The following is a 209683-nucleotide window of genomic DNA, read 5'->3' as shown; positions in this document are numbered from 1 at the left end:
ATTTTCAAAGATCCTCCACATCAGGTAAAAAATAAATATATTCCTACAGGGTCAGCTAAAAATCTTGCAGGAGTCCTGTAGGGGCAGAACCTGCAGGATTTGTTACTCATGCAGAACATGCTATTTCTACAGGAAAGTGACAATGAATACTGTGGGGATTTTCTTACAGGAGCAAATATCCTACATGATTCCTGCAGAAAAAAATGGATATTTGTGACTATGAAATCTACTAAAAGGTCCTGCAAGATTTTTCCTGTACAAATGTTCCTGATTTTTTTTTTTTGTGCAATTTTGCAAATTGATCCTTTACATATTTAACAGTGTTTTGACTAGTGTTGTAGTTGGAAACTAATTGGTACCAGAAGACTACAGCAGTGGACCCATTTCCTCAGACGGGGGGAGGACCCACAGTTTTAACCCTTCATCTCTGTAAGGCTGGGTTGCCTTGGTGAGGGGGCCTGATGTTGAAAGACCCAAAACCGCCAATGACCCCAGGTTACATCACTGTCCAAGAGCATTGTGAGACGTATTTAGCCAATAGATATTAATGGTAGCAACAAATCAATACAGAAAATAAATTATGCAATCATACTGTGTGTTTATATAAAGATGCTTTTATCATTTGGTTTCCTGACTGGACTACAGGGTGACTGAAATACAGCTCACCTGTAATTAAGATACTAATTAAGAAAAGATGGTATAAAATAGTGCAAAAAATGGATTATGGACACTAATTTCTCCATATAAATCACTGTTCAACTGTTTATTCTTGCGTGTTGATATTTTCTCAAGCGCAAATTCACTATTACAAAGTAATGCTTTAAAAAATTTTTTTTAACAATTATATTTTTGTTAGTGGCCATACTGTTGCTTGACAATAAGCTCAGCATTATCCATAACTCAATGGCATCCTCAGGCCAGCAATTGAATCAGAAGCACCACCAGCTTCATGAAGATGCGGCTCACTCTTCAGGGAAGGTGTGAGGTGTACGTCACCCACGCTCGTGGTCTGTGTAATACGGAAGAGAGGATGAGAGACATTCCACGTCATTGAGGTGCACTTGTGCGATTTATATATATATATATATATATATATATGAATAGTTTTGCTATTTCCGTAAGATTTTCATTCGTTTGCACACCATGGTTAAGTTAATATTGAATCATTAGAGATTTAATTATATTCAGACCAGCTTCGTCTTTCACTGAAAGGAGCGGCCTGGACATTGGAATTCAGCTGAAGGTAAAACATTAGCTAGTTTAGCTTGTTAAGTTAGCCGCATCTTTTTCGCCGGGTCTCCAGGGCTCACATGCACCTTGCTTGTCAACTAAAAACAGCTCGGTGATAACTAGATTTGAGTCGTCGTCTGCAACTTTGGTATCATGGCTGTATTTGGTTTGAATTACTTGCCTGGTCCATGGCTTTCCAGTTGAATGTGTCTTCACCAAGAATAACATTGAGATTATGTTTGGGCACGTACAGCTTCAAAATTGTTGACGTTTGACAGATCGAGCTGCTATCCTGCGTGCAGAGATTGAAGCTAGCTAACGTTAGCTAGCGACAATAGGCGACATTTTAATAGCTGAAGTTAATCAAGATTTACATCTAGTTAGGTATCAATATACCCATATTAACATTTTAATAGCAATCTAACAGCACCTAACGTTAGCTAGTTCGTTTCCGGCATTATATACACCAGTGCAACAACTGTCAAGTGTTTTCAACAGGGAATTAGCAAGCTAACTAGTTGTCATAGCTACTAACGTTACAGTACTGCTCCTGCTCTGTGATTTATTACATTATAGTGACCTAGTTACTACCTAGTTACTGCATTGCATTCAACTGAAGACCTAACTAGTCTTGTTAGGATAGGATGAGATTAAGTGTTTATGTGCCTTGTATATGCCTTGAATTGAAATAGGTAAAAATGTCTCGTCTTTGGAGTCATATAGCCGCTAATGGTCATTGTGTTTAGTGAGATGATGCATAGCTAGGTCATTCATTACATGAAGACAATAGCAGTTGCAGTACAGTATCTGGTTGAGTTTGTTGTTGTTACATGTAAGCTGTTGTCATTCAGGAAACACCCATCAGTCACGTTCTATTATACACCTTGTTTCTGCCATTAATGTTAAAAGAGGGGAGACATATGTAGATGTAGGTCTATGAATAATGAGCTGTGGGAAGACCTTACATAACTTGACTAGTTGGGACATGGGCAATACACCATAGCAGCATATCAAGCCATCACAAACCGCATCGTCTTATCTTAAAAAGGGCGCATTGTCTGGATACAGACTTGGTCTGAATGGAATGACTATGGCTTCTGAAAAAACATAGTGCACTATAAAGGGAATAGTGCCATTTGGGATGCAAGTCTATGGCGTGTTTGTGCTGGTTGCATTTTCAGAACAGCAATTCCAATTTTCAAGACCTCTTTGTCAACATCAATCATGAGAAAAGAAAACAACAGGTAGTGGATACTTGGCCATTCACCAGCGATGTCAAGCATATGTATGACCAGTGTATTAAGTGCTTGATTTATTAACATTGTTTGCCACTCAGTGAATTACATGAGGTCTTATGATTGAAGGCTTATATTTAGCCTAGGTATAATTTGACGATCCCTGAATTAATCATATTATTCCCTACTGTTTTAAATGCAGTGTTTTGACCTTTAAATTGGGCAACAAAGCTTATTTGGAGAAAAAGTTTAATATATATATATTTTTTTAAGATATCGTAAATCGGCCATAAATTTGAAACATTTTTTAGATGATTTGTAGGCTATATTGCCCAGCCCTACCTACAGCTGCAAATATTGAGGGAGTTTATTATAATTCTTACCCTATAATAATGTACTAAATCACAGATTTGGCACATCATTACACATGTTAGACTACACATTATGAAATACACTGAGTGCTCTTTCCATGACTGACTGACAAGGTGAAAGCTATGATTCTTATTGATGTCACCTGTTAAATCCACTTCAATCAGTGTAGGCTAGATGAAGGGGAGGAGACATGTTAAATAAGGATTTTTAAGCATTGAGACAATTGAGACATGGATTGTGAATGTGTTCCAGAGAGTGAATGGGCAAGACAAAATATTGAAGTGCCTTTGAACAGGGTATGGTAGTAGGTGCCAGGCGCACCTGTTTGAGTGTGTCAAGAACTGCAACACTGCTGGGGTTTTCACACTTAATAGTTTCCCGTGTGTATCAAGAATGGTTTACCACCCAAAGGACATCCAGCCAACTTTACACAACTGTGGGAAGCATTAGAGTCAACATGGGCCAGCATCCCTGTGGAATGCTTTCGACACCTTGTAGAGTCCATGCACTGATGAATTGAGGCTGTTCTGAGGGGAAGGGTGGGGTGCAACTCAATATTAGGAAGGAGTTCCTAATGTTTTGTACACTGAGGGTATATTGAGACAAATACACACAGTAGCCTACAAGTAGAAAATTGGTAATCAATTGTTTGAACATGAAATGTATTTTAATATGATTGAAATAGGCCTATAGCCTACTGTTGATATTTTAATGCAGCCATTTCACTTGATGAATCTTTTTAAAGCGCTGGGGACACCAGTAGTGAGAGTACGTGGTGCAGACACAGATCCTGTCCACATCACATGGTAGGAGCAGTCTGCCAGGTAGGATGCAATCCAAGAGTGGAGGGGACTCAGGCCATTTTAAAGTCAGAGGGGATGCAGCCAGTGGTCAGGGATGAGTTGATGAGGGAAGTGAGGAATGGGAGAAGGTCTCCAGAGATGGTTGGGAGGAGGGGATGTGGTTGAGCAGGCAGGTTGTCAGGTGGCCGGACCTCACTAGTTGCAGGCTTTCATTTGGAGAGAGAGGGGAGAAAGAGGTCAAGGCTTAGGGTAGTTCTGTGTGAGTAGGACTCAGTAGACTCAATAGGCTGAGTGAATGAGGCGCAAAGTACAAAGTAATGAGGAGCATCAGTGCCTTCGCAAAGTATTCAGTCCCTTTGACTATTTTCACATTTTGTTGCATTACAGCCTTATTATAAAATTGATTACATCGTTTTTTTCCCTCAATCTACACACAATACCACATAATGACAAAGCAAAAACAGGTTTTTATTCATTTTTGCTAACTTATGGAAAAAAAATATATATATCACATTTACATAAGTATTCAGACCCTTTACTCAGTACTTTGTTGAAGCACCTTTGGTAGCGATTACAGCAATGAGCATTATTGGGAATGACGCTACAAGCTTGCCACACCTGTATTTGGATAGTTTCTCCCTTCTCTGCAGATCCTCTCAAGCTCTGTCAGGTTGGATGGGGGGCGTTGCTGCACAGCTATTTTCCGGTCTCTCCAGAGATGTTGGATCGGGTTCAAGTCCGGGCTCTTGCTGGGCCACTCAAGGACATTCAGAGATTTGTCCGAAGCCATTCCTGCGTTGTCTTGACTGTGTGCTTAGGGTCGTTGTCCTGTTGGAAGGTGAACTTTCGCCCAAATCTGAGGTGCTGAGCGCTCTGGAGCAGGTTTTCATTAAGGATTTCGCTGTACTTTTCTCCATTCATCTTTGCCTCGATCCTGACTAGTCTCCCAGTCCCTGCCGCTGAAAAACATCCCCACGGCATGATGCTGCCACCACCGTGCTTCACCGTAGGGATGGTGCCATGTTTCCTCCAGATTTGATACTTGGCATTCAGGCCAAGGAGTTCAACCTTGGTTTCATCAGACCAGAGAATCTTGTTTCTCATGGTCAGAGAGTCTTGGTGGAGTGCTGCAGAGATAGTTGTCCTTCTGGAAATTTCTCCCATCTCCATAGAGGAACTCTAGAGGTCTGTCAGAGTGACCATTGGGTTCTTGGTCACCCCCACTGACCAAGGCCCTTCTCCTCCGATTGCACAGTTTTCCCGGGCGGCCAGCTCTAGTAAGAGTCTTGGTGGTTCAAAACTTCTTCCATTTAAGAATGATGGAGGCCACTGTGTTCTTGGGTACCTTCAATGCTGCAGAAATGGTCTGGTACCCATCCCCAGATCTGTGCCTGGATACAATCCTGTCTCGGAGCTCTACGGACAATTCCTTCCACCTCATGGCTTAGTTTTTGCTCTGACATGCACTGTCAACTGTGGGACCTTATATAGAGAGATGTGTGCCTTTCCAAATCACGTCCAATCAATTTAATTTTCCACAGGTGGACTGCAATCAAGTTGTAGAAACATCTCAAGGATGATCAATGGAAACAGGATGCACCTGAGCTCAATTTCAAGTCTCATAGCAAATGGTCTGAATACGTATGTAAATAAGGTATCTGTTTTTATTTTTAATACATTTGCAAAAAAATTCTAAACCTGTTTTCGCTTTGTCATTATGGAGTATTGTGTGTAGATTGCTGAGGATCTTTTTTGATTTAAGCAATTTTAGAATAAGGCTGTAACGTAACAAAAATGCAGAAAATGTGAAGGGGTCAGAATACTTTCCGAATGCACTGTAGACTAACTCTTTGACAACTGCTCTTGAATCGGCATGTGCCACTTTGATGTCATAATGCTTTGCAATGATAAGCAGATTCGCCTTCGTACATTTATCTAGCATCTCCCATATAGTGTTTTCCACAAATGCTTCCAACTTAAAGTCCATGTTTTTTAAAATTAGATATAAAAAAAAAATCATTGCAATTTTTAAAGGAACCTGTTGACTAGCTAGGTCTTTTTAATTTCTAAATTTGCACTAAGAGTGGCATAATCAAGTTAACAGTGCTCATGGGTCCTTTTTACATAGAAATGCCACACTAGTCTAACTGTGTGAAAACAGACCAGAGTACAGTATCTCTGGTTTAGGCTATTATCTCTGTGGGACTTTGAGGTAGATTTAGTTACAGATAAGGAAGTTTGCTGGAATGTAAAACTTTGATAATAAAGTTTGATTAATACCCTCCTAGGACATTTCTAACCTGGATATGCAACACATTCTATTTGAACAGGCCTAGATATTAAAGGGAGTTATTATTTATGTATTAAGTAGCCTATAGGGTAATTGATTTATGTTGTGTGAACCATGTCTATGATTTAGGGTATTGTCTTCACAAAACTGCCTACTGGTCGATCTGGATTTTTCTCTGTCCTATTGATTGAAAGATATGTTAAAGTGAATGGAAACATTCCTTACTTGAAGGCCCATGGGTAAAACAACTTATTACCGCATAGGCTTAGTCCAGCCTATAGCCTAACCTATAACCGAGTTTATTCCAATTCATTTATAGCCTACTTGAAATGATAGGTTCACAGAACATTTTTGTTTTTGATGGGACCATTTAAAAAATAAATAAACCTGAAGCCCTTTTACTGTGTCTCACTCTCTGACTGTGATGGGATGTCTGTTTTGCAGAGTGACTGACTGCTGCTTAACCTTGATGGGCGAATCAGGGTCGTGCCGCTCCACGCTCGTCTCCAGGCTGCCCATCTTCAGGAGGAGCTTGAGTAAGAGGCAGGACTCGTTGCCCTCCTCCCCGTCCTCAGGCGGCGTGGGCAATGGCGTCCACACCTCGTCCCCCTCCAGCACCAACTCTAGCAACAGCAGCACGGGAAAACGTCGCAGCCTGTTCCGCAAGCCCTCCATCCGCTTCAGCAGCAAGAGGAACAGCGAACCACCACGCATCCAGACCCCTCCGCTAGATCCAGCCCAGGACTCTAACGACAGCCAGGCCAACCCTCAGATGGGCTTTCACGATGGCGCTGGGCCTCCACGGGCCAAGCCTCGGCACTCATTTGGCTTCGGTGGCCACCGGCAGAAGAAGATCACCCGCTCGCAGACGGAGGACTTTGAAAAGGTGTCTTCCACGGCCAATAGGAATGTGTTCATCAAATGCATCAGCTCAGCTACCAATGAGGGAGACGACTCTGGGTTTCTGGAAGACTACAGTGGCGGCAGCAAACGCTCATCCAGGCAGAAGAAACAGCTGCTGCCCAAGTCATTCTCTGCACACCACCGCTTCTCCAAGAACTCTGAGCAGTGCAAGCCCCCAGAGGTGAACATAGAGCCCCCAACGTCCGGGGGTACCCTGGGCTCGTGGCCAGGCGAGCTGCTGGGGGAGAGCTCCCTGCAGTCGCCCATGCTGTCTGAGGACCACACCACAGCCCTCACACCCTCCGAGTTCAATGTCCCCATCACAGAGGACACTGTGTCCGAGGTGGATGCACTACCCGCACCCAGCCCAGCCGACCCGCCAGACAGCAACTTCAGCCATGTCGTCTCTACATCCCAAGTGCTCTTCACGCCTGCCCAAGCTGCCACAGACAAGCCCCTCCTGCCAGACACCAGCACAGCCAACACCACGGAGTGTGAGACTGCAATTCCTGTCACAGGGCCAGCAACAGCTGCAACAACACCAATGCCACCGCAACAACAACAATCACAGGAATATAAGGAAGAGGGGGAAGAGGAGAAGGAGGATGTGCCGGTGGTGGAGGAAGAGGTGAGACCAGAGCAGACGGAGACTAGTGAGAGCGAGGCAGGCCCAGTGCGTAGTAAAGGCTACCATTCCAATCCAGAGCAGTCTGAGAGGAGGTCCAGGAACTCTGTACTCATCCAGGAACCAGGGAAGGGAGTGTGCTGCGGTAGACATGAACTCAGATCATGCCACCTGAGGAAACCCCACACAGGTAAGAACTAAAGACGTTTATGTATCCACATGTGCAGTACTGATCTACCTCTATGTGATTGTCATTGATAATGCAGAGAGGAGGGGCATTGCTCTATGTAAATCCTTGACCAAGTATATTTGGCCAAAATGTTTGCACGCTTGCGTTTCGATCGTCAACATTTTCTATTCAAACTTCACACTGATTACACATGTAGAAGGCAGACGAATAGACCTAGTCTGAAAGGAAGGCTATGCTTTATGTACTCTTTGTTGGATGATGCAGAAATCAGGAAGTACCAGAGTCAGATTTACATGGCTGATTGGGCAGCACTATTTTAGTTCCATGTGCAGTGGGAACTATTTCCTCATAAAGGTATTAACCAATGGACAGCGGTTTCCTTAGACAATGTCGGCTCTATTCATTGAGATCCCAACATTGTATCGCTCCCTTTATGGCATCAGTGAGCACACAGAAGTTGTCAATTTTGTTCTACTACTACTTCTATGAGTTGGTAAACAAACTGAAAGAGTGCACACTGCCACCTGGATGGTATTGTCTGAACAGGAATGAAGCCACGGTTGCCTATTTACTGCCACCTGGATGGTATTGTCTGAACAGGAATGAAGCCAAGGTTGCCTATTTACTGCCACCTGGATGGTATTGTCTGAACAGGAATGAAGCCAAGGTTGCCTATTTACTGCCACCTGGATGGTATTGTCTGAACAGGAATGAAGCCAAGGTTGCCTATTTACTGCCACCTGGATGGTATTGTCTGAACAGGAATGAAGCCAAGGTTGCCTATTTACTGCCACCTGGATGGTATTGTCTGAACAGGAATGAAGCCAATGTTGCCTATTTACTGCCACCTGGAGGGTATTGTCTGAACAGGCACAGTGTAGTCACAGTGATGCCGAAACGTTGGTGTTTTACCCTATAAATGTGCGACTCTCTTTATTTTTAATGAACAGGTATAAAGCCAAGGTTGGGGATTTACTACCAGCTGCAGTTATGGAATGTTTGCAAAACAGTCCTGTTCCTGGAGAGCTACCCTCCTGTAGGTTTTAGCTCCAACCCCGATTCAGCTTATCAACCAGCTAATCATTAGAATCAGGGTTGCTAGATTAGGGTTGGAGTGAAAACCTACAGGACTGTAGCTCTGTAGAAGCAGGTTTGAAGAGCCCTGCTCTAGTCACACGTGGATAACAGCTACTGGGATAATTGCTAGACTTTGGCTATGTTTTTCTGAAACAGCCCACTAAACTTGAGTTCCCCTGCCAAACTTGAACAGTGCTTTGAATATGATTATGTCTGAATAGTTTTCCCTGGGACAACTGTGTGTTAATAGCATTAGTTAGCCTACTGGTTGTGGGCGGTGTTAGGCAATCCATAATGATAACACATCCCTTTTGTTGTTCATTTTTTATGTAAAGCCTATTTCTTGGGCTATTTTGCAATGTTTCCAACTAAGCTGCACTCAGCCCGCGGGACTGCTGTGCAGAAGAAATATCACCCTGCTCAGAGAAGCACAAGATTGAACTTCACTCAATGTTCTAGAGTTTTCCCCTTTAGTTAACACTATCAACGTTCTAGAGTTTTCCCCTTTAGTTAACACTATCAACGTTCTAGAGTTTTCCCCTTTAGTTAACACTATCAACGTTCTAGAGTTTTCCCCTTTAGTTAACACTATCAACATTCTAGAGTTTTCCCCTTTAGTTAACACTATCAACGTTCTAGAGTTTTCCCCTTTAGTTAACACTATCAACGTTCTAGAGTTTTCCCCTTTAGTTAACACTATCAACGTTCTAGAGTTTTCCCCTTTAGTTAACACTATCAACGTTCTAGAGTTTTCCCCTTTAGTTAACACTATCAACATTCTAGAGTTTTCCCCTTTAGTTAACACTATCAACATTCTAGAGTTTTCCCCTTTAGTTAACACTATCAACATTACCTTATACTGTGGGAATTGTGATCGAATCAACACAATATTCAACCTTTTCAGTGCAACATACTGAAATAAAACAAACAATATTTTCTTGTAGGCAGAGTTCATTGAAGTATGATCATATTCCACTGACAGGCATGACTCAGGCCCATACTCTACACAGACCGGTGTGCCATAACCAGAGTTATGGGAGCCCTATATGCAAATAGACCATTTTCATATATGGATCTGTGCCGTTCACTTTGAACTGAACTGTGTTTACAGCATGAGTGGTCGTGAGTAGATGCGCTTGTTTTGAGATCAAAGCAAGAGCTGTATGTAGCCACGTGTGTACATTTGTTCATATTCTTTGCCAGTAAGTGAGTTATTAGCCCAGTTATAGCTAATTTCTATTCAGCAATGGGGGAATGGTTGTTTCGTACAAGAGCACAAAATGTGCATTTCTAGCCCTCTTTGAAAAGCAAGTCAGGTAAAGAGCTTTTTTCTGTCTTAAAAGGGGCAGTGTTGTATTTTGAGACCGGCTTGAATAAGCTAAGTAGCCAATAGACCCCTTTCTGCATTTGCAAATATTGCCACACGAGGGCGATGCACCCAAGTTGGTGGCAGAACATGGGGGATTTCTTATAGAACGGCAGCAAAAAAAACTCTATTTACATGTTGCGTTTGAGTGCATTTCATACTACTTTTGGATTATAATTGGATTTTAAGGCTTATATGAATGTCCTGCTTAATATGTCTGTCATCAATGCAAATCAACTGCATTATACTTTAAAAAAATAAAAACACTTCAACCTGTAAAATAGCTCTTTGGCTAGCTTTTGCTACATGTAACGTAGATGCAGGGAGTCAGGAAGCAAGTGTAGTTAGTGAGTTTAATTCCAAAGAATGATACAAAACAAGAAAAGTGTCTGAACATGGAAACAGAAACAATATTGCCTGGTGGGTTATAACAACAGAGTGCCCTATGAAGGGGAAGTAATCAAGGAGGTGATGAAGTAATAACTACCCAAAATAGTTATTTTGCAAAGATTACAACCAATATAATCTTAGCGACTATTCAAGCAAAAGTAAAAAATAATAATAATTGTAAGCGTATGAGAACTTAAAACAGTTATTTTATCCAGTCTGTATCACATCCGGCCGTGATTGGGAGTCCCATAGGGCGGCGCACAATTGGCCCAGTGTCGTGCGGGTTTGGCCGGGGTAGGCTGTCATTGTAAATAACTTTTTTTTAAGTGTATTTATTATTATTTTCTCCCCAATTCTGTGGTGTTCAATTGGTAGTTGTCCCATCGCTGCAACTCCTTCTGGACTCGGGAGAGGCGAAGGTCGAGAGCTGTGCGTCCTCTGAAACACGAACCAGCCAAGTTGCACTGCTTCTTGACACAATGCCAGCTTAACCCGGAAGCCAGCCGCACCAATGTGTCAGAGGAAACACTGTACACCTGGCAACCGTGTCAGCGTGCATGCACCCGCCCACCACAGGTGTCGCTAGAGCGCGATGGGACAAGGACATCCCTGCCGGCCAAACCCTCCCTTAACCCGGATGACGCTTGGCCAATTGTGCGCAAATAGCAATTCCATCACTACATTGAAAAAAATACATTTATGTTAGTGTAAAGATGACCCAAAATCATCTGGCTCCTTGAAATCAGTGAAGCTGTTGTTGCAAAACACTGGATCGTTCCAGGCTTGCAATAGCCAATCAATTGTTTTTAAGTTTTCCCCCAACGTGTAGGATAGTCTTTGTTTTTGTGTTTGTCTGTAGAATAGGACCGTCTGTTCACTTGTCTTATTGCCTCTGTTTTGCCTAGGTCTCCACATCAGTCTCTTCTGTTTTTTTGTCTTGTGCTCTGCCTCTCCAGTGTCCATGTGCAGCAGCGGTGCCAGTCCCTACCATGAAGTGATACGCATGGAGCGCCGGCTCCGCTCCTCCTCGGAAGGGGCTGGGGTGCCGCGGCAGCTCCACCTCAACCTCAGAGAGCCCCACAGCGCCACCGAGGGTAACGTCCTGCTCAGAAAGAGGAACAACTCATCCTCCTCCAAGCTGGGCAGCCTGGTAGGTGTTTACGTCACTACAGTACAGTTACAGTCCAGTACATTAGGGTTACAATTAGGGTTGCAAAACTACCGGTAATATTCCAAAGTAAGCAGAATCTTCTATGGTAATCTATGGTAACTTTGGTTATTTATACTTCAATAACATAATGTTAAAATCAAATTGTATTAGTCACATGCACCGAATGGTGTAGACCTTACAGTGAAATGCATACTTATGAGCCCCTAACCAACAATGAGGTTTAAAAATATAAAAAAAGATTAATAATAAGAAATAAAAGTAACAAGTAATTAAAGAACAGCAGTAAAATAACAATATCAAGACTATATACAGGGGGGGACCGGTAAAGAGTACATTTTTATCTTCCTCTGACACCGCCTGGTATAGAGGTCCTGGATGGCAGGAAGCTTGGCCCCAGTGACGTACTGGGCCGGACACACTACCCTCTGTAGTGCCTTGCAGTCGGAGGCCGAGCAGTTGCCATACCAGGCAGTGATGCAACCAGTCAGAATGCTCTCAAAGGTGCAGCTGTAGAACCCTTTGAGGATCTGAGGACCCATGCCAAATCTTTTTGGTCTCCTGAGGGGGAATAGGTTTTGTCGTGCCCGCTTCACGACTGTCTTGGTGTGCTTGGACCAATCTAGTTTGTTGGTGATGTGAACACCAAGGTACTGGAAGCTCTCAATCTGCTCCACTACAGCCTCGTCGATGAGAATGGGGACGTGCTCGGGCCTCTTTTCCTGTAGTCCACAATCATCTCCTTTGTCTTGATCACGTTGAGAGAGAGGTTATTGTCCTGGCACCACACGGCCAGGTCTCTGACCCCCTCCCTATAGGTTGTCTCGTCATTGTCAGTGATCAGGCCTACCACTTTAGTGTCATTGGCACACTTAGTGATGGTGTTGGAGTCGTGCCTGGCCGTGCAGTCATGAGTGAACAGGGAGTACAGGAGGGGACTGAGCACACACCCCTGAGGGGCCACTGTGGGCACAGGGACTATGGTGGTCTGCTTAAAACATGTTGGTCTTATAGACTTGGACAGGGAGGGATTGAAAATGTCAGTGAAGATACTTGCCAGTTGGTCAGCGCATGCTCTCAGTATATGTCCTGGTAATCCGTCTGGCCCTGCGGTCATGTGAATGTGAAGCTGGTGCTCTCATGCATGTTTCAGTGTTATTTGCCTCGAAGTGAGCATAGAAGTAGTTTAGCTCGTCTGGTAGGCTCGTGTCACCGGGCAGCTCTCGGCTGTGCTTCCCTTTGTATTCTGTGATAGTTTGCAAGCCCTGCCACAACCGACGAGTGTCAGAGCCGGTGTAGTATGATTCCATCTTAGTCCTGTATTGACACTTTGCCTATTTGATGGTTCGTCGGAGGGCATAACGGAATTTCTTATGAGCTTCTGAGTTAGTCCCGCTCCTTGAAAGCGTCAACTCTAGCCTTTAGCTCAGTGCGGATGTTGCCTGTAATCCATGGCTTCTGATTGGGGTATGTTCGTACAGTCACTTTTGATTACGTCATCGTTGCACTTGTTGCTGAAGCCAATGACTGATGTTGTATACTCCTCAATGCCATCGGAGGAATCCCGGAACATATTCCAGCCTGTGCTAGCAAAACAGTCCTGTAGCTTAGAATCTGCTTCATCTGACCACTTATTTATTGATCAAGTCACTGGTGCTTCCTGCTTTAATTTTTGCTTGTAAGCAGGAATCAGGAGGATAGAATTGTGGTCAGATTTGCCAAATGGAGGGCGAGGGAGAGCTTTGTATGCGTCTTTGTGTGTGGAGTAAAGGTGGTCCAGAGTTTTTTCTTCTCTGGAGGCACATTTAACATGCTGATGGAAATTTGGTTAGACGGATTTAAGTTTCCCTGCAATCACGTCCCTGGCAAGTCGGGGCGCCGCCTCTGGGTGAGTGTTTTCCTGTTTGCTTATGGCGGAATACAGCTCATTGAGTGCAGTCTTAGTGCCAGCATCAGTCTGTGGTGGTATGTAGACAGCTACGAAAAATACAGATGAAAACTCTATAGGTTGATAGTGTGGTCTACAGCTTATCATAAGGTAAGGCTACCTCAGGTAAGCAATAGCTTGAGACTACCTTAGATATCGTACACCAGCTGTTATTTGCAAAAATACATAGTCCGCCGCCCCGTCTTACCAGACGCCACTGTTCTGTCCTGCCGGTACGTATAGCCAGCTCTATGTTGGTAATGTTGTCGTTCAGCCACGACTTCGTGAAGCACAAGATAGTACAGTTTTGAATGTCCCGTTGGTAGTTTAATCTTCCTTGTAGGTGATCGATTTTATTTCCCAAAGATTGTACGTTTGCTAGCAGAAGTCTGCCCGCCCTCTGGCCCCTTTTTCGCTGCCTTCTCTTCACGTAAATGACGGGGATCTTGTTTGACAGCTTTGTCATTAATTTGTCATAAAGAAAAATATATATATATTATTGTATTAGATTATTTTACATGTTATGTGGCCACACAGAGATAATTAGACACCTGTGATAATCTGAAGTAACAAAAAAGGTCACGAAATGTAATTTTATAAAATTAAAATAAAAAACTTTAAAGTTACTAAAATGTTGGTAGTTTATTTGTAAAAAAGTTAACAGTGATATCCCCTCTTTGTAACCCTAGTTACCATAAAATATAGGACAGGACAGCCTGGTAGGTGCTTCCACTACACTCCTGTACAGTAGTGCTACAGGACAGTGGTTGGTGCTAGCAACGTCAGGGTCGTGGCTTTGATTCCTGCTAGGGCCAGCCAAATGAAAATGTATGCACTGATGTAAGTCGCTCTGGATAATAGCGTCTGCTAAATCGCATATATACAGTACCAGTCAAAAGATTGGACACCTACTCATTCATTGTTTTCTACATTGTAGAATAATAGTCAAGACATCAAAACTATGAACTAACACATATAGAATTATGTAGTAAACAAAAAAGTGTTAAACAAATCAAAATATATTTTATGTTTCACCTGGAATGCTTTTCCAACAGTCTTGAAGGAGTTCCCACACATGCTGAGCACTTGTTGGATGCTTTTTCTTCACTCTGCGGTCCAATTCATCCCAAACTATCTCAATTGGGTTGCGGTTGGGGTGATTGTGGAGGCCAGGTCATCTGATGCAGCACTCCATCACTCTCCTTCTTGGTCAAATAGCCCTTACACAGCCTGGAGGTGTTTTGGGTCATTGTCCTGTTGAAAAACAAATGATAGTCCCACTAAGAGCAAACCAGATGGGATGGTGTATCGCTGCAGAATGGTGTGGTAGCCATGCTGGTTAAGTGTGCCTGGAATTCTAAATAAATCACAGACAGTGTCACCAGCAAAGCACCATCACACCCCCTCCATGCTTCGCAGTGGGAACCACACATGCGGCGATCATCCGTTCACCTACTCTGTGTCTCACAAAAACACGACGGTTGGAACCAAAAATCTAAAATGTGGACTCATCAGACCAAAGGACAGACTTCCACCGGTCTAATGTCCATTGCTCGTGTTTCTTGGCCCAAGCAAGTCTCTTCTTCTTATTGGTGTCCTTTATTAGTGGTTTCTTTGCAGCAATTTGACCATGAAAGCCTGATTCGCACAGTCTCCTCTGAACAGTTGATGTTGAGATGTGTCTGTTACTTGACCTCTGTGAAGCATTTATTTGGGCTGCAATCTGAGTTGCAGTTAATTCTAATGAACTTATCCTCTGCAGCAGAGGTAACTCTGGGTCTTCCTTTCCTTTGGCGGTCCTCATAAGAGCCAGTTTCATCATAGTGCTTGATGGTTTTTGCGACTGCACTTGAAGAAATTTTCAAAGTAGTGATGCACCGATATTACATTTAGGCCGATACCGATATCTGAACACCAGTCTCAACATCAACAGCGAAGAGGCGACTCTGAGATGCTGGCCTTCTAGGCAGAGTTCTCCTGTCCAGTGTCTGTGTTCTTTTGCTCATCTTAATCTTTTCTTTTTATTGGCCAGTCTGAGATATGGCTTTTTCTTTGCAGCTCTGCCTAGAAAGCCAGCGTCCCGTGGTCGCCTCTTCACTGTTGACGTTGAGACGGGTGTTTTGCGTGTACTATTTAATGAAGCTGTCAGTTGAGGACTTGTGAGGCATCTGTTTCTCAAACTAGACACTCTAATGTACTTGTCCTCTTGCTCAGTTGTGTGCCGGGGCCTCCCACTCCTCTTTCTATTCTGGTTAGGGCCAGTTTGCGCTGTTCTGTGAAGAGAGTAGTACACAGCATTGTACGAGATCTTCAGTTTCTTGGCAATTTCTCACATGGAATTGCCTTCATTTCTCAGAACAAGAATAGACTGATGAGTTTCAGAAGAAAGTCTTTGTTTTTGGTCATTTTGAGCCTGTAATCGAACCAACATATGCTGATGCTCCAGATACTCAACTCGTCTAAAGAAGGTTAGTTTTATTGCTTCTTTAAAACTTTTTCAGGATTGGTGTGTCCCCTGCGGGACGGTTGAGTTAACATAGGCTAATGCGATTGGTATGAGGTTGTAAGTTACAAGAACATTTCCCAGGACATAGACATATCTGATATTGTCAGAAAGCTTAAATTCTTGTTTATCTAACAGCACTGTCCAATTTACAGTAGCTATTACAGTGAAAGAATACCATTGCTATTGTTTGAGAGTGCACAGTTTTGAACATGAAAAGTTATTAATCAGTACAACAGTTTTCAGCTGTGCTAACATATTTGCAAAAGGGTTTTCTAATGATCAATTAGCCCTTTAAAATGATCAACTTAGCTAACACAACGTGCCATTGGAACACAGGAGTGATGGTTGCTGATAATGGACCTCTGTACGCCTACGTAGATATTCCATAAAAATCTGCCGTTTCCAGCTACAATCGTCATTTACAACATTTAACAATGTCTACACTGTATTTAGGATCAATATGATGTTATTTTAATGGGCAAAAAATGTGCTTTTCTTTCAAAAACAAGGACATTTCTAAGTGACCCCAAACTTTTGAACGGTAGTATATGTGTATTGAACACTATTCCAGAGGAAAAACAATACTGCGTGGATGTTTTGGAGTCTGATAACTCTGAGGAGGACGTTGGAAAAAATATATTGGGTATTGAGTAGACTGATACCCCATTTCATTGATCCCCAATCCTTAGGGAAAGCTGTACAGTGCAATATGAATGTCAATACACACAATAGGCTGACTGGGGAGGTGATTTCACACAGTCACAGTGCCGCGATAAGAGCTACAACGCTAATATTTGCCTAAACTCTTCAGTTGTGTTCTGTGGGTGTCACCGAGTAGACTGATACCCCATTTCACTGCTTCACATTCCAACCATGTTTAACATTATCTAGTCTAAATATGGCATGATTCCACCAATTGTAACCTTCTGCATCACTTTCAAAGAGGTACTTTTATTATAAAGGAAAACCGCAAATTCCACTATGGTGCCTAATCCTTATTGTGGCCAACTTCACAACACATAACCCGGTCAGGTTGAGCCTCACTAGCCACATGAAGCTAGCTGGCTGCTTATAATGTTAGCTTTGGGCAACCGGGTTAAGTGGCTGGCTAGTTGTTTTATTTTCATGAACTGAAGTTAAATTTCAATAGGCGAAGTGTCTACCTGGCTAATACTTACAAGGATTCCTAAATCATTGCTAAGAATAATGAAAATGACTGCAGTTTCTACTGGTCGTTGTTTTCAGGCTGGTTGTATTGGTGCTAGCTAGGTACCAAGCTAATGCTAGCTAGCTACCCATCCCAGAAGTTGCGGTCGAACAAGTAATGCTTTATTACCAATGCGATATTGTAAACACATCGTTCGTGGCCGGTATTTGCCTGTTTGCAGACTTTTTTTGTACAGCTTTGACAGTGCTACTGATTGTAGTGGTGGCGCTCGGCTTACACGTGCAAATTCAGAACACACAACATTCTTTAATAGAACTGTGTTATTTGACGTGTCAAATTAAAAGCTTATTTAACACGTCAAATAGTGTTATTGACTTGTATCTTTTTTGACACGCAAAGACCCAAATGGCGTTCCATAGTATGTCGTGAAGCTAATAGCAGTGATGTCATTACTGTGTAACTCCGGTAGGGCAACATCTGAAAAATAGCGCACTTGTGGACCGGTGCTCGACCAGTCGCAAAAGCCAACATCACCCACGACGGAGAACGGTTGATTGTCAAGGGCAATGAATTCCATTATCTTGGCATTAATGGACTCAGACCTGTCTGCTGCCATTCCTGAGCAAGCTCTGTACTGGTGGTGCCCCGATCCCGCAGCTGAATCAACTTTAGGAGACAGTCCTGGCGCTCGCTGGACTTTCTTGGGCGCCCTGATGCCTTCTTCACAACAATTGAACCGCTGTCCTTGAAGTACTTGATGATCCGATAAATGGTTGATTTAGGTGCAATCTTACTGGCAACAATATCCTTGCCTGTGAAGCCCTTTTTGTGCAAATCAACGATGACGGCACGTGTTTCCTTGCAGGTAACCATGGTTGACAGAGGAAGAACAATGATTCCAAGCACCACCCTCCTTTTGAAGCGTCCAGTCTGTTATTCAAACTTAATCAGCAGGACAGAGTGATCTCCAGCCTTGTCCTCGTCAACACTCACACCTGTGTTAATGAGAGAATCACTGACACGATGTCAGCTGGTCCTTTTGTGCCAGGGCTGAAGTACAATGGAAATGGTTTTGGGGGATTCAGTTCATTTGCATGGCAAAGAGGGACTTTGCAATTTATTGTAATTTATCTGATCACTCTTCATAACATTCTGGAGTAGATGCAAATTGCCATCATACAAACTGAGGCAGCAGACTTTGTGAAAATTAATATTTGTGTCATTCTCAAAACTTTTGGCAACGACTGTAGATGTGTCCAAAATTTTGACTGGTACTGTGTATATATTCACAGTATATACATTATACTATATTACAGTACATGAAAGGACAGCACATTAGGGGTGCTTAGTAGGTGTTTACAGCACAGGACAGCAGGACTGCAGGGGAGATGGGAGCTGTGCTAGCACCATTAGTGTTGCGGACTAAATAGCTTAGTCAATGGCCACATCCTCTTCTGGATTACACTCTCACACGGGGATAACAGCACCTCCCTGAATCAAACAGACTAATCCTTTAACTAACTGCTTTGCAGATCAGTATAACAGGCAGCCCCTACCAAGGCGACAGCAATTTGTCACTCAAGGGATTTCTCACACCTCCTTCCCTGTCTGGCCACTCCAATCCACATCCCTGCATGAACAGTAAACACTTGTGCTTATTTTGTAGTGCATACTAAGATGTATTTAGTTTTGGGAGTGGCACAAACACCCCTCATCTTCCATACTCAGAAGGGAAAGCACATGTGTAATACTTGCATGTGTGGCTAAATCTGCGGTTGATGAAATGTAAGTGGCGGCAGTCTCTCCAATCTTGGTTTGAAGTTTCCCCCCAAGCTCTCCCGTGGGGAATCGGAGAGCGTGGCCGTAGGAGTGTATAACCAATTTATTCTCCTTTTTTTGCCATCCTCTTTTTAAATTTGTGGGAATAACAGAAGGCACTCCAGTGTGACGAGCAAAGCTTCACTGAGATGCTGAAGTGTTTTCCATCGTCTGTTGAGTAGGCTCGTGGTTTCATGAGCAGTCAAGGGCAATGCAGAGGTGGGCTAAAGTCTGTTTGCTGGACAAGTACAAGGGGACACTGGGGAAATACCCCCCACCCCTTTTTCTGTGTCATAATTAGAATACACTCAACAGCCAACAGGATATGGTTGCTCCCTCTTCTACTGTGGGTTCAGGATACACAATCAAGTGTAGAAACTTGTTAATGCCATTTCCACAGAAATAAAATGATGTGTAGTAGATGATGAATCCATAATTGGGAATTGTAATAGGGTTGGGTGATATTTGGAAATTGTAATAGGGTTGGGTGATATTTGGGCAAACCTTTTCTACGATATGCTGTTCCTGATATCACGATTTCCGATATAACTGTTTTGTGACGTTAATGACTAGATAATTAAAATGTTTGTTTTTATTTACATATTATAGTCACATCCTCATTAAAGGTGCACAATGATCGCGCCACCAGTTCCTGGTTGCAAAAATCTGAATCGTTTGCCTAATTTCAGTGTATGGACAAAACAAGCAAGGATAGTGTAGATAATCAGTGTACCATTTAAACGGCTGTGAAATATATTTTCCAAAAACCATAATATTGTATTTTCAGTTGTTTGAAGCTGGTGTACAAAACCGAAAGTAAATGACGCAAAAACTAAACTTAAGAACGGGATGCATAGAAATAGCGCACATAGAACGGATGTACCATCTCCTAGACTTGCTTTCAATGAGAATGACAGATCTATAACTCACATTTCTATATGAATTTGGTTGGGTCGCCCAAAAAGTTACATATTGCAGCTTTAAATAATCTAAATAAGACTTAGTTAATTAATTTAGACTTTTATTTTCAACATATTAATACAGCCTAACTGATAAAACTGCACAGAGTATAGTCAGAGTATAGTCTTAACCATCATGATATATCATCAATGTCAAATATCACGATATTCGATTTAATCATATATTGTCCCAACCCTAAATTGTAATCTGCCCTGGCCTGTAGTAGACTGGTAATGCAACATTTGAATACTTATTTGAGTGAATTGTACCTTTAACACTAATCTCTCTATGAATATCCCCTCCGTAACTCTTGTGAAAGTTTTATATCTGGGTATTCACCAAGAACCAAACTGAAGCAAACGGATTTGTCCAATAAGAAACTCTTGTTTGAATTTTTCCGTTGCAAAATGTTCTGCTATTGTGCAAAACGATTTGCTACGGTATGCATTAATGAATACACCCCTGGTTTCTGGACCCTCTGCAACTGCAAATCTTTCCTGTATTGATCGTCTTGAATTTATACCACAGGTGCAGAATGAATGTAATATCTACTGACCCAAAGTCTTTCTAGGTGAAAAATAAGAGACCTACTGAAGTTGGCAGTGAAGAAATGGATCCTTGTTTTAACAAGCCACCATTTCAAATCAAATACATTTGTATTTGTCACATGCGCCGAATACAACAGGTGTAGGTAGACCTTACAGTGAAATGCTGAATACAACAGGTGTAGGTAGACCTTACAGTGAAATGCTGAATGCAACAGGTGTAGTAGACCTCACAGTGAAATGCTGAATACAACAGGTGTAGGTAGACCTTACAGTGAAATGCTGAATACAACAGGTGTAGTAGACCTTACAGTGAAATGCTGAATACAACAGGTGTAGGTAGACCTTATAGTGAAATGCTGAATACAACAGGTGTAGGTAGACCTTACAGTGAAATGCTGAATACAACAGGTGTAGTAGACCTCACAGTGAAATGCTGAATACAACAGGTGTAGTAGACCTCACAGTGAAATGCTGAATACAACAGGTGTAGTAGACCTTACAGTGAAATGCTGAATACAACAGGTGTAGGTAGACCTTACAGTGAAATGCTGAATACAACAGGTTGTAGGTAGACCTTACAGTGAAATGCTGAATACAACAGGTGTAGGTAGACCTTACAGTGAAATGCTGAATACAACAGGTGCAGGAAGACCTTACAGTGAAATGCCGAATACAACAGGTGTAGTAGACCTCACAGTGAAATGCTGAATACAACAGGTGTAGGTAGACCTTACAGTGAAATGCTGAATACAACAGGTGTAGTAGACCTTACAGTGAAATGCTGAATACAACAGGTGTAGTAGACCTTACAGTGAAATGATGAATACAACAGGTGTAGGTAGACCTTACAGTGAAATGCTGAATACAACAGGTGTAGGTAGACCTTACAGTGAAATGCTGAATACAACAGGTGTAGGTAGACCTTACAGTGAAATGCTGAATACAACAGGTGTAGTAGACCTTACAGTGAAATGCTGAATACAACATGTGTAGTAGACCTCACAGTGAAATGCGGAATACAACAGGTGTAGTAGACCTTACAGTGAAATGCTGAATACAACAGGTGTAGGTAGACCTCACAGTGAAATGCTGAATACAACAGGTGTAGTAGACCTTACAGTGAAATGCTGAATACAACAGGTGTAGTAGACCTTACAGTGAAATGCTGAATACAACAGTTGTAGTAGACCTTACAGTGAAATGCCGAATACAACAGGTGTAGGTAGACCTTACAGTGAAATGCTGAATACAACAGGTGTAGTAGACCTTACAGTGAAATGCTGAATACAACAGGTGTAGGTAGACCTTACAGTGAAATGTTGAATACAACAGGTGTAGGTAGACCTTACAGTGAAATTGCTGAATACAACAGGTGTAGGTAGACCTTACAGTGAAATGCTGAATACAACAGGTGTAGGTAGACCTTACAGTGAAATGCTGAATACAACAGGTGTAGGTAGACCTTACAGTGAAATTGCTGAATACAACAGGTGTAGGTAGACCTTACAGTGAAATGCTGAATACAACAGGTGTAGTAGACCTTACAGTGAAATGCTGAATACAACAGGTGTAGGTAGACCTTACAGTGAAATGCTGAATACAACAGGTGTAGGTAGACCTTACAGTGAAATGCTGAATACAACAGGTGTAGTAGACCTTACAGTGAAATGCTGAATACAACAGGTGTAGGTAGACCTTACAGTGAAATGCTGAATACAACAGGTGTAGGTAGACCTTACAGTAAAATGCTGAATACAACAGGTGTAGGTAGACCTTACAGTGAAATGCTGAATACAACAGGTGTAGTAGACCTCACAGTGAAATGCGGAATACAACAGGTGTAGTAGACCTCACAGTGAAATGTTGAATACAACAGGTGTAGTAGACCTTACAGTGAAATGCTGAATACAACAGGTGTAGTAGACCTTACAGTGAAATGTTGAATACAACAGGTGTAGTAGACCTTACAGTGAAATGCTGAATACAACAGGTGTAGTAGACCTTACAGTGAAATGCTGAATACAACAGGTGTAGTAGACCTTACAGTGAAATGCTGAATACAACAAGTGTAGTAGACCTTACAGTGAAATGCTGAATACAACAGGTGTAGTAGACCTTACAGTGAAATGTTGAATACAACAGGTGTAGTAGACCTCACAGTGAAATGTTGAATACAACAGGTGTAGTAGACCTTACAGTGAAATGCTGAATACAACAGGTGTAGTAGACCTTACAGTGAAATGCTGAATACAACAGGTGTAGTAGACCTTACAGTGAAATGCTGAATACAACAGGTGTAGTAGACCTTACAGTGAAATGCTGAATACAACAGGTGTAGGTAGACCTTACAGTGAAATGGTTACTTACAAGCCCTTAACCAACAATGCAGTTTTAGGAAAATCAGTGTTAAAGTATTTACTAAATAAACTGAAGTGAAAGATTCTGGTTAGTTGAGGTAATATGCACATGTAGGTAGAGGTAAAGGGACTATGCATATATACTAAACAGTGTGTCCATTTAGCATTAAAGCGACAATCAGAAGTTGAAACAATGACAAAGTTGGATCCTCGCCCCTGTTTTGGTAAAAAAGTTGAGGGATGGGCCTGGGGAAATTTAACCACCCTCAAAATCATAGACAGAGCTATGGATGCAAGGACTGACCATCCATGACATCAAAAGCATAGTTTTAACCATGTTTTGAGGCTATACAGTATTTGTTTACATTTACTTTGTTTACAAACAGTGGAGTAAAACAAGCTTATATTTTGTGTTCTGATGAGGTACAATAGTTGGAACTAAGCTCATGAGGGATTTCTAAGTTATATTCTTCAAGAATCAATGTCATTCATGTCATGTCATTCATTTATTTAAGTCCAAAAATGAATGTAGCAACTGCAGATTGCCTCTTTTAAGATTCTTAGTCAAACATCATTGCGGGGTAAAAAGGTCAGAGCTTGCACAGTGAAGCAGTATTAATACACATCTATCTATTGCTGGGGGGTGTGACATATACAGATTAGTTTAGCTCCAAATGATGTATATCTCATATGCCATTTATACAGAAATGGTTGAGCACCGACAGCTGACTACATGAACATTTCTGCCATTTCACACGCTTGACTTGAAGCTTGACATTTAGGGGCAGTTTCCCAGACACATTAAGCCTAGTCCTTGGACTAAAAATGTATTTCAATAGAGATTATCTGTTGAGCAGGCGTAGTTTTAATCTGTCCCCCTTAAAGTTGATCAATGTGAGCAGAACCAGTTGGTGACATTGTTATGTTCAAACAGAGTTCATGTAGTCCAGAATGTCATATTTTTTTCTACACTATTACATCGTAAACATACTTTGTTGTAAATTTGGTACACTGCACTGACATTTTGGCTAGTTGGTAGTCAACATTAATCTTACATGAATCGTATGATTCACCACTGATAACGGCATCACATTTATTTCTCAATGTTCTCCAAATTATATGAACACATACATTTTTTTTTACCATACTTTTTACCTTGTCCATCAGAAACCCTTAGAGAAGATGAATTATCTCCAAGACATCTCTAGTGTCACATCTTCTGCATTTCTATCTTTTTTTTCACCTGGAGACCCACCTGGGGAACTGTTTTTCTGGGTGTCACCACAAGATGGTAGCATATCCCTTTGAAACACAAAGGAAAGGGGTCAGCATGAACATGAATCCACAACCACTCAGAATATGGATGCCTTTGAACATTTCAATGTTTACTGGGCCAATGGCTTCCCATTCTCAATGGATTAGATAATTGGTTCTTAGATAAAGATATTGGATTTCATAACCTTTGCCTTGGTGACCCCTTATGTTTCCAGTACAGCCATGAATGAACCCTAACAAAACATACAGAATGTCAATGCAAACAGAGTGACCTTGTATGTCTGTTTGTCTCATATCTGTAGTGCCAGGTTTTCTCACCTCCTAATTTTACAAGGAAAAACTCTGGGCCCTAGTTATAGCCCATAACTCCTGACGCTACTCCCAAAGTCAAGTGCCATGCATCAAGCTAGTTGTTCAATTTGTCCAACGCTCTGAGTCACACATACATGTACGTTTCCTGTATTGTGTCCCCAGGACCTACTGAACAACCTGGGTTCCTCTGAGCTGGATGAGGATGACCTGATGTTGGACCTGGAGCTCTCTGACGACCAACGCCAGCGTCACGGTATAAACACTCCCCATTCACCAGCAAAGCATCCCGGTATAAACACTCCCCATTCATTCATCAGCAAAGCCACTGATTTCATTCCGAATGGCACCCTATTCCCTACATAGTACACTACTTTTGACCAGGGCCAATCGGACTCTGGTCAAAAGTAGTGCACTATATAGGGAATAGTAGTGAGAGCCAGCCTCTCTGCTGCTCTGTCAGCCACCCATCCAGGGAAACTTTGGCCCTCAAATTTTGAGCATGACCTCTACATGTATATCCAGGGACACACCCAAGTTTAAGCATGATAAACTTTGTTTGCGCAGATATTTAGGAAGTTTAGAAAAGGCCTACTTTAACTAGACCAAAGACACTTGCTAGGGTTGTGTTGTCACAACACAACTGATTGGCTCAAACACATTAAGAAGGAAAGACATTCCACAAATTAACTTTTAACAAGGCACACCTGTTAATTGAAATGCATTCCAGGTGACAACCTCATGAAGCTGGTTGAGAGAATGCCAAGAGAGTGGAAAGCTGACCTCAAGGCAAAGGGTGGCTACTTTGAAGAATCTCAAATATAAAATATATTTTGATTTGTTTAGCACTTTTTTAAATTTCATATGTGTTATTTCATTGCTTTGATGTCTTCTCTATTATTATACAATGTAGAAAATAGTCAAAATAAAGAAAAACCCTTGAATGAGTAGGTGTGTCCAAACTTTTAACTGGTACTATATGTGTAGATAGTATATTGAAAACCTAAACATAAAATGTATCACAAACTGTTTCTTCATAATGGTTATTGATTTGCACCCGTTAAAATGGTTTTGACATTGGGCTAAAATCACCAAAACAGGTTTGCCCTGCCTACTTATGCTTTCAGTACAAGATTAATTCCCTGATCCTTTAAGGGAATGTACAAAATGATAGTTCATACTGCAAGAGCGCTGATTGGTTCGAGGACGTCCTCCTTACTGTGTAAGTCTATGGAAGGGGGTAAGAACCATGAGCCTCCTAGGTTTTGTATTGAAGTTGATGTACCCAGAGGACGGAAAATGGCTGCCCTCCGGCTACACCATGGTGCTACTATAGAGGGTGCTGTTGAGGCTACTGTAGACCTTCATTGCTTATCTAACGGGAGGTCTGAGTCAGTTTCACAAGAATTCCATATCTCTAGGCATGCAACATCTATGGAGACTTCGAGAATTACCTTCAATCTTAATTCTCTTAACGTCCCCACTATGTTTGGAGAGGTTGCATCAGAACACGCTGAAGTACACATAAACACGTAGTGAGGGCAAAGCCTTTAGTCAGAGAGCCTCCCCAGGGTGTCATCATTAATACATGCCCCCAAATTTTTTTTGCATGCTAGGTACTTTTTTTTATATACTAAGTGGTTCACAGACTGGCATGAAATCCCTGCAAAGATTTGATAAATCGCACACTTAAAGCGAAGTGATGAGGTGGTTTACTGAGGAAGAGAAGGAAGTGGGAAGCCTCACCCCAACTCAAATGAAGACGCGCGCACGCACACACACACACATGCCTGAGTACAGACACACGAACACACAGATGCTCCTATTTTATCTCTCTCAGGTGGCTCCTTGGCATTTTTATTAAAAACCAGGCAGTTTCACAGCAATTTATGGGCTGCAGGGCAGAGACACACTCAGTTTTACCTTGAAACTGAGCCTTCCACATCCTTCTCAAAGATCTGGTTATTTCTGGTTGTCAAACCATTTTTCTTAGTAGTCTCTCTGCGTTAATGAGACTTTAACGGAGATGCCATTGTGCATTTGACTCTGAGCAGCATACAGTGAATAGAATGGAACGATTAGAAGTGCACTGTTCAATAATGGCACTTGTTATAGTATATTATCCAGGGTTGGCTACTCTAAACATGTTGTCAACTCTGTAAAACCAAACTTATTGTCTAACTGAATGTAATGTTGACTGAATGTAATGTTGACTGAATGTAATGTTGACTGAAGGCTACTGCTTTTCTGTGTGTGTGTAGTATTCCGAGAGGACTCCAGTCAGTCCCTGTCCTCCTGCCTGAGCCTGCTGCACTCCCGCTTTGAGCCCTCTGGAGACGGGATTCCTGGCAGGGAGCCCTCTGATAACAGGATCCTCGGCAGGGAGCCCTCTGGAGACGGGATCCTCGGCAGGGAGCCCTCTGGAAACAGGATCCTCGGCAGGGAGCCCTCTGGAGACGGGATTCCTGGCAGGGAGCCCTCTGGAAACAGGATCCTCGACAGGGAGCCCTCTGGAGACGGGATCCCTAGCAGGGAGCCCAGAGGCGCCACCGCCCACAGGTGAGAGAGCCCAGCTGTCACTACATCTATACCACTCACAACAGCTGTCACTACATCTATACCACCCACAACAGCTGTCACTACATCTATACCACTCATTACAGCTCTCACTACATCTATACCACTCACTACATCTATACCACTCACTACAGCTGTCACTACATCTATACCACTCACTACAGCTCTCACTACATCTATACCTCTCACTACATCTATACCTCTCACTACATCTATACCACTCACTACATCTATACCACTCACTACATCTATACCTCTCACTACATCTATACCTCTCACTACATCTATACCTCTCACTACATCTATACCACTCATTACAGCTCTCACTACATCTATACCACTCACTACATCTATACCACTCACTACAGCTGTCACTACATCTATACCACTCACTACAGCTCTCACTACATCTATACCTCTCACTACATCTATACCTCTCACTACATCTATACCACTCACTACAGCTCTCACTACATCTATACCTCTCACTACATCTATACCACTCACTACATCTATACCACTCACTACAGCTGTCACTACATCTATACCACTCACTACAGCTCTCACTACATCTATACCTCTCACTACATCTATACCACTCACTACAGCTGTCACTACATCTATACCACTCACTACAGCTCTCACTACATCTATACCTCTCACTACATCTATACCTCTCACTACATCTATACCACTCACTACATCTATACCACTCACTACAGCTCTCACTACATCTATACCACTCACTACAGCTCTCACTACATCTATACCTCTCACTACATCTATACCTCTCACTACATCTATACCACTCACTACATCTATACCACTCACTACAGCTCTCACTACATCTATACCACTCACTACAGCTGTCACTACATCTATACCTCTCACTACATCTATACCACTCACTATATCTATACCACTCACTACAGCTCTCACTACATCTATACCACTCACTATATCTATACCACTCACTACAGCTCTCACTACATCTATACCACTCACTACAGCTCTCGCTACATCTATACCTCTCACTACAACTATACCACTCACTACAGCTCTCACTACATCTATACCACTCACTACAGCTCTCGCTACATCTATACCTCTCACTACAACTATACCACTCACTACAGCTCTCACTACATCTATACCACTCACTACAGCTCTCACTACATCTATACCACTCACTACAGCTCTCACTACATCTATACCTCTCGCTACATCTATACCTCTCACTACATCTATACCTCTCACTACAGCTGTCACTACATCTATACCTCTCACTACATCTATACCTCTCACTACATCTATACCACTCACTACATCTATACCTCTCGCTACATCTATACCTCTCACTACATCTATACCACTCACTACAGCTCTCACTTCATCTATACCTCTCGCTACATCTATACCTCTCACTACATCTATACCTCTCACTACAGCTCTCACTACATCTATACCACTCACTACAGCTGTCACTACATCTATACCTCTCACTACATCTATACCTCTCACTACATCTATACCACTCACTACAGCTCTCACTACATCTATACTACTCACTACATCTATACCACTCACTACAGCTCTCACTACATCTATACCACTCACTACATCTATACCACTCACTACAGCTCTCACTACATCTATACCTCTCACTACATCTATACCACTCACTACAGCTCTCACTACATCTATACCACTCACTACAGCTCTCACTACATCTATACCTCTCGCTACATCTATACCTCTCACTACATCTATACCACTCACTACAGCTGTCACTACATCTATACCACTCACTATATCTATACCACTCACTACAGCTCTCACTACATCTATACCACTCACTATACCTCTCACTACATCTATACCTCTCACTACATCTATACCACTCACTACATCTATACCTCTCGCTACATCTATACCTCTCACTACATCTATACCACTCACTACAGCTGTACCTCTCACTACATCTATACCTCTCACTACAGCTGTCACTACATCTGTACCACTCACTACACCTCTCACTACATCTATACCTCTCACTACAGCTCTCACTACATCTATACCACTCACTACAGCTCTCACTACATCTATACCACTCACTACAGCTGTCACTACATCTATACTACTCACTACAGCTCTCACTACATCTATACCACTCACTACAGCTCTCACTACATCTATACCACTCACTACAGCTCTCACTACATCTATACCACTCACTACAGCTGTCACTACATCTATACCTCTCACTACAGCTGTCACTACATCTATACCACTCACTACACCTCTCACTACATCTATACCACTCACTACAGCTCTCACTACATCTATACCTCTCACTACATCTACACCTCTCACTACATCTATACCTCTCACTACAGCTCTCACTACATCTATACCTCTCACTACAGCTGTCACTACATCTATACCACTTACTACAGCTCTCACTACATCTATACCTCTCACTATATCTATACCTCTCACTACAGCTCTCACTACATCTATACCTCTCACTACAGCTCTCACTACATCTATACCACTCACTACAGCTGTCACTACATCTATACCACTCACTACAGCTGTCACTACATCTATACCTCTCACTACAGCTCTCACTACATCTATACCACTCACTACAGCTGTCACTACATCTATACCACTCACTACACCTCTCACTACATTGGACTTGGTTTGGACACTGATAAACACTTCAGTTGGAATGCAGTGTCTGGCAGGTAACATGGTATACCTGACGTCGGAGCTCAGGTTCTCCGCTTCACAGCACCTTATGGGTTTTGACTGACAGCCGTTATATACTTGAGCACTGTGCACCACAAGAAGATGCCCCCATTCCTCCTGCTAATTGGGCTACTTTTGCGAATTTGTTGTTGTCTGAGTGAGGTAAATGCTGTAAATCGAGAGGAGTCGATGTGTTCTGAAAGATGAGACGTTGAATATTATAATAAATTGCACTTTGATGTCATACAAGTAAACTTCACATTTTCATATTTGAAAACTCAAGTAATTTACAGTTTCAACGAGTATGATCGCTGTGTATGATACACAGTTACAAGAATGACATGAGTTATACCCTGGGTTGTCCTGAACAGCTGCAGAACTCCCACTTGAATGCACTCATCACTCCATTCTATGCGCAGCAAAATTGTAACCTGTATGTCTGAAGTGCCTTTGGAAAGCCTAACACTAAGATCAGATTTTGTAACTTTCAAATGCCCACCTGACCCAGGTCTGCTATTTTCATAATGGAACGTTTTTGTTATTGGGTAAACAGCAGTAATTGTGTGACGGTTGGGACTCGGGGCTGTGTTCCAAACTAAAAATGACAAGCGTGCATGCTCCAGTTCCTTCATTTGTTGACTTCTGTAACCATAAAAGCCTTGGTTTCATTCATGTTAACATCGGAAGCCTCCTCACTAAGTTTGTTTTATTCACTGCTTTAGCACACTCCACCAACCCTGATGTCCTAGCCGTGTCTGAATCCTGGCTTAGGAAGGCCACCAAAAATTCTGAAATTTCCGTCCCCAACTATAACATTTTCCGCCAAGATAAAACTGCCAAAGGGGGTAGAGTCGCAATCTACTGCAGAGATAGCCTGCAGAGTTTTGTCATGCTATCCAGGTCTGTACCCAAACAATTTGAACTTCTACTTTTAAAAATCCACCTTTCCAGATATAAGTCTCTAACTGTTTCCACTTGTTATAAACCCCCCTCAGCCCCCAGCTGTGCCCTGGACACCATATGTAAATTAATTGTCCCCCCCATTTATCTTCAGAGTTTGTACTATTAGGTGACCTAAACTGGGATATGCTTAAGACTCCGGCCGTCCTACAATCTAAGCTAGATGCCCTCAATCTCACCCAAATTATCATGGAACCTACCAGGTACAACCCTAAATCTGTAAACACGGGCACCCTCATAGATATCATCCTGACCAACCTGTCCTCTAAATACACCTCTGCTGTCTTCAACCAGGATCTCAGCGATCACTGCCTCATTGCCTGCGTCCGTAATGGGTCCGCGGTCAAACGACCACCCCTCATCACTGTCAAACGCTCCCTAAAACACTTCAGAGAGCAGGCCTTTCTAATCGACCTGGCCCGGGTATCCTGGAAGGATATTGACTAGATTCCGTCAGTAGAGGATGCCTGGTTATTCTTTAAAAGTGCTTTCCTCACCATCTTAAATAAGCATGCCCCATTTAAAAAATGTAGAACTAAGAATAGATATAGCCCTTGGTTCACTCCAGACCTGACTGCCCTTGAACAGCACAAAAACATCCTGTGGCGTACTGCATTAGCATCGAATAGCCCCCGCGATATGAGTTAGGAACCAATATACACAGGCAGCTAGGAAAGAAAAGGCCAGCTTTTTCAAACAGAAATTTGCATCCTGTAGCTCAAACTCCAAAAGGTTCTGTGACACTGTAAAGGCCATGGAGAATAAGAGCACCTCCTCCCAGCTGCCCACTGCACTGAAGCTAGGAAACACTGTCACCATCGATAAATCTACGATATTCGAGAATTTTAATAAGCATTTTTCTACGGCTGGCCATGTTTTCCACCTGGCCACCCCAACCCCGGTCAACAGCTCTGAACCCCCCACAGCAACTTGCCTCCCCCATTTCACCTTCACCTAAATCCAAATTTATGTTCCCAAAGAGCTGCAAAATCTGGACCCCTACAAATCAGTTGGGCTAGACGATCTGGACCCTCTCTTTCTAAAATGATCCGCTGCAATTGTTGCAACCCCTATTACTAGCCTGTTCAACCTCTCTTTCGTATCGTCTGAGATCCCTAGACTGGAAAGCTGCCGCGGTCATCCCCCTCTTCAATGGAAATTGTTACAGACCTATATATATCCTACCCTGCCTTTCTAAAGTCTTTGAAAGCCAAGTCAGCAAACAGATCACCGACCATTTCGAATCCCACCATACCTTCTCCGCTATGCAATCTGGTTTCCAAGCTGGTCATGGGTGCACCGCCATCGATAAGAGACAATACTGTGCAGCTGTCTTCATCGACCTGGCCAAGGCTTTCGAATTCTGTCAATCACCGCATTATTATCGGCAGACTCAACAGCCTTGGTTGCTCAAATGACTGCCTCGCCTGGTTCACCAACTACTTCTCAGACAGCGTTCAGTGTGTCAAAATGGAGGGCCTGTTGTCTGGACCTCTGGCAGTCTCTATGGGGGTGCCACAGGGTTCAATTCTCAGGCCAACTTTTTTCTCTGTATACATCAATGATGTCGCTCTTGCTGCTGGTGATTCTCTGATCCACCTCTACGCAGACGACACCATTCTGTATACTTCAGGCCCTTCTTTGGACACTGTGTTAACAAACCTCCAGATGAACTTCAATGTCATACAACACTCCTTCCGTGGCCTCTAACTACTCTTAAATGCAAGTAAAACTAAATGCATGCTCTTCAATCGATCGCTGCCCGCACCCGCCCGTCTAGCATCACTACTCTGGATGGTTCTGACTTAGAATATGTGGACAACTACAAATACCTAGGTGTCTGGTTAGACTGTAAACTCTCCCTCCAGACAAACATTAAGCATCTCCTATCAAAAATGAAATATAGCAATTGGCTTCCTATTTTGCAACAAAGCATCCTTCACTCATGCTTCCAAACATACCCTGGTGAAACTGGCTATCCTGCCGATCCTTGACTTCGTCAATGTCATTTACAAAATAACCTCCAACACTCCACTCAGCAGATTGGATGTAGTCTATCACAGTGCCATCTGTTTTGTCACCAATGCCCCCTACACACAACTGCGACCTGTATGCTCTCGTTGGCTGGTCCTCGCTTCATATCTGTCGCCAAACCCACTGGCTCCAGGTCATCGATAAGTCTTTGCTAGGTTAAGTCCCGCCTTATCTCAACTCACTGGTCACCATAGCAGCACCCACCCGTAGCATGCGCTCCAGGTATATTTAACTGGTTATCCCCAAAGCCAACTCCCCCTTTGGCTGCCTTCCCTTCCAGTTCTCTGCTGCCAATGACTGGAACGAATTGCAAAAATCACTGAAGCTGGAGACTCATATCTCCCTCACTAACTTTAAACATCAGCTGTCAGAACAGCTTACCGATCATTGCACCTGTACATAGCCCATCTATAAATAGCGCACCCAACTACCTCATTTCCATATTGTTATTTATTTTTTGCTCCTTTGCACCCCAGTATCTCCACTTGCACATTCATCTTCTGCACATCTATCTGCTAAATTATAATTATTTCACCACTATGGCCTATTTATTTCCTTACCTCCTTAATCATACTACATTTGCACACACTGAATATAGACTTTTCTATTGTGTTATTGACTGTACGTTTGTTTATCCCATATGTAACTTTGTGTTGTTTGTGTCGCACTGCTTTGCTTTATCTTGGCCAGGTCGCAGTTGTAAATAGGAACTAGTTCTCAACTGGCCTACCTGGTTAAATAAAGGTGAAATAAAAAATAATAATGAGAAAGCTAGGAGAGCTCAAAAAAACATATCGTACAAGGCTCTTTTCCTTGAGTCATAAATGTATAAGGGCACAAGCCGAGACCCAAATGCAGACACAGGAGGCAGATGGTAGAGCTCTGATATTTATTATAACACGGGCTTAATCCTATACACATGGAAAGTAGGGTGAATACGGAGGGTACGGGGTAACAAGAGATGGACAGCAGTGGATCTAAGGACTCTAGAGATGGGAAAAGGACCAATGAAACGGGGGGACAGTTTGCGGGACACTTCTTGAAGGGGCAGGTCGCGTGTGGACAGCCATACCCTCTTCCCAATGCGGTAGCGGGGAGCTGGAGTCCAGCGGTGGTCCGCTTGTTGACGATACCTGGAGTTGGTCTTGAGAAGTGCTACCCGAGCTCGTCTCCAGGTACATCGACAGTGGCGGACGAACATCTGGGCCATGGGTACATTGACTTCCGGTTCTTGTTCTGGGAAGAGTAGAGGCTGGTATCCCATGGAGCACTCAAAAAGGGAACAGGGAAGAGTGTTCCGGTGCATACTCCACCCAGTTAGTGGGGTTGGTTGAGATCAGGCATCTTAGGGTGGTCTCCAGGTCCTGGTTAGCTCGATATGACTGGCCGTTTGATTGGGGATGGAATCCAGAGGATAGGCTGGCCGACGCCCCAAAAAATGTGCAGAATGCCTTCCAGAACTGAGACGAGAACTGAGGACCCCGGTCGGAAACCATATCTACCGGGAGTCCATGGATCCGGAAGACGTGCTGCACTATGAGCTGGGCCGTTTCCTTGGCAGAGGGAATTTTGGGGAGAGGGATGAAATGAGCGGCCTTTGAAAACTGATCTACCACCGTCAGAATGACGAAGTTCCCCGGCTGGGAACTGTGTGCTTTGCGAACCAGGTTCTCAATCCCCAACCCACTGAGGCTGCAAGGCATGAAGTAGGGAGAATGGTTTCAGAGACCGAGGGTTGGCAGAGGAACTGTATAGACAGGAGAGGGCGTCAGGCTTCACATTTTGCGGACCCTGAGCTGTAGAAAATGGTGAAGTTGAATCTTGTAAACAAGGGAGCCCACCGGGCCTGCCTGGAGTTAAGGCGCTTGGCTCTACGGAGGTATTCCACAATTGTATGGTCGGACCAGACCAAGAATGGCTGTTCTGCTCCTTCCAGCCAGTCCCTCCACTCTTCCAACGCCATCTCGAACGCCAGGAGTTCTCGGTTGCCTATGTCGTAGTTCCTCTCTGCAGGATTGAGACGATGGGACAGGAAGGCACAGGGATGAAGCTTTTGGTCCTGGGCATATCGCTGGGACATGATGGCCCCCACTCCAATGTCAGAAGCATTAACCTCTACAACAAATTGAAAAAATTCCGGATGGGTGCTGTGGTGACCTGATGCTTCAGGTCCACAAAGGCTCTGTCGACAGCTGGAGACCATGTGAACGTTACTTTGGGAGAGGTGAGTGCAGAGAAGGGGGCCGCCAGGGTACTGTAGCCCCGAATGAAACAGCAGTAGAAGTTAGCGAAACCCATAAAACGTTGTAACTGCACCCTGGATGTAGGATGAGGCCAATCTACCACTGCTTTCACTTTTCCAATATCCATTTGGACATTTCCCTCAGCGGTGACATATCCCAGAAAGCAGATTGTCGAGTGGTGGAATTCGCACTTCTCGGCTTTTACGAACAATCGGTTCTCCAGGAGGCGCTGAAGGACCTGTCTGACATGAAGAACATGTTCTTGGGCAGATCGGCGGAAAAAACTGGAAGTCGTCATGGTAGACGAACACAAAATGGTTTAGCATGTCCCGGAGCACATCGTTTACCAGAGTCTGAAAGACAGCGGGGGAGTCCAAACGGCATGACATAGTACTTATAATGATTGCTGGCTGTGTTGATTGCTGTCTTCCACTCATCTCCTTCGCCTATCCGAACCAGGTGGTATGAATTCCGAAGGTCCAGCTTGGAAAAAATGGTGTCCCCCTGGAGAGGTTCAAAAGCCGAGGAGAGGAGTGGTAGGGGGTAACGATTCTTAATCGTAATGTCATTAAGACCCCGGTAGTCAATGCTCCGACACAGGGTCTTGTCATTCTTCTCCACAAAGAAAAACCCTGTGCCGGCAGGAGATGCAGACGGACGGACGGCCCAGTAGCCACAGACTCCTCTATGTACTCCTCCAGTAGACTTGGTCTCCGGCCCGGATAGAGAATATAGCTGACCAGGAGGTGGTGTGGTGCCTGGAAGGAGATCAATGGCACAATCATAAGGATGGTGCGGGGGAAGAGAAGTAGCACGTGCCTTACTGAAAACTTTCAGGTCATGGTATTCAGTGGGAATGGCAGAGACATCCAAAGCCTTGCTAACGCCCCGAAGAGGACGTCTCGGGGACGGCTGTGCTGCGTTAATTTTAAGACAGTGGGAACGGCAAAATGGGCTCCAACCCAGGATGGAACTTGTGGTCCAGTCAATAACAGGGTTGTGTTTTTGGAGCCAGGAAAATCACAAGACAACAGGAACATGGGGAGATGCAATGAGGAGGAACTGTATGGTCTCACTGTGGTTTCCTGAAACTCGTAAATGAACGGGCACAGTACTATGGGTGACTCTTCCAATTGAGCGGCCGTCCAGTGCCCTTGCAACCATGGGGACAGAGAGGGGTTGAGTGGGAATACCAAGTTCAGAAACAATAATAGCATCCATAAAACGTTTATCAGCCCCAGAGTCAATGAGCACTCGGAGAGACTTAGATTGGTCTCCCCACAGCAAAAGCATAAAAAAAGGAGTGAGGGTGATGGGAATTAGGGAACTCCCAGTCTGGCTCACCAGAGTACTTGTACCTACCAGAGACAAGGGTTTCCTAACAGGTTAGGTATCTATATAATCTCCTGCCCCTCCACAGTACACTCAGCCTACGTGAGATTTCCCCAACCCATAACCTAGCTCTTCCCAATTGCACAGGCTCAGGAGTATCCAACTCACCGTCGTTGATGATTCTCGGGGAACCTCGGGTGTTTTCGGCTCTCCTCTGAAATATACACTTCGGGGATTTCCGGATTCCTTAGGACGAGTGCCATCATCAGACGAACGAGTGTTCCCGAGCCCCGACCTCCTCTCACACCGACGTTCTCCTAGGCGGCCATCAATCCTAATCGAATGGGCGATAAGGGAATCGAGGTCCAGTGGTATTTCCTGAGCTGCGATCTCGTCCTTTAACCCCTCCAACAGTCCATCGAGGAAGGTGTTGAACAGAGCCTCCGGATTCCAGGTACTCTCGGCGGCCAATGTGCGAAAATCTACTGCGTGTTCTGCCACACTACAGGAGTTCTGATGTACCTGCAGTAGTTTTTGAGCCGCCCTATCTCCCGGGCACCAGAGAATTGAAAACCTTCTGCCATACATTTCTCTAAGCTCTGGCACACAGCGGAATGCTGCTCCCACACAGCTGTTGCCCAGGAGAGTGCCCTTACAGACATTAGCGTGATTAAATACGCTATCTTCGATCGGTCCGACAGGAATGAAGAAGCCTAGAGTTCGAAGATGAGAGCACTGGGAAAGGAACGCCCGGCAAGTACCAGGGGAGCTGGGGTAGGTTGAACCAATCCACCTCTAGCAGGAAGGTTACTAGGTGGTTGGGAGGTCTCAGATGTGGCATGCTGCTTATGAGCTAATTCACTGATTTTCTCCATTATCGCCTTGAATCCTTGGTTGTGACATTCCTTCAGGGAACGAAGCCCTTCCAAAAGGTCCCGAAGTAGCTCCTCATGCCATTTGCTTATGAGCTAATTCACTGATTTTCTCCATTATCGCCTTGAATCCTTGGTCGTGACATTCCTTCAGGGAACGAAGCCCTTCCAAAAGGTCCCGAAGTAGCTCCTCATGCCATTTGCTTATGAGCTAATTCACTGATTTTCTCCATTATCGCCTTGAATCCTTGGTCGTGACATTCCTTCAGGGAACGAAGCCCTTCCAAAAGGTCCCGAAGTAGCTCCTCATGCCTCCCAATGGTGGCTCCCTGCAGGGACACAACGTGACAGAGCTGGTCCAAGTCTGCTGGGTCTGTCATGGCCAGTTCGTACTATAAGGGCACAAGGCGAAACCCAAATACAGTCACAGGAGGCAGATGGTAGAGCGCTGATATTTATTATAACAAAGGGAGTAGGCAAAGGCAGGTCAGAGACAGGCAGGGGTCAGAAACCAGATCAGAGTCCAAAACAGTACAAGGGGATAGTCAGGCTGGTAGTCAGAACAGGCAGAGTGGTCAGGCAGGTGGGTTCGAAGCCAGGACAGGCAAGGGTCGAAACCAGGAGGACTAGAAACAAACAGAGACTGGGAAAAATAGGAGCAAGGAAAAATGCTGGTTGACTTGACAAACAAGACGAACTGGCACAGAGAGACAGGAAACACAGGGATATATACACTGGGGATAATGAGCGACACCTGGAGGGGGTGGAGACAATCACAGGGACAGGTGAACCAGATCAGGGTGTTACAAAATGTTTATTGAAATAACTGAGGACCTGTGCAGTTTGAGGAGGAATGAGGCCACTTGGAGACACATTCAGTAATAGTTTTTTTCTAATCTTTCTCCTACTCCAAAATTGTATTGAATATTCTTATTATTATGTAACTGAATGTATCCAGACTATTTTCAGATTTTGTTATTGACAAAATTCATTGAAAAGTACAGTAAATGTAAAATGCACATAAAATCAACAGTGCAATGTTTGGATTCAGTCTTGTGTCAGGTGAACTGTTGTGTTCTCAACTTTGGCCTAATCATTTCCCCATGATCTCCAATGTGTTCTTTCAATTGCTACCATGGTAATGCATGTGCTTTTTTAGTGCATAAACCCACTTGGAGAGCTCTGTGCAGATGGGAGAACCTTCCAGAAGGACAACCATCTCCACCAATCAGGCCTATATGGTAGTGGCCAGATAGAAGCCACTCCTCAGTAAAAGGCACAGGACATCCCACTTGGAATTTGCCAAAGACTCTGAGACCATGAGAAACAAGATTCTCTTGTCTGATGAAACCAAGATCGAACTCTTTGGCCTGTATGCCAAGCGTCACGTCAGGAGGAAACTTGGCACCATCCCTAAGGTGAAGCACGGTGGCAGCATCATGCTGTGGGGATTTTGTTCAGCAGCAGGGACAGGGATACTAGTCAGAATCGAGGGAAAGATGAACGGAGCAAAGTACAGCGAGATCCTTGATGAAAACCTACTCCAGATTGGGGTGAAGGTTCACCTTCCAACATGACAATGACCCTAAGCCCACAGCCAAGACATCACAGGAGTGGCTTCGGGACAAGTCTCTGAATGTCCTTGAGAGGCCCAGCCAGCGTCTTGAACCCGATCTAACATTTCTTGTGAGACCTAAACATTTGCTGTGCAGCGACGCTCCCCATCCAACCTGACAGAGCTTGCAGGATCTGCTGAGAAGAATGGGAGAAAACTCCCCAAATACAGGTGTGCCAAGCTTGTAGGGACGTACCCAAGAAGACTCGAGGCTGTAATTGCTGCCAAAGGTGCTTCAAGAAAGTACTGAGTAAAGGGTCTGATTACTTATGTAAATGTGATATTTCAGAAATTTTGAGAACAGTTCTAAAAACCAGTTTTTGCTTTGTCATTATGGGGTATTGTCTGTAGATTGATGAGAAAAAAAATAAGGCTGTAACGAATTGTGGTAAAAGTGAAGGAGTCTGAATACTTTCCGAAGGTATTGCATCCCTGGCACATCCCAACTGTGAGCAGTCACTGCTCTTTCATGCAGGAAGGAAGGAAAGCTCATATTAAACCTTGTGAACAGAATGGACATAAAGTCCCATTGCTCTTTATATGAAGCCATTAGCACCAAATGCTTCCTTCCAGGGTTGGAACAGATTAGGTAAAACAATGAGAGATACGAACAGGCATCGATAAAAGTCTTATTGCAACAAAATCATTGCTATCTTAATCATTTTTATTAGAGAAGCCTTTTGACGTGGCCTAGCCTAACATGCTGATGCAGAGTATTACCTTAATGTGTAACATGTCGTGTGTGCACCCCACAGATATGAACCATCACAACAGGGAAATATTGATTTAATACATTTGTGTGTGCAATAAAGGTTTGCAGTGTAGTTTGATATTCCCTTCAGTTTCATTGTTCGTGCCAGACAAGTCTTGGATGTAGATTATTACTTTGTCTCGCCATGCTCTCCTGTGGCCGACGTTTATTTTTTTCTTCACTTCTGGAGAATTCAGACACAGAATTTCTCAGAATGTTTTTTTCTTCCTGATGTTGCGTTTCATTGTTGTTTCTGTGTTGGAGGTGGTGCGTTAGTTAGAACTATCTTAAAACCTTTCCCACAAAACTAGGAAGTGCTATTTGAAATTCTCAACTTGTTTTTGGGTTCTTAAACATTTTGAAACGTGTGTGCCCCAATGAATGCCACCCTGGAGACTACCTGGAAAGAAATCAACATTTTCTCTTCCAATCAGAGCTTGGAATGATTTTGCACAGTGTACTGTCAGAGACAGGGCCAACCTCAGTCCAAGGTCTTACAGCTCCAGAACTGGAGGGCCCCAGAAGCAGCAAAGTAAAGTTTTCCCCTCTGTTCAGTCACATGACATTTGTTTCAACCTCCTTAGAATTTCACCCTCAGGATATTTGCTGATTTATTGATGTCTTTCTGATAAACTATGGCTGCGTCTGTTATTCTGTTTTCCCATCATCCTTTGCATGTAAGTAAACAATAATGAATCAGTCAACAGAGGAGGGTCTAGTAGGAAATTACAGTATGAGACAGAATCATATGAGGATTCTAATTTTGACACTTTCAGTGTTTGCTTGTTGCCATGAGAACTGTCTCAGGCCTTTCACGGTGCCTCATCACTATTCAGAAGACATATTGGCCAAGCGAAGGGCACGCACACACGAGATGGGGTCCAGATCAATTTATAGGGTCAAACCAGTGACTGTTTGACAGCAGCCATTGGTTAATTAAGCCCGTAGAGAGTCTTCTGAATCTCTCCTGCCACTACCTGCCAGGCATCAGCCAACGTCTTTGTTTTTGTTGCTCAACAAAATAAAAAACAGAGTAATTGCTTTCTTTCTCTCATTTGACTTCTCTCACGCGCTTCCTTCTCATTTGAGATAATTGCACTGAACTAAGACGGGCATATGTGGCAATGATGTAGCGTTTTAAAGATTATGCCGGCGGTGGAATCGCAGGTGTACCCTGACGACAAACTCCTCATCTTGATGCCCAGTGACAGGAGAGAGCGGCGCCACACATACGGGAGCACACACATGTTGGCACCGCGGTCTTGTGTGTACAGATCATTACTGTTGGAGGAAGTCCTGAAACCTGGCCTAGATATGAGACTCATCATCCTCTGTCCTCTCAGCACCGACCAACCTGTGATTTACAGAGGTGGTGCATTTGTTGGGATGACCTTGGTCATTTCTAAACAGCATTTATGGCTTCCATCATCTTGGTTTTTTGTTGTTTTAATGCACACATTGCATTGTGACGGAGGCACGGAGAGTCGAGCGTTGCAAGTTTCTTTGCGTGACTTTACAGTCTGTGTATGTCATGACTAGTAGGCTAATGCCCTCTCTGACTTTAAGAGGCTTTAGGGCTTGTAAATGGTAAACAGGCCCCAACATCTTAGAGTAAACAAATCAACAGAAATGGCTTGGAGCAGAAACACATCAGGCCCTACTAAGACACAGAGTTTGACAGTTTTGCTGGTCATCCCGTGCCAAGAGCTGTCCCAGATATCATGTATTACACACGTAGACACACAGGCAGACAGACACACAGGCAGGCAGACAGACAGACAGACAGACAGACAGACAGACAGACAGACAGACCCTAGTCAAAGATTTAAAAGAAAGGATCCAATAAAAGAGAGGATACACACAACTACAATTACCACAAGTCTGTGACTTTGGCACAATCCTGGCTAGATGGAGGGTTATAAAGGACACTTTCTCTTATACCATCTAACTGGGGGCAACAACACGCATTTTGGGGAAAATAGCTACTTCCCGGAAAGCACAACAACACCTAATTTTCCAGATGGTTTACCCATCAACCTGGGAAGAATTGAAGTATGTGGCCTGCTGTGTTTTTCTGTCTGGGAGTGTCAAATAGAGACCTTGATGTAGTCGTGAGGGCAGAAATGTTGCAGGAGGCAGGATCAGGTGCACAAGTTGTTATTTTATTTACAGGTGATGATGGTAGTCCACAGGTGCAATTAGTAATATACAGTACCACACACAAATGTTTTACTATTTTCTACAGTGTAGAATAATAGTTAAGACATTAAAACTATGAAATAACACATATGGAATCATGTCTTAACCAAAAAAGTGTTAAACAAATCAAAATATATTTTAGATTCTTCAAAGTAGTCACCCTTTGCCTTGATGACAGCTTTGCACACTCTTGGCATTATCTCAACCAGATTCACATGGACTGATTTTCCAACAGTCTTGAAGGAGTTCCCATATATGCTATTGGCTGCTTTTGCTTTACTCTGTGTTCCAACTCTTCCCAAACCATTTTAGTTGGGTTGAGGTCGGGTGATTGTGGAGGCCAGGTCATCTGATGCAGCACTCCATCACTCTCCTTCTTGGTCAAATAGCCCTTACAAAGCACCATCACACCTTCTCCTCCATGCTTCACGGTGGGAACCACACATGTGGAGATCATCCGTTCATAAATACTCTGCATCTTACACAGACTGATTTGGACTCATCAGACCAAAGGGACAGATTTCCCCTATGAAATAACACATATGGAATCATGTCTTAACCAAAAAAGTGTTAAACAAATCAAAAATATATTTTAGATTCTTCAAAGTAGCCACCCTTTGCCTTGATGACAGGTCTAAGGTCCATTGCTCATGTTTCTTGCCCCAAGCAAGTCTGTACTGCCCAGATTTTGATGCCAACAAAGTTGCTACAGTACCATTTGTTTTCATTGCTGCCATGTTTGAATGCCGCGGTACGCAAAATGTGTACGGAACAGCGTTAGATTAGCTACCATTACAGGCCTACAGAGTACAGCACAGACACCCAGAACCAGATCAGAGGACACTTACTATTATCCCTAATCCACAGCCTTGACAAATTAATAAGATTGATCATCCATTGGCGAGAAATCTCCACCCCCCCCCACCCTCCTGTAGAGAATTCATCTTCTGCTGAGGAGACTGTCTGTAGCCGTGTCCGTGTGTCTACCCTGTAACTCACTGAGACTGTCTGCAGCCGTGTGCGTGTGTCTACCCTGTAACTCACTGAGACTGTCTGCAGCCGTGTGCGTGTGTCTACCCTGTAACTCACTGAGACTGTCTGCAGCCGTGTGCGTGTGTCTACCCTGTAACTCACTGAGACTGTCTGCAGCCGTGTGCGTGTGTCTACCCTGTAACTCGCTGAGACTGTCTGCAGCCGTGTGCGTGTGTCTACCCTGTAACTCACTGAGACTGTCTGCAGCCGTGTGCGTGTGTCTACCCTGTAACTCACTGAGACTGTCTGCAGACGTGTGCGTGTGTCTACCCTGTAACTCACTGAGACTGTCTGCAGCCGTGTGCGTGTGTCTACCCTGTAACTCACTGAGACTGTCTGCAGCCGTGTGCGTGTGTCTACCCTGTAACTCACTGAGACTGTCTGCAGCCGTGTGCGTGTGTCTACCCTGTAACTCACTGAGACTGTCTGCAGCCGTGTGCGTGTGTCTACCCTGTAACTCACTGAGACTGTCTGCAGCCGTGTGCGTGTGTCTACCCTGTAACTCGCTGAGACTGTCTGCAGCCGTGTGCGTGTGTCTACCCTGTAACTCACTGAGACTGTCTGCAGCCGTGTGCGTGTGTCTACCCTGTAACTCACTGAGACTGTCTGCAGCCGTGTGCGTGTGTCTACCCTGTAACTCACTGAGACTGTCTGCAGCCGTGTGCGTGTGTCTACCCTGTAACTCACTGAGACTGTCTGCAGCCGTGTGCGTGTGTCTACCCTGTAACTCACTGAGACTGTCTGCAGCCGTGTGCGTGTGTCTACCCTGTAACTCGCTGAGACTGTCTGCAGCCGTGTGTGTGTGTCTACCCTGTAACTCACTGAGACTGTCTGCAGCCGTGTGTGTGTGTCTACCCTGTAACTCACTGAGACTGTCTGCAGCCGTGTGCGTGTGTCTACCCTGTAATTCACTGAGACTGTCTGCAGCCGTGTGTGTGTGTCTACCCTGTAACTCACTGAGACTGTCTGCAGCCGTGTGTGTGTGTCTACCCTGTAACTCACTGAGACTGTCTGCAGCCGTGTGCGTGTGTCTACCCTGTAACTCACTGAGATGTGAGGCCTCCTTGGCTCCAACACACATGGAACACAATAAAACAACACAGAACACAACAGAACCAACCTCTGCAACTCCCTCACATCCCCTTGAGCAAATTATGCTTAATGTTCTGTGAAGCAAACATGTTTTTTTTCTCTAGACGTTTTTGACTCCTCTGCCTTTCTGAAATCTATAGTTTGTGTGTTTGTATTTGGAGAGAGAAACTCAGGAGGGGGAGACCCTCTCCATCTGGCCTGCGTGATTGGTCGACAGACAGGAAGTCAGAGGAGGCCTGTGTGATGGATCGTGTCATCAGTCAGGAGCTCTGTTCAAGTCTCCGGTCTTTAAAACCTAACTGTAATTTCCATGGGATTGGGAGGGCTTCTTTTTGCTCGCCCAACTGTCCTACCTACGTCAATGCCTTATATTCTCAGGCATTTATTTGCTATTAGTTTGCCCAACAAAACGCTTGTCTTGATGATTTCATCAAGCCGATGTTCATTTTGTAGTTTTATAGGTGCCATTACTGCATTAGTGAATGCATCTTTATTTCAGTGCTGAAACTCGCCTGGTTTAAGTGTTATGGATACTGTTTATAATGAGGCTTCCTTCCTGGTTTTTGCATGCAGCCCGCTAACTCTCTTTCTGTTGTCTGTTTTTAGAAATCGCTTTGGCGTTTTTGTACTCACCTTTTGAAAATGTCTTCAAGCGTTTGAGCAGTCGCACTGCACAGTAGTATCAAAAATGTCAACAGCTAGCTAGCAGATATGAACATGTCAACAGCTAGCTAGCAGATATGAACATGTCAACAGCTAGCTAGCAGATATGAACATGTCAACAGCTAGCTAGCAGATATGAACATGTCAACAGCTAGCTAGCAGATATGAACATGTCAACAGCTAGCTAGCAGATATGAACATGTCAACAGCTAGCTAGCAGATATGAACATGTCAACAGCTAGCTAGCAGATATGAACATGTCAACAGCTAGCTAGCAGATATGAACATGTCAACAGCTAGCTAGCAGATATGAACATGTCAACAGCTAGCTAGCAGATATGAACATGTCAACAGCTAGCTAGCAGATATGAACATGTCAACAGCTAGCTAGCAGATATGAACATGTCAACAGCTAGCTAGCAGATATGAACATGTCAACAGCTAGCTAGCAGATATGAACATGTCAGTGTAGAACTGTAGTTGTTTATTCTACAACTTCACATGAATTGGACAATGTTTTGTTGTTGTTGATGATGGAAAACAGAACTTACTCTAAATACACAAGCAGGGACACTTGCTTAGCTTTTAACGACTGTCTTATGTATCTCACAGATATCCAATTTACACATGGTCTTCTTCACCACAATGGCCTCGATTGTCTGCGAAGGAAGAAAACCTCTCCAATGAATACAATTGGAGGGGATTTGGGGTTGCAGTCAGTTTAATTTGCAAGCAAAACATTTAAATCCCCTTGGTTACATCTCCATTTTGCACAAGAGGATAAGAAAGTGAAATAAAGGAGGATAAGGAACTAAAATGGAGGCTTCATCTGTGGATAAGGTTATCTGGACACATTCATCTCTCATTGCTCTGGTCAGGTGGAAGTCTCTGAAGCAATATCACTAATTACCACAGTCGATCTTGTTTGACGAGGAACGCTCAACAAGAGATTCCTTTCATACCTGTGTAGACAAAGGATATCTGCGATGGCAATTGCTGATAGGAAGTAATGAATCACGGCTCCTGTCCTGTCGGAATGAAGTACCATCTCACACAAGGAAGTAGATCCACTTGATATTGGCAGACGTGGTTAATTTTCTCGGCTGCGTTGTGTGGAGCAGCTCTGAAGTGACACCTGGACCTCCTTGGCTGCATGATAAGGGGTTTTATCATCAGACAGAGTTCACACAGACCATTGGAGAAAATCTAGACTCAACTAAACTATTCAGATTCTCTGCTGTGAACAGGTTCCATGGTTCTAAAATCTGAACACAACTGACAATCTGAACCAGTCCAGTTGTGAGTCTAGTTTCTGTTTTGAATTGTAGAAGTATTTGTTATTGGTCTTTAACATGTTTCTTTCTTTATATTTCTGTCTGCGCTTTCAACTCCAGGATAGTGGTTTCAATTCCTGAGACCACCTGTCCATAAAATGTATGCAAGCATGATTGTATTTTTTATTTAACCTTTATTTAACTAAGCAAGTCAGTTCATAACAAATTCTTATTTACAATGACGGCCTACCGCCTGCCAAACCCTAACCCGGACAACGCTGTGCCAATTGTGCGCCACTCTATGGGACTCCAAATCACGGCCGGTTGTGATACAGCCTGGAATCGAATCAGGGTCTGTAGTAACGCCCCTAGCACCGAGCTGCAGTGCCTTAGACTGCTGCGCCACTCGGGAGCCCTGTATGTCGCTCTGGATAAAATAATTTGCTAAATGGCTTAATCTTATTTTAACTTAGGATGTACTGTATCTTTGAATATGGCCCGCTTTTAAGTAAGTAAGCGTGTGTGTGTGTGTGTGTGTGCTTGCGCACAGGTGTGACGGTGGTTCTGTGCTTGTGTTCCAGGGAGCCGAGCCGGCCCACTACCTTGCTGCCTGCTGACTGGTGCCTGGGCCGGGAGGACGAGGCCCCGGGGCTAGAGGCACTGCCCCTTAGGCTGATGCAGCAAGACTGCACCTCCGTCAAGACCCTGCTGCTGCGCCTCCGGAGGACCCTGCAGGAGGTAGGCTACAGTAGGACCACCTGTCTCACGTTACACCAGTTTTGGAGGGAGGGAGGGTGGTGAGGAGAAGGGGAGAGGGTGAAAAGTGAGGGGGGTGTAGGAGGATGATGGGAGGAAGGGAGGGGGGGAGGGAGTGACTGGAGGGAGGGAGGGAGTGTGGAGGGAAGGAGTGTAGATGGAGGGGGGGTGGAGGGAGCATGGAGGGAGGGAGGGGGTGACTGTGGAGGGAGGGGTGACATGACCCATGAATGCATCATCAATTTCAAGGGTTTTCCCTGCAAGTTTAATTGATGACCACATAGCCATGGATAGAAACTTAACTATGAGCATAACAAAGACCCTAGTCAATGGCATTAATCACCCAATTGAGAGCAACATGTGATGTAGCCTACATCAGAATGGTAGATGCCCCAGCAGCAGACCAGCCAGCCTTCATCTACTGGTATTCTCCTCTATCAAAGGCCTGAACATGGTATTTTTAAACCTCAACAACAAGTACTTACATTTGTTTATTTGAATAGCTATGAGCTTTTGGCGTTGTCACTCAGGGAAGCTGGGAGCTTGTTAAAGCCTCACCCGACGCCGTGCCCTCCACAGCTTTTTAAACGCCTTTGTTTATTTAATGAGGGTTTTGATTCTGGGAATGGATAGTATCTGGAGTGGCTAAAGAAACGCAATCAAATTACATCCAACTATTATAAAGTGATTAGCTATTTGTGTAATGGCTGATTAGACGAGAAATCACACATTGCTATCGTCCCAGCAGATTCCACGGTGTTTGGTTAACATTTAATTTCTTGCAATCCATTCTACAATGGCCATGGACAAGACCCAGTCCTACAGTACCAAGCGGCTGCTCTGGCAAAAAGACCGTAACAGACTGAATATATTATTTGGTGACAAGACAGCTGTAATTCACATCTCCCTGTGTTGTTATTGGATGACACCTCCCTCTAGTAGCATCTGCCTGCTGTTGTGTTTAAACTGAGATCCAAACGAACGCAAACAGATCACAAGCTGATTCGAGCGAGACATTGTCTTATTCTCTGTTATATGCTTTTCTCCTCCTCTTGTGGTGTTTCATCCTTTACACATACAGAATAAAACAGTCTAATATTGGATAAAACACAGAGGCTCTGGGCCTTTCTGCTCAGGCAAAAAAAAACGTTATTGCACCGGATGCTTTTTCACAGAGGCTCTGAATACCCTTTTGAATGCCAAGTTTAAAGGGGGTAAAATGCCTTTAGTTATTTTAAGCATTTCAATTCTTGATTTCTGATTTCAGTATGATTAAAGTGTATCAAAGTGGGCTGGGGGCTACATTATTAATTTATCATCTCTGGTCACTGAGCTCTGGCACCTCAAATAAAACGTTATTCAAATGAATGCTTTCAGGCAGCGCCATGCCGAAATTGAAAGGGGTTTTAACTGAACCTTATCTAATTGTCTGGACATTTCTACACCAGCCTGTAGGATAAATGTGACCTTAAACATGCATGTGGGGATACACATTGATCAAAGTTCAAACATTCTGGGTCAGACTAGTCTGTCTGACTATATATACTGCACCTGTAAGTGCCCAATACCCACTGCTTCACTTTAAGGGCATCCAATCACATAATATCTGAAGATGATGACCCTGTTAGAGTTAGGATATTCTATATATTGAAGCATGATAATAGATGTATAACTGAACCTGGATGTGATGAGACGCTGTACGATAGTCTTGATGTCACTGTAAATGAGGCAAGAAGGCATCAAATGACATGAATGGTCAGTGTTGTAACAGTCTTTCTCCTGTCTGTACTGTGTGTTATTTTCAACTTCCCGTTACAGTATATTTATCATATTCCTATTGACATGTTGTCCTCTCACCTCAAAATAATATATTTTATTTAAATAATAAATTAAGAATGTAATGTGTGCATGTTATTGCAAATATAACAATAACATTTCTGAATGTCACCTCTCTCCCTCAGAGCACTGACACAAGCCCTACAAGCATCCTTCATTCTCTCCCCATCAGCCCTTGTAGTGAGAAGTCACTGCCCCTCAAGGTAATGGTTTTTTCACAGCTAACAGATCACCTCCGCAAGGCTCAACCACAAGGGGTATCTATAGTGGGGAGAACAAGTATTTGATACACTGCCGATTTTGCAGGTTTTCCTACTTACAAAGCATGTAGAGGTCTGTAATTTTTATCATAGGTACACTTCAACTGTGAGAGACGGAATCTAAAACAAAAATCCAGGAAATCACATTGTATGATTTTTAAGTAATTAATTTGCATTTTATTGCATGACATAAGTATTTGATACATCAGAAAAGCTGAACTTAATATTTGGTACAGAAACCTTTGTTTGCAATTACAGACATCATATGTTTCCTGTAGTTCTTGACCAGGTTTGCACACACTGCAGCAGGGATTTTGGCCCACTCCTCCATACAGACCTTCTCCAGATCCTTCAGGTTTCGGGGCTGTCGCTGGGCAATACGGACTTTCAGCTCCCTCCAAAGATTTTCTTTTGGGTTCAGGTCTGGAGACTGGCTAGTCCACTCCAGGACCTTGAGATGCTTCTTACGGAGCCACTCGTTAGTTGCCCTGGCTGTGTGTTTCGGGTCGCTGTCATGCTGGAAGACCCAGCCACGACCCATCTTCAATGCTCTTACTGAGGGAAGGAGGTTGTTGGCCAAGATCTCGCGATACATGGCCCCATCCATCCTCCCCTCAATACGGTGCAGTCGTCCTGTCCCCTTTGCAGAAAAGCATCCCCAAAGAATGATGTTTCCACCTCCATGCTTCACAGTTGGGATGGTGTTCTTGGGGTTGTACTCATCCTTCTTCTTCCTCCTCCTAACACGGCGACTGGAGTTTAGACCAAAAAGCTCTATTTTTGTCTCATCAGACCACATTACCTTCTCCCATTCCTCCTCTGGATCATCCAGATGGTCATTGGCAAATTTCAGACGGGCCTGGACATGCGCTGGCTTGAACAGGGGGACCTTGCGTGCGCTGCAGGATTTTAATCCATGACGGCGTAGTGTGTTACTAATGGTTTTCTTTGAGACTGTGGTCCCAGCTCTCTTCAGGTCATTTACCAGGTCCTGCCGTGTAGTTCTGGGCTGATCCCTCACCTTCTTCATGATCATTGATGCCCCACAAGGTGAGATCTTGCATGGAGCCCCAGACCAAGGGTGATTGACCGTCATCTTGAACCTCTTCCATTGTCTAATAATTGCGCCAACAGTTGTTGCCTTCTCACCAAGCTGCTTGCCTATTGTCCTGTAGCCCATCCCAGCCTTGTGCAGGTCTACAATGTTATCCCTGATGTCCTTACACAGCTCTCTGGTCTTGGCCATTGTGGAGAGGTTGGAGTCTGATTGAGTGTGTGGACAGGTGTCTTTTATACAGGTAACGAGTTCAAACAGCTGCAGTTAATACAAGTAATGAGTGGAGAACAGGAGGGCTTCTTAAAGAAAAACTAACAGGTCTGTGAGAGCCGGAATTCTTACTGGTTGGTAGGTGATCAAATACTTATGTCATGCAATAAAATGCAAATTAATTACTTAACAATCATACAATGTGATTTTCTGGATTTTTGTTTTAGATTCCGTCTCTCACAGTTGAAATGTACCTATGATAAAAATTACAGACCTCTACATGCTTTGTAAGTAGGAAAACCTGCAAAATCGGCAGTGTATCAAATACTTGTTCTCCCCACTGTATCTCAACCGTGCTGTATAATAAACCTCTAAAGCTTTCTCCAGTCTGGACACATTTAGATGTGTTTTCTACCACCTGCAGTTCTTTAAAAGATCAAAAACCTGTTCCAGTCCGTCTGCACCTTAAAGTGCCACAGCAACCTGAGCCTTTCTCCCTCATTGCATCAGTGGAATTTGATCTAGATGAGATGATCTCATTAATGAATCCCTTTGGGGAAGTCTTGGGGTGGCAGTGGAGGATTTATCAAATGGGCTTTTGTCAGGGTTTTCTAAGAGAAAGGTGATTTAGTTTGGTGGTTGGCAGCAGAGTTTTTGTGGCACTTGTGGAGTAAAGAGCGCATGAGTGGAAATTAGGATTTTGTGTATGTGTGTGGGTGTGAGTGTGTGTGTGTGTGTGTGTTTGTGTTTGTGACCTCTTTACTGACCTACATGGAGCAGCCGCACCAGCAGGAGCAGGAACACTATGCAGAAGGAGCGCCATGTGACGCTCTGGTCCATCTCCTCCTCCGAGAGAGAGAGAGAGAGCGAGAGAGAGAGAGAGAGAGAGAGCCCATGCATCTGACATTGTTGGATGAAAGGGGAGAGTGGTGGGACTCGTCCTGCCGTTCCAGAAAAATCTGAGTTTAAAAATAAAGCCCTGGAACCCACCTGAGACGAAACCATGTCACTCCTTGTCCTACTTTGAGCAAAACTTCCTTTAGCGAACATTTGCCATCCCTGCCTTTTTATAATTAGCGCCCTTGGAAAGCTGCTCCCGTGGAGAGCACAGCGCCGGCGTACGGCTGGGGAATGGGAGCAGGCAGCGGCATGGCGGGCGCTCTCTCATCACTCCTCCTTGGATGGAGTGATCGCAGCGGAATGCCAAGCTCATCCATCGCCTGACGTCTTCCGCGTAACCTTTTCCCCAAACACTTTTGTGTTGTCTCTGTACAAAGAAGTGGCAGGAAAGGCAACACTTTCTGACATCCTGTCCAGAGGCCGGGTGAGGCTGCAGATAATCCTGAACTCTTAGAAACCTTCCGCAGCCTGGCTGTCTCCTTGAGGTGCTGTTAAGGTGTGTGTGTGTGTGTGTGTGTGTGTGTGTGTGCGTGCCTTACTGCTGTTTTTGCCCAGGGCCCGGCCACATTTGCTGTAAACATTCTACCCTCACTGCGAATTAGGCTGACCAATAGGGTCACTATACAGACATTCAGCCCAACTTTGTTAACCTTGGGTGGTCAGGCTCATTGTGGGGAGGGAGAGAGGCTGCCTACGTGTTGTTCTGTTGTATATTCATAGGGGTGGCGAGGGTGGGTTGGGCTGGGGACCCAGTCTCGCTCTGTCTGTCTCTCTCTCCCTCCTCTATGGTAATGTGCAGATGAAGTGCCTGTCCGTGAACATCTCTAATGAAGACAGATTTAAGGATTCCCCTCAGGCGGAGGGTTTAGAGGATGTTACAGTTCCCTGTTTACTCTGTGTGACCTCCTCAGGACGCGACCCCACCACGGAAGACAAAAACACAGTCTTCCATGGCATTAACGGACTAATATGACAAGGTCTGTTTCAGAAAGAGACAAACTTTCCGCCCACGCATGGTTGGGGGGGATTTGAGAGTAACAGAGGGTCAGAAAACAATGGCCGACGGGGATTTGATGTTGTGTTCAGAAAAACCCAAAGAAAACAACAGGAATAAAGCAGCGGAAGGCACTAAAGCCGATTCAGATTTGCAACATTGGGTCACGTAGACCGCAGAGTTCTATTGTTGTTTATTTATTAACTGGGTATTTAAAACCCTGAATGCTGATTGGCTGACAGCCATGGTATATCAGACTGAATACCACGGGTATGACAAAACATTTCTTTTTTTACTGCTCTAATATTGTTGTTAACCAGTTTATAATCGGGGCGGCAGGTAGAGCGTTGTGGTTAGAGCGTTGGCCATATATGGTTGCTAGGGCCTGCCTCCCCTTACTGGCTGCTGACCAGACAAGGTCATGGAGAAAGACGTGCTGTATTTGCTGTGATGCAGCCATAGTTCATCTTAAGTTTACCAGAGGGAGAGCACATACTGTACACACACTCTTCACCCTGCTCTCCCCCCTCTCTTTCTGTCCTGTTCCCCACTTCCCCTGTTCCACAATACAGTGGCCTGTGTTCTGACTCCACAATACAGTGGCCTGTGTTCTGACTCCACATTCTAGACATTACCTTCTCTTCTATGGTAGTGATGTGGTTGGCTCCCGAGTGTGGTGGTTCCCAAGCGGCGCGGCGGTCTAAGGCACTGCATCTCAGTGCTAGATGCGTCACTTCAGATCCTGGTTTGATTCCAGGCTGTGTCACAACCGGCCGTGATTGTGGGTCCCATAGGGCGGCGTACAATTGGCCCAGCGTCGTCCAGGTTAGGGTTTAGCCGGGGTAGGCCGTCATTGTAAATAAACATTTGTTCTTAACTTGACTTGCCTAGTTAAATAAAGGTACAATTAAAAATGTGGTGGCTCTATGCTCAGTGTTCACCTTCCCCTGTGTATCCTCCTGAAGTAGTGTTTGACTTTCTCTGCTCTTCATTCCAGGAGCCGGGGAGGGAAGAAGCTCTGGTGCTGCAGCTGAGGGAGAAGGACGAGCTGATCCTCCAACTGCAGGCTGAACTGGTGAGAGCCACACTGTAGCACTGTGTGAGAAGAATGTCTGAACATTGAATGTAATGTATGTGGGTTCTTCCATTAGAAATTCAGTTCCCTTCTGATATATAGTACAATTCGATACAGAATGGGATACGGGAGGTGCACTAGTGACTTCTCAGGATGCACATGTGCTGTCTTTTAATAGTTGCAGAAACAACTGGGTCCGCAGACAGCACCTCAGCATGGTGCACTCAGACAGCACCTCAGCATGGTACACGCAGACAGCACCTCAGCATGGTACACGCAGACAGCACCTCAGCATGGTACACGCAGACAGCACCTCAGCATGGTACACGCAGACAGCACCTCAGCATGGTGCACTCAGACAGCACCTCAGCATGGTACACGCAGACAGCACCTCAGCATGGTACACGTAGACAGCACCTCAGCATGGTGCACTCAGACAGCACCTCAGCATGGTACACGCAGACAGCACCTCAGCATGGTACACTCAGACAGCACCTCAGCATGGTGCACTCAGCATGGTGCAGCACCTCAGCATGGTGCACTCAGCATGACAGCACCTCAGCATGGTACACGCAGACAGCACCTCAGCATGGTACACGCAGACAGCACCTCAGCATGGTACACACAGACAGCACCTCAGCATGGTGCACTCAGACAGCACCTCAGCATGGTGCACTCACCTCAGCATGGTACACGCAGACACCTCAGCATGGTGCAGCATGGTACACGCATGGTGCACTCAGCAGCACCTCAGCATGGTGCACTCAGACAGCACCTCAGCATGGTGCACTCAGACAGCACCTCAGCATGGTGCACGCAGATAGCACCTCAGCATGGTGCACTCAGACAGCACCTCAGCATGGTGCACGCAGATAGCACCTCAGCACAGGTGCACGCAGACAGCACTTCAGCATGGTGCACACAGACAGCACCTCAGCATGGTGTACGCAGACAGCACCTCGGCATGGTGCACGTCAGACAGCACCTCGCACCTCAGCATGGTGCACGCAGACAGCACTTCAGCATGGTGCACACAGACAGCACCTCAGCATGGTGTACGGTAGACAGCACCACCTCAGCATGGTGCACAGACAGACAGCACCTCAGCATGGTGTACGCAGACAGCACCTCAGCATGGTGCACACCTCAGCAGACGCAGACAGCACTTCAGCATGGTGCACATCAGCATGGTGCACAGCACCTCAGACAGCACCTCAGCATGGTGCACGCAGATAGCACCTCAGCACAGGGCACGCAGACAGCACTTCAGCATGGTGCACACAGACAGCACCTCAGCATGGTGTACGCAGACAGCACCTCGGCATGGTGCACGCAGACAGCACTTCAGCATGGTGCACACAGACAGCACCTCAGCATGGTGTACGCAGACAGCACCTCAGCATGGTGCACACAGACAGCACCTCAGCATGGTGTACGCAGACAGCACCTCAGCCTCTAGCCGTTCCTTTGACAACAGTGGAGGGCACTTAGGAGACTTATATCTCTCTCTAACTCTCCCCCTCTCCATTTCTTTCCTTGTTTAGGACTTTCTCTCCAGCTTATCACACTCAGCACTGCTCTCCTCTCCCCTTCATAATATAGATTAAAGAGAAATATGAAGATTGACTAACAAAGGGAAAAGTAGTGTTGTTGAATGTTTATTTTAATTGGCTTTGATCGCATTTGATCAAATTTAAAAAGCAAAATGATTATATATATTTTTTTACCTAGCTTTGTATTTGATTTGAAAACTGAAACAAGTTATTTTGTTTATTGTTGTTTTTAATGGAGAATTTATGTTCCTAAAATAAACCAAATGCAAGTCGGGAATGTAAAGTGTTTTTCTGGGTTTGTAGAGCTGTTGGTATTGTACTGAGAAACATGTATAATTTGACATATTGCTTCCGAGGCTTCATTTGTCATGTTTTATATGTAACATGTCATCATGTCTAGCACTGCCAGTATGCCCCGCAGAGTCAGTTCCCGTTTGACATCTGTGTGTTTGCACATTCTGGTTCTAGGTACCGATTGCTCCTCTCTCCTTCTCTTCAGACTACCATATGGTCCATAAGAAAACACACTAAGCAATGTGGTGTTGGCCCAGCTTAGATAAGAATGGCCCAATCAATCAGAATCCTCATGAAACAAGGATCTTAGCCAAAGACGAGTGATGTTGGGAGACCTCCGTACTGTTTGAAGCCTGGTGCTGGTGGTGTGACGATCCTCTCCGGGCAGATTGCATGCGGCATTCACCAGCCATGGTTGCTGCCACAGCATAACCCACTTTAATTCAGGACATATGCCTCAGATTGCAAACCAGAATTGAAACCCTGATTGATAGAATTGATATAAACAGAACGTAATGCTCACCAGCATCATTTGCAGGGGAATCGTTGGCAGCCCACCCCCCCTCCAAAAAAGGGCGGTATTTTCAAGGAGAGGGCAGCTCTTAGCCAATCTCCCCTCCAGCCTGCTGCTAAATCTGCCAGCTGAGAAGTATTCATTATGCCAGAGTGAGGCCTCGCAGCGCATTGGCCAGCACTACCTTTTGTTTTCTCTGGTGCACTTTGCAAGGTACCATGGTCCAAGGTTTGGTTGCGAAATCCTCCCGGCGTGTCTTTCAAAAAACGTTCATGACCCAGTGGTTTTAGGGTTTGTGGCCTTGGATGGAGTTGAATATTTTCTACATTGTTTTTTTTGCATGTGGTGTTTCTTAAATCGTGTGCGATAATAACTCTTAGTAGTAAGACCAATGATGTACTGTATACAGTAAGACCAGGGCCTGGGATTTCTCATTGTCAGGCCACTTGATCAAACCAAAACTTCTGGCCCTAACTATGATATAACCTGACCTGGGAAAACTCCTGGCCCCTAGTATGGGTGAAATTCCTGATGTTGGTCTGTGTGTTCTGTGTACAGGAGAGTGCCAAAGCTGCCCTGAAACCCATCTGCCAAAAAGCTGACAGAACCACGCAGACAGACCGCCCTGGATCAGAGGTGAGTACACATCTCCATTTGGAACTGCGGAGGCTCCCAGGCGGTTTAGCATCTGTCGTCTTTACAATTGAATATGGTCTCACATATACCTTTCCTTTTGGAGATGTCCCAGATACACCGTAGCTTCAGTGGTATCTCATTGCCATTATAAAGTGACGTCTATTCCCTGAGAGCTCTGTGTTCAGTTTAGCCTGCAGCAGATGACATGGCCTGCCTGGCTTAGGGAGTTGGAACAGTCTGGGAACATGGGGGCCGTAACAGATGACTGCCTAAAAAAGGCTTTCCTGCAATAGCAGCAACAACAACAAAAAAGCATACCGAGTTTGCTTCTTCCTAGTTGTCTCTGGAAACTTTCCCCACTGTGCACACAATTTACAATGGATATCGTTTTTAAAGTTGCACTATGTAAATGTTTGGGGCAACGTGACCAAATCCACATAGAAATGTGAGTTATAGATATGTCATTCTACTTGAAAGTAAGTCTAAGAAGTGGTAGATCTGTTCTATGTACGCTATTTCTATGCTTCCCGTTCTTAAGTTTCATCTTTGCGTCTTTTACTTTCGGTTTTGTACACCCGTTTCAAACAGCTGAAAATACAATATTTTTGGTGATGGAAAAAATATATTTCATGGCGGTTTAGATGGTACAATGATTCTCTACACTACACTAGCTTAGTTTGTCACATAAACTGAAATTAGGAGTTTTAGCAACCAGGAAATGGCATTGTAATTTCTGCATAGTGCACCTTTAACTAGGCTAAGTAGTCCTTTACACACACACACAGCACACATCAACATGTTTCTCACGATGACCGCATAACTAGATTTAAGATACAGTTCTAAAAATGACATGATGTGACTGACAACAAAACGTGCGTGTCGGCTATGTGTGCTCTTTTATTAACTCTAGGAGTTTCTTGTACGAAAGGTTTGTCTGTACAATGTGGCGAAGCACATATAGACCAAAATGGTCACTTAATCACTTTGTTAAACCTGGGAATGGTGGTTGTCTTGGAGGAGGGGTGCTGTTAGTCCTCATTTATATTGCTGCCGTCACACGCTGTTTGCCTACAGCTAAACAGAGGAGAAAGCACTGAAAGCAGGGTTCATCATCGCCATCATTTATCTTCTATCACTCTGAGATGGCTTTTAGTGGCCGCAGCATTTCTGTGCCCATAGAAAGATAAGCTTGTGTGTCTTTTTTTTCTTCTCCTCGTTAAATGTCTCTAGTCTTTGTTTGCTATTCTTACTAATGTGTTTCCATAATGCACATTCAAATGGCCCCCTGTAATTGCCTCTCTGTCGGTTCGGGGCCTCTAATGCAACACAAATGTGTGTCAGCACCCCATTATACTTGGCCTTGAGTGTCATCACTGAAAAGAACACGGTGCGAAGTGGAGATTGTGCCGGTGACAAGAACCCGCATATATTATGCTATTGCGTTCCGTAAGTCTTAGGGGCTGTTGTTCTTCTCAAGCGTCCCTCTTCTTTTTAGAGAAGTGGTGGAGTTAAGAAAAGTGTCGTGTGAAGATGTGTGTCCCCTCTCACACACTTTGGATATATCAGCTGTTTAATGTACTGAAACATGCATTCCACATGACCACATTCTAAACCGTACATGATCATGGCACCAGCTGGCGACCCGTTGCCTAGTTTTACAGGTTACTTTACTCAGCAGCAGCAGATGAGTTGCCCATTTTTAGTCTCCCGTGTGTAGATACTGCAAACCTATATAGGTTACTGCATCGAGGACAGGCAGATATAGAAAGTGTGTCTACAAGTGGGTCAGCTATTTCGAAAGGCTGGTGCGATTTCAGGAGGTCGTCTTGTTATTTAATTTTTTTTCTGGAGCACTCTCTTTCTCTCTCCCCTTTCTCTCTTTCTCTCCCTCCCTCTTTCTCTTTCTCCCTCCCTTTCTCTCTCTCTCCATCAGAGCTAATTAGCTTACAGGCAGAGCCTAGCGCTGTCCTCTCTCCTTCCAGGCCCCCCAACACCACCAGGGACTGGCCTGCCCTGTTTCCCCGCCACCGGACACTGTTTTTGGCATCAGTCCTGTCCACCCTGCTCCCAAAAGCTCTGGAGCAAAGACTTCTCAAAGTCCTGGGAAGTTATGAAGCCACGCAGCCGGAAGGGCATGTTCATCCTACATAGGTGGAGCAATGAAGGGAGGAAGAATTGGGTTTGAAAGTAATAACTGAAGTGACAACTGGGGAGCAAGGCATTCGAATGACTCGACAAACTGAATAGATGTGAATCCTCTCGCTTCTTCAGACTGTATTTAAGGATTAGAGAGAGAGAGAGAGCGAAGGAGAAAGATTTATGTCCTCCAGAGACGTTTAAGAGCTCGAGGTACAGGCTATTTGAAAGTTTTTCAGGGGCTTAAATCAATTGAGATTGCTTTCTTTATCCAAGCCAATTTTCATTGGCTTTCTTAAGAGGGGACGTTTTATAGGGAATCAAAAAAGTACTTGATGTGCAACACTTTGTCCCTCTTTCTTTTCTTCCCCTCTGTCTAGTCTTCTCGTAGTCACTGTTGTCGCTACTTTAGTGCTTTTTGAGCTCGTTTCGGTTCGATTATTTAAAAAAAAATAAAGATTTCGGTTTAGATATTATTATTTTAAAGATTAAATGCACGATGAATTAAGTTGGTTGAGTGCTGTAACTGCTTATCACTTATTAACAATAATATATTCACATGACTTATTTCAGTTGTTGTGTATATTATATTAGTTTTATTTGATGACTTTATTATTTCATTCCAAGTCATCGTCTCATCACTATAGAGCTGCTGCCTATGCTGTCTGACAAAATCACTATTTTAGTAGTTCTTCAAAGTAAATAAGGCATACTTTTATGACTGCTGAATACCAACTATCAATCACTTAGATCATGTATTTTCAGATAGAGATACCTCACGAAGCAACTGCTCTCTATCCCTCTCAATCGCACATTCTGCTGTCTCTTCCTCTCCCTATCTCCGCGCCCCCACACAGACCGGACAAGTGGACACGCAATGGATTATGGTTATTGTAGTTAATTACCACGTTTTCTGCGCTAAACTATGTAGAATATAGGCCTGTTGGAAACTACAGCTCACTACTACATCAGATCTGATTTCTTTCTAGAGAAACCAAACTAAATGGAATTCAAATAATTGAACCAATATCGGTCAATTAGTTGTTTAAAAAACAGAAAATAACAGAAATGTTGCTTAATCGCTCAGCTTTACACTATTTAAAAGGATGAAGGGGATCGCTAGAAGGCCCGGAATGTATAGTGTGCCTGTAAACTGTTGGAGACTTTAAAATGGGGGAAAAAACACTGAAGAGATCATTTCCTATAAGGGAGATATGATGTTAAATTAAAGATTGCTCTCACAGGCATTAATCTGCTTTTAGCAATGGCAGACTTATTATAGAGGCTCCATGAACATGGAGCAGACGGCTATCCCCGTGCCATGTGCCCACTGTGCCAGTCAGGTCCCAGCAGGGGTCTCTGTGCTGAGAGCAAGCCGCCAGGCCCTGGCAGTGCCACCCTCTCTGTTCTCCCCTCCACTGTTCTGTAGACACCTGTCTAAAGATGCATGGCGACCATTTCAAGTCCCAGCCTCAAACTGCTCAAAGCCATTCTGAACTTTTTCTGTCACCGACGAACCCTTCACCCCTCCCTTTAAAATCCCTGTGATGTTGTGTCCAGACAAAACTGTGTTTAAGGATGCCTCTCCCCCCAGCCAAACACCCCCTGTTGGGATTCCTCTGGTGATTCCTACATCTCTCACGTCTCTCCTCGGCCCTGAACTCCGTTCGCAACGCTTTTAGAATTCCGAGAGGCACCTTCAGAGCTTTCCACTCTTTCCTAATCTCTGATCCCAGCTGGAGAGATGGGAGCGCACCAGGGGTGTAAGAAGAGTCTTCCACTGCAACGCACTTCCCACAACAAAACTACCCCGTTTAGTTTCTCTGTTTTGATTGTGTTGTTTTTATCTGTTGTTGGTTTATTCTCGGTGCAATCATAGTGTGTCTATGAATGAGGAGCCAGGCTTGAGGACATGAGCTTCAGAGGGAGCTGTGAGTGAGAGTTAGGAACGGAAAATAATGTACTATTGACAGCTATATGGGCCAGGATTTGAGATTGAAACTGTGGAAGAGTAGGATGGAGATGTCTGTGTGAATTGTGAAGGTACAATGTTTTTGATAAAACCAGACTGGGAGAATATACAAACCCTACCCTATCCGGGACGACGCTGGGCCAATTGTGTGCCGCCCTAGGGGACTCTCGATCACGGCCGGTTGTGATACAGCCTGGGATCGAACCCGGGTCTGTAGTGACGCCTCTAGCACTGCGATGCAGTGCCTTAGATTGTTGCGCCACTCGGGAGGCTGGGGAAGTGTTTTTTTAAGGAACAGTTTGACGGTCGCAAAGGTTTGAATGGGTTGAATATAATAGAATGAATCAATATCACAGTAGTTTAAAGTTTTAATGTCACATGCAAAAGTACAGTGAAATGCCTTTCTTGCCAGCTCTAAACCCAACAATGCAATAGTCAATAACAATCTAATACTAGAAAAAAAACACAAGAAATTAGAATAGGAAAAAATGAAGTAAGTTAGCATACTATATAAACTCAAAAAAAGAAACATCCCTTTTTCAGGACCCTGTCTTTCAAAGATAATTCCTAAAAATCCAAATAACGTCACAGATCTTCATTGTAAAGGGTTTAAACATGCTTGTTGAATGAACCATAAACAATTATTGAACATGCACCTGTGGAACGCTCGTTAAGACACTGGCAGCTTACAGACGGTAGGCAATTAAGGTCACAGTTATGAAAACTTAGGACACTGAAAAGGATTTCTACTGACTCTGAAAAACACCAAAAGATGCCCAAGTTCCTGCTCATCTGCGTGAACGTGCCTTAGGCATGCTGCAAGGAGGCATGAGGACTGCAGATGTGGCCAGGGCAATAAATTGCAATGTCCGTACTGTGAGACGCCTAAGACAGTGCTACAGGGAGACAGAACGGACAGCTGATCGTTCTCGCAGTGGCAGACCACGTGTAACAACACCTGCACAGGATCGGTACATCCTAACATCACACATGTGGGACAGGTACAGGATGGCAACAACAACTGCCTGAGTTACACCAGGAATGCACAATCCTTCCATCAGTGCTCAGACTGTCCGCAATAGGCTGAGAGAGGCTGGACTGAGGGCTTGTAGGCCTGTTATAAGGCAGGTCCTCACCAGACATCACCGGCAACAAAGTCGCCTATGGGCACAAACCCATTGTTTCTGAACCAGACAGGGCCTGGCAAAAAGTGCTCTTCACTGACAAGTCGCGGTTTTGTCTCACCAGTGGTGACGGTCGGATTCGCATTTATCGTCGAAGGAATGAGCGTTACACCGAGGCCTGTACTCTAGAGCGGGATCGATATGGAGGTTCTTTCATGGACTGGGGCGGTGTGTTACAGCATCATCAGACTGAGCTTGTTGTCATTGTAGGCAATCTCAACGCTGTGCGTTACAGGGAAGACAGACATCCTTCTCCCTCATGTGGTACCCTTCCTGCAGGCTCATCCTGACATGACCCTCCAGCATGACAAAGCCACCAGCCATACTGAGCATTCTGTGTGTGATTTCCTACAAGACAGGAATGTCAGTGTTCTGCCATGGCCAACGAAGAGCCCGGATCTCAATCCCATTGAGCACGTCTGGGACCTGTTGGATCGGAGGGTGAGGGCTAGGACCACCCCCCCCAGAAATGTCAGGGAACTTGCAGGTGCCTTGGTGGACGAGTGGGGTAACATCTCACGCAAGAACTGGCATATCTGGTGCAGTCCACGAGGAAGAGATGCACTGCAATACTTAATGCAGTTGGTGGCAACACCCGATACTGACTGTTTCTTTTGATTTTGACCCCCCCCCCCTTTGTTCAGGGACACATTATTCCATTTCTGTTAGTCACATGTCTGTGGAACTTGTTCAGTTTATGTCAGTTGTTGAATCGTGTTATGTTCATACAAATATTTACACATGTTAAGTTTGCTGAAAATAAACGCAGTTGACAGTGAGAGGACGTTTCTTTTTTTTCTGATTTTACAATGTCAGTTCAATACCATACTATATTCAGGGTCAGTTCAATACCATACTATATACAGGGTCAGTTCAATACCATACTATATTCAGGGTCAGTTCAATACCATACTATATACAGGGTCAGTTCAATATACTATATTCAGGGTCATACTATATATTCAGGGTCAGTTCAATACCATACTATATACAGGGTCAGTTCAATACCATACTATATTCAGGGTCAGTTCAATACCATACTATATACAGGGTCAGTTCAATACCATACTATATTCAGGGTCAGTTCAATACCATACTATATACAGGGTCAGTTCAATACCATACTATATTCAGGGTCAGTTCAATACCATACTATATACAGGGTCAGTTCAATACCATACTATATACAGGGTCAGTTCAATACCATACTATATACAGGGTCAGTTCAATACCATCCTATATACAGGGTCAGTTCAATACCATACTATATACAGGGTCAGTTCAATACCATCCTATATACAGGGTCAGTTCAATACCATACTATATACAGGGTCAGTTCAATACCATACTATATTCAGGGTCAGTTCAATACCATACTATATACAGGGTCAGTTCAATACCATACTATATTCAGGGTCAGTTCAATACCATACTATATACAGGGTCAGTTCAATACCATACTATATTCAGGGTCAGTTCAATACCATACTATATTTAGGGTCAGTTCAATACCATACTATATACAGGGTCAGTTCAATACCATACTATATTCAGGGTCAGTTCAATACCATACTATATTCAGGGTCAGTTCAATACCATACTATATACAGGGTCAGTTCAATACCATACTATATTCAGGGTCAGTTCAATACCATACTATATTCAGGGTCAGTTCAATACCATACTATATACAGGGTCAGTTCAATACCATACTATATTCAGGGTCAGTTCAATACCATACTATATTTAGGGTCAGTTCAATACCATACTATATTCAGGGTCAGTTCAATACCATCCTATATACAGGGTCAGTTCAATACCATACTATATTCAGGGTCAGTTCAATACCATCCTATATACAGGGTCAGTTCAATACCATCCTATATACAGGGTCAGTTCAATACCATCCTATATACAGGGTCAGTTCAATACCATACTATATTCAGGGTCAGTTTTATTCCATACTATATTCAGGGTCAGTTCAATACCATACTATATTCAGGGTCAGTTCAATACCATACTATATTCAGGGTCAGTTCAATACCATCCTATATACAGGGTCAGTTCAATACCATACTATATTCAGGGTCAGTTCAATACCATCCTATATACAGGGTCAGTTCAATACCATCCTATATACAGGGTCAGTTAATACCATACTATATACAGGGTCAGTTCAATACCATACTATATTCAGGGTCAGTTCAATACCATCCTATATACAGGGTCAGTTCAATACCATCCTATATACAGGGTCAGTTCAATACCATCCTATATACAGGGTGAGTTCAATACCATACTATATACAGGGTCAGTTCAATACCATACTATATACAGGGTCAGTTCAATACCATACTGTATACAGGGTCAGTTCAATACCATACTATATACAGGGTCAGTTCAATACCATACTATATTCAGGGTCAGTTCAATACCATCCTATATACAGGGTCAGTTCAATACCATACTATATTCAGGGTTAGTTCAATACCATCCTATATACAGGGTCAGTTCAATACCATCCTATATACAGGGTCAGTTAATACCATACTATATACAGGGTCAGTTCAATACCATACTATATTCAGGGTCAGTTCAATACCATCCTATATACAGGGTCAGTTCAATACCATCCTATATACAGGGTCAGTTCAATACCATCCTATATACAGGGTCAGTTCAATACCATACTATATACAGGGTCAGTTCAATACCATACTATATACAGGGTCAGTTCAATACCATACTGTATACAGGGTCAGTTCAATACCATACTATATACAGGGTCAGTTCAATACCATACTATATACAGGGTCAGTTCAATACCATACTGTATACAGGGTCAGTTCAATACCATACTATATACAGGGTCAGTTCAATACCATACTATATTCAGGGTCAGTTCAATACCATCCTATATACAGGGTCAGTTCAATACCATACTATATACAGGGTCAGTTCAATACCATCCTATATACAGGGTCAGTTCAATACCATACTATATACAGGGTCAGTTCAATACCATACTATATTCAGGGTCAGTTCAATACCATCTTAAGGGTAAGATGACTAGGCAACAGGATATAAGATAAACAGAGTAGCAGCAGCTTGAATGTGGATAAGAAGGTCAATGAGGATACAAGGTTAACTCCGAAAGAGGATACAAGGTTAACTCCGAAAGAGGATACAAGGTTAACTCCGAAAGAGGATACAAGGTTAACTCCGAAAGAGGATACAAGGTTAACTCAGGTTAACTCCGAAAGAGGATACAAGGTTAACTCCGAAAGAGGATACAAGGTTAACTCCGAAAGAGGATACAAGGTTAACTCCGGAAGAGGATACAAGGTTAACTCCGAAAGAGGATACAAGGTTAACTCCGAAAGAGGATACAAGGTTAACTCAGGAAGAGGATACAAGGTTAACTCCGAAAGAGGATACAAGGTTAACTCAGAAAGAGGATACAAGGTTAACTCAGAAAGTCAGTGTTGCTCTTTTGTTAGCTGTTTATCAGTCCTATTTCTTGGGGATAGAAGCTGTTCAAGAGCCTGTTGGTGCCAGATTTGATGCAACGGTACCACGTGCCGTGCAGAAGTAGAGAGTATAGTCTTTGGCTTGGGTGGTTGGAGTCTTTTAAGGATTTTCCGGGTCTTCCTATCACACTGGCTGATATAATGTCCTGGATGGCAGGGAGCTCTCCCCGAGTGATGTACTGGGCTGTTGCACCACCCTCTGCCATGAGCTGTCGTCAATGAACAGCATTCTCACATAAGTGTTCCTCTTATTCAGGTGGATAGGGGCAGTGTGGAGAGCAATTGAGATTGTGTTATCTATGGATCTGTTGGGGCGGTATGCAAATTGGAATGGGTCTGAGATGATGGAGTTAATGTGTGCCATAACCAGATTATCAAAGCACTTCATAATTACAGATGTGAGATCACCCAATCCTCTGGGTCAGTGACGGCCCTCATAACTGCCTTGATGTTTTTGTTTTCAATGTGTGCATTGAGTTTGTCTGCTAGAGAGGCATCGTTGGGCAGGCCTTCCTTTGTAATCTTTAATGGACTGTAGCCCCTACCACATGCGGAGGGCGTCAGACCCTGTGTAGTATGACTCCACCTTATTCCTATATTGTCTCTTTTCTCGTTTGATGACTGGAGGTCATAGTGGGACTTCTTGTACTTATTCCTGTCCTAGTCTTTTTTATGCCTGAAGTTTGGTTGAGAGACGCAAAGTGTTGAGATTTTTAGTATTGCAATTCAAGAGTGAAATCTCCATAAATGTTTGCCCTAAATATTCACGACATAAGCTTCTTCAGCAGACATTGTCACTGGTCTCCACTGGTACTTATTTATGCAAAGATTGTTCTTCTCCTGTCCGTATCCTTAACCAGCTCATTTAGGTCTCCGTCTCGTCCCCAGTTCTGGATCAACCTCTGCCTCTCCCGACTAATGGTACAGCATGGCAGAAAGTCTTCTTCTTCCCCTCCATACACATTCTCCCTCTACTCCCTCCTCTTTCTGCCGTCCCTCCATCTGTATCCCATCTTTATGTTACTGGCTCTGTCCTCCTTCTCCCAGGCCACATATCAGTGCATGCTAAGGTGATTGAATGAGTTCTCGCCTGTGTCCAGAGCACAGCTCTTAACCATAACTCTTCTCGGGCTCCTGACACTGAGTCTAGCAAGGGGGGAGGGGATGAGGAGCAGACGCACCATTAAGCCTGATGTAATGCCAGGGGAGTGTGGGGCGGGCCCTGGAGGTGTGGTCTGGGCGGAGGCAGGGTTATTAGGGCCCTGAACAGAAGAGGGTTTTTACAGTGGTTTTACGGTGACCATCAATTTTTACTGGCAGAGGTCCCTCCATCTGCCTGCTGTACAGCTGCAGCAGCTCCCCCCACCGCCCAGACGCAGCCAGGGTCTTGTAAACACAGGAGGGCGGTAAGTGAGGCAGGTGCAACCCAGGGGGAGACGTAAAGGCATGCAGTCAGGGCTTTGCCACTGATCCATACTGGATCAGAGGAAGGTTATGTGAAGGAAGACAGATGTTTCTTCCTGACCTTGTGAACTGACCAGGAGACCATCGTGTACAGGACTAACTCCTGGTCCTACGTCAACAGGACTAACTCCCGGTCCTGTTGTGTCCTGTCCTGTGTTGTGTTGTTGTGTTTCCTGCATTGTGGACTACTGGAGAATGATCCCTGCACCGTACTGCACTGTAGACCAGCTAGGCCCTGGCATCTCCCAGTTAAGGTACTGCTAGACCTTCACCCACCCAACCTTCTTCTCAGTCTGACCCTCGACCCCCAATCATTCCACCCCTGTAAGCCTTGTTTTCCTGTCAGCCTTCTTCCTCCCACCTCATAGTCCTGTGTCGGCTGAGCGGAGGTCACTGCCTCATGCCATGGCTCACCTCTGGCTGACCTCTCCAGTCTGTGATCCAGGTGCAGTACGGTCTAACCCAGCCACATACCTCCTCTCTGCTAGTTTGGTTTCATTAGGATTTCATCACTGGTTTCATTAGGATTTCTACTGTGTAGTATGAATCAATCACTTTCTCTTTGGTTCATATTGTGGTCCTGTTGCATGATGGGTATACCCAGGTTCTGCCCTTGTTTCTATTCATTTCAGTTCTATGACTGTGGTTTGTTATTAAACAGTCCCCTTCCACCCACTAACAGAGCTGTTGCTTTGGCACGGAGAAGGGTGTGTGTGTTGGTGTAATATATGTGTGTGTGTGTTGGTACCAGGTGGACTGGAGGTGTGAGAGGAGTGAACAGACAGTGGGCTGCCTTGCCTTCTACCTACAGGGCGGTATAGCAGGGAGGGCGGTATAGCAGGGAGGGCGGTATAGCAGGGAGGGCGGTATATCAGGGAGGGCGGTATAGCAGGGATGAAAGCTCCTGAGTAGTGTACAAAGGTGGAGCTGCTTGCAGCAGGGGGTTTGTGTGTTTCGGTCGGGTGTGTGTGTGTTTCTGTGTCTGTCGGGGATGTGTGTGTTTCTGTGTCTGTTGGGTGTGTGTGTGTTTCTGTGTCTGTCGGGGGTGTGTGTGTGTTTCTGTGTCTGTCGGGGATGTGTGTGTTTCTGTGTCTGTCGGTGGTGTGTGTGTGTGTTTCTGTGTCTGTCGGGGGTGTGTGTGTTGTCTGTGTCTGTCGGGGATGTGTGTGTTTCTGTGTCTGTTGGGTGTGTGTGTGTTTCTGTGTCTGTCTGGGGATGTGTGTGTTTCTGTTTCTGTGTCTGTTGGGTGTGTGTGTGTTTCTGTGTCTGTCGGGGTGTGTGTGTGTGTTTCTGTGTCTGTCGGGGGTGTGTGTGTGTTTCTGTGTCTGTCGGGGTGTGTGTGTTTCTGTGTCTGTTGGGTGTGTGTGTGTGTTTCTGTGTCTGTCGGGGATGTGTGTGTTTCTGTGTCTGTCGGGGGTGTGTGTGTTTCTGTGTCTGTCGGTGGTGTGTGTGTGTGTTTCTGTGTCTGTCGGGGGTGTGTGTGTGTTTCTGTGTCTGTCGGGGATGTGTGTGTTTCTGTGTCTGTCGGTGGTGTGTGTGTGTGTTTCTGTGTCTGTCTGTGTCTGTGTCTGTCGGGGTGTGTGTGTTTCTGTGTCTGTTGGGTGTGTGTGTGTTTCTGTGTCTGTTGGGTGTGTGTGTGTTTGTGTGTTTCTGTGTCTGTTGGGTGTGTGTGTGTCTGTTGTCTGTGTCTGTCTGTGTCTGTCGGGGTGTGTGTGTGTGTGTTTCTGTGTCTGTCTGGGGGTGTGTGTGTGTGTTTCTGTGTCTGTCGGGGGGTGTGTGTGTTTCTGTGTCTGTTGGGTGTGTGTGTGTTTCTGTGTCTGTCGGGGATGTGTGTGTTTCTGTGTCTATCATCCCTATGATCCTTTTTGGGTTTCCCACCGAGGTTCGTCTTGTTGCCTGGTTCAGACATGCAACCATACACAGACGAGTATAGTGATACAAACAACCTGTGAAATACCACCGGACTGTGGAGTCCAACCACTTCTGAAGGTTGGGGTTGGTAAATGATTTCATCATCTGAGAACATTGCTTGTCATATTCTCTAGGTTGTATTGTGTGTATACCAACTCACATCACAAAGTTGCTAGTTTCAAAGCCAGGAGGAAAGTGCATGTTCCTTTTTTCCTTGGGGATCTGTGCTGTTTGAGTTTGTCTGGCTGCTGTGCGTGATGCCCGTGATCGTTTGTGCGTGCGTGCGCTTGTGTTGTGTTTAGTGGAGAGTGTGTCTGCCGATAATTTAAGAGTTGCTCTCTGCTGAATCATTATACAGGATTAAATTGAGATAAGTGCGCTGGCTCCTGGCCAGGCGAGCGTGGGCCAATCTGAACAACTACCATGTTCACAATAATGAGATGTCGTCCCAGAGGAGAAGGGCTACACGCCTCCTAGCACCTCTCTGCTCTGCTGCTAGCCACTTCCTGTAGTGCCCTTCCAGCCCCCCTCCCCCTCCTTTATTTGTCACATGCGCCGAATACAACAGACTTTACAGTGAAATGCTTATTTACAAACCCTTAACCAACAATGCAGTTTGAAGAAAATAGAGTTAGGAAAATATTTACTAAATAAACAAAAAAAATTTAAGTAACACAATAAAATAACAATAATGGGGCTATATACAGGGGGTACCGAGTCAATGTGCAGGGGGGACAGGTTAGTTGAGGTAATTTGTACATGTAAGTAGGAGTGGAGTGACTTGGGGGTAGAAGCTTTTAAGGAGCCTTTTGGACTGAGACTTGGCTCTCCGGTACTGCTTGCCGTGCGGTAGCAAAGAGAACAGTCTATGACTGGGATGGCTGGGGTCTTTGACAATTTTTTTGGGCCTTCCTCTGACACCGCCTAGTATATAGGTCCTGGATGGCAGGAAGCTTGGCCCCAGTGATGTATTGGGCTGTATGTACTACCCTCTGTAGTGCATTACGGTCGAATGCTGAGAAGTTGTTATACCAAGCGGTGATGCAGCCAGTCAAGATTCTCTCGATGGTGTAGCTGTAGAACTTTTGGAGGATCTGGGGACCAAAGCTTTAGTCTTTGGATATTGACAAATCTTTTCCGTCCCCTGAGGGGGAAAAGGTGTTGTCGTAACCCTCTTCACGACTTTCTTGGTGTGTTTGGACCATGACAGTTTGTTGGTGAAATGGACACCCAGGAACTTGAAACTCTCAATGCGCTCCACTACAGCCACGCCAATGTGAATGGGGGCATGTTCGGCCCTCCTTTTCCTGTTGTCCACGATTATCTCCTTTATCTTGCTCACATTGAGGGAGAGGTTGTTAAAAAAAAAGCCAGACTACGGTTTGCAACTGCACATGGGGACAAAGATCATACTTTTTGGAGAATTGTCCGATGGTCGGATGAAACAAAAATAGAACTGTTTGGCCAAAAGGACCATCGATATGTTTCGAAGGAAAAGGGGGAGGCTTGTAAGCCGAAGAACACCATCCCAACCGTGCAGCACGGGGGTGGCAGCATCATGTTGTGGGGGTGCTTTGCTGCAGGGGGGACTGGTGCACTTCACAAGATAGATGGCATCATGAGGATGGAAATTATGTGGATATATTGAAGCAACATCTCAAGACATCAGTCAGGAAGTTAAAGCTTGGTTTCAAATGGGTCTTCCAAAATTGTGGCAAAATGGCCTAAGGACAACCAAATCAAGGTATTGGAGTGGCCATCACAAAGCCCTGAACTCAATCCTATAGAACATTTGTGGGCAGAACTGAAAAAGCGTGTGCGAGCGAGGCCTCCAAACCTGACAGTTCCCCCAGCTCTGTCAGGAGGAATGGGCCAAAATTCACCCAACTTATTGTGGGAAGCTTGTGGAAGGCTACCCGAAACGTTTGACCCAAGTTAAACAATTTGAAGGCAATGCTACCAAATACTAATTGAGTGTATGTAAACTTCTGACCCACTGGGAATGTGATGAAAGAAATAAACTCTGAAATAAATAATTATCTCAGCTATTATTCTGACATTTCACATTCTTAAAATAAAGTGGTGATCCTAACTGACCTAAGACAGGGACTTTTTACTAGGATCAAATGTCAGGAATTGTTAAAAACTGAGTTTAAATGTATTTGGCTAAGGTGAATGTAAACTTCCGACTTCAACTGTGTATATGCATAGTCACGTGCATATGACCTCAATTACCTCTAACCTGTGCCCCCACACATTGACTTTGTACCGGTACTCCCTGTATATAGTCTCATTACTGTTATTTTATTGTTGCTCTTTAACCATTGGTAATTTAATATTTTTTTTTTACAAAAGTAGATTTTTGTAAATACCTCTTGAAACTACCCCTCCCGGATCCGGGAGAATTGTCATCAACTACACTAATTAGCATAACGCAACGGACAAAAAAATCTTACTAGAAAATATTCATATTCATGAAATCACAAGTGAAATATAGTGAAACAGAGCTTAGCCTTTTGTTAATCACCCTGTTATCTCAGATTTTGAAATTATGCTTTACAGCCAAAGCAAGACAAGCATTTGTGTAAGTTTATCGATAGCCTAGCATAGCATTATGTCCAGCTAGCAGCAGGAAGCTTGGTCACGAAAATCAGAAAAGCAATCAAATTAAATTGTTTACCTTTGATGAGCTTCTGATGTTTTCACTCACGAGACTCCCAGTTAGACAGCAAATGTTCCTTTTGTTCCATAAAGATTGTTTTTATAGCCAAAATTCCTCTATTTCTTGTCCACGTTTTGTTGAGAAATCCACCGGAAATTGCGGTCACGACAACGTCGAAAAAAAACCTCCAAATTAGATCCATAATATCGACAGAAACATGGCAAATGTTTTTTATAATCAATCCTCAAGGTGTTTTTCAAATATCTATTCGATGATATATCAACCGGGACAATTGGCTTTTCAGTCGGAGCGAGAGGAACAATGCCCGCCTTTGTCTATTACGCACAAATCACTCTGAGAGCCACCACCTGACCACTGACTATGTTGTCGTTCATGCTCATTTTTCAAAATAAAAGCCTGAAGCTATGTCTAGTGGCTGTAGACACATTAGGGAAGCCATAGAAAAAGGAATCTGGTTTATATCCCTTTCAATGGGCAATGTGGATGCAGAGGAACACAGGGGTTTCAAAATAAGAGTCACTTCCTGATTGGATTTTTCTCAGGCTTTCGCCTGCAATATAGGTTCTGTTACAATATTTTTACAGTTTAGGAAACTTTAATGTTTTCTATCCTAAGCTGTCAATTATATGCATATTCTAGCATCTGGTCCTGAGAAATAGCCCGTTTACTTTGGGAACGTTATTTTTCCAAAAACTAAAATAGTGCCCCCTAGCCTTAAGAGGTTTTTAACACTTATTTTTATTAAATAAATGTTTGGTTAAGGGCTTGTAAGTAAGCATTTCACTGTAAGGTCTGCACCTGTTCTATTTGGCGCATGTGACAAACAAGATTTGGAGGCCTGTGTGACCCAATTGGAGGCCTGTGTGACCCAATTGCCAACAGATTGGAGGCCTGTGTGACCCAATTACCAACAGATTGGAGGCCTGTGTGACCCAATTACCAACAGATTGGAGACCTGTGTGACCCAATTACCAACAGATTGGAAGCCTGTGTGACCCAATTACCAACAGATTGGAGGCCTGTGTGACCCAATTACCAACAAATTGGAGGCCCATGTAACCCAATTACCAACAGATTGGAGGCCCGTGTAACCCAATTACCAACAGATTGGAGGCCCGTGTAACCCAATTACCAACAGATTGGAGGCCCGTGATAACCCAAACCCAATACCAACAGATTGGAGGCCCGTGTAACCCAGATTACCAACAGATTGGAGGCCCGTGTAACCAATTACCAACAGATTGGAGGCCCGTGTAACCCAATTACCAACAGATTGGAGGCCCGTGTAACCTAATTACCAACAGATTGGAGGCCTGTGTAACCCAATTACCAACAGATTGGAGGCCTGTGTAACCAACAAGTGTCATTGTTGCAGCTTTCTATTAGTCATGCCTTTGCACCAGTGAGCAGGGTGAACTTGGTGTCCGTGATAAGTTTGTCAAGGTAACGAACGATGGTCTAAAGTGCTGACAGAAGGCGTGGTGCCCGGTGGGCCAGTGCCCGGTGGGCCGGTGGGTGACTGTCAGCAGAAGGTGAGGCGTGCTCCAGCAGTCCCCCTTCTCCCCCGCGGGCAGGGGGAACAGAACGGGGAGGCAGCACCTCGCTGGGGACAGATGGCCCGACAGACAGGAACAGCTAGGCACAATGAACAAGTTAATAAATAATCATCTCAACAATGACACTGACTACAGGAGGAGGAAGAGGATGGGACAGGAGAGGACAGGCAGCCTAGTTACTGTACACACAGGCAGAGAGATACTGGAGGATGATGAAGAGGAGGAGGAATAGGACAGGGAGGCCAGATACTGTTCACACAGGCAGGGAGATACTAGAGGAGGAAGAGGAGGAGGAACAGGACAGGGAGGCCAGATACTGTTCACACAGGCAGGGAGATACTAGAGGAGGAAGAGGAGGACAGGACAGGACATGCAGGCAGCCTAGATACTGTAGACACAGGCAGGGAGATACTAGAGGAGGAAGAGGAGGACAGGACATGCAGGCAGCCTAGATACTGTTCACACAGGCAGGGAGATACTAGAGGGGGAAGAGGAGGACAGGACAGGACATGCAGGCAGCCTAGATACTGTAGACACAGGCAGAGAGATACTGGAGGAGGATGAAGAGGAGGAGGAATAGGACAGGGAGGCCAGATACTGTTCACACAGGCAGGGAGATACTAGAGGAGGAAGAGGAGAGCAGGACATGCAGGCAGCCTAGATACTGTAGACACAGGCAAGGAGATACTGGAGGAGAGGGGGAGGAGGAGGACGGACTGGACAGGCAGCCTAAATGCACACGGGCAGGCCAGGGAGATGCTGGAGGTGGGAGAAGAGACAGGCAGGCAACCTAAATGGAGGAGGATAAAATAGTTAATTTTCCAGGATACTCCCACTTTGAGCTAATAGTCCGTTTGCTTATATGCACTGTATCATTGTTGTATTATGGTGCCATGACACTGACCGGCAAGCAGAGCACATGGTCCTCGATGGGCTGTTTGCTGTGAAATGGAGATGTGATTCGAGTGAACTGGCCTATCGAGAGCATCCTGACCGGTTGCATCACCGCCTGGTATGGAAACTGCTCGGCATCCGACCGTAAGGCACTACAGAGGGTAGTGTGTACGGCCCAGTACATCACTGGGGTCAAGCTTCCTGCCATCCAGGAACTACACACTAGGCGGTGTCAGATGAAGGCCCCAAACATTGTCAAGGACTCCAGTCACCCAAGTCATAGACTGTTCTCTCTGCTATCGCACGGGAAGCGGTACCGGAGTGCCAAGTCTAGGACCAAAAGGCTCCTTAACAGCTTCTACCCCCAAGCCGTAAGACTGATGGCTTATTTTTTTTTACATTGCTGCTACTCACTGTTTATTATCTATGCATAGTCACTCTTCCCCTACCTACATGTACTAACCAGTACCCCCACACATTGACTTGTTATTGTTACTGCTACTCACTGTTTATTATCTATGCATAGTCACTTTCCCCTACCTACATGTACTAACCAGTACCCCCGCACATTGACTTGTTATTGTTACTGCTACTCACTGTTTATTATCTATGCATAGTCACTTTCCCCTACCTACATGTACTAACCAGTACCCCCGCACATTGACTTGTTATTGTTACTGCTACTCACTGTTTATTATCTATGCATAGTCACTCTTCCCCTACCTACATGTACTAACCAGTACCCCCACACATTGACTTGTTATTGTTACTGCTACTCACTGTTTATTATCTATGCATAGTCACTCTTCCCCTACCTACATGTACTAACCAGTACCCCCGCACATTGACTTGTTATTGTTACTGCTACTCACTGTTTATTATCTATGCATAGTCACTCTTCCCCTACCTACATGTACTAACCAGTACCCCCGCACATTGACTTGTTATTGTTACTGCTACTCACTGTTTATTATCTATGCATAGTCACTCTTCCCCTACCTACATGTACTAACCAGTACCCCCACACATTGACTTGTTATTGTTACTGCTACTCACTGTTTATTATCTATGCATAGTCACTCTTCCCCTACCTACATGTACTAACCAGTACCCCGCACATTGACTTGTTATTGTTACTGCTACTCACTGTTTATTATCTATGCATAGTCACTCTTCCCCTACCTACATGTACTAACCAGTACCCCCGCACATTGACTTGTTATTGTTACTGCTACTCACTGTTTATTATCTATGCATAGTCACTCTTCCCCTACCTACATGTACTAACCAGTACCCCCGCACATTGACTTGTTATTGTTACTGCTACTCACTGTTTATTATCTATGCATAGTCACTCTTCCCCTACCTACATGTACTAACCAGTACCCCCGCACATTGACTTGTTATTGTTACTGCTACTCACTGTTTATTATCTATGCATAGTCACTCTTCCCCTACCTACATGTACTAACCAGTGTACTAACCAGTACCCCGCACATTGACTTGTTATTGTTACTGCTACTCACTGTTTATTATCTATGCATAGTCACTCTTCCCCTACCTACATGTACTAACCAGTACCCCCGCACATTGACTTGTTATTGTTACTGCTACTCACTGTTTATTATCTATGCATAGTCACTCTTCCCCTACCTACATGTACTAACCAGTACCCCCGCACATTGACTTGTTATTGTTACTGCTACTCACTGTTTATTATCTATGCATAGTCACTCTTCCCCTACCTACATGTACTAACCAGTACCCCCACACATTGACTTGTTATTGTTACTGCTACTCACTGTTTATTATCTATGCATAGTCACTCTTCCCCTACCTACATGTACTAACCAGTACCCCCCCTACACATTGACTTGTTATTGTTACTGCTACTCACTGTTTATTATCTATGCATAGTCACTCTTCCCCTACCTACATGTACTAACCAGTACCCCCGCACATTGACTTGTTATTGTTACTGCTACTCACTGTTTATTATCTATGCATAGTCACTCTTCCCCTACCTACATGTACTAACCAGTACCCCCACACATTGACTTGTTATTGTTACTGCTACTCACTGTTTATTATCTATGCATAGTCACTCTTCCCCTACCTACATGTACTAACCAGTACCCCCGCACATTGACTTGTTATTGTTACTGCTACTCACTGTTTATTATCTATGCATAGTCACTCTTCCCCTACCTACATGTACTAACCAGTACCCCCACACATTGACTTGTTATTGTTACTGCTACTCACTGTTTATTATCTATGCATAGTCACTCTTCCCCTACCTACATGTACTAACCAGTACCCCCACACATTGACTTGTTATTGTTACTGCTACTCACTGTTTATTATCTATGCATAGTCACTCTTCCCCTACCTACATGTACTAACCAGTACCCCCACACATTGACTTGTTATTGTTACTGCTACTCACTGTTTATTATCTATGCATAGTCACTCTTCCCCTACCTACATGTACTAACCAGTACCCCCACACATTGACTTGTTATTGTTACTGCTACTCACTGTTTATTATCTATGCATAGTCACTCTTCCCCTACCTACATGTACTAACCAGTACCCCCACACATTGACTTGTTATTGTTACTGCTACTCACTGTTTATTATCTATGCATAGTCACTCTTCCCCTACCTACATGTACTAACCAGTACCCCCACACATTGACTTGTTATTGTTACTGCTACTCACTGTTTATTATCTATGCATAGTCACTCTTCCCCTACCTACATGTACTAACCAGTACCCCCACACATTGACTTGTTATTGTTACTGCTACTCACTGTTTATTATCTATGCATAGTCACTCTTCCCCTACCTACATGTACTAACCAGTACCCCCACACATTGACTTGTTATTGTTACTGCTACTCACTGTTTATTATCTATGCATAGTCACTCTTCCCCTACCTACATGTACTAACCAGTACCCCCACACATTGACTTGTTATTGTTACTGCTACTCACTGTTTATTATCTATGCATAGTCACTCTTCCCCTACCTACATGTACTAACCAGTACCCCCACACATTGACTTGTTATTGTTACTGCTACTCACTGTTTATTATCTATGCATAGTCACTCTTCCCCTACCTACATGTACTAACCAGGACCCCCGCACATTGACTTGTTATTGTTACTGCTACTCACTGTTTATTATCTATGCATAGTCACTCTTCCCCTACCTACATGTACTAACCAGTACCCCGCACATTGACTTGTTATTGTTACTGCTACTCACTGTTTATTATCTATGCATAGTCACTCTTCCCCTACCTACATGTACTAACCAGGACCCCCGCACATTGACTTGTTATTGTTACTGCTACTCACTGTTTATTATCTATGCATAGTCACTCTTCCCCTACCTACATGTACTAACCAGTACCCCCGCACATTGACTTGTTATTGTTACTGCTACTCACTGTTTATTATCTATGCATAGTCACTCTTCCCCTACCTACATGTACTAACCAGTACCCCCACACATTGACTTGTTATTGTTACTGCTACTCACTGTTTATTATCTATGCATAGTCACTTTCCCCTACCTACATGTACTAACCAGTACCCCCGCACATTGACTTGTTACCGGTATCCCCTGTATATAGCCACGTTCTTGTTATTTTATTTTTTACTTTAGTTGATTTGGTAAATATTTTCTTAACTTCTTGACGCTACCCATACCATTAGCGGGATCATTTTCGTCAGAAACCTCTGAATAGCATAGCCCCACAGTCAAATAATATTACCAAAAAAAATTCATATTCATGAAATCACAAGTGCAATATTGCAAAACGCAGCTTAGCCTTTTGTTAATCCACCTGTCGTCTCAGATTTTGAAATTATGCTTTTGTTCCATAAAGATGATTTTTATACCCAAAATACCTCTGTTTGTTTGTGTTATGTTCAGAAATTCACAGGAAAGAGCAGTCATGACAACGCAGACGTATATTCCAAATAATATCCATAGAAACATGTCAAACGTTTTTTATAATCAATCCTCAGGTTGTTTTTAAAATATATATTCGATAATACACTGCTCAAAAAAATAAAGGGAACACTTAAACAACACAATGTAACTCCAAGTCAATCACACTTCTGTGAAATCAAACTGTCCACTTAGGAAGCAACACTGATTGACAATAAACTTCCCATGCTGTTGTGCAAATGGAATAGACAACAGGTGGAAATTATAGGCAATTAGCAAGACACCCCCAATAAAGGAGTGGTTCTGCAGGTGGTGACCACAGACCACAGACTTCTCAGTTCCTATGCTTCCTGGCTGATGTTTTGGTCACTTTTGAATGCTGTTGGTGCTTTCACTCTAGTGGTAGCATGAGACGGAGTCTACAACCCACACAAGTGGCTCAGGTAGTGCAGCTCATCCAGGATGGAACATCAATTCGAGCTGTGGCAAGGTTTGCTGTGTCTGTCAGCGTAGTGTCCAGAGCATGGAGGCGCTACCAGTAGACAGGCCAGTATATCGGGAGACGTGGAGGAGGCCGTAGGAGGGCAACAACCCAGCAGCAGGACCGCTACCTCCGCCTTCTTGCAAAGAGGAGCAGGAGGAGCACTGCCAGAGCCCTGCAAAATGACCTCCAGCAGGCCACAAATGTACATGTGTCTGCTCAAACGGTCAGAAACAGACTCCATGAGGCTGGTATGAGGGCCCGACGTCCACAAGTGGGGGTTGTGCTTACCGCCCAACACCGTGCAGGACGTTTGGCATTTGCCAGAGAACACCAAGATTGGTAAATTCCCCACTGGCGCCCTGTGCTCTTCACAGATAAAAGCAGGTTCACACTGAGCACAGGTGTGACAGAGTCTGGAGACGCCGCGGAGAACGTTCTGCTGCCTGCAACATCCTCCAGCATGACCGGTTTGGCAGTGGGTCAGTCATGGTGTGGGGTGGCATTTCTTTGGGGGGCCGCACAGCCCTCCATGTGCTCGCCAGAGGTAGCCTGACTGCCATTAGGTACCGAGATGAGATCCTCAGACCCCTTGTGAGACCATATGCTGGTGCGGTTGGCCCTGGGTTCCTCCTAATGCAAGACAATGCTAGACCTCATGTGGCTGGAGTGTGTCAGCAGTTCCTGCAAGAGGAAGGCATTGATGCTATGGATTGGCACACCCGTTCCCCAAACCTGAATCCAATTGGGCACATCTGGGACATCATGTCACGCTCCATCCACCAACGCCACGTTGCACCACAGACTGTCCAGGAGTTGGCGGATGCTTTAGTCCAGGTCTGGGAGGAGATCCCTCAGGAGACCATCCGCCACCTCATCAGGAGCATGCCCAGGCGTTGTAGGGAGGTCATACAGGCACGTGGAGGCCACACACACTACTGAGCCTAATTTTTACTTGTTTTAAGGACATTACATCAAAGTTGGATCAGCCTGTAGTGTGGTTTTCCACTTTAATTTTGAGTATTACTCCAAATCCAGACCTCCATGGGTTGATAAATTTGATTTCCATTGATCATTTTTGTGTGAATTTGTTGTCAGCACATTCAGCTATGTAAAGAAAAAAGTATTTAATAAGAATATTTCATTCATTCAGATCTAGGATGTGTTATTTTAGTGTTCCCTTTATTTTTTTGAGCAGTGTTTATATCAAACGGATGTGTACGTTTTTCAATAACACCGGGAGAAACAATGGCCGCTTTACTCTGTAGCTCAAAACTCACTCTGAAAGCCCCCACCTATCCACTTACGCAATGTGATCTTTCACGCTCATTTTTCAAAATTATAAGCCTGAAACTATGTCTAAAGACTGGTGACACCTTAGGGAAGCCATAGAAAAAGGAATCTGGTTGATATCCCTTTAAATGGAGGATAGGCATGCATAGGAACAGAGGTTTCCAAATAAGAGGCACTTCCTGATAGGAAAATCCAAAGGTTTTTGCCTGCAATATCAGTTCTGTTATACTCACAGACAATATTTTTACAGTTTTGGAAACTTTATTGTTTTCTATCCTAATATGACAGTTATATGCATATTCTAGTTTCTGGGGCTGAGAAATAGGCAGTTTCAAATGGGTACGTTTTTTTGCCAAAAACGAAAATACTGCCCCCTACATGCAAAAGGTTAAGTCTTTCTTGAACTGCATTGTTGGTTAAGGGCTTGTAAGTCAGCATTTCATGGTAAGGTCTGTATTGTATTTGGCTCATGTGACAGATAAAGTTTGATTTGGTTTCATTGCTGTTCTTATCAGTAGGATGTTCTTCCATCTGCCCCCACTGACTCACTGCAAATGGTGATTGGTGCAAATATTAATTGACTGTATGAGCGGGTTAATATAATTACTATCATACCACTGGATGTCAGTAGGGATGACAGGGCGCTAAATGATTCATAGTCTGTCTCTCTCTCACCCCCTCAGCCCTTTGTTAAAGGTTAAGCCAGATTACCATTTTAACAGAGTTGTCTACTCTCAAGTGCCCTTGTTACTTGTCTATTCTATTCTACTTCGCTGCCTTCTGTTGTCTGGCACCAGTGATGTTTCATCCTTCCCCAGAACACACTGTTATTGTATCCTCTTTGTATCCTTTTGTTCTCTTCTCTAACTGTCACTCCACCATCACTCATCATTACTCATTGATTCTATGTCCCCTCTCTGTTCTCATCTCCTTTCTTACATCCCTATTCCTGTGCCCCTCTTTCTCTGCCCCCCTCCCTCCTCTCCTCCATGTTCATCCCCCCTTTTCCCATCTCCTTGTCTCCTTTTTAGATTCCCCTTATTGCTCGCTTTTCTTTTGCTCCCTCATATTCGTTCTATTGATCCCATTCTTCTCTGTCCTCCGATGTCTCCTTCTCTGGCTTCACTACTCTGTGTTGCACGTAGTCCCGTTAGAATGCTAATTCCAACCATGGTTAACTTCTCTTCGTTCTCCACATTTCTGATGTATGCCATCTGTCCCTTTATGTCCTCTCTTCCAATAAGCATCCAAATGTCCAGTCCTTTTTCTTTAACAAGTTCCCCCGAGAACAATATTGTCAGAATTAGGGGACTTTATGGCGTTTAAATTTATTTGTGACAATTCACAGATTATTGCTCATGTAGGAAGGGATGTTTGAGCTATCCACAATATAATTTAATTCATGTAAACAATTCATGTTGTATGTATTCATCGTGTTTGTCTCTAACATACTCATCTCTCCATATTGTTGTTTTCCCATCCACTCCTTGGCTTCGCAGTGACCAGCATCATGTGATGTGGCTGAGGCACCATGCAGGTAGGAGATCTCTCTCTGTGTGATGCAGCCAGTCTGCCTGTCTATCTGTCTGCCTGTCTGTAATCAAGGCATGGTGGCACTCCCATCCCTCCCTCTAATCACCAAATACAGAAAACATCCTAATAATGTCATCCTAAATGAATAAATCCCAACGAACCAAACCCGGGAAAATATCACTAAAGGTGTTCAAAACAATCACATTTGATTTGCTTGCATCTCCGCCATCACATTAAACGATTGTCCATGTAGGTGTGCTGTCTTTTTATTTTGATCGCTGTCTCTTGGTGAGCAGTCTCCCATGGTTCCATCCTATGGCAGATTAGAATGGATTTTCATACAGTAAAGGTCAGAGTATGACATGTCTAATAGAGTCCAATAAAACCAAACATTTACAATGACCAAAAGCAGAGAGAATGCCAAGAGTGTGCAAAGCCGTCATCAAGGCAAAGGGTGGCTACTTTTAAGAATCTCAAATATAAAATATATTTGGATTTGTTTAACACTTTTTTGATTACTACATGATTCCATATGTGTTATTTCATAGTTTTGATGTCTTCTCTATTATTCTACAATGTAGGAAATAGTACAAATAAAGAAACCCTAGAATGAGCAGGTGTGTCTAAACATTTGACTGGTACTGTAAGTATTCAGACCCTTTAGTCAGTACTTTGTTGAATACTTTCCAAATGCACTGTGAATTTTGTTAGTGTCCCCTTTAGCTAACACTGTAACGTTAGCTAATCTTCCTGGGGTCCAACACCAATTAATAAGACATTACAAACAATTTTAAGTGAAGACTTTACAAACATTTAACAAGTAGACCATACAGACAGGTATTTTAATTGACGGGAAACACATTTAACATTCAATTGATGCTTTCTATTTCCCTTCCAGTTATATGGTCTATCGCATTAGATGTTCTTATATTTTTTTCTAGAAGGTGAATTTACTTTTTGCCTGAGAAATATGGATTAGGTAAAGAGTTCCATTCAGCTATGGCTCTATGTAAAACTGTTGATTTATGTCGAATTTGTCCTTTGCTTGGGTTGTCTTTATATGCCCTTAATTTACTATCGGAAGACTGGATAATAATTTGTTTTCAACATGAAGCCATGAGAGATTCTGATGCATTTGGATAATATTCATATAGATAGAGCAATGAAGAGATGATCTGGCAGCCCTGTTTAGAGCAATGAAGAGATGATCTGGCAGCCCTGTTTAGAGCAATGAAGAGATGATCTGGCAGCCCTGTTTAGAGCAATGAAGAGATGATCTGGCAGCCCTGTTTAGAGCAATGAAGAGATGATCTGGCAGCCCTGTTTAGAGCAATGAAGAGATGATCTGGCAGCCCTGTTTAGAGCAATGAAGAGATGATCTGGCAGCCCTGTTTAGAGCAATGAAGAGATGATCTGGCAGCCCTGTTTAGAGCAATGAAGAGATGATCTGGCAGCCCTGTTTAGAGCAATGAAGAGATGATCTGGCAGCCCTGTTTAGAGCAATGTAGAGATGATCTGGCAGCCCTGTTTAGTGCAATGAAGAGATGATCTGGCAGCCCTGTTTAGAGCAATGAAGAGATAATCTGGCAGCCCTGTTTTGAGCCATTTGGAGCTTTTTCATATCTTTCTTTGCTGTAGATGACTGGATAGTGTGATAGGACCAGGGATTTAATCACCTGATTCAGAGTGCAAGACGTTACATACTCTGAACATTTTCGTGTAACAGAAATTCCCTTACCCATAACAATATTATCTGATCCCTAGTAGTTTTTTTTCTTCACTCGCTCTACATGCGTTCTATTCATTGACAAATTCAATTTTAGGATCATCAGCAAGCATATATCTTGAAACAAATACAATACATTTAGCTTTAGAAATGTTCAACACCAATTTGTTCATATCAACCCACTCGGACACCATTCTTAGTTTACTACTCAGTACATCTGTTAGCTCATTACATTCTGATGCTGCGCTATACATTGTAGAGTCATCATCATACATTGCCAGTCTTGCTTTGTTCATTACTGAAGGTAGTAAATCATTAGTAAAGATTGAGTAGAGAAGTGGGCCTAGGCAGCTTCCTTGAGAAACACCACAGTGAATATATTTACTGATCAAATAAAAGTTTAGTTGTCACGTGCGCCGAATACAACAGGTGTAAACCTTACAGCGAAACAGTAAAAAGGCATTTGAAAAAAGAGTAGCAAGACTATATACAGACACCTGTTAGTCAGGCTTATTGAGGCAGTATGTACATGTAGGTATTGTTAAAGTGACTATGCATATATATGATGAACAGAGAGTAGCAGAAGGGTAAAAAAGGGGGTTGGCGGGTGGTGGGACACAATGCAGGTAGCCCGGTTAGCCAATGTGAGCACTGGTTGGTCGGGCCAATTTAGGTAGTATGTACATGAATATATAGTTAAAGTGACTATGCATATAAGATAAAACAGAGAGTAGCAGCAGTGTAAAAGAGGGGTTGGGGGGGGGGCACACAATGCAAATAGTTCAGATAACCATTTAGTTACCTGTTCAGGAGTCTTATGGCTTGGGGGTTAAAACTGTTGAGAATACTTTTTTTCCTAGACTTGGCACTCCGGTACTGCTTGCCATGCGGTAGTAGAGAGAACAGTCTATGACTGGAGTGGCTGGGGTCTTTGACAATTTTTAGGGCCTTCCTCTGAGACCGCCTGGTGTAGAGGTCCTGGATGGCAGGCAGCTTTGCCCCAGTGATTTACTGGGCCGTACACACTACCCTCTGAAGTTCATTGCGGTCGGAGGCCGAGCAATTGCCGTACCAGGCAGTGATGCAACCGGTCAAGATGCTCTCGATGTTGCAGCTGTAGAACCTTTTGAGGATCTCAGGACCCATGCCAAATCTTTTTAGTTTCCTGAGGGGCAATAGGCTTTGTTGTGCCCTCTTCACGACTGTCTTGGTGTGTTTGGACCAATCAAGTTTGTTGTTGACGTGGACACCAAGGAATTTAAAGCTCTCAACCTGCTCCACTACGGCCCCGTCGATGAGAATGGGGACGTGCTCGGTGCTCATTTTCCTGTAGTCCACAATCATCTCCTTAGTCTACATTGAGGGATAGGTTGTTATTCTGGCACCACCTGGCCAGGTCTCTGACCTCCTCCCTATAGGCTGTCTCGTCGTAGTCGGTGATCAGGCCTACCACTGTTGTGTCGTCAGCAAACTTAATGATGGTGTTGGAGTCGTGCCTTGCCATGCAGTCGTGGGTAAACAGGGAGTACAGGAGGGGACTGAGCACGCACCCCTGGGGAGCTCCAGTGTTGAGGATCAGCGTGGCAGATGTGTTGCTACCTACCCTCACCATCTGGGGGCAGCCTGTCAGGAAGTCCAGGATCCAGTTGCAGAGGGAGGTGTTTTGTCCCAGGATCCTTAGCTTGGTGATGAGTTTTGAGTGTACTATGGTGTTGAACGCTGAGCTGAACCGCATTCTCACATAGGTGTTCCTTTTGTCCAGGTGGGAAAGGGCAGTGTGGAGTGCAATAGAGATTGTATCATCTGTGGATCTGTTTGGGTGGTATGCAAATTGGAGTGGGTCTAAGGTTTCTGGGATAATGGTGTTGTGAGCCATTACGAGCCTTTCAAAGCACTTCATGGCTACGGACGTGAGTGCTACAGTTCTGTAGTCATTTAGGCAGGTTGCCTTTGTGTTCTTGGGCACAGGGACTATGGTGGTCTGCTTGAAGCATGTTGGTATTACAGTCTCAATCAGGGACATGTTGAAAATGTCAGTGAAGACACCTGCCAGTTGGTCAACACATGCCCGAAGCACATGTCCTGGTAATCCATCTGGCCCCGCAGCCTTGTGTATGTTGACCTGTTTAAAGGTCTTACTCACGTCGGCTACGGAGTGCGTGATCACACAGTCGTCTGAAACAGCTGATGCTCTCATGCATGCCTCAGTGTTGCTTGCCTCGAAGCGAGCATAGAAGCGATTTAGCTCGTCTGGTAGGCTCGTGTCAGTGGGCAGCTTGCGGCTGTGCTTCTCTTTGTAGTCTGTAATAGTTTGCAAGCCCTGCCACATCCGACGAGCGTCATAGCCAGTGTAGTATGATTCAATCTTAGCCCTGTATTGACGCTTTGCCTGTTTGATGGTTCATCGCAGGGCATAGCGGGATTTCTTGTAGCTTCCGGGTTAGAGTCCCGCACCTTGAAAGCAGCAGCTCTACCCTTTAGCTCAGTGCGAATGTTGCCTGTAATCTATGGCTTCTGAACGTACAGTCACTGTGGGGACGCCGTCCTCAATGCACTTATTGAAAAGCCTGTGACTGTTGTGGTGGATTCCTCAATGTCATCGGAGGAATCCCGAAACATGTTCCAGTCTGTGATAACAAAACAGTCCTGTAGTTTAGCATCTGCTTCATCTGACCATTTTGAGTCACTGGTGCTTCCTGCTTTAATTTTTGCTTGTAAGCAGGAATCAGGAGGATAGAGTTGTAGTCGAATTTACCAAATGGAGGGCGAGGGAGAGCTTTGTACGCTTTGTGTGTGGAGTACAGGTGATCTAGAATTTTTTTCCCCCTCTGATTGCACATTTAACATGTTGTTAGAGATTTGGTAGAACTGCAGTTTCCCTGCATTAAACTCTCCGGCCACTAGGAGCGCCGCCTCTGGGTGAGTGGTTTCCTGTTTGATTGAAAAGTTACCATTAAAGAACACTTTTTGCCTTTTCCTGGATAGATAGTTTTCCATAAAGGACTGCAGACTTAAAACCATAACATTTGAGTTTACAAAGTATCAGTTCATGATCAATTACATCAAAAGCAGCACTGAAAATCTAGCAACACTGCACCAACTAACTTCCTGTTATGCATACTCTTTAACCAATCATCTGTCATTTGTGCTAAGGCCGTACTTGTAGAATGCCCCTCTGTTTGCATGCTGGAACCCCGTTGTCAGACCATAACATGAGAAATAATCCTATAAGTGTCACGGTCGTCCTCCTCTTCATCTGAAGAGGAGAGGCGAGAAGGATCGGAGGACCAAAATGCGGCGTGATATGTGTTCATGATGAATTTTAATAAAGAAAACACTGAAACACTGGAACACACTATACAAAAACAATAAACAAAATAACAACCGTGAAGCTAATGAGAACTGTGCTGACACAAGCCATCAACATAGACAATCACCCACAAACAAACAGTGCAACCCAGGCTACCTAAGTATGATTCTCAATCAGAGACAACTAATGACACCTGCCTCTGATTGAGAACCATACTAGGCCGAAACATAGAAATACCCCAATCATAGAAAAACAAACATAGACTGCCCACCCCAACTCACGCCCTGACCATACTAAATAATGACAAAACAAAGGAAATAAAGGTCAGAACGTGACAATAAGTCAATTATTTGATTTTTTTTTAACACAGACAGCAAGCTTATATGATGACTATTAGGACCAGTGAATGCATATTTTTTTATCCTTAGGTAGTGGAATGACCTTGTGGCTCTTTCCAGACTTCTGGGCACACCCTATACATCAAGCATGTATTCAACATACAAGCGATTGGGGCTGATATTTGTTCAGCTGGAACTCTATCAATTTGGTGTCAAGATGATCTGTGACTTGTCATCCAAAAGAGACAACAGCATCCTTTCTACATCTTCCCTTTCTACTTGGTGAAATTCAAACATACATTGCCTCTCCTTCATGATGCAATTTTTTTATAAGGGTACAGTTGAAGTCGGACTTTTACAAACACTTAGGTTGGAGTCATTAAAACTTGTTTTTCGACCACTCCACAAATTTCTTGTTAACAAACTATAGTTTTGGCAAGTCGGTTAGGACATCTACTTTGTGCATGACAAGTCATTTTTTCCAACAATTGTTTACAGACAGATTATTTCACTTATAATTCACTGTATCACTATTCCAGTGGGTCAGAAGTTTACATACACTAAGTTTACTGTGCCTTTAAACAGTTTGGAAAATTCCCGAAAATGATGTCATGGCATTAGAAGCTTCTGATAGGCTAATTGACATCATTTGAGTGAATTGGAGGTGTACCTGTGGATGTATTTCAAGGCCTACCTTCAAACGCTCAGTGCCTCTTTGCTTGAAATCATGGGAAAATCAAAAGAAATCAGCCAAGACCTCAAAAAATGTTTTGTAGACTTCCACAAGTCTGGTTCATCCTTGGGAGCAATTTCCAAACACCTGAAGGTACCACGTTCATCTGTACAAACAATAGTACGCAAGTATAAACACCATGGGACCACGCAGCCGCCATACCGCTCAGGAAGGAGACGCGTTCTGTCTCCTAGAGATGAACATACTTTGGTGCGAAAAGTGCAAATCAATCCAAGAACAACAGCAAAGGACCTTTTTGAAGATGCTGGAGGAAACGGGTCCAAAAGTATCTATATCCACAGTAAAACGAGTCCTATATCGGCATAACCTGAAAGTCCGCTCAGCAAGGAAGAAGCCACTGTTGCAAAACCGCCATAAAAAGCCAGACTACAGTTTGCAACTGCACATGGGGACAAATATCGTACTTTTTAGAGAAATGTCCTCTGGTCTGATGAAACAAAAAAGAACTGTTTGGCCATAATGACCATCGTTATGTTTGGAGGCAAAGGGGGAGGCTTGCAAGCCAAAGAACACCATCCCAACCGTGAATTACGGGGGTGGCAGCATCATGTTGTGGGGGTGCATTGCTGTAGGATGGACTGGTGCACTTCACAAAATAGATGGCATCATGAGGATGGAAATTATGTGGATATATTGACGCAACATCTCAAGACATCAGTCAGGAAGTTAAAGCTTGGTCGCAAATGGATCATAATTTGCAAATAAATTCATAAAAAATCCTACAATGTGATTTTCTGGATTTTTTTCCCCTCATTTTGTCTGTCATAGTTGAAGTGTACATATGATGAGAATTACAGGCCTCTCTCATCTTTTTAAGTGGGAGAACTTGCACAATTGGTGGCTGACTAAATACTTTTTTGCCCCACTGTGTATATATATATATAAATCGTCCAATTTAGTAGGTTTCAGCTTTTTTTGGTCCTCCAATAATCGGTATTGGTCGTTGAAATATCATAATCGGTCGACCTCTATATTGGAGTGGCCATCACAAAGCCTTGACCTCAATCCTATAGAACATTTGTGGGCAGAACTGAAAAAGCGTGTGTGAGCAAGGAGTCCTTACAATCCTGACTCAGTTACACTCAGTTACACCAGCTCTGTCAGGAGGAATGGGACAAATGAATGGTTTGACCCAAGTTAACCAATTTAAAGGCAATGCTACCAAATACTAATTGAGTGTATATAAACTTCTGACCCACTGGGAATGTGATGAAAGAAATCAAATCTGAAATAAATCAGTCTCTCAACTAAAATAAAATGGTGTTCCTAACTGACCCAAGACAGGGAATTTTTACTAGGATTAAATGTCAGGAATTGTGAATAACTGAGTTTAAATGTATTTGGCTAAGGTGTATGTAAACTTCCGACTTCAACCGTATATGACATGGAGCCATAGGTTGGAATCATAGCATTCCTCAACTTGTCCACTTTGCCTGTAAAATATTAATTAAAGTAGTTTGCAATGTCCAGTTGTTTTGTAATAAATATTCCCTCTGATTTAACAAAAGAGGCGTACATATTCAAATTCCTACCCATAATAGCTTTCAACGTTCTCCACAGTTTTCCCATCACCCTTCACTTCATCAATGTTGTGCTGATAGAATCCCTTCTTCTTGCCTTTGTTTAGCTTGGTCACAAGATTTCTTCATTTACAATAACTTTTCTTATCAAACAGAGTGCCAGATTTACATTGAATCATGAAATTTCTCAGCTCATCATCAATCCATGGGGCACCGTTTGACCTGACAGTGCATTTTCTTAAAGGGGCGTGCTTATCAGCTATACTCATAAATCATTTCTTAAAGGGGCGTGCTTATCAGCTATACTCAAATCATTTCTTAAAGGGGCGTGCTTATCAGCTACACTCATAAATCATTTCTTAAAGGGGCGTGCTTATCAGCTACACTCATAAATCATTTCTTAAAGGGGCGTGCTTATCAGCTATACTCATAAATCATTTCTTAAAGGGGTGTGCTTATCAGCTATATTCATAAATAATTTCTTAAAGGGGCGTGCTTTTCAGCTACACTCAGCTATACTCATCCTTATTACACACTTCTAACCATTGCCCATTCTTAATCTCACCCACAAATGAGTCCTGATTGAACCCTCTGTAGGACCTTGGGTAGATTACAAATGCCTTTGGTATTTTAGTTTTCCTAGTGAGTGCAACCAAGTTACGATCACAACAACCTAGTGCCACTGATACAGCTTTAGAACAATGTTCAGCCATTTTAGTAAAAATGTGATCGTTACAAGTTGATGTGATACCGGACCTATTATGTTCTGGTTGGTAATGTCATAACATGGGTCAGGTTACGTACATTGGCAACAGAAATACATTTATTTTTCATTGGACAGTTGGTGTTTAAAAAAAATCTATTTACCTCCCCCAAAATACATTTCCCTATTTTTATCAGATACCTTATCCAACATTTAGCAAATTACATCAAGATATTTCACATGAAATCTATAGCAGCAAACAACTAGTACAGGTCCTTCCGTTGTTTTGCTGGAATATGATTCAAGATGTAAACTGCAGCTCCACCCCCATATCTATTTCTGAACAAATTGTATCCATGTATAGAGATCTCAGCATCCTCAAAAGAAGAGTCCAAGTGAGTCTCTGATATTGCCAATACATGAATATTGTTTGACTGCACTAGACAGCATATTTCATGAATCTTGTTTCTTAAACTGCATATATTCAAGTGAGCAATTTAACAGACCTTTCTTTGGTAGATTTACAGTATTTGGAATCTGAGAGAGAGATACTCAGTCAGTGCGTGCGTGCGTGCATCAACTGTATGAACTAAGAGCTTTAAGGAAACTTGCATGAACATTTAATGTACATTTGCTCAGTGGGAGCATTAAACGTGTGATCACTATCGCTACACTGACTGTGTGATAAAAGTTAAGTGCATTCCTACCCAGTGTGTTGACACTCAGTGAAATATGGAGCCTATAAGAACGTTCCTCATCTTCCCTTTACTCACTGTAGTGCACAGTAATTACATGGCTAGCGAGTCTCTGCCGTGTGTGTGTGCGTGCGTCAGAGCTGGAGTGGCTAATTTAGTGCATGTAAGGCTGTTCTCTTTCTCTCTTTCCCACTCTGTTTATTTCTCTCTCTTTCCCTCACTCTCTCTCTCTCTCCGCCTGTCTCTTTTAATTTTTCTGACTCCAGACCTGGATTTATTAATGAAGGGACATCTGTTTCATGAATGCGGAAAGAGGCCCCAGAGTCCGGTGGACAGGCCTCTCGCAAAAGTTTTCCAAATTTCACCTTCCATTGATCCAGTGGAAGTGGCCCTTCCGTGCAGGTCCAGCCAGCAGCACAAAACCGAGCCCGGGGAATCAGTAATGCCCAACGTCCCCTCTGATCCTGTGAAACGCAGACGCTGCGCTGAAGGGCATATATAATGGAATTTCATTAATCATAGCCCAGGCAGGGGCTTTGGTCTGTTGTGTTATAATAATGCAGACCTGGCAGGCACTGTGGACTAAAAAGCAGGATGGGAAAAGAACCCATCCTCGCTAACAAACAGTGAGTTTCTTTGCGTGTGTGTGTGTGACTTCGCGGCTCTGCTTGACAGTCTGTCCTGTGGTCTTGGGTAAACAAGTAACTAATTGATGTGGCCATTGTAAACCGGGTTAGAGTGGAGTGTGGGTTGAGATCTGCTGCCTGTCGATGTGCTGTGTCAAGAGAACTGTGTGGCAGTGACTCAGTCACAGCACTCTGGTGGATCATAGTCAAGGTCAGGTGCTGCATGGAGAGATCACGATTCCATTGGGGGTCAGGCTAAATGCGACCAATCTAATTACACTAATTAGCTGAACAATGTCCTCATCAGAATGGAATGTGAACGCACAATTAAAGACGGGGGCACAGACCTGATTGAGGTTTCTCAGAGTGTTATCGTTATGGTAACCGTCCCACTTTAAACGGAGACAGTGAATAGTGTTTTATTTCGTGTTTTTGTGTAAAGAGAGCATTGTTTTGCTGATTTCTGCCAATTTATCTTTTTGTAGTTTGGAATAAGTAGTCAAATGTAACCTGTAACTTAAACTCACGAGCAGTGGTGGGGTGGCGACTGTGGTGGTAAGTGACAGGCAGAGGGATGTGTTAAGACTGCTGCAGGGCACTGTCTATTCCTGGGGCCTTTAACTCAAGCTTGTAACACTCCTGAATGCTGAAAAAATACTTCATTTTGTTCTTATTAATATTATTGTTTTTTTTTGTACCAGAGCAGGACATGAAAGTGGAAGGATTTAATGATTCAACAGACACCCATACAAGTCGTTGAATTGGTTTGAACTAACTCCTCCACAATCCGCTGAGAACTGTTTGAAAAAGTCAAGCCTGCTTCCTGTCATGACTCCTCGCATTAAATTAATCTGCTCTTTTTGTGAGCTTTTGGTCTCGGTTCCCCTGAGGCATTCAGTGATGGCAAGGCTAAGGCTAAACAGTTTTTATCAAAGCCCTTCTGTCAACATCACCAGATATATGAGGTATCGTTCCACAGCGGCTGACATCCAGCCGTGATACTCATGCTCTCTACAAGTGCCGTTAATGGGCTAATTACCCATAAGTATGAGCGAAGTCATCGAGGCTATTGTGAAAGGATTTTTCTAGTATTAAATTAGCGTTACTTTTCATTAGCGTAACTGCCGCTATTTGTTTTAATGGTTGTATTAAAGAGCTCTGATTTAATCAAGTGCTACCCATCAGAACGAGAGAAATTAGCCAAGCAAGACGTTGACAAGCTAAGTTACATTGGGTTTCTCTTCCCTAATAAAGTACTGAACATGCTTAGTATTGCATGTTGCTCTGTTTTATCCATATAGTGCTTAGGGAGTCATGTGCTAGGAGCACCTGGGTCTATCCCCTGGACTGATGCACCATTGACTCTCATGCAGACTTTGTGTTATGTTCTATGTTCTAATCTCTTTCTATGTCAGGCCCATGGGCTTAGTTTGGTTGAGGTGTGTGTAATGAACACAAGCTGTGCTGACTACCTGTGTCCGAATGAGTCCCAGGAAAGACCATACCGAGCCATCTGTAGCTTCACTGCATTGGCCAGTGGCAAAATCTCTCGTCTAAGGCTCCTTTCCTGTTTGGCTAATTCAATGGCTGGTTAATTAAAATACCTGAAATAGTATTTGATCCCAGGTCTGGTCTAGATTGTGAATACCTGAGTGAGGAGATACAATGGTTTCTGTTCTTCATACTGTAAAAACATATCTAAAGCAGAGGTAAGCTAGCCAATAGCTAGCCCAGTTTATTAAACAGGAAATATCAATAACTTCACCTGCCAATATCTCTACAGTGAGTGCTCTTAATACCGCCAGCATGTGATTGGCCTGTTCAAATATTACTCTGAATATTTAATTGTGTTCACTTGTACATTCTGGACCAGAGAACTAGTTCTGGTTAGTAGGTTGGGGATTGTGATGCTTCTACAAGGCTCTCTCTGGTGGCCGAGAAAAGACAACTCACTAGATGTTGTTGGTAAGTTGATCTGAAAGGTTATTTCTGGCTACTCCAGATCTCCATAGCCAGATAAGCCTTTTCTACAGATGGATTTACATGTTTTAATGACTTTCGGTGTTCAATAATAAAGCATTAAAGATGAAAAAAAAGGTCAGATTCCCTGCGGTTATCTTCTCATTGCCAAAAAAAGGGAAGGTGTTTTTTTTATGTGCTATTGCCACATCATATTCCCCTTTTTTAATTACTACAAAGTTCAAAGAAACACTCTGAAAAATTCCCTTTAATAGTTTCACATCATTAAAGATAACACAATTAAAAACGTTTTCAGATTGGGTTTTGCGCTAACCTTTCAATTGAACTCGTCTATTTTAAGCAATGAAAGAGAACTCGTTTACAATCCGCACACAGGAAAATAATATATACACACACACACACACACACACACACACACACACACACACACACACACAACAGTTGATCATCAGTTCTTCTTACATTGCTGACCCGGGATACAATGAATTGGAGGGTTTAGAGCACCCTAATAGAAAACCAGTGCAATCAGCATATGTTTCAAAAGGGAGAATTATGATTGTATTTCATAAGAATGGAATGGATTCTGAAATGAATTAGCTTCTTCTAATTCTCTGGACAGAAGACTGTACAGTGTGAGTGGGACAAGGGGGACAGCAGCAGAGGAGGAACCCACGTGAGCATGTGGGAGAGAGCGACTGGGAGAAACAGTTGCTATGGCCGCTCAGACAGATATGACATGGGACTCATTCTTAGTGTAAGCTTTCTTGTTGCACTTATCCTCCATGCCCTGAGAGAATACCGAGCTGTAGAATTATTATTATTTTTTAAATGAGATTGAGGACAGTGAGAGTGGCCTTGGTGAAAAGTCAGTCTGTTTTTGCCTCTCCAAGGCCTAAGGAATACAGCAGCCACATAGGCAAGGTATTTTTTATTTTCAGAGAATGCAGGAATATTCTGTCTTTGACAACCCTTTACCACTGAAACTGTGTGTGTGTGTGTGTTCGTGCGTGTGCACGGTTTGACATATGCTTCTTTAGTAGCCTGCTATTTTGGTCTGTTCAAGGCAACCAGCCCCCATGCTTGTCTTACTGTATGTGGGCCAGTCAATCATGGTGGTTCGAGGACATGGAGAGACCGACATGGTTACAGAGCAGCAAATGGAGAAGGGCGCCATGGTGACAGAGCAGCAAATAGTGAAGGGCGCCATGGTGACAGAGCAGCAAATAGTGAAGGGCGCCATGGTGACAGAGCAGCAAATAGTGAAGGGCGCCATGGTGACAGAGCAGCAAATAGTGAAGGGCACCATGGTGACAGAGCAGCAAATAGTGAAGGGCGCCATGGTGACAGAGCAGCAAATAGTGAAGGGCGCCATGGTGACAGAGCAGCAAATAGTGAAGGGCGCCATGGTGACAGAGCAGCAAATAGTGAAGGGCGCCATGGTGACAGAGCAGCAAATAGTGAAGGGCGCCATGGTGACAGAGCAGCAAATAGTGAAGGGCGCCATGGTGACAGAGCAGCAAATAGTGAAGGGCGCCATGGTGACAGAGCAGCAAATAGTGAAGGGCGCCATGGTGACAGAGCAGCAAATAGTGAAGGGCGCCATGGTGACAGAGCAGCAAATAGTGAAGGGCGCCATGGTGACAGAGCAGCAAATAGTGAAGGGCGCCATGGTGACAGAGCAGCAAATAGTGAAGGGCGCCATGGTGACAGAGCAGCAAATAGTGAAGGGCGCCATGGTGACAGAGCAGCAAATAGTGAAGGGCACCATGGTGACAGAGCAGCAAATAGTGAAGGGCGCCATGGTGACAGAGCAACAAATAGTGAAGGGCGCCATGGTGACAGAGCAGCAAATGGAGAAGGGCGCCATGGTGACAGAGCAGCAAATGGAGAAGGGCGCCATGGTGACACAGATTTAAAAGCACATCATAAAGTGATTGGGCGAGAAGTTGGACTGACTCCCCAGACAGCCTGTCTTAGGAAAGTGGAGTGTGTTGGAGAGAGAGGGAATAAGAGTTGCAGGGAATCTGTCTACATTTTGGTCTGTGCCTCCCGTCAACTCCCTTTTGGACTGAGAAGGGAGAGGTTATTTTTTACAACTCCCTGAACTTGTCGGAACATATACTGGCTTTGACTGTCTGTACCAAGAGAACACGGTCCCTGAGGAAGATTGGATTCATTTGTCACTGTGTATGTCTATGCCCCGATTTAGATCACTTGGCTCACTGAGCGCATGAATTCAAAGTCCTTACACAGTAATTAGACTACAGTAATGTCTTTGTACGTTTGTCTTATGCTAATATAAAGAATTCCTCTCATGTGTAACGGGTAATCCTCATACATGATAATTACTAGCCAGACATTACAGATGGGGAAAAAGAGAGAAATTACACTTCAAAGCCAAACCTGTACAGGCATGGTGTTGGGCAGTACTTAAAACTAATGTCAAATATCCAAAACACAAAAGCAGCATTACCTTGATTGAAAACAGTCATTTAAAACGAACCTCCAAGACAGCATTAGTGGTAATAACAGCAGCAGTTATGCAACAACTAACACGGATATAATTCAGGAACGCAACGTTACATTTGCTAGACTGCGATCGCAACAATTAAGAGAGCAATTAAAATTGCCTTATGTTTGAAACAAACCCCAGATCAGTGGAGGAATATCACACAGGGCTGAGAGAAACAAGGACAGGAGGAGGTAGAAGCAGAGTAAAGTGTTTAAAGAGATGAAACATTAAACCAAAGCCTCATTTAGTTGTACTCTTTGTGTGTGTGTGTGTGTGTGCGTGCAGGGATGGGGCCAGTGAGAGTAGAATAAATACATAGGGTAGACTGGATGTACATGAAGAATTACAACACAGAAAAATACTGCTAATTTTACTGCTATTTTGTTTTGCACCAGATTCAACATGTTGGAAGGTTGTGTTGCGTTCTCTTTTATCCGACATGGAATTGGAGTCTCCCTTTTCTTTTTTTAACCTTTATTTCACCAGGTCAGTTGATTTGAGGACACATTCTCATTTACATCAACGACCTGAGAGGAGAGGGGATGAAATGAGCCAATTGTAAGCTTCTGGATCTTTCATCAGGCTGGTAGCTGGTCGTGACTTTTCTTCAGAAAGCTCTGGATCCTTAGTCAGTTTTGTCCATTTGGTCAATACCTTTTTTCAGAAGACTCTAGATACTTAATCAGGCTTGCAGCTGATCAATACCTTTCTTCAGAAGGCTCTGGATCCTTAATCAGGCAGGTAGCTGGTCAATACCCTTTCCTTTCCCCCTCCTTCAGGGAGCATGTTTAACCCACACTATAAGGGTTCTGGTCTAAAGTTGTGCACTATATATTGAATATGGTGCCATTTAGGACACGTTCCAACAAATTCTGGGTTTTGGTGTTTTAACTTTTTTTTTGTACATAATGTTTCTGCCACTGTCTCTTATGGAGCTTCTGGAAACCAGAACAGCGATTACTCACCTCGTACTGGACGAAGATTTCTTCTTTAACAATTCGGAGGGAAAGATATACGGCTCCTCCCAGACCAGGTCCAAATCCCAGTAATTTGCTTGAAGAGGAGACACCGATACAGGGTGGGGGGGGGTAGATACGGGTGCTTGGTGAAAATTTGTCGGTGAGTGGATAATGCGCCTTTACCATCCATATGTCCATATGTTTCACGGACTGAGCGACGACATGGATAATATACAGTTGGCTAGGTTTTCCGTGCATCGGCAAGACAGAACAGCAACCTCCAGTAATACGAGGAGTGGTGGTCTGTATCTATTTGTCAACAAAAGCTGTTGCGCTATCTCTAATATTAAGGAAGTCTTTAGGTTTTGCTTGCCTGAGGTAGAGTATCTCATGATAAGCTGTAGACCACACTATTTTCCAAGAGTGTTTTCATCAACGTTTTTCGTAGCTGTCTATTTACCACCACAAACTGATGCTGGCACTAAGACGGCACTGAACGAGCTGACCACACCACTCGTGTTACATGTGCGACCATTGCAAAATCATTTAATCCAAACTGTTTGCGCGCCTCAACGACCGTCTGCATTGCCAGGTGCTAAAATAGAACTTGGTCCTTTTTTTATGCTTGATGCGTTACAAGTCCCGCCTCTCCCATCTCCTCATTGGTTTTTAGGAGCATATACCCACATGGGTGATTGAAAGATGAACTGGGGCCCACACTCCAGTCCAGTTGGTGGTGGTAATGCACCTTAAAGTTGGTTGCCACATATAAAATCCACAGAAGAAGAAGAAGGTGGAGGCAGAGGAGGATAGATTACTAGAAACTAACTAGGTTTCCCTTTTGTCTATGGATTTTCTGTAGGAGTAAAGAACACATGATTTTGTGTGACTCAAAATGGGTCAAAATTCTACAAAGATCCATAAAAAAGGACCTTGTGCATTTCAGGTAAAATAACATCCCTTTGTTTATATCCCAGGACAAATTAGATGGGAACAGCATTCAAGCTAGCTAAATGGCTATGAATGTTTCATGTGTTTAGACCTGTCCCCAAATTAATATAGTTGGTTCAGAGTTTGTTTTGATATTTCAACCTGCGTAGCCTGATCTAGTCTGGTGTGGATGGACAAAATCAACAAGTGTACAATGCTGGACGGTCTAGTCAGCATATAAGGACATAAGCAAACAAGAGAATGCTCAACTAGAAGCGGCGGGATTTTAATGCAGGACAATTTAAATTCATTTTACCTCATTTCTACCAGCATGTCACATGCGCAACCAGAGGAAATCAAACTTTGGACCAACTTTACTCCACATACAGAGACTCATACAAAGCTCCCCCTCTCCCTCCATTTGGCAAATCAGATTCATGTTTACAAGCAAAAACTCAAGCAGGAAGTACCAGGGATTCGCTCAATACGGAAGTGGTCTGATGATGCGGATGCTAAGTTACAGGACTGTTTTGCTAGCACAGACTGGAATATGTTATGGGATTCATCCGATGGCATTAAGGAGTATATCACCTCAGTCACCGGCTTCATCAATAAGTGCAATGAAGACGACGTCCCCACAGTGACCGTACGTCCGTACATATCCCAACCAGAAGCCATGGATCACGGGCCTCCCAAGTGGCGCAGCGGTGGCACTACACACTGAGCTAAAGGCTAGAACTGCCGCATTCAACGAGAGGGACTCTAATCCGGACACTTATAAGAAATCCCGCTATACCCTCCGACAAACAGGCAAAGAGTCTTCTATGCATTCTATGCTTGCTTCAAGGCAAGCAACACTGTGAGTAAGACCTTTTAAACAGGTCAACATTCACAAGGTCGCAGTGCCAGACGGATTACCAGGATTTGTACTCCTAGCATGTGCTAACCAACTGGCAAGTGTCTTCACTGACATTTTCAACCTCTCCCTGACCGAGTCTGTAATACCTACATGTTTCAAGCAGACCACCATAGTCCCTGTGCCCAAGAACGCCAAGGTAACCTGCCTAAATGACTATCAACCCGTGGTACTCACGTCTGTAGCCAGGAAGTGCTTTGAAAGGCTGGTCATGGCAAACATCAACACCATCTTCCCAGAAAGCCTAGACCCATTACAATTTGCATACTGCCCCAACAGATCCACAGATGACGCAATCTCCATTGCACTGGACACACTGGCATTTCCCACCTGGACAAAAGGAACACCTACGTGAGAATGCTGTTCGTTAACTACAGCTCAGCATTCAACAGTGCCCTCAAAACTCAGCACTAAGCTAAGGATCCTGGGACTAAACACCTCCCTCTGCAACTGGATCCTGGACAGGCCGCACCCAGGTGATGAGGGTAGGCAACAACACATCTGCAACATTGATCCTCAACACGGGGACCCTCAGGGGTGCGTGCTTAGACCCCTCCTGTACTTTCTGTTCTCCCACGACTGTGTGGACACGCACGAATCCAACACCATCATTAAGTTTGCAGATGAGACAATGGTGGTAGGCCTGATCACTGACAACAATGAGACATCCTACAGGGAGGAGGTCAGAGAACTGGCGTGGTGTGCCAGGACAACAACCTCTCCCTCAATCTGAGCAAGACAAAAGAGCTGAACATGGATTACAGCAGAAGGGAGGCCGAGCACGCCCCCATTCACATCACTAACAAACTGTCATGGTTCAAACACACCAAGACAGTTGTGAAGAGGGCACCACAACACATATTCACCCTCAGAAGGCCACTTTGTATGGCAACTGCTTGGCATACAAACACAAGGCGCTACAGAAGATGGTGCGTACGGCCATGTACATCACTGGGACCAAGCTTCCTGCCATCCAGGACCTCTATTCCAGGCGGTGTCAGAGGAAGGCCCTAAAAATGGTCAGACTCCAGAAGGGTTGCACATTTTGGGGAATATTCAAAGGTGGAAACTTTCCATGGGAATTAATGGGAATGAATGCAAATGTAATATTAATACCATTAAATGTAGATGTTTTTTGCATTGGATATATTTACCATATCATATGGAGACATAACATAACCTTTTACCTCATCATAAGTAGACATAATTGCAAATTATTAAATCCTTCCAATAGAAAATAAAAAAACTATTTAGTTACGAATTAAACTTTAATTAAATTAGTTGACTCTTCACATGGGGTGATTTCACTGAACAACAAAAGAAAGGGAATATTGAATTATCCCCAATGATCCCTCATCTCCCAAAAACATTTCAACATACATCTGTAAAATGATAGTCTAGAAACTAAAGCTTTGGTTGTCTTTCTCTCAGGCTTCCATGTCTTCTCCCTGGACCTCCTCAATGTCCACCTCTTGAACATCAGACTCCGTAGTCCTCATCTTCACTGTCACTTTCCAACCTTGTTGAGGATGGCTCGTTGTCAGGCTCAAAAAGCCTCAAATTTGCCCGGGTGGGCACCAATTTTTCAACCCTTGTATTGGTCAGCCTGTTGCATGCTTTGGTGTTTGTGAAAAACATTCAGAAATCTCCACCAATACACATTGCCTGTGAGCATCAGAGGTGAACTAGTTGCATACACAGCTCGAGCAAGACTTTCATCAGCATTTCTCTGATTTACATTCCTCCATTGAGTAAAAAAAACCTTCTGATTCCAGAAGTACCATGAGCTGTTGCTATCGATAAGGTGTCTGATTCATAATTTTCCTCCTCGAATAGAAATAGAAGTTTTGTCAGAGGTTGCTTGTTGTGAGCACTGAGGGAACTTTATGCACTTGGCCAGATGATTCTGCATTTTGTTGCATTCTTCACATATGATTTGGCACAGTATTTGAAAATGTACACAGCTTTTCCTTCTACATTAGCTGCAGTGAAATGTCTCCACACATCAGATAGTGCCCATGGCATTTTCCTGTAAAGATTTTTTAAGTTTAAAAAAAACCCAAATACAATTCCATGTACAAGTTAAGCAGTTTGATTAAACAACTCTTTTGTAAGATATGCATTTTTTAAATGAAACATGCATGGAAACAGGTGAATTAACACTCCTCAGTTAGCAAGCTCAAGCAAGCTAAAACCCACATGGTAGCAAAAACTAACTAGCAGAAATTGTGAACAAGTTAGAAATGATTTAAACACACTTTGCTGTAGGCTACTATTTACTAGTTAACAAAAATCATGTATGTCATATCAAATGTATTCACCTCACCCAGTATTGTAATCAAATCTTACCAGAGATCATGAAGTCCTTGGCTCAGACAGTGTAGGAGTTTGGGCTCAATAGCATCTCATTAGTGTGTAAGATCTTGAGAATCAGCTGTACATGTGATGGAAGAATGCACTGTGAATGCAGAGGGTTGCAATTCCATTGAATGGTGGGATAGCTTAACCAAAATATGCCACAAGACGTAGAATTGCCTTGTGTATCCCAAGCTAACTTTTTTTTTAAATGAATTTGAGCAAAAATCCCCAAATTCCCGGAATTAACTTCCCATGTAAAATTTCCATAAAGTTTCCAACCTTTTGCAACCCTAGACTCCAGCCACCCTAGACATAGACTGTTCTCTCTGCTACCACATGGCAAGCGCTTCTGGAGAGCCACGTCCAGGTCCAAGAGGCTCCTTAACAGCTTCTTCCCCCAAGCCATAAGACTGGGGGGAAGAACAGTTTATCAAATGGCTACCCGGACTATTTGCATTGACCCCCTTTTTTTTACACTGCTGCTACTCGCTGTTGATTTATCTATGCATAGTCACTTTACCCCTACCTAAATGTACATGATACCTCCATTACCTCAACTTACCTGTACCCCCGCACAACATTGACTCGGTACCGCTACCCCCTGTGTATAGCCTCCACATTGACTCGGTACCGGTACCCCCTGTATATACCCCCTGTATATAGCCTCCACATTGACCCGGTACCGGTACCCCCTGTATATAGTCTCCACATTGACTCGGTACCGGTACCCCCTGTGTATAGCCTCCACATTGACTCGGTACCGGTACCCCCTGTACATAGCCTCCACATTGACTCGGTACCGGTACCCCCTGTACATAGCCTCCACATTGACTCGGTACCGGTACCCCCTGTGTATAGCCTCCACATTGACTCGGTACCGGTACCCCCTGTACATAGCCTCCACATTGCCTCGGTACCGGTACCCCCTGTGTATAGCCTCCACATTGACTATGTACCGGTACCCCCTGTGTATAGCCTCCACATTGCCTCGGTACCGGTACCCCCTGTGTATAGCCTCCACATTGACTATGTACCGGTACCCCCTGTATATTGTCTCCACATTGACTCGGTACCGGTACCCCTTGTATATAGCCTCCACATTGACCCGGTACCGGTACCCCCTGTATATAGCCTCCACATTGACTCGGTACCGGTACCCCCTGTATATTGTCTCCACATTGACTCGGTACCGGTACCCCCTGTGTATAGCCTCCACATTGACTCGGTACCGGTACTCCTGTACATAGCCTCCACATTGATTCGGTACCGGTACCCCCTGTATATAGCCTCCACATTGACTCGGTACCGGTACCCCCTGTATATTGTCTCCACATTGACTCGGTACCGGTACCCCCTGTGTATAGCCTCCACATTGACTCGGTACCGGTACTCCTGTACATAGCCTCCACATTGACTCGGTACCGGTACCCCCTGTATATAGCCTCCACATTGACTCGGTACCGGTACCCCCTGTGTATAGCCTCCACATTGACTCGGTACCGGTACCCCCTGTATATAGCCTCCACATTGACTCGGTACCGGTACCCCCTGTGTATAGCCTCCACATTGACCCGGTACCGGTACCCCCTGTACATAGCCTCCACATTGACTCGGTACCGGTACCCCCTGTACATAGCCTCCACATTGACTCGGTACCGGTACCCCCTGTACATAGCCTCCACATTGACTCGGTACCGGTACCCCCTGTATATAGCCTCCACATTGACTCGGTACCGGTACCCCCTGTACATAGCCTCCACATTGACTCGGTACCGGTACCCCCTGTACATAGCCTCCACATTGACTCGGTACCGGTACCCCCTGTATATAGCCTCCACATTGACTTGGTACCGGTACCCCCTGTACATAGCCTCCACATTGACTCGGTACCGGTACCCCCTGTACATAGCCTCCACATTGACTCGGTGCCGGTACCCCCTGTACATAGCCTCCACATTGACTCGGTACCGGTACCCCCTGTGTATAGCCTCCACATTGACTCGGTACCGGTACCCCTGTATATAGCCTCCACATTGACTCGGTACCGGTACCTCCTGTATATAGCCTCCACATTGACTCGGTACCGGTACCTCCTGTATATAGCCTCCACATTGACTCTGTACCGGTACCCCCTGTACATAGCCTCCACATTGACTCGGTACCGGTACCCCCTGTATATAGCCTCCACATTTCCTCGGTACCGGTACCCCCTGTACATAGCCTCCACATTGACTCGGTACCGGTACCCCCTGTATATAGCCTCCACATTGACTCGGTACCGGTACCCCCTGTATATAGCCTCCACATTGACTCGGTACCGGTACCCCCTGTATATAGCCTCCACATTGACTCGGTACCGGTACCCCCTGTATATAGCCTCCACATTGACTCGGTACCGGTACCCCCTGTATATAGCCTCCACATTGACTCGGTACCGGTACCCCCTGTGTATAGTCTCCACATTGACTCGGTACCGGTACCCCCTGTATATAGCCTCCACATTGACTCGGTACCGGTACCCCCTGTATATAGCCTCCACATTGACTCTGTACCGGTACCCCCTGTATATAGCCTCCACATTGACTCGGTACCGGTACCCCCTGTATATAGCCTCCACATTGACTCGGTACCGGTACCCCCTGTATATAGCCTCCACATTGACTCGGTACCGGTACCCCCTGTATATGTGTGTGTGATTTTGTGTTACTTTTTTTGGAAAATATTTTCTTACTTAACCAACAACGCAGATTTTTTTTTTTTAAGGGCTTGTAAGTCAGCATTTACACCTGTTGTATTCAGCATTTCACAGTATGTTCTACACCTGTTGTATTTGGCGCTTGTGACAAATACTATTTTATTTGAAATGGTAGGAGGAACATACCAGCTTCAAGTGGTGACCGATTTCACATCCTACGTCACACAGGTGGAAGAGAACCATGGATATCGCTCAATGCAAAAGCCATTTCATTCTATGGTGTCCACAGATCGATACATAAGCAAACATGTTGTCCGGAACCGGTACCAGAACCACGTTCCCCTCTGCTCCTCTCTGCTCCTCTCCCCTCTGCTCCTCTCTGCTCCTCTCCCCTCTGCTCCTCTCTGCTCCTCTCCTCTCTGCTCCTCTCCCCTCTGCTCCCCTCTGCTCCTCTCTGCTCCTCTCCCCTCTGCTCCTCTGCTCCTCTCTGCTCCTCTGCTCCCCTCTGCTCCTCTCTGCTCCTCTCCCCTCTGCTCCTCTCTGCTCCTCTCCCCTCTGCTCCCCTCTGCTCCCCTCTGCTCCTCTCTGCTCCTGTCCCCTCTGCTCCCCTCTGCTCCTCTCTGCTCCTCTCCCCTCTGCTCCTCTCTGCTCCTCTCCCTCTGCTCCTCTCTGCTCCTCTCCCCTCTGCTCCCCTCTGCTCCTCTCTGCTCCTCTCCCCTCTGCTCCCCTCTGCTCCTCTCTGCTCCTCTCCCCTCTGCTCCCCTCTGCTCCTCTCTGCTCCTCTCCCCTCTGCTCCCCTCTGCTCCTCTCTGCTCCTCTCCCCTCTGCTCCTCTCTGCTCCTCTCCCCTCTGCTCCCCTCTGCTCCTCTCTGCTCCTCTCCCCTCTGCTCCTCTCCCCTCTACTCCCCTCTGCTCCTCTCCCCTCTGCTCCTCTCTGCTCCTCTCCCCTCTGCTCCTCTCCCCTCTGCTCCCCTCTGCTCCTCTCCCCTCTGCTCCTCTCCCCTCTGCTCCTCTCCCCTCTGCTCCTCTCCCCTCTGCTCCTCTCCCTTCTGCTCCTCTCCCTTCCGCTCCTCTCCCCTCTGCTCCCCTCTGCTCCTCTCCCCTCTGCTCCCCTCTGCTCCCCTCTGCTCCTCTCCCCTCTGCTCCTCTCCCCTCTGCTCCTCTCCCCTCTGCTCCTCTCCCCTCTACTCCTCTCCCCTCTGCTCCTCTCCCCTCTGCTCCTCTCCCCTCTACTCCTCTCCCCTCTGCTCCCCTCTGCTCCTCTCCCCTCTGCTCCTCTCCCCTCTGCTCCCCTCTGCTCCTCTCCCCTCTACTCCCCTCTGCTCCTCTCCCCCTCTACTCCCCTCTGCTCCTCTCCCCTCTACTCCTCTCCCCTCTACTCCTCTCCCCTCTACTCCTCTCCCCTCTGCTCCCGTCTGCTCCTCTCCCCTCTACTCCTCTCCCCTCTGCTCCCCTCTGCTCCTCTCCCCTCTGCTCCTCTCCCCTCTACTCTACTCTCTCCCCTCTACTCCTCTCCCCTCTCCCTCTCCCCTCTGCTTCCCTCTGCTCCTCTCCCCTCTGCTCCCCTCTGCTCCTCTCCCCTCTGCTCCTCTCCCCTCTACTCCTCTCCCCTCTGCTCCCCTCTGCTCCTCTCCCCTCTGCTCCTCTCCCCTCTACTCCTCTCCCCTCTGCTCCTCTCCCCTCTACTCCTCTCCCCTCTGCTCCTCTCCCCTCTGCTCCTCTCCCCTCTGCTCCTCTCCCCTCTGCTCTGCTCCTCTCTGCTCCTCTCCCTTCTGCTCCTCTCCCCTCTGTTCCACTCCCTCCCCTCTGCTCCTCTCCCCTCTGCTCCTCTCCCCTCTGCTCCTCTCCCCTCTGCTCCTCTCTACTCCTCTCCCCTCTGCTCCTCTCCCCTCTGCTCCTCTCCCCTCTGCTCTGCTCCTCTCCCCTCTGCTCTGCTCCTCTCTGCTTCTCTCCCTTCTGCTCCTCTCCCCTCTGCTCCACTCCTCTCCCCTCTGCTCCGCTCCTGTTCTTCTCTTCTCCCTGCTCCTCTCCCCTCTGCTCCTCTCCCCCCCCTCTGCTCCTCTCCCCTCCCCCTCTGCTCCTCTCCCCTCTGCTCCTCTCCCCTCTCCTCCTCTCCTCTCCCCCCTCTGCTCCACTCCTCTCCCCTCTGCTCCGCTCCTGTTCTTCTCTTCTCCCTGCTCCTCTCCCCTCTGCTCCTCTCCCCTCTGCTCCTATCCCCTCTGCTCCTCTCCCCCCCTCTGCTCCTCTCCCCTCCCCTCTGCTCCTCTCCTCTCCCCTCTGCTCCTCTCCCCTCTGCTCCTCTCCCCTCTTCTCCTCTCCTCTCTGCTGCTCTCCTCTCCCCTCTGCTCCTCTCCCCTCTGCTCCTCTCCCCTCTGCTCCTCTCCCCTCTCCTCCTCTCCTCTCCCCTCTGCTCCACTCCTCTCCCCTCCCCTCTGCTCCTCTCCCCTCCCCTCTGCTCCTTTCCCCTCCCCTCTGCTCCTCTCCTCTCCCCTCTGCTCCTCTCCCCTCTGCTCCTCTCCCCTCTGCTCCTCTCCTCTCTGCTCCACTCCTCTCCTCTCCCCTCTGCTCCTCTCCCCTCTGCTCCTCTCCCCTCTGCTCCTCTCCCCTCTGCTCCTCTCCCCTCTGCTCCTCTCCCCTCTGCTCCACTCCTCTCCTCTCCCCTCTGCTCCTCTCCCCTCCCCTCTGCTCCTCTCCCCTCCCCTCTGCTCCTCTCCTCTCCCCTCTGCTCCTCTCCCCTCTGCTCCTCTCCCCTCTCCTCCTCTCCTCTCCCCTCTGCTCCTCTCCTCTCTGCTGCTCTCCTCTCTGCTCCTCTCCCCTCTGCTCCTCTCCCCTCTGCTCCTCTCCCCTCTCCTCCTCTCCTCTCCCCTCTGCTCCACTCCTCTCCCCTCTGCTCCGCTCCTGTTCTTCTCTTCTCCCTGCTCCTCTCCCCTCTGCTCCTCTCCCCTCTGCTCCTCTCCCCTCTGCTCCTCTCCCCTCTGCTCCTCTCCCTCCCCTCTGCTCCTCTCCCCTCCCCTCTGCTCCTCTCCCCTCCCCTCTGCTCCTCTCCCCTCTGCTCCTCTCCCCTCTCCTCCTCTCCTCTCCCCTCTGCTCCACTCCTCTCCCCTCTGCTCCGCTCCTGTTCTTCTCTTCTCCCTGCTCCTCTCCCCTCTGCTCCTCTCCCCTCTGCTCCTCTCCCTCCCCTCTGCTCCTCTCCCTCCCCTCTGCTCCTCTCCCCTCTGCTCCTCTCCTCTGCTCCTCTCCCCTCTGCTCCTCTCCTCTCTGCTCCGCTCCTGTTCTTCTCTTCTCCCAGCTCCTCTCCTCTCCCCTCTGCTCCTCTCCTCTCTGCTCCGCTCCTGTTCTTCTCTTCTCCCAGCTCCTCTCCTCTCCCCCTCTGCTCCTCTCCTCTCCCCCTCTGCTCCTCTCCCCTCTGCTCCTCTCCCCTCTGCTCCTCTCCCCTCTGCTCCGCTCCTGTTCTTCTCTTCTCCCTGCTCCTCTCCCCTCCCCTCTGCTCCTCTCCCCTCTGCTCCTCTCCCCTCTGCTCCTCTCCCCTCTGCTCCTCTCCCCTCTGCTCCTCTCCCCTCTGCTCCACTCCTCTCCTCTCCCCTCTGCTCCTCTCCCCTCCCCTCTGCTCCTCTCCCCTCCCCTCTGCTCCTCTCCTCTCCCCTCTGCTCCTCTCCCCTCTGCTCCTCTCCCCTCTGCTCCTCTCCCCTCTGCTCCTCTCCCCTCTCCTCCTCTCCTCTCCCCTCTGCTCCTCTCCTCTCTGCTGCTCTCCTCTCTGCTCCTCTCCCCTCTGCTCCTCTCCCTCTGCTCCTCTCCCCTCTCCTCCTCTCCTCTCCCCTCTGCTCCACTCCTCTCCCCTCTGCTCCGCTCCTGTTCTTCTTTCTCCCTGCTCCTCTCCCCTCTGCTCCTCTCCCCTCTGCTCCTCTCCCCTCTGCTCCTCTCCCCTCTGCTCCTCTCCCCCCCCTCTGCTCCTCTCCCCTCCCCTCTGCTCCTCTCCCCTCCCCTCTGCTCCTCTCCCCTCCCCTCTGCTCCTCTCCCCTCTGCTCCTCTCCCCTCTCCTCCTCTCCTCTCCCCTCTGCTCCACTCCTCTCCCCTCTGCTCCACTCCTGTTCTTCTCTTCTCCCTGCTCCTCTCCCCTCTGCTCCTCTCCCCTCTGCTCCTCTCCCCTCCCCTCTGCTCCTCTCCCTCCCCTCTGCTCCTCTCCCCTCTGCTCCTCTCCCCTCTGCTCCTCTCCTCTCTGCTCCGCTCCTGTTCTTCTCTTCTCCCAGCTCCTCTCCTCTCCCCTCTGCTCCTCTCCTCTCTGCTCCGCTCCTGTTCTTCTCTTCTCCCAGCTCCTCTCCTCTCCCCTCTGCTCCTCTCCTCTCCCCTCTGCTCCTCTCCCCTCTGCTCCTCTCCCCTCTGCTCCTCTCCCCTCTGCTCCGCTCCTGTTCTTCTCTTCTCCCTGCTCCCCCTCCCCTCTGCTCCTCCCCCCCTCTCTGCTCTGCTCTCCCCTGCCCCTCTGCTCCCTCTCCCTCTCTGCCCCTGCTCCTCTCCCCCCCTCTGCTCCTCTCCCCTCTGCTCCTCTCCCCTCCCCTCTGCTCCTCTCCCCCTGCTCCTCTCCCCTCCCCTCTGCTCCTCTCCCCTCTGCTCCTCTCCCCTCCCCTCTGCTCCTCTCCCCTCTGCTCCTCTCCCCTCCCCTCTGCTCCTCTCCCCCTGCTCCTCTCCCCTCCCCCCTGCTCCTCTCCCCTCTGCTCCTCTCCCCTCCCCTCTGCTCCTCTCCCCTCTGCTCCTCTCCCTCCCCTCTGCTCCTCTCCCCTCCCCTCTGCTCCTCTCCCCTCTGCTCCTCTCCCCTCCCCTCTGCTCCTCTCCCCCTGCTCCTCTCCCCTCCCCTCTGCTCCTCTCCCCTCTGCTCCTCTCCCCTCTGCTCCTCTCCTCTCTGCTCCTCTCCTCTCTGCTCCTCTCCTCTCTGCTCCGCTCCTGTTCTTCTCTTCTCCCTGCTCCTCTCCCCTCCCCTCTGCTCCTCTCCCCTCTGCTCCTCTCCCCTCTGCTCCGCTCCTGTTCTTCTCTTCTCCCTGCTCCTCTCCCCTCTGCTCCTCTCCCCTCTGCTCCTCTCCCCTCTGCTCCTCTCCCCTCCCCTCTGCTCCTCTCCTCTCCCCTCCCCTCTGCTCCTCTCCTCTCCCCTCTGCTCCTCTCCCCTCTGCTCCTCTCCCCTCTTCTCCTCTCCTCTCTGCTGCTCTCCTCTCCCCTCTGCTCCTCTCCCCTCTGCTCCTCTCCCCTCTGCTCCTCTCCCCTCTCCTCTTCTCCTCTCCCCTCTGCTCCACTCCTCTCCCCTCCCCTCTGCTCCTCTCCCCTCCCCTCTGCTCCCCTCCCCTCTGCTCCTCTCCCCTCTGCTCCTCTCCCCTCTGCTCCTCTCCCCTCTGCTCCTCTCCCTCTGCTCCTCTCCCCTCTGCTCCACTCCTCTCCTCTCCCCTCTGCTCCTCTCCCCTCCCCTCTGCTCCTCTCCCCTCCCCTCTGCTCCTCTCCTCTCCCCTCTGCTCCTCTCCCCTCTGCTCCTCTCCCCTCTGCTCCTCTCCCCTGCTCCTCCCCCTCTCCTCTCCCCCCCTCTGCTCCTCTCCTCTCTGCTGCTCTCCTCTCTGCTCCTCTCCCCTCTGCTCCTCTCCCCTCTGCTCCTCTCCCCTCTCCTCCTCTCCTCTCCCCTCTGCTCCGCTCCTGTTCTTCTCTTCTCCCTGCTCCTCTCCCCTCTGCTCCTCTCCCCTCTGCTCCTCTCCCCCCCTCTGCTCCTCTCCCCTCCCCTCTGCTCCTCTCCCCTCCCCTCTGCTCCTCTGCTCCTCTCCCTCTCCTCCTCTCCTCTCCCCTCTGCTCCACTCCTCTCCCCTCTGCTCCGCTCCTGTTCTTCTCTTCTCCCTGCTCCTCTCCCCTCTGCTCCTCTCCCCTCTGCTCCTCTCCCCCTCCCCTCTGCTCCTCTCCCCTCCCCTCTGCTCCTCTCCCCTCTGCTCCTCTCCCCTCTGCTCCTCTCCTCTCTGCTCCTCTCCCCTCTCCTCCTCTCCTCTCCCCTCTGCTCCACTCCTCTCCCCTCTGCTCCGCTCCTGTTCTTCTCTTCTCCCAGCTCCTCTCCTCTCCCCTCTGCTCCTCTCCCCTCTGCTCCTCTCCCCTTTGCTCCGCTCCTGTTCTTCTCTTCTCCCTGCTCCTCTCCCCTCCCCTCTGCTCCTCTCCCCTCTGCTCCTCTCCCCTCTGCTCCTCTCCTCTCTGCTCCGCTCCTGTTCTTCTCTTCTCCCTGCTCCTCTCCCCTCTGCTCTTCTCCTCTCTGCTCCGCTCCCCTCTGCTCCTCTCCTCTCCCCTCTGCTCCTCTCCTCTCTGCTCCTCTCCTCTCTGCTCCTCTCCTGTTCTTCTCTTCTCCCAGCTCCTCTCCTCTCCTATGCCTGCTGTTCACTCTACTCCAGTTGGACTGAGGAGAGCAATAGCAGATTTGCCACATGCCCGTCTGGTTTAATATTTCAGTTTGTGGATGCAGAGACGGCGCCCTGAAACAATTTACTGCAACATTAATGAAAGCAGAGAAACATGCATATTGATGAGGGTATTCTTTTGGAATCTGCACATTCCGGATAGCCTTGAGGCACATAGTAAGAATATTCTGTTGACAAATATGGCAGATGAATATTCAGTGATAACATCAAATCTGATAAGCATAAATTGGCTGTGTTCTTTCTTCATGTGGTCCTCTGAGCGAGGCAGCCCACACACACACACACACACACACACACACACACACACACACACACACACACACGTGTTTCTGTTGTGTTGAGAGAACGCTGTGTGTGTGTGTGTGTTGTGCCAGACTCAAAGCAAAGTTACCTGAGGTTCTGTCTCCAAACAGGACTTGTTGTGTGACATTTTGCTTCATCTGCCCTTAAATGGCCATGTACTGTAATAATCTCCACCTGGCACAGCCAGAAGATGACTGGCCACCCCTCAGAGCCTGGTTCCTCTCTAGGTTCCTGCCTTTCTAGGGAGTTTTTCCTAGCCACTGTGCTTCTACACCTGCATTGCTTGCTGTTTGGGGTTTTAGGCTGGGTTTCTGTACAGCACTTTGAGATATCAGCTGATGTAGAAAGGGCTTTATAAGTACATTTGATTGATTTGATTCATGTCCTTAGAGGCCGGATAACTACGGGACCCAGTTTGAAGTTTTGTACTCTTGATGTTTTCAGAAACTGGTGTTTTTTATTTGTAGAATAGTAGGAGGAAGCCTGGGTACCAATCTGTTTATGCCATCATACCACTCCTTTCTCATTTCTCCTCATGCCAAACATGATGGCGGCAGCGTAGCCTAGTGGTTAGAGTGTAGAGGAGGCAGGTAGCCTAGTGGTTAGAGTGTAGAGGAGGCAGCGTAGCCTAGTGGTTAGAGTGTAGAGGAGGCAGGTAGCCTAGTGGTTAGAGTGTAGAGGAGGCAGGTAGCCTAGTGGTTAGAGTGTAGAGGAGGCAGCGTAGCCTAGTGGTTAGAGTGTAGAGGAGGCAGGTAGCCTAGTGGTTAGAGTGTAGAGGAGGCAGCGTAGCCTAGTGGTTAGAGTGTAGAGGAGGCAGCGTAGCCTAGTGGTTAGAGTGTAGAGGAGGCAGGTAGACTAGTGGTTAGAGTGTAGAGGAGGCAGCGTAGCCTAGTGGTTAGAGTGTAGAGGTGGCAGGTAGACTAGTGGTTAGAGTGTAGAGGAGGCAGCGTAGCCTAGTGGTTAGAGTGTAGAGGAGGCAGGTAGCCTAGTGGTTAGAGTGTAGAGGAGGCAGGTAGCCTAGTGGTTAGAGTGTAGAGGAGGCAGCGTAGCCTAGTGGTTAGAGTGTAGAGGAGGCAGGTAGCCTAGTGGTTAGAGTGTAGAGGAGGCAGCGTAGCCTAGTGGTTAGAGTGTAGAGGAGGTAGGTAGCCTAGTGGTTAGAGTGTAGAGGAGGCAGGTAGCCTAGTGGTTAGAGTGTAGAGGAGGCAGGTAGCCTAGTGGTTAGAGTGTAGAGGAGGCAGGTAGCCTAGTGGTTAGAGTGTAGAGGAGGCAGCGTAGCCTAGTGGTTAGAGTGTAGAGGAGGCAGGTAGCCTAGTGGTTAGAGTGTAGAGGAGGCAGGTAGCCTAGTGGTTAGAGTGTAGAGGAGGCAGCGTAGCCTAGTGGTTAGAGTGTAGAGGAGGCAGGTAGCCTAGTGGTTAGAGTGTAGAGGAGGCAGGTAGCCTAGTGGTTAGAGTGTAGAGGAGGCAGGTAGCCTAGTGGTTAGAGTGTAGAGGAGGCAGGTAGCCTAGTGGTTAGAGTGTAGAGGAGGCAGCGTAGCCTAGTGGTTAGAGCGTTGGACTAGTAACCGGAAGGTTGCAAGTTTAAACCCCCGAGCTGACAAGGTACAAATCTGTCTTTCTGCCCCTGAACAGGCAGTTAACCTACTGTTCCCAGGCCGTCATTGAAAATAAGAATGTGTTCTTAACTGACTTGCCTGTTAAATAAAGGTAAAATAAAAAAATAAATGGCACAACAGACTGGTACCCAGGCTAGTATGAGGTTGAAGAAGCACACAAACCGGGAGGCCCATTGGTTGGCTTTCAGAATGACATTTTTACATTTAGCAAACAGTCTTATCCAGAGCTACTTACAGGAGCAATTAGTAAGTGCCTTGCACATCAACAGATCTTTTCACCTAGTCGGCTCACGGATTCAAACCAGCAACCTTTCGTTTACTGGCCCAATGCCTTAACCGCTAGTCTTGCCCAATAGAATGTTAGGATCTGTTAAACGTGAGGGTTTGCTGCATGTCCAAACATCACCTGTGTTGTCTCTGCTATGATTACAATTTATCAGCTTTTGCCCTCTCAATATCAGTCTCCAGAATGCCCTTGGAGATGGCCGTCAAAGCTGTGTGTCCACGTGTGGTGTGTATGTGTGTGTGCAGGTGTTTCTACCCCGAGACGAGACTTTGGAAATGCTGTTTGATGCGGGATGCGAGCCCTCTCCCTCAGCAGACTGTCAGAGGATACAATGGGGGTAATTAATGAGGGCCTCAGTACAACCCTCCTCCCCCTTCAGGCTGTTCAATGGGACTGACACGAGACGGGCGGCGCTGGCCCTTGCTATCAGGGCCCCCAAGGTGAGGGAGATATGAGACAGGCAGCTGTCCGTCCGTCCATCGGGGCAGCAGTCTCCCACTAGCCTGGCCAGGAATGACATGTGACAGGTTCACTCCGGAGGCCCATGAAGGACATGGTCGCTCTCTTCTCTTTCTCTCTCTCTCCTCTCTTTCTCTCTCCTCTCTTTCTCTCTCCTCTCTTTCTCTCTGCTCTCTTTCTCTCTGCTCTCTTTCTCTCTGCTCTCTTTCTCTCTCTCTCTCTCTTTCTTCTCTCTCTCTCTTTCTCTCTTTCTCTTTCTGCTTTCTCTTTCTCTTTCTCTCTCTCCTCTCTTTCTCTCTCTTTCTCTCTTTCTCTCTCTTTCTCTCTCTTCTCTGCTCTCTCTTCTCTTTCTCTCTCTCCTCTCTTTCTCTCTGCTTTTTCTCTCTGCTCCTGTCTCTCTCTCTGCTCTCTTTCTCTCTGCTCTCTTTCTCTCTGCTCTCTTTCTCTCTGCTCTCTTTCTCTCTCTGCTCTCTTTCTCTCTGCTCTCTTTCTCTCTGCTCTCTTTCTCTGCTCTCTTTCTCTCTGTCCTCTCTTTTCTCCCCTGTCCTCTCTTTCTCTTTCTCTCTGCCCTGTCCTTTCTCTTTCTCCCTCTCCTCTCTTTCTCCTTTCTCTCTTCTCTTTCTCTCTCTTTCTCTCTGCCCTTTCTCTCTCTTTCTCTCTGCTCTCTTTCTCTCTCCTCTCTTTCTCTCTCTCTCTGCTCTCTTTCTCCTCTCTCTCTTTCTCTTTCTCCTTTCTCTCTTCTCTTTCTTTCCTCTCTTTCTCCCTTTCTCTCCTCTCTTTCTCTCCTCTCTGCTCTCTTTCTCTCTGCTCTCTTTCTCTCTTTCTCTCTCCTCTCTTTCTCTCTCTCCTCTCTCTCTCTCCTCTCTTTCTCTCTGCTCTCTTTCTCTCTCTCTCTTTTCTCTCTCCTCTCTTTTCTCCCTGTCTCTTTCTCTTTCTCTCTTTCTCTGTCCTTTCTCTTTCTCCCCTCCTCTCTTTCTCTCCCCTCTCCTCTCTTTCTCCCCTCTTTCTCTTTCTCCCCTCCTCTCTTTCTCCCCTCTCCTCTCTTTCTCCTCTCTGTCTCTCTTTCTCCCCTCTCCTCTCTTTCTCCCCTCTTTCTCTTTCTTTCCTCTCTTTCTCCCCTCTCCTCTCTTTCTCTCTCTCTGCTCTCTTTCTCCCCTCTCCTCTCTTTCTCCCCTCTCTCTCTCTTTCTCCCCTCTCCTCTCTTTCTCTCTCTGCTCTCTTTCTCTCCCCTCTCTCTCTTTCTCTCCTCTCTTTCTCTCTTTCTCCCCCTCTCTTTCTCCCCTCTCTTTCTCTCCTCTCTTTCTCCCCTCTCCCTCTCCCCTTCCCCTTCTTTCCCTCTTTCTCCCCTCTCTTTTTCTCTCTCTCTCCTCTCTTTCTCCCCTCTCCTCTCTTTCTCCCCTCTCCTCTCTTTCTCTCTCTCTGCCCTCTTTCTCCCCTCTCCTCTCTTTCTCCCCTGTCCTCTTTCTCTCTCCTCTCTCTCTCTCGCTTTCTCTCCTCACTTTCTCTCTCTCCTCTCTTTCTCTCTCTCTTTTTGAGCACATATGGTAGATCAGGGATCATGAACTAGATTCAGCTGCGGGACAATATGTTTCTTGAGTGGATGGTCGAGGGCCAGAACTTAATTTACAGATAATTTGTGGGACTTGAAATTCACCGCAAGAGGGTATAAGGTTTGGTCCACGGGGCACCAGTTGGGGAACCCTGGGGTAGACCATCATCAGATACTTCATTACCCTAAACTTGGTACAAAGTCCTTTTGCCCTTGTAGGAGTGAGTACTAGCAGTGGTAGTAGAAAACTAGGTTTTTAGACATTTTATTATTACCTCGCATACATTACTGTCAGTGATGATACGGTATTACTGCTACTGCTGTACTCTGTTACGGCTACCCTGTGATGGTCATAACCACAGCAACAGGGATACAACGTGTGTGTGTGTGTGTGTGTGTAGCAGTTCTATTGTGTCCATCTACAAAAGACAGAGAGAATCTGGTTAGGTTCTAGTCTGTCTGTGCTGAATCTCACAAGATAAAAATGGGGCATTCAGAGAGAATGCAAGACATTATGCTGTACAATGTAGGTTGGTGATGTCTAACTTGGTCTTTTTTTTTGTACAAAATATTAAATTATTCAGATTGAAAATACATCATTAAAACATAATTAGAGAAATAACTTTTGCAAAGTAATTTTCCTGAAACCTCATTATGGAAAGCCTCTGGTTTAAGGGCTATATCTGAATTAGCAATGAGATTCTGGAGCTGTATTTTAACCCTGGTACTCTCTACCATGTACACAGGTACAAGAACAGTGTTGAGCCTGTCTGTACACAAAGATGCCACCGGTGTGATGAGGTTCGGAGTGTTTCACTCTACAATCCTCCAACACTTGTACTTCTAATGTCAACTCTTCCATGTTGTGGAGCTTTGGTGCCTTTGTGGACTTGAACAACCCTTCCTGCTAATATCAGGGTGTAGGGTGAAGTTGCATTTTCCTCACTAATGGTTAAGGTTAGAATTGGGGAAGGAGAAACTGATCTTAGATCTGTACCAAGTGTACAACTTCACCCCAGAGCCCAATGTCAGTCTGGATGGTGTGATCACTGTGATGACTGAGGAGTTTGTCGTTGTGTTTCAGGTTCACATCTGCCAGAAGAACAGACAGTGGTTTGCCTAGTAGGTCATTGCACTGATCAGGATGACGCCCTAAGTCCCAGGCAGTGCCATGTCATGTTTGGGGAAGGACAGTTTGCCTCAACATGTTTAAAGAGACAGGAGCAGGAGAGCTACTGTTCTCATAGCTCTGGTCCAGGGCGTTTAGTGTGTTCATCTACAAACTTCTTCTAGTAGAGGATGGAGCTACTGTATAGTGCCCTGGACCAGAGCTACTGCTCTCACAATCCATCCCCGTGGCCTTTTACAACATGGTCTTTTATTATCGTTTGTGTTTATTCAGCTTATTTCTGTCTTCAGTCTAAATCATAATATATAGGCTTACTGTTGCATGGTCTAGTACTCTATTGTGTGCGCGTGCGCGTCCATGCTTGCGTATACATGTCGTGTGTGTGTGAGAGACAGAGATTGCGTGCGCAGTACAATGTGTTCTGTTGGAACTCTTGTCGACACACTGTGGTGTGCATTGTACTTCCAGTCCAGTCTTTGTTGACACCTGATTGGCAAGCTAGCTAGCTGCACTCCATCTCTCCTCTCTCTGGCTGTTTTTGAGCAGGAATAGAGTGCAGTCACGCATGGCAGCTGCTTTCAGGATGTGACACGCTGGTAGCTACAACATTATCAGCCTCTATAGACATCTGAGATACTATCTGATGCAAACTCAATTTATCAGCTGCTTCTCTTCTCCTCGCCTCCTTTTCCCCCTCTTGATATATATTTTCCTTATTGTTTATCCAGGTCTTGTGCTGTCAGGGAGAACAAGACGGGCCCAGTAAAGCATCTTATCTGCTGCAGAGCTGACAGTTGCGTGAGGGGGGCTGCAGTAGCAGTAGGCGCCGGGTAGCTTTGATGTGCATGGAGCTCTGCCTCCCATCAACTCCGCGCTCCATCAGCCCTCATCATTGTGTTACCAGCCTTGTGTACTCCAACTTCCAGCCAATTCTCTCTCTCTCTATACGTTTTCTCCCTCTGTGCCTCTTCACAGCCTCTCTATACGTTTTCTCCCTCTGTGCCTCTTCACAGCCTCTCTATACGTTTTCTCCCTCTGTACCTCTTCACAGCCTCTCTATACGTTTTCTCCCTCTGTGCCTCTTCACAGCCTCTCTATACGTTTTCTCCCTCTGTACCTCTTCACAGCCTCTCTATACGTTTTCTCCCTCTGTGCCTCTTCACAGCCTCTATACGTTTTCTCCCTCTGTGCCTCTTCACAGCCTCTCTATACGTTTTCTCCCTCTGTGCCTCTTCACAGCCTCTCTATACGTTTTCTCCCTCTGTGCCTCTTCACAGCCTCTCTATACGTTTTCTCCCTCTGTGCCTCTTCACAGCCTCTATACGTTTTCTCCCTCTGTGCCTCTTCACAGCCTCTCTATACGTTTTCTCCCTCTGTACCTCTTCACAGCCTCTCTATACGTTTTCTCCCTCTGTGCCTCTTCACAGCCTCTCTATACGTTTTCTCCCTCTGTACCTCTTCACAGCCTCTCTATACGTTTTCTCCCTCTGTGCCTCTTCACAGCCTCTCTATACGTTTTCTCCCTCTGTACCTCTTCACAGCCTCTATACGTTTTCTCCCTCTATACCTCTTCACAGCCTCTCTATACGTTTTCTCCCTCTGTGCCTCTTCACAGCCTCTCTATACGTTTTCTCCCCTCTGTACCTCTTCACAGCCTCTCTATACGTTTTCTCCCTCTGTGCCTCTTCACAGCCTCTATACGTTTTCTCCCTCTGTACCTCTTCACAGCCTCTCTATTTTTCTCCCTCTGTGCCTCTTCACAGCCTCTCTATACGTTTTCTCCCTCTGTACCTCTTCACAGCCTCTCTATACGTTTTCTCCCTCTGTACCTCTTCACAGCCTCTCTATACGTTTTCTCCCTCTGTACCTCTTCACAGCCTCTCTATACGTTTTCTCCCTCTGTGCCTCTTCACAGCCTCTCTTTACGTTTTCTCCCTCTGTGCCTCTTCACAGCCTCTCTATACGTTTTCTCCCTCTGTACCTCTTCACAGCCTCTCTATACGTTTTCTCCCTCTGTGCCTCTTCACAGCCTCTCTATACGTTTTCTCCCTCTGTGCCTCTTCACAGCCTCTCTATACGTTTTCTCCCTCTGTACCTCTTCACAGCCTCTCTTTACGTTTTCTCCCTCTGTGCCTCTTCACAGCCTCTCTTTACGTTTTCCCTCCTTCTCTGTGCCTCTTCACAGCCTCTCTATACGTTTTCTCCCTCTGTACCTCTTCACAGCCTCTCTTACGTTTTCTCCCTCTGTACCTCTTCACAGCCTCTCTTTTTACGTTTTCTCCCTCTGTGCCTCTTCACAGCCTCTCTATACGTTTTCTCCCTCTGTGCCTCTTCACAGCCTCTCTTTACGTTTTCTCCCTCTGTGCCTCTTCACAGCCTCTCTTTACGTTTTCTCCCTCTGTGCCTCTTCACAGCCTCTCTATACGTTTTCTCCCTCTGTGCCTCTTCACAGCCTCTCTATACGTTTTCTCCCTCTGTGCCTCTTCACAGCCTCTCTATACGTTTTCTCCCTCTGTGCCTCTTCACAGCCTCTCTATCTGTGCCTCTTCACAGTTTTACTCCCTCTGTGCCTCTTCACAGCCTCTCTATACGTTTTCTCCCTCTGTGCCTCTTCACAGCCTCTCTATACGTTTTCTCCCTCTGTGCCTCTTCACAGCCTCTCTATACGTTTTCTCCCTCTGTGCCTCTTCACAGCCTCTCTATACGTTTTCTCCCTCTGTGCCTCTTCACAGCCTCTCTATACGTTTTCTCCCTCTGTGCCTCTTCACAGCCTCTCTATGCGTTTTCTCCCTCTGTGCCTCTTCACAGCCTCTCTATACGTTTTCTCCCTCTGTGCCCCTCTTCACAGCCTCTCTATACGTTTTCTCCCTCTGTGCTGTGTTTTCTCCTCTGTGCCTCTTCACAGCCTCTCTATACGTTTTCTCCCTCTGTGCCTCTTCACAGCCTCTCTATACGTTTTCTCCCTCTGTGCCTCTTCACAGCCTCTCTATACGTTTTCTCCCTCTGTGCCTCTTCACAGCCTCTATACGTTTTCTCCCTCTGTGCCTCTTCACAGCCTCTCTGTACGTTTTCTCCCTCTGTGCCTCTTCACAGCCTCTCTATACGTTTTCTCCCTCTGTGCCTCTTCACAGCCTCTCTATACGTTTTCTCCCTCTGTGCCTCTTCACAGCCTCTCTATACGTTTTCTCCCTCTGTGCCTCTTCACAGCCTCTCTATACGTTTTCTCCCTCTGTGCCTCTTCACAGCCTCTCTATACGTTTTCTCCCTCTGTGCCTCTTCACAGCCTCTCTATACGTTTTCTCCACAGCCTCTGTGCCTCTTCACAGCCTCTCTATACGTTTTCTCCCTCTGTGCCTCTTCACAGCCTCTCTATACGTTTTCTCCCTCTGTGCCTCTTCACAGCCTCTCTATACGTTTTCTCCCTCTGTGCCTCTTCACAGCCTCTCTATACGTTTTCTCCCTCTGTGCCTCTTCACAGCCTCTCTATACGTTTTCTCCCTCTGTGCCTCTTCACAGCCTCTCTATACGTTTTCTCCCTCTGTGCCTCTTCACAGCCTCTCTATACGTTTTCTCCCTCTGTGCCTCTTCACAGCCTCTCTATACGTTTTCTCCCTCTGTGCCTCTTCACAGCCTCTCTGTTTTCTCCCTCTGTGCCTCTTCACAGCCTCTCTATACGTTTTCTCCCTCTGTGCCTCTTCACAGCCTCTCTATACGTTTTCTCCCTCTGTGCCTCTTCACAGCCTCTCTATACGTTTTCTCCCTCTGTGCCTCTTCACAGCCTCTCTATACGTTTTCTCCCTCTGTGCCTCTTCACAGCCTCTATACGGGTTTTCTCCCTCTGTGCCTCTTCACAGCCTCTCTATACGTTTTCTCCCTCTGTGCCTCTTCACAGCCTCTCGTTTTCTCCCTCTGTGCCTCTTCACAGCCTCTCTATACGTTTTCTCCCTCTGTGCCTCTTCACAGCCTCTCTATACAGGGCTCTCCCTCTGTGCCTCTTCACAGCCTCTCTATACGTTTTCTCCCTCTGTGCCTCTTCACAGCCTCTCTATACGTTTTCTCCCTCTGTGCCTCTTCACAGCCTCTCTATACGTTTTCTCCCTCTGTGCCTCTTCACAGCCTCTCTATACGTTTTCTCCCTCTGTGCCTCTTCACAGCCTCTCTATACGTTTTCTCCCTCTGTGCTCTTCACAGCCTCTCTATACGTTTTCTCCCTCTGTACCTCTTCACAGCCTCTCTATACGTTTTCTCCCTCTGTGCCTCTTCACAGCCTCTCTATACGTTTTCTCCCTCTGTGCCTCTTCACAGCCTCTCTTTACGTTTTCTCCCTCTGTGCCTCTTCACAGCCTCTCTATACGTTTTCTCCCTCTGTGCCTCTTCACAGCCTCTCTTTGTTGTGGTCTCCCATTTTGATTTCGGATTTCTTTGTACTGGGCAATTTGTACTGGGCTGTGTGCAGGGCTGTGTGCTGGGCTGTGTGCAGGGCTTTGTACTGGGCTGTGTGCAGGGCTTTGTACTGGGCTGTGTGCAGGGCTTTGTACTGGGCTGTGTGCAGGGCTTTGCACTGGGCTGTGTGCAGGGCTGTGTGCAGGGCTGTGTGCAGGGCTTTGTACTGGGCTGTGTGGGCTGTGTGCAGGGCTGTGTGCAGGGCTTTGGGGCTGTGTGGGGCTGTGTGGGCTGGGCTTTGTACTGGGCTGTGTGCAGGGCTTTGTACTGGGCTGTGTGCTGGGCTGTGTGCAGGGCTGTGTGCAGGGCTTTGTGCTGGGCTGTGTGCAGGGCTGTAGGGCTGTGTGCAGGGCTGTGTGCAGGCTTTGTGTGCACTGGGCTGGGCTGTGCAGGGCTGTACTGGGCTGTGTGCTGTGTGCTGGGCTGTGTGTGCAGGGCTTTGTACTGGGCTGTGTGCAGGGCTGTGTGCAGGGCTTTGTACTGGGCTGTGTGCTGTGTGCAGGGCTGTGTGCAGGGCTTTGTACTGGGCTGTGTGCAGGGCTGTGTGCAGGGCTTTGTACTGGGCTGTGTGCTGGGCTTTGTACTGGGCTGTGTGCAGGGCTTTGTACTGGGCTGTGTGCAGGGCTGTGTGCAGGGCTTTGTACTGGGCTGTGTGCAGGGCTTTGTACTGGGCTGTGTGCAGGGCTGTGTGCTGGGCTTGTGTACTGGGCTGTGTGCAGGGCTGTGTGCAGGGCTTTGTACTGGGCTGTGTGCAGGGCTGTGTGCAGGGCTTTGGGCTGTGTGCTGGGCTTTGTACTGGGCTGTGTGCAGGGCTTTGTACTGGGCTGTGTGCAGGGCTTTGTGTACTGGGCTGTGCTGGGCTTTGTACTGGGCTTTGGGCTGTGTGCAGGGCTTTGTACTGGGCTGTGTGCAGGGCTTTGTACTGGGCTGTGTGCAGGGCTGTGTGCAGGGCTTTGTACTGGGCTTTGTACTGGGCTGTGTGCAGGGCTTTGTACTGGGCTGTGTGCAGGGCTTTGTACTGGGCTGTGTACTGGGCTGTGTGTGTGCAGGGCTTTGTACTGGGCTGTGTGCAGCTTTGTACTGGGCTGTGCAGGGCTTTGTACTGGGCTGTGTGTACTGGGCTGTGTGCAGGGCTTTGTACTGGGCTTTGTGTGTGTGCAGGGCTTTGTACTGGGCTGTGTGCACTGGGCTTTGTACTGGGCTTTGTACTGGGCTTTGTACTGGGCTGTGTGCAGGGCTTTGTACTGGGCTGTGTACTGGGCTTTGTACTGGGCTGTGTGCAGGGCTTTGTACTGGGCTGTGTGCAGGGCTTTGTACTGGGCTGTGTGCTGGGCTTTGTACTGGGCTGTGCAGGGCTTTGTACTGGGCTGTGTGCTGGGGCTTTGTACTGGGCTGTGTACTGGGCTTTGTACTGGGCTGTGTACTGGGCTTTGTACTGGGGGCTTTGTACTGGGCTGTGTGCTGGGCTTTGTACTGGGCTGGGCTGTGTACTGGGCTGTGTGCAGGGCTTTGTACTGGGCTGTGTGCTTTGTAGGGGCTTTGTACTGGGCTTTGTACTGGGCTTTGTACTGGGCTGTGTGCTGGGCTTTGTACTGGGCTGTGTACTGCTTTGTACTGGGCTGTGTGCAGGGCTTTGTACTGGGCTGTGTGGGCTGGGCTTTGTACTGGGCTGTGTGCAGGGCTTTGTACTGGGCTGTGTGCTGGGCTTTGTACTGGGCTGCTTTTGTACTGGGCTGTGGGGCTGTGGGCTGTGTGCAGGGCTTTGTACTGGGCTGTGTGCAGGGCTTTGTACTGGGCTGTGTGCTGGGCTTTGTACTGGGCTGGGCTTTGTACTGGGCTGGGGCTGTGTGTGTGCAGGGCTTTGTACTGGGCTGTGTGCAGGGCTTTGTACTGGGCTGTGTGCAGGGCTTTGTACTGGGCTGTGTGCAGGGCTTTGTACTGGGCTGTGCTTGTACTGGGCTTTGTACTGGGCTGTGTGCAGGGCTTTGTACTGGGCTGTGTGCAGGGCTTTGTACTGGGCTTTGTACTGGGCTGTGTGCAGGGCTTTGTTTGTACTGGGCTGTGTGCAGGGCTTTGTACTGGGCTGTGTACTGGGCTTTGTACTGGGCTGGGCTGTTGCAGGGCTTTGTACTGGGCTGTGTGCAGGGCTTTGTACTGGGCTGTGTGCAGGGCTTTGTACTGGGCTGTGTGCAGGGCTTTGTACTGGGCTGTGTGCAGGGCTTTGTACTGGGCTGTGTGCAGGGCTTTGTACTGGGCTGTGTGCTTTGGGCTTTGTACTGGGCTGTGTGCAGGGCTTTGTACTGGGCTTTGTGCTTTGTACTGGGCTGTGTGCAGGGCTTTGTACTGGGCTGTGTGCAGGGCTTTGTACTGGGCTGTGTGCTGGGCTTTGTACTGGGCTGTGTGCAGGGCTTTGTACTGGGCTTTGTACTGGGCTGTGTGCAGGGCTTTGTACTGGGCTGTGTGCAGGGCTGTTGTAGGGCTTTGTACTGGGCTTTGTACTGGGCTGTGTGCAGGGCTTTGTACTGGGCTGTGTGCAGGGCTTTGTACTGGGCTGTGTGCAGGGCTTTGTACTGGGCTGTGTGCAGGGCTTTGTACTGGGCTGTGTGCAGGGCTTTGTACTGGGCTGTGTGCAGGGCTTTGTACTGGGCTGTGTGCAGGGCTTTGTACTGGGCTGTGTGCAGGGCTTTGTACTGGGCTTTTTGTACTGGGCTGGGCTTTGTACTGGGCTGTGTGCAGGGCTTTGTACTGGGCTGTGTGCAGGGCTTTGTACTGGGCTGTGCTGGGCTTTGTACTGGGCTGTGTGCAGGGCTTTGTACTGGGCTGTGTGCAGGGCTTTGTACTGGGCTGTGTGCAGGGCTTTGTACTGGGCTGTGTGCAGGGCTTTGTACTGGGCTTTGTACTGGGCTTTGTACTGGGCTGTGTGCAGGGCTTTGTACTGGGCTGTGTACTGGGCTTTGTACTGGGCTTTGTGCTGGGCTTTGTACTGGGCTTTGTACTGGGCTTTGTACTGGGCTGTGTGCTGAGGGCTTTGTACTGGGCTGTGTGGGGCTTTGTACTGGGCTGTGTGCAGGGCTTTGTACTGGGCTGTGTGCAGGGCTTTGTTTGTACTGGGCTGTGTGCAGGGCTTTGTACTGGGCTGTGTGCAGGGCTTTGTACTGGGCTGTGTGCAGGGCTTTGTACTGGGCTTTGTGCAGGGGAATGGAGTGGGTGGTTGGCACATGGTGGTGATGTGCTGCCAGACTAGTTTGCCTAAAGCTCATTAAGTAGCCTGGCTAGGGGCGGTCTGAGGGGCGGTCTGAGGGGCGGTCTGAGGGGCGGTCTGAGGGGCGGTCTGAGGGGCGGTCTGAGGGGCGGTCTGAGGGGCGGTCTGAGGGGCGGTCTGAGGGGCTGGGTCTGAGGGGCTGGGTCTGAGGGGCGGTCTGAGGGGCGGTCTGAGGGAGGGGCGGTCTGAGGGGCGGTCTGAGGGGCGGTCTGAGGGGCGGTCTGAGGGGCTGGGTCTGAGGGGCGGTCTGAGGGGCGGTCTGAGGGGCTGTCTGAGGGGCGGTCTGAGGGGCTGGGTCTGAGGGGCTGTCTGAGGGGCGGTCTGAGGGGCGGTCTGAGGGGCGGTCTGAGGGGCGGTCTGAGGGGCTGGGTCTGAGGGGCGGTCTGAGGGGCTGTCTGAGGGGCGGTCTGAGGGGCGGTCTGAGGGGCGGTCTGAGGGGCGGTCTGAGGGTCTGAAGGCTGGGGCTATATCGAATTAATTGTATTAATTCAAATGTATTTTTTTCATGATATTCCAAGTGCCGGTATCGCAAGAATCAAGCTTTATGTTCGCTTGTTCTCATGTTGTATTTCTGGTCTCGTCTCCTTCACTCCTTTGTGTTGTGTTCACCTTCCCATCTACACCAGAGATGTGTATATAATGAAGAGATGCTCACGTCTCCTCCCTAACAATGGGAGTTGCTGTTCCAAAGACGGGAAAGTAAGCAACAAGCTTCGGTTCAAAACAAGCCAATAGAAACGCATTGGCCTTATTTTGGACTGATTTTAGCGAGAGTTAAACCTATCGCTTTGTCTCTTCCTCTATGGTTTACACACCAAGCCCCTCCCCCTGCCTCTCACGCCAATAACGTTGAAAGATCACGTCTTCCTCTCTGACGAGCGGTTTCAACTCGCTATTTGCATTTGAGGTTTGGTCCAACAATTGGTCATATGGACACCGAAACACGTTGAGGCATTTATTTTACTGTAATAAAGGAGAAGTTCACTTTTCTAACAAGACCTTTTGTATGTCTCAACTACTCAAATTGCGTGCAGAAAAGACACTACTAAAACCAGAGTGAACATTGCTTCCGGAACACAAATGCCTTGTTTGTCACGTGCAGCATTGGGGTACTACGTACCACTAGCAGCATTTCAGCCAAAGACTGTTATACTAGCTGTCTAGTCTGTGTTTTATATATATATATATATATATATATATATATATATATATATATATATATATATATATATATATATATATATATATATATGCATAAAACACAATTTTATATAAGGAATTGGCAACTTGTTCTCATTCTGAGAAATAATGTAGGCCACTTGATTTCAACATCTGAACAAAGTGGAAAGGCTAACATGCTGTTCAAACCTCTGAAGACAGACAGAAGGGTGTGTGCATAAGTATTCTACTGTTCAACCTTGTCAGCTACTGTAGCAAATAGATCCAAGTTGGCTACACTAGAAATATAAAGATTAGCTGGCTAATGGCTAGCACGTGGGCTTGAGAGATGGTTGATGAGACCAGTGTTATTTCCTATAGTCCAATGCCTGCTACAATAAGTCAGTTATTTATTAGTGAATGTATATTATACATGGTTCTGGTTAAATTTGTAACAAAAATTGGCATTTTCATAGAAAGCAGGTTAAACTATTTTGATAAAATTAATTATTACACAACTCTGTGTTGCTGTCTATTCACACTGCTATGCTTTATCTTGGCCAGGTCGCAGTTGTAAATGAGAACTTGTTCTCAACTAGCCTACCTGGTTAAATAAAGGTGAAATTAAAACATTTTAAATTGTGGGTCTTATTGTTGTGGAAGGGTTATATTTAACTTAAGTATAACTTCACAAGCCCTGAATGAATTTGATTGTTGCTGACTGTTTGAAATGCGGTGTATTTGACCTTTAACTGAACACCGCTTATTTAGAGAATTTTTAAAAATGATTTATTCAGATCCCTAAACTTTTTCCATATTTTGTTACATTGAGCCTTTTTTTGGAGTGAATTTAATTGATTTTTCTCATAAATCTTCACACAATTCCCCACTACGATAAAGCGAAAACAGGTTATTAGAAATGTTGGCAAATGTATTAAAAATAAAAACAGAAATGCCTTATTTACCACGGTACATAAGTATTCAGACCCTTTGCTATGCGACTCGAAATTCAGCTCAGATGCATCCTGTTTCCATTGATCATCCTTGAGATGTTTCTACAACTTGATTGGAGTCCACCTGTGGTACATTCAATTGATTGGACATGATTTGAAAAGGCAGTCATCTGTCTATACAAGGTCCCACAGTTGACTGTGCATGTCAGAGCAAAAACCAAGCCATGAGGTTGAAGGAATTGTCCGTAGAGTTCAGAGACAGGATTGTGTTGAGGCACAGATCTTGGGAAGAGTACCAAACCATTTCTGCAGCATTGAAGGTCCCCAAGAAAACAGTGGCCTCCATCATTCTTAAATTGAAGAAGTTTGGAACCACCAAGACTCTCAGCCAAACTGAGAAATCAGGGGAGAAGGGCCTTGGTCAGTTAGGTAACCAAGAACTCGATGGTCACTCTGACACAGCTCCAGTTCCTCTGTGGAGGTAGGATAACCTTCCAGAAGGACAACCATCTCTGCAGCACTCCACCAATCAGACCTTTATGGTAGAGTGGCCAGACGGAAGTCACGAATCAGGAAAAGGCACATGACAGCCCGCTTGGAGTTTGCCAAAAGGCACCTAAAGACTCTCCGACCATGGTAAAAAATATTCTCTGCTCTGATGAAACCAAGATTGAACTCTTTGGCCTGAATGCCAAGCATCACATCTGGAGGAAACCAGACACAACTCATCATCTGGCCAATACCATCCCTATGGGGAAGCACGGTGGTGGCAGGGACTGGGAAACTAGTAAGGATGGAGGGAAAGATGAACAGAGCAAAGTACAGAGTGATCCTTGATGAAAACGTGCTCCAGAGCGCTCAGCACCTCAGACTGGGGCAATGGTTCACCTTCTAACAGGACAACAACCCTAAGCACACAGCCAAGACATTGCAGGAGTGGCTTCGGGACAAGTCTCTGAATGTCCTTGAGTGGCCCAGCCAGAGCCCAAACTTGAACCCAATTGAACATCTCTGGAGAGACCTGGAAATAGCTGAAAATGTCGAAGGGTTTGAATACTTTCCGAATCCACTGTATATCATGAATTCCCATTAAGTTTGAAACAAAAATTGAGATATGATTTGATCTGATTGCGTAATCACCACGAGAGGACTCTGATTGTACCTCAGCTGGCTCTGCGAGGAATCGTACAATACCGAGAGGCAGGCACGACAAAAAGCCCAAGCCCTCAATGACAGTCTTCTCATACAATGTTTAGAGTTTGTTTTTCTGCTTCATTGTGTTGATCTGACAAACTGCATTTAGTTGTGGGTGGAGAAGGGCTGTTCACGTCCTTCCATTTTGTTTTTAGAGAGAGAGAGAGGGCGAGAGACAGAGAGCATGTTTTTGCTCCTTGTCGCAAACATTTGTGACTCATATGGAGTTTCCCAATGCACTAGCAGTCTGTCTTCAGATGGCAAATTTTAGCAACACATGAATGAATGACTGCTGTGCTCAGCTGGACTGTAGCATTTGTATCAGACTGTAAGGTCTCTACTGACTCACTGGGTTCAGTGTGAATCAGACTGTACGGTCTCTACTGACTCACTGGGTTCAGTGTGAATCAGACTGTACGGTCTCTACTGACTCACTGGGTTCAGTGTGAATCAGACTGTACGGTCTCTACTGACTCACTGGGTTCAGTGTGAATCAGACTGTACGGTCTCTACTGACTCACTGGGTTCAGTGTGAATCAGACTGCAACTGGATAGAGAACAAAGCAGCTTCGCTGTGACATTCTCCTCGAGGGGAAAAAAGTGATGAAATGGTGTTGCGTCTCCACTTGTGCATATAATCAGCTGGAAGGCTTTTAACAAAACTCTGCCATTAGCAACTTGCTGTGTTTCTTCACAGCCCAATAAAGACTGGGACTGCAGAGGCGTTCCTTTTAAATCACTCTGTCTTACTATTGTGTGTGTTTTGCCGACCGAGGCAGGCCAGTTGCCACAGAGTGTATACTTGAGAGGACACCAGAGTTTGTAAATCAACCCCCCTTGTCCTTGGCTACACCAGCGCTCCTCCCATCTCTCTACCAGCCCTGTTCCATCAACACGGCTGGAGAACTCTCAGCACACGCAGACACACACACTGCTTTTTACTCAACAGAATTTATCCTTTCAATGTCAGTTCACAGGTCTCGGGATATCTGAAGGAGTTATATATATATATATATATATATATATATATGCAAGTGATTATTTTGAAAAGCTCAGTGTTCTTCTCGTTTTTTATTACTGTGTCCATTTAATGTGTTGATGGAATGATTAGTGTTATTTCTGCTTAAGTAATGATGAAACTCTATTCCATATCAAGTAACTAATGCAAGCAGGTAAAACTATAACTTATTGAACAACGCAGACTGTGAAATGGCAGACAGGAACACACACACGTACATTATAATATTGGTGTTCGGTGGTGTTATAGCTGTTGTATTGTAGATATCTAGTGGAGTAATAATGTTCTATGATGGGTTGTTTTATATAGATTTATTGGTGTGATGTGTTTGGACCCCAGGAAGAGTAGCTAATGGGGATCCCTAATAAATACACATGCTAAATGGGATCAGACATGACGTGTTAGCACTCTGTTCCTCCGTCCCAATAGGCCCTTTCTGTCTCCATCTGTTTTCCTCTGTGATGGAATAACACGGTGATATTACATTCAATTCCCATTTACACCTCGAAAGTTATTGCATATGCTTTGCTCCTTGTAATTAGATTCCCCTGCTCAGAGTAGATTTGTATCAAACACGGTAAGGAAATTGCTTTACTTTTTGGGCTGTCGACTCGGTTAATTTTCTATGTAACCTCCCGTCTACTCAGATTGTGTTTAGTTAGTCAAACATTTGACGTAGAATCTGAAGAGCAGCTCCGTCTTGTCGAGGTTCAGCTTGAGGTGGTGGGCCGACATCCAAGCTGAGGTATCTGCCAGGCTGGGTGTCAGAAGGGGGAATGGTGGTTCAGGGTGTCCAAGGCAGCAGGTCCATCTAGGAGAATGAAAACGGGAGAGAGAGTCAGCTTTGGCAGTGCAGACAGCATCCGTGACACCGAGAAGAGCAGTCTTTGTTGAGTGAGCCACCTTGAAGCGTGACTGGTTAGGGTCAAGAAGATTGTTCTGAGAGAGATAGCGAGAGAGTTAGTCAGAGACCTCACACTCAAGTGTTTTTGAAAGAAAAGAAAGAAGGGATACTGGTCTGTAGTTTTTGACATACGAGGGTCAAGTGTTGGTTTCTTGAGGAGGGGAGCGACTCGGCCCATTTTGAAGTCAGAGGGGACGCAGCCAGTGGTCAGGGATAAGTTGACGAGGGAAGTGAGGAATGGGAGAAGGTCTCCAGAGATGGTCTGGAGAAGGGAGGAGGGGATGCAGCCAGTGGTCAGCAGGATTTCATCTGGAGAGAGAGAGAGGGGAGAAAGAGGTCCTGTGAGTCACTTTGGATAAAAGTATTTGCTAAACATGGCCATGTTGCATAAGAGAGGCAGTGTTGTGTGACCAGGAACAGGTGGCTGTCTCTCCTTGGTGCCATTGCTCTGTGTACCACCTCCCCACTGTGTGCTGTAGAGACTGAGGCTGCTTCCTGTTCTGGTTAAAGTCTCCAGTTGGACTGAGGCTGCTTCCTGTTCTGGTTCTTACAGAGCAAGATTCCAGTTGGTCGGGAAATAATTAGACAAAGCCTAGTGGTTAGAGTGTTGGACTAATAACCGAAAGGTTGCAAAGGTTGCATCCCCGAGCTGACAAAGTACAAATCTGTCGTTTTGTCCCTGAACAGGCAGTTAACCCACTGTTCCTAGGCCATCATTGAAAATAAGAATTTGTTCTTAACTGACTTGCCTGGTTGAATAAAGGTAAAATAAAATAAACATTGGTGTCATATTTTTACATTTTTTTGTCTTTCTCTCTCCCTCTTTCTCTCGGTTCGCAGACCATCCATCCCAGCCGAACAACAAGCCAAAACAGTACCAGCACAAGAGACAGAAGCCCGGCTCGGTCTCTCATCGAGGACCAATACAGCCGTATGGCGGCAGAACACTCCACTTCCAGCGATGAGAGCCACTGCCCAGCCCCAGCCCTGTCGCCCAGTGGCCCCGGGGGAGGCAGGGACCATGCAGGACCCCCGAGGAGACCAGAAGGGGCTCTGACCTCATCAGAGGTAGGGGCTCTCAGGAGAATCGACTACCCAGCCAGCCAGATCCCCCGGGCGGTGGGGGTGGGGACTGCGGTGTGGGGCAGCAGCTCCAGCCTCCAGAGCCGAGGCAGTCCCTGCCGCAGCAGCCTCTCTTCAGACAGCGAGAGAGCCCCGGTACCTATCCCTTGCCAGCCTTCTCTCTCCACCTCATCTTCCTCTTCCTCCTTCACGGGCCGCCTGGGCCAGCCTCCCAGAGGCCCCCTTTCCCTGCACATGTACAGCCGCAAGAACGTCTTCCTGCAGCACTCACTTCACACTGCCGAACTGCAGGCCCTGGCCCAACACGACGGCTAAGGCACTGGGGTCGTGCGCACACAACCACTCAGACTTATACACACACCTTTCACTTTCCCCATGTCCCCTAAAACATATAATATAATGGACACATCACCATCTGAATCATGGAAGTGAAAGTCATCTCCGGAATTCACCTAACAACCAGTGTCCTCAACCCTCAAAACTTCCAATCAACTTGACTTTAGCTCAAATCCTACCAATTTCTTACATTTCATTCATCTCAACCCTAGCTGTCAGTCCTTCCCATCCCTGAGCAGAGTATGCTGTAACAGACACTATCCTGTACCCACCATCTAGATCACAGTTACACGATCATCCAAGCATACCTCTAGACTCACAGAACCTCGGAAGGTACATGTCTGTGTGGTACTGTGCATTTGACCACTTTGACATATTAAAAGGTTGATAGATGTGCTCACTTGATCACACACCAGTCTGCCAGTCTGCCCGCCAGCCAGTCTGCCAGTCAGTCTGCCAGTCAGTCAGCCAGCCAGTCTGCCCGCCAGCCAGTCTGCCCGCCAGCCAGTCTGCCCGCCAGCCTGTCTGCCAGTCAGTCAGCCAGCCAGTCTGCCAGTCAGTCAGCCAGTATTCACATGGCAGTCGTCAGTCTAACACCTTAGATCAGCACTAAATGATGAGCGTTGGCTGACAGCTGCTTATGCCCACACACACACACTGCTATTACACCCTAACATGGAGACACTCCACTCCCCTCTCAGCTCTAACACTACAGGGAATTAACTCATGTGAATGTTACAGTTTTGTCAGCAGAGCTGAACATGGCCAATCCATGCTGCTCATTGCACTGACAATGTGACTGACATCCTTCTCATATTTGCCAAATCCTGTCAAAGATCCCAACTCTGATTTCTGACACAGACAGTCAGTCCAATTTAAGGGAGTTTTATTCATTAACCTTTTAATAATTGCATGCTTTTTAAGATTATATACACATTTAAATGGGGGGGGCTTTTGTACAGTGAAAGTGGGTGTCTTTAATAAGAACAGATGTCTGTCTACACCTGACACTGTTTTATATGTTGATATCATAAACTGGGACGATTCACCAGGGAAGGTACTCATAAAGCAAATGAGTGCTGATCTAAGATCAGTTTTGTCTTTTAGATAAATAATGAATTAGATGATGTTTTATAGGAGCTACCTGATCCTAGATCAGCACTCCTGCTCTTATAGGTTGTATAATGTCTCGTGTGAGAATAGAACCCTATCCTTGTACTGTCACTTATTTAAGGCAATAGGTCTTGTTCAAGGCATAGCGTTTCATATTCGGAGAACACCATTGTGATAACAATGTTGATGGTACATGAGAATGCACGTCTTTGAACTGTAAGATGGGTTTACAAAAAAAAATGGTCATGAGCTGTAATGATAATTAGACACGAGGATTTTTGTAACAATGTACATGAAACTGCCATGCAACTGGACTCAACGCTACAGTACATAGTGGTGTACAGTATAGAGGCTGCTGGGAGACTGTGTCTGTGTCTGTTCTCTTTGGAAACAGCAGAAAGTGGTCTAGTTGGAGTCCAGTCTAGTTGGAGCAGAAGCAAGGACTCATCGAGGTGAAGGACATCTTGAAGAAATGCAGCTTTACTCTCCCCCGGTCCATCTCCTCTCCCTCAGGATTACTGCTCCACTTTCTCTCTCCCTCTACCTCTCTCTCCTCTTTCTCTCTCCCTCTAGCTCTCTCTTCTCTCTCCCTTTACCTCTCTCTCCTCTCCTCTTTCTCTCTCCCTTTACCTCTCTCTCCTCTCTCCTCTTTCTCCCTCCCTCTACCTCTCTCCTCTTTCTCTCTCCCTTTACCTCTCTCTCCTCTCCTCTTTCTCTCTCCCTTTACCTCTCTCTCCTCTCTCCTCTTTCTCTCTCCCTCTACCTCTCTCCTCTTTCTCTCTCCCTCTACCTCTCTCTCCTCTCTCCTCTTTCTCTCTCCCTCTACCTCTCTCCTCTTTCTCTCTCTCTCTACCTCTCTCTCCTCTCTCCTCTTTCACTCTCCCTCTCAGCCTACTTACACTAGCCCAGCATTGTCACACCTAGAGAGAGTGAAAGAGAGAGCGGCTTGGAGGAGGGAATGTCTTCAGTGCTCTCTCTATCCTGTGTTTAGCGGGGCTCTCTGTATCCCATGACGACAATGATGGGCTAGTACAACAGGTGTCAAACTCATTCCACAGAGGGCCGTGTGTCTGCGAGTTTTCACTCCACCCTTGTACTTGATTGATGAATTAAGGTCACTAATTAGTAAGGAACTCCCCTCAGCTGGATGTCTACGGCTTAATTGAAAAGAAAAAACAAAAACCTGCAGACACTCTTCCCTCATGGAATGTGTTTGACACCCCTGGGCTAGTGGAAGCAGCCAGCTGCATTTACCCACGATGACTTTCTGCCAAACACAGCCAGCCCACCAGCCGGTATTCCCCCAGCCAGCCCACCAGCCTGTATTCCCCCAGCCAGCCCTTCAGCCTGTATTTCCCCCAGCCAGCCCGTCAGCCTGTATCCCCTCAGCCAGCCCGTCAGCCTGTATCCCTCAGCCAGCCCATCAGCCTGTATCCACCCAGCCAGGCCATCAGCTTGTATCCCCTCAGCCTGCCTCCCAGTCTGTATCGCCCCAGCCAGCCCACCTGCCTGTATCCCAACAACCAGCCCCCAGTCGGTATCCCCGCAGCCAGCCCACCAGCCAGGATCCCCCCAGCCAGCCCCACAGCTTGTATCCCCACAGCCAGCCACCCAACCTGTATCTCCACAGCCAACCCCCAAGCCTCCCAGTCTCTATCCCTCCAGCCAGCCCATCAGCCTGTATCCCCACAGCCAGCCCATCAGCCTGTATCCCCCAGCCAGCCCATCAGCCTGTATCCCCCAGCCAGCCCCTCAGCCTGTATTTCCCCAGCCAGCCCATCAGCCTGTATTTCCCCAGCCAGCCCATCAGCCTGTTTCTCCACAGCTAGCCCATCAGCCTGTTTCTCCACAGCCAGCCCATCAGCCTGTATTCCCCCAGCCAGCCCGTCAGCCTGTATCCCTCCAGCCAGCCAGCCTACCAGCCTGTATCTCCACAGCCAGCCCACCAGCCTGTATCTCCACAGCCAGCCCATCAGCCTGTTTCTCCGCAGCCAGCCCATCAGCCTGTATCTCCACAGCCAGCCCATCAGCCAGTATCTCCACAGCCAACCTATCAGCCTGTATCCCACCAGCCTGTATCCCCCAGCTAGACCACCAGCCTGTATCTCCACAGCCAACCCCCAGGCCTCCCAGTCTGTATCCCCCAGCCAGCCCATCAGCCTGTATCCCCCAGCCAGCCCATCAGCCTGTATCCCTCCAGCCAGCCCATCAGCCTGTATCCCCACAGCCAGCCCATCAGCCTGTATCCCCCAGCCAGCCCATCAGCCTGTATCCCCCAGCCAGCCCCTCAGCCTGTATTTCCCCAGCCAGCCCATCAGCCTGTATTTCCCCAGCCAGCCCATCAGCCTGTTTCTCCACAGCTAGCCCATCAGCCTGTTTCTCCACAGCCAGCCCATCAGCCTGTATTCCCCAGCCAGCCCGTCAGCCTGTATCCCTCCAGCCAGCCAGCCTACCAGCCTGTATCTCCACAGCCAGCCCACCAGCCTGTATCTCCACAGCCAGCCCATCAGCCTGTTTCTCCGCAGCCAGCCCATCAGCCTGTATCTCCACAGCCAGCCCATCAGCCAGTATCTCCACAGCCAACCTATCAGCCTGTATCCCACCAGCCTGTATCCCCCAGCTAGACCACCAGCCTGTATCTCCACAGCCAACCCCCAGGCCTCCCAGTCTGTATCCCCCAGCCAGCCCATCAGCCTGTATCCCCCAGCCAGCCCATCAGCCTGTATCCCTCCAGCCAGCCCATCAGTCTGTATCCCCCAGCCAGCCCATCAGCCTGTATCCCCCAGCCAGCCAATCAGCCTGTATCCTTCCAGCCAGCCCATCAGCCTGTATCCCTCCAGCCAGCCCATCAGCCTGTATCCCTCCAGCCAGCCCATCAGCCTGTATCCCCACAGCCAACCAGACCATCAGCCTGTATCCCCCAGCCGTCCAGACCATCAGCCTGTATCTCCACAGCCAACCCCCAAGCCTCCCAGTCTGTATCTCCCCAGCCAGCCCATCAGCCTGTATCCTCCAGCCAGCCCATCAGCCTGTATCCCTCCAGCCAGACCATCAGCCTGTATCCCTCCAGCCAGACCATCAGCCTGTATCCCTCCAGCCAGCCCATCAGCCTGTATCCCCCAGCCAGCCCATCAGCCTGTATCCCCCAGCCAGCCCATCAGCCTGTATCCCCCAGCCAGCCCATCAGCCTGTATCCCCCAGCCAGCCCATCAGCCTGTATCCCCCAGCCAGCCCATCAGCCTGTATACCCCAGCCAGCCAATCAGCCTGTATCCTTCCAGCCAGCCCATCAGCCTGTATCCCTCCAGCCAGCCCATCAGCCTGTATCCCTCCAGCCAGCCCATCAGCCTATATCCCCACAGCCAGCCAGACCATCAGCCTGTATCCCCCAGCCGTCCAGACCATCAGCCTGTATCTCCACAGCCAACCCCCAAGCCTCCCAGTCTGTATCTCCCCCAGCCAGCCATCAGCCTGTATCCCTCCAGCCAGCCCATCAGCCTGTATCCCTCCAGCCAGCCCATCAGCCTGTATCCCTCCAGCCAGCCCATCAGCCTGTATCCCTCCAGCCAGCCCATCAGCCTGTATCCCTCCAGCCAGACCATCAGCCTGTATCCCCACAGCCAGCCCATCAGCCTGTATCCCTCCAGCCAGACCATCAGCCTGTATCCCCACAGCCAGCCCATCAGCCTGTATCCCTCCAGCCAGCCCATCAGCCTGTATCCCTCCAGCCAGACCATCAGCCTGTATCCCCACAGCCAGCCCATCAGCCTGTATCCCTCCAGCCAGACCATCAGCCTGTATCCCCACAGCCAGCCCATCAGCCTGTATCACTCCAGCCAGCCCATCAGCCTGTATCCCTCCAGCCAGACCATCAGCCTGTATCCCCACAGCCAGCCAGCCTTTATCTCTACAGTGTTTACGCCTGATTCCACTATGTGTTTAATATGAACTGTAATAATTCTGGAACATTTCCTGTATGGTTTACAAGTTGGGGGGGTTCAGCTTTAATTATTGCAACTTTGGGATAGATCAACATACTGCTCTCAGGACAAGGATTGGGAATAGAAAGGGGAGCTCAAGGTTTAAGGACAAAGTTGAGGTTTTGAGTTCTGAACAAATGTGTACACAACTGATTTACAATGATTGTTTCTCTTGTAGTGGATAGAGCATCACAAGAGTCTCAGTAATGTATGTTTCTTAACTGACCACAAAGTCCAGGACACTTCGTTGACTGTTAGCTCTCATATTGGATAACAAGGACTTATTATTTAGAGTGTTTGATGAAGAACATGACTGTATTTACAGACTGGTGACATGATGTTATATCCTGTATATTGTACATAGATAAGCCCTGTTAATATTCATGTTTATTCGATTTTAAGGTTATTTTTTAAAAACATTTACAGGGTTCACAATGTAGAGAAATGAGAGAACCAAAACAAACAAAAAAATACTATGTCAAGTGGTCTCTCCACCACAATAGTTGTTTTAATAAATTATTTTCACTCTGTATTATTTACTGACAAAAAAGATGAGGAGATGCTCGGTGTGCGGTGCTGTTGACTTTGGTGACATTGAACCAATCTACTAGAGTTTCTTTCGTTTGGGTGTTGGGTTATCGCTAATTATGTTTGGATGGCTTTATCCCGCAGGGTTGGCTGCTCTCCCCTATTCATTAGAGCTGCAGACACCCTCCATTAGCTCTCGAGATAGCTACTGGCGTTGAGAGTGAAGTGGAGGAGGAGACCCTCATTAAACGACTCAACCAGTGAATGCACTGTTGATACAACGTGTTGATACAGTGAAGCATACCACCAACGAGCAACAAGTCACGCTGGTGCCTCAAGGGCTACGTTCAGTGGACAAGCTTTGTTCAATGTTGCAGATAATAATGCCATGAATATAACCGATGTGATTCCAGTCGGAGGCATGTTGTTCTTCACATACTATATTTCTATCTGCAAAGCTTGACAACGTTTTACTACTGAACGTGGCCTAGGTTTGTCTGGCAATTTATCAACATTTACATTCATATTGTCAACATGCACTGACTGTACAAAGCATAAAGAACACCTGCTCTCGGAACATTTTCGTATTCTTCTGTGCATAAATCCGAGACACTCCCATTTAGTATATGTATTAGTTTGTGGATGTCCATTACCCATTTTGTTTGATATGTTACGGTTTACAATTTATCTGTTATTTTACCAGGTAAGTTGACTGAGAACACATTCTCATGAGCCAATTGTAAACTGGGGATTATTAGGTGACCGTGATGGTTTGAGGGCCAGATTGGGAATTTAGCCAGGACACCGGGGTTAACAACCCTACTCTTACAATATATGCCATGGGATCTTTAATGACCTCAGAGAGTCAGGACACCCTTTTTACGTCCCAAATCACTGCCCTGGGGCATTTTTTAGACTAAAGGAAAGAGTGCCTCCTACTGGCCCTCCAACACCACTTCCAGCAACATCTGGTCTCCCATTCAGGAACTGACCAGGACCAACCCTGCTTAGTTTCAGAAGCAAGACAGCAGTGGTATGCAGGGTGGTATGCTGCCAGCAGTGATATGATATGTTACCAATTTTAGCTCATGAGCTAGGCTAAAGGTTAAGATTAGGAGTTAGGTGAAAGGGTTAAGGTTGGGGGAAGGGTTAGCTAACATGCTAAGTAGCAAGTGGTTGAAAGGTTGATAAAATTGTCAGTGATGAGATTTGAACTCACAACCTTTTGTGTTGCTAAACCTTCTCATTTTACACCCACCCATCTACCCTGATCAACTACCCTACTTTCACTTTTGCCTGAAGTAACCATCTCTCTTATGTCTCTCTTATACCAAACGTAACATATACTAATTAGAGTGTCCCAGATTTACTTTTACTATGTCTAGACTATGAGACGAAGCTGGCTCTTTCATGACAGACTGACCAGGTGGAAGCTATGATCCCTTATTGATGTCACCTGTTAAATCCACTTCGATCCGAGTAGATGAAGGGGAGGAGACAGGTTAAAGAAGGATTTGTAAGCCTTGAGACATTGATTGTGTATGTGTGCCATTGAGGGTGACTAAAGGTTGAAAGAGCCTTTTGAACCCTCCAATGGACATCCTGCCAACTTGACACAACTGTGGGAAACATTGGAGTCAACATGGGCCAGCAATCCTGTGGAAAGCTTTCAAAACCTTGTAGAGTCCATGCCCCAACGTATTAACGCTGTTCTGAGGGCAACAAAAAAATATATATATATATTGGCAAGGTGTTCGTAATGTTTTGTGTTCTCAGTGTATATGAAACTGGACTCAACCCGCCTGGTAAAAGCACACTGACATCACTGACACTCTGTGACATCATTCCAACCAACCAATCCCAGCTGCGTGAGTATTTCAGAGTGTTTCCAATTGCAACGTGAGCCTGTTCTGTTTGTGTGAGGAAGTGTGTCTCTCTCTCCAAGTATGTCATTAAATACATGAGTGTACAAAACATTAAGAACACCTTCCTAATACTGTGTGGCACTCCAGTGTGCCCTCAGAACAGCCTCAATTTGTCGGGCATGGACTCTACAAAGTGTTGAAAGGCCCATGTTGACTCCAGTAGTTCCTACAGTTGTGTCAAGTTGGCTGGATGTCCTTTGGGTGGTGGACCATTCTTGATAAACACGGGAAATTGTTGAGCAAGAAAAAATCCAACAGCGTTGCAGTTCTTGACACAAACCGGTATGCCTGGGAACCTACTACCATGTGCCGTTCAAAGGCACTTAAATATTTTGTCTTCCCCTCTGAGTGACACATACAATCCATGTCTCAATTGTCTCAAGGCTTAAAAATCCTCCTCCCCTTCATCTACTCGAATTGAAGTGGATTTAACACGTCACATCAATAAGGGATCATAGCTTTCACCTGGATTCACCTGGTCAGTCTGTGTCGTAAAAGAGTAAGTCTCTTAAATGTTTTGTGCACTCAGTGGAGATAGGGAGAACAGTGGGGTTTTTGAGCTCCCTATTTCAGTGTTGTGTCAGTCAACCGCAGGTTTTGTCTGCTCCTAGCCTGCTATCTATAGGACAGGCTCTCCCTGGCTTATACACCCATTGATGATTGGTGTCACTAACATGTTTTGACGCCCAGCCTCTGAATATCTCTTGTCACGCTGTCGTTTGTCACAATAAGAGTGGACGTGGATCCATACTGTGCTGGTGCTCTCTCTCTGTGCTCTGTCGTGCCTGTCACCCCTCCTAAATGTCCTCCGTAAATCTTCTTATTGCATTGCCCTCGTTTATTACATCAGACCTCACAGCTCAGAGGCCTGTAGTGAACCACAGTGACATCCCCACTCCGTAGCCCCTCGATGGCAATCTCTCTTTTTCTCTCTCTCTCTTCTGCTTTTCACTCCTCTTGTGTCCTCTGCATCCTTAACTACTTTTTTGGCCTAAAAAGAGGCCAGGGTTGAACCTAGAAAGGCCCCTGGCGTCACAGGGAATAAAGAGTTTGGTGTGAACTAGGGTGAATAAAGACAGCAGAGGCATTGCAGAGATAAATGGGGATGTTTACTTTTGAGGGAGGCGGCCATTGAAATGCACAAACCTTTAATGCTCATCTCTGCCTCTGTGAAATTGCATTTGTTACGTGTGACACTTTGGTATATATCTCACCGACGCACTGAAGACTGAGTGTTGGGCTGTGCTGTTGCTGGGTGGTTGATTCTCCATGGTTCGCTCTGTCAGAGAGGAGCTTTTTGATTGTATTTAAAAATTCCAGAAAGGCACACACATCTGAGCTATTTGTTGCAGGTGCTTGGAAACAATGAGATCATTTGAAATAAAACAGAAACCCACACACTGCCCTTGCTAGTATCAGTAAATCACTGATTTGTAATTTCACAAAGCCCCCTCATAGAATCTGTCATCCTTTTCAAATCTTATTGGAAAAAGAACAACATAATTATATAAAACTTGGTCTCATCCCAAGGTTCTCTCTAAGGAAATATAAACCACAGCTATTGTTTAATGGCACAATATTCTATTATTCAATAATAATAATGATGATCTGGTTGTTCATCCTACAAATCAACATGAAGGTTCTATTCAACCTCTCAGTAGATCCCTTAACACAGTGTACAATACCGTTTTCAAATTACGTGAAATCCAAAGCATTGTCATTACTGTGTGAGCAGTTTCTATAACACAATCATCAGTGGAGAAGCTGCAGTCTTCAGAAGCCAATTAGACCTATCCAGATACATGTAGTGGTTCTCTGTGGCTCAGTTGGTATAGAATGGCTCTTGCAACGCTGAGGCCACCCATACAAAAAATGTATGCACACATGACTGTAAGTCATTTTGGATAGAACCGTCTGCTAAATTTCATATATTTAAGGGCCTGAAGCTGGCCACACCGGTGGGCACGGTTCCTGGGCAGTGCGATTACAACTTGGACCTGCTTCCAAGGCACCAGTGATTATGGTGTCAGGCTGTGCCAACGCCCCTCAAACACAGGGAAGGTCAGTGTGTGCCCAGTAACCATGCACCCCCCCCCCCACACAGCGGCCCAACAGCGATGCCCTCTACAGTGACCCTCAGAGAGACATGCTGGCACAAGGAGATAGCAGTGCCTGCCAAGGGGAGAGAGACGTGCACATACTTCATGCAAACCTACTGTGAAGGGATATAGGAAGAGGTTAATAGGCAAACAATGGGATAGGCGATGTCTGCAGTTTACAGCCGTGTTTACAAACATTCAGCCATGTCTGGGTTTATACCACAGGTGTCTACAAACATTCAGCCATGTCTGGGTTTATACCACAGGTGTTTACAAACATTCAGCCATGTCTGGGTTTATACTACAGGTGTTTACAAACATTCAGCCATGTCTGGGTTTATACCACAGGTGTTTACAAACATTCAGCCATGTCTGGGTTTATACCACAGGTGTTTACAAACATTCAGCCATGTCTGGGTTTATACCACAGGTGTCTACAAACATTCAGCCATGTCTGGGTTTATACCACAGGTGTTTACAAACATTCAGCCATGTCTGGGTTTATACCACAGGTGTTTACAAACATTCAGCCATGTCTGGGTTTATACCACTGTTAAGGGCTGTTCTTATGCACAACACAACGCGAAGTGCCTTGATACAGCCCCTAGCTGTTGTCCCCAAGGTGCCTTATTGCTATCATAAACTGGTTACCAACGTAATTAGAGAAGTAAAAATAAATGTTTTGTCATACCCGTGGTATACGGACTGCTATCACCATTCAGGGCTCGAACCACCCAGTTTGTAATAACAAATCATTTGTAGACTGCATATTGACTGCAAGAAGCCCAAACAGGTATAATGTTTGACTAAAACATAATCATTTAATACCTTGCTTACATTTTGTGTCTCTCTACTATGTGTGGTAATACTTGGGGACAGATTTATTAAAATAAAAATCACTTGGCGCTCATTTCCTGGTGTTTTTACAGTCTTTTATGTCCAACAATGAAAATATAACATATATATATATATATATATCCCTCAAGTTTTCTGAGCAAAAATATAAAAAAATATATTTAAAAATGCATATATAATATGTATGTATATATGTATATATATACGCATATGTATATATACGTATATGTATATATATATGTATATATATATGTGTATATATATATATATATGTATATATATGTGTGTGTATATATATATGTATATATATATGTATGTATATATATATATGTGTATATATATATATATGTATATATTATATATGTATTTTTAATATTTATTTATTTATTTATTTTTGCTCAGAAAACTTGAGGGATCAAATAAAACCAGCCACGGACCAAATTTTTTTGAACCCTGGTGTACTGTACTATTACAAAGTATCAACCATTGTCCCGAAGGTCCTCCAGTGTCAGGGTTCGAGAATACTCCCAGTCTCTCTTCCATCTTTTTATTATTATCTTCGTCGTCCAAATGGGACTTCTACTGCAGTAGCCCAGGCCATGTTTAGAGTAGGTGAGAGTTTGTATTGTGTTTGCTTGGATGAGGGCAAACGGACTTGTTGATCAAACAGCATCAGACTTGAGCATCTCCTTCATCTGAGGCAATTTCCCAGAGAGATGAGGCTTAGGCTGCCTGCCGCAGCTCTTGAGTGTAATATGTGTAATATCCCCATCTCCCAGACTGCCTTTCACAAGATGCTTTGCTACAGCAATACAAAGGACACGTAATGGCAAATGAATACTCATATTATTCCCTATGTGAAAAAGGAGAGAGAAAGCCCATTACCCGTTACGTTTCCTTAAAAAAAAAACAATGATGTTCATAAACACGATGCACAATAATAAACGACGGCGGGTCTTTTATACGATAGTGTGTTTCTGGAATTGGAAATGAAATCCTCGCGATAGAGAGGAGTGATGTGGATTGCGGCGCTGCGGCTGCAGTTCCTACAGGGGGAGTATGTGGGTGACAGCAGGCTCGTTTGCGCTGTAATTATCGGCGGGGTGCTTTGCTGAAGGTGTGAGGGGGAAGAGAGGCTGCTCCTGGTTTAGACCAGTTATACAGGCCAAGAGCAGACTATTATGGAGGCTTGATGTATCTCAAATGGCACACTATCCCCTATGGTGAACTGCCTTTGACCAGAGTGTTGTGCACTACAGAGGGAATGGGGTATCATTTGAGACGTAGTCATCATTAAGACCAGACCAGAACACATTGGACAGATAGATAATAGAACACAATATATTCACATGAAACCACTCAAATACATTGATATGATGATGATGCAGTCAAATGTTATTTACATCAACACATGTACAACTTTCCAAGTACTATGTACAGTATTATGAAGGTTTATTCATGCTCACAGCTAAATTATAATGTATTATACCTGTTGACATCTGTGTTACTCATCATTTATTGTCTCTATGCAGCCTACAAGTGTGTTTCATGAGATGGAACAATAGAGGCATGGAACTGAGCCATATTCAGTGTTGATTTCCTGCTAGAGAGGATTGTCCATTATGTGTAAATCTATACAGCAGACAGTGGTGGTTCACAGATGAAAGCCTCCCAAGACACATCCTGGAGCTCCAGTGGAACAGCGATGGATGAAGATCCTCCACACCTGCACAACTCACAGCTGTAGTGCCTGCAGGCTCTTTTCTTTCTGTGAAAGGGCTGCTAGTCACAGTCCTGCTGTACTCTGGGGGCGGTAGGTAGCCTAGTGGTTAGGGCGTTGGACTAGTAACCGGACTAGTAGAAATCTGTTGTTCTGCACCTGAACAAGGCACTGTTCCTAGGCCGTCACGGAAAATAAGTTTGTTCTTAACTGACTTGCCTAGTTAAATAAAGGTAATATATATATATTTTTTTTTTTAACTCTACATTGTGTGCAGGTCTTCATCCCACGTGCACATTAACAGCACTTTATCAACATCGTTGCAGGCCCATACTTCATGCAACTCTAAGATTTCCTGTTCTTCCCTGTTCTGTTTTGGATTCCACCACAGCTGCTCTCACACCCTGATACGCGCCACAGTTTTAATTTTGGCGGGAGTCGGCAACAGCTGAGGCAGAATCCTGTACCGCCAGCTAGAGGATATTTATTCGCGGCCTTTGTGGCACCCAAGATGCATTGCAACAGTGAGCAGCCATCCATCTCGTGATAATTATGACCCACCGACTCGGTGATTTCATTAAATCTGTGTCGCTGCCTCTGTGGAAAATAAAACGCTGGCACTTTAGTTCCTACCTGCTTCAATTAAGTTCCTGCTGTTTTTCATTTGGGGCATGTGGCTTCTATAACCTCCTCTTCAATGTGCTTTTCTCTATTAACCCACCAAACAAAATCTCCCTCGCTCTCGTCACAGGACTGACAGGTTGAGGGCCCGCAGAGAGGCTCCAAGACTTCCTTCAATCTTGGCAGCGGTGAAAGAGGACGTTTTCAACTCACGGTTCCTCTGCTACTCGCCTGTGTGTGTCAGTGTGTGTCAGTGTGTGTCAGTGGCCATTTTGTCTATGCAAATGCCTCTTGTTCTCTCCTGGGCTTTCATCGTCTCGGGGTGGCCACGGCCCAGACAGTCCACCTCATTTCATCTCAACTCGCTTTCTCCTGCATTTAGGGTCAGTCAGCTAGAAAGCCAATTAGTCTGTCTCTCTTTATCACCTGAATGTGGGTGTGGGTGTGTGTGGGGGGCCAGTGGTGATGCAGAGGCAAACGTTGTTCTTTTGAGACCTTATAGAGCACACCAGAGAACAGCTATGTTAAAGTGAACCTTTTGCCGTGGGGAACCAGACCAAACCAGACAAGGGCACATCGTTTCTAGATGAAACACTCAGACTGAGGCACTGAAACACAATTATAAAAGTGCATCAGAACACATTATAAATCTGTGACATATAAAATGAATGACCCAATTTCTACACAAAATAACCCAGCTCTGCGCTGAAGAGCTCTTGCATGAAAAACGGAAACACACAATGGCAGGGCACAATGCGATGGCAAATTTAGAAAACAGTTCACCAAAACACAGGCTTTCTAACAAATCGCAGTGTGTGGAGGATGAATGGAATTTATACCCGTGCATGAATTGACAATTATTCTGAAGATTAAATTGGAATTGGCTCATAGATGTGCCAAAGATTTATTACAATAAAGCAATGCAAATATTGAATAATTTACATGAGGAGTTGATGCACTGTCTGCCTCATATAGTTGGTGATTAAATAAGCTGGTTTGACTATAATTCGTATGGGGTGAAGAGAGAGACACCGAGTAGAGACTGGGAGAGAGAGAGGTAGTAAGAGGGAGGGTAGAAAGTAGAGAGAGAGTGAGAGACAGAGAGAGAGACAGAAAGAGAGCGAGAGAGACAGACAGTCCAAGAGACAGAGACCGAGAGAGAGAGAGAGAAGGTAGAGACAGTAAGACAGAGAGAGAGAGAAGGTAGAGACAGACAGAGAGTAGAGAGAGAGCTAGCTGTGGGTGATTCACTCCACTGTGTGAAAAGCTTATCTTCCCCTGAAGTCTCCTGTTGCAGTCCTCTCTGTTGTGGTCCTCTCCTCTCTGTTGCAGTCCTCTCTGTTGCGGTCCTCTCCTCTCTGTTAGGTCCTCTACTCTCTGTTGGGTCCTCTCCTCTCTGTTGGGTCCTCTCCTCTCTGTTGGGTCCTCTCCTCTCTGTTGGGTCCTCTCCTCTCTGTTAGGTCCTCTCCTCTCTGTTACGGTCCTCTCCTCTCTGTTAGGTCCTCTCCTCTCTGTTACGGTCCTCTCCTCTCTGTTACGGTCCTCTCCTCTCTGTTAGGTCCTCTACTCTCTGTTGGGTCCTCTCCTCTCTGTTGGGTCCTCTCCTCTCTGTTGGGTCCTCTCCTCTCTGTTAGGTCCTCTCCTCTCTGTTACGGTCCTCTCCTCTCTGTTACGGTCCTCTCGTCTCTGTTACGGTCCTCTCCTCTCTGTTACGGTCCTCTCCTCTCTCTTGGGTCCTCTCCTCTCTGTTGGGTCCTCTCCTCTCTGTTGGGTCCTCTCCTCTCTGTTGTGTCCTCTCCTCTCTGTTAGGTCCTCTCCTCTCTGTTACGGTCCTCTCCTCTCTGTTACGGTCCTCTCCTCTCTGTTACGGTCCTCTCCTCTCTGTTACGGTCCTCTCCTCTCTGTTGGGTCCTCTCCTCTCTGTTGGGTCCTCTCCTCTCTGTTGGGTCCTCTCCTCTCTGTTACGGTCCTCTCCTCTCTGTTATGGTCCTCTCCTCTCTGTTACGGTTCTCTCCTCTCTGTTGGGTCCTCTCTCTGTTACTCTGTTGGTCCCTCTCCCTCTCTGTTGGGTCCTCTCCTCTCTGTTACGGTCCTCTCCTCTCTGTTATGTCCTCTCCTCTCTGTTAGGTCCTCTCCTCTCTGTTAGGTCCTCTCCTCTCTGTTACGGTCCTCTCCTCTCTGTTAGGTCCTCTCCTCTCTGTTAGGTCCTCTCCTCTCTGTTAGGTCCTCTCCTCTCTGTTACGGTCCTCTCCTCTCTGTTACGGTCCTCTCCTCTCTGTTACATCCTCTCCTCTCTGTTAGGTCCTCTTCTCTCTGTTACGGTCCTCTCTGTTACATCCTCTCTCTCTGTTACGGTCCTCTCCTCTCTGTTACGGTCCTCTCCTCTCTGTTACATCCTCTCCTCTCTGTTAGGTCCTCTCCTCTCTGTTAGGTCCTCTCCTCTCTGTTACGGTCCTCTCCTCTCTGTTACGGTCCTCTCCTCTCTGTTACGGTTCTCTCCTCTCTGTTGGGTCCTCTCCTCTCTGTTAGGTCCTCTCCTCTCTGTTAGGTCCTCTCCTCTCTGTTACGGTCCTCTCTGTTACGGTCCTCTCTGTTACGGTCCTCTCCTCTCTGTTACGGTTCTCTCCTCTCTGTTGGGTCCTCTCCTCTCTGTTAGGTCCTCTCCTCTCTGTTAGGTCCTCTCCTCTCTGTTACGGTCCTCTCCTCTCTGTTAGGTCCTCTCCTCTCTGTTAGGTCCTCTCCTCTCTGTTACGGTCCTCTCCTCTCTGTTAGGTCCTCTCCTCTCTGTTAGGTCCTCTCCTCTCTGTTACGGTCCTCTCCAAATGCATCCCGCTGCTTCAGTTGACAAGCAGCAGCAGATACGGTCACCAGTCTGCAAGGTGATCCATTAATCATGCAAAGCCAATGCAGAGACTAAGGCTGTAACTGTATCCCAAATGGCACCCTATTCCCTATATAGTGCACTACTTTTGACCAGAGCCTTATGAGACCACTACTTAAAAGGAGTGCATTAGGGAATAGAGTGTTTGGCATGTATCCTAAGGACATTTCCCAGGAATTGATGCAAGCAAACATACACGTTTTAGTTACCAGAAGGTATGGCTTTCTCACGAGCTGGAAACACATATAGTCACATCTGTGTGTGGATCTTTGTGTTTGTGTTAATTTGTTTGTGTGTGTATGCATGTTAATTTGTGTGTGTGTGTGTGTGTGTGTGTGTCTCATGACATGTTGCCAGTCTGTGTGTGTCGTTTTGTTGCTGTGTCATTGTTCTTTGGTCAGGAGGACAGGTGATAGGACAGGTGAGGGTCCTCTCTAAGGACAGGTTATAACTCCTCTCCAAGGTCAGGTGATAGCTCCTCTCTAAGGACAGGTGTCAGGTCCTCTCTAAGGACAGGTGATAGGTCCTCTCTAAGGACAGGTGATAGGTCTTCTCTAAGGTCAGGTGATAGGTCCTCTCTAAGGACAGGTGATAGCTCCTCTCTGGTCAGGTGATAGCTCCTCTCTAAGGTCAAGTGATAGCTCCTCTCTAAGGTCAGGTGATAGCTCCTCTCTAAGGTCAGGTGATAGGTCCTCTCTAAGGTCAGGTGACAGGTCCTCTCTAAGGTCAGGTGATAGATCCTCTCTAAGGTCAGGTGATAGCTCCTCTCTAAGGTCAGGTGATAGCTCCTCTCTAAGGTCAGGTGATAGGTCCTCTCTAAGGTCAGGTGACAGGTCCTCTCTAAGGTCAGGTGATAGATCCTCTCTAAGGTCAGGTCATAGGTCCTCTCTAAGGTCAGGTGATAGGTCCTCTCTAAGGTCAATGTCCGATTGATTAAAGCACTGTTCGATTCCCTGTGACACAACTTTAAGTAATCTGTAGCTCACTATTATTATTCAGTCACTACTGCAGGGATATTGACCCTAGTACACTACACACACACACACACACACACACACACACACACACACACACACACACAGAGTCAAGAATTTGGACACTAACAAAGTTCACACACTCACCAAAGGAGACATGACTCGGAGGTTTCATGTGCTATAACCTCAGAGGATATAGACAGAGTCCCAGAGCTCAGCAACATCTCCTGGCTACATCAAAAGATACATTAATATGCAAAAAATAGTCCACATACTGATCTATAACTTGCTGTAGTCTGTTCGTCTGTTAACTTAACAAGCAGATATCTGATGGCATCTGTGAACATCAAAGCTGGTTCTGACATGTTGACATCTCTTTACCTGGTGTGAACTGCCTTGTGTATTCAACCTCCTAATGAGCCAGGCAGTTGACATATAAGGGAGACCTCTGCTGTTTAGTGCTGGTACTCCAAACATCATGATTTGAAATGGACTTTAAAAATTCAGTAACAGTTGCATATTGTTTTGTGTCCATTTTATTTGATTATATCTCATGTCCAGGTCCAGAAATGTGGATAGTGATGAAGGCATTCAAGCGGTCCTCCGCTGTTTTAAAGCAAGGTAGGAGTGACAGCCTGAGCCAACAGCTCTGTGATTCCGCACTGGTTTTGTGAACAGCTCCCTCTCCTAGTCCTGAGAGACTGGCAGGGATTGTGTTGAAGCAGAGCCTTGTTTCAGCACCGGTTTAGTGAACAGCTCCCTCTCCTAGTCCTGAGAGACGTTCCCTATATACTATATACTTCCGGCCCGTCCTTGGACACTGTGCTATCTAACCTCCAAACGAGCTTCAATGCCATACAACACTCCTTCCGTGGCCTCCAACTGCTCTTAAACGCTAGTAAAACCAAATGCATGCTTTTCAACCGTTCGCTGCCTGCACCCGCACGCCTGACCAGCATCACCACCCTGGATGGTTCCGACCTTGAATATGTGGACATCTATAAGTACCTAGGTGTCTGGCTAGACTGTAAACTCTCCTTCCAGACTCATATCAAACATCTCCAATCGAAAATCAAATCAAGAATCGGCTTTCTATTCCGCAACAAAGCCTCCTTCACTCACGACGCCAAACTTACCCTAGTAAAACTGACTATCCTACCGATCCTCGACTTCGGCGATGTCATCTACAAAATTGCTTCCAACACTCTACTCAGCAAACTGGATGCAGTTTATCACAGTGCCATCCGTTTTGTCACTAAAGCACCTTATACCACCCACCACTGCGACTTGTATGCTCAAGTCGGCTGGCCCTCGCTACATATTCGTCGCCAGACCCACTGGCTCCAGGTCATCTACAAGTCCATGCTAGGTAAAGCTCCGCCTTATCTCAGTTCACTGGTCACGATGGCAACACCCATCCGTAGCACGCGCTCCAGCAGGTGTATCTCACTGATCATCCCTAAAGCCAACACCTCATTTGGCCGCCTTTCGTTCCAGTTCTCTGCTGCCTGTGACTGGAACGAATTGCCAAAATCGCTGAAGTTGGAGACTTTTATCTCCCTCACCAACTTCAAACATCTGCTGTCTGAGCAGTTAACCGATCGCTGCAGCTGTACATAGTCTATCGGTAAATAGCCCACCCATTTTTACCTACCTCATCCCCATACTGTTTTTATTTATTTACTTTTCTGCTCTTTTGCACACCAATATCTCTACCTGTACATGACCATCTGATCATTTATCACTCCAGTGTTATTAATCTGCAAAATTGTAATTATTCGCCTACCTCCTCATGCCTTTTGCACACAATGTATATAGACTCCCCTTTGTTTTCTACTGTGTTATTGACTTGTTAATTGTTTACTCCATGTGTAACTCTGTGTTGTCTGTTCACACTGCTATGCTTTATCTTGGCCAGGTCGCAGTTGCAAATGAGAACTTGTTCTCAACTAGCCTACCTGGTTAAATAAAGGTGAAATAAAAAATTTAATAAAAAAAAAAAAAGACTGGCAGGGATTGTGTTGAAGCAGAGCCTTGTTTCAGCACCGGTTTAGTGAACAGCTCCCTCTCCTAGCCCTGAGAGACTGGCAGAGATTGTGTTGGAGCAGAGCCTTGTTTCAGCACAGGTTTAGTGAACAGCTCCCTCTCCTAGCCCTGAGAAACTGGCAGAGATTGTCTTGGAGCAGAGCCTTGTTTCAGCACAGGTTTAGTGGACAGCTCCATTGATCTAAACTGGACCATGGGAAACGTCTCGTGCCTCATTGCCTCTTGAAATTTCCAACCATCCTTGACTCTCACCTTATGGTCGAGAGTTACTCCTGGATCATTACCCATGAGAGGCTCATCTCTACGTTTCAGTTCAATCCCCCGCCTGAGGGGCTAGGCTTCTCTCAAGGGAAAGAGAGAGGAACGAAAAAAGAAGAAGAAAACAACATCTGTGCCTCTGGGCAGCACAGTTATAACATTTGACAGCAGAGTGACCATGTTGTGGAAGAGCAGTCTACATCATGTAGAGGAGGCCATTAGGTACAACATGTTATTGATGAAGCCAGCAGGAGTTCAACACCCTTACTTAACACATATCACAGTCACGCTCTGATAGTGAACTAGGGCTGTATAAGAACAATTTGTGTCTCTGTCTCCCGCATCTCAGTTTGATCTTTGATAAGCTGTCACCCATCTCTCTTGTCTCTATCAATATGTTGTCCTCCCTGACTAGGATCTGTAGCATGGTAATGCTGAAGTCGACACGTCTGTTGTCACACTCCGGGGTGAAGTTTCCCCTAGGTGCAGGTCTAGGATCAGCTTCCCCTCCCCCAATCCTAACCCTAACTATTTGTGGGGAAATTGCCAAACTGAACCAAGATCAGTGTCTAGAGGCAACTTCTCCTTACACATCTTGGTACACCTGGAACTTCAATATATTTTATGTCTCTATAGCAGACAACCAATGTATTCCCCTTGTGATTTTTACCATTGTGATGTTCTGTAGTGTATCAATCTCATAGCAGTTTGATTGGTTCCCAAAGAAATGCTGCCAGCCTCTTTTCTCTGGAGGTGTCTGAGATGACATCCTATTCACTATACAGTGAATACTTTTGACTTGGGCCCATAGCGTTCCCTATGTAGAGAACCTCGATGAAAAACATCTTCTACTGACTCCACAGAGGTCATTATGTCAGTAATAAATGTACTTGTGCATGCGCCTTACAAAACAAGTCTCGACACTTCATAAAGCTTCTGTTTACCCGAGATTAAAGTGGAAGGTACCCGTAACTCCTGAATCAACTCCATGGCCTTTTTCATTCTGGTGTCGATAAGGAAGCTCTTTGATTGTGTTTGTTTGTTGCTATCAATTATTCACAGAGTGCGGATCACAATGTTTGGGTCTCTTCATTTCAGCTGCAGATTTAGTGCCAGAGAATGCCACTCTGGCTTGGTGATATAATGGTGCTTATAGTGGTGCCTGTGTCTCCATTGGGTTCAATTGCGAACAAACCCATATATTTCTCTCTGTCTCATTAAGGCTAAGTAGGAATACAAAAGGAGCATAGGCTCATAGCACTTCCAAAATGTGCCAGGGAGATAAACAAAAGACGGCACAAGATAAGGAACCTGTTATACTGCAAATGTGTATATCCACTGTATATTTGTATATCCACTGTATGTCCACGGTATATCAACTGTATATTTGTAATTCCACTGTATATTTGTATATCCACTGTATATCAACTGTATATTTGAATAGCAACTGTATATCCACTATATTTGTATTTCCACTGTATATCCACTGTATATCCACGGTATATTTGTATATCCACTGTATATCAACTGTATATCTGCTGTATATTTCTATATCCACTGTATATCAACTGTATATTTGTATATCCACTGTATATCAACTGTATATTTGAATATCAACTGTATATCCACTATATTTGTATTTCCACTGTATATCCACTGTATATCAACTGTATATTTGAATATCAACTGTATATCCACTATATTTGTATAGCCAATGTATGTCCACTGTATATCAACTGTGTATCCAGTGTATATTTGTATATCCACTGTATATCAACTGTATATCTGCTGTATATTTCTAGATCCACTGTATATCAACTGTATATTTGTATATACACTGTATATTTGCATATCAATTGTATATCCACCGTATATCCACTGTATATTTGTAATTCCACTGTATATCAACTGTATATTTGTATATCAACTGTATATCCATTGTATATTTGTATATCCACTGTATATCCACTGTATATTTGTATATTCACTGTAAATGTGTAGATCCACTGTATATTTGTATATACACTGTATATTTGCATATCAATTGTATATCCACCGTATATCCACTGTATATTTGTAATTCCACTGTATATCAACTGTATATTTGTATATCAACTGTATATCCATTGTATATTTGTATATCCACTGTATATCCACTGTATATTTGTATATTCACTGTAAATGTGTAGATCCACTGTATATTTGTATATCAACTTCATATCCACTGTATATCCACAATATATTTGTATGTCCACTGTATATCAACTGTATATTTGTATATCCACTATATATCAATTTCATATCCACTGTATATATTTTGTATTTCCACTATATATCCACTGTATATTTGTATTTCCACTATATATCCACTGTATATTTGTATATCAACTGTATATCAAATGTATATCCACTGTATATCAACTTTATATCCACTGTATATCAAATGTATATCCAATGTATATTCACTGTTTATCCACTGTATATCAAATGTATATTCACTGTATATTTGTATATCCACTGTATATTTGTATATCCACTGTATATTTTTATATCCACTATATATCCACTGTATATTTGTATTTCCACTGTATATCCACTGTATATTTGTATATCCACTGTATATTTGTATATCCACTGTATATTTGTATATCCACTGTATATTTGTATATTCACTGCATATTTGTATATTCACTGTATATCCACTGTATATTTGTATATTCACTGTTTATCCACTGTATATTTGTATATTCACTGTTTATCCACTGTATATTTGTATATTCACTGTATATTTATTTATCCACTGTATATTTGTATATCCACTGTATATTTGTATATTCACTGTATATTTGTTTATCCACTGTATATTTGTATATCCACTGTATATTTGTATATTCACTGTATATCCACTGTATATTTGTATATTCACTGTATATTTATTTATCCACTGTATATTTGTATATTCACTGTATATTTGTATATCCACTGTATATTTGTATATCCACTGTATATGCATTCGGGAAAGTATTCAGACCCCTTTTTTTCCACATTTGGTTGTGTTACAGCCTTGTTCTCAACGTGATTAAATGAATTGTTTTCCTCATCAATCTACACACACACAATACCCCATAATGACAAATCGAAAACAGGTTTTTAAAAATGTTTGCGAATGTATAAAAATTTAAAAAAAGAAATATGTTATTTACATACGTATTCAGACCATTTGCTATGAGACTCAAAATTGAGCTCAGGTGCATCCTGTTTCCATTGATCATCCTTGAGATGTTTCTACAACTTGATTGGAGTCCACCTGTGGTGAATTCAAGTGATTGGACATGATTTGGAAAGTCACACACCTGTCTATATAAGGTCCCACAGTTGACACTGCTTGTCGGAGCAGGTTTTTCTGGTAGAGTGGCCAAACGGAAGCCACTCATCAGTAAAAGGCACATGACAGCCCGCTTGAAGTTTGCCAAAAGGCACCTAAAGGATTTAAAAATCCCTGTTCTGATGAAACCAAGATTGAACTCTTTGGCCTGAATGCCAAGCGTAACATCTAGAGGAAACCTGGCATCATCCCTACGGTGAAGCATGGTGGCACAGCCAGAAGAGGACTGGCCACCCCTCATTGCCTGGTTCCTCTCTAGGTTTCTTCCTAGGTTCTGGCCTTTCTAGGGAGTTTTTCCTAGCCGCCACCATGCTTCACCTGCATTGCTTGCTGTTTGGGGTTTTAAGCTGGGTTTCTGTACAGCACTTTGAGATATCAGCTGATGTAAGAAGGGCTTTATAAATTATTATTATTTTTTGTTTTTAATTTTTGGTGGCAGCATCATGCTATGGGGGATGTTTTTCAGCGGCAGGGACTGGAAGACTAGTCAGTATCGAGGGAAAGATTAATGTAGCAAAATTCAGAGAGATCCTTGATGAAAACCTGCTCCAGAGCGTTCAGGATCTCTCTGAATGTTCCCCAGCCAGAGCTCGGACTTGAACCCAATTTAACATCTCTGGAGAGACCTGAAAATAGCTGCGCAGTGACGCTCCCTATCCAACCTAAGCTTGAGAGGATCTACAGAGAATAATTGGAGAAACTCCCCAAATACAGGTGTGCCAAGCTTGTAGGCTGTAATCGCTGCCAAAGGTGCTTCAACAAAGTACTGAGTAAAGGGTCTGAATACTTATGTAAATGTAATATTTTAGTTTTTTATATTTAATACATTTGCAAAAATGTATAACAACTATTTTAGCTTTTTCATTATGGGGTATTTTGTGTAGATTGAAGAGGATTTCTTTGTATTTAATCCATGTTGGAATATGTAAAAAAATGTGGAAAAAGTCTAGGGGTCTGAATGCTTTCCGAATCCACTGTATATTTGTATGTCCACTGTATATTAACTGTATATCCACTATTTATTCACTGTATATCCACTGCTCATCCTCTTATAACTCTATGCTCACTCTAACTAGTTTTATATAAGTATGTTGTCTGAGTATGTTGTCCATCACCAGTAGCATCATATCACCAAGTAACATTCTGAGTGTGTTGTCCATCACTAGTAGCATCATATCACCAAGTAACATTCTGAGTGTGTTGTCCATCACTAGTAGCATCATATCACCAAGTACACTTCTGAGTGTGTTGTCCATCACTAGTAGCATCATATCACCAAGTACACTTCTGAGTATGTTGTCCATCACCAGTAGCATCATATCACCAAGTAACATTCTGAGTGTGTTGTCCATCACTAGTAGCATCATATCACCAAGTAACATTCTGAGTGTGTTGTCCATCACTAGTAGCATCATATCACCAAGTACACTTCTGAGTGTGTTGTCCATCACTAGTAGCATCATATCACCAAGTACACTTCTGAGTATGTTGTCCATCACCAGTAGCATCATATCACCAAGTAACATTCTGAGTGTGTTGTCCATCACTAGTAGCATCATATCACCAAGTACACTTCTGAGTGTGTTGTCCATCACTAGCAGCATCATATCACCAAGTAACATTCTGAGTGTGTTGTCCATCACTAGCAGCATCATATCACCAAGTACACTTCTGAGTGTGTTGTCCATCACTAGTAGCATCATATCACCAAGTAACATTCTGAGTGTGTTGTCCATCACTAGTAGCATCATATCACCAAGTAACATTCTGAGTGTGTTGTCCATCACTAGCAGCATCATATCACCAAGTAACATTCTGAGTGTGTTGTCCATCACTAGTAGCATCATATCACCAAGTACACTTCTGAGTATGTTGTCCATCACCAGTAGCATCATATCACCAAGTAACATTCTGAGTGTGTTGTCCATCACTAGTAGCATCATATCACCAAGTAACATTCTGAGTGTGTTGTCCATCACTAGTAGCATCATATCACCAAGTACACTTCTGAGTATGTTGTCCATCACCAGTAGCATCATATCACCAAGTAACATTCTGAGTGTGTTGTCCATCACTAGTAGCATCATATCACCAAGTACACTTCTGAGTATGTTGTCCATCACCAGTAGCATCATATCACCAAGTAACATTCTGAGTGTGTTGTCCATCACTAGTAGCATCATATCACCAAGTAACATTCTGAGTGTGTTGTCCATCACTAGTAGCATCATATCACCAAGTAACATTCTGAGTGTGTTGTCCATCACTAGTAGCATCATATCACCAAGTAACATTCTGAGTGTGTTGTCCATCACTAGCAGCATCATATCACCAAGTAACATTCTGAGTGTGTTGTCCATCACTAGTAGCATCATATCACCAAGTACACTTCTGAGTATGTTGTCCATCACCAGTAGCATCATATCACCAAGTAACATTCTGAGTGTGTTGTCCATCACTAGTAGCATCATATCACCAAGTACACTTCTGAGTGTGTTGTCCATCACTAGTAGCATCATATCACCAAGTACACTTCTGAGTATGTTGTCCATCACCAGTAGCATCATATCACCAAGTAACATTCTGAGTGTGTTGTCCATCACTAGTAGCATCATATCACCAAGTAACATTCTGAGTGTGTTGTCCATCACTAGTAGCATCATATCACCAAGTACACTTCTGAGTGTGTGTAAATGTACTTGTTGAATAAAGGTGATTCTGAAAACAGTCGTCATTCAATGAGATTTTAATCAAGGCTGTGTGGAATACATTGGATATCCAGGGAGAAACCAAGACAAGTCATGAACAATGTCTGTGTTTATACCTCTGCACTGAACAAACTTTACTCTGATAGCTTTTCAGCTATTTCAGTGTGGTTACGTCTCTTCTTCCAAGGCAGACAGAAGGTTAGTAAACCTCTGTCTTTATGTTGCTGACAGGAATCAGAAGCTATGATAATAACTGTAGGGCTTTTAGTCACTGTCCACTTCAGTGCAGGCAGACAGAGACAGACAGACAGAGGTAGACACTTTTCTCTGGTCAAGCGATGAAGCAGCAACTCTCCAACACAGAAGTGTCCTTGAGGCAGGGACAGCGTGCATACTAAGTCACTCATCACACACCTGAATTGCTATTTTTATCTCTGCCTCTGTGATGCCGGGTCTCACAGGCTGTCGTAAGCTCATCACAAACATTTATAAACACCCCTTGATTAGATCTAAAGCCACGCGCCACCCCCTTCACCAAGGTGACATTCTCCCATGTCCTATACACACACAACCTGACGGTGAACCTCCACGCCATGGAAGGGAAACATCCCTGTTGTGCTTTAGTCAACATTCCTGTCTACAGTACACGTGTACTGTACTACTGTACTGCCTCACACAGTCGGTTTCAAGGAATTGGTGTAAAATGTTTTTACTTGCCTAAGTTACGTGCCTGACTGCTGTGTTTGTCTGCCTCTCTCTGTCTGTCTGTCTGCCTCTCTCTGTCTATCTGTCTGCCTCTCTGTCTGTCTGTCTGTCTCTCTTTGTCTATCTGTCTGCCTCTCTGTCTGCCTCTCTCTGTCTATCTGTCTGCCTCTCTTTGTCTATCTGTCCGTCTGTCTGTCTGCCTCTCTCTGTCTATCTGTCTGTCTGCCTCTCTCTGTCTATCTGTCTGTCTGTCTGTCTGCCTCTCTTTGTCTCTCGGTCCGTCTGTCTGTCTGCCTCTCTGTCTGTCTGTTTGCCTGCCTGCCTGTTTATCTGCCTGTCCCTCTTTCCACCAGTCGGCCTGTCTTGACCTCTGTCCACCAGTCAGTCTGTCTTGACCTCTGTCCACCAGTCGGTCTGTCTTGACCTCTGTCCACCAGTCGGTCTGTCTTGACCTCTGTCCACCAGTCGGTCTGTCTTGACCTCTGTCCACCAGTCGGTCTGTCTTGACCTCTGTCCACCAGTCGGCCTGTCTTGACCTCTGTCCACCAGTCGGCCTGTCTTGACCTCTGTCCACCAGTCGGGTCTGTCTTGACCTCTGTCCACCAGTCGGTCTGTCTTTACCTCTGTCCACCAGTTGGTCTGTCTTGACCTCTGTCCACCAGTCAGCCTGTCTTGACCTCTGTCCCCAAGTCGGCCTGTCTTGACCTCTGTCCACCAGTCGGTCTGTCTTGACCTCTGTCCACCAGTCGACTTGTCTTGACCTCTGTCCACCAGTCGGCCTGTCTTGACATCTGTCCACCAGTCAGTCTGTCTTGACCTCTGTCCACCAGTCGGCCTGTCTTGACCTCTATCCACCAGTCGGCCTGTCTTGACCTCTGTCCACCAGTCGGTCTGTCTTGACCTCTGTCCACCAGTCGGCCTATCTTGACCTCCGTCCACCAGTCGGCCTGTCTTGACCTCTGTCCACCAGTCGGTCTGTCTTGACCTCTGTCCACCAGTCGGTCTGTCTTGACCTCTGTCCACCAGTCGACTTGTCTTGACCTCTGCGTTGCTGATCATAGCCTGCATTAACATGCTGCACCTCCCCTTATCACATGCCTCATCCAATCACTGTAGTTAATGGGGCTGCGCCCAGACACTCTGTTCTCTCATCAATCGAAACAAGGCACATGGACATAAAAATTCAAATGAAATGTGTGCAAAACTCATATTGAAAGTGTGAGTAGAGTACTATGGTAAATGGTTTGTTCGAGATAATGGTGGTTTCAGCAAACAGACAAACATGGTAAATTGTAGTATAAATAAATATTAGGGTTCTCATGCGCTGGTTGGCATTTATTGTCATGAATCTTGCCCTGGAGGCAGCTCTGCAGGGTTAAACCTAACCTTAACCACACTGCTAACCATAACGTCTACATTTCAATTAAAGTTAAATGATCAAATGTTTGTTTTCATTAATTTTTACAATATAGCCAATTTTGACTTTGCAAATGGCCCCGCCAGGGAAATCGCTCAGATCTGCATCCAGGGCAAGATTCATGACAATAAATGTCTACCTGCTTCACATGCTTGATGTTGATGCACTTCATGGTGATGTGGCCAATGAAATCCGTTTAATAGCAGATTGTGCCTACCTCAGCTGGAAAGAGGGAGAGGACAAACTGACAAGGAGTCAGACAAATGTCATTATAGGGGAACGATGTGTGTTTTCATTATTGCTCTCTAGTTTCAAAATCCAACCTTAACCTTTACCTCACTCTCAACTGCTCAAATTATTAGCATGTTTTATGGTTTAAACATACTAATTACATGACAGTTACACGGAAAGATAATATGAAGCTCATGAAGTCTATTTATGAATTTTGGAAACTCACCCAGAGTTTGAATACAGTAGCCTATATACAGTAGATAACAAATATTATGGAGGAAGTTGAATGAAGGGTTCCCCGGTGGAAGTTGAATGAAGGGTTCCCCGGTGAAAGTTCACTCTGGTGTATTGGGTTGAAGTGGGAGGTGTGTATTAGTGTGCATGTGTGACATATATAAAGTATCTCTTGGTTCTTAAAATTATTTGTGCAATCATGTGTAACAGAATAACTTTAGACCGTCCCCTCGCCCATACCCGGGCGCGAACCAGGGACCATCTGTACACATCAACAACTGACACCCACGAAGCATCATTACCCATCGCTCCACAAAAGCCACGGCCCTTGCAGAGCAAGGGGAACTACTACTTCAAGGTCTCAGAGCAAGTGACGTCACCGATTGAAACGCTATTTAGCGCGCACCGCTAACTAAGCTAGCCGTTTCACATCCGTTACACATGCCTGGTTGATGTTTGATGCCTTTTGTAATTGGTGAACTGTAAAACGTAATTACACTGAACACAATATAAACGCAACATGCAACAATATCTAAGAACTTACTGAGGAACAGTTCATATGAGGAAATCAGTCAATTGAAATAAATACATTTGTCACTAATCTATAGATTTCACATGATTGGGAATACAGATATGCATCTGTTGGTCACAGATACCTTAAAGAAAAAGTAGAGCTGTGGATCAGAAAACCAGTCAGTATCGGTGTGACCGCCATTTGCCTCATGCAGCGCGACACATCTCCTTTGCATAGAGTTGATCAGGCTGTTGATTGTGGCCTGAGGGATGTTGTCCCCACTCCTCTTCAATGACTGTGAGAAGTTGATGGATATTGCCGAGAACTAGAACACGCTGTCGATCCAGAGCATCCCAAACATGCTCAATAGGTGACATGTCTGATGAGTATGCAGGCCAAGAACTAGGACATTTTCAGCTTCCAGGAATTGTGTACAGATCCTTGCGACATGGGGCTGTGCATTATCATGCTGAAACATGAGGTGATGGCGACGGATGAATGGCACGACACTGGGCCTCAGGATCTCGTCACGTTATCTCTGCGCATTCAAATTGCCTTTGATGAAGTGCAATTGTGTTCATTGTTCGTAGCTTATGCCTCCCCATACCATAACCTCACCGCCCCCATGGGGCACTCTGTTCACAACGTTTACATCACCAAACCGCTCGCCCGGACGACACCATACACACTGTCTGTCATCTGCCCGGTACAGTTGAAACCGGGATTCATCTGTGAAGAGCACACTTCTCCAGCGTGCCAGAGGCTATGGAAGGTAAGAATTTCCCCACTGAAGTCTGTTACGACACCAAACTGCAGTCAGGTCAAGACCCTGGTAAGGACGACGAACACACAGATTAACTTTCCTGAGACAGTTTCTGACAGTTTGTGCAGAACTTCTTTGGTTGTACAAACCCACAGTTTCATCAGCCGTCTGGGTGGCTGGTCTCAGATGATCCTGTTGGTGAAGAAGCCTGATGTGGAGGTCCTGGGTTGGCGTGGTTACACAAATTTCAGAGAAATAAGCTGTTGGTGCGTATGGAACATTTTGGGGATCAAAAATCGCAGCTCATTAAACATGTTGCATTTATATTTTTGTTCAGTGTAGTTCTGCTAACTCCATTTTTGGTAGGAACCTGTTGTCAAGAACCATTCGAGTAACCCAACTCAAAGTATTTCAGTGTTCAATACTTAAAGTAATGGTTATCATTTTAAGTTGTAAATACTTAACAGTTTTGTGTTTTATAAACTTTTAAAAACTAAATTGCATGATGTATTCTGAACTGTAATGAAGTTACTTGAACATGAATATTTGTTGTAGCGAACATAAAAATGTAGGGCCCGTTCTACTTAAATTATTCATCTTCCTTACACTTTTTTTGCAAGTGTAAATAGTTCTAATTAGTAATTTTCAGTGGTTGTGTCTAAATATTTAACATTGTTTTATATATGTGACAATGTGCTATTTTAACCCACGTTAGCAGGCATTGTTGAGCACAGTGCTCATTCCTCTAGCTAGCAGATAGCGCTGTAAACATCCCAGGGTGCTGCATTAGCTTCTGTCGCTAAGAGTTGTGCACATGACCTTGTTGATGGTGGGAATGGATTGTCTCATTATTGAACGTCAATTTGACCAAAGGGTTTTGATGTCCGTTCATCATGATCAATTATACCTGATAGCACAACAAACTGCTTATTACTATTTTAGAAATATATGTTAAATATAAACCGAGTGGCGCAGCGGTCTAAGGCACTGCATCACAGTGGTAGAGGAGTCACTACATACCCGGGTTTGATCCCGGGCTGTATCACAACCGGCCGTGATCGGGAGTCCTATAGGGCGGCGCACAATTGGTAATCAATGTCTGACTACTTCTTTATTATTTTACATAAAGATGTAAAACTATAGAATCAAGTAAGAACAATTTATTTAATACATGTTATATTGACTTTAAAATATTAAATAACCATAACTTGTAAAAACGCAACTTTAGATTAGCAGAACATAAATAAATATACTGAACAAAAACATAAATACAACATGTAAAGTGTTGGTCCCATGTTTCATGAGGTGAAATAAAAGATCCCAGGAATGTTCCATATGCACAAAAAAGCTTATTTCTCTCAAGTTGTGTTGACATCCCTGTTCGTGGCATGTCTCCTTTGCCAAAATAATCCATCAACCTGAAAGGTGTGGCATATCAAGCAGCTGATGAAACAGCATGATCATTATACAGGTGCACCTTGTGCAGGGGGAAAATAAACGGCCTCTCTAAAATGTGCAGTTTTGTCACACAACACAATGCCACAGATGTCTGATATAAATACTATGCATGCCAGTATCTCTTGGCTAAGAGTTGAGGAGAGACTGACTGCATCACTTCTTCATTTTATAAGAAACATGAATGTGTTGAAAATCTCAAATTGCTTGCATAGTCAACTTACACACAGCTCTGACACACACACTTACCCCACCAGACATGCCACCAGGGGTCTTTTCACAGTCCCCAAATCCCGAACAAATTCAAGAAAGCTCTGTTCCATTTCATATTGCTCCAATAAACAGCAAACCTGGTTTCAAAAAACAGATAAAGCAACACCTCGCGGCACAACACCTCTCCCCTATTTGACCTAGATAGTTTGTGTGTATGCATTGACATGTTGACATGCTACGTGTGCCTTTTTAAATATGTATGTAGTTCTGTCCTTGAGCTGTTCTTGTCTATTAATGTTCTGTATTATGTCATGTTTCATGTTTTGTGTTGGACCCCAGGAAGAGTAGCTGCTGCTTTTGCAACAGCTAATGGGGATCCTAATAAAATACCAAATGTCTCATGTTTTGAGGGAGCGTGCAATTGGCACGCTGACCTCCACATCGGGATTCTTCACCTGCAGGATCGTCTGAGACCAGCCACCTGGACAGTTGATGAAACTGAGGAGTATTTCTGTCTATAATAAAGCCCTTTTGTGGGTTAAAACTAATTCTTAGTGGGTGGGCCTTGCTCCCAAGTGGGTAGACCTATGTCCTCCCAGGCCCACCTATAGTACGGCTACGACACTGCCCAGTCTTAGATTAGGGCCTAATGAGTTTATTTCATTTGACTGATTTCCTTATGTGAACTGTAACTCAGTAAAATTGTTGAAATTGTTGCATGTTGTGTTTATATTTTTGTTCAGTATAGTTATATTTACTCAATAACCTACAATTGAACTGTACTCAAAAACATTAAGTGACTAGAAATCTTATTGACATATGAGTTAGTTCCACTTTTATGATTTTAGTTCTATTGACCATTGGATATTTTTTAGTAGCGACTACTCAATTTCTTTAATGAGTTAAGCAGTTACTTTTTACAATGTGTAAACTATGTCCAGTTTCCACTCTAGTGCAATCAGTCTTCTTTAGTGAACATCCATGTTGCATGAAAGTTATGGGGCAATGACAGTTGTGAAACAATGACATTTGATTGAAAAGATAGACATTTAAAACACAAACTGATTTCCCTTATTTCCCACCTTCACTTCCTGAAATGTAGGCTATTGTTCAAAAGCGATCACGTGCCAAAGTGTTATCCTCCAGGATCCTTAATCCAGGATCGTCATCAGATTAAGATTATGCCCAGGGACCCCCCATTTATGAGACCGATGGAGATGGAGTGCCCGCCACTGAACCAGGGCGGAGCTTGGCCAGATTACCCCTCTCGGTTCATTTTAGATAGCCTACCCCCCGCCCTCTGTGCATCTCTCCCTGCCTCCGTCAGTCATCCTCCCAGGTAACTCTGGTCCAGACAATGCGCGGCTGGCAACTGCTGCTGTCCGTGTAGTTGGCTCTCTACAGGGCCTTCTCCCACACAGTATACCTCATCCTCCGACTGCTAGAGACAATCCGCATGCGGAGCGGTCATCGCGCGCACCGTGGCGAATTTTCACTTGATTTTCTGTCGCAGAAAAGAGTGGTCCCTATAGCTTGCCAGTATTTCGGAATATGGTGGTCCTTGTTAAATATGAATGAGTTCTAATTTTTTACGTCTTAAATGGCAGTGATGGATACAGTTTTAGAATCCGCATGAAAATTGAAGTTTTGCGTTTCGTTTTATTCATTAAAGCTTGCAAAATGCGTCGTGTCTGAAGCAGAATCTACGGTCTCGACCAAATCAGCCCAGGACCTGCGTATGAAAAAAGCAAACCCGTGCTTTCCTAATATTTAGCAAACATTGCATTTGGCTTGCATTCACCCCCAGTTTTGGATTGATCGGTTGCGTCAGCGTTGGAAGCGGCTGTGGAGAACCCCATAGCTTTCGGCATGATTTGATGTAACTGGATTTTTTAACAGGGTAACTGGATATCTCTTACCTTTTAACTGAGAACAGCTACATTCAAGTCAAGAAGCAAACTCCATCAAGAGATAGATCCATCCCTATATGGACTAAATCTTGGTTCTTCGGGATTTAAAACTAGCAAATCACACGCATCTTGTTCGGCGCTTCTTGGGAAAATAGCCTTAAACTGTGGGAGACATGAAAGTTGTTTCAGCAGTGTTGTTCCTTGCCATAATTTGGAGTCAGGAGTGGGAGCCCGTGCTTTCTGATTCAATCATACACATCGGTAAGTTGCCTTCTTCCAACATCAGTAGGCTAATAAGGATGCCATGCCTCTGTGCATAGATTTGCCTCTGCATAGATTTTTGGTATACGCAAATAATTTGTACCACCACACACCACTAACGGTGTGGACATTGTCAGTTCCCGTAGCATGATATTGGTACACGGATACACTATTATTAAATATAAGCAATTAATCCCCCCCCCCCCACAAAAAAATAATAATAATGTATTTAACAGCATGCGCCATTGCGCATAATGGCTAATGAAGTTGCCTGCTGAGTTTTGGGTATTTCATCTCATGTTTTTATATTTAATAACGTAAAGGCGGGAAATGTGAAGAACTAAAATGTAATATGAACATAGTGATTAGCCTATGGGTATTGTGTTTACTGTCTCAAATCGCCTGCTACCTGAAAACAGGTGATGTGAAAAGTCCGTGATGTCTGCGGATTAGGGAGGAATATGCTGATATTCTATTTCTTGAAACAATGTATCCACATTTACGTGTAACCTACGTGCAATGCAGCTGGAATAGCCTTAACAATATAGGCCCGTGCCTACCACTGTGGGAAGTGTGGTCATGTTGAGTGGCATATCGAAAAGGGGTGTAGGAAAATTGTTGTTAGATACTTCTTATCATGTAGGATGTAAGAGAAGGGTCAGCTGAGAGATGTCTGCATCGTGCATGTCTTGTGCGCATGTATATAGGTTACTATTTGGATGGACATGAATTGTGATATCAAATGGGGGAAAATCCACTCGTGTGTGTGTGTGTGTGTGTGCGTGAGAGAGAGATGCACACCAATTTAGGGTCAACGATCGCACCTTGCAGCACACTGATGGTTATAAAATGTTACAAGCAAGATAACCCCGATAGAGCTACAGGCCTAGAGGCTATGTGCTTAACATAAAAATCTACAGGTTTACCTAATCTAAAACCACTATTTCTATATATTAGCTTGTAATCCCTTAACCTGTTTAGTACATTGGCCTTCTTTATATTTGATTATTCCAACCCCCAATACTCTGATAGCCTATTGTGAGGTCATTATTTTGCAATGCATTTCTGACTTGTTGCACACCTGACAAAAGTCGATTTAATGCATCAGAAACATTAGCCAAGGTACGCCAAGGTGATTTACATGAGTTTATTTGTAGCTGTTTGTCAAGATCAGGGATTCGTTTATGGACGGTCTTTGGGCAAGGTTAGTTTACTCCAATGAAAAACGGGGAATATTTATCCTATTTATATTGAATATTTTCCCGGTTTTAACGAAGCCTACTTTAAATGTCCTTCTTTTTCATCTGAATGCCAATAACCCGTTTTTTGTTCTCTTATCCTCGATAAGTATCATTTGGTTGTGTTTTTGAGTCTTTGTTTAATTCCCAACCCTCAATCGATAGTTCGTTTCCATTCTTTGACGTTTGTATTTAGAATCACTACATGAAAGGTTACCCTTATCCTTACCCTCCCTGGTGGAAATGGCAGACTATAGGCCACTTGTTTGTTTTGATATATCCTTGCATTGCACGATCAAGTGAGAAATCAAGCAAGACAGCATAAAAAACAACATGGTAGGCCTAATTATTGTGGAACAAAATGCTTTAATTTAAGTCTTTAGGCCTACATTGTCTACCTAAACGAGTGGAAGGTCAGGGGAATGAAAAGCTACAGTATATTAAGCATCACTTTGACGATGTCAGAAGTAATCCCTTTCTAATCTCTTTGTTGCTGTTAAAGAAAGAATGGGGGGGGAGAACCCTGACGTCAACCCAGAGATAGCACTACCGCATTATCCTTTCCTGTGACGCGGGAATTTTAGGTAGGCATTTTCATTTTGCGCGCATTACTTGATCACCGAGGAGCCTTCTAATGATCTGCATGCTGAAGGGAGAGCCCGTGCGCCGTGCACTGCATCGCAATGGCCCGGCGCTTTATGAGGCTATTCAGTAAGTCACTGTGATTTATGTCGCTGGAAAGCAACAAAGTCCCTGGTATTATCCGAGCTGCCTGGCACCGTCCTCACACACCACATCCACCCGCTCACCATGCACTAATGCAGAGGAGGCAAACATTCCCGCACGACAGTCCCACTTCAGGCTACTTTGTTGCCCCCGCTTAAGGTTCATGATTCCCTGTTTAAAGTGGATGCCTCTGTTTATGTTTTGCACCTGGTCAAATCTAATGTGCACAACTCGAAATGCTGGAGGGTTAGGTTTATTATAATCCCCCCCCTAGTGGTTGTTCTGAGTCTTTATAGCCTTTCAAACGGTCATTTTGTATTAATATTCAACACTTCCCAATACTCCTGAGAAGGGAAAAACATATTTATTATTTATCTTTTAAATCATATAATTTTCACATTATTTATGATCTGAACCGAATGATAGGTTAGATCTTCCTCAGGGAGAATGTGTGGTTCGAGAGGCTGTTTTATTCAGCTGTAATATAAGAGAGAATTTGATCCACTGTTCCATCTTTGCCTTTGCCATGGTAGTGGAATTGAAACATGTGGGCCTTTAGAATGGGATGTTCCTGGGTGTTTTGCTAACCTGTTTTCTCAGCTGTCAAGATTCCTTCCTTTTTAACAATGAGCACGTTTGTGTGAAGGGATTCCTATCTATCCGCCTATCAGGTTATGTATCTGTGAGCTCTAACAGATCTGCAACTCCGTGTTTTTTTTTGCAGAAGATTTAACACCTCAGATTTCCTCTGTGTTAGGATGTCTGACTGCAGTACTGGATGTGACATAGACATATAGTATGTTGAGTGATTGTGAGGGGTTTCAGGTAATGTATGCTAAAGAAAATCCTGTTTTCAGTACTTTTCTGCAATCGCTGCCTCCCCTGTATTTATTCAAATTGAATTCAAATATCCTTTAGAATATCCTTTTCCAGAATAACGTACTGCCACAAGGCTTTACACGAGACAAGCTAAAGTATATCATTGCAATTTATTACATTAATTCTTTCTCTTCTACATTTTGTTTCCATCCTTATTATTACAAAATGTATTTTGAATCTACGGTGGAATAACATGGAGTCTAACCCTGTAAACAGTCAGCAGGTAAGGTAGGGTAGGTCAGGTGAACTGGGCCATTTCAAACATGCTATATTTGGAGAACAATCGAGGCCCTTATCCCAAGAACAAACTGATGATGAGGAGTATGTGTGTTGTAAAGGTTTTTGGCTTAATCCCCTCCTAATGCCCAGGCTAACCTCAGCATGCCGATGCCAGCTGTGTGTGTGTGTGTGTGTGTGTGTGTGTGGACGGGAAGCCAATGGGACAGTTAGGCATGTAGCAATAACCTTGCCTCCATTCAAGAGCAGTTTTGCATGTTTTCCGAGCGTAGAGAGAGTTGACAGTAAATTTACAGCACTATTTAACGATCCTGGTTATAAAGGCAAACGGTAGCACAAGTAAGTGTGATCCTCGATGGAGCTCCCAGCGAAGGGGGGAGGCTCTGCTAGCCTGTATGTTCATCATGCCATATATTTCTAATTGACTGATTGACTTCAAAAGCCTGCTGATAGTTCCAGGATATGCTCAATTAGTTGCCATGGTAAGTTGGTCCACTGGCTTGGCTGCACGACTCCACTAACGGGTCATGCTAAGTCTTTTACATTCTGCTTTCCTCACAGTTCACTGGGGTGAATCGTCCTCCAGAAATCTCTGTTGGTTTTCCCAGTGGGCCAGTCCCAAAACACACATGGCAAATGGGAACACATGCACCACTACCACTCACTAACTCTGGCACTCCTGCACTTTAGCCCTACCTAGAACCAATAAAAGAGGTTTCTAACCTCAAGGGTCTTTTTCCTGGTTAAATAAACTAGAAGGGCCACAGAGCTTCATATGCTCATAAATCATTGAGCATGCTGTGTACAGATACATACATCCTACTTTTTATTTTACAAGACTTTAACCTTTATGTTAACAGGGAAAACGTTGGTTGTAGATAAATGAGAGAGAAGTGAATAAAGAACATAGCTAGAGAGGCAGACAGGAAACCAAGTCATTCATGTGTTTTACCAGTTCTCTTATTGTAGGCCTGAGGACTGTGCTGTGTATGCCATATAGATAGTATGCTGGTCCTGTGTGGCCTAGGGTGTTTTCACATATACGGTGCCTTCAGAAAGTATTCACACCCCTGGTCTTTTTCCACATTTTGTTTTGTTACAGCCTGAATTTAAAATGGATTAAATTGAGATTTTGTGTAACTGACCTACACACAATACACCATAATGTCAAAGTGGAATTATGTTTTTCAAATATTTTTTCAAATTAATAAAAAATGAAATGCTGAAATGCCTTGAATCAATAAGTATTCAACCCATTTGTTATGGCAAGGCTTAATAAGTTCAGGAGTAAAAATATGCTTAATTTACAAGTCACATGATAAGTTGCATGGACTCAGTGAGTGTGCAATAATAATGTTTAACATAATTTTTGAATGACTACCTCATATCTATACTCCACACATACAATTTTCTGTAAGGTCCCTCAGTTATGCAGTGAATCAGGAACCAATACACGCAGTCAGTCAGGAAAGCAAAGGCTAGCTTTTTCAAACAGAAATTTGCATCTGTAGCTCTAACTCCAAAAAGTTTTGAGACACTGTAAAGTCCATGGAGAACAAGAGCACCTCCTCCCAGCTGCCCACTGCAATGAGACTAGGTAACACGGTCACCACTGATAAACCCATGATAATCAAACATTTCAATAAGCATTTCTCTACGGCTGGCCATGCCTTCCTCCTGGCTACTCCAACCCCGGGCAACAACTCTGCCCCCCCCCCCCGCAGCTACTCGCCCGAGCCTCCCCAGCTTCTCCTTCGCCTAAATCCAGATAGCAGATGAGCTGCAAAGACCTTCTAAACCTGGACCCGTACAAATCAGTTGGGCCAGACAATCTGGACCCTCTCTTTCTAAAACTATCCGTCGCCATTGTTGCAACCCCTATTACCAGCCTGTTCAACCTCTCCTTCGTATCGTCCGAGATCCCCAAGGATTGGAAAGCTGCTGCGGTCATCCCCCTCTTCAAAGGGGGTGACACTCTAGACCCAAACTGCTACAGACCCTTATCTATCCTACCCTGCATCTCTAAAGTCTTCAAAAGCCAAGCTAATAAACAGGTCACTGACCATTTCGAATGCCACCGTCTGTTCTCCGCTGTACAATCTGGTTTCACGGGTGCATCTCAGCCACGCTCAAGGTCCTAAACGACATCATAACCGCCATCGATAAAAGACAGTACAGTGCAGCCATCTTCATCGACCTGGCCAAGGCTTTCGACTCTGTCAATCACTGTATTCTTATCTGCAGACTCAACAGCCTTGGTTTCTCAAATGACTGCCCCGTCTGGTTGACCAACTTCTTTGCAGACAGAGTTCAGTGTGTCAAATCGGAGAGCCTGTTGTCCGGACCTCTGGCAGTCTCTATGGGGGTGCCACAGGGTTCAATTCTCGGGCCGACTCTTTTCTCTGTATATATCAATGATGTCGCTCTTGCTGCGGGTGATTCCCTGATCCACCTCTACGCAGACGATACCATTCTGTATACTTCTGGCCCTTCCTTGGACACTGTGCTAACTAACCTCCAAACAAGCTTCAATGCCATACAACACTCCTTCCGTGGCCTCCAACTGCTCTTAAACGTTAGTAAAACCAAATGCATGCTTTTCAAACGTTCGCTGCCTGCACCCGCCCGCCTGACTAGCATCACCACCCTGGACGGTTCTGACCTAGAATATGTGGACAACTATAAATACCTAGGTGTCTGGCTAGACTGTAAATTCTCCTTCCAGACTCATATTAAAAATCTCCAATCCAAAGTCAAATCTAGAATCGTCTTTCTATTTCGCAATAAAGCCTCCTTCACTCACTCTGCCAAACTTACCCTAGTAAAACTGACTATCCTACCGATCCTCGACTTCAGCGATGTCATCTACAAAATAGCTATTCAGAAAACTGGATGCAGTCTATCACAGTGCCATCTGTTTTGTTACCAAATCACCTTATACCACCCACCACTGCGACCTGTATGCTCTAGTTGGCTGGCCCTTGCTACATATTCGTCGCCAGATCCACTGGCTCCAGGTCGTCTATAAGTCTATGCTAGGTAGAGCTCCGCCTTATCTCAGCTCACTGGTCACGATAACAACACCCACCCGTAGCACACGTTACAGCAGGTATATCTCACTGATCATCCCCAAAGCCAACACCTCATTTGGCCGCCTTTCCTTCCAGTTCTCTGCTGCCAGTGACTGGAACGAATTGCAAAAATCGCTGAAGCTGGAGACTTATATTTCCCTCGCCAACTTTAAACACCATCTATCTGAGCTGCTAACCGATCGCTGCAGCTGTACACAGTCCATCTGTAAATAGCCCACCCAATCTACCTACCTCATCCCCATACTGTTTTTATTTACTTTTCTGCTCTTTTGCACACCAGTATCTCTACTTGCACATCATCATCTGCTCATTTATCACTCCAGTGTTAATCTGCTAAATCGTAATTCTTCGCTACTATGGCCTATTTATTGCCTACCTCCTCATGCCATTTGTACACACTGTATATAGACTTTCTTTTTTCCACTGTGTCATTGACTTGTTTATTGTGTTATTGGCTTGTTTATTATTTATTCCATGTTATTCCATGTGTAACTCTGTGTTGTTGTCTGTGTCACACTGCTTTGCTTTATCTTGGCCAGGTTGCAGTTGTAAATGAGAACTTGTTCTCAACTAGCCTACCTGGTTAAATGAAGGTGAAATAAAAAAATTACAAATACAGATTCAACCACAAAAACAAGGGAGGTTTTCCAATGCCTCACAAAGAAGGGAATCTATTGTTAGATGGGTAAAAAAAAAGCAGACATTCAATATCCCTTTGAGCATGGTGTCGGAAAGAGGAAGTAAACCGCTCAGTGATTTCACCATGAGGCCAATGGTGACTTTAAAACAGTTACGGACTTTAATGGCTGAGATAGGAGAAAACTGAGGATGGATCAACAACATTGTAGTAACTCCACAATACTAACCTAAATGACAGAGTGAAAAGAAGGAAGCCTGTACATAATACAAATATTCCAAAACATGCATCCTGTTTGCAACAAGGCGTTAAAGTAATACTGCAAAAATGTGGCAAAGCAATTCACTTTTTGTCCTGAATACAATGTGTTATGTTTGGGGGAATCCAATACAACACATTACTGAGTACCACTCTCCGCATTTTCAATCATAGTGGTGGCTGCGTCATGTTATGGGTATGCTTGTAATCTTTTAGGACTGGGGAGTTTTTCAGGATACAAAAATAAACGGAATGGAGCTAAGCACAGGCAATATCCTAGACGAAACCTGGTTCAGTCTGCTTTCCATTGACACTGGGAGATGAATTCACCTTTCTGCAGGACAATAACCTAAAACATAAGGCCAAATCTACACTGGAGTTGCATACCAAGAAGACGGTGAATGTTCCTGAGTGGCCGAGTTACAGTTTTGACTAAAATCTGAGTATTTTTTGTAAATCGTTGACAAGAAAATTACAATTAAATCCATTTTAATTTCACTTTGTAACACAACAAAAAAGTCAAGGGGTGTGAATACTTTCTGAAGGAATTGTAGTGCTTTTCAAAATAACCGATCTCACTCCTCTTTAAAGGGGACTCTGAGGTTAAAAAAAAGGCAAAATTACTGTCTTTGCTTTCACATTGTTATGTTTAGAAAGGAACCAAGATCCTTTCCCAACATTCACTCAATGCACTCTGGGTTTTGACAAAGAGCAGAACAAGCCATTCCATCAGAACGTGTTACGGACAGCTAGATATACCTACTTTCATTCTGAAAGCTAATAGATTGCATTTAGTTAAAACATGAAACATAATAATTATTATCAGAAGATAACATTAACATGTTAATATTAGTGGTAATTGAAAACTGTTCACCCAATGTAGGCTACTTTAAGAGCAAGCATTGATTTTGTAACCTATATTGTGATTCTCCCAAAATATTGCTGTCTTCTCACAATTCAAACCCCAAAATCGAATAAACAATTTATGAAGCTCTCTTAGCCTATATATCACATATTGCAAACAAGTAATAGTGTCAGTATAAAACTCCACAAGTTTGGAATTTCTGTGCATCCTTGACACTCGTTAATCAATATCCAAAAACAGCACACGTTATTTCATAATCTTCTCTCTTTTGTGGCACCAATGTGATGGGTTATGGGAAATTGTGTTGCTGTAGCTTAGTGTGTGGTGCGGGAATAATGACAAGCGAACCTGGAGAGCCTTGTGTTCACGTTGCCGTAAAAAAGGGAACCAAACCTTGGGATTTCAGGGAACCGAACTCAGACCAGCTCTTGAGAGGTTACTGTAGGTTCGCTTCGGTGGGTCTTTTGAGGGGTCTGAGTTCCTTTGGATTGCTCACACTGCACAAAAAAATTAAGCAAATCGCACTGAATTTACCAAGATTGGCTGAAAAGGACCAAGCTTGCATTGTCAGGATCATTGGTGCGATTCCCGCTGGGGCCACCACTACGAAAATGTATGCACGCACTACCGTGTTAGCTGCTTTGGATAGAACCATCCGCTGAACAGCATATATTATATTAATATACAGTACATGAGTTAGCTGGACATATTTCTCCATTATTCAGAGGGTGCATGGCAGAGAACATTTCTCAGCTGCATCGTATTTTCAAAGCCCTCATGTTGAAAACGAGAGTAATTTCCTGTGTGTTTAGTGAACAAGGACAAGGTCCCAGTTGACTGCAGCACCGCAGTACAGTAAGCACGCCAATCAAGGCTCGCGCGGAAGGCATTATTTCCCTGGTACATGATAATGATTATTATACATATTCTTGAATGGAAAATGTTAAGCATGGTTAATTGTGTGTCAGGTTTTATTCTCTCCTGGACTGACAGAATTAACTGTGAATACAAAGGTTTCACCTGGGTTGTCTGATTCCCCCTCAGTTCCAGTTAGGTAGTAAGAAATGAATAGAATGTAGAATTTTTTTGTTGCTGAAATATGAATAGAATCAATAGAAATCCCAAAGAAGACTTATTCAATTGGGACAAGATATTTGTTTTTGTAATGAAATAATGAACCATTTTGTTTTACGCACTAACTAAAGACAGACAAAAGATTTGAGTTTCCCTAAAATTATGAGTGCCAATTAGCTGAACAACGGAGGTTAGCTGACCCATTTCAATTAATAGTCAATAACAATGATCCAGACATACAGTATATGGCACAAGTATTCCGCTACACTTGCATTAACATCTGCTAACCATGTGTATGTAACCAATACAAATTTGATTTGATTTGATATTGTTGCAAAGGCTTGGACATCGCCTTCTGATTCACCTTGAATCGTTGTTGCTCCAGTCATCTTTCCAATCTACACTGAGTGTACAAAACATTTTCCGCCTCAGAACAGTCTCTTTTCAACGGGCATGGACACTACAAGGTGTCGGAAGCGTTCCCCAGGGATGCTGGCCCATGTTGACTCCAATGCTTCCCACAGTTGTCTCAAGTTGGCTGGATGTCCTTTGGGTGGTAGACCATTCTTGATAAGTATGGGAAACTGATTAGCATGAAAATAACTGCAGCATTACAGTTCTTGAAACACTCAAAACGGTGCGCCTGGTACCTACTACCATACCATGTTCAAAGACACTTAAATATTTTGTTTTGCCCATTTATCCTCTCAATGGCACATATACACAATCCATGTCTCAATTGTCTCAAGGCTTAAAAACCTTCTTTAACCTCTCTCCTCGTCTTCATCTATTCAGATTGAAGTGGATTTAACAAGTGCCATCAATAAGGGATCATAGCTTTCACCTGGATTAATCTAGTAGTTACAGTTTACCTCAGCGTTAACCTAGTGCTTAATGGTTACAGTTTACCTCAGCGTTAATCTAGTGCTTAATGGTTACAGTTTACCTCAGCATTAATGTAGTCATTACAGTTTACTTCAGGGTTAATGTAGTGGTTAGTGGTTACAGTATACCTGAGTATTAATCTACTGGTTAGTGGTTATAGTTTACCTCAGCATTAATCTACTGGTTACAGTTTACCTCAGCATTTATCTTGTGGTTACAGTTTACCTCAGTATTAATCTAGAGGTTAGAGTTCACCTCAGTATTAATCTTGTGGTTACAGTTTACCTCAGCGTTAATCTAGTGTTTAGTGGTTACAGTTTACCTCAGCATTAATCTAGTGGTTACAGTTTACCTCAGCATTAATGTAGTGGTTACAGTTCACCTCAACATTAATCTAGTAGTTACATTTTGCCTCAGTATTCATCTTTAACCCTGGTCTTTTACACATAGCACGGAACAACCAGGCTCACAGATGCAAGCAGTCATTGTTATTATACAGTATTAAGTACTGCATCAAAATACAGTTGGATTGGCGTGTGTCAAGAACTGCAACGCTGCTGGGTTTTTCATGCTCAACAGTTTTCTGTGTGTATCAAGAATGGTCCACCACCCAAAGGACCAATATGTGGTTTATTGGTTGACTATATCATTTGTAGTCAGGACGTCATTGTTGTTGGACAAACAGCTCTGACTAGCAAGAGGGAAACAAAAAATGCAACAAAATATATATATATATATATTTTTTTTTTACAGTAAATACAAGTCATACTCAACATAACAGTGACAAAACAGTTGAACAAGAAGGGGATGAAATCTGTCAGGCCAGGAGAGAAATGCCTGGCTTTACCAAGCACCACATTACTCTCTCCAGACAGAGAGAGATGGAGCTGAGCCTCCTTGGGAGAGGCTGTGTCTGTGGTAATCATTACCCTGCCTTCTTTAGAGCCCTCTGGCCTTTTACTTTCATTTGTTGTTTTCTCTTCCCTTCTCTCCAGGCCCTCTCACTTTCTCCCCTTGTCACCTCCCCTCTTCACCTCAAAGTCACAATGGGTAGAAAGCCTTCAGATATCTTTGTCTTCTGCCCCCCCGTTTCACCTGTCGTCTCTTAGATGAAGAAGAGCCAGAGTGCTGAAATATTTAACCCTTGCTGCTCTCTTCCTCCCATTCTCCTATGTTTCTAACCCCATCGTTCCTCTACATTATAAGCATAAGGAAATTATTGTTTATGTATTAGAGTTATTTTTAGGTGTAATCTGAAATGGCTACTGCTGTGCAATATTCATGTTGATTCCATCTCACAGATTGTCAGTCCTTCCATAGCTCCATCTATGAATTTGAGGGTGGTTCCATTTCTCCAGCCCCATCCATTAACTTTATAGAAAACCAAGTGGCCAGGTTGCGCTTAGGCTGAAATACATATTCAACTTTAATGAAATAGACTACTGTATTTACTACCTTTATCCAATGCACTTGGCATCCTCGATTCCAAGAAATTGATGGAAGGATGTTGAAAATATTTCCACAGAACATCTGATTATTCTTAAAAGAAATGTCTAGATGTCTTTGTCGGGGATAATGACAGAATTCCCATAAACTTTTCTTCAGCAGATCAAAGCATGCAAGGTTGCATATTTGGACAGTTTTACTTTTGACAGATATTTTTTTCTTTGTATTAAATAAAATGAATTAGAACTCATGCGGTAATCCTTATGCAAATACCTTATTCAATTACTGCCTGTCCTAAGCATAAGTCTTGTAAATCTTAAAAAGTTAAGCTTTAAATCCTCTTTAGGAGAAGCCCACTCTAATCATCTAGATATTGTTGTTTTTGCCCCACTAATTCCTTTGATTTCATGTGACCCTGAAATGGAACATGGCTCTGTTTTCTCAGGAAAGGTGAAACCTTGCCCGCCACCTCATCATCATTCAGACCCCCACTGTGTCCAATATAAGTGGAGCAACTCACTGAAGTGTTGCAGCTAATAGGACTACACTATATACAATAGAACTACACTATATACAATAGGACTACACTATATACAATAGGACTACACTATATACAATAGGACTACACTATATACAATAGGACTACACTATATACAATAGGACTACACTATATACAATATAACTACACTATATACAATAGGACTACACTATATACAATAGGACTACACTATATACAATAGAACTACACTATATACAATAGGACAGTAACATCATTAAGATGGGGGCAGTGGTGTAAAGACGAGTTCAAGGATGGTTGGGGGAGGGTGTAAAGAAGAGTTCTAGGAGGGTGGGGGTGTAAAGAACAGTTCTAGGAAGGTGGGGGATGTAAAGAAGAGTTCTAGGAAGGTGGGGGAGGGTGTAAAGAAGAGTTCTAGGAAGGTGGGGAGGGGTGTAAAGATGAGTTCTAGGATGGTGGGGGAGGGTGTAAAGAAAAGTTCTAGTATGGTGGGGGAGGGTGTAAAGAAGAGTTCTAGGAAGGTGGGGGAGGGTGTAAAGAAGAGTTCTAGAAAGGTGGGGGTTTAAAAGGCGGGGGGGGGTATGAGTTCTAGGAAGGTGGGGGATGTAAAGAAGATTTCTAGGAGGGTGGGGGAGGGTGTAAAGAAGAGTTCTAGGAAGGTGGGGGTGTAAAGATGAGTTCTAGGAAGGTGCGGGGTGTTAGGAAGAGTTCTAGGAGGGTGGGGGTGTAAAGATGAGTTCTAGTAGGGTGGGGGAGGGTGTAAAGAAGAGTTCTAGGAAGGTGGGGAGTGTAAAGAACTGTTCTAGGATGGTGGGGGTGTAAAGAAGAGTTCTAGGAAGGTGGGGGGTGTAAAGAAGGGTTCTAGGTAGGTGGGGGCGTGTAAAGAAGAGTTCTAGGAGGGCGGTGGGGTGTAAAGACGAGTTCTAGGAGGACTGGGGGTGTAAAGATGAGGTCTAGGAAGGTGGGGTGTGTGAAGAAGAGTTCTAGGAGGGCTGGGGGGTGTAAAGATGAGTTCTAGGAAGGTGGGGGTGTAAAGAAGAATTCTAGGAAGGTGGGGGTTAAAGATGAGTTCTAGGAAGGTGGTGGGTGTAAAGAAGCGTTCTAGGAAGGTGGTGGGTGTAAAGAAGAGTTCTAGGAAGGTGGGGGTGTAAAGAGTATGGTGGGGGAGGGTGTAAAGAAGAGTTCGTTCTAGTATGGTGGGGGGGAGGGTGTCAAGAAGAATTCTAGGAAGGTGGGGGGTGTAAGGATGAGTTCTAGGATGGTGGGGGAGGGTGTAAAGAAGAGTTCTAGGATGGTGGTGGGGGGGGGGGTGTAAATTAGTGTTCTAGGAAGGTGGGGGTGTGTAAAGAAGTGTTCTAGGAGAGTGGGGGGTGTGTAAAGATGAGTTCTAGGAAGGTAGGGGGGGGTATAAAGAAGAGTTCTAGTATGGTTGGGGGAGGATGTAAAGAAGAGTTCTAGGAAGGTGGGGGAGGGTGTAAAGAAGAGTTCTAGGAAGGTGGGGGAGGGTGTAAAGATGAGTTCTAGGATGGTGGGGGGGGGTGTAAAGAAAAGTTCTAGTATGGTGGGGGGGGGGTGTAAAGAAGAGTTCTAGGAAGGTGGGGGAGGGTGTAAAGAAGAGTTCTAGAAAGGTGGGGGTGTAAATATGAGTTCTAGGAAGGTGGGGGATGTAAAGAAGATTTCTAGGAGGGTGGGGGAGGGTGTAAAGAAGAGTTCTAGGAAGGTGGGGGGGGTGTAAAGATGAGTTCTAGGAAGGTGCGGGGTGTTAAGAAGAGTTCTAGGAGGGTGGGGGTGTAAAGATGAGTTCTAGTAGGGTGGGGGAGGGTGTAAAGAAGAGTTCTAGGAAGGTGGGGAGTGTAAAGAACTGTTCTAGGATGGTGGGGGTGTAAAGAAGAGTTCTAGGAAGGTGGGGGTGTAAAGAAGGGTTCTAGGAAGGTGGGGGTGTAAAGATGAGTTCTAGGTAGGTGGGGGGGGGTGTAAAGAAGAGTTCTAGGAGGGCGGTGGGGTGTAAAGACAGGGTGTAAAGAAAAGTTCAGTTATTAGAAGGTGGGGGTGTAAAGAAGAGTTCTTTGAAGGTGGGGGTGGTGTAAAGAAGAGTTCTAGGATAGCGGGGGGTGTAAAGATGAGTTCTAGGACGGTGGGGGTGTAAAGAAGGGTTAACGGAAGTGGGGGGGGTGTAAAGAAGAGTTCTAGGAAGGTGGGGGAGGGTGTAAAGAAGTGTTCTAGTATGGTGGGGGAAGGGTGTAAAGAAGAGTTCTAGGAAGGTGGGGGGTGTAAAGAAGAGTTCTAGGAAGGTGGGGGTGTAAAGAAGAGTTCTAGGATGGTGGGGGGAGGGTGTAAAGAAAAGTTCTAGTATGGTGGGGAGGGTGTAAAGAAGAGTTCTAGGAAGGTGGGGGTGTAAATATGAGTTCTAGGAAGGGGGATGTAAAGAAGATTTCTAGGAGGGTGGGGGAGGGTGTAAAGAAGAGTTCTAGGAAGGTGGGGGTGTAAAAGAAGAGTTGTAGTACGGTGTGGGGAGGGTGTAAAGAAGAATTCTAGGAAGGTGGGGGGTGTAAAGAAGAGTTCTAGGAAGGTGGGGGTGTAAAGAAGAGTTCTAGTATGGTGGGGGAGGGTGTAAAGAAGAGTTCTAGGAAGGTGGGGGTGTAAAGAAGAGTTCTAGTATGGTGGGGGGGGGTGTAAAGAAGAATTCTAGGAAGGTGGGGGTGTAAAGATGAGTTCTAGGAAGGTGGGGGGTGTAAAGAAGAGTTCTAGGAAGGTGGGGGGTGTAAAGAAGAGTTCTAGGAAGATGGGGGGTTTAAAGATGAGTTCTAGTATGGTGGGGGGGTGTAGGGTGTAAAGAAGAATTCTAGGAAGGTGGGGGCTGTAAAGATGATTTCTGGGGAGGTGGGGAGCATGTAAAGGAGAATTCTAGTATGGTGAGGGGGATGGTGTAAAGAAGAGTTCTAGGAAGGTTGGGGGTATAAAGAACTGTTCTAGGAGGGTGGGGGTGTAAAGAGGAGTTCTAGTATGGTGGGGGTGTCAAGAAATGTTCTAGGAAGGTGAGGGTGTAAAGATGAGTTCTAGGATGGTGGCGGGGGGTGTAAAGAAGAGTTCTGGGAGGGCGGGGGGGGGTGTAAAGATGAGTTCTAAGAAGGTGGGGGTTGTAAAGACGAGTTCTAGGACGGTGTTTAAAAAAAAAAGTTCTAGGAAGGGAGGGGTGGTGTAAAGAAGAGTTCTAGGAGGGCGGGGGTGTAAAGATTAGTTTTGGAAGTGGGGAGGGGGGGTAAAGAAGGGTTCTAGGAAGGTAGGGGGTGTAAAGAAGAGTTCTAGGAAGATGGGGGGGGAGGGTGTACAGATGAGTTCTGGGAAGGTGGGGAGGTGTAAAGAAGAGTTCTAGGAGGGTGGGGGAGGGTGTAATGAAGAGTTCTAGGAAGGTGGGGGGGTAAAGAAGAGTGTAAAGATGAGTTCTAGGAAGATGGGGGTTTAAAGATGAGTTCTAGTATGGTGGGGGAGAGTGTAAAGAAGAATTCTAGGAAGGTGGGGGGTGTAAAGATGAGTTCTGGGAAGGTGGGAAGGTGTAAAGAAGTGTTCTAGGAGGGTGGGGGTGTAAAGATGAGTTCTAGGAAGGTGGGGGGTGTAAAGAAGAGTGTAAAGAAGAGTTCTAGGAAGGTTGGGTTGTGTAAAGAAGAGTTCTAGGATGGTGGGGGGAGGGTGTAAAGAAGAGTTCTAGGAAGGTGGGGGTGTTAGGAAGAGTTCTGGTATGGTGGGGGGAGGTTGTCCCAGCTCCCAGCTCCCACACCCCATCTCCCAGGTCACATTTCCCAGCTCCCAGGCCCCAGCTCCCAGCTCCCACACCCTATCTTCCAGGTTCCATTTCCCATCTCCCAGGCCCCAGCTCCCACACCCCATCTCACATTTCCCAGCTCCCAGGCCCCAGCTCCCATACCCCATCTCTCATTTCCCAACTCTCAGGCCCCAGCTCCCAGCTTCCACACCCCATCTCCCAGGTCCCATTTCTCAGCTCCCAGGCCCAAGATCCCAGCTTCCACACCTCATCTCCCAGGGCCCAGCTGCCAGGTCAAGGGGAAGTAGATCCTGTGGGATACGACCTGGTTGGTTCCCTAGGGGTAGCGCTGTGGCGTACACATCAAAGCACATGGGAGTTGTGATTAGCCACCTGGCCAAGGCAGTGCTAGGTTAGAGCAGAGATCTCTGCTGAAGCTACTGCACCTTCATACTGTGTGTGTAATCTCACAGGATGTAGGGTAAAAATAGGACAGGACGGGAATTCTGACGCTACTGTAGTAGGGATTCATCCTGCGAGCTGGAAATCCCCCCCTGGCCAATAGAGCTTGTTTACTCTGTGCCAGTGACATATTATTCTCACAGTCATGCTACTGTAGTGTAGATAATTGGCTGTACAGTACCCGGATGAGCGTGATATTATCTTTGCTTTATTTTGTGGAATTAAACCTGCTCTTAAATCGTTCACACAAGATACTATTTGTGTACCCCCGCCACAGCACCACCCCCACCCCCACCCCACCACCCAGCTGCAGCTGTCCCCAGATACTCCCACCACCCAGCTGCAGCAGTCCCCAGATACTCCCACCACCCAGCTGCAGCTGTCCACAGACACTCCCACCACCAGCTGCAGCTGTCCACAGACACTCCCAGCACCAGCTGCAGCTGTCCACAGATACTCCCACCACCTGGTAAAGCTTTGTCCCCTGTCAAAGCACTAATCCTGGTTAGGCCTTTACCTCCTCCTGTCGTATCAAACTGTTGTCTGGAGGTTCCCAGCTGAGGGCTCACTGTCAACCCTTACCCCCTAGCTGAGGGCTCACTGCCTACCATTACCCCCTGGCTGAGGGCTCACCTCCTACCCTTACCCCCTGGCTGAGGGGTCACTTCCTACACTTACCTCCTGGCTGAGGGCTCACTGCCAACCCTGGCTGAGGGCTCACCCCCCTTACCCCCTGGCTGAGGGCTCACTTCCTACCCTTACCCCCTGGCTGACAGCTCACTGCCAACCATTACCCCCTGGCTGAGGGCTCACTTCCTACCATTACCCCCTGGCTGAGGGCTCACTTCCTACCATTACCCCCTGGCTGAGGGCTCACCTACTAACCTTACCCCCTGGCTGAGGGCTCACTTCCTACCATTACCCCCTGGCTGAGGGCTCACCTACTAACCTTACCCCCTGGCTAAGGGCTCACTTCCTACCATTACCCCCTGGCTGAGGGCTCACTTCCTACCATTACCCCCTGGCTGAGGGCTCACCTCCTACCATTACCCCCTGGCTGAGGGCTCACTTCCTACCATTACCCCCTGGCTGAGGGCTCACTTCCTACCATTACCCCCTGGCTGAGGGCTCACTTCCTACCATTACCCCCTGGCTGAGGGCTCACTTCCTACCATTACCCCCTGGCTGAGGGCTCACTTCCTACCATTACCCCCTGGCTGAGGGCTCACCTCCTACCATTACCCCCTGGCTGAGGGCTCACTGCCAACCCTTACCCCCTGGCTGAGGGCTCACTGCCAACCCTTAACCCTGGCTGAGGGCTCAGACTTATCACTGATTGTCCCTGCTATCCACCACCTGCCAACTACCAATTACTCCCTACCAACACCGTGGTCGTGGTTGTGACAGGCCTTAGCCAAGGCTCTCATTGACACAGACTTAAAGCAGCATTATCAAACAGTTGGAGAGGTCAGCGTACCTCAAACCTTCTGGCCCGGCTCCCTCTTGGCCCTTCTTGATGATGGGTCACGTCAAGGGCTGTCGCTGGGCAGCCTTCCACATCCGCTTCCCTCAAACCAGAGGCTGATCACACCGGTTGTCGTCAGCCAGCATCCTCATAAATCAATAGTTCCAGCCCCTTTGACAGAATAGTTTCTCAGCGAAAGCAAAACGTTTCAGATAATCTTTTTAACACTAGAACCGCTGGGCCTCGAGGGACCCACCTTCAAGCTAACGAGCAGTCATTCTGACTGCAACATTCGAACAGTGTAATTAATACATTTCATATATGCTATCGCAACAATAATCATTTGTTTTTGTTCATGAAGGTCTTGGGTAACATTTAGTGTGTAATAGTCTCCGGTTTTCTCTTTGTGTCACTGTCGATGGCAACTGTCAAATGTATGGTGCACATGATTGAAACTTTATTTCTTGCTTTGCATTGGTAAAGTGGGTGTGTTGTCTTATCATTCTTCAGCACCGTTGTGGATTAAAACAGCTGTGCATGTGCCTTATTTTGCGCAGAGGGAGGGAGCTCCCATCTCACTTTGTTCAAGGTGCAAGCAACCTGTTCGCCAATGGCAGTAAAGTAAAGAAACTGTCCATGGTGACATTTCTCCCCATGCCAACGTAAGGATCCACAAGCCTAATCACCACATTCCCTGACACTCGCTCACCTGCTGCCTGATGTGGATCTTTTCCCAGAAAGCCGTTCTTCATGTACGCACGCTCTCACTGTGTAAGACTGCTTGGATTTGTTGGACTGATAGAGGGTACATACCATTTTGAGATTATATTTAAAAATGGATCCATTTGAATAGAATGGCCCGTCCTGTTCTTCCTTCACAATTGGTGATGACATAATTATACATCATTCACTTCCCCGTCGCTCATCATCTCATCCATTCTCCCCCATCATACTTTACTTCATTTATTTCATCTGTTGTTATATGTGTGAAATTAGTTTTAGTATATTTTAGGTTCAGTTTCGAGGCAATTATCGAGGTGATTATCAGCTGGGCATTGCACTTTTAACTGTCGGTAGGAGGAGCAGAGCAGGCCCTACTGTCGGTAGGAGGAGCAGAGCAGGCCCTACTATCTGTAGGAGGAGCAGAGCAGGCCATACAGTCGGTAGGAGGAGCAGAGCAGGCCCTACTGTCGGTAGGAGGAGCGGAGCAGGCCCTACTGTCGGTAGGAGGAGCAGAGCAGGCCCTACTGTCGGTAGGAGGAGCAGAGCAGGCCATATTGTCGGTAGGAGGAGCAGAGCAGGCCCTACTGTCTGTAGGAGGAGCAGAGCAGGCCATATTGTCGGTAGGAGGAGCAGAGCAGGCCCTACTGTCTGTAGGAGGAGCAGAGCAGGCCTTACTGTCTGTAGGAGGAGCAGAGCAGACCCTACTGTCGGTAGGAGGAGCAGAGCAGGCCCTACTGTCGGTTGGAGGAGCAGAGCAGGCCCTACTGTCGGTAGGAGGAGCAGAGCAGGCCATATTGTCGGTAGGAGGAGCAGAGCAGGCCCTACTGTCTGTAGGAGGAGCAGAGCAGGCCTTACTGTCTGTAGGAGGAGCAGAGCAGACCTTACTGTCTGTAGGAGGAGCAGAGCAGGCCTTACTGTCTGTAGGAGGAGCAGAGCAGGCCTTACTGTCTGTAGGAGGAGCAGAGCAGGCTCTACTGTCTGTAGGAGGAGCAGAGCAGGCCTTACTGTCTGTAGGAGGAGCAGAGCAGACCTTACTGTCTGTAGGAGGAGCAGAGCAGGCCTTACTGTCTGTAGGAGGAGCAGAGCAGGCCTTACTGTCTGTAGGAGGAGCAGAGCAGGCTCTACTGTCTGTAGGAGGAGCAGAGCAGGCCTTACTGTCCGTAGGAGGAGCAAAGGGGGAAAACTATTCAAGAAATGACATGCCCTTCTAAAACTGGTTATAACTCCAGTTCTGGTTGTGATATTAAGATTCTGACAACGACAGTGTGTTCTATAGACTAATTTGGGAAAAGTCAATGACAGAGGGGGGCATGACATAGCAATATGTCCACAAAGCCAAACTTACCAAAGCACAAACTGTTCAGGTCGCTCTGTACTGGCCGACTACTCACAGGGATCCTCTCAGGATCCGCTCCTCCTCTCACCTTTGACCACCACCCCCTACCTACCTCACTGCCTCAGCATATGACACTTTTTGCTCTGCTCTCAACCTGGAAACTGGAATCTGTCTCACTCACACAGGACATTTCTGATACACAGAAACATGGCCACTCCCACAATTGAAACAGACCACTTTTTTTCTACCGAAACTACACACTCTTTTGTCCCATGCCCTCCTGCACAATTCTCACACATTGGCACCTCCCTCCTACATACTGCTGCAACATGACCATAAACTTGGCATCTGAAACACCGTAGTGGGTTCGGAACAAAAGCTGTCACCGGATAACTTAGCATGGCTTTATCCAGCAAACACTCTGCATTAAATGATGGAAATCCACAAATTAATACGTACTATACAAAACGTAACATGTCATAATAGTTGGAGTGTTCCAGATTTACATTTACTATGTTATGTCTACCTCTGAGTCCAGGCTACTTTGGCCAATACGCCTTCTGTTTTTCTTTTCTTTTTTTAACCTTTATTAAAAACCTTTATTTTTGCTGTGGTATCGTTTTGGTATTGAGTGTCGTGATGGTATCGAGTATTGTGATACTAAACCTGGTATCGGTATCAAAGTCAAAATTCTGGTATCGTGACAAAACTAGTTTGATCTGCCAGTGCAGCCCTGTCAGCCAGTCAATCCACTATGGAATTCAGCACAGTGCTGAGAGCAGCCATCTAGCCACACAGCTCATTTAGTCCGCTTCACCATTCTCTCTGAGCCGAGCTGCACACATTCATGTCATCTGACGGGGAAATTGCCCTTCTTGTTATCGGATATCGCTCTTCACACAAAGCCAGCATAGGCGCTGTTTCCTTAAAAAAAAAGCCCTTTCATTCCGTTCCAATGTGTTTATCATAACCGGCTGGGAGATTACACAGTGTTTATTAGACCTGTTTCATAATTAGAATGGCCAGAAGCTACATGGATCTTCCCCCCCCATCACTAGAAATGGCGTTCTGGTGATGGGGAGGCTGAAGGCGAGGAGGAAGGAGAAGGAAATAAACTTCAATGCCGTTGATGGTCGTTTTATGTGGCAGATTCGCATCACTGATGTCACGAACACCGTCTAGAGAGCGAGAGAGATAATCATGTTAAAAAGGTCAGTTCACCAATGAGATGCAACTTAAAGCATTTCAAAGAGCTGTTCTGTATTTACAGATGTGTAACACCTTAGAGACGGCTTGCAAAATATGATGTGGTTTGGATTTCATCCCGTTGACAGTCACATGAACCTCAGAGGTGTGCGTGTGCGTGTGTGTGTGAATGTGTGTGTGTGTGCCTGTGTCCATGTGTGTGTGTGTGCCTGTGTGTGTGTGTGTGTGTGCCTGTGTGTGTGTGTGCCTGTGTGTGTGTGTGTGTGTTTGTGTCTGTGTGTGTGTGCCTGTGTGTGTGCCTGTGTATGTGTGTGTGTGTGTGTGTGTGTGTGTGTGTGTGTGTGTGTGTGTACACGACAAGGGATTACAGGGAAACAACAGCAGCCGTGGTTACTGTTCCCCCTGGCCATTGTTGCCCTTTCTAAACCACTGGCATTTCTCTGGCCAGTTCTGTCCCCGGATTCATCTGCTCACTCCAATCTGTCTAGCTCTTGTTTGTCTTTCAGGGCTTTGTCCCCGGCCTAAACACTGCATGCAATTCCTCAAAGGCGCGCTACTGTGATTCCGCCAGACATTGAACCGACCATGTTTAGCAACTGCCCGATCTGTCTTCCGCAAACTGTATGACGGTTGGACTGGATAACATTACAATGATGCATTTTTGTTTGTGTTTTCTCAGCTATTCTTTGCTCATGTGCTATAGATGAAAAGTCCAGTCCATCTTGCTCTTCAGATGCTCCTATCTTGTAGATTCAGGGGGATAGCATGGTGCTGTGCCTCATTTTGCATTGTGCAGCAGACCCAAAACCCATTGAGCTGTTCACTAGTTTTGCATAATTCCCCCTGTTCTTTTCCACGCACCACTCCTTCACATAAATGGACCTCTTTTCCCTCCTCTAACCTTCCCCAGTCTCTTTTCTCTCTATGTCCCCTCTCTTTCCCCGGTCTCTTTCCCCTCTCTTTCCCTCGCCTTCCTCTCCTTGGCCGACAGATAATTGGTGCCTGGACACGTTCCAGAGAGATTCTGCCTAACATCACTTGCTACATGGAGAGATGGGATTAAAATCCTCTTCAATATTGAATCGCTACGGCTGTGAGAGATGATTAAACATTTATACAAGAAAATGTTTGTAATATGAGGAACTTTATATAGGAACTATATGTGGATCTGCTCCAGCCGTATCTCAGCTCTGTCTCCTTCATGGCTGTATTTACCTCAGATCTCAGCTCTGTCTCCTTCATAGCTGTATTTATCTCAGATCTCAGCTCTGTCTCCTTCATGGTTTTATTTATCTCAGATCTCAGCTCTGTCTCCTTCATGGTTTTATTTATCTCAGATCTCAGCTCTGTCTCCTTCATGGTTATATTAATCTCAGATCTCAGCTCTGTCTCCTTCATGGTTGTATTAATCTCAGATCTCAGCTCTGTCTCCTTCATGGTTTTATTTACCTCAGATCTCAGCTCTGTCTCCTTCATGGTTTTATTTACCTCAGATCTCAGCTCTGTCTCCTTCATGGTTGTATTTATCTCAGATCTCAGCTCTGTCTCCTTCATGGTTTTATTTAACTCAGATCTCAGCTCTGTCTCCTTCATGGTTTTATTTATCTCAGATCTCAGCTCTGGCTCCTTCATGGTTTTATTTACCTCAGATCTCAGCGATGTCTCCTTCATGGTTTTATTTAACTCAGATCTCAGCCCTGTCTCCTTCATGGTTTTATTTATCTCAGATCTCAGCTCTGACTCCTTCATGGTTTTATTTATCTCAGATCTCAGCTCTGTCTCCATCATGGTTGTATTTATCTCAGATTTCAGCTCTGTCTCCTTCATGGTTTTATTTAACTCAGATCTCAGCTCTGTCTCCTTCATGGCTGTATTTATCTCAGATCTCAGCTCTGTCACCTTCATGGCTGTATTTATCTCAGATCTCAGCTCTGGCTCCTTCATGGCTGTATTTATCTCAGATCTCAGCTCTGTCTCCTTCATGGTTTTATTTATCTCAGATCTCAGCTCTGGCTCCTTCATGGTTTTATTTACCTCAGATCTCAGCCCTGTCTCCTTCATGGTTTTATTTATCTCAGATCTCAGCTCTGTCTCCTTCATGGTTTTATTTACCTCAGATCTCAGCCCTGTCTCCTTCATGGTTTTATTTATCTCAGATCTCAGCTCTGTCTCCTTCATGGTTTTATTTATCTCAGATCTCAGCCCTGTCTCCTTCATGGTTGTATTTATCTCAGATCTCAGCTCTGTCTCCTTCATGGTTTTATTTATCTCAGATCTCAGCCCTGTCTCCTTCATGGTTTTATTTATCTCAGATCTCAGCTCTGGCTCCTTCATGGTTTTTTATTTATCTCAGATCTCAGCCCTGTCTCCTTCATGTTTTATTTATCTCCTTCTGTCTCCATCATGGTTTTTTATTTATCTCAGATCTCAGCTCTGTCTCCTTCATGGTTTTATTTATGGTTTTATTCAGATCTCAGCTCTGTCTCCTTCATGGTTTTATTTATCTCAGATCTCAGCTCTGGCTCCTTCATGGTTTTATTTACCTCAGATCTCAGCCCTGTCTCCTTCATGTTTTTATTTAACTCAGATCTCAGCTCTGTCTCCTTCATGGCTGTATTTAACTCAGATCTTAGCCCTGTCTCCTTCATGTTTTTATTTATCTCAGATCTCAGCTCTGGCTCCTTCATGGTTTTATTTACCTCAGATCTCAGCTCTGTCCACCATGGTTTTGTTTAACTCAGATATAGTACTGTGTGCTGCTCCCAAGCTACCTGTACTTTTAGCCTTGGGTCCTGAGCTGTCAGTGATATAGTTTTAGCCCTCATAAATACAGGATGTGTCTGAGAGTGAAAAAGACCTAAACACCGCTGTACACAGTGGGTCCGTGAACTCTCCTTCAATGAAGCGCTGAACAAGTTAACTCATAAACCGCCCACACTGGTTCAACACCACTGACTAAAACAGGGGGGCTGCAGAACACAGTTCAGTCTGAATGCAGAAGTTATATCTGATGGACTTTTTGATACAAATATTGACAAGCTGAGTGTTTTGTATAAATGGATCTGACAGCAACAGACAATCAGCCTCCAGGCAGGTTGCTTACTTACATATTGATAATAGAGCAAGGGCCCTCAGTCAGGTGCATCCCAGGTGGTCCCACTAGCAATGGCTTCACACATTGCTCAGTACTAGACCATAATTGTCTAAGGTTACCAACCACCCTACCCAGCCCCTATCCTGGTCCCTACCCAGCCCCTCTCCTGGTCCCTACCCAGCCCCTCTCCTGGTCCCTACCCAGCCCCTCTCCTGGTCCCTACCCAGCCCCTCTCTAGATCCCTACCCAGCCCCTCTCCTGGTCCCTACCCGGCCCCTCTCCTGGTCCCTACCCAGCCCCTCTCCTGGTCCCTACGCAGCCCCTCTCCTAGTCCCTACCCAGCCTCTCTCCTGGTCCCTACCCAGCCCCTCTCATGGTCCCGACCCAGCCCCTCTCCTGGTCCCTACCCAGCCCCTCTCCTGTTCCCTACCCAGCCCCTCTCCTGTTCCCTACCCAGCCCCTCTCCTGGTCCCTACCCAGCCCCTCTCTGGATCCCTACCCAGCCCCTCTCCTGGTCCCTACCCAGCCCCTCTCCTGGTCCCTACCCAGCCCCTCTCCTGGTCCCTACCCAGCCCCTCTCCTGGTCCCTACCCAGCCCCTCTCTAGATCCCTACCCAGCCCCTCTCCTGGTCCCTACCCAGCCCCTCTCTAGATCCCAACCCAGCCCCTCTCTAGATCCCTACCCAGGGTAAGACCCTGGGGTGTGGAGCTGTGGTGGGTGGGAGGGAGGGGGGGCTAAACCCTGGGGTGTGGAGGCGTGGTGGGTGGGTGGGAGGGAGGGCTAAACCCCGGGGTGACTAATGATCAGGGCAGACATTTTATGAGAAGTAATACGTTTTCAACACAAATAAATCATGTATCATCTGATGAGATAGTTGTCAGTAACGGGCCAAGATCTTTGCATCTGTGGTGGCGCATCTGTGGCTCCGTCTGCCCTCCTACGGTGTCTGATACACTGCTGAAAATCTAGAGGGAATCCCCACGTTGTATAAATACTATAGTATAGCTATAGTATAGCTGCCGCAGAGCTGCCCTTAGCCGCAGATCTGCTCTTAGCCGCAGAGCTGCCCTTAGCCGCAGAGCTGCTCTTAGCCGCAGAGCTGCCCTTAGCCGCAGAGCTGCTCTTAGCCGTAGCATTCAGGGCTCGAACCACACAGTTTATAATGTAGTATTGACAGTTAACTATAGTAGAAAACTGTAGTAAAAGAAAACTGTAGTATATACTATACTAATTAATGTGTTGATTTTGTGGATTGTAGTATACTTTAGTATTCCTATGGTATTTTTGCAGACATTACTGTAGTGTTTACTTTCATGTTTTTGTTTTATTATCTTTGACAGAAGTGGAGTTTTTTTACTTGAAGAAACCCACTGGATAAATGCTAAAACAACAACCCTTAGCCGCAGAGCTGCCCTTAGCCGCAGAGCTGCCTTTAGCCGCAGAGCTGCCATTAGCCGCAGAGCTGCTCTTGGCCGCAGAGCTGCCCTTAGCCGCAGAGCTGCCATTAGCCGCAGAGCTGCCCTTGGCCGCAGAGCTGCCCTTAGCCGCAGAGCTGCTCTTAGCCGCAGAGCTGCCATTAGCCGCAGAGCTGCCATTAGCAGTAGAGCTGCCCTTAGCCGCAGAGCTGCCATTAGCAGCAGAGCTGCCCTTAGCTGCAGAGCTGCCCTTAGCCGCAGAGCTGCCCTTAGCCGCAGAGCTGCCTTTAGCCGCAGAGCTGCCCTTGGCCGCAGAGCTGCCCTTAGCCGCAGAGCTGCCATTAGCCGCAGAGCTGCCATTAGCAGTAGAGCTGCCCTTAGCCGCAGAGCTGCCATTAGCAGCAGAGCTGCCCTTAGCTGCAGAGCTGCCCTTAGCCGCAGAGCTGCCCTTAGCCGCAGAGCTGCCTTTAGCCGCAGAGCTGCCCTTGGCCGCAGAGCTGCCCTTAGCCGCAGAGCTGCTCTTAGCTGCAGAGCTGCCATTAGCCGCAGAGCTGCCTTAGCCGCAGAGCTGCCCTTAGCCGCAGAGCTGCCCTTAGCCGCAGAGCTGCCATTAGCAGCAGAGCTGCCCTTAGCTGCAGAGCTGCCCTTAGCCGCAGAGCTGCCCTTAGCCGCAGAGCTGCCTTTAGCCGCAGAGCTGCCCTTGGCCGCAGAGCTGCCCTTAGCCGCAGAGCTGCTCTTAGCCGCAGAGCTGCCATTAGCCGCAGAGCTGCCCTTAGCCGCAGAGCTGCCCTTAGCCGCAGAGCTGCCCTTAGCCGCAGAGCTGCTCTTAGCCGCAGAGCTGCCATTAGCAGCAGAGCTGCCCTTAGCCGCAGAGCTGCGCTTAGCCGCAGAGCTGCCCTTAGCCGCAGAGCTGCCCTTAGCCGCAGAGCTGCCCTTAGCCGCAGAGCTGCCCTTAGCTGCAGAGCTGCTCTTAGCCGCAGAGCTGCCCTTAGCCGCAGATCTGCTCTTAGCCGCAGAGCTGCCCTTAGCCGCAGAGCTGCTCTTAGCCGCAGAGCTGCCCTTAGCCGCAGAGCTGCTCTTAGCCGTAGCATTCAGGGCTCAAACCACACAGTTTATAATGTAGTATTGACAGTTAACTATAGTATAAAACTGTAGTAAAAGAAAACTGTAGTATATACTATACTAATTAATGTGTTGATTTTGTGGATTGTAGTATACTTTAGTATTCCTATGGTATTTTTGCAGACATTACTGTAGTGTTTACTTTCATGTTTTTGTTTTATTATCTTTGACAGAAGTGGAGTTTTTTTACTTGAAGAAACCCACTGGATAAATGCTAAAACAACACATTTTCCATAACCTGTAGGTCGGACCTGCAGGGAACACAATATATGGTCTAAACATGGCATGTAGGTTTCTCACTTATTGGTGACACAAATTGGGATATGGTGGAGGGGAATGGACAGGGTATATGGACAGGGGATATGGACAGGGTATATGAACAGGGTATATGGACAGGGTATATGGACAGGGTATATGGACAGGGGATATGGACAGGGTATATGGACAGGGTATATGGACAGGGTATATGGACAGGGTATATGGACAGGGTATATGGACAGGGTATATGGACAGGGAATATGGACAGGGTATATGGACAGGGTATATGGACAGGGTATATGGACAGGGTATATGGACAGGGTATATGGACAGGGTATATGGACAGGGGATATGGACAGGGTATATGGACAGGTTATATGGACAGGGTATATGGACAGGGTATATGGACAGGGGATATGGACAGGGTATATGGACAGGGTTTATGGACAGGGGATATGGACAGGGTATATGGACAGGGTATATGGACAGGGTATGTGGACAGGGGATATGGACAGGGTATATGGACAGGGTATATGGACAGGGTATATGGACAGGGTATATGGACAGGGTATATGGACAGGGTATGTGGACAGGGGATATGGACAGGTTATATGGACAGGGTATATGGACAGGGGATATGGACAGGGTATATGGACAGGTTATATGGACAGGGTATATGGACAGGGTATATGGACAGGGGATATGGACAGGGTATATGGACAGGGTATATGGACAGGGGATATGGACAGGGTATATGGACAGGGGATATGGACAGGGTATATGGACAGGGTATATGGACAGGGGATATGGACAGGGTATATGGACAGGGTATATGGACAGGGTATATGGACAGGGTATATGGACAGGGTATATGGACAGGGGATATGGACAGGGTATATGGACAGGGTATATGGACAGGGTATATGGACAGGGTATATGGACAGGGTATATGGACAGGGTATATGGACAGGGTATATGGACAGGGTATATGGACAGGGTATATGGACAGGGTATATGGACAGGTTATATGGACAGGGTATATGGACAGGGGATATGGACAGGGTATATGGACAGGGGATATGGACAGGGTATATGGACAGGGTATATGGACAGGGTATATGGACAGGGGATATGGACAGGGGATATGGACAGGGTATATGGACAGGGGATATGGACAGGGTATATGGACAGGGGATATGGACAGGGTATATGGACAGGGTGTATGGACAGGGTATATGGACAGGGTATATGGACAGGGTATATGCTCATTAGACACTGTAGTATTCTATAGTTAACTGAATCATTTTTTCCTGTGGGTCAGAATGACAGCAGATAAAACTCCACTAAGAAAGATACAAAGAAAAGACTCCAGATAAATCCGTCTGCATCAGAGGTCCCCTATGATTGGTCTTTATTAAGACCCCGTCATGAATATTCAGGTTATCACGTCAACTCCTCACTCAACACTGGGCTGTTTGGTCCATCTTTATCTGAAGCTGGTGTCACATCTCTTAGACTTGGTGTCATGATATCCATAACAACCTGTCATCTCCTATTCTCACTTCTGTCACCATCCGAGAGCTGCAATGAGTATGTCTGCCAGTGAGTTGATGCCATATCTACATCAGAAGTGATCTAGGAATCAATTGAACACGACTCCATTTGAACAATTCCCACATACGAGGACCCTCGCTGTCTTGAGAACCAGTGACGGAGCCTCCATAGATGATTTGTTTACTCGGTCTGTCATATTGTCTTACTATGAGTTACTCTCGAGCAGACAATGTGTTTTCCAGTGGTATAGGTGAAAAGCAGTCACACAGTCCCTTTGCTGTCAGACTCCAGGAAGATAGTTGGCAGGTTCTCCATCATATTAGAGTGTTGTTTATCTCCCATTCACACCAAATGGCAGAGCCATTGTACAAATGTGTTGCAGATGAAAGCAAATACCAATGGTGGGTAAATGACTGGTGCATTATGGGTAAATGACTGGTGCATTATGACTAACTGTCTAAATCCTCTGCTCTTTTTTTGCTACCAGAGTTTACTTGTTAACAGCAAAATAGGAGTTTCTGTGTATCAGAAATCTATGACGGGAGTTCATATCAAGGTTGTGTTTGATTTTTAGTTATGATTATGCTGGGAGCTTCCCCTTCGCCAATCTATTTCTCGAACAAAAATAATATTTTCCTTTTACAAATCGGTGCATTATCAATTGAAAGGGAATGGGAAATAAATCCCATAAAAGATGGACTCGGTTTGTTTTTCCAATACACATACACTTAATATCCTTATTTTTAAAGGTAGACTTGTATCTGTCATCTCTCAAGGGTTCACGGCGGATGTTTATTTAAAAAGTATAGATTCAGTTGTAAATGCAGGAGGGAGGCTGCCATTTTCCCATGGAGTTTGTGAAACTCAGAGCACATCCCAGTCGAGGGAGAGCAGCTCCTTACTTCAGTCTCCAACCATTATGCAGGGATTGATCTCTTGTAGAAAAACACTGAACCTGAGTCAGACAGGGGAACACAAAGGTAAAACAGTACTTTCCTGCTGCATACCAATGTTTACCCAGGCCGGTGAATGAGAGGAGAAAGAAAACAAAGTATTGTGGAAAGCTGGTGTGTCAGGAGAGAGATTCGCTAAAACAGGCTTGGCTGTGTTGTGCTGTATGGTGCAGTGGTGAGGAGTCTGTGTGCAGTGTTTTTAACAGGCTCTGGGTCCAGAGAGACACCCTCCTGTTGATGAAACACACAGCTGTTGATGAAGAACCTCTCTGTTGATGAAGCACACATCTATTGATGAAACACCCCCTTGTTGACAAAACACCCCCTCGCTGATGAAACACCCCCTTGTTGACTAAACACCCCCTCGCTGATGAAACACCCCCATGTTGGTAAAACACCCCTGTTGATGAAACACCCCCCCATTGATGAAACCCCCATGTAAATAATGCACACAGCTGTTGAAGAAACCCCCCGTTGATGAAGCATCCCCCTGTTGATGAAGCACCCCCTGTTGATGAAACACCCGCCCCTCTTGATTAAACACCCCCGTTGATGAAACCCCCTGTTGATTAAACAACCCTTGTTGATGAAACACCCCTCCCTCTTGATTAAACACCCCCGTGTTGATTAAACACCCCCTGTTGATGAACCCCCTGTAAATAAAGCACACAGCTGTTGATGAAGAACCCCACTGTTGATGAAGAACCTCACTGTTGATGAAGAACCCCACTGTTGATGAAGAACCCCACTCTTGATGAAGAACCCTACTGTTGATGAAGAACCCCACTGTTGATGAAGCACCCCACTGTTGATGAAGAACCCTACTGTTGATGAAGCACCCCCTGTTGATGAAGCACCCCCTGTTGATGAAGCACCCCACTGTTGATGACGCACCCCCTGTTGATGAAGAACCCCACTGTTGATGAAGAACCCCACTGTTGATGAAGCACCCCCTGTTGATGAAGCACCCCACTGTTGAATACGCACCCCCTGTTGATGAAGCACCCCACTGTTGATGAAGACCCCACTGTTGATGAAGAACCCCACTGTTGATGAAGAACCCCACTGTTGATGAAGCACCCCCTGTTGATGAAGCACCCCACTGTTGATGACGCCCCCCCCTGGTGATGAAGCACCCCCTGTTGATGAAGCACCCCACTGTTGATGAAGCACCCCCCTGTTGCTGAAACACACAGCTGTTGATGATACACGGCTGTTGATGAAACACAGCTGTTGATGAAACACAGTTGTTGATAAAACACATCCCTGTTGATGAAGCACCCCCTGTTGATGAAGCACCCCCTGTTGATGAAGCACCCCCTGTTGATGAAGCACCCCCTGTTGATGAAGCACCCCCTGTTGATGAAGCACCCCCTGTTGATGAAGCACCCCCTGTTGATGAAGGACCCCCTGTTGATGAAGCACCCCCTGTTGATGAAGCACCCCCTGTTGATGAAACACCCCTGTTGAGGAAACCCCCCTGTTGATGAAGCTCACAGCTGTTGAAGTATAGATTCAGTTGTAAATGCAGGAGTGAGGCTGCCATTTTCCCATGGAGTTTGTGAAACTCAGAGCACATCCCAGTCGAGGGAGAGCCTCTCTTTACTCCAGTCTCCAACCATTATGCAGGGATTGATTTCCTGTAGAAAAACACTGAACCTGAGTCAGACAGGGGAACACAGGGGTAAAACAGTACTTTCCTGCTGCATACCAATGTTTACCCAGGCCGGTGAATGAGAGGAGAAAGAAAACAAAGTATTGTGGAAAGCTGGTGTGTCAGGAGAGAGATTCGCTAAAACAGGCTTGGCTGTGTTGTGCTGTATGGTGCAGTGGTGAGGAGTCTGTGTGCAGTGTTTTTAACAGGCTCTGGGTCCAGAGAGACACCCTCCTGTTGATGAAACACACAGCTGTTGATGAAGAACCTCTCTGTTGATGAAACACCCCCCTGTTGATAACCCCCCCCCTGTTGATGAAGCACATCCCTTTGATGAAACACCCCTTGTTGATGAAACACACCCCTGTTGATAACCCCCTGTTGATAAAACACCCCCTGTTGATGAAGAACCCCCTGTTGATAAAACACCCCCCTGTTGATGAAGAACACAGATGTTGATGAAATACCCCATGCTGATAAAACACCCTCCTGTTGATGATACACACAGATGTTGATGAAATACCCCATGCTGATAAACCCCCTGTTGATGAAGAACCCCCTGTTGATAAAACACCTCCCTGTTGATAAACCCCCTGTTGATGAAACACCCCCTTGTTGATGAAACATCCCCCTTGTTGATGAAACACCCTCCTGTTGATGAAACACCCCCTTGGATGATGAAACACCCTCCTGTTGATGAAACACCCAATTGATGAAACACCCCCATTGATGAAACACCCCTTGGATGATGAAACACCCCCATTGATGAAATACCCCCTTGGATGATGAAACACCCTCCTGTTGATTAAACACCCAATTGATGAAACACCCCCCCATTGATGAAATAACCCCTTGGATGATGAAACACATCCCTGTTAATGAAACACCCTCCTTTTGACGAAAGACGCTACTGTTCATGAAACACCCCTCTTCGACGAAACACATCCCTGTTGATGAAACATGTTGGTGAAACACCCAGCTGACTCTCCTTCGCAGCTTCCTTTCCGATCAGGAAGTCCCAGCATGCACTGCTCTGATGTTATGCATTCGGGATGAAAGAGTTTTTGTTACCATTGCGGTGACCTGGCCTTCGAGTAAAGCTGTAGAATTTGTAGAATACATTTCTCAAATTTGGTGATGGCAGTAAGATCAGATCACTCTGTTCTGTAGGGAACTGAGGCAGACAATTGACAACTTTGTGAGTTGAAAAATGAAACCACACTGTGTTGTTATTGTAGATTCCTCATTCAGATGCTACCATGTTAACCAGCCCAAATTTGTTCCCGGGCAATTTTATTGATGCGTATTTGTGTCATCTGAGTCGGTGCTTCTGTGTAAGGGAGAGTTTTGCTCAGGGTTGTATTGTACGGCTGCTGTGCCAGGGTACGAGGACATTGTTCCATATTTAGGTGGTGATGGGTTGAGTGGGGCTATAGGCGACGTTGAGACGACTCTGTTCAGCCCAAGGCTTCCTCAGGGAAGAGCAGCAGCTCTTTTTCTGTTCTCACCCCACAGAGGACAATGCTACCATTTCTCTCTTTGTGATGCTAATGTTGTGTTGGTTTGGGGTCTGAACTATATGCAGTGTTCTAATGTCCTTTGGCACCATCAATGGGCAACAGACCTCCATGGTGAGCGAGCTTGTGTCTAGCCATGAGCTCAATATTAATGAAATCCCGTGGCTCTTTAAATGGCATTGTGTTTCCCTGATACACCTTCTCACATGGTCAAATACTGTGTATAGACATGACTCACGGACACAATAAGAACATACCACTGCAGTATTCTTGCCATTACTGCTTGTCTGTTTGGGTTTACGGTGTCATCGGTGGATGATGGAATGATTACGTTCTTTATTGGTTTTGAGTGGTTAATGGCATTTATGCCCACTCATTTGCAAATATAGTTTTTCAATTTACACAGGAGATGTAAGACTGCAATAAGCTCCCCTGTGTGGTAAATCTAATAACATAAATGGTTGACTTCAGGACAGGGCCCTTACTGGTTCGCCCCACTTTGGCACTTTAATTTGTAAGGCGTAGTCCCTAATCACCCACCAGCATTTCACACTAATTGTCCCGCTAGCACGGTGAAGGGACTATTTAGCGATATTATTCAGTGGTGTGGTACGAATGAATCAGAGCAGAAGCCCTGACAAGCTTCAGCCAGAGTCCATCAACCATGGCTATATAGTATGAGCTTAAAACGTAGGGCATCTGTCGTAAAGTTTAATGTCTACTTTATGGCAAGTTTGTCAAAGGAAATGTCTTGAGACTTGACTACAATTGTAAGGACAGATGCTGGAGACGAGAAGCAAGTACAGGGAGTGAACATTTAATGAAACATGAACAGGAACACAATAAGGACAGCGTCTGGACAGGGGAAAACAAAATGACAATGATGCTGATACGTGGAACAAACATATATATATATAGAGGTATAGAGGGGCAATCAACAAAGTTAAAGGGTCCAGGTGAGTCCAACGAGCGCTGGTGCGCATAATGATGGTGACAGGTGTGCGTAATGAAGGGCAGCCTGGTGCCCTCGGGCTCCAGAGAGGGGAAGCGGGAGCAGGCGTAACAACAATGGGAGTAATGAACTTAAACTGAACAAAAATATAAATGCAACATAAGGCATTTTCAAAGATTTTACTGAGTTACAGTTCATATAAGGAAATTAGTCAATTGAAATACATTCATTAGGCCCTAATCTATGGATTTCACATGACTGGGAATAGATACTGTATGCAGCTGTTGGTCACAGAAAGGTAGAGATCAGAAAACCAGTCAGTATCTGGTGTGACCAGTATTTGCCTCATGTTGATCAGGCTGTTGAATGCTGTCTGTGGAATGTTGTCCCACTCCTCTTCAATGGCTGTGTGAAGTTACTGGATGTTGGTGGGAAATGGAACACGCTGTCGTACACATCGACCCAGAGCATCTCAATAGGAGACATGTCTGGTGAGTATGCAGGCCATGGAAGAACTGGTACATTTTCAGCTTCCAGGAATTGTGTACAGATCCTTGCAACATGGGGCTGTGCATTATCATCTGAAACATGATGTGATGGTGGTGTATGAATGGCACGGTAATTTTTTAATATATTTTTTTATTTCACCTTTATTTAACCAGGTAGGCTAGTTGAGAACAAGTTCTCATTTGCAACTGCGACCTGGCCAAGATAAAGCAAAGCAGTGTGACACAAACAACAACACAGAGTTACACATGGAATAAACAATAAAAAAGCCAATAACACAATAAACAAGTCAATGACACAGTAGGAAAAAAGAAAGTCTATATACAGTGTGTGCAAAAGGCATGAGGAGGTAGGCAATAAATAGGCCATAGTAGCGAATAATGACAATTTAGCAGATTAACACTGGAGTGATAAATGAGCAGATGATGATGTGCAAGTAGAGATACTGGTGTGCAAAAGAGCAGAAAAGTAAATAAAAACAGTATGGGGATGAGGTAGGTAGATTGGGTGGGCTATTTACAGGTGGACTGTGTACAGCTGCAGCGATCGGTTAGCTGCTCAGTTAGATGATGTTTAAAGTTGGTGAGGGAAATAGAGTGGGGAAAACAAGTATTTGATACACTGCCGATTTTGCAGGTTTTCCTACTTACAAAACATGTAGAGGTCTGTAATTTTTTTATCATAGGTACACTTCAACTGTGAGAGACGGAATCTAAAACAAAAATCCAGAACATCACATTGCATGACATAAGTATTTGATCACCTACCAACCAGTAAGAATTCCAGCTCTCACAGACCTGTTAGTTTTTCTTTAAGAAGCCCTCCTGTTCTCCACTCATTACCTGTATTAACTGCACCTGTTTGAACTCGTTACCTGTATAAAAGACACCTGTCCACACACTCAATCAAACAGACTCCAACCTCTCCACAATGGCCAAGACCAGAGAGCTGTGTAAGGACATCAGGGATAAAATTGTAGACCTGCACAAGGCTGGGATGGGCTACAGGACAATAAGCAAGCAGCTTGTGTATCAAATACTTGTTCTCCCGATTATAAGTCACCAGCTTCAGCGATTTTTGCAATTTGTTCCAGTCACTGGCAGCAGAGAACTGGAAGGAAAGGCGGCCAAATGGGGTGTTGGCTTTGGGGATGATCAGTGAGATATACCTGCTGGAACGTGTGCTACGGGTGGGTGTTGTTATGGTGACCAGTGAGCTGAGATAAGGCGGAGCTTTACCAAGCATAGACTTATAGACGACCTGGAGCCAGTGGGTCTGGTGATGAATATGTAGCGAGGGCCAGCCGAATAGAGCATACAGGTCGCAGTGGTGGGTGGTATAAGGTGATTTGGTAACAAAACGGATGGCACTGTGATAGACTGCATCCAGTTTGCTGAGTAGAGTGTTGGAAGCTATTTTGTAGACAATGGGCCTTAGGATCTCGTCACGGTATCTCCGTGCATAAAATTGCCATAGATAAAATGCAATTGGGTTCATTGTCCGTATCTTATGCCCGCCCATACCATAATCCCACTGTTCATCGCTCTCTTGTGTTTAAATATATGTCAGCAGTCTTTACACTGGGCGTATTGATATGCCCCTGTGAGTCCCTCAGGGGAAAGGCTGAGATTGTTCTACCATCATAGTATCAGTCACTCGCTTCCGCCACCTAATTGCCAGTAGAAGTTCAACATTCACCAGCACTTTAAGGACAAGTCACAGAGGAGCAATGCCCTCTGAAATTTCAAGTCTGGAACATTTTTTTTCTGTCTTTCTGCGATCGATAAGCCTGAGGAACGGGTGACTCACAATGTGAAGACATCAGAGAGGCTCATCAGAGAGCCGTGTAAAAACAAGCTTATTGGACATGGGTGGATGTGGAGACTCCACTGTGTGCTATACCTGCCCTTGTTTCCATCCACAATCCACATGATCGGGAGACTATCCTTCATTTACATAGCATGGCGAAGACCGGCTCCCTTTAGAAGAAAACACATAAAGAAGATTGAGTGCCCAATACTTAATCATATAAAGCAATCTCACAAGAGCAAATGAATGTGAAAGGATGGTCTAGACTTCTGCCTGAGACACTGCCTGACTGACAACAGGGACAGAGCTAGTCAAGCTAACACTTGATGTTTGTAGTATTTAGGATAACAATAGTAACTCAATGCAAACTATGAGCAGACCTAAACAAGGAAACATGACACAATAATCAAAGAAAGGTTCAGTGTAAAATGAATTTTAAACTCAGAAGGTGAGTAGCTCGCTCGTACCATAAAATGTACATTTATCACAATCAGTCTCACAATCAAATGTACTTATAAGGTTGCTGTTGTTTGTTTAATTCATAATCAAATGTAAGGTCACAGATTTCATGGTTTCAATAGGTTATTTCATGTATTATTACTCTTAGGATAAAACATGCCTTACCTACAGCTTTAATCCAACAGATTAGGGTGCTAAAAACTGGTACTGCTATCCAATATCATTTGACCTCAACACACTTTTTATTTAAAAAAAATGGCTACCTGAATGATTAACTTGTTTCTAGATCAATTTGATCAAGCTGAACATAATTTTGTACCAGAGTGCACATGGTGCTGCTATAGACCATTAGTATCACTGATGCAGCCAGATAGATTTAGTCATTTTGCCACCAGACCATAAACAATAACCCTCATCACATCCCAACGTCACCTGCAGATGAGTTCCATTTTTGCTGTGACATAATTAACAGATATTATATGACCACCGAAAATAAATGGGATCTGAAATCTAGGCTATGCATTGCTTTTTCACCAGGGAGCCATTTTAAACAGGATAAATCATTTAATGGCATCATATCCAGTGCATGTTTCTCTCTATGGGTCTGCCAGAGACGTGCAGATGAGGTCAGAGAGGTTAGCCTTCCAGTTTCCCCCTTGTAAACAGTCGACCATGACAATTTGCGCAGCATGCATGCCTTGTGCTCTGGACAGTAAGTGAACAACAACACCACCACCACCACCACAACCACAGAGAACAGCACACATTCTCTCTGTCTAACACTAACATTAGCTAAATATAAGGCACGCTATTAACTTCCAGGCATGTAGATAGGGTTCAACCAGTACCCGAGCACCTGCCCTCTTGTGAAAAACGTGTCCTTGCAGCTCAGTGGATTTTGTAAGTTGTTACTTTTTAATTGTACTTTGATTCTCTTATTTTTTTTAATTAAAATTGTTTCTTTTACAAATTGTTTTACGAATTGCACATCAAATTAGTTAAATTGACAAATTCTTGAATATCCCAAAATTGCCCCTCTCCCTCAGCATGACAATGCCCCCGTTCACAAAGCGAGTTCCATGCAGAAATGGTTTGTCAAGATCGGTGTGGAAGAACTTGACTGGCCTGCACAGAGCCCATACCTCAACCCTATTGATCACCTTTGGGATGAATTGAAACGCCGACTGCGAGGCAGTCCTAATCACCCAACGTCAGTGCCCAATCTCACTAATGCTCTTCTGTCTGAATAGAAACAAGTCCCTGCAGGAATGTTCCAACATCTAGTGCAAAGCCTTCCCAGAAGAGTGTAGGCTGTTATTGCAGCAAAGGAGGACCAACTCCATATTAATGCCCATGAGTTTGGAATGAGATGTTTGACGAGAAGCTGTCCACATACTTCTGGCCATGTAGTTAAATTTTTTTTTAAATAATAATAAAATAAAAAAATCCCCCCTTTTCTCCCCAATTTCGTGGTATCCAATTGTTAGTAATTACTATCTTGTCTCATCGCTACAACTCCCGTACGGGCTCGGGAGAGACGAAGGTCGAAAACACAACCCAACCAAGTGCACCTGGCGATCTTGGTTAGCGTGCACTGCGCCCGGCCCGCCACAGGAGACGCTGGTGCGCGATGAGACAAGGGTATCCCTACCGGCCAAGGCCACCCTAACCCGGACAACGCTAGGCCAATTGTGTGTCACCCCACGGACCTCCCAGTCGCGGCCGGCTGCGACAGAGCCTTGGCGCAAACCCAGAGTCTCTAGTGGCACAGCTGGCGCTGCGATGCAGTGCCCTAGACCACTGCGCCACCCGGGAGGCCTCTGGCCATGTAGTTTATCTAAAAATATATATATACAGTTTACTCAAACCACCTGCGGGCAGGATTGGACCCCCTTGCGATCGGCCCCGGGCCATATATTTGACACCCCTGGTATACATGATTGAGAAGGATCAAATCAAATCAAATCAAATCAAATTTTATTTGTCACATACACATGGTTAGCAGATGTTAATGCGAGTGTAGCGAAATGCTTGTGCTTCTAGTTCCGACAATGCAGTAATAACGAGCAAGTAATCTAACTAACAATTCCAAAAAAAAAAAAACTACTGTCTTATACACAGTGTAAGGGGATAAAGAATATGTACATAAGGATATATGAATGAGTGATGGTACAGAGCAGCATAGGCAAGATACAGTAGATGATATCGAGTACAGTATATACATATGAGATAAGTATGTAAACCAAGTGGCATAGTTAAAGTGGCTAGTGATACATGTATTACATAAGGATGCAGTCGATGATATAGAGTACAGTATCAACGTATGCATATGAGATGAACAATGTAGGGTAAGTAACATTATATAAGGTAGCATTGTTTAAAGTGGCTAGTGATATATTTACATAATTTCCCATCAATTCCCATGATTAAAGTGGCTGGAGTAGAGTCAGTGTCATTGACAGTGTGTTGGCAGTAGCCACTCAATGTTAGTGGTGGCTGTTTAACAGTCTGATGGCCTTGAGATAGAAGCTGTTTTTCAGTCTCTCGGTCCCAGCTTTGATGCACCTGTACTGACCTCGCCTTCTGGATGACAGCGGGGTGAACAGGCAGTGGCTCGGGTGGTTGATGTCCTTGATGATCTTTATGGCCTTCCTGTAGCATCGGGTGGTGTAGGTGTCCTGGAGGGCAGGTAGTTTGCCCCCGGTGATGCGTTGTGCAGACCTCACTACCCTCTGGAGAGCCTTACGGTTGAGGGCGGTGCAGTTGCCATACCAGGCGGTGATACAGCCCGCCAGGATGCTCTCGATTGTGCATCTGTAGAAGTTTGTGAGTGCTTTTGGTGACAAGCCGAATTTCTTCAGCCTCCTGAGGTTGAAGAGGCGCTGCTGCGCCTTCCTCACGATGCTGTCTGTGTGAGTGGACCAATTCAGTTTGTCTGTGATGTGTATGCCGAGGAACTTAAAACTTGCTACCCTCTCCACTACTGTTCCATCGATGTGGATGGGGGGTGTTCCCTCTGCAGGGTGTATAGCAGGGGTGGGAATACTCCAGTGAAAAGGGGCCTGGTCATTTTTAAGCAGGCTTCTCTTTTGGAGCTAGGGGAGTGGGGAGAGAAGAGGAAGAAGGATGCAGGGAGCTCTCTCCTCACTCCTCAACTTACGTAATGTCATAGGATCAAGTTTACCAAGTTCTGTCATCTGGGGAGAAACAAAAGACAGTCAAAGTGGACATCTGAATAACAAAGAGATGTATCATGGGGCAAAAAGGCTGGACTACAGATCTATTATTTAAGGCATGTTTGAGCTCTAGGATGTTATTGCTAAACTGTGTGTGATGACTGGGCCCTACATTAGAGGCTAGCGTTTCCAAGTAGAAGAGACATCAAATGGGAAAACAGTGAGATCCCACTGTGCAAAAACTGTTTGAATCAATGTTGTTTCCATGTAATTTCAACCATGGAGCTACAGAGTACATACTACAGGTGTAGGATCTCAATTTGATCACCCTATTGCAGGAGAACTTTCCTGCAATGCAGGACATTTAAAACGTACAATGTATTTGAGGTTTAAAAAGGCTTCTGAAGTTGATCATTTCCACTTTGAAATATCAGACTTGATTTTCCCTTATGAAAAATGTATCAACCCCTGCAAGAAAGTAAATTAATTATAATCCACATAATAATTTACATGTCCTGTTGCTGCAGGATTATTTCCCTGCTGTAGCAAACTGGCTCAAATGAAGATCCTACATCTGTACATGTATTGTATCCCTGGGGTATATAAATATTGTTCAAGGATTGTTGTGGTCTGTATGGTTGAGAGGACCGCTTTATGTAAGCTAGATAGATGGTTGATGAATCAATTACACTGTATTGAGCTTGGGGGAACCTGGCTTTCTCATATGCACTATTTCTTTCAGGGGTAATGGTCTGCATTGATTAAATTATTGCCATTGGACCCCTTTATTCCGAATAAATGATTTGAATATTTTGCAAGAGGAGGGGTGCTCAACACTCCATATTTAGGCAATGAGGTCAAACAGAGAGCTAATAAAGCGTTGTCACTATATTCCCACTACTCGTTTGAAGTTGCTGGAAAGTTTTATCTCCCTACTGTCGTGAAGTAATCTGAGATTAAACTATGAGTGATCCTTATAACTCCTTATTTGATATTAGTTCATATTAACTCTTTGTCACTAACCCTCCTTTAAATGGTTGAGAGAACGCCAAGAGTGTTCAAAGCTGTCATTAAGGCAAAGGGTGGCTACATGGAAGAATCTCAAATATAAAATATATTTTGATTTGTTTAACACTTTTCTGCTTACTACATGATTCCATATGTGTTATTTCATAGTTTTGATGTCTTCACTATTATTCTACACTGTAGAAAGTAGTAAATATAAAGAAAAACCCTAGAATGAGTAGGTGTGTCCAAACTTTTGACTGGTATTGTACATTACAACTTAAATACATCACTACACACATTGCCTTATGACACACATTGCCAGGTCCCCATAGTAAAATATGTTTTTAACCGAAAGGGCCTTTTCTTGGTTAACTAAAGGTGACATAATAAATGAATCTAAATACATTGCATGGATTACAACATACAACAACATGCTGCATCTGGAAGTTTGTGAAATGTTAAAACATTTCCTTGAAATGAACTATAACAATAGCTAAAAAATGAATAACTCGCTACATATTTTGGCCGTGAAGTCTGTTCTGTGTCGTGCTATTTCACTAGCCTCACCAGGCTACCATTTTACTGCAGTGATATAACGTTGTCTGAAATCAAGCTATTTAAACATTTACACAAAAGGTTGCTCTACACTCTATTACATAAAATGTTATTATGTTGAGTTGGGAATGTTTCATCTTTACAGCACGGAATAAAATGTTCGGCTCAGCCAGACTGGCACGATGGCATGACTGGCTCGATAAAGGTTGTGCAAATATATAAGCCTACATGCTGAGATAACGTCAGCGAGTGAGTGGGCAGGCAGCACAGCAGGAGTCACAGACTACAATATAGTGTGTGGTGGAATTCTCTTTTAACCCATCAGTCTAAGCCGGGGAGCGGGGGGGGGACTACTAAGCTATATGGAATTGTTTTAAGAAAGTCATACCAAGGATCATTTAGCTAAATGTTCTATTTATATTTTTTTACTCCTTTTTATCCCCAATTTCATGAAATCCAGTTGGTAGTTACAGTCTTGTCCCATCGCTGCTACTTCCATACGGACTCGGGAGAGGCCAAGGTTGAGAGCCATGCGTCCCCCGAAAACACAACCCAGCCAAGCCGCACTGCTTCTTGACACAATGCCCGCTTAACCCGGAAGTTAATAATGTTTCCTGATCTTTCTGAGATCTCAGATATAGGAGACACTTCAGAACATTTTGATATATTTTGGGGACTATCTCTTGTTCCATGTAGTGAATATGTCATTCAATGTGTTTGTATGGGCTAAAAACAGTAAGGCCCAAAATAATTTTTCAGCAAATATTTTTGTTATCATTTTGGGGGGATACGGGCCTCCCGAGTGACGCAGCGGTCTAAGGCATTGCATCGCAGTGCTAGCTGTGCCACCAGAGATCCTGGTTTGAGTCCAGGACCTGTCACAGCCGGCCACGACCGGGAGACCCATGGGGTGGCGCAAAATTGGCCCAGCATCGTCCGGGTTAGGAGAGGGTTTGACCGGCAGGGATGTCCTTGTCCCTTCGTGCACTAGCGACTCCTGTGGCGGGCCAGGCGCAATGCACGCTGACATGGTCGCCAGGTGTATGGTGATTCCTCCGACACATTAGTGTGGCTGGCTTCTGGGTTAAGCGGGCGTTGTGTCAAGAAGCAGTGCACCTTGGCTGGGTTGTGCTTCAGAGGACACATGGCTCTCGACCTTCACCTCTCCCAAGTCCGTACAGGGGTTGCAGCGATGGGGATAGACTGTAACTACCAATTGGATACTATGAAATTGGGGAGAAAAAGGACAAAAAATCCCACCATTTCCTGTAGTAAGAGACAAAGATAGACTCCTTCTCCTTTTTCTTCTTCTCCTTTTTTAACTTCATTTTATTTGACCTTTATTTAATTAGGCAAGTCAGTTGAGAACAAATTCTTAGTTTCAACGATGGCCTAGGAACAGTGGGTTAACTGCTTTGTTCAGGGGCAGAATATCAGATTTTTACCTTGTCAGCTCATTCCTTTTACTTCGCCTTTTCCTTCTCCTTCTCATCGTTCTCCTTCTCATCGTTCTCCTTTTCCTTCTCATCGTTCTCCTTCTCCTTCTCATCGTTCTCCTTTTCCTTCTCATCGTTCTCCTTTTCCTTCTCATCGTTCTCCTTTTCCTTCTCATCGTTCTCATTTTCCTTCTCCTTCTTCTCATTCTCATCGTTCTCCTTTTCCTTCTCATCGTTCTCCTTTTCCTTTGCATCCTTCTTCTCATTCTCATCATTCTCCTTCTTCTCATTCTCATCATTCTCCTTTTCCCTCTTCTCTTTCTAATCTTTCTTCTTCTCCTTCTCATCGTTCTCATTTTCCTTCTCATCATTCTCATTTTCCTTCTCCTTCTCATCATTTTCTTCATCTCCTTCTCATCGTTCTTCTTCTCCTTCTCACCATTCTTCTTTTCCTTCTCATCGTTCTCCTTCTCCTTCTCATCGTTCTCATTTTCCTTCTCATCGTTCTCCTTCTCCTTCTCATCATTCTTCTTTTCCTTCTCATCGTTCTCCTTCTCATCGTTCTCATTTTCCTTCTCCTTCTCATCATTTTCTCCTTCTCCTTCTCATCGTTCTTCTTCTCCTTCTCATCGTTCTCCTTCTCCTTCTCATCGTTCTCCTTCTCCTTCTCATCGTTCTTTCTTCTCCTTCTCATCGTTCTTCTTCTCCTTCTCATCCTTCTTCTTTTCATCCTTCTTCTCATCCTTCTACCTCGTCTTCTTCTCATTATTCTTCTCCTTCCTTCTCCACATTCTTCTCTCCTCATTCTTCTTCTTTTCCTTCTGTACTTGGCCCCAACATTGAATTACTTGATTTTTAATTTTTAATAAAAATATTACTTGCTCAAAAAATATACTATTAGCTTGCAAATAAATATTTATAGCTTAGATACATGATCAATGAGTCACATATTTTGGGAGCTCGTGGTCTGTTACACAGGAATTGTTTAAATATTGTAAAAGCCTCTATTATTATTATTATTATTATTATTATTACACTTTCAAGAATGGATGAATCTCTCATTACTATTCACTACTAGAATGGATGAATCTCTCATTACTATTCACTACTAGAATGGATGAATCTCTCATTACTATTCACTACTAGAATGGATGAATCTCTCATTACTATTCGCTACTAGAATGGATGAATCTCTCATTGCTATTCACTACTAGAATGGATGAATCTTTCATTGCTATTCACTACTAGAATGGATGAATCTTTCATTGCTATTCACTACTAGAATGGATGAATCTCTCTCATTACTATTCACTACTAGAATGGATGAATCTTTCATTGCTATTCACTACTAGAATGGATGAATCTCTCTCATTACTATTCACTACTAGAATGGATGAATCTCTCATTGCTACTCACTACTAGAATGGATGAATCTTTCATTGCTATTCACTACTAGAATGGATGAATCTCTCTCATTACTATTCACTACTAGAATGGATGAATCTCTCATTGCTACTCACTACTAGAATGGATGAATCTTTCATTGCTATTCACTACTAGAATGGAATAATCTCTCTCATTACTATTTACTACTAGAATGGATGAATCTCTCTCATTACTATTCACTACTAGAATGGATGAATCTCTCTCATTACTACTCACTACTAAAATGGATGAACCTCTCATTGCTACTCATTACTAGAATGGATGAATCTGTCATTGCTATTCACTACTAGAATGGATGAATCTCTCTCATTGCTACTCACTACTAGAATGGATTAATCTCTCTCATTACTATTCACTACTAGAATGGATGAATCTCTCATTGCTACTCACTACTAGAATGGATGAATCTCTCATTTCTATTCACTACTAGAATGGATGAATCTCTCTCATTGCTACTCACTACTAGAATGGATGAATCTCTCATTACTATTCACTACTAGAATGGATGAATCTCTCATTACTATTCACTACTAGAATGGATGAATCTCTCATTACTATTCACTACTAGAATGGATGAATCTCTCATTACTATTTACTACTAGATTACTATTCACTACTAGAATGGATGAATCTCTCATTACTATTTACTACTAGAATGGATGAATCTCTCATTACTATTCACTACTAGAATGGATGAATCTTTCATTGCTATTCACTACTTGAATGGAAGAATCTCTCTCATTACTATTCACTACTAGAATGGATGAATCTCTCATTACTACTCACTACTAAAATGGATGAACCTCTCATTGCTATTCACTACTAGAATGGATGAATCTTTCATTGCTATTCACTACTTGAATGGAAGAATCTCTCTCATTACTATTCACTACTAGAATGGATGAATCTCTCTCATTACTACTCACTACTAAAATGGATGAATCTCTCATTGCTACTCACTACTAGAATGGATGCATCTCTCTCATTACTCTTCACTACTAGAATGGATGAATCTCTCATTTCTATTCACTACTAGAATGGATGAATCTCTCATTACTATTCACTACTAGAATGGATGAATCTCTCATTACTACTCACTACTAGAATGGATGAATCTCTCATTGCTATGCACTACTAGAATGGAGGAATCTCTCTCATTACTATTCACTACTAGAATGGTTGAATCTCTCATTGCTACTCACTACTAGAATGGATGAATCTTTCATTGCTATTCACTACTTGAATGGAAGAATCTCTCTCATTACTATTCACTACTAGAATGGATGAATCTCTCATTACTACTCACTACTAAAATGGATGAACCTCTCATTGCTACTCACTACTAGAATGGATGAATCTTTAATTGCTATTCACTACTAGAATGGATGAATCTCTCATTTCTATTCACTACTAGAATGGATGAATCTCTCTCATTGCTACTCACTACTAGAATGGATGAATCTCTCATTACTATTCACTACTAGAATAGAATAATCTCTTTCATTACTATTCACTACTAGAATGGATGACTCTCTCATTTCTATTCACTACTAGAATGGATGAATCTCTCTCATTACTATTCATTACTCAACTAAAGCAAATATACTGTAGCTTCATCCTTTTGAGCATTAGTCCAGTATGTTTGGTGTTATTTTAAATGCTCTTATTTTTTTGGTCCCTGAATAACTCAGACAGTTAAGTAACATAAAGAGAAGATAAGTAGTGGTCCTGGAGGGGCCGATGGGGACCGTGGGGGGCCTGTTGTGTCTGTTGCACACTGACCTTCACTCACACTGTGGGAGTCAGACTGGCAATGAGAATAACACTCTTTTCTGGTTGGAGGAAAAGGAGTGGAAGATTGCGGGAGCGAAGGAAGGATGGAGGGATGGGTATTGCAGCAGGGTGCCATTGAGCCCCGGCATCTTGAATAAAGCATTGCTTTACTCAACGTTCACTTCAACTGAAAGGCTGCTTCCTTTGTTACTCTGCATACCTTTGTTACTCTGCATACCTTTGTTACTCTGCATACCTTTGTTCCTCAGCTTTACTCACAACCTTGAGAATGTGCTAAGGAGTGCTCAGACCAAGGGAAAGCCTTGGTGCTATCCTAGAGATCTGACAAATACACTTTCTGTTTACAGGTCCCGTTATTAAACATGACAGATTAGCATGCTATGCCCCATGAAGCCTCCATTAACGTGGGCTTCTGAGTGTTGCCTTGATGCAGTTTTGCCATGTGTGTTTTTTTGTTTGTTTTTTCAATTGAAAGTTTTATTAAGTTTTCTTGTTTTTCAATCAACCAACAAAACACATTCCACATTCACAGATGTGACAGGCTTAAAAAAAGAAAATCAAAGGAAGTTAAAATATATAATAATACATTAAAAAAAATACAATTAATATAAAGGATTAAAAAAATGTTTTTTGTTTTTTTTGGTGTATACTGTATATACACACACACACACATCCATACATTCACACCCATACACACACACATATCCTACATACCTACACGTACTCACAAAGAATGTTAAAAAAAACACACAAAAAAACATATATGAAACTTGCAGCAGCACTATCAAGGTTCTTATTAGCTATTTCTAGCCTTCGCTGAGACGACGAGCCAATAATTAGTTGTTAGATTTGCCATGTGTGTTTTAATACCATAGAACACGAAGGGCAGGCGATAAAACGCAGGTCCCAAGGACAACTGCTCACTGGAGACAATAAGTAAGACCATTTAGTTACAGCACTAGGTGGCCTACTTTGCTTTCTAGAAGAAGAAAAAAAGAGGGGGGTGACCTTGATAATTTATTGTTAAAACGAGAGGCTGCCTGGATCTTTAACTTAAAGACCCTTGCTCCCTTCGGTCTCAACGTATACTTTGATCTGAAGCCATTCTTGTGATTATTGTGACTTTGCCATTGTAATTGTTTGTAAGCCTGTGTAGTCTAAAATGACTCTATGATCCTATGCTATCCATTTGTATTTTTTTATGCTGCTCTTTTCTATGGCATTTTATTATTTGAGAAATGAACCAATGATATTAGGCCACTCTTGGCCATGATTACAGACACCTGTGTGTCTTGACACTGTATAAACGAGTCATCTCGCAGTGTTTGTGATTGTACCCTGATGAAGACAGCTTGGCTGTCGAAACGTTGTTAAATTACATGTTTGCATCTGAGCTCCTAGAGTGTGCGGCTCTTCTTTATTTTTAAGGCCTACCCTGCTTTAACATGTCTTTACTGTTGCTATTCCACTTTGGCAGAGAAGAAGTCATGGAGTTTGATCTGCGTCCGTAACTCACAGACAACTGGTGCGGCCAATAGCGCTGTCGCTTTCCCGTAAGTTATGACAACATAAAGGAAATTTACACTGCTGCCAGGAGTGGATTTCTGATATACAGGCGACACTCTGTGCCGTCCGCCCCACTGCAGAGAGATAATAATCCGTCCAAGACAACCCGAGCGATCATGGTCTTCAATCATACCAAGCAGGGAGGAGGGAAGGAGGGAGAAAAAGGACAGTGGTGGAGGGTCAAGGGTCAAGGTCTTGAGGGGTAGAAACCATTAGGTGGTAGTGGGGCGATGGACAGAGAGGAGTGACTGGCCTAGATTTCAGCCACCTTGTGCTTTGGACAGCTTGGTGCTCCATGGACTGTGCAGAGCTCTCTTGCTGCATACATTACTTAGACTGAGTGACCAGCATTTCAGCCAGGTTCCCCATTTCAACCTAGAACATCAAATCAAAATGGAAAACCAATATGAAATCACAAGGCACAGAATTCCATTTACTGAAACTGGCGTGGCGTCATTACATACAATGATCTCTGATGACTGCTTCATGTCCATGAGCTTGGAGGCCATTTTCTATTGTTCCCCTTACATTCTTCTTACATTCTTCCATAAAAGTGTCTCAAATATGACATTGCACCAGTGGCGGTCGTTGCCGTTTAAGATGAGGGAGGACAATCATTGTTTATATGAGTATGGCCTTATTTCTATTACAGCATATTGGATGACTGTATTTCATATTCCATTCACCCAGTTCAATGTAACATTGATAGGTTTAGGATACTACAGGATATTTTCCTACACCCACCATGAGGTAGCTACAACCTAGCTTATGAATGGCAGTTTACAGCTTAGGTGCACAGGTGGAAAGAAATTTGAGTAATCAAAATGACAGACAGTTAAATATTTAATACTGCCTTGCACAATCTTGCCTGCATCTAGCTGATATATGTTGTAATCATTAGTCCAACAGTTGCAAATAAGAGTTTATATTGGGCAAATTCATGTTTATCCCCGTTTTGTTCCGTTTGCTTCCGTTTAAGAAACATTTTTCAACAGAATTGCCTGAATGAATACACCCCTGATCACACGCACACACAGTCCACTTTTATAGCAGCCACATACAACAGA

At 45.2% G+C, this 209683-nt stretch overlaps 3 protein-coding genes across 7 annotated transcripts in view; all 3 read left to right on the top strand.

Moving 5' to 3' along the window:
* Positions 1–918: 918 nt before the first annotated feature.
* LOC112246731 (serine-rich coiled-coil domain-containing protein 1-like) lies at positions 919–130471 on the top strand. 4 transcript variants are annotated; one of them, XM_024415257.2, is made up of 11 exons: positions 921–1243; positions 6375–7648; positions 11438–11631; positions 24683–24773; positions 26779–27076; positions 46497–46653; positions 48633–48710; positions 52926–53003; positions 55923–56000; positions 80570–80607; positions 128161–128290. In XM_024415257.2, the coding sequence occupies exons 2-10, from the start codon at positions 6400–6402 to the stop codon at positions 80570–80572; spliced, it is 2226 nt and encodes a 741-aa protein (XP_024271025.1). In that variant the 5' UTR covers positions 921–1243; positions 6375–6399; the 3' UTR covers positions 80573–80607; positions 128161–128290. The 4 variants fall into 4 exon arrangements, with proteins under 4 accessions (XP_024271020.1, XP_024271010.1, XP_024271034.1 ...); XM_024415242.2 differs by lacking the exon at positions 80570–80607 and having other exon boundaries at positions 920–1243; positions 128161–130471; XM_024415252.2 differs by lacking the exons at positions 48633–48710; positions 80570–80607 and having other exon boundaries at positions 919–1243; positions 128161–130471.
* On the top strand, positions 130052–134361 carry LOC121846411 (proline-rich extensin-like protein EPR1). Its single transcript, XM_042321258.1, has 4 exons — positions 130052–130068; positions 131133–132173; positions 132240–132446; positions 132500–134361. The coding sequence occupies exons 1-4, from the start codon at positions 130052–130054 to the stop codon at positions 133797–133799; spliced, it is 2565 nt and encodes an 854-aa protein (XP_042177192.1). The 3' UTR covers positions 133800–134361.
* A 26315-nt stretch (positions 134362–160676) lies between these two features.
* The window catches only part of LOC112249431 (glutamate receptor ionotropic, delta-2), a 724520-nt gene continuing 675513 nt past the window's right edge, over positions 160677–209683 (top strand). For both annotated transcript variants that reach the window (XR_006083189.1, XM_042320306.1), the window contains exon 1: positions 160677–161534. Coding sequence is in view for 1 of the 2 variants with exons in the window: in XM_042320306.1 (XP_042176240.1) it covers positions 161447–161534 (88 nt within the window). In the remaining variant the exon portion in view is untranslated. The remainder of the gene's footprint in view (positions 161535–209683) is intronic.

Source organism: Oncorhynchus tshawytscha, linkage group LG04 (genome assembly GCF_018296145.1).
Source record: "Oncorhynchus tshawytscha isolate Ot180627B linkage group LG04, Otsh_v2.0, whole genome shotgun sequence".
NCBI lineage: Eukaryota > Metazoa > Chordata > Actinopteri > Salmoniformes > Salmonidae > Oncorhynchus > Oncorhynchus tshawytscha.
This window is presented reverse-complemented; position numbering and strand designations above follow the sequence as displayed.

Bases quoted from the DNA above. Each gene is read 5' to 3' on its own strand.
- LOC121846411 (XM_042321258.1), top strand. The intron at 132,174-132,239 runs GTATTTCCCCAG...GTTTCTCCACAG, and splicing joins CCCAGCCAGCCCATCAGCCT to CCAGCCCATCAGCCTGTATT. The intron at 132,447-132,499 runs GTATCCCACCAG...GTATCTCCACAG, and splicing joins CACAGCCAACCTATCAGCCT to CCAACCCCCAGGCCTCCCAG.
- LOC112246731 (XM_024415242.2), top strand. From the start codon at position 6,400: ATGGGCGAATCAGGGTCGTGCCGCTCCACGCTCGTCTCCAGGCTGCCC. The intron at 7,649-11,437 runs GTAAGAACTAAA...CTGCCTCTCCAG, and splicing joins CCTGAGGAAACCCCACACAG to TGTCCATGTGCAGCAGCGGT. The intron at 24,774-26,778 runs GTATAAACACTC...GTGTGTGTGTAG, and splicing joins CGACCAACGCCAGCGTCACG to TATTCCGAGAGGACTCCAGT.